This window comes from Ciconia boyciana, chromosome 22 (genome assembly GCF_034638445.1).
Source record: "Ciconia boyciana chromosome 22, ASM3463844v1, whole genome shotgun sequence".
NCBI classification, from domain to species: Eukaryota; Metazoa; Chordata; class Aves; order Ciconiiformes; family Ciconiidae; genus Ciconia; species Ciconia boyciana.
In genome coordinates, this window is record NC_132955.1 from 2,871,132 (window position 1) to 3,115,892 (window position 244,761).

General features: G+C 51.3%; 12 protein-coding genes and 1 non-coding gene across 20 annotated transcripts; 6 read left to right on the top strand and 7 right to left on the bottom strand.

Moving 5' to 3' along the window:
- Positions 1–11,825: 11,825 nt before the first annotated feature.
- On the bottom strand, positions 11,826–24,479 carry CALCOCO2 (calcium binding and coiled-coil domain 2). Of its 2 annotated transcripts, none has more exons than XM_072886104.1 (12): positions 24,178–24,479; positions 20,713–20,901; positions 20,257–20,359; positions 19,744–19,877; positions 18,879–19,004; positions 18,268–18,395; positions 18,066–18,156; positions 17,166–17,288; positions 15,184–15,279; positions 14,339–14,480; positions 13,894–13,925; positions 11,826–13,367 (listed from the first exon to the last, which is right to left on the bottom strand). In XM_072886104.1, exons 2-12 carry the CDS (start codon positions 20,890–20,892, stop codon positions 13,191–13,193), a joined length of 1,332 nt encoding a protein of 443 aa, XP_072742205.1. In that variant the 5' UTR covers positions 20,893–20,901; positions 24,178–24,479; the 3' UTR covers positions 11,826–13,190. The 2 variants fall into 2 exon arrangements, with proteins under 2 accessions (XP_072742205.1, XP_072742204.1); XM_072886103.1 differs by lacking the exon at positions 24,178–24,479 and adding an exon at positions 23,775–24,117.
- Positions 24,480–24,690: 211 nt separating this feature from the next.
- ATP5MC1 (ATP synthase membrane subunit c locus 1) lies at positions 24,691–27,341 on the top strand. The gene is made up of 5 exons (XM_072886114.1): positions 24,691–24,849; positions 25,339–25,387; positions 25,978–26,055; positions 26,328–26,503; positions 27,115–27,341. Exons 1-5 carry the CDS (start codon positions 24,704–24,706, stop codon positions 27,227–27,229), a joined length of 564 nt encoding a protein of 187 aa, XP_072742215.1. The 5' UTR covers positions 24,691–24,703; the 3' UTR covers positions 27,230–27,341.
- Positions 27,342–29,149: 1,808 nt separating this feature from the next.
- On the top strand, positions 29,150–41,285 carry UBE2Z (ubiquitin conjugating enzyme E2 Z). Of its 2 annotated transcripts, XR_012046125.1 has the most exons (8): positions 29,150–29,551; positions 31,413–31,485; positions 33,266–33,453; positions 35,412–35,523; positions 36,133–36,245; positions 36,779–36,869; positions 38,714–39,094; positions 39,236–41,285. XR_012046125.1 is itself a non-coding variant. In XM_072886106.1 (7 exons), exons 1-7 carry the CDS (start codon positions 29,223–29,225, stop codon positions 38,882–38,884), a joined length of 1,077 nt encoding a protein of 358 aa, XP_072742207.1. In that variant the 5' UTR covers positions 29,150–29,222; the 3' UTR covers positions 38,885–41,285. The 2 variants fall into 2 exon arrangements, 1 of the variants encoding a protein (XP_072742207.1); XM_072886106.1 differs by having other exon boundaries at positions 38,714–41,285.
- Positions 41,286–41,557: 272 nt separating this feature from the next.
- SNF8 (SNF8 subunit of ESCRT-II) lies at positions 41,558–45,843 on the bottom strand. The gene is made up of 8 exons (XM_072886112.1): positions 45,740–45,843; positions 45,234–45,284; positions 44,526–44,664; positions 44,092–44,196; positions 43,280–43,352; positions 42,493–42,634; positions 42,252–42,326; positions 41,558–41,800 (listed from the first exon to the last, which is right to left on the bottom strand). The coding sequence occupies exons 1-8, from the start codon at positions 45,791–45,793 to the stop codon at positions 41,663–41,665; spliced, it is 777 nt and encodes a 258-aa protein (XP_072742213.1). The 5' UTR covers positions 45,794–45,843; the 3' UTR covers positions 41,558–41,662.
- Positions 45,844–46,914: 1,071 nt separating this feature from the next.
- Positions 46,915–51,942, bottom strand: GIP (gastric inhibitory polypeptide). Its single transcript, XM_072886115.1, has 5 exons — positions 51,869–51,942; positions 50,647–50,793; positions 50,177–50,308; positions 47,948–48,040; positions 46,915–46,959 (listed from the first exon to the last, which is right to left on the bottom strand). Exons 1-5 carry the CDS (start codon positions 51,940–51,942, stop codon positions 46,950–46,952), a joined length of 456 nt encoding a protein of 151 aa, XP_072742216.1. The 3' UTR covers positions 46,915–46,949.
- Positions 51,943–64,074: 12,132 nt separating this feature from the next.
- On the top strand, positions 64,075–102,336 carry IGF2BP1 (insulin like growth factor 2 mRNA binding protein 1). 2 transcript variants are annotated; one of them, XR_012046124.1, is made up of 16 exons: positions 64,075–64,692; positions 65,722–65,782; positions 86,338–86,386; positions 86,887–86,938; positions 87,717–87,780; positions 89,504–89,785; positions 90,456–90,590; positions 90,829–90,951; positions 91,484–91,619; positions 91,720–91,842; positions 92,162–92,278; positions 92,473–92,547; positions 92,848–92,979; positions 93,173–93,286; positions 93,702–98,178; positions 101,179–102,336. XR_012046124.1 is itself a non-coding variant. In XM_072886102.1 (15 exons), exons 1-15 carry the CDS (start codon positions 64,518–64,520, stop codon positions 93,792–93,794), a joined length of 1,731 nt encoding a protein of 576 aa, XP_072742203.1. In that variant the 5' UTR covers positions 64,075–64,517; the 3' UTR covers positions 93,795–99,466. The 2 variants fall into 2 exon arrangements, 1 of the variants encoding a protein (XP_072742203.1); XM_072886102.1 differs by lacking the exon at positions 101,179–102,336 and having other exon boundaries at positions 93,702–99,466.
- Positions 102,337–103,640: 1,304 nt separating this feature from the next.
- Positions 103,641–103,712, top strand: TRNAQ-UUG (transfer RNA glutamine (anticodon UUG)). Its single transcript has one exon. It is a non-coding gene; the product is annotated as a tRNA-Gln (tRNA).
- A 2,633-nt stretch (positions 103,713–106,345) lies between these two features.
- Positions 106,346–108,219, bottom strand: GNGT2 (G protein subunit gamma transducin 2). Its single transcript, XM_072886116.1, has 3 exons — positions 108,097–108,219; positions 106,928–107,017; positions 106,346–106,538 (listed from the first exon to the last, which is right to left on the bottom strand). Exons 2-3 carry the CDS (start codon positions 107,009–107,011, stop codon positions 106,413–106,415), a joined length of 210 nt encoding a protein of 69 aa, XP_072742217.1. The 5' UTR covers positions 107,012–107,017; positions 108,097–108,219; the 3' UTR covers positions 106,346–106,412.
- Positions 108,220–109,612: 1,393 nt separating this feature from the next.
- Positions 109,613–114,737, top strand: ABI3 (ABI family member 3). The gene is made up of 8 exons (XM_072886105.1): positions 109,613–109,729; positions 110,779–110,946; positions 111,801–111,977; positions 112,629–112,711; positions 112,907–113,002; positions 113,398–113,573; positions 113,701–113,826; positions 114,059–114,737. The coding sequence occupies exons 1-8, from the start codon at positions 109,613–109,615 to the stop codon at positions 114,217–114,219; spliced, it is 1,104 nt and encodes a 367-aa protein (XP_072742206.1). The 3' UTR covers positions 114,220–114,737.
- A 176-nt stretch (positions 114,738–114,913) lies between these two features.
- PHOSPHO1 (phosphoethanolamine/phosphocholine phosphatase 1) lies at positions 114,914–134,957 on the bottom strand. Of its 4 annotated transcripts, XM_072886109.1 has the most exons (5): positions 122,728–122,957; positions 121,850–121,975; positions 120,587–120,689; positions 117,905–118,021; positions 114,914–117,053 (listed from the first exon to the last, which is right to left on the bottom strand). In XM_072886109.1, the coding sequence occupies exons 4-5, from the start codon at positions 117,947–117,949 to the stop codon at positions 116,292–116,294; spliced, it is 807 nt and encodes a 268-aa protein (XP_072742210.1). In that variant the 5' UTR covers positions 117,950–118,021; positions 120,587–120,689; positions 121,850–121,975; positions 122,728–122,957; the 3' UTR covers positions 114,914–116,291. The 4 variants fall into 4 exon arrangements, with proteins under 4 accessions (XP_072742210.1, XP_072742208.1, XP_072742209.1 ...); XM_072886107.1 differs by lacking the exon at positions 121,850–121,975; XM_072886108.1 differs by lacking the exons at positions 120,587–120,689; positions 121,850–121,975; positions 122,728–122,957 and adding an exon at positions 134,866–134,957.
- Positions 134,958–136,560: 1,603 nt separating this feature from the next.
- Positions 136,561–160,831, bottom strand: ZNF652 (zinc finger protein 652). 2 transcript variants are annotated; one of them, XM_072886100.1, is made up of 6 exons: positions 160,452–160,831; positions 143,001–144,148; positions 139,407–139,554; positions 138,992–139,107; positions 137,535–137,679; positions 136,561–137,076 (listed from the first exon to the last, which is right to left on the bottom strand). In XM_072886100.1, the coding sequence occupies exons 2-6, from the start codon at positions 143,907–143,909 to the stop codon at positions 136,565–136,567; spliced, it is 1,830 nt and encodes a 609-aa protein (XP_072742201.1). In that variant the 5' UTR covers positions 143,910–144,148; positions 160,452–160,831; the 3' UTR covers positions 136,561–136,564. The 2 variants fall into 2 exon arrangements, with proteins under 2 accessions (XP_072742201.1, XP_072742202.1); XM_072886101.1 differs by lacking the exon at positions 160,452–160,831 and adding an exon at positions 159,801–159,820.
- An 11,134-nt stretch (positions 160,832–171,965) lies between these two features.
- PHB1 (prohibitin 1) lies at positions 171,966–178,279 on the bottom strand. The gene is made up of 7 exons (XM_072885989.1): positions 178,138–178,279; positions 177,385–177,510; positions 176,801–176,962; positions 176,115–176,257; positions 175,362–175,478; positions 174,108–174,203; positions 171,966–173,151 (listed from the first exon to the last, which is right to left on the bottom strand). Exons 2-7 carry the CDS (start codon positions 177,470–177,472, stop codon positions 172,939–172,941), a joined length of 819 nt encoding a protein of 272 aa, XP_072742090.1. The 5' UTR covers positions 177,473–177,510; positions 178,138–178,279; the 3' UTR covers positions 171,966–172,938.
- Positions 178,280–202,610: 24,331 nt separating this feature from the next.
- On the top strand, positions 202,611–214,714 carry NGFR (nerve growth factor receptor). Its single transcript, XM_072886091.1, has 6 exons — positions 202,611–202,670; positions 206,438–206,579; positions 211,089–211,448; positions 213,211–213,454; positions 214,171–214,331; positions 214,407–214,714. The coding sequence occupies exons 1-6, from the start codon at positions 202,626–202,628 to the stop codon at positions 214,706–214,708; spliced, it is 1,254 nt and encodes a 417-aa protein (XP_072742192.1). The 5' UTR covers positions 202,611–202,625; the 3' UTR covers positions 214,709–214,714.
- Positions 214,715–244,761: the final 30,047 nt, after the last annotated feature.

Below are 244,761 nucleotides of genomic sequence, written 5' to 3' on the forward strand. Positions count from 1 at the left end.
ACTACCAGTGTCTTTTTCTCCAGCAGAATTAACTCTGTTCTTGCTAATGGAATAATGTCAGATGCATGCATACATTATCCTGTAAATGAATGAACAAGATGCAGGGTTAGAAAGGTATTAGCCTCCTCCCTTCTTCTCTACATGATCCTGGTCACACTGCATAATGTACAAAGCATCTTAATTAAGCACAGAAGATTTAATGGCACTAAATATGATCAGCCCTATACTGATCCCATTACTCTAAAGAACCCAATAAATGAGGCTCAACAGTTTCAATTTCACTTCACTGCAATCTCATCAGCATTCCAATTCCATCACTTCTGAGAAATCAGCAGTTTCAATGGAAGATAACCCTCTTTCTCAGTCAGGCCCCATTCTACAACCACTTATTAGTAGAGCTAATTCTGTGTTGGAATGATCCAGAACTGCATACCAGAACCTTTTCCAGCTATCAGCTAAGCCACAACTTCTTTTCATGAAGAAGTAAAACGAAATATCTTAGCATTTTGGACTTTTTTTCCTTCCAAGATTTCTTTTTCTTATAACTACCTTTTTTTCACAGTAATGCTTCATGAAAAACAGTAGCAGAAGAATACAGAAAGTTAATTAGGTATGTATTTATAGAAGTACTAACTGTGCTGAAACTTGTATGCAGCACTGATCTGGATAATGTAACACATGCTGTATTCTACTACAGAATCTGCTCAAATATTTCATGTATAATTTTATTTATGGCACTCAGATACTACAAAGAGGAATTACTGGTATTTATGAAGTGCTTACAGATTCTCACGAGAAAGATGCTTCGAACAGTCGAATCGTTATGATTTCTCCGTATCTCTGGTTGCTATCTATCGAACTGTCATTAACTTCTGCTAATAGGCTTGTTTACTTACCAAGCTATTATGCAAAAGGTCAGAGGATGCTGAAGTAGCAAAATGTGTAAGGCCCTCATTATAGACAACTATCCTCAGAGGGTCACAGGATGTCACCAGCACATAAATCCTCAGATCAAACTTAAATCTACCAATAATAAAAGGCTGGGAAGGAGAACATGAAGCTGATTTGCTTCTAAACTTGCTTGAAACACACGAAGAACACTGGTAACTCATGAATCGCTATAGCAAAGGTGACAAGCCTAGCTGATGTCCCTACTGAACGCTTCTCTACGCCAGATATGCTTCTACCATAGTCTAGCTTGGTGCTGAGCTGGGAAAGACACTGTAAATGTCTTGTACTGGAGTGTATATCCCCAGCACTGATCACACTAAGACCTTGGGTCTGCACTACAGCAAGTGTTCGCAGGTTCTCCACTTAATTTAAAGCCATAGCTGGTCTTCGTACAGCTCAGCAAGTGTTTGAAGTTCACTTGAATGTTTGAAGGAATGAAACTTTAACAACAGAAATGGAGCCTGTGGGTCAGTCCACCCTCTCTCCTGCTCAAGAGGATCTGATTTTCTACCTTCTTTTTCTCCAGGCCAGAGGCTCCATGTGTCCTCCCTTCCATCTCTTATTATTTTTTCCAGATGTTCATAGACTTTAATTCTTCTCTTGGAACACTCCCTAAAAAATAACAATGAGGCCAATGCAAAGTCAAACAAATTTAGCCCATAAAGTAAAGTGTGTCTAGAGGTCAACAATAAACCAAAGTAAATTAAGGTTTTGCGCCTCAGATTATTGGAAGTCCAAACAACTAGAAGCTTACTGAAGTTTTTATATTAGACTTCATTAGGGACATGACTTAAGAGTGTCAATCAAAAACACTTTTGTGAGACACTTGTTTGGAACAGGATGATAGGGCTTAATGGGACTCATGAAAAATGAGTATCTTTTAAGTGCTCATTCACTGATGAGGGATAAAGTTTTCCTTGTTCAATACATCTATCCTGAATGCCCTGAATTCTTGTCAAGGTGATTCTGTCTCAAAATATTGGAAGTCATTTCTGAACAAGAGTTTACAGAATAACATGTAAAGTAGACATTTTTCTTTTGACAGCGATGAATTCTTTCGACAGTGATGAATCTGAAGAAAATGACCAGTGAATGCTATTTATGGCTGACTGACCACATCAAGGCAAGGCTAAACTGGATATTAAAACACCAGCTCAGTGACAAAGCAGCAATCTTGAAACACGGAATGGAGGGATTACCCTTGAGAAGTAGAGCTGGCAGATCACATCCTGTCCAGGGTTTACGTCCTTCTCAGATTTGGTGATGAAGATGCCTCTGACCTGACAGCCAGAGTCCAGTTCACAGATTTAAGTCTCGTGTTTCCTTGATCAGCTATTGGGCTACAAATTGTCAGAACCATGAGGAGGGAAACAGAACAGAGGGACACTACAGAAGTTATGAAATAATTGCATTAAAGCTGCTTTCTAATGTAGATTTTCTAGGCCTATGTTTTCAAACTATCGCAAGGATTTTGCAAAAGTGTAACTAACTGTAACAGCAAATAGGATTGTAAGAATATTGTAAGATTAAAGAATCGGGATTACTTTCCTGCAGTACACTGCACTTAAAAAGTTTTAAGTGGCAGTTGCTTATTTTTCCTGATTTCTTTTCCAGCATTAATTTCAAACAGAGAAAACTATTTGCTTTCCTCTAGCCCAGCCTAATCTTTGCCTAGTATTCAGGAGAGGTTTCCAATATGCCTGAAGTTAGCCCCTTCTGACATGCAAATAATAAAATTTAAATCTGTCAGACAAAAAATAATTGTGCCAAAAAGAAAGTCAGGCTTTAAGAAGGGCTTACTCTGCAGAAAGGCACTGAGAAAGAAGCTGAATTCTTTTGGGAAGAGCTTTACCACCCTGCTCATGTTCCTAGCCAGAGAGTATTTCCTACAGATCTCTCTCCTACTGGGGATATGGCTAATTTTCTGGGGAAAGAAGTCCAGGGGAAAAAAAAAAGCCATAAAAATATTTTCATCTTCACCTTTTTGATTGCAAAAAAGCAATAAAGGGATCATCATATGCATATAGCCTAACCAACTCACGCTCATAAGCACTTCATTATTTTTAATTTCCATTAACCGATCTGTTGAGATGGTATAATCTGGCCAGCATGCTGGTCACTCCTCGTTATCTCTTGCTCCTCAAAAGCCATCCCTGCTAGCAGCTCCATGCACCGCGTCGCAGAGCAGAAGCAGTTTCAAGAGAATGAAGATTTGTAATTTCAAACTCTCTGTTTGGACTCAGAAGGAGATGTGGAATCGCCGTTCAATTAGACCTCGGCAATCAATCGAGGTGGATTGCTTTTGCTCACTGTGGATGAATTATTTACAAACTGTCTGCTTTAGATGATAATCTGGGCAATTAGTCATAAATGACTACCAACCAAACCAACAATTTCTTACTGTTTCAGAAGCTTCATACTAGCTAGCAATAACTCTGCTAGAACAAACAGTTCCATTGATACTTCTGATGAGTGATGAAAAACAAAGATTCCTGAAATACAAGTCTGAATAATGCTTTATTTGAATTGGGAACGGAGCCATTTACAGTGCTTCTTCATGTTCTTCTCTCAAGGCAGAAATCCAGAAAATACTGGCAAGAGCTCACAGACACATTAAGTTTTGACTTCTTGCCTAACTTCAGTCATTATGAGAGAAATATGTATCATGATCACAAGCTAGTACTTCAGAAAGATTAAACATTAGGGATAGTACGTACTCACAAAGAGCAAGTGTTAGAACAACAGGGGACACTGGGGCCAATAAAGAAATATGACTAATGACTGGTAGCACATGTCTGGAGTCAACTGCATCAATGGGGGAATTCTGAGACAGGCTGCCAAACTTTGTGCAAAACAAGACGCACGGACACTAGAGCTTTTGATTTTTAACAATTCAAGCGATATGTTAAAATAACGCCGTGACCCCTGTGCAAATGTAAATTGACTAGTCCTTTAGGAATCGACGACACCACAATTATTTTGGCTTCCCCATCCAAGAGACAACAGAGACGCTTTCCGAACGCTCCATCCTTGTGCCAGAAGCAGACTCTACAACCCAACAGACCCATCTACGGCTACAGCCCAGCTTTGGAGGCACTTTCTTCCAAGGTTTCATCCCTGCACTTGTGGCACAGGACTTGGCGTTCATTCAACGCCAGCGGGAGACTCCCTAGGCAGGACCTGACTGCCAGGAGCGCCCTTGTAGAGACCGCCATCCCCCACAACCGCCCTCAGCAGGCCCGGAGGCACCGCTGAGCTTGCAGCAAGGGGAGCTCGCACCCCGCGAGACCGGGGCGCGCCCTCTCGGCCTACACGGAGGCACCGGCAGGGCCGAGCCGGGAACGCAGGTGCCTCCGCGGGGCTGGCAGGCAGCGCGACCCCCATCCCGCCCCAGGGAGCCGCTGAGGTAAATCACCGGGGCGAGGCCCGCAGCGGCCGCCCTGCTGAGGAGAGCAGACCCCTACCCTTCCCCGCCTTCTGATTGGGCAAAACGACCTGCATAACCCCCCCTTCCGCCCCTCCCCTTTATTAACATACTGCCGCTCCATTGGGCCAAGCGGCCAGAAGGGTCTCTGATTGGATAAAAATAGCAAGGGGAGGGGGGGATGGTGTTGTTACGGCAACAGGAGGACGCGCTGGCGTCACGGGCGTGCGCCGGAGCTGCCCATGCGCATTCCAGCGCTCCCGGCCTCCTTTCCCGCCTCCAAGCAAACGGCCGCTAACGGCCCCGCCTCGTCAAGGGAGGCGTGGCTTCATTTGAACAGTCACAGCCAATCACAGCTGTGAGGACCGGGGTGATTTGAATATTCATGAGGGGCGCCACGGCTGCGCAGGGGGGTCTGGGAGGGGGCGGTGGGTTGTTGTCTGAGGAGGGGCCCTGCGAGGGAGGGGGATTTTCTTGAGGGGATTTGTCCCGTTTCCTCATGACTGGGCAGGATCCTGAGGTACGAAACCGGTCCCCACCTCAGAGCTCTGCTCCCCTTCAGCCTGCAGGCTTCGTGGGGAGGGCTGGCAGCGGAGGGCTCTGCCCTTGAGCCGCTGTGGCGTGTGATTTTGGGGGGCTGAGAGGAGGGAGGCGAGTGGGTGTGAGGCCCACAACAGCTTCAGGTGACACAACATGGTAAAGTCCTTGGCAGCCAAATGTTGATCCCTAAGCAGTAATGGGCATACAGGATCTTCCCATCAAGAGCTTATCGGTGGCAGGAAACCTTGTCATGAGACCCTACGCAGTTGGTTGGGTGGGATTTCAGGACTTGGTTTTAAACAGCCAAAAGTTAGCAGATTGGTCTGCACCAGATCTGTCTGTGCTACCCTAACTCTGGACTAATGGTAGTGCACAGATCCTAGAGCAACCTTGTCTTAAATCTTTAAAACAGCACAAAAATAATCCTAAATAAATAATAACGAAAGAAAATTACCAGCTTTGGGAAGTTGAAATGAGACTCTGAGGTCTGTTGGTGCTGCTGACACAATGGGTAGCACCATTTAACATCCAGAATTTGCAACAGTTGTATGAATTCAGCTCCTGCTGCCATGGAAACAGACTGAGATGGCTAAAAATGGAGCAGGTTGTTCTAAGCTAATTGTTCGACACACACAAAAAAGCTTGGATTCCCTTTTCTTTTTGTGATACTGATTCCTTTAAACTAACCTGCTCCATTTCCATGGCAGCCAGCAGCAGATTTACTAGAATTCATTTTAAGTTTTACAATCCTGATATGTGTCATAAGGTTAAGAGTTTTCCAACATTTTCTATAGAATTAAAGATCCAGTGAACTCCTCAGATTTATTTGAGCAATCTGTAGCATACTCAATACGATGCATTCAAGAGATTTATAGGTGTATATAGCTTCTACATTAAAGCAGCATATTTTTCTCTTCTGCTGCTTGTAAACACAAGGATTGGAGCCTTTACTGAGACTAAAGAAATTTTCATTCAGGATCCCGCAGTGATGCATCTAGTCTATCTTCTGTCCCTCGTTGGGCCACATGTTTTAGGATAAAGTGCAATAATCTCATGTTTAGGGATTGTCTTAGAAAAGTTCACTGAGAAATATGATTTAATATCTCTTTCTAAGTTCATGTCTCTTCCAAAATATGTGTTAGGATTGTAACTCTGAGTATTCTTATAAGATTTCTTCCTTTAAGAGCAGGGGGGCGTTCTAGTAGGTAGCTTGCAAGAAAGTTTGAGTGTCCCCATTTTGCCTGATTTGTTAAAAAACCCACCAGTGTAGAGCAACAATAACATCTCAAGGCCCACTTTCTAGGTGTAGTTCAGAAAGGACAGGATACGGGTCATTAAAATTACACTAACAGAGAAGGAACTTCCTGAAGGTGTAAAAAACACTGAGCTGCCTAAAAAAACCACTGATGTTCTCTGGTTCATATAATGAAGAGCCCCTCTTCCAAACCTTTCCTACATTTTGGATCAGATCTATCCTAACAATAGCCCTCTTCAAGGAAGGATTGTCAAGTCTAATGACTCCATTAAGGCAAGTGTGGGTTCATATATACTGCTACAACCAAGTAATAACTCTTAGGAATTAAAAATCCATATGGCTCTCTCAGCTGTACTACATAACATGTGCCGCAGCTGCTCTCAAAAATATTATAACTGTTATGAAAAAAGGAATTGACTACACTGTATGGCTTATGAAACTGCAACTTATTATTAAATAGAAACAAATTTAATGTAAAACATTCTGAATCTTCAGGATGGCCATCTTTTTTGTCTTTTTCATTGTCACTATTTGTTTCTGGTTGCATTTAGATGCCGTAATCATGACCAAGGCCCCACAGGAATACACATTATAAGAGCGCATGCAATATTCTAGTCTCATCCTGTTACTGGGGAAGGGAAGCAGGCAGGGGACGAGACGTACAGATGTAAGTGCCTCAGGGCTGGAGTTATCAACTCGGTCTCGAAGCAGCTGCTCCCACTGGCAAATCTCTTATGGATCAGTAGAGGAGAAGTACAGCCTGATGAACCCCACCAGGTTTTTCAGGCTGGGAAAACCATTGGGAAGGGTTAAAAACTCCCTGGAGTCTGAAGGGCATCAATCCCTTTTGGCAGCCATCCATTTTTTCTCCATCCGGGCTCACTTCTTGTGCTGTTCAGCCTTTCTCAAAATGAATGTTAAATCCGGTGAGGGAAAGGAGGATTATGCCACAAATTTTCTGAGTGACTGGGACCAAATTCCTTCATGTCTGCATAACTGTTTCCCTATCTGTAACATAGGGGTAATATTTAATTATGTTATGTAGAGCATAAGTCTCGTAAGGCCTACTTCTTCAGTGCTTGTCATGTGAGGTTGCAATGTGAAAGGAGCTATATTTAAAGTAATTAATTTAGGATCTGTGTTGCTGATGGCTTTGCTGTATTTTAGACTCTTAGTGCCAGACTAGTAATTATGTAAGACTATAAGCCCTGGGCACTCTGCAGCTAGTAGAAGCTTTGTCACCAATGTAATTTTTTATTTATATTACGTGGTAAGCCAGGGTGCAAGCCTACATTTAAGCCTAAACTGACCTCGCATACAAATTTTAACGTGCTCTGGTGCCTTGGAAGGCAGAGTCCACACGATCTCTTAAAAAGGGTCCCGTGCAGTCTTGTCCGCTTTGTGAGTTGGATGGGCACAAGCATGGCTATGCCAATCATGATATATTCCATAATATCATATAGCCAATGGAGAATGGACGAGTGAGGTCAAGTCCATCCTAGAAGGCTTTAGTGTTGTATGCAGGAGGGCGGAGGGTGTTATGATCTGAGCAGGCAGCTGAGCTACAGATATTTGGAGGATGACTAAGTGCAGGGCAAGGGACAGACTTTGTAGTAACCCAGTTTCTGGCCAGATCCAGTGAACTACAGAAACATTGCTATTTGGATCAGGACACGGTGTTAAATTTTCCCTGAAGGTAGTTTGGACTGGCTAGGAAGATTTTAAAAATTCATCTTGAAAAGGAAAGTCCTCTTTGACTAACAGCAAGAGACAGTCTATGCAGTACCACTGCACTAGCTCTACCACTTAAATTGTGATCAAAACCTAACAAAACCCTCTACTTGCCAAGATTTACTGCTTCACAGACCAACGGAGCGAAATGTAAACTGCAATACATCCGTCTTTATTCCACAAGCATCCCTGGTTCTGTTATTCCCCTCTCCAGTCCCCCTGGATGAATAGCCCTTTCCCCTTGCCACGCTGAATAGGCCAGGTGACTCCAAAACCGGCCACCCAGCAGATGCTTCCGCAGTACCAACTGTTCTGAATCCCCCACCCCATCTCCGGCTTTTTTTTTTCCCCCTTCTTCCCCCGTGTCCTACCAATCCAGGCTGCCTGGCACATGCTGCAAGCTGCAGTCCCACCGGAGTGATATTGTGATGGAAATGAGGGAGGGGATGCAGGCAGAACTGCACAGATTTACAGCACTCTAAGGGTTTCCATTAAAATCCTTGACAACTTGTTATTTATGAGTAGACCAACAGCTCTTCTAATATCCAGGGCCTAGACCCCATTCACTTCAATAATGCTGGTTTGGAATAAATGAGCCAGAGGATGGAAACCAGTTCTGTTAGTATAATGGAGGAGGCTAATAGCTGTTTAGAGAAAACAACTGATGTAATTCTGGGACCCAATCCTTTCACCAACAAAACAATAAAGGTTCGATTCTTCAGTGCATTTCTCGTAGTGATTTAATTCAGTACAAAGAGGGTGATAAATGGCAGCGTTTGGATTTCGTGCCGTTATATACCCACTAAGCACTCTCTATTTGTACTAGTGCACTAGAGATAAAGGGACTCATTGACTCCTGTGCAAGCAGGAATAGGTCAGTCTGGATCTCCACAGCAGAACAACGGTAAACAATGTGTCCTTACAAAATAACACAAGTGACAAACCCCCCCTCTGCATAAGTGTAATATCTTAATTTTTCAGTCTCACGGCGGCCTGTGAGCATTTTCTTCCCCAGATTTTTCTAAGCTGCCCCACCTAAACCAGTGTGGCAGTCTAAGTGTCATTTTAGAACATTTTTTTCCACTGTTCCCTTCTCTGCTCTCTTCCCCTTCCCATCATTGACATGCCAAATACAGAAGCACCTCCACTTACTAAGTAAGCACAGAAATAAGGACTTCAACGATCAAAACACTTTAAACCCTAGATGTGCATTATGCTGCTGTAACGAATTATCGATCTCTTCTGCTGTGTCTTAAAATCAAACTGACAACTTGATTACTGAGTATAACCACTCAATTGCTGGCTTGTACGCGGTTTTCCTTTTCCTCCTTTGTTCACCTGCATCTTGTCTATTTACATTCCTTTTGTCAGGAATCTTTTTATTTCCTTTCAGCTTCTGCTCTCCACCGGAGCCTCGTTAAGGTGAAGCGAAGAGAAGCAGCAGCAGCGCTCCCAGACTGCGTTCTGCGGGGTGAAAGGCAGGGAGAGGCAGCACTGCCAGATGGACCGTGCTCCATGCCCCTGCCTCCCCTTCGTCCACACCCCGAACCTCAGCACTGTGATTTTGGAGGAGACTGACAATGCTGATGGTCCAAATTGTTCTGCAGGAAGAGGAAAGAAGACATGGATAGATGAAGAGGAACCAGGAGGAGAACGGGTGGAGGAAAGAGGCTGTTCAAGTGAGGAAGGGGACTGTGGCTGTACGATTGGGAATCGCTTTCTGAAAGAACCTGAGCCACCAGTCCGTTATTTCAGCAGCCTTCCAGATACTCTCACTTTCAGGGCTGAAATAGTTTGGCAATCTGGAATCTGTAACTTTCCCTTGTGGCTAGTCTCTGTTTTCTGCACCAAAAAGAACTTTTCCCAGACAAAACAGTGTGCTTTCCTATGAAATGAGCTGACAGCAGCCAGTATGTCATGCCCTCTGTGACCATAGTTAGCAGCGTGTCTTTGCAGCTGAGAGATGTTATCATCTGGTTTGCTTTTTACACACACAGAAACATACCTGTCAATTGGAAAATGATGTGCCATGGACAGATATATTCAAAATATACTCTGTGTGAATGGGAGAGAAAGCCCAAGGGAAGAACCAACTTCTTGGAAAAGGAAGGCAAAGGGTCTGACAAAAATGAGAGAGAAGCAAAAGGACCAAGCAAAGGGAGAAGAGCTCTCTGAGGCTGAGCTCTCTGCATGACGGAACAGAAAATGCTACGCTGCATCGGAGCAGTTATCGCTCATGGAAAACAAACTGGGCCAGTTCCTAAGCTGGACCAAACTGATAAGCCCTGTAAAGGTCTTAAAAGATATATATTCACAGAGGTTTGGCCCACAAAGTATGACTTCTTCCTTTTGGATACATTTCTAATGAATGTCCATTCAGATGCTACATGAGTTTGGGTATAAATTGTGCCAAACCCCTACTGTCCCTTTTGAAAATGTATTCCAAGGTCCTTATCCAATACATATCAATGTAATATTGGATCTCATCCAAAGTACAACTATATCTAATTATCAGTCATTTGAGCTACTTCTGTATTAAACCATAAAACTGAGATAGGATTGAAACCTCTTATGATTCCAAAGGCTAAATGCAGCAGTAACATAAATAATGCTGTAAATTACAAGCAAAATGAAAACTTGGTCAGAAAATATATGATGTAATTTGTGCTTAGGGGTAAATTGGTCCCTGGCTGCCCAGGATAGGGAAGGTATGACCTGCATCAGGCCGAAGTATACGGCTGGGAGTCTGAATCTGTGTCATTATTACAGAAAAAAAATGACATACCTTAAAATACTTCAAAAAGCCAGCATCCTCATGAGATTTATTGCAGTCTGACCCCCTCTGCCGGTCACCCGCTCGCTGCCTGTGTCCCAGGGCTGGCACCTCAACAAAGGCACCGAGATTTGTAGAAATCATAGGAGCAGGCAAGTGGAAAATGATAGGTACTAGTGTAAAAGGGATGGAGAGGCAACTCGGGGGCACTGACACTTGGCACCGGTAGCTCAAGGACATAGATAGCGTTGTGACATAACTCTAACCCCAGGTGACTGGGTTTGGGTTTAGGATACGAGCCGCTAAAGCCAGTACTAGCAACAGTGTAGAAAGGAAAGAGGTCTGATAACTGGCATTTGGGTGAACTACCAGGGTTTTAGTAAAAATTGCTTTTGTGTCTCTCCATGTTTGATCTGCTTCTGTCAAGATGCAAAGCAGTAAAAGAAGAGAAATGTAATTTAGAATGAGGATGTATGGGAAAAGGTTGGGGGGGGAAAGCATTTTATTGAAAAACAATGGGACTTTTCCTGAGGAAACAAGTGTACAGTTAACAATGAGCCTCATTTTGATGGAATGTTTGATTGTCAAAATTGGGATAAAGCTATGCCAGGAATGTTGAGATATACATAGTAATCAATAATGTCAAAACATGTACAATACCAAGTATTTTTAAAATAATATTTTATCATCCCGAGTGAGGAGGTTTTCAGCTTTTTCTCCTAGCCTAGGGAAAAAAGGTGTTGATATGCTGGACGTTCCTATGACACAGAAGAAATTCAGCCAGCTCTAGGTTTTTAGATCAGCACTACTGGGAACGGATATAAACAAATAGATCCCATACAGCTCATTTTACTTTCCTGATTTGTTCTTGTTATCCCATACTATCCTTTGGCCTTTGTGATATATTCCCATGCTGTGAGGAGCCACTGAGGATCAACCAGTTAAATATGTGCTTTCTGTTAAACAGAAACAGTCTCACTACCCGTAGGGATACCATGTTGTATGCTAAAAGTTATTCAGAGATGTGCTTAAGTACTTTGTTAGGCAGAAGCTTCAGCAAGTAATTGAAAGCCTGCAAATAGCTCCCTTAAGACCCCATCAATTCCTCCAATTTATTTCTTTAAGAATGAACAGGCATAGACATCTTTTTCAAAGATTTTCTCCATATAGCTTTTATTTTTGTTTGGTGTTACTTTCTTTAACAGGTTTTTTAAATAATGCTTACCAGTATAGTGCATCACAAGACAGAAATACTCTGTTTAAACCTAGATTGATAAAAAGTTTTGCGTAGAATCAAAACAGTAAAACATTTTGAAGTCTTTGTTACTCTAAATATTCTTAAAACTCTATGTAAACTTCTTAGGATTTTCTATTGCTTCAGATATTCAGCAAGAAACACAGTCTAATACAGTTGGATAATAAATCCTTCCCCAAACTAGCTGTTTGCATGGAAGAAAGAGCTGTTAATCATAAATTGAAAATCCCAAAGCAGAAATAAAAATAGTACTGGATAATCTGTGCACAAAGCATTGTAATATCCCAAGGCACTTAAGTTTTGAATCACAAATGTTTTGGTTTGAGAACAGGCTCTTCTTGTTAAATCAAGAAGGTTTAGAAACGTAAAAGAGAAATAACCCAAATTCATAATTTCCTTTAAATGAGGATGCCCAGTTTCTGACTGAGAGACCATTTATCCTCTGTGCTGCCAAGACAATTCAGCTACTGCTTTTCTATGGGCTCTGCACCATACTGACCTTCTGTGTTTCAGAAATTTCAGGTTTTCCTCATCATGAGATGGATGGAGAAAATGGTGCACGTGCCTCACCCTAGAATAAGCCGTGCTGCCTACTTTGCTGGAAGGATGGCCCTAGACCATCAGATCTGCCAACAGATATTTGGTCTCTTTATAAATATGTCTCTCTCACTTGCTTTATGACTGATGGTGAAAGAAGAGATGTATTTTTATTGAGACTTTTTTACTTATCAATAATTAATTCTGCATTCCAGAAGCTGAGCAGGACTGAAGGTGTGATCCTAAAAGATTATAAAATGTTTCTGGTCTTTGGTTAGCAATCACAGTGCTAATATTAAAGAATAAAATCATTACAGTAGAGATGTATCAGCCAAGTACAGAAAACTGCTGTACTACATCCCATCACTTGGATCCCTACCTGAATGAACAGTTACATGGCCAATCCTGTTCTAAAGAACTGGTACCACATTCAACTACATTAGCAATTATAGGATTTGTAACTCATTTAACAAGTATATATACTTGATCCAAGACAGAGGACTTAAGTTTGATGACGGTAATTCAGTTTCAGGATGTGGATGTCTGACCTGATTTATGTGTTGGTCATATGCTGCATGAACAGAAAGCTCAGAATGACAGTACTAGTGGCATAGTCAGTCTTGTCTGGGTGATCTTAGCATGAATTAAGCCTATACAGTGATTTTGGTCTATGCTATACTGTGGCCTCTGCCACCTATTCTACAGAGCAGATATAAATGCAGAATTATTCCAAGCCATGACAAAAAATATGGTCATCAAACACCTGCTTATTGGACTTTTCAAAGGTCTCACTGCAGAGTGGGCACTCCAGAAGATGGCTCTGCACATGGGCCTCATACTGACTTGTTTCAATATCTTCAGGAAATACTTCATCGCACATGGGGCATTTCCTTATAGAAGCCTGAAGTACAAAGCAAACACAAATAAAGTCAGTTTAAAAATTATATTCGACGAGAAGAAACAGGAAAGTTTAGTAGTCAGATATTATCACTTTTGGACAAGTCTTTCTGACTTCTAATACTCTCAAGTTTTCGAATGTCTCCAGGCCTCTCTAAATAGCACTTAAAAGTCAAGAGCTTGAGAGGTACTCTAACTTTCCACCCTACGTAGCACATGTCCATGTCTCCAATATGAAATAAGGTATTTAGCAGCTGCATGCTGCTCATTCTGACATTAGATGCTGCCAAGAGCTGGTCCTTAAAGATTAAGGTCAACAGAGTTTCCTTTCTCTTCCTTAACACCAAAAACTGTTATTAATTCTACACGTTAAGCTTACATGGCTCCATTTTGTAGTCCGCTATCTTACCAGGACTAAACCGGCATGTAGACAACTGGCTACAGAGCTGAACTGGGAGCTTTTTATTTCAAATCAGTAATTTGTGTCCATAAACCACTAATTCATGTCCAGTCGTGTCCACTTTACTTACTACATCTCCAGGTCCTGCCCCCAGGTGTGCTCCTGCAATTGGAAAAAGAAGAAATCATTTTAGCCACAAGAAAATGATTAACAATGTAATGTGCTGATAACTAGTAATTCTTGAAACATGAGGATGTGGCTCTGGATCTAAACCTCTATATTTAGGACTATGGAAACTGGACATAAGCCACAGAACTAGCTGTCTCACAGCTGAATAAACTAGCTAATAGGTGTCTCTCTTGGCAGGAAATGAGCAGACAGCTGATCGCTTAAGTCAGCTCTTAACACCTGGCAGCATTTTGCAGCTGCCAAGTCATCTGCACACATGCAAAGCTGCACAGAGGTGCTGCTAATAATGTCTTTTCTACAGCATTCAATTCGAGAGGCAGGATAATTTGCTGAGACTCTAACTGCCATCTATTTGCGGTTTCAGACAGAATGCCAAATAATCTCACCACAATATGGATTTCCAAACAGAAGGCCTTCTACTTCAGGAGCTGGAATTGGAGCTTGAGCTTGTGAAACAACAGAAAAGGAAGAAACCTCTCTAGCCTGCGAGAGGTGCCTCAGCAGTCCGTCATTCTCTTCCCTTAGTTTCTGCAAAGGGACAGAAGGGCAGAATGAATTTCCAGAAGCTCAGGAGACCATTTCGGAGAAAAGTCATACTTTGCACTAACGTAGACATTCTTAAATCAGAATCAAAATTGCTCTGAACTTCTTTTAGGTAGCTCGGGGTTAGTCCTGCTTGACCGAATGGGCAAGCAAGGTAAGGAAGGGCAAGGATCTATTCTGTGGCCTGCTCAGAAAGGCTGACAAGGTGATCACAATAGAGTAATACACTTTAAAATAAAAGACAGAAGACTATCCTGAAGTCATGCAGAGTAAGGAACAAAACAGAGCAGTCATTGCTTAGACTGGACAAAAAGGCTGTGTCCCTTTAAACGAGGAAGTCCATTCATTTCAGTGGTGTCACAATTGAGCTAACATTAGGAGTTTGTGAAAATCCCCATGCTATTATGAAACCAGTCTATTCTGTGGTGGGGGAAAAAGGTGCAAGTTTTTGGACCCTTCCTCTTAGGCTGTACAGGCGTGGCAGCAACAACATACTGTGAGTGTATGCCTACGGTCATCTGTACGTGCCTGCAGACAGCCTGGCAGCCTGGCTTTGGGTGATGGTCCATGTGCAGGCACAATTAGTGATCTGTTTGGTAGAAGGGTTAATGGAACTGAACACTAGACTGAGAGATGAGTGTCGTACTCAATACAGGAGAAAGGCGAGGGAGTTGTGCCAAGGTCTCACCTGATTTTCCTCATCAGCTTCATTCTTTTTTGCCTGCAGAATCTGAAACAAACGCTTCTGCTCCTCAAGTTCTTTCATTAAGTCGTGGTTTTGTTGCTATGAAGGAAGAGGGTTACTTGGTAAATTGTGGGAAACTGGCACATAAAACGATGACAGCTCCAAGCACTGGAGCTGTCATATACTAGCTGCCTCCTTCTGCATTTATTACCAACAAATAAACCTTCACTTTCAATGGGAGTCTGACCATTTCATGGTTTGTCACCTAGGACATCTCCATGTCACCACTCATGCTCTGTATTTTCATTACAACACGTGAGATGACACATGACCGCTGAAGGGGACATACGACAGGTCAAACAAAGAGGGAGGCTGAAGAAAAGGAACTCATGCAGCTGAAAAATTCACCCTGGCAGGTGAGAGCTATCCAAGTCCGCCAGGTTTTCTGGTGCTGTGAGACTTGCATTGATGGTGGATAGCCAGCACATCCTTAGGAATTAATCTTGTAGCTGACTCTTGAATTAAATCAGTAAATTAGATAAGCTAGAGTCCTTAGGGATTTTGCAGTCATTCTCAAACTATCACTCTAAGAATCCTGAACATTTGGCATCACAGCGGAGGTAATCACATCATCTATTTTAGGCATCTAATTTTCAATGCCAAAGTCAGAGTAGAGCCTCCGAAAGCTTCCTGAGTAGCACATACAGAGAGAGAAGCACCTTTAGAAGGTCACTCAGGGCAACAGGCTAAAGATGATGTGACGGCCTCAGTCATTGCTACTGATGGTTTCTCCAGAAGAAAGAAATGCCACAGCATGCTGCCCTTTTCTTTTATATCCTTCATATTCCTTCAGGGAGTGACTTCCAATGCTGAGGTCTGTGGACTACTTCTAAAAGGTCTGCAGAAGTTACTGGAGAGAAGCAAGCCTTTTGTCCATAAACTTAAATTTGTTATACATACAGTCATCTGCAACATCGCAGGGAAATTGTGATGGTTCTGCAAATCGAAAGAAGGTGGAAAACAGTGCTGTCAGTGACTCAGCTCCCCTGCACAGGTACCAGCAGGTTCCCTGCAATACAGCAGATCTCTGTGCTCAGCGCTTTTGGGACCATCTCCCCAGCTGCACCCCCAGAAATGCTGGGCACCTGCTCCTTCTGCAGACAGTGGGACAGACAAAGTGACAGTTTGGCCTTTGACCCCTTCAAGTATTCCATGCAACGTTCAAACTCCTTATTTTGCTCCTTCTGCACAGAAATCACAGATTTTCACGAGCGGAGTTGCAAAGAGGTGTCAGAGAAGGATGTGGGGCAGAGCACCAAACTACAGAACAGAAACTTTGCATTGTTTACAGCTTATTTTGGTGCATTCTGAGCATATTGCATCTATTTTATTGATTATTAAATGCTAAATTTGAGATATTAAAGATGAGAAAGAGAAAAACATCAACAGAGAGAAGATCAGCAAGGCTGCTCCCTCACACCAATTACTAGTCAGCTTCCTGTTGGAGGTAAAAGTAACAGCATATAATCTGGACAGATTTACGATAACTTGTTTTATTTACCCATAAGTCCCAGTCCTGAAACAATTTTGCTTAGATGCAACGATTTGCGATCAGCCAAATATGAATCCTGAATTCCCACTGATTTACTTTATCCCTGGAGCTGACTCAAAAGAGATCAAGACAGAGACTGAATTTTCCTGCTATAGAGAATCAGAATTACAGTGTCTAGTTATACAGATGTTTCTGCCAAAACTAAAACATATGTGTATACTATAAGAATATATGTATACTAGAAGAATCTGTCAGATGGTGTGTTCACAGAACCACCTTTGTGGACACCCATGCCACCATGGATGTTTTCTGTCATGGAATCCCCTAGGTTCTCGAAAGATTGAGCAATATTTGTACCTGCTCACTGCCAAGGATGCTTCAGCCTCTCCGCCCTCGCTCCCCCAAGCACTGTGATATTCAGGAAAGGCTTTACCTGTTGAGTTATAGTCATGCGTAACTGGCGATTCTCCTCCTTTAAACTTTCAAGCTGCTCTGTCTTCTCACGGTCCGTACGAGACAGGTATTCCACTTCTCTCTCATAATTCAGCACTTGAGACTAGGGAGAAAGAAGGGTGCACAGAAAGTGAAAATCGAACAGCTCTGAGTGAGGAGCACAGGCACCTTTTGCTGCAGAAGGCAAAGCTCCAGAACCCATGGCTGCTTAAATTTTTTTTCTGCAAACATTTTTCCATTAAAACCTTTGTAGAAACTGAGAATAGTTACATGGGGATATACCGGAGCTGATGTATTCATCAGAACACAGTATTCATCCATACGTTCTCTGAGGCGCTTTCTAAGTTTCAACATGACAATTCTAGTCTGGGAAGTCAGAGAACAAAGAGAAAGACAGAGACTCTATAGCCAGATGGTTAGCCCATCGTCCTGTGTCTCCCGTGGCCCAGACCTAACAACCAAGCTATTTTCAGTCTGCCTTCTCCCTTCACATACCTCCCAGCTAGAAGTCTTGTTTTCACCCAAGTATTGAGCATAAATTTAGAATGTTTTTCAAAACAGAAGTGTTTTCTGCCTGGATCCTTAGCTAGCAGGAGGTAAACAACAGTCTGATTTTGGTCAACTTAATAAGCATGCAAAGGGGACATTTTTAGGGAATAAAATCCTTACAGTTTCTCTTAGCACGCCCCCCTCTACCTCCCCCTCAAGAACACAGATTTCTTGAGGTTTCCTGGAGGTCAAATCGTATCAAAGGTTGATGTTTTCCTAAAGAACTCACGTAATCAAAAAAGAAACTCATACACCACATATTTGCTCAAGATTGCTCAGTTCTCTGTCAGAGGCAAAGCAAAGCAAAAGAGGGCAGCTATATGTTTGCTACCTGCAGCTGGTCCATGTGATCCAGGGCTGTTTTCAGTTTGGTTTCCAGGCACTCCTTGTCAGAGGTCACATTCTGAATTTGCTCTTTAAGTCTATTCAGAACAAATCCAAACACACCACGCTTTCACAGATGGAAATTTAATCCATAAAGGCAGGGTGCTTACATGAAATCCTGTTTTGAGATATGCTGTAAATACACTTACTGGTGCAGTTCTGCCTCTCTGCAGTCATCCTGCTCCTTTAGATGTTCATTTTCCTTTTTCAGGGAATTCAGCTCCAGCTCCAGTTTCTCTGTGTTGCTCCTTAGAGACTCTAAACTATTCTGCAGCTCCTGAAAATCACAGTGACGTCAATTGGAGCTAAATGGGACCCAAGCAATAGTCCTGCTCTGCACTGGAACTGCAAAATCCCTCAAACGCAACATTTCCAGGCAGCCTACCTGAAGGAGGGAAATCTCTCCTTTGCATCCTGACTACTCCTTCAGACCCCGCTTAATTTATATTAAGCCCTGAGCAAAACTGAAGGAGGAAAAGATAATGATAATGCGATTTTGGGACAGCCTACAAAACATTTTTGAACACTCCCCTTCCCGTACGTTCCTAACTTCTGTGTCTGCTGCTGCCTCTTGTTCATCGTTATTGTTCTTATCACAGTAGAGGTGTTGTACGATTTGGGAAAGGATTAAACACATAATATGGGGAAAAACCTCTTTAATTTTCTCCTGGAAGCATACAGTGGAACAAGACCTGACTCAGTCCCTCTTCATCTTTCAGACTTAAAGCTTCTGACTTATTATATTAATTTTTTTGTTTACCTGTGTCTTACTGAGCTCTTCCTGCAGATCGACGTTTTGTTTCTGGAGACTTGCGCAGCTTGCTTTCAGCTCCTCATTTTCTTTATGCAAATTTTTGTTTTGTAGTTCAATCTCTTCCACTTCTCCCTGGCAAGCAACAAAGTTGTTCGGTCATAACAGAAGCATTGAAAAGCTACACTCCAAATGGCACAGTGTGAAGAGCAAAGAAAGATGAGCTCTGCAAAAGGGAACACCGTGAACCTCCCCGTGCTTTCACTCCGAGCACAGCCCAGACTGCTACTTCAACTCTTCCCGGTCTGTCCAAAGCTGACCATCGACCCAATTCCTGAATACTGAGCACGTACTACCCCGATCTTTGGAGATGCTCAAAGCCTTCTGTGTCCACAGAAGTCAGCAGAGGCAGAGCTTTGGGGCTTTTTGCAGTTTGCTAGATTAGGACCATGTGTGCAGTGTGGTCATTAACAAAAGGGCTGCACACAAGATACTGCAAAATAAGAGCGCCTGGCTTCACAGCACCTCAAGTATTGTCCATGTGCATGCTCTTACTCCCATCTAATGGGAGACCGTTTCCATGAAAACGACATTTTCATTTAAAAATATTCAAAAGGCCCTGAAACACTGTGTATTAAGTTGCCCCCCATTACAAAGAGCTCACAGTCCAAGTTAAACTGGTCTGATAAATGGCAGGTAGAGAAACAAAGGCTGCCCAAATTCGTGCAACAGATCAGTAGCAAAGCCAAGAATAGAATGCAAGTCTGCTAAGTTCTAGCTTGGCATCCGATTTACCGGATCACTCCATGTTAGCAATGAGCATATGCCAATAAAAGCAGAGGCAGGGAAAAGCAGGGGAAGAGAGGACACCTACCTGTGTGGTAACCACCAGGATATCATCCTCAGTCTCTGCTCTGAACTGGAAAGGCACACTGGCTCCCCGGACCACACCATCCTGGTCAACATAGCAGAACTGGTAGTATTCATCATCTTTCGGTAGGTAGTAAGCTTCAGACAAACACAACAACCCCGTCATATGCAGCTTCTAATTATTCAAGACTCTTAACTATATAGCATAGAAAGCGAGAACCTCAGAAAACTGAGACATCCTCGTTCAATATTGTTCCTGCACCATTAGTAATTCTTCGTGCCAGTGATAAGAACACAAACAATATCGCTCAGTCAGGATGGCATAATTTAGCAGATGACTCGAAATTTTGTGATTTACTATGGGATTTGAAATAAGTCTCCCAAAGCACGGTCCTACAGATATTCTGTAAATCCAAATGTAATGCTTATTGGTGGCAGCAGAGTGGGAGTCTGCGTGTGCGTGCCTGCGTGTGCACGTGCACGTACATTCCCCGAGTGACCTGAGCTCCCCACTCACCTTTGAACTGGATCTGTTGCTGCACAGCAGTACCACTGCGGACGGCACTGGGCAGAGGAGCCCACATGAATGTGTAATATTCCCGGGTTGTTTTCCATCCCACCTGCAACAGCAAAATTGTTATATGGCATCACACAGCTCATGTTTTTCCTATGGTAATGGGACTATATTTCCACATAGATCGGTTACTGAGAGGACTTTTGCATTGATATCCTGACTTCTAAGAGTTGTGGTCTATGCATGAAAGGATAATCGGAGTGTTTGATTAGCCTTGAAGCTGTTCAGGTCACAACAGGTCTGGCACTTTGTCTCTAGGCACAATAAAGATGTTCCGTTACACAAGGTTATTACTGAAAAAAATTCCCCAACGCTGTTCTCTCAGAGCCCAAGCTATTTGTTTCTGCTGGCTGCTGCCTTCTCATACTTGGCACATCTGGTTTCACAGTATTCACTTACCCGGAAGATGCCCACCCAGTCCTTCCCACGAGGACTGATGTTCTGTGTGAGGGTATAATAACAGGTTACGTCTCCTCCGGGAACATAAAACTTCTCCACATTGTTAAAGACGACCTGGGAGAAGTGGCAGTTGTCTAAGAGGACGGCAGAAGTGGGAGGCTCGTCTGAGGTCTCATCCATCGTGGAAGGCTACAAGAGGAAAGAATAAAGGGATTATCTCATCTTCAGATGCTGCCAACATAGTTGTGTCCGTGAAGGGTATGAAGAGGGACGGCTTGGGAATGACACAGCTGTGAGGTCCGCAACCCCCTACGCACACACCAAGGTTTCTCAGCAAGGCACACGAGCTCACTGGTGTCCCTGCCGCTGTGGCCAGGCTGCTCCTGACATCCACGGCAGCTTGCAGATCCTCTTTAGCAGACATCTAAGACTCTTTCATCTGACCGCTGCTTCCCAGCCACGGTGCCTGGTGCTCTGAGGCTGGCAGCGTGGCACAGCAGCCTCTCTCCTGCATGGGACCCCATGAACCAGACCCGCTGACTATCCTACAGATCTGCTACACGGGAGAGGCCGTGGTGCCTTGCAGCAGCAGGCTGGTGGGATCTCACACTTGAAGACCCTGCTGGAACGCTGGCTGTCCCCACATGCAGCCTCACATCATGTTTTTCATGTGATTTGACACTCTAGGCACATCCACACCATACGTAGTTAATGTGGAGGTGCATCAGCTCTTCCGAAATCTGGAGACTAGCACATTGCTTGAGAAGAATAGAGGTTTCGCTTCATCAGTGAAATGCTCTGACAGTAGTACAAGACAAAAATAGCAGCTTACAATCTACCATGATAGAAGCTCCAAGACTCGTGCAGTCCCAGCCCTAACACACTCCACCTTTACTGGCTGACTGTGGTGAGACACGCAAGACACGCTCATGCTGGTGATAAGCAAACTGAACAGCCTCCCCGCCGTCTGCATTCAAGTCCAACGCAACGACTTGACCTCCAAATACAGTATCTTTCATCTTCAGCTTCCTGGCTCCAAGGGAAGAGAGGTACCTTGCTGAGCTCAGCTCCCATGGAAGAGCACAAACGGAGGAGATCCTGGTGAGGCAGGTCGTCGTAGTTCTGTCTCGCAAGCCTGTGTCATGAGGCTATTATAGCCTTGCTACTCGTGACTGTTACGCCGAAACTGCAAGATGATTCTCAGTATTGAAATGAATATGTTGCATGACAGCAGGGTCAACAGACAGCATTATAGCTTTTGCATGAGTTATCTATACAGAAAACTTTGCAGTGCGTTGTGACGCTACAAATCACACAACATAAATCTGTAGCGGGCGCATCGATCAAAACAGTATCCAAACTGCCAGGCACCTAGGCAGGACTGGAAACAGAACATTAAATCACCCTCTTTGTCACTACGTCTTGCAGGCAGCCAGGCTTCAGCCCTGGCAATCTGTCAAGGGGCAGATCACGGCTGACAAAACCCTGCCGCCAATCCCGGACAATTCAATTCCAGGAATCCAAAGCAGAACCTTCTCAGCTGATCTTAGTGACAGCAGCAGCGAGCAAGGATTGACCTCAGAAAATTTATCATGAACGACCATCCCACTGGAGCATTTCAGGTCATCTCCAATCCAGAAGTTTGACATGGAAATGAACTGTCTGGAACCCCGCTTTTTTTTTTGGCATCACCTAGGAGATCATCTGTATTCTGTGCCAAAGAACAGCCTGAAAATCAGGCAGAAGTTTAGATGGGGATTGTGGGGCTGTGCTCGGAAAGGAAAAGGTATCTCCAGCTGGAAAGAGCAGTGATAACTGCACTGACACAGGCTGCCTTGGGAGGACGGAGAATTCCTCCTGCGGGGAGCAGGAGGCAGGGCAGACCCCAGACGTGGATGAGGTGCAATGCCCCAGGACATCCAGGGCTGCAGTTTCAGTTTTAGTTATCTCAGTAAACCGTAGGAAATGGCGTACAATTCATCTAAGCCTCAGCCTTTATCTGGCTGATGTCGATCTTTCCTACCCTGCTGTGCCTTATGATTTGCAGTTCCTGAACACCAGGGACCTCTTGACAGCCACCAGACAGAAAAAAAAAAAAGAAAATAAATCTAAGGACAGCACCTCAATCATGTTACTGCATCGCCTCAGGACAGGACACGAGCCCTTGCTGCCACAAGGGTTAAAAGTAACTCGCAAAGAAAATGAAGAGTCAGTGCCTGGATGCAGGACGCCGCCGCATTCTGCTGCACAAAAAAGATGTTGCTTTTGGTGAAAATAATTGTGATCTTGAAGGAAAACAAACCCAGAGGCCGCGCAGAGTGCACCAACGGCAGGGTCTGCAGTTCACTTCCAGGAAAAGACGCCAGGAAGTAGAGGGAGGAGGACATTTTATTAACGTTCACGTTTTTGTTATGCGAACAGCTCGTACGTCAGCGAAGGCGGAGGGGCCCTGCGAGGCTGCTGCGGCCCGAGGGGACAGGGACAGCCACCCCTTGGGGGTGTCAGGGACTGAAGGCCAGTCCCAGCCCGGGGCCGAGGTAACGAGGGCTCGTTACAGCTCACACGGAGCAGAGCGGAATAAACTACGCTTCCTCCGGTGGCCACGGCCCAGCCTCTCCCCGGGGACCTTCTGGGTTTTTTCCCCTTTCGTTGTTGCTGTTTTCTTCCTTCGTGAACCTGCAGCGTCCCGAAGATGTAGAAAAACACGGATTCCCCTTGCTCCAATGAGACCAACTTCCAGCCGCGGCTGGGCACCGGGACACCGGACACCGCGGCTCGGATGCGCCGGGTGCCGCGGCGGGCGGGGGGCTGGCTCCGGTGCCCGTTGGCATCCCCGAGCGTGGGGTCCCGGCGGAGGGCGGGGAGCGGACCGGGTTGTTCACACACCCCCCCACCCCCCCAGGCCGGGCACCCCCGGCTCCGCCACCGGGAAACGAAAGTGAAAGTGTCGCCGCCGCTTCGCAGCGGGGCAGCCCCGCCCGGCCCCGGGGGCGGGGGGAGGGGATATCAGACTCCGGGAGGGGTATACGGGACCCCGCCACCACCGCCCGCGCCCCACTCACCGAGCAGCACGGCTGGAAACCTCCGGGGCTGCGAGGAGCAGGAAAAGGCGGAGCCCCCCCAGTGCCGCCCCGCCCGGGACACCTCCTCCTGGGCGGCCCCGGCCGCGCTGCTGGGAGCTGTGGTTCGGTGCGGGAGTGGCCCCCAGCCCCAGCCCCGCCCTTCCGTGCCGGAGCTCCGGTTGCGGGGTGGGGAGAGACCGGGGACACCGGTGCCGGTTGTCCTGGGCCGCCAGGCTCGGGAGGGGGTTGAATAAGAGCTATGGGAGTTTGGCAAAGAGGGAACTTAAAGTCCCGGTAACGAGCTACGGCCCTGGAGAGGCCCCTCCGACCGCCCTCCTCCTCCGGGGCACCCCGGTGAGCGGGACACCGGCGGCCTCGGGCGGGCCCGCCGCCCCCGACTCACCCCAACGGCGGTCTCCAGCGGCTGAGGCTGCCGGTAACGGGGCACGGAGCCGGGCCTTGCCGCTTAGACCACGACCGGGCGGAGACCCCCTCCCCCGGGCCCCCAGCCCCTCCCCGGGGCGGCGGCACTAAACTTTGGCTCCAGCGACGTTCGGCCACGGCTGCACCGGGCACTTTAATAAACCACGGGAAAACGTTTAAATGTTCAAAATGATCTTTTAGGAGAGACTCGGAAGGGCGGCGGGTGCCGGGGCGGGCGCAGCAGCCGCCGATACCCCGCGGAGGGCGGCCGGGCCCGGCCCGCCCCGCCACCATCACCACCCGGTAACCTCTATGGTGCAAGGAGCAGCCCAGAGCGCCTTATGGTCCTCTGGAAGACCTCCAGGCCGCCATCCAATCAGCAAGCACGCAGCGGAAATAACCAACCAATGGCGGCCCGCGTGGCGATCCCACCCTCCCGCCCCGTTTGCGCTGTCCCGGATGTTAGCGGGAGGTGCTCGCTCGGCCGCAGCCAATGGGGAGCGCGGATGTTGTCCCAGGATGCCGCGCGCCTTGCGCGGCGGCAGCCAATGAGCGCGGAGGACGCGGGGGGACACGGCAAGGTGAGCGGGGCGGGGGCGCCGCGCTCCCCTCACAGCCGCCGCCGCCGCAGCCCCGAGCGGACCCCGCGCAGGTGGGCCCCGCTCTCGGCCTCGCCGCCCCCCTCCGGGTCCCGCGGCCCCCACCCCCCCCCGCCGGCAGCGGGGAGGGGCTCCGCCGGCCGCGGGGTAGCGCTGGGCCCGGGCGGCCGGTGGGGACGGCGCCCGGCCGTGCCGTGCCCTTCGCTGGGAGGCGGCAGCCGCGGAGGGCGTGAGAAGCGTCGGCCCTTCCGCTGTCTTCCCGTGCCCGCCGGGCCTCGAACGGGCTCCGTTGGCGCTTGGTGGGGGCTTCGGCCGGGTCAGGGAAGGGAAAAATGGGCAGCTCTGAGTCTGCCCTGGGAAGGCCCCAGACGAGGATTGAGGGAGGGAGGGAGGGCGGCGGGGGCACCCGGAGCCGTGCGGGGGGGCGGCGGCGAGAAGCCTCGGGGATGCGGCTGAAGACAGACGCGTGTCAGCCCCGAGAGGCTGGTGCAATAGCGTTGGGATTCCCATTTCCTTTTTCTTTTTCCCTCTATTTGCATTAGGTTAAGCAAAATGCAGGCTCCTTTGGCTCTCCTCAGCTCTCCAGCTCTGGTAAGTCACCTGTTTTTTCAGAGAAGTGTATTAATAGTGGGGATAGATGATTGTGAAGCCTTTCTCTATGGTGCTTGGTTCAAAATGCTGTTCTGGATGCCCTCGGCTGAGGTGGGATCATGTGGGTTTGTTTTACTGTGGATTTAACAAGGAAGGGAAACAAGGTGACCTCTGGTGACGGGAGGTTGATACCTGCCATCGTAGTAGATGTGCATTGGACTGCAGGCCCAAGGGCTTCTCCCAAAATAAGCTAACTGATTGTCACAGAGATACGCAATCATCTCTTTCTTTCACGGTATGAATTAGGAAGAAAATGTATGGAATTGTAATAATGACTGAACTGGTGTGGCAGATGCGACTCCTGTTGTGTTGCAGTGTGTGGTCTGTGGTACTGTTGCTCACGGGCTTAATCCAGCTGGCTAAAATAGAAGTATCCTACATTTGCATATGCTTTTGCTTTTTAGTCTTGTTTCATTCTTGAGCTGTTTTAAAAAATTCTAAGACTGCTTTTCATAAAATAACTGCTCTTTTCTGAGGATTAGAGTGAACACATCCAACTGCAGGAGTTAATTGTCTGTGTTTCAATTCAGTTCCGGTGCTGTTCCAGGGCTCTGGCCAGACCAGTTTCGGTGTCTGTTTTCAGCAGGCCTGAGGTTCAGACTGTACAGGTGAGGCTCTTACGTGGTAACTGGGTCCTGTATTTCTGTGCTCGCTGCCCGTGATACGCGATGGTTCCTCCTGAGATGGAGGAATAAGTTTGTCTATCAAGAGGATGGCCAGTATGGAGACACAGCTTCTAGCCCAGATTGGTGATGGCTTAGCAAGCTTTGGCTGATCTTGCTCTGCCTTGAGGAGAGGATAAATGGTGATTACGCTTTATGAAACTTTTATATTTATGATTAAAAGTGTCATTAGCATGTTTCGTCTCCTGTATCCACAGCCAGCTGGCGTTTCCCATCCACAGCTGACCTGCCGCGAGTTCCAAACCAGTGCTGTCTCCAGGGACATTGACACTGCTGCTAAGTTCATTGGTGCCGGCGCTGCAACGGTCGGGGTGGCTGGTTCAGGCGCGGGTATCGGGACGGTTTTCGGCAGCTTGATCATTGGCTATGCCAGGTAAGCAAGATACCAACCTGGCTTGAATTTATTCCCTTCTCCCAGCACTAAATTGAATAGGTTAGTAGAGCTTTCTTGGGAATATATGTCCAGCTCTACACATGTAGTGTATAGAAGCAGCCTGAAGCAGTCCTCCTTGGAATATAAAATGGTTGTTACAATCCATTATTCTATTAAAATAAATAAGAAAGCGCCAGGATTGTTTGAATCCACCCTATACTTACTTTTGAACGATGCAGCTGCTCTGTGGAGCTCTGCCTGCCTCCGAAAGAAATGAAGCACTAGTTGTTAGCACTGTTGAAGCACTGCTGAACAGTTGAAGCACTGTTGCTTGGTACCACCAGCGCAGGTGAAACTACCCTTAGGGCTCACCGTGACTACAGCACTAAAACCAGGGGAAAACCATGGCTTTCTTATTCCAGCCTGTGGCTGCCTGCCACAAAACTGGGTTTGTGCTCCAAAATCCATCGCCAATGTGACATGATCCTGGTTTTCTGTGATACGGACTCTGGTTTGGATGTGTTTTTCTCACTCTGGATCCTTTTTTTTCCTCCCCCCCCTCCTCCACCCCCTCTGTGGTTTGTTTCCCCCCTCCCCCGTACGACGTACAGGAATCCATCTCTCAAGCAGCAGCTTTTCTCCTATGCCATCCTGGGCTTTGCCCTGTCTGAGGCCATGGGTCTCTTCTGTTTGATGGTGGCATTCCTTATCCTCTTTGCGATGTGACAACTTCGGGTCCTGGCTGCGGCTTCCATCACTCTGTCCTCTGCGGTTTGAGTCTACTTCCATCAGAGCGTTCCAGACTGACAATTAAAGAAAAGATTTCTCTAAATAAACTGGTGGCTTTGGTTTTTTTTTTTCTTTATTTCTTTTTTTTTTTTCTTATGTTCTGGTCCAGTGGTGGGGAAATCCTTGGGTGAGTTGATGTATTGGTTGAAGAGGGTGATATCCCAGGTATGGGGGCACCCACTGGTAAAGCAGAAGGGGAATATGAAATGGTGGTGGGAGGGGAGGAAAACTAATATGAAGTCAGCTAGATAAGAGAGGATGTCCTTGAACAGCTCACATCTATGCCAAAATCCCATCAGCGTTGCCCTAGTAAAGCAAATACTTCTAGATGAGCTGACAAAGCGTTGTTTTTCCCCACATACTGTTGAAAATGCCACACGTCTTTCTTTTGCATCTGAAAGACAGCATGTAGAAGAGGTGATGGGTACAGGTGAGTGTGCTTAGATGTGCATTAATGGTGTTTGTATAACTCAGTTACCAGTAAGGACACAAGGGTATGCGCTGCTCTATCATCTGAATTTTCTTCTTTCACAAAGAAGAGCTGGTTTCAAGGCCATGCTATTCATCAGTTTACACAAAGGACCACAGCTGAGTTAGATTTCTTTTCTCCCCCTGCCCCAACAGTTATATGTGTCCGCTGTTTTAGAGATTGGAGTATACTAGGGAGGAGCAACTCTAAAATCGAACCTCAATCTTGAACCTTGGGATAAGGCAGCTGGGCCTTTAAGGTAGGAAGGGGAGCACTGGGGGAGCTTGTCTGGTTATCTGCTTTAGGTAACTGAATTAATGCAGCTACTCTGCATGCTTAAAGCCTCTGAAGCATGGTTGTGACCTCCCTGGAGCTATGAACGTGGCGCAGGAACTGCTCAGTTCCTTCATTTGTAATAGCTGCTTACACCCTGCGAGGGGAAGGGGGGCTGAGAAGAATTGGACTCTTAAAAAACTTCCTTGGAGAAACGTGGCTCTGAAACCAAAAAGAACTCGAGGGAGACTCGCTGGCTGAACTAGAGAGGAAAAATGCTTCATCTGCAGCCGGCCTGGCTCCTGGGGACAAATGTGTAACCCTGCACCAGTACCACCGTGCTTTGGGAATCTCTGGGTGTTGACAGCGGGTTGTAGCTATCGGCACATCAGGCACTCCACACTGGGAAACAACAGGAAACAACAGGTCTCAGGAAAACAACACTGTTACCTCTGTCTAAGCTAGTTACGTTTATTCTCCCTTACGCGCACGAAACCGTGCATAAATAACTTTTGTTGTTGTTGTATCCCTGGTAAAGCAAAAGTGACCTTGGAACTCAAATCGCTCACTCGCGGTTGCACGCTATTACTGTAAGTAACCGAGTGTTTCTGGGTGGCTCTGGCAGGTGTTGTAGGGGTGAGATGGTCCTTGTAGGCCAGAAGCAGAGCTGCTGGTTTCCTGCGAGCCGGAGTAACGGTTTCCCCGCTCTCGCACCGCTCCGGGCAGGCTGTTTGGCTTCCTGACCGTTTCCCGAGGCTGGTGGGTGAGGGTGTGTGCCCCGGGGAGGGCTGTGGGTGCCCTCCGCATGCTGAGGCGGGCTGACAGCGAGTCTGCTGCAGCAGCCGCTTCCCAACAGAGCTTTTTTCCACCCAAAAAGCCCCAAGCTACGATTTCTGCAGCCTCCAGACCCGGAGACCCCCGCCACAGCAGGGGGCGCGCTGCTCGCAGCGTTACACTCTAGCCTACAATGAGGCGTCTCTGTGGAAGAGGCGCTCTGGCACCGGGGGGGAGGGGGGGGAGACTCTATGGTGGCTGGGGGGAGCTTGCGCCGGTAGCGGGAGGGGGGAGCGGGGGAGGCGCCGCTCTGGCCGGCGATCAGTGGTGGAGGCGAGGGGCGGGGGCCGCTCTGGCCGGCGGACTCTCTGGTGCGGAGTCCCGGAAGCGGCGTTCCCCCAGGCCGGGCGCGGAATGGCGGAGAGTCCGGCCGCCGAGGAGGCGGCCCCGGCCGCGGTGCTGGCGGCGGCGGCGGCGGGCAGCGGCGGTGCCTCGGCCGGCCCGGGCGGCGGCGCGGGGAGCCCCGGCGTCTTCATCCCCGCTGAGCTGTGGGCGGCGGCGGGCTTCGGCGCTGCGACGCCGGGCGCCGGCGTCGCCCCGGGGAGCGGCGGGGCCCCCATCGCGGCGGCGGCGGCGGCCGCGGGGGCCGCGCTCCTCACGCACTCCGCCTTCTGGGACCCCACGGTGAGCGGCGACTGGGACAGCGAGCGGCCCAGCCCGGCCTGCCTCCTGCGGATCAAACGGTGAGAGAGCCGCGCCGCCCGTCAGCGGCGGAGCCTCCCCGCCCCGGGCCCGGTGGCTGAGCGGTGCTGCCGGGTGCCGGCTCCCGTAGCGGCCCTGGGGGGTGGCTCCGGTCCTCGCCTCTGCCGGCCTCGCGGGGCTCCCCCGGGCCTAGCCGGCTGTGGGCCGGGGAACCCCCGCCCCCTGCCCCGGCGTCTCTTGCGGGGGCTGCCCGGGCGGAAAGCGGGCACGGAGCCGAGGCTCGTAACGCGGCAGAGGCGCTTGGCTCGTCCCTGGTACCCTCGGGGCGGTAGCTGTCCCCTGGGCCTTACCATCCCCTCGCCAGCGGTCCCGGAGACCTGGGTTCCGGCCTGGGGACAAGTCCCGGTCCCTCCCTGTGTCCTGGGGCTTTCCTGGGGACAGACCCCGGTCCCCACCGTGCCCCGGGACTCTCCTTGGCCAGGTGCTTGGGCGAGGATGGAGTCTGTCACACCTCGCCTGCCCTGGAGCCGTGGACCCCTGTGCCACCATCCGGGGTCTCTTTCTCCGTCTGCTGTTGCTGGGGCGTTTGGCAGCGGAGCTCCTTGGTGCGTGGCTCTAATCCTGCCCTCGGGATCGCTGGCTGCTCCTCGGACGTGCTGTTAAATGGGGAGGGGAGCAGGCTTCTCAGTCCCCATCGACGGTCGAGTTAAGATATTTATCCTGAACCTGCCCGTAGTGATCCTCCTTCCTGCTGGTGCCCACCCGTTTGGCTGCTCTGACTCTTTAGAGGATCATCTGGTTAAACCTGGCGTGTCGATAGCCTTTGGTATAACGAGCAATATGGTCTTGTATTGTTCGACATGCTGGCACTGTTTCAACAACTTCTTCCTCTTCCTTCAGAGCAAGTATCACTGCCTGCCAGGCTCTTGCTCATCCTTCTCATCCTTGTTCTAGAGCTTGTGTAATGTATTCCAAAGATGGCACCAGATATTTGGGCACTTTCCAATCCAAACGCCAAAAGCACTGACTTCGTAACGGTAGGCAGGAAGGCGAGGCTCACCTGTTGCCCTCGCACTTGTTCTCACCCTGGAACCTCACTGAACTCCGGTTGCTTCCCAGATGGGAAAGTTGAGTGCGAGCTTGTCCTGGAGCTGGGTGCAGCTCCGATTAGGGGAGGGAGGTTTTTTGGCGATGAAAAGTAATGGATGCCATTCAGTCTCTCTGTAAACTGCAGGGAGTTGTAGGTGATTTATTACTTTTCAGTTCATTTAGTCCCCATTGCTAAGGAAACAAGGCCATTGCGATCAAGTCGAGTGTGTATGTGCATCCGAACTACTCTTGAACCGGCTGTCTGATTAAACCCAAATTTGTCAGAGCGGTAACGGTTTTCAGAGGTGGTTGAGTCACGGTATATTTGGGGAAAACAAATGACGGGGTACACGAAAGGGGTCCTGTAAATAGTCTGAGTGTGAAGAAGGAAAACATGGGGAGGGAATATCATCCTTTAAATAACAAAATTCACCTAAGAGAACTTTTAAACCACTACTGTAGGGGAAGTTTATGGTTGAAGTTGTATGCAGTGGAGCTGATCTGTGGTAAAATACGAGGCAGCAGGTAGTCCAGGTCTGATGCCTTGGTCTGATGCCTCGTGTATTGATTCACTGAATGCTGCTTGTGCTCTTGAAATGCCTCAGCTATTTTTGGGGATAAGGTGAAAGAGCTCAGCCAGAAAGCAGTCAGAGGCAAAAGAAAAATGTCTAGCTCTTTGCAAGTTGCAAATTTCCATCTTAAAAGTCTGTCCCTTTGTATCTGTGCAGAGATTTGTCATCTAGAACGTTCCGTGCCTCAAGGGCTGATGAACGTCAAGGGAGATCTTGACTAATTCCTGTTTCCTTTATTCAGGGATATCATGTCCATTTACAAGGAACCGCCCCCGGGAATGTTTGTTGTGCCTGATCCCCACGACATGACCAAGGTAAGAGAAGACTTGGAGCTGGTTCAACTTTCTGCTTCTCTGTATGTTGCTGTTGATGGCTGCTTTAAGGATCTGCCCAAATGGAGTATTCCCTTAATGTTTTGAGAGAAGTCAGGGTGAGTCTTGCAAGAGCATAATGAGGCTCCAGTTTTCTTGGTGACACTGAGATGGGCTGCATTTAAAATGGGAGGAGGCTTTCAAGGAAGCTGGCTCTGTGGAGAGATACCATCACAGGGATCTGAGGAGCTTCCGCAGATAAAGCCAGCTCTGCTTTAGTGGCCCTGTGAACCCGTGGGGTGTGCTGATCCAGCTTGTTTAGTCCTACTGATGCTTGAAAACAATCAATAGAGCAGCTCAAAGAAGAGAGAGCTCCATGGAAAGCTGTTGGCCATGGGGGGCTTCTCAGAGAGGCTGGAAATGAGAAACGTCCATTAGCCACAAGCAGTGCTGGAGTATCTATAATCCGCCTGTGGAACTTGGAGATGTTTAATTGTTGTGAGCTGGTAAAGAGATGCATCCCTGCACCCAAGCCCTGTCCCGCTGTGGAGCTGCCCGCCGGGTTCTCACAGGTACCAGGGTCGCATGCAGGTCTGACCCACGCAGCCGCTCCCACCGCATCGCCTCCAGCAGACCTACTCTCTAGAGACACTGGCATGGCTACTGCCTCTTCTGCCCCGATTCTTCCCCTCCTGGCTCTCCAGGACTGGGAATTTCCGATTATGTCAGAGAGAATGCAGTGAGCTGGGAGGCAGAAGTTGCTCAAACGGTGTTCTTGATCCACTGTGTTTCTTGGCTGGTGCTGCCCTTTCTCCAGCCAGTATCAGCTGGTCTGGCTGGGCTGGTTCCTGAGAGTCGTGCGTGCATGCGTGTGAGGTTGCTTTGGTTTTTTTCCTCTGCTGCACACTTCTCCCACCCCCCTGACAAATGTGGCGTCCCCCACATCAGTCAACCTGCCTGACTTAGGGCCCCTGGGTTTTTAGAGGTAGCACAAAGGGAGTGTCTCTGCACAGCCAACTCCTACCTGGGGCACTTAGCTGCAGCTGTGGCTTCCCTCAGCGTCGGTAGCTGAAAGTGCCAAAATGCCCTTCAACGGAAACGCGGGTTTGTAGAACGCCGGCCTCGGGGCTTTTCACTGAAATCCTGGGGAGGTAAGAGGATTGTTAAAGGAGACTGCTTGGATCACTTGGGGAGTAAGTTTCCCTAACAGCCCAAAGGGAGTAGATTTCCTGGGATACAACTGGGATCTTTGAGGGTAATTAGCATGGAGAGAATAGGGTCTTAATTTTGGATCCTGGCAGAGGAAATTGAGTGATTGGTTTTAATAAGACCAAATCAGCACGAGACCATAAAATTGAGGAATGCTCTAGTTTTGGCAGAAATTCTGAATTTTTTTATTTCTAAAATTAGATTTTTTTCATATTTGAAATCTTTCTATTTTTTTTTAAGCAGAGCTTACCAGCTGAACTGTGATTCAGTCTGGTTTGGACTGTATAGAGATGTATGGGAGGCAGCTGTGGTGGACTCTGGCCAAACCTTGCGTTGGAAACCTGCTTTGCACATTGAGCGTGGCAGAGGGGAGAGAAGTGCGCAGCAGTGGCTCTGGCTAACGAGGGAAGGAGGGAGGGTTAAGTATGGCCTGCACATGGCGTGTGCTTGTGGAAGATGCTGCCTCCGTGCTGCTGCCTGGGTGGAGATTTCTTGCCTTCGGTTGGCTTTGTTGAGGATTTGACGGTGCTGCACAATTTTGAAGTGGTGCGCAAGACGGGCTTTTGTTTTCCAGATTCATGCATTGATCACAGGCCCATTTGACACGCCTTATGAAGGGGGTTTCTTCTTGTTCCTGTTTCGCTGTCCTCCAGATTATCCCATCCACCCACCAAGGGTCAAACTGATGACAACGGGAAATAACACAGTGAGGTTTAACCCCAACTTCTACCGCAATGGGAAAGTCTGCCTGAGTATTCTAGGGTAAGAGGAGACTTTGGCTGTTTTGATGGGAAATCAGGAGGTGGCTGCAGGCTGTATTCTGCCTCACGCATCCTTCTCAGCGCGTTGTGCCCTGATCTTGCCCCAGACACGTGCTTGGATGCACCTTTATGCTTCTGTGAAGTCATGTACAGAATCAGAGTCGTAAAGCAGCACAAATTCCTCTACTGAAATAAGAGTCTAACTTGTATTTAAAAGCACCTGAGAACGGAGCAGGGGAAGCACGAAGTTCAGTGGATGCTGCCGCTTTTCTCCTGCTTCCCTTTGCAAAGCCTCGGCCCGAGCACTGTGTTTCTTCCGCTTTTGCGCTTTGCAGCTTGATCCTTAACGTTGTTTGAATGTAGGTTTTTGTGGTTTTAATTTCCTCTCTCTGTGTGGGTTTAAAAATAAATAAATAAAATTAAAAGCCACTAAGAACTTCCTTGAGAGCCATTTGACTGCTCTGGGCTTCCACCTACACATAGTATGTGGGGCTGAGCAGTGGGTGTAATGATTTACAAGCGCTGCTCCCATGCTGCCTGTTCAAACAGGCTCTGCTGCTGCAAATGCTTGTTATTCACCTGCTTGATTTTTAAACGTGTGAAGGTCCTGGTTGATTGAATGGCTCTTACGGCTCTGCCAGAGGAACCCTGGCTGTGGTGTGATATTCCCAACCCCAGCTGTGACAGTTTCAGTCGCCAGTAAAGAAAAGCTTTAGCTGAGACTCTGGACTGGTGCAGCTGGGGTGTTAGTACGTAGTTCCTTCTGCTGCAGAGAGATAGTAACGGCAGCCAGGTGAGGAAGGGGCAGCGACGGCTTGAATTGCTGTTGGGATTTGGTCAACCGACAGGAGTCTGAGCGCTGATGTGGCTATAAGACTGCCTTTGCTGGGATGGTTTCAGCAGTGCTGTGCATGTGCCACTTACACCAAAGTTGGTCCAAGTAGCTGATACCCGTCAGCTGATAGATACTGGCCTCAGGGCTGGTAGAGAGATGCATTGTGCTGGGAAACACCTTCCTCGGCATAGGAGTCTTCCTGATCCGGTGAGCTGGATGCCAACACCTGCAAAGCAGTCAGATGTGTAGGGCATGTCCCTGTCTCGGCGGTCTGAATGCCCAGCAGCTCCCACGCAAGCTGTCTTGTTGCTCGTGCAATTGTAGCCCTGGCATGGAAGCTAAATTATTGAAGAGCGAACAAAGAGCCTCGGCCTTAGTAGAAATGGGAAGCGCAGAGGGAGCTGCAAATGAAAGGATTTAGGAAGAGCATATGTGGGTCAGCACATCTTTGTTCAGCTCACAGGGAGACAGGTCTGTATCTGAAACTAGGATATTAAGGGCAAGCAGCAGAACAGCTTTTTCTGCTTACGCTGTTCTATGCAAAGGTTTTTGCTACCCTGTGTGTATGAAATGGGCACCTTATTCCTATAGCAGAGTATCCGTTAGTTAGCACTAGCTTGTGATGGCAGTCCTTGTGCTGAGTGTCTGCATGACGGACTGCACAAGTGATGGTCTTGTTTGAGTCTTGAAAATCAGATTTCAGTTCTTAAGAGTTGTTGGTTTTGACTTACGGTAGTGCTGGTAGCTTGTGTTGCTCCAGGCTGCTGTGCGAGACGATAGCCATAGCTTTAAAGTGCCCTGTAAAACGCTTGGAAATGTTACTTTTCCTCAACTCTTGTGTGATGCCCTGTGTGTGTTAGCAGTGGAATGAAGTTTACCAGCCTCTCTTGTCTTGCTCAAGCTAAAGTACTCATTTGGTTGAGAGAATAAACAACTGTGACCCTGAAAACTTTCTTGGTGTCCAGTGCTTTCTATGTCTGTAGCAGCTGTTTCTTTTCCTGTCCCATTTCAGTAAGGTATAGATGTGGCTTCCCAAGCTTTCTGATCTTTGGTAGTTGGAGGGGTGGGGCTCACTGGGCCAGTCCTGCATTGTTAATTGATGCTTTTCTGTTTTAATGCCTCAGCACTTGGACCGGGCCTGCATGGAGCCCAGCACAGAGTATCTCTTCAGTCCTCATCTCCATCCAGTCTCTGATGACTGAGAACCCCTATCACAATGAACCCGGCTTTGAGCAGGTGAGAGTTTGAGGTGGATCATCTCTGGTTCTGCAGCTATTTGTCTCTTCCCTCCACACCTTGCTCCTGGTGGCAAATCCCATTCTGGAAATGGGGACAAAAGTAGGTTATGTCGCTTGGCTCTTTTCCAGCTTGCTCTGCCTCTAGTCAGAGCTTGAGGGGGAGTTGCAAGCCAGCTCTGAACTGGAGGCTGCTTAGCTCACATATATGTAAGGTAACAGAAGAACAAGAGGCATTCGAGAAGTTGCCGGGGAGATGAGATGGCTCTTCATTTCTCTGCTACACGACTCCTGAAATGGCTTCCTTGGGACACATTGTCACGCAGGAACCAAACTGCTCAGGTTTTCATGGTCTCCAGCATCTTGGAGAGAGGCAGGTTTCTGTGCTAACTTTATCAGTTGACCTGTCTCCAAAGCTGTGGGAGTCCGAGGCTCTGGAGACATGTAAAATCTTGCCAGCTTTTCATTTGCCATATAAATTAGCTCAGCATACACAGAACAGACAAAACTGTAGTGGATTCATGCACCAGTGAAATTCATCGGGCCCAGAAGGGAGAGATGAAGAGCCATTGCAGTTGTGTGGACTCACTGGCCCAAATTCTATTTCCAGGAGAGGCACCCCGGGGACAGCAAGAACTATAATGAATGCATTCGGCATGAGACCATCCGGGTAGCAGTGTGCGACATGCTGGAAGGAAAGTGTCCCTGTCCTGAGCCATTACGGTATGGAAAGGAGGCATGGAGGGAGCATAAGAAAGTGGGTGTGGGGAAGCAGAATAAACTTCTCTGGCTGCCCTTCCTGAAGTCCTGAGAGTTGCTCCAGGGAAGAGTGAGTCTTTAACTCTCCCTGGTCCAGCGAAGAGTGGTTTTGTTTCCCCCGAAGTGGGTGGCTGCATCTGTGTGGAGCCCAGGAGCTGAGCATTGACAAAGGCTGTGCTAATGTGCACAATGGCTGCATCCTCTGACTTGTGTTTGAGTATAAATGTGCCTTGTCTTATGGGAAGAAAAAAATCTCGGAGGGAGGGGAGCACAGCTGTTGTGGAAACATGTGCAGAATCTCTTCAGCTGCAGTGATGCTGCGGTTCGTCTCGCTCTGTGTCCTTGCCTCGCTGTAACCCTGTTAGTTGTCTGGGACACCCTGTACACGTATCCACACTGATTACATGAACTGGAGTTCAGTGGGATGGGGTTACCCTGGATGACGTGACCATTGTAACGCCGTCGTTTTGTGTTGACTGCTCTCTCGTTGCATTCAGGGGTGTAATGGAGAAATCCTTCATGGAATACTACGACTTCTATGAAGGGGTGTGTAAAGAGAGACTTTATCTCCAAGGACAGACAATGCAGGTGGGTGGCAGACAATTTTCTTGTTGATAACATGCTGCCTTAGATAAGGGTGTGTGGTTAGTGACAAACAACAATGTGCAGCACGTAGACGTACAGGGGGTGGATCTGGATCTTTTCTGTGAACTGTATATTCCAACTTTGAATCACGAAACTGAGACCTGAGACATTCCTGTGGATAAAACGCTACCGTCCCCGAGTTCAGAGTATGCGCACGGTGTTTTCAAGGCTGTTAGACTTCTCAGAGTGCTGGACCTGAGCCACTCTCCAGACAAGCAGGTACTTCTTTCAGCAGTGGAACCAGTACAGTTTGCTTTCATGTGGATTTGGTGTTAAGCAGGGAGGGCACATGCCAGTTGTCCAATGCTGGTGGCAACTGAACTCTGTTGCAGTATTTTCCTGTTGGGTCACTGCTAGAGTTTCTCTTTTTCTGAGGTTCCTGTGCTCCTACAGCAGATAGGAACTTTTCTCTGATGCTCCTTGTTCTGTCAGATGAGATTGAAAGTGGCTGACTGAGTCAAAAGTTACTGGAGGAGGAAGGGGTGGGGGAAGAGTGACAATACGGCAGACACATCTAGACAGGTTCAATACAGGAGCTTGTTTCTGCAGGAAAGTAGACTTTAAAGAATAGATTGCCAAGCTATTTGCATATGAACAGATGTGTCTTCCTCCCTCATCAGCCACCTCTTGTCTGACTCATTGAGAAATTCCACTGCTAAGAAAAGATGGAGGTGGTTGATTTAATGATCTTGTGTCTCTGAGCCCTTTTTCCCTGTCAGTGCCTTCACTGGCTGTGTAATTCATAAATTGAAAGCACTCCCAAAGCAGCAGAGTTGATGTTTGGAGTGAGAAATTCCCATAAGGAAGGTCTGTGTCTGCAGAGAGTACTGAACTGAAGGCTGTGTAGTGAAGTTTGGTGACATTAGAGGATCGTCAGGTGTGGCCCGCTCTTGTTCCTTCTTCAGGGAGCCAGGGCTCAGTTGCTTTCTCCATGGGTTTATGGACTGTGGCCTGGGACTGTGTTGTGCTCAGTTCCCAGAGGCAGGGACTGCTGTGGTCTGTCTTCTGCTCACTTGTAAATAGTAGTGCAGGAAGCATGAACACAACGTGCTGGAGAGATGGCATTGTAGTCTTCATTACCCTGTATTTAAAATGAAGTTGCTCCAGGCTCAGTATCAGTTGAGCGCTTGCCAGATGTGCTGTCTTGTTAACTCTGGGGCCACATGTTGGCTTGTACCAAAGATTCCCATCAGATAGGACAGTGTAAACTCCACCACCACCTTATACAGCTCTGGCAATGTGGCTTCGACCTGGGATGGCGATAAAAGCAGCAAATGTTAAGTAATCTCCACAGACTTTCTGCCTCTGACTTGGCTACATCTCAGCTGTGGGCCTTGATTTAAAATAGTGATGCTTTCATTTGGAAAGGGTCTTTAGCACTAATATAAAGTGTGGTCAAGTCTTTGGCCTCTGGATTTTAGGGGCTTTCATTTGTAATGTTTTCCGTGCCTCCTTGGAGTGGGCCTGAGACCAAATCTATGAAACAGTTTACTTCCTCAAAGCTGCTAGTAGAAATCCAAGCCATGTCCACCTGGCCTTTCCCGTGTTTTTGAAGTTTGCTTGGGTTTGTAAGGTTTCCCAAAAGAGACTCCAAACAGAAATTATCTTCAGTCTTCAACCTCTGCCATGACAATGGAAAGTTTAGGGGCCTCTCCGTCATAAGATGGGATTTAACCCTTAAGTCTTTGACCATTTGTTGCCCAGTTACTATGCAGCTTTTTTCTTTCTGCCTCTTGCCAGAAGGATAACAGTCTACATTAATAGGCTTATCTCTGGTTTTCTTCCAGGATCCTTTTGGTGAAAAACGAGGCCACTTTGACTATCAGTCACTATTAGTGCGTTTGCAAGGAATTCGGCAGAAGGTGCAAGAGAAACACCAGCAGGAGAATACAGAAATAGACTCTGAGAGCAGCTCCTCCGAGACAGAGACAGACACTCAAGGTTGCTCTAAAGCTTAGAGCTGCGTTAACAGTGGAGAGGCCAAGCCGTGGGGATGTTCTGTCTTCACACTCTAGAGTACCCCTGACAGACTCGACAACCAAACCAATGCCAGAGCGGAGAAAACTGCAGGATATCTTCTGTCTCCTTTTACTGCTCTGGTGGATAATGCTGAACGAGAAGACTTCATGCTAGACAAAGCCAAGCTTGTGACAGGCTACTCTTTAAAGGTACTTACTATGCTAGAAAGCTGGAGCATGTGGCATCAGGTTATTTTTTGGAAACACCTACACTGGTTGGTTTTTTTTTCTTTTTTTTTTTTTTTCCATTTGATTAAAGAATGAGATCTAGACTGCAAATTCTCTTTACAGCTTTTCTGTTCCTAGACAGTGAGCCCTTCCCTGGGGCCATGCTGAACGTGGAGCTGTAGCTGTGGGAGCGCTTTGAGTCCAGGGTATGACAGGGCCCACGCACCGTGTGCCCAGGTGAAACCTTTTTGTGCGGGTTGGGAGAGATGGAGCCTCTCTGCTCTGTGGAGCCCATCTACCTGATGTCTTTCTTCTAGACACTGTTCTAGACAGACCAAAGATAAAGAGCAGTGGTGGAATCTGGGCTCCTTTCTGAAAGCTTTACTCAAGCCCTGGGTGACTTTGTCCACTGAGACTTCAGGCGCAAAGGGGCGGATGAAAATGGAAACTGCAAGAATCCATAAATCGAGTGCAGGTGTGTTCATCCTGGTGTTTTGGGGAAGGGAGGGTGAGAAAATCATTGGTCAGAGATGGGGGGAGCACTTAAAAATAAGTCTAGTTTGTGTATTATTTTTTTAAGGTGTTGATTTGAATTTAGCATTCTAGAAATATTTTATTCTGGCTGCTCTGAACGGAGCTGTTTTGTTTCCTTAACTGAAGTACTCTTTGCTTTCCACCTCTCTATACTCAGTGTAATATTTTATTTTCCTCCCTTCTTCCTCCTGCCACCTCACTCCCTGCTGCTACCTTGATCCATCAGATTGAAACGCTAGAATAAGGGGCAATTCTAGCTAAGGAAGCCACTGTTTCTGGGTGGAGTTCTTCAGAGGTGTACGCCTTGTTACTGACAAATTCCTTTGCCAAACTTGGCCGAGCGCAAGCTAGCCGAGTGTCGTAAAGTTTAACACTTCAGTGCTTTGAACGTTTTAAACAGCAGCTTTTTACTGTGAGCGAAGGCCGGCCTCTTGGAGAGGTGTCTGCTGGCTGCGAGCGACATTACATCAAGACGTGTTCAGTGTAACTTGGGTGGAGGTGAAATACCCGCTTTCTCCAGGTAAATGAGCCTGGTGATGATTGATTGGAGCAGTGTAATGTTTTGTTGAAAAAGAGCTTAATCTACTTTTTTTTATTATTATTATTATTATTTTTACGGGAGCTTTGATAGAAAGCAAAGCACAAAGTTGCACATTGTCCTGGGCCCTCTCCCAGTTTCCTTAAACACCTTCCCACCAGCTCGGCCCTGTTTCAGACTCCTGGTGGTGCTGGGAGAACTTCCAACGCAGTCATCTTTGTTCTAAAAAAAGCGCAGAATAGAGGGGCCAAAAGACCCCTGCCGTGCGCTGTACAGAAAGGCAATGCCCCATGCGTCACTGAATTATTTTCAGTCTCTGTGATTTATATCAACTCTTGCAGAACTCAGAAGCCTGCACGCTGCCGCTTAAGCAGCTCTGAAAAGCTGAAAGGTGGAAACATTTCGGAATTGTTAAGGTGCCATTTAACAACTTGGGAACCTTTTTTCCCTTTAGCAAGCAAACTCCCCTGGGTCTGTCATTGGCTTGATTTAGACTTAAACCCTGTCTTCCCTCGAGGGAAAGCTGAACTTACATAGGACTCACTCAACACATACACCGGATGAGAATAAATAAAGCGGTGTTCACCTTGAAATGAGGTCTCAGGGAGGCAGAGGGGTCTCCTGAGAAGTCATGAGCTGTGTGCTACTTTACAGCCTCTTTAATCCCATTGTAAATGTCACGTTGTTTTTCACCATTCAGTAGCATTGTGGGTAGAGCTGTGACTCTGCTGCCTTCCCAAGGCAGAGCTGGTTCTGAAATCTGTTTGTGATGCATGTGGCGTTACCATCCACCGATACGACGAAACAAGAAAATGCCTTATTGTGGACACTATTCACATAACTAGCATGTGGCTGTAAAAGAGAAGTATTAGTTTTATAGCTCTAATGTTGTCTGTCCTACCATTTCTGAATGTTTCCATTTCAAAGTGACAATCCTCAAATGACTGCTCTAGGCAGAGATGTTTTAGCAACAGATTTTTAGACCTAATTGAGTTGAAAATATATGCACAAGAGTCACTCTAAGATACCTTGTTTATATACTATTGTACATAAGATTTTTTTTTTGTGCAATAAAGTTTGTTTTGGCAGAATCTAGACTGGTACTCCTTAGTGGAACAATGACTCCTTCACAGAGCAGAGAGGACCACAGAACAGTTTCTCAGTGTCACTGCTGGCTCCAGGATTCTTTAGCTAGAGTCACAGTTGCATCCTCCGAGACTGCACTTGCAATAGCAGCTTAGATAAAATTTTCCTCTTGCTGTGACAAGGTAATTAGTGGTCTGTAATGGCAAGTGGCATTTCCACCCACAACAGAGGATAAAATTCAGAGGTAAGCACGTATGAATTAGTCCTATTAAACTTTTCAAGCTAGACACTTTTTACAAAACTTTTATTTCAAGTCCGCTGTCCCTGTGTTTCAGGTGATATACAAATAACCTCACAAGAAGAATTATATACAGGCACAGAACACGTAGGAGTCAAGGTATTCCCTCCTTGGCTTCCTCTGGAGTGATTTCCTGAGAGTACAGCTCTGTAAAGAGAGCAGGCAGCCAGTACTGAGGTTCTCCTGCTGCCTGCGTATCCAGCCAGGCCATTCCTTCCTTCAGCAAGTGTTCCTATACAAAGAGAGCGGAAACTGTGAGTGAAACTTAACTAAATGGCTGAGAAGCCATTCACAATAGAGGCCTGACCCCACATTTATTCTAGGGTAAGGGAGGGTGTAGAACTTGGGCTACAATAATTGTTACTCAACTTGACCGGGAGAAATATAGTTCAGACATCCAGCCGTGCCCACCGTGCATGTTTATGTAGGACCTGAGCTAACAAGATTCCAGTTTTAATGGAGATTAGTGAAGCCCCGGGAATATCTGCAGCTTCCGAGACTCTGCTTTCCTCAGTCTGTGTTTATACAGTGTGTACTCTGCCTTTGGTCCACCAGCCAGCTTAGGATCCCCTGTGCATGCCACGATAACACAGCCCCAGCAAAGCGTCTGCTGCAGGGCTGCGGGAGCAGTCACTCTACGCTGTCACTGAACTCCACTGTGCACAAGAGACCTTCATACATACCAGCACTTGCTTTGCACGTTCCATCTCCCACTTCAGACTGGATCTGATCTCACTGACTGTTACATAGCCCTTTTTCTGAAATGAGAGGAAAAATACTGTGTGCTTATCATCAACGTAAGTCCGTAGTTTAGAGGAGTGTGGATAGTTTTACCTATAGGCCTGGTCTAATCACAGTTCCTTGTCATGGAAGCAATAAGGTTCTTTCAAGGTGGTTGTATTATAAAATCTCCTGGCTCAATACCTCTGCCAGCTGCAAGACGACAGTGTGATCCATGTTCAGTTCAGCTGGTACAGACTGGATCAGATATGTTCCACCAACAGGGATAATCCCAAAGCCATTCCCCAAGACCTTCAGTTTCTTGATTGCACGAAGGAGATCATCCCTGAGAAGTAGAGGTCAATGCAAGGCTTTAAAGCAAGAGCCTCTCTCAAACTGCACACTATGTTCTGTAAATGAGGAAGACTTGATGTGCAGAACTATGAGCAATAATAGCTCCTTGGAGCTTGCTGCAGTGTCAGGTAATCAACAGCTGAAAAAAATTTTATAAAGCAATTTAGAATTAGTTTGTGTATCTGTGCCCCCCTTCAGAAGTGCAGACTTGCATTAGAGATGCACTTGTAGCACCTGAGCTGCAAGTGCTAACCTTTAAGATTCAGCCCCAATTAGTGATCATGGTGAGTTGTGTCCTAAAATCTGCTTCTGTAATGACACATATCAGCCCCTTCCTTACAGCTCAGGAGACCACAGCCGCTTCAGCAGACTGTGGCAGTAAGAGAACTGGATTTGCAGGGGACTAATTGTCTTCAGCTCAAGGCAACAGTCCTTTATACCTTAGGGCTCCCAGAGAAAGCACACTGCTGCTTTCTGAAATGGTTAAATCATTAATTGTAGATCACATGTAAGTGGCTCCATTGCTAGAAGTCAAATTTGGAGTCCAAGTAACAGCAGCACCTTCAAGTGCTGCTGAGATCAGTCACCCCCTTTTTTATGCTACTTGATTCCGCTTTCCGGTAACATAGACACTCACTGGCTGACATCCTGAGCAAACTTCCCCCTTCCCTTCAGCACTTGCTGATGAAGTTCTTCCAGTGTTATCAGACCTAAGAGTCAACAAAAGGGGACAGGAAAGCATTACTGCATAGCAACAAAATTACTCCAGCAAGAGCAGTCAAGGGTCCTTTGTGCATTTGCCACTGGCTCACCCCTGCCTTCCCTTTTTCAAGCAGCTGTTCATTGTTCCCAGTATCAAGCCTTGGGTGAGATAAGCATTGAGTCACTTCTGTTCCCAGAACTAACATGCAGCAGTCAGCTGTTGCCTTCTCCCACAAATGTATTGGACTCAAGTTTCAACTGGCTTTGCTGTAGCCCATTCCTGGTCTCGGATTGCCCTTTTGGAGTGAAGAACATCTACTGTCTTTTCATTAGGCACTTATCACTGGTATTCCAACTCTTCTGGATATTGCTGTGATCCTTTAGAGACAATCTTACTGCCAGGCTCAAAGCAGTAACTTATCAGTTTCGTAATCCTTCAAGATTGTCATTGATCCCTGCTCCTTCCCCATGATAGTGTGAGTTATAGTTTTGTTAACTAAACAAGGCAGAGTTGGTTGATTTCTGTAGAAATCAATGAAGGCAGGTGATTACCAGTGGTGTAGCTGTAACATGTTGTAGAAATAAAACAAGGCTTTCTGGGGACAATGAAGACAGAACTGCCATCTCAGTAATATGTGAAATCTAGTAAAGAACACTACACTGAGCCATGCGACTCATTTTCCACAGGGAAAAGGTATCCTCCTATTTGCTGTATCTCCTAGAAACCAGAAGCAGTGGGATCCTCACCTCCATTCCTATGTTTCAGAGCCAGGCAAACTTCAATGATCTGCACACCCAGTTCATAGTAAAAGTCTCCAACTCCCAGCATCTCTGACCAGAATCCTTTACCGGCTGTGAAGTGAGAAAGGGGAAAGCGATTGGATCGTTGGCAAAAATATTCTTCCTTAGCAATTACTGGTGCGAAGCAGACTGCTCACAAACCTTGCTGTGAGGATTCTCAGATCTGCCCGTGAAGAGTCTCCATTTTGGTTATCTCCACCCATTTTCCCCCACTCTTTAAGTAAAAAACACCCAATGGTACATTACACCAATTCACAAACCCCAAGCATCAAACCAGCATCAGCTTTCCTCAAGGAAACTTCAGCTTCGCTACGAGCTGTTTCCAGTATGAGAACAGTGAGATGAATCCTTAGGCATTAACCCCCGTGCCTGTTCCTCACATGCTAAAGGATCCACTCCGATTGTGGCACACATATCCTGGAACTGGACCCGGAACTCGGGGTTTTTACGGATCTCTTGCTTGTGTTTGCTGGCAAACTCTTCTAAGTTGGTCTTAAACATGTCCAGCTGCTTAGACATCTGAAAGAGAATTGCAGAGAAGCGTTTCTGTCTTAACACTTATTTAGTATAGTTTTTCCGTAAACACAGCACCCAACAGGCACTAAGCAAGCAGAGTCCTCAAGAAACAGGTCTCTGACGTGCTGCCTGCCCAGTGCAGATGGTCCCAGTGGTCTTAAAGGAAGGAAACAAGATAAAAATCACTTGATGGAATCAGAATTCTCCACCTGTACACTTTTAACACTGAACACAAACCAGTATCAGTGGAGATAAGACAAGGCAAAGGGCTGTTCTGAACCAGGAGACAGGCTCAGAAGGGGGGCAGCAGTTATTCTCTGATGTACATGGGGCAGAAACAGCTCTACAGGAATGAGATGTTGCTGAGGTACTGAGAAGGGAGGCAGAGCGAGATCTGTAGCAAACATCACAGCCCTCTGATGGAAAGGCAGCCTAATGGGTGCCATCATTATCCACGCTGCTCGTGGATAATGCTCTGGACACCGAAGCAGAGGGGGAAACGAAGCCCATGTTTGTGGCTGGGCCCATGACTACGGTTATTCCCGCTGCTGGGGCAGGGGTGGATCTCCCACCTGGGCCAGCTGGTCTTCGGCCAGGACCGTCCCTCGCTCCTTGTACTTCGCCTGCAGGAGGAAAAACGGGATGATGGGAGACAGTGCTGAAGGACAGATGAACCAGAAACCAAAACCGTGTGAGGGAGATGCTCCTTAAAGATGGATGACCCAGGAGGACCCCCAGCCCGCTGCCCTGGGCAAGCGGGGAGGCTGCCAGGAAGCCCGGGACACCCTGGGCTTGGAGCAGGGCTAGCGCCGGCAGCTGTGAGGACAGGGATGGCCCCGCACAGAGCCCGGCACCACAGGGCCGAAGGGGCCTGGCCCCCCTCACACGGCACCGACGGAGCTTGGCAGCTCCCCACCCGAGACCGGTGGGGTCCGGCACCCCTCCGGGGGCTGGCAACCTCTCCCGGGGCCACCGGGCCCTGGCACCCCTCCCACGGGCCGGCCCCGCCGCCCACGGGCCTGGCACCCCCCCACCCGGAGCCTGTCCCCCTCCCCAGCGGGACCCCGGCTCCCCTCACCTCCGCGAGCTTCTTCTTGGCGATGGCGCCCGCGCCCACCCCCCGCCGGTGCATCCCGGCCCCGCTGCCCGCCGCGCTCCGCCTGACGTCATCTCCCCGCGACAGGCGGTGATGACGCACGGCAGGGGGTGGGGTCTCTCTCGCGGGCACCAACTGCTGTGTGTGTCCGTGTCCCCCGTCCCCCCCCCCGGGTCACCCCCCCCGAGGGCCTGGGGGGGGCACTGGGGGCCTCAGACCGCGCCGGGGGTCCTTGTGTTGTGTATGGGAGGGGGGCGAGACCCTGCTGGGGTTGGGTCCCCCCGGGGTGGGGGAGAGGCCCTGTTTGGGGGTTGGGTCCCCTCTGTGGGAGGGGGTCCCCCCCGGGGTGGGGCGAGGCCCTGTTTGGGGAGTTGGGTCCCCTCTGTGGGAGGGGGTCCCCCCCGCGGTGGGGGCGAGGCCGTGATTGGGGAGTTGGGTCCCCTCTGTGGGAGGGGGTCCCCCCCGGGGTGGGGGCGAGGCCCTGTTTGGGGAGTTGGGTCCCCTGTGTGGCAGGGGGTCCCCCCCGGGGTGGGGGTAGCCCTCACTGGAGGGGGTATCAGTCTCCCCCGGGGTGGGGGAAGCCCCACTTTGGGTAAGGGAGACCCCCCCAGCTGGAGGTAAGTCCCTGTTTGGGGGGTTGGGTCCCCTCTGTGGGAGGGCGTCTTCCAGGGGGTGCAGGGGAACCCCGGTTTGGGGGGTCAGGAGGGAGGGCAGGTCCTCAGGACTCCTTTGGAAGGGCAGGCTGGCTCCCGGCCGGCTCTCAGCAGGGCCAGCCCTCGGCCAGGGTTCGTTTCTCTGCAGCCGGAGCTGAACTTCACCACCCATGGGCGATGCCAACGTCATTTTTTAAGTCATCGCCCAGTGGCGGGTCCTAAACTGGAACCCTGCGATCGGGATCTTTCCGTGTACGGTTCAGCCAGCTGGAGGCCAGTTCACTGACGCAAGGTGTGTTGTGACTCTTAGGAGCCTTGTTTGGAAGAACACTTATTTTTTTTAGCAATTCAGTAATCTTCTGTAGTCCATCCCCAAATCAAGTCTTATCTGACTGTTACTTTAGCTTCAGACTAAACACTTTATTGCTTGCATTAGCAAAATAGACAATATGCACAGAACAGAGTGAGTATGAGACACCTGCCTCCTTCTCATGTGTCTTGATAGGATGAAGAGGGAGCTCCTCGGGAAGGTTCTGGAGTTACACAGTCCTACCAAAGCAGAAATGGGAGAGAAAAACATCAATTCCTGTGGTACTGCACTTCACCCATTTGCAGTTGGTTCCTATAGGAAATGAGGCATAAGTTACTGCCTTCTCTACCCTCCAGCCCCCTCTGATACCTTGCAAATCCATCTTGATGGCAAGACGTGTATCAAAGTTGGTATCTGATAGTACTTACCTACAAGTTTTGAGAAAAATCAGCAACTGGTTAGAGGAGAGAGATGCAAATAAGTGTTTCTCCGCAGGAAAGGCTGCAGCATGAGCTCAACAGTTACTTGTTTTCTCTGGCCTGCTGGCTGGCCACTCAGTTCACATTGTCTGACCGAGCTGCATGGAATTGTCCGTAGCACAGAGCTGCCTCTTATTTCCAACCTACATTTATTCATGGCCAGCTCATCCCTTTTTGTTCTTGTGCCAACTTTTGCCATTAGCATAAACAGCTCTTTTCTCGCTCTGTTTTTTTATAGATGGTGACTTTGTCTCTCTCAGCTTTCATTTTCCTCAGCTAAGCATAGGATGGGCTTGCCGTTCCCTTGAGCCTCCTCGGGGCCCTCCCCTGCACCTTTTGCATCTCAGCTTCTTGTGTTTCTCTCTGAATGCCTTTCATAGCAGTGCACAATGCACAGAAAAAGTATTTCCTGTGAGTGGTCTGATGAACACCTCCTTTTCTCATTAGAAAGGGGAAAAGGATTTACTAACCTCCCTTCTCTAGACAGTAATTGTTTGAAATTTGTCTTCCCCCATGTCTTTGTTGTATCAATGGTCTGAAGATACTTTTGCAGAACCAAACTCTGGCCAGAGCTCTTAACTCTCCAGTCAAATCCAGCTGAGCTGTGCCCTGTAAGCACTCGGCGGTTATCTCAAAAAATCCTAAATTCATGGACTGAGCACTGCAGCAAGTACCTTTGGGGACAAGGGCTGGGAAGGGATCTGTAGGGATGCTTGTAACAACAGGACTAGGTAGAACAGCCACTCACGTTGGTCTGCAGAGATCAGTCAACATCAGCCATGTCAGAAGCTCCTGGTTCAAAACATCCTTCAAACCTTCTGATCCTTCCAGAGAGGTAAAACTGCAAGAAATATGCCATGCTGTAAAGACAGCGGAGAGGCAGCAATCCAGATGCAGTGTATATCAGCCTCCTATCCCCATCCTCTCAAATTCACAGGGATATTTTATTTTCCTTGTCTTCTAATATCTTTGACTCGGATAAACCCACAAAAAGCTTTAACCTCTTTTTGACACGGTGAGCTCTTTGCGCACAGCAGTGCCTTGATCTTGGCATGTTTGGGCTGCCCAGCAGTGACATGTCTGTCAGGCTTGGGGGACGGGAAGGAACGGTTCAGTGACCCCCCCCTGCACCCCACCTCCTCTTAGACCCAGCAGGCATCAAAACAAAGGCAGAGCGTGGGTGAAGCAGCATCTACGCTCCAAACTCACAAAGGAAAGTCTTTGTTTCCAAGAAGGACTTTCCCCTGCAAGTCGCATTTTTTATTTGCAATTAAGGAGATTAAGGGAGACACTAGAAAACAATTTTTTTTTTAAATGAAGCTAGTCAAGCTGATTAATCTCTAGCATCAAAGGTTTCCCTTCCCCCATCCCCCAAACAGGTTAGACAAACATCTGTCAGGAACAGTTTAGGGCGCGTTGATCCTGCCTTGGAGCAGAGGTCAGACTGAATGACCTCCTGAGATCCCTCAAAGCCCTCGTTTCTTTGATTTTGTATTTTCCGTATGACTAGCAATTCCCAGTGTCTGATTTTCTGAGTGCTTGGCCTGAGACACCTCTGTGAACCATAACTGTGCTCATTTCCCCCACCCCGGGTCATCCCCTGCACCCTGGTTTCTAAAGCAGTTTTCATGCAAAGGCTGTAAAAGACAACAAATGCCCCCAGATTCTTGTTCTGCGTGGCTGTCCCATGACTCCCTGTAGTTAGTAATTCCATTTTTTTTGCCAGAAGACACTAGGATTGAGCCTGAAGGATGTGGGCTGTGTGCGGTAAGTGCCTTTTTTTCCTTCTTGCCACCATTTTAGGACTAAGCAGCAGCAACCTGTTAGGTTTTGTAAAATCCCCTTCATGTTGAAGAAAGGAAATGTATCCCTCATTCATTTGTTGGTGGGGTTTTTTTTAAATATAGAAAGTGCCTGAGAACAGATTTTTCTTTGGACTCGTGTCTAATTTGCTTTTTGAACATTTGTGACATAAGCTAAGACTGGGGGAGGTGAAACAGGCTATTGACAGGCTGTGGATATGCTGACACAGCACAAAGCCGCGCAGCGCTGAGATACACAAGCGTGCTCTCAGCCAGATGGCTTGGGGAACGAAGGCACGAGCTGCAGCAGCAGAGCGTTCCATATGGGCTCGGTTACCTTGCCCAGAGGTACCTGTTCCGAGCGAGCTCGTCTCGCCATCATTACCGTGATCATGACGATTTTAAGATGATTACATCTTAAAAAAATCTGTCCGAGTCTCCCCGGTAAAGGGCACAGATCAGAAACAAACTGGGAAATTCCTGCTGGGTCAGGCAGGCATGGCTCTCCTGCGTGGTTTCACGTTTAGATGGCAGGCTTTTCGTAACAAGAGCTTGTAGCAGTGATACGAGGCAAGAAGTATTTTGTTTCTTTCTTTAAAAATGAACTGGTCAACATGCTGAGAGCGTGAACGAGTGGGTTTGTTGGTTGTTTTTTTTTTTCCCCTGTGGGTTGATTTGATCAAATCAAAATGTTTCGCAGAAATGTATCAATTTCATCTTGTTTTCACTGGAGAGTTTTCTTTTGAGAGGGCATTGTTTTGATTAGGTCAAAGCACTTCATTTTGACTTCTCCGTTTCGGTGATGTTAGAGGAGCGGATGCGCTTCAGCCCTGTCAAAAGTCCGTGCTTTGACCTTATCAAAGCGCTGGGTTTTGATGAGGCTGTGCTGACATTTACAAAACCAAAAAAAGACCCCAATCGTCTGTATTTTTGAAATTTGTATTTTGTGAGAGATTTCAAAATTAGAAAGGCTTTTTTTGTCTTTGTTCTTTTCCTCACTCATGAGACAGAATTGCAAAATGCGAAATTTCCTTTTGAAATCAAAATCCTCTCGTTTTCCTGTGTGACGCCGTTACCATTGATAACTGCCCCAAAACATTCCTTCAAAAGTTAAACACTTGGGGACCTCATCCCTCCCTGCGACCGGATGTTCTCTTTCTATTCTCCCATCTCACCTCTGATTTTTCTTGGCTTTCAGAAGCCAGGCAAAGAAGTCTTTGGCTTCCTGGGTGCCCAGGTCCAATCTTTGGCCATTCGCAGCTGATACTTGGGGCTCAGCTTCCCTCTTGTATGGCTCGATGATGTTGCTGGAAAGGCGAAATGGGAAGATATCAGCCCGAGGTGCCACAAGAGGGTGCCAAAATGCTGCTTTTCCACAAAACCCAGCTCCCTCCCACTCCATCTACCAGCAGCCAGAGAAGAAGGCGGTCTTGGACAGGGAGAGGGATAGTTGTTCTGTGTGCCGACAGACCAGAAACATTTTAGGACTTAGAAAAATAAAAGAAAAAAGAAAACCAACTCCCTAGAGAATCACTGCTGCGGTCCAAGAAAAATATACTCGGCTCTACATTCTTCTGTAGCCATCAGTTGGCTGACGACAGCTGTGAGTTTGGATCGTAGGAGCACTGAAAGTCTACACACTTACTCGCTTTTCTTCTCCCGTCTGGCTAGCAACCATTCCACAAAGTTCTTCTTCAGCATGTTATCCATCGTGCGGCTGTAGTCGCTTGCCAGGGTGGCCTCAGAGTAGCGTCTTTGCACTGGTCTGGCACTGGGAGTCCTTATACTTACGCTGGGGTAAGAGCACAGAGACAGAGTGAGTCCGGCACAGAGCGGGAGCACATGCCGTGCAGAGTTTTGCTTGGGTTACATGTGGTGGCCCATGCGGTCCCTACAGTCGGCAAGGTTGTGTGATCGCTTTTAATCTCTCTTGGTCCAGGTGACTCTTCCTGCACTGTAACACGAGGAGATGGCCAGAGAAGGGGCTAGCACGCTCCTCATCCATTTTGCTGGCTGCTAATGCAATTGCAGCTCAGATTGGAGAATTCGGGAGGAGATGAGCTCAGGATATTTGCTGATAGTCTGGAGTCGGTGTGGTTTTCCCTCGCCTAGCCTGATTCACATGGACTTTGGCTCCGAGCTAAGGCACCAAGTGTGCTCAGGCTCCCTCCTCCAGTGAGCTGCACACCTAGGGCAAGGAAACCTTCTCCTGTGTCCTTGAGAGGCTCAGGGGTGGATGGCAGGAGACAAAGGCTGACCCTGAGACCAGTGCTGATCTGACAGTGTAGACAGAGTCGGTGGCTACCTAACTTAGCAAAGAATTTCAAGGCTGATCCTTTTTTAGTGCTATTATCTGGGATTTCAGCAGCTCCTACTGCTCTAACAAGGATTCTCTTGGGTATTCTCAGGTGGTAGTTGGAAACTTGGTAGCAGGAGTCAGGGAAAGAGAGGGGAAGTCTTTATTATATACCTGCTTTATGTAACTGGTCATATTTTCAGAAGCTTCCAAATACTGGATGCCCCCTGGCCTCGTTCATGTGAGGTGATTACATCTCGTTTCTAGTTCTCAGCCAACCGTCTTCTCTTCCTGGTTGACTTCCAGCTTGTTCCTTCTAACCCAGAGCCATGAAGTTTGTAGGGAAAACTTGGGAGTTCCTGGCTCTGGCTCAAAGGCTCAGGGCTTTAGTTTGATATCTCTCTTATCATTTGCTCATCTCTGTACGCTTGGCTGTCTCTATTAGCTGAGATCTACCTCAGGACTCATGTTCTCACCTACTTACCAGGATACCAATGGAAAAAATCCATTTGCCTCCGGTGGGGAGCTGGAAAAGGCTCAAAATACACTGTGAGCTTTCCAAAACACTTACCCCGAGACGTTTTCTTCCATCAAAACAAAGCCCAGAGAAGCGAGGAGCAGAGAGAGAACTTTGAAAGACATCATTTTCTTGGCTGATTTCTCTGTTCAAAAGCAGAGGGAAATCCAGATGTCCGGCCCCTATAACACATGGGAGACATAAGTGAGAGGACGGTGAACCCAGAGGGATGCGCGGTGGTTGGGCACGTGCCTGTGCTTGTAAATGTATTTCTTCAGTCCTTGTGCTTCGAGCAGCCTTCTCCATCCCACAAAGCCCTCTTCTGCCGTTCCCAGTTAAATTACTTTTTCAATGCCAATGCTCTTTCCCACCGTGGTGTCTTTTAATGTTGGTTCCCTATACTTTTATTGTAACCATCAAATTCATTGTGGGTTGCTCGTTCCTGGAGGCAAGGGCTTTGTCTTCCTCCATGTTTACAAGCTGACCCTGTGGGTACCTCATTGTGCTTTAAGGGTCGATTCAATCTTCAGTATGTGAATGGGAACGTACGTTGGATCAGGCAATTCAGTAGCAATGGCATCCTGCTTATCCCACACTGCGGTTCTGCAGGATTTAGGAGCCTGATCTAATTTCTGGGAGATTTTGTGTTGGGATGGATAATGCCTTATGTAGGGACTGGAGCCAGAGTCAGTAAATATCAGTTATGAAAAATATCCCATGGACAGTGACAGGATTGGATTCCAAGATTTATTAGTTTCAAGCTGTTCCTAGTCCTCATGTCCACAGTTCGGCTCAATAGCCCTTGGACATTTGAGCTCTTTTAATTACTATTCCAGCTCTGCAAACTCCGTACAAAAATGGTTTTGATCATGGCTCACAGATATATTTTGTTCTCCCTCACCTCACTCTTTGTTATAGCTATTTCTGGAAACTGCATTGCAATGCAGAGCTGCTGTTAACAGGAATAATACAGTAACAAAAAGAAAAGGTCTAGATCAGGACTCAAGTATCCCGTCCTTCAAAAATGTATTTGTACAATGAGAGAACTTTACTCCTCTAAGTAGTTATTTATACTCTTACAACAGCCCAATTATTGTTTTGGAGAGAGCGAGAATTTGCAAGTTTGGATGTTGTTCGTAATTGTGGCATTTTTTATTTCTGGAAAATTGTGACATCTTTTACGAATGTTTTCAGCCCTTCCTATTCTGTGAGAAAAATACTAAATGCATTACATTATCTCAGATACACCAAGTTCTGAGGAATGCTCTTAAAAGCAAAGGTGTAATATTCTGAACACTGACAAAATCCCTAAAATACTTAGACCTAAAGCAATAGAAGACAAATAGTTACAGAGTGTGTTAACAGCAGAAGTAAATTCCATTATACAAAAAGCTGAGGAGTATTTTAAATGCGAAAGGAAAAAAAATGTCATGATTAAATAACTGAGGTTTTCCCTCTTATTTGCTTTTCGTTTCATATATCGGTGATGTGACTGTGGGTACGATGATGTGTCTGAAAATAGCTAAGTTGTGCAAGAATATTGTTCTGCTTAGGGTAATTATTTATGATGCTAGGAGAGGAAATGCACTGTAGCCTTAATTTTAAGAAAGGGCAGCACTCCTTCTCTGTAGAATTTACCCGAACAGGGAGGAAAAGCAGTCCACATTGTCAGAGACTGTTGAAAAAACATTTTTGAATTAATACAAGACCCCTTTGCCTGTGTGACACTGAACTGGAGTAGTGGAGCTCTGCTAGCCCTGTCTGGCACAGAGTTTGCTGTGATCCCTACACTGTTTCGATCCTATAATTTGACTTCTTCCCAAAAGGAGGAGCAACTGGTGGGATCTTTGCAACAAGAGGTCTTCCAGTCCCCCATGCAATCCTGTCTGCTTTGGAAGAAGCATTATCCCTGTTCTATCCGTAGCTGGGACGTCCCAAAAAGCAGCTAAGAACCAATTTCTCCTCATTTGCCATGTACTGAAGCCTCCTCTGAAATAACGATCTTTCCCTTTACAACCCCACAGGTACACTGCTGCAGGTCTTTTCTGCCAAAGCTACCGAGAAAACGCCCAGTCTTGTGCCACTTCGGGAAAAATTCAGCCAAAGGTACGGGCTGTTCCTGCTCTGCTACGGCTACTGCCTGACACTCTCAAACACTGTTCACTCCCACTGTTATCTTAGGGAAAAAAAGAGGGAAAAAAAGTTAAAAAGAGAGTCTGACATAGAGCTGCTTACCTTTCTCCTTCTCTGAAGCTTCCCGGAGGATTTCAGCTAGTTCTGGTGCTGAGGAAACGCTTCAGGGCTTTTATATACGTTAGCTGTACAGGACCAAACCGCCTTCCATGAGGTAAACAGGAAATCAAGCACCTAATCAAAGCAATTCAAACCCACTTAGAGCTGCTTCATTAGGTCCATTGACCTACAGAGCAGGAAAATAACCTTTTAAAATATGTTTACATTAATGGCAATTAAACATTACTATATCACAAAATCAAGAATGAACATGGATTGTGGGCATAATACATATGGCATTGGTCTAAACCTTAATTCCACGTAGCACCTCCTTCCACAGTAAAAACTTCTTTAATTTCCATCTTTTCTTTTGCCAAGTCTAAGTGCTACCTTAGAGAGATCCAATCTGCTCCTTCTCTTTCTTACAGGAGGAATAACTTTGCTAAAATCAATAGCTCCCATCATTGTTATTTTTGTCACCATCAAGGCATCCCAGCTGTGGTCTGCGACCCCTTGTGCAAACCCCAAATACTGCAAACAGCATCTGTCCCCCAGAATGTGCACCCTAAGAGGAAAAAACTTGGGATGGAGAGTGGCAGATGGGAAACTAGTAGGAAATGGTGAGGCAGCATTGGTTAATGAAGTGGAGGGTGGTGGCACAGCAGCCGGCTATGTGGGGTGAGGGGTAGCAGCTGGACCTGAGCACCCATTTGGGCTTTCTCAGTCCGGAGTGAGTGATGGAGTGTTTCCCTGTGGCTCTGTAGCTGCTGGGGACATGGGTCGGTGAGGCCACCACCTCAGCCTGCCCTTGCACAGCTGGATCCAGGAGAGCAGATGTTCTGCAGATGTTAATTGTGCCATCAGAGTAGAAGGGGTAAATCCACTTCCCATCGGCTCTGCTGTGACTATGTGCCTGGTAAGATGTTCTCCCCGGTGTCTGACCTGCCCCGCTTCCCCTGAGTCCCTCTGGGAGAACTGGACCCATTACATTTTAACATGTGAATCCTGTTTCGGGACTGCTACCCGGTGTGTACCTGCTGCTCTAGCATCCCCATCACACCCAGCTTCAATCTGTTGAAGGAGCAGAGCAGGATTATGTTTGTGCCAGCCTAACCCACAAGCTGAGCTCTGCTCACATCATTACTGAAGTGAAGCAGTGCCTCTGGCTGACTGCGCTGGCTTGCAGAGCGCAGTCCCGGCCGCAGCTCGGTTCCCCCGAGCAGCCTGAACTTTTGCAGGAGGTTATCCAAGTTATAACCTCAGGTCTGCCACGCTTTTTTTTTTTTGTGGAGTTCAGCAGAGCTGCTCGGAGCAGTAACCCCGCATACCTGGATGTAGGAGGGATGTGTGTGTATGCATGTATCCTCCCAGGTTTGTGCTGGCTCAGCTACATCAGGGATTTGTGTGGGAAAGAAGTAGGATTTCTGGTTGACAGGGCTGAGCAAGAAGCAGCTCTTAGTGGAATTGCAGTAATAATGGCAAAATTGAAGTGTCAGTGGTTTCAGCGTGGGAGAGGGTTTCGCTGTGCTGGCACAGTGCCCCCGGTGTATCTTATCCCAAACATGCAGAAATCCAGCGTGATGAGGTACGTGTCTCCACGTAAAGGTTATCCATTTTGCAGTTCCTTTCTAAAAAGCGTTCTTTCTGCTTTTCTGAGAAGTGCTGCTGGGACACGCTGTCAGATACAGGCTGGTTTCGGCCGCTACCTGTATTCCTGCACCAGGAGACCACAGAGCGGAGAACAAACTGCATCCAGCTTACCCCGCTGCTGGCAGAGGCGAGCTCTTGCTGCTCCGTAGTTAGACAAGTCCCTGGCACAACTAGCCTCTCCAGCAAAAAGTGTTGCATCTATATTGCATTAAGATAAAGGCTCAGAAGGACATTGTTAGGGTAGATTAAAAGTTCAGTGCTATTAGGGAGTAATTACTACTTTCACAGGAACTACTTAACACGTGGCTTAGTCCTTTAGCTAGCAGCACACAAGCATGTCAGGGTCTCCAAAAGCTTTTCACCCATGCAGAAGCGTCATGCCTGGTGTAATAAATGACACACTATAATAGTTACAAGTAACCAATTTACACTCCTAGCACAGTTGCTAATCAATAAAATGGAATAGTTTACCCCGGTGTCTTTATTATATGTATTCTGGTACTTCACTCCCAGCCAACTCAGATATCTTGTTTCTCCAAAGTGCAACCTATTTGTTTTCCTCTCATTAAGTGCCTCTGTAGGATATAAAGTTAATAGAGTGAAATAAATATCCAGCAACATTAAATGTTGACCCAGGGTTCACAGTTACGGTTAGTTCAGGGCATCTGCTCGTGATGCAGTTCGGACAGCAGCATCACCCTAAAATTTCTCACAATCTTTCAAACAAAAAACCCACCAGATACGCAGAAGTCATTTCCAAAGGCAGGTGGGCACTGCCTGCACTTCATTCATTCTGTCTGTGTGATATCTGCTGATCGATGCCTAAAATGCTGAACCTCTGCATGGCCGGTTCAGGTCTGGGAAGCGCAGAGGCGAAGAGAGAAGGGGCCATGTGCCCACATCTGCTTTTTCCAGGGTAACGGAGGGTCTAATTAACGATGCAAACCTTGCTCTTCTCTAGCCTCAGCCCATCACAGCCACAGCAGCGCTACCCTTGTAGCGTTATCTGTGGTCTGCTGCCTTTGCTGATAACACAAGTCATTTCAGAAGCTTCAGCTGGGTCCCGGCTTGGGACAGAGGACACTTTAGCTTAGGTTTCACCCAGCCGCGGCATTTGTCTCCCTGCAAATTAAACAGGAGAGCCAGGGCTGTCCTGCTTCATCCTACCCTAAGCACGCAGTGCTTAGTGAGCGAGCTCTCCTCTTCTCCGCAGCAGACCTGACTCGAGGAGTTGGTGTTTCAGGAATTCGGGAAAGCGTTGGGAAGATCACAGCTGCACGGTCCTTCTGCTCTGCTTTGAGACACCGAAACATCTCAAGGGCGACTTTGATTACAAAGCATTTCAAGTATTAGATGTCCCTGTAATCATGGAAAATAGGGCTTGAAGTGACCTTAAGAGGTCATCCATTCCCTCCCCTGCTCCCAGACAGCCTCAGCTCTGCTTAAATCACTCGGAATGGATGAGTCTGATCCATTCCCAAATGTTTTCAGAAATGAAAATGCTGCAAATTTCCCAAGAAATTTCTTAGTGTTTAGCTCTAACATCTCACCTTCAATGGCACAATTTACACCTCTCTCCTATTCCCAGTGGATGTAGTGAGTAAGATTTTCCCTTTCCCTCTGGAGCAGCACTCTTTGGTTGCTGTTTTGCCTGGCACTGCTCAGGGCACCTCAGCTCTGCCAGAGACAGATTTCAGGTGTTGCACGTCCCAGGTGAAAATAACGCTTTCTGCTCCCTTTTGTGTGCAAGCATTAGGCTGATCTGAGATTCCTAATTGTATCTGGCTACGATCGATCAGTATTAGCATTTGCTCTGCTCCTCAAATCGCAGGGAGAGAGGAAGGAGGGATTTTTAAGTTTTTCACCCCCATCCTCTCCCTGAAACCACAGGCGTTGGTGTGTCATTCAAACTCCGGTCCCGATTCAGGACCGATTCTGTTCTTAACTCACCTTTGCTGCTGTCAAAGGCACAGAGGCGCAAAGCTTTTCTTGGGAGCTCGTTTCTCTCCCTAAAATACCAGCGACGTCTTGCAGAGGAGGTCACTCTTACATGCTTTATTCTCACTCATCCTGTTACACCTTTGCAGAGCACAAGTCCTAAATATGAGCTTCTTTCTCCCAAGCCCTGGTCCCACAGCCCGTGTCCTGCTTTCCCCTCCCTTCCCAGGGCTGCCTGCTTGCAGCCTCGGCTACCGTATGGCATCTTCTATATCTCGTGCAGCAAAGGCGGGTGCTGTCAGGAGAGGCAACCGCACACCCGATCCCGGGTGCCAGGAGTCTGCCAGGAGGCTCAGACTTACCCAAAACATGGCGAAAGCTGCTTTGGCTCCAGCTGAAGGCAGCGAGGGTTTGCCTCGCTCCTCATCCCATCCCTTGTGCTTAACCCTGCCCAGTGTTCACATCGAGCTGCGCTGGGGACACGAGTGACGGGCTGGATGGGTTTACAGGGCATCTTTGGAGCGACGAACACCGCTTCGTCCTCTCTTCTGGGTTCAGACCTGCCTCTCCCTCCAGTGCTTGCAGGAACGGAACAGGTTTTTTCACGATGGCAAAATACCAGATATGTTTTTAAATGCCAATACTCCCTTTTAACTGCAAACAAACCCTAGGGCCTTTTAAGGTTCCAGCGGTTGTTCTTGATGAATTCCGCTCACTGGGACGGCTGTCTCAGAGCCTTCCTGATTGCTGGTTCTTTTGGGGGAGAAAAACCCCACAACAACTAAAAATGGGAACCACAAACCAGAGAGAGTATGGACTTCTCCTTGTTGTGCGTTCTGCTTGTTTCTTTTTTCTAAAATGCTTGTCGTAGCCCCCAGGAGCAGGGACCTACAGGACAGTAACTGCCGTAACAAAAAACCCACGGCAGCACCTGTAACATCCATGCGGGGAAGATTTATTTGGACCACCGAGCTGCATACAAAAAAATCTCACAACTGCAACTTTTACCTCTGTGTAATGAGCACTGTCACTGCTTGAGAGGCTGGAGAGATGATCCGGACTTGCTCTAGCATTAAAACTACCTGTGCTTTACCCTGTTAGCACGTTACCTTGCGGCAGTTATCTTAATGTGAAAACCATCCTTTATTCCCTCTTTGAGCAAAGATAGAGCCAGAACTAACCAGCTGGGGAGATTAGAGTGGTGGAGCTGCAGGAAAGGAGAGGAAATAATCAGTCCCGCTAAATCCCAAGTATGTGCCAGCAGGACGAGAAACTAGACAACCCGGTCCACGGCAAGGCGCCTGCCCAAGTGGCCGGTTCAGTAACGTGAAATTATTTCCATCTCGTGCCCTTGCTGCTCTCCTAACATCACCTTTCCGGCAGCCCAGCGGTGCTGGTGCCCCGGTGCAGGCGGTGGGGTATGGGTCAAGGTTTCGATTGTGAAATGACCTATATTTTTTAAAGTGACTCACAACAGAAAATGTTGCTGCGCAGCTTCCCACCTCCCGGGTTACACTTGTTTTGGGTATAAAGAATTAGGCAAAAATGCAATGGTATTAGTGGCTGAGCCTTTCGTTGCCTCTTGCTACAGGGAGTTTAAAAAGTGGAGGCATGAAAAGCAGCGAGTGCTGGAGAGCCCGCTGTTCTTTGGGGGATTTAAACGGTGACTCGAAATTATAGGGCCCCCAAATTTGTACTCGCGAAGCATAAATCTGATATAAATGCATTTATTTCGGACTGGAGGAAATCTGATACAAATACCTACAGTTACTGAAAGGAAAACATTTAATCTGTGCTTTATAAGTGCAGCAAATGTTTGGAGGGGGCTTCAAAAGAGCAGCTCCTACTTGAAATAAGGTCAGGGGGAGTTCAGCAACGGCAGGATTCATCCCCCACGATGCTTTCTCAACTACGTTAGTTTAGTTTATCATTGTACCAAGACCAAAACTTTCCCCCACCGCTCCAGCCATCCGTAGGAGCAATGGCTGCTCCAGGTATCTGTCCAGCTGCTCACAGTGATTTTTGAGGAAGAAAAACCAAATTGGCAGGTTGGAAAGGTCTGCTATAAAGAAGTGGTGGCGTATTCATTTGGGGGAAAATTGAAAATTAAAGGGACTATCTGAACAACAGCATTTCAGGGCTCATACTGATAAGCATTTTCCTTTCCTCGCATTTAGAGTTTACCACTTACCCAAAGAAAATGACTGCAAAACCAAGAATTAACCATTTCCATTGTGAGGGAAAACAAGAAATCTATGCAAAGCAGCTTGCTTTGGTTGCAATTTGACCATTTCTCTCTGTGTTCCCAAACCCCAATGGGGAATTCAGGTTGTTGCTCCAGGAGACCTGGGAAGCGCAACCAGCCCCAGCCCAAAGCGGAGCTGAGCACCCTGCCCTGGTGGGAGCCCAGAAACTGCAACGCAGCAGATGTAGAGGAGAAGCAAATAGTTGTTTGGTTGTGGTTTTCTGTTGGGTTTGTTTTAAAGAGACTCCAGCTTTTTAGTACCAGAACTAAAGGATTTTTCAGGATGTGAGTTGATTTTGAAGCCAGAGTTTATTGCAGTATTTGCTTTGTTTTTAACTGAAGCACTAAAATGTTTAGGGAATAGGCAGATCTTCGAGCAAGTTGCAGGTTTAACCATTTCCATCTTCAGCACTGCTGCTTCTGAACCTCCCACCCTTCAGGGAGCAGAGGGGCATTTCCCAGCGCTCAGCCCCTTCCTTGGGGCTGGGGATGCTCCTCTGCTCCTCAGCTCGAACAAAACATCATTTAAATGCCAAGAGGGTGTTTCAAATGCAGAGAGCACCAGGGGATTATTAATAATCTACTTCAAACCTTAATTTTGTTTTAAAGCAAACTGTTAATTTCATAGCAAGTTTGATTCTTAACAAATTTATCAACACGAGCTTTAATCAACTGGATCTTCTTAGATATGAGCTGCTTTTTCCAGTCATGAATATTTTCCACATAATAAAAACTGAACAAAAGGTGGTTTAAACTGGGATTCCACTTAAGTAAAAGGAAACATTTCCCAACTGTAACCCTCACTCTCCTTATTCTGTTGAATTCTCACCGATGTTTTAAGGACAGGCTTGCTCCGTATTCAGATTATTTCTGCTAGTTGAGATTTGATTGAAACAGATTCTCTGAAAACAAAATTCTTATTTTTTTTTCCTTTATGACTGTGCATTTTACTGAAAACTTTCAGTCCATATTTATTAGCTAGCAATTAATACGTATTTTCAAACTTTTGAAAATGGAGATTTTTTCAAAGTTTCTGGGGTTTCTAAGTGCATCTTTAATGTTGTCCAAATTAAATACTAGGGATATCACCAGAGATTAAAAAAAACAAACACCACCAAAAAACAAATTAAAGAAAGATTCAAATGATACCTGGCAGAAAAATAACAGCATATAATCTGTTCTTGTTTACTGCTAATCTGTCATAAAGATTATTTCTATTTTAGATATTTTCTGCCTCAGATCAACAACAGCACTTCAGCAGACTGCAGTAATTACACCCTTTCGTATGAAACCCCCATTTCAGTGAAATCTTAGCTGCATTATTTACCACCCAGCTTCAACCTTCTCCCTTAAGAAATTTCCCCAAACTCCTAAGTGGCAACAATAATTATCTGAACTTGTAGATAAATTGTAAAAACTCATTAAGACCATTTCTGCCTGATTCAAAGATTGAAATCTTTAAAAAACCCCAACTTTTGCCCGAATCAGATTTTATGGATAAAATCAGAAGCAGCTTTACGTTGACGGGGGAGTGGGGCAGTAAAATTTGAAAATGTTTGTAAACTCACACGAAAACAAATCCACTCCTCAGAGTGATTTTTAAAACTACCACCCAATTGAAGAAAATCCTGGGGGAGGAAAAAGGCCACAGAGGGTTTTTACAAGTGACAGTGCTCGGGTACAAACTGTTGCTCAGCCCTTCCCTGGCTCCAGAAATCCCACTGGATTTCTGTTGCAGTTGCTGGTAACATTTAAACCAGCGAGGGGAGAACTGTTTCCTTTTGGGGGGATTTTGCAGGGCTGGTTTTGCCCTGGCTCAGCCGGGGCAGTTTGGGGTTGGGGGGCAGCCCCAGCTCCTGCTCAGGGGTGAGTGCAGCTCTATCACCCCCCAGCAGATCAATGATTTAGTCTCTTGCTGTTTGCATTCTCTAAATACCTTGCATCTGGAATGCTCCAGCGAGGGGAAGGAGGGTGACTGATAGCCTTTCTTGTTTCAGATCTAAATTGAAGACTTCCCTCTTTGTTTGGATTTTTTTCTTTTTTTTTTCTTTTTTTTTTTTTTTTTAGGTTGGTTTCCTTCATTTCATTATTGCAAAGGATTCTGTTACGTGGGGAAGGTACTGGGTAAACCAATAAAAGCAACAACAAAAGTATTCTGGTCAAGATTAGAAATAGATCCGAAGCAGATAGGGGATCATTTATTTTAGCTGTGTTTGTGGGGGACACGTATCAGTGGCGGAAGGTGCACGCTCAAGTTTTCAGCCAGGGAAGGCTTGAAGTGCACTTTCTGAGCTGCAGGAAATTTATTTCCCCATTTCATTGCTCTCTTCTTTTCACCTGTGAATTTTGAGCTTGGATTACACCCTGGAAACCTCAGAAACACGCACATGGACGCAGCAGTGCTCCTACAAAGACTCCTCTGGCTAATTTGGTTTGGTACTTTCAGGAGAGCCAAGTAATGCAGCTGGAAGGATGGGAACCAAACTTTCCCTGGTGAGCAGCATCTACATGTTTTTAAGGCAAAGATCCCGGGATAACAGAATGGATCGGATACAGGAGGGAAAGCTAAAGGCTTTTTGCTTTAAATGACCATTTCCCAGGATTTTTATAATTCATTTTCATGAGTTTCCTAGGAGGCTGTAGCACAGAGCACACACAAATGTCCTCGGGCATGTGCATCTATTTCTTAAGGTTTATACAACTTCTGATTCCTGAGTAATATCAAATTTATTTACTAACAAATTCTCCGCGTGGCTCTTCCTCAGCCGGGAGAAAAGTAATAATAAAAAAATATTTAGCTAATAAACCCAGTATTTAGCGATAGAACACAGCACATCACAGCTGTGTAGCACCGAGGGAACAACAAAATCTCCCAGCCGTGCTGGGGGTCCCGGCCGCCCCCTGCCCCCCCGGCCCCGGGGCCCGGCCCCGCAGCGCGGCCACCCCGAAAGGCGGCCGGGGGGGGGGGGTGGCGCGGAGCCGGCTGCGCGCCCGCGCAGGGAGCGCGGAGCTGCCCGGGAGAGCCGCGCCCGGAAAGCCCTGAGCCGAGCCTTTCCCTCGATGGGCAAAAATCCTCTGTTGGGGAATTTTTTAGAATTTTTTTTTAAATTTTTCCCGGGGATGGAGGGGGCGGGGGGGCAGAGAGGAGCCCCCGGCCCGGCGGGCGGGGCAGGCGGGAGCGAGTTTTCCCGGGGAGCGTTACATTTAATTGCAGGCGCGGAGGGGCCGGACCGTGCCTCTACTTGCAGCGCGGCGGGAGGGAGGGAGGGAGGGGGAGAGCCGCGGCCGCCCCCGCCCCTCCCCGCCCGGCAGCATCCCGGGCCGAGCCCCCGGCGCACCGGGACTCCCCCGCCCGCCCCGTCGGGGAGGCAGGAAGGCGGGGGGAGGGGGGGGTGTGGGTGAATGGGGCCGGGGGGGTTCGCTGCTATTTTCAACCCATCTTGAGCCTAAAAATAAAAAGTCTCCAGAAAAGGCAGGCGGGGAGGGAAAGGGGGGGGCTGCTCCGCACACGCCGCTTTGCCGACGGGGCGCCCACCCCCCTTCCCAGCCCAGCTCAGGCCCCGTCGGGGAGCGGCCCTCCTCCACCGTGGGGCCCTTTTGTGCCGGGAGGAGCCCCCCCCCCCTCCGCCACCTTCCCCGAAGGCTTCCGCGGGGCTGCACATGAAGGGCTTAAAACAATGCCGGGGACAATAACCCCCCCGGGGGGCTCCCCCAGCCGCCCCGCCGGGCCGGGCCAGCCCCGGGGGGGCGGGCGGGCCATGTGTGTGTGTCCCCGCCCCCATCCCCAATCCCCTGGCGCCGGGGCACCTCCCGGCCCCTTTGATGCCGAAGTTTTTTACACCCAGAAAAATCCCATTGAGGCACCGGGGGAAAGGGGTGGGGGAGGGGCGCGGTGGGGGGAGGGGCGCGGTGGGGGCGGGGGGCTGCAGCAGATGGGAAAGTGCCTCCGACGGGACGGGGCTGGGCGGAGAAGGGAGGGGGGGGGGGACGCCCACGGACACCCACACGGGACAGGGGGTGGATGCGCCCCCCGCTCGGAAGGGGGGGTGTGCGTGGAGGTAAATAACGTAGTATTTAAATTAAAATAAATAAATAAGTGGCGGCCGCCCCCTCCCCCCCGGCCCCTCCCCCCGGGGGCCGGGCCCTCCCGCATCACCACGTGGCTTCCTCCAGCAAACATTTTCACTCATTTTCCAGGTCGGTTTTATTTAGAGGCGGTGCCCGGCTGCCGAGAGGCGTCCGGTGACACTCCAGTGCCACTCCGCCGACTTGGGGGCCCCCGCAGCCGGCGCCACCGCCCTGCCCGCCGCCGCCACCCGCCGGAGCCGCCCCCTCCCCTAGGAACCCCCTCCCCCTCCTCCAGCAGCCGCCGCCCCCCTCCCCAAAGGAAAAAAAAAAAAATCCATCAAAAAAAGGAAAAAAAAAAAGGAAAAAACCTAAAAAAAGAGGGGCGGTAAAAAAAAAAAAAAAAGAGAGCCCCCAAGCCAAGCCCCCGGCCCGGCTGCGGGGCGGCAGAGCGCGGCCGGAGCCCGACGGCGCGGGCGCACGGTGGAGCCCCCCCGGGAGCCGCGCTCCGAGCCCCGGCGCGCCGCCACCGCCGCCGCCGCCCGCCCGCCGCCCCCCGCCGCCGCCGCCACCATGAACAAGCTATACATCGGGAACCTAAACGAGAACGTGACTCCGGCCGACTTGGAGAAAGTCTTCAACGACCACAAGATCTCCTTCAGCGGGCAGTTCCTGGTCAAGTCCGGCTATGCCTTTGTGGACTGCCCCGACGAGCAGTGGGCCATGAAAGCCATCGAAACTTTTTCGGGTAAGCGGCGTTATCTCGCCTTCCCTCCCCGCCCGCTTCCTCCTCTCCCCCTCCCCGGAGAGCTGCGGACCCCCCGGGGCGCTCAGCCCCCACCTTCCCCCAAAACGTGGGGCCCCCCGCTCCGTTGCGCCCCGTCGGGGCTTGCATCAGCGGGCGGCGGGGTGGGACCCCGCTTTCCCTCCCCAGCGCTGCCCCCACCCCCCAAAACCAGCAGCGTGGGGGGAAAGAGCGGGCCCCCCACCCCACGCAGCCCCCGCCCTGCGTGGGCTGCCCCCCGCAGGCTGCGGGGCGGCCGCCCCGGCGGGGCTCGGCGCGGGGGTCCCGTCGCGGCTCGGGCGGGTGGGCTGGGACTTTGGCCATTTTGATTTGAAACTGGGTTTCCTGGGGCATGTGATGTGTGGAGTAGCGCGAAGGTCGCCATGCTGCTCGCAGGGAGAGAAAAAGCTCCCCGGGAAGCAGAGAATTTTTAAAATATTTGAATTTTTTTTTTTTATTCCCCCCCTTCTCGGCCCGGGCTCCCCCCGCCTCCCCCCGGGCTCTTCCTCTCTTCTCCCCCCTCCAAAAAAAAATCATCATAATAACCCAGCAGCAAAGAAACCCACTCCATTTTCAAAGAGAAATCCATTTCTGCCATGGAGTTACAATTTTTGAGCCTTTTAATGGGGGGGAAGAAATCTGCCCGAAGGACTTCTTGCAGGGATTAAACAAGGCGGAATTAAATAAAGGCGAAGAATTGGTCTCAAAATATTATTCCTCATTTTCTTTCACTCAAAGCAGGATGAACTAAGGAATTAAATATTCCTAAGGAACATTGTCCAGACAGCTAACTCACCACTCCCTCCCACCGCTTCCCATTTGAAGCCAGTCTTACATTTAATAAAATGCACTTGTAAAGGAATCGGAAAATGTATTTGTGCGTAGTTCGTCGTAATTTGAATTAAATTGCGAGGTTTCACGTGATAGTATGTTATCCAAAGCTTTCTGACCACTCCACCCAGATTTTAAAAAACAGACACGTTTTGTTTTTAGGGAAAGTGGAGCTTCATGGAAAACAGCTAGAGATTGAACATTCAGTACCTAAAAAGCAAAGGTAATAAAGTGTTTTAATTTCTTTTTTTTTTTTTGTTATTTTTTAAATTTCTGTTGGGGGAAAAAAAAATTAACATAAGATAAAGGAGGCAAAAAAATTATACCCAAATATGTGCATGTGAAATTAGAGATGTTGGTGATTTGGCTTTAGATACGTCCCCAGCGAGGTGAGAGGCAGTTTTGAGGATCAACATTTAATTTCTTTTTTTTGGTTGTTTTTTTTTTTTTTTTAAAAAAAGAAAACTTCCTCTGTGAGCAAGTTTGGTTTTTGTTTTTGTGTTTTTTTTTTTTTTTAAAAGAAATGGTTAAACAATTATCCAGCAGCTCGCCCAAGGTGATGGATGGCCGAGGCGTTTTGGGTTGGGATTTTCAAACTTGTGGCACTGGAAGAATTTCCCAGCCTCGCTCGGCTCCTCCACTGCGAAATGGGCGAAATCTTTTGTTTTCCAAGAGAACTGTAAAATTAAAAAAAAAATAATAATAAAATCTTAAAAAAAAGTGAAATTGGCTGGGATTTGATGGTGAGGACTTAAAGAAAAGAAAAAAAACAACATGGGGCTGGCCTCACTGTGCCATGCCGGGGAGGGATTTAAAACCCGGTGAGTGCGGGGTGCTGGCCTAGCTCCTGCCCACCGGCAACTTTTATTTTGGGGCAAGAACTGCGTTTCTTGGCGGTTTCCGTCTACCTGCCAAGCGGCTTCGCCCGCCGCTGCCGGCCTTGCCCAGCCCGGCCCTCTCCATCTTCTTGGCCCTTTGTTGTTGCGCGCCGGGCTGGCGTGCAGGACGCCGGAGCAGCCCTGGGCATCGCGCTCCCCGGCCCTGCTGGGGGTTATATATGAAATATAAAGAGTATTTTATTTTTTTTTTGCAGTGACCCCCCCCCCCAGCTCAAGGAGAGGCCGCTCGGGCTGAGGGCGAGTTAGTCCCCAACCCCAAATAGTCCACGTTGGATCGCGCAGCCCGAAACCCGCGTCGGCCACGTGACGAGGCGGTTACTTCAACGCCCGGGCGCGGAGGGAGGAGGCGAAGCCAACTCTTCCTCCCCAAACTCTCCCAGTTCCTTCGTCTCTTGACGAAACCCCCCTTGGCTGGGCAGTGGGAGCCCATTTTTAGGGTCACCCCCTTGGCCCCGCTTTGGGGGGCTGCCAAACTTTGCAGCCCTGGCTATGGCAGAGCGGGCTCCCCCGGCAGGGGCTGCTCCCAAAGGCCAAAAAAAAAAAAAAAAAAAATCATTTAATAATTTCCTAGCCAAGATTTTATTATTATTATTTATTTTTTAGCACCTCGTGGCGCGGTGATCGATAGCGCTCGTTGCAGCGCTGGGTGCCTCGCTGTGCCTTAATTATCAATGAGCAAAGGGGTGTTATTGGAAGGGCAATTACCCTATGAAGGGTAACATAATAACACTCCAAAAAAATCCCTCTAATTTTTTTTTTTCCCTAGTGCTGCTGGATAACCGATAGGTTGGGGGGAGCAGATCTCATCCCCCGAGAACGTGCGGGGAGAAATTCACTGAAAATGGGAATATTTCTTTGGCCTCTGTAATTCAAAGAAACGCGGGGGGGAGGCTTTACAATAGGTGGAAGGAAGGTTGGTTTGCATTTCTCCTGGATCTCCTTCAAACGGGCTGTGCCTTGCATTTAGCTGCTAAACCCCTTTTGGGGGGGCTGGGGGGGTTAAAATGAGGCCCCCCCCCCCCTCCCGCCCCGGGTGCTGCTTTTAAAGCGACAGGAGCCGCTGTCGCTGCGGGGGCTGCGGGCAGGGAGGGGCTGGGGGGGCCGGGGGGGTCCCCCCACCCTCGGCTCTGGCCGCGGTTACTTTGTCTCACTTTGGGGAAGTACTTTGTGTTTCTGGGTCGGAAAAAGGCAACTTTTTGGCAGCTGCTTGTAAACTTGGCAGGTTGGGTGCCCCAGACGAGCTTTTGGGGGGTAATTTGGTGTATTTTGCTTCCCCCCCCCCCCGCCCTGCATAAGGGCTGAGATGTGGGGGGGGGGGGGCTGCCTCAAAGGCGCCTTTTTTTTTTTTCTCCCCCTTCTTCTTTCCTTTCTGCTTGTTTTTAAGACTGGATTTTCCAGTTTAAAGGCACATAGAACAGGAAATGGTTAATTAAGTGTGAGCAGTGAGGACAAAATCAGATGGGTTTGGTGGGATCGAAACCAAACAACCTCCCCCTCCCCCCCCCAACCTGATATTAATTTTTTTTTTTTTCCTTTAGAAATGTGGGAAAACAAGTCATGAGCATTGGTGCGCTTCCCAGCTAATTTATAAAATAATAAAAAAGTTGGCTTTTTGGTTGTGTTTTCTTCTCGTTGAAAGTGCAAATAGGAATGCTCAGGAAAACTGATTTGGGTGGTTTTAGAAATGAAATGTGTCCAGTGAAATTGCATGTTGTAAATAAATCTTCCCTGCTGGTGTATTTCCTTCTTTAAAATCTCTCCTGTCCCTAAAAACCCATCATAGAAATTAATTAAAAAATACTGAATGTGTTAATATGGCACAAGAAAGAGTGATTGGTGTGTGTAGCTGCTGCACCAAAATACCCAAGAAAGATAAACTGATTTAGAGTTGTTTAATTACAGTGATTCTTCAAATAACACTTAAAGCTGCAAATTATGTTAATGATCATGGGGAACCATTTTAACGAAATACTTTAGAAGTATTAGACTGTAAAGAAAAGTCAGTGCTGATAAATGTGTCGTTGCATTAAAAACCCTGAGTTTTAAAGTTAGTTTAGATTTGTTTAAAGTATCTCTTTGCTGTTTGGGAGTTATTTTTTCTTTAACTTTGCTGATAGAAAAACTTGGAGAAACTTAAGAGGATTTAAAAAAAAATCTTAAAAATTATTGCATGCTTTATTCTTCACAAGGTTAAAAAAAGAAAAGATTCTTTAAGGAAAAAAAAAAATTCCGTTTTCCCACTTCAGATTAAGGATTGCTTTGGGGGGGTTGGAACTGGGAAGCTGAAAAGCCCGAAGTCGATGGGGTCGAAAGAATGAATGAATGAAGAGAGGAGGAGGGGTGAGGGGGGAAAAAAAGTGAATCCATCAAGCAGACATTCCAAATATGAGGAATGTGGAAGTGAGTCGACCAGAGAGAATGAAACCAAGTAATTGGGGGGGAAGAGGGAGTTGGGTTGATAACAGCCCATAGACTTAAAACTAAAAGGGTATTTTTAAGTAGGGGTCGTCCCCAAGCAAGTTGTAGATTTAGAGGGTCCGTGTGCTCCCGAGCAGAGGTGGGAATTATTAAATGTTGTTAATGATGGAAGGATTTAGTGTAGTGCGTAGAAATGGATGGAGAAATCTTAAAAGTGGCTTTTTAAAATTTAGTCTTTGTTTCAAATGAATGTTTTCACACCGGAGAAATGTTCTCTTTGCGCGTGCATAACGGTGCAATTAATTGTTCGTAACGAAATATTTTAAAATTTTTGATAACAGCGAGTGTGACTTCTTTGTTTGTCAGTATTAATCCAAAAATGTGCCTTTCTCCCTCCTGATGTTTGGATTCTCTGAAAATTGAACTGAAAAAAGTTCACTAGTTCTTTTCCATTAAAATCAAGACACTGTCTCGAATGCTGAGACAAAATGTGCTTTTAATCCAGTCTTAAGCTCATTCTCTTCCCCTTAAAACAGGTCTGGTTTACAAGTTATAGTTTCATTAAAAAAAATTAGCAACACCCTTGTTTACAGCAGTGCTTGGAAATTGAAAGGCAGGATGAATGCTCCTTTCTGAGGATGCTGAGTTTAATGGGATTTGGTTTGTTACTACTTTTTTGATTACCAAAAAGGGTAATAATCTGGAGTTCTTCTTTGCTTTATTTTTGTGAGCCCCCAGCTCTGAGCTGAGAGCTCTCTGCTATGGATTTTACACCTCTGAGGTCTGTAGTCATGTGGAAATTAATAAGTTTTGATGATTTCCAGCTAGAAAAACTAGAAATAATTTGTTATTAAATTAGTCATTAATAATTTGTCAGTAAATTTCATCTATGAGGCTTAAAACTGAGATAATTTAATCAATTGTAACATACCTGGGAGAAAGAATATATTTACCAATTTAGAGCTTGAAGTGAAAGAAATGCCTTTATTTCCCCCTTTCCACGTAGAAGCCATAACTGGCAAATATGTCCAAGAAATTGCAATTTAACCGTAAACTTCGTAGCCTCAAGTTTTGAACCCATAGAAGATGGAGCCCGTCCTGTGTAGATGCCCTTTATTAAAAGTTTGATGATTTTATATTCCGAAGAAAAAGAATAAATTGAATTCCCTAGAGAACCTCGGTGGCAATTGCTAGGACTGAATCTGCTTCTCCAGTTGAATTAGTTTCTGTCTTTGCCTTTTAGGTTAAAAACCAAGCAAACAGAGATATGGCTAAGGGAAGTTGGGGTTAAAGTACTCGCTTTGAAAATTGAGACCTTTCAGAATTAAAAAAAAAAAAAACCAAAAACCAACAAAATGGAGACTTCTGCCCCCTCCAGCCCAAGCCCCCAGCAATGTTAATGTTTTCCAGAGTTACTGGGAGGGCTTGGGGAGAGTTCAGGCTGCTGGGGATGGCCCAAGGTTGGCCCAGGGGTTTGCAGCTCTGGGCTGGAGCAGGAGGAAACATCTCCAGCCCCTTTTCCCTGCCGGGGTCACTGGCTCCAGCACCCGCCTTTCCGCTGCCTTCCAGATTTGCTGGGTTTAGGAATGGAAGGTGCTTCCATCGATGCAGGCGGAAGGTGGGGGGTTTTTTTTCTGCTTCTTTTAATGATGCCACTGGTTTTGTAAAAGTTTTGGTGGGGAGAAGCGGAAGCCTGAAGCAAATGCGTAGGGGAGCCCCCAGGGGATGCTGGTGTCTGCCCCTTCCCAAAGATTAAGGAGGGGAGTAGGAGAAAACTAAAAAATCGAGGAGCCTGAAACCTGAAGGTTGCAGGTTTCTTCTGGAAAAAAAAAAAAAAAAAGCCTTTTAAAGACATCACAGAGACTTTTCTGTTTTTTTGGTTTTTTTTCACCAGAGAGGAGCTTTTCAAAAGTTTTAGGTGAAAACTCTCGTTTTCACTGTGACCGGAGGCATTTAAAAGCTTAAGCGAGGATGTGCGTTCCTAAATCACCCACTTCTGAACAGCACTGCCAGCTGCCTCGTTGGGTCTGTGGGTGAGAGGGGTTCCCAGCCGCCAGACGGACCCTGATAAACCAGGGCACAGTGGGGAGGAACCGGCAGAAGAAGTAGTTTGCAAGGTCTGCCCGTCCTCCTCACTGCCAGGCTCCTCGCTGACCGCTGGGTTTGAGCCTTTGTGCACCTTTAAATTCTTCTTCTGCCCAGTTTGAAGCATGGAAATGATCTGGGAGGGTCCTGCGCTGAGTACCTGAGGGGGTAAAAAATGCACTTGCCCAGCAAAGTTTAAAAAATTTAAGAAAGCAAACGGCACAGGAGAAAAATGCATCAGCAACGGGGCTGATGTCCTACATCGTTCCGCTGCCGCTTGGGATGGCTTTTAGCTGCTGCAGGGAGAGGCATGAGGAGTGTTGCAGAGGCAGTTATGGAATAGTCTGCTCACCAGGAAAGTTTTCCTTAACTTATATTTTATGAAACAAGAAGCCCAGACCCATGGGGGTGTTTGTCCACTCCAGAGATGTGTGGTGTTTTATCCCGGCTGCCTTCCCAGGCTGTCTGCTCTTTACCAGTAAACCTGCAGCCAGTTCAGCTCAGAAATCTTTGCTGGAGTTTACCTGAAAATCGCAAGTTTATTGTGGAGCCGGGGGGATTGCGGGGGGTCTCACTGGAAGGTTTTCCTTGTTTCTGCAAGAGGTGCTGGGGGAGATGCTCCATGTACCTCCATCCGTCTGTCTGTCCTTGTCCTTGCGTGTTTTCTGGTGAACCATGCGATGTTCTGCCCAGGCAGCATCGAGACCCGTGTCCCTGCAGAGGGGATGGGCTGGGGGAACGTTGGCGTTGGCCAAGGCGACCTCGGGAGGTCCCTCCCCACCCGAGTCCTGCCCTGAGCCAAGGGCAGATGTCTTGGACCAAAGCGGGCTGGAGGTTTTACGCCACTCGTGCGTTGGTAGTGCCCCTGGGAAGCTGTGGGAAAGTTAACGTAAGGTGTTGTTTTAAGCTGGTTTTCTTAAAACCAGTGTACGTTTTCTGCGTCTGATGGAATAACCCACTGAAGGGGGGTGGAAACCAGTTCCCCATCGATTTATGTCTGGTCTCCATAGCCTGCTCTTGAAGACGCTGGAGCTGTCTTCATGGTTTTAAGTATATAGATTTAAAAGAAAAGATCATGCTTTAGTTGCAACCTGCTCGGTTTTCTCCTCTGGACAGAGTTAGCAATGGATGGGGCGTTCTGGAAAGGGTCTCGTGAGGGTTGGGGTCCTGCAGCCCTTTTCTGGCTCCTGTCAGCCCTTTCCGTAGGAGACGCTGCCCGACTCTTGTCCCCTTCCCTGGGGTTCGGCTTCGTTTTAGAAGCGTCTGAAGCGAAGCCAGCTGCTTTTCGGTATCGCTGCAGCTTTGGGGTGCCGGTGCCTGTTCGGAGGGGAGGCTTTGGGGTACCTGGGTGGTCTGCATGTGTTGGGAAGTGCTTTTGGGAAACCCTTCATCCTCCCCATGCCGTTGCCTCGAGTCAAGCCCGCTCCGGCTGCCTTTACAGCCCCTGCATGGGAGCTTCCCCAAGGAAGCTAATAAAACCCGAAGAGCGGGGGGACAGTTTATTGAGATCCTGGCTGGAGGCGAGGGGCCAGGAGCTGGCGAAGCTCAGTGGGAGGGAGTGGGGACATCGGTGGGGACGGTGCCGGGGATGGGATGGGAGGAACCAGGAGGGCACTGCCAGGGCAGTGGCACAGGGGCGAGAGCATCCCTACTCCGCTCCCACCTCCTGATGCGAAAGAGCAGGGGAGCGCAGCCTTCCCGTCAGGAAAAAAAAAAAAAAAAGAGAAAATAAACAAACATAAAAAATCTGTCCGTCCGTCCGTCTCGGAGGAGCCCTCGCGATCGGTCAGGAAATGGGTCATTTATTTTATTGTAACTGACACTTGGGAGCCCTGACATGGTCAGAGCTGAAATTTCACACTTTTCTGGCTACCGTAATTGTCTGGTCTGTACGGAGCAAACCGGTTTAAGAAAATAAAACCCCGGCATCCCCGGCAGAACTAGATCCACGCTTTATTTTTAAGAGTAATCCACCAGGTTGAGTTTAAGATGCTATGAACACGGTCCGCCTATAATAAAAGCAGCAGCAGCCCCGTGCACCAGGAACCGCTGGGAGCTGGCAGGGCTCCACGCGGCGCGCGGCGAGATGCAAATCCCGCACGGTCCGGGGATATTGCGATGTGTAAACAGCACTTGAGATTACAGGGAAATTGATTTGCGCAAAAAGGAGAAAGTTTTGACTCCGACGAAGGTCCCGCTGTAGTTTCTTTTTTTACAAAGTTAAAAGCAGAGCAGCCTTCCTGGACCGGAGTGTAAGACAGACAGGAGAATTGTGATCTAGAGCCAAATAAAAGGGAAGAGAATGAAAAAAAAAAAGAAAAAAAAGAAAAAAAAAAAGGCTCTCAGGGCCAGATTTTCACCCACAATTGGAGCCAGATTTTTCCAACTTGCATTTAAGCGTCTAAATAAAAGCTCCGTTTTCAGAAGCGATTAGCGCCTGATGTGCTGAGCGCTCTTGAAAAAATCTCACTGTCAGGATTCCTTCTTATTTCTGGAGATTTGGATCCGCCAGCTCCCACCCGGGCGGTTTCAGCAGTTACTGGTTCCCCCCGGGTCCTGCCCCTGTGCCCCCCGGGGCCGCGGAGGCAGCTGCTGCCCCAAAGCCCCGAAGGAGGGGCTGGATGCTGGGGGGCACAAGCTGGCAGGTCCAGGGGAGTCACTTGTCCCCCTGCTTTTTAGCTCTTGGCTGCGTGGAGAGCCGTTGCGTTTAGTGCTGGTGGCGAAAGACTTGTCAAACTATTCGGGAATTTCGGGAGCGTGCATGGACGAGGGGTGGGGAGTTGCGGCTGAGGTGCACAATAAGGGGCGCGGAGCTGCTGCGTGGCGAGGTGGGGCCGGAGCGATGCTTGAGATGCTCCGTTCTCCCTTCTAGCTCCACATTTGCTCCGGCGTTTATCACCTGCGAAGCACTGGCTTTGCTTAAACTCCTGTGCGATCCAAAGCTGTGGGTTCGGACCTTCTGAGTGCGTTGCATGCAGAGAACTACCTGCAATGAAAACGCTATCTGCATTAAGGTATCACAAGCAATAGCAGCATTTACCTGCGAGGTGTCGGGAAACGCTACATCCTCAACAGCAATGCTGCTGGTGTGGGGTGAGCTCTGGGGTTCTGCCTTCTAGCCAGGACTGTCAATCTTATCCAAATTATTCCTTGCTTAGTGCTGGTCACGTCCAAGCAGACTTGATCACCGGAGTGGGTAGCTGTGTGTGTGTATATATATATATATATACACATACACACGTATATACACATGAGTATATATGTTTTCTTTGCTATGAAGACATTCACATGTGTTTTGTGATCTCCTGTGGTTCAAGCCTCCGGCATAAAAGTATTTACAAACAAATTGATCGAATGAGCAAAGACTAAAAGAAAAATTGTGATCTCTCTAAGGAAGAAGAGCTTGTGGCTGCTCTAGGCTTTATGGAGTTGTTTGTTGGGGTGTAATTTCACGAGAAGCCAAGAACCTCGTATAAATGTTGTGCTTTTAGGCTCGGATTCACAAGACTCCTAAGGACGTGCTTTTAAACAGGGAAGCCATCCTTTTGAAGTTAATGGGGCTGCTTCGATGGTAAAATGAGGCATGTGCTGAATTTGAGCCTAAATATACAACTTTATATGAACTTTATATAGTCATTGTTTAGCGTTCGGTTACAGCTGAACTAATAATGCAACAAATTTCTCTGACATCTGTAGCCTCTTCTTGCTTATGGCAGAGATGCAAAGTGGCTGTGACTTTTATATGTGATATGTATTGGAGGGAAAGAATATCTGTAACTTTTTAAAAGCTATGGCTTGACTGAAGAGCTTCCCCTGGTGAGCCTTTATCCGCCCCGTGATATCGTTCCTATGCCTTACTGGCTGCACACCCCTGCATGCCTGGCATGAATATTTGCACAGCACAAATTTTGTATTTAGTTTCCCCAAGTACTTGTTCATACAACTTTGAAAGCTACTTTCTGCCACTGTTTGTGCCAGTAAAACTTGGTGATGCGAATGTTTATGGAAGGCAGACAGGAGAGAGGGCACGGACATGACTGAGGGGAATTCGCTTAGGAAAAAATCCAGATCAGATATTCAGACAGCTTTGTGCTGGATTTCCCTAACGGTGCATTGAATTTATTTGGTGTGTGTTTGTCGGGTTGGCTTTTCATGTTGCCTGTGCCAAAGTAGTGGTGGGCTTTAAATGGCTTTGCTTCGGCACCGCTATTTACTCTGTAATGAGGTGAATGGCAATGGAGTAGAAAAGCACCATCTTTGCTGTTTTCCAGCTCCTGCCCTGTCCTATCTGAGCCTCAACCTTTTCCTTTTCTTCTCTTATTCATGGCCCCCTTGCTAAAAAAACCCAACCCCAGACTAACAAGCATAGGACATCTTCCCCTGTCTGGAAACTTTACATCTCCTCTGCTGCCGGTCCAGCTTTGGTGGGACGAAGGAAGCAGCCGGGGGGGGTTTAACCCTCTCCCAAACCCGAGTAGATGCCTAAGGGGGAGCACGGCCGCATCCGTTGGGCTCCGTGGGCACCACTGGCTTCCTCAGTCGGGCTGTCCGAGATGGGTTTGTTGGCATCTTTCCTCCTGCCCCCAAAGGGTGATTTTTTTGGGCTCTGCATGAGAAACCTTAATTTCTCATTTTTCAATGAAAACGCTAGATCGCGTTTTCTTAGAAGAGTCTTGCTTTGCCCTCACCTCCTTTCTGAAGAGGAAATAGAAGAGAAAGAGCATCAGGCTTCAGCCAGAATTGGTGAAAAACTGGGTTCTTCTCTTTAAAATTTATGCTGGAAATGAGGAAAACCAAAAGCCTCACTTTTACTTTTTAATCTCAGTTAGTTTCTTCTCTTTACCTTCCCTTAGACAGAAGAACAGAAGCATTTTGATTTCACTTGCAGTTTTCAGTGGAAAAAGCTTCGCAGCTTCACCCCAGCTGGGGCTCAGCCGCAGCCTCGGCTGCGATACCAAACTGCCGCAGATCTTTGTGTCGTCCTTGCCCGGACCCGCCAATGCTGGTGCCAGGGCAAGAAGGGACTTTGGGAGCTCCTGTCTGGGATCTGGGCTGGGATATGTGCCCGACGCGATGGGTGCTGCTCACGGCCCGGGCTGCTGGAGGTCTGAACCCCCCCGCCACCTTCCCACCCGAACTGGGAGGGCTGGCAGGTCTGAATACGTCATCACGGGTTTTAACTTGAGTTTTGGCAAAAGGGTCTCCACCCTTGAATTAAGTTCATAAGACAGTATAATCCATTGTAACTTCTGGATTCTCCCTTTACGAGTCCGCCTTGATCTCGGAGGGCTTGTCTGCGTGCAATCGCTGCACTGGTTCAACCTGATTTGGCTTAAAACAGGCTCGGTGCCACTGGCACAGAGCCCCGCAGGGACACTCTGTTATATCGATTTTTGATCCAGTCTTATCTGACAAATCTGTACCTGCTGGGCATGAGGGTCTGCGGCACCGTGCCGCTCTCCGGCACTGTAACGTCGCAGCGGAGCAGCTCTCAAAGCCGCCTGTCCTCGCGCTGCCGCCTCATCCTCCTCCCCTCCCCTCCCCGACACAGACCTCAATCAGAAAAACCCTCAGAAGTCACAAGCAGTTTTGTTTCCTCTTCCTTTCTCGCACTGGCGTTGGCATGTGCTCGTGCATCTGGAGTTGTCGGGGGCCCTGAATCCTTGCAGCTCCACTCAGCCTTAATGAATCCTTCCTTATTTCCCCTGCTCGAAGTGCTCCGAGCCTGCGGAGTTTGTAAGATCTCCAGTAAGAGGCCAATACCCCACTGTCCAACGGGGCTGGACATACAGAATAAAAAGATGCCCCTGGCCACTTTCTACAGGCAAAATTATATTAAATGTATCTGAGTGACACCTGTCAATCACCCTGGTAATGATGCTTAATTATTGAGAAATTAGAGTGGTCTATGACCCACCCGAAAGCATGTGCTGACGGGGTTTGGGGTTCCCACCGACGCTGACTGGGTGGGAGCTGCCCGAAGCTTCGCTTGGCTGCTTTGCGAAGCCTGAACTCATCTCAAAGCATCCCCCAGCCCATAGCACCATCAGAGCCACTGGAAACCAGTTAGAAGTGCGTCCTGGGCACTGGAGGAGGGCAGAGGTGCCCTCTCGTGGCAAGGAGAAGTGGGCGAGGGGTTCACGGGTGGCACCCAGCTGCCTGCTGAAACCCCATCCCCGGCACCCTAACGAAGGCAGTAATGAAGAGCGGGAGTTGGTGTGACCATGCTGTGGGTTTCACACCATCCGGGCTTTTATTTTATGCGTTGTTGGATTTGGGGAAAGATGGCAAAGACCTGGTGGACTGAGACATCTCTTGCGTTGGCGGCTGATGTCGTAGCTCCTGGAGGGAGGTGGCTGAGTGAGAATCCACGCTTAGGACCTTTTCTATTCAAAGTTGGCCCTGGTGGGTGAAGGAAGATGCTCTGAAATGTGCAGAATGCACCAAAATGCGGAATATACTTTATCTCGTTTGTGCTTTTATTCAGGTTTTATATCAGCATCAGGGGTGGAGGGAAGCTAACAGCCACGCGCAGTTGGCAGTGCTCCCTTCGACGCTTTGAGGACATGCAGATGACGCTGCGTGCTCCCTTGCCCGGCTGCCTTAGAGTTTGTTGCATTGCGCCGTGCTCTGAAGTGATGGTCTTGGAAGTGCTTCGAGGTCCACGGGTAAAAGATGGGGCGAGGAACAAGTCCCACTTCTGTCACCCCTCCACATGTACTGGTCTGCAAGAAAATTTGCCTTTAAACATCACATTTGTTGGCGTGTTCATAGGCCAGCCAGGGCCAGCTGGAGGGTCAGGTTTGATTAAGGTCAGTTTGAGAATTGAAATTTTAGATTTTTCTTAGGGAATGACAATCCCTCAACGTGTCTCGCTGGCTGCTGGGTCACAGCGGGACCGAGCTGCCCCGCGGCTGAAGGTGGCTGGGAGGGACCTGGTGTGTTATCTGCCACCTGTTTGTCCAAGGCAGCGTGTCCCGTCGAGGTTTGGGGTTGGGTTGCTGGTTGTGGGAACCCACCGAGTTTAGCTGGGCTTGTCTTTGGGACACGTTCAGAGCATCAGAAAGAGCCTTTCAATATGTGGCAACTCGCCAGCAAATTAGAATGGAAAGATAATGCAAAATGGATGCATTGTATAAAACTCATCCATCTTTCCTCTCTATTACTTACGGTTAAACTTGTCCTGTCCACAGATACTTGATGTATTGACTTTGGCAAGGACTAACTGCAGAAGTCTGGGGGATGATTAGAGTCTTCCTCTGGGCAAGTTGAGGATAAGGGCTTTTGAGATTTCTTTGAGATTTCTTGCATCTTTTGAAGCACGGAGGTATTGACTCCTCTCAGAGGTTGGCACTGAGCTGGGGGGATATGGTGTGCGCTCCGTGCCAGCACCATCTACCTGGGATCAGTGGGGAAAATGAGGAGTGGAAAGGCAGCACAGCAGTTTAATAGAGGAGGAAATATAAGACAGAGCATTTTTCCCAGCTCTGGGCATCAACCAGTCCCTTCCTTCTGCACCTGAGGTGCAGGAGCTCTTCTAAAAACAGGAATGAGTTCTCCGAGGCTTTCAAAGGGATGCTCATGGACAACTTCTCATTCTCGGCAGCTCCCTGAAAAAAATCTCATCAATTATTAGGCGTGCTTCTCCGTGTACAAAGCGGTTCCAAAAAAGAGCTAATGGGGAGAAACCAATTAGACAGATTTATTAGCCCAAGATCAAATTCTGGTTGCTGAGATGATTGATGGAAGGGATTAATCATGTCATGCTTGCTTGCCAGAGATAACTGCTAGCCAAGGCGAGTGGGTCTGTATGAGACTCTTGCGTGGAGGACGTGTCCGTGTTTCTCAAATTCCATGGCCGGTTCACTTCTGGGCACTCCAACTGCAAGAAGCCAAATGTCTTTGTTGGCTTGGCCTGATCTCCTCAGGAGGGGCCTCTTGGATCGTTTCTCTTTGAAGGATGAGCCCGGTTTTCTCTCTGCTTTTCTTTCTGCTACTGCTGGTTTAATCTTGTCATTATACATATTTGCATATTTCTTTCTCAACCTCCTCTTCCTTTTATTCCACCCCCAAATCTCTTTCCCGTCAGCCACCCTGCAGCTCCGGCTTTGCTGTTGCAAAGTTGCTCTCTTGCCTTGGCCAGGTCCCCCAGTAGACGGCAACCACTGTGGCCACAGAGGCTTTTCACTGGTGTGTGGTTTATAGAGAAGTTGTTTCTTTGTGAAGATTTAGGATATGCGAGCAAGCAGGTCACTGGGGTTGGGAGGAAGGAAGATAGCAGCTCGAAATAACACAAGATGCTTTTAGAAGAAAGGGGCTTAGAATGTAAGAGTTAAGTTAGAGTTTGTTGCACTGATGACATTAAGTTGAGGTCTGGTGGGAGAAGGTGTTTTGGAGGCAGTGGGATGGTTCTCTAGGAGACCTTTGCTTTTTATTTATGGGAGATACAGAAAGTCATTGTTTAAATTGGTGTTTCCTGAGCAGGCTGCAAGCTGGGTCCCTTTCCAGGACAAGAAATGGGATACTCTTCTCCTTTCCCATTCCATCCCTCCTGGATCCCGCGCAATTGTAGCACATTTGGGGGCTTTTTGATAGGGTTCTACCACTTCTTTTCTTGCTCTGTGGGACTATGCCTGGCCTGCCCTGCCCTGCCCCATATCACAGCCCAGGTCGTAGTCCAAGCCCACCTCAACCAGCAGCTTCAGCGTTCACCACTTTTTGGCTTTGAAGCAAGGGGCACAAGAGGGGTACAGGGGGCCTGGGCAATGCTGCAGTGGGGGGACCAGTGATGGGGAGCGGCATGGCCAGGAGAGGGCAGTGATGACCTTAACTCTTGCAGAAAAATTCAGTGCTGTAAAAAATGTCCTTAATTTAGGGCTCACTCCCCAACCTTGAGGAAATGCTAACTCAGATCTGCGTTTTTTTACTTATATGCTCAAACTGAATATTCTTGGTGTTTGACATTGCAGCGTTAATGCTCAAAACAAATGCGATGCCTCCAAATCTCAGAGCTCTGGTTTTAGGCTTTTTGCAAACTCGGGGGAAGACTTTTCCGTGGTTCCTCCCCATTCCCACGTTGAGGTTTTTCTTCCAAATCACAAAGGCTCCGAAAGTTCAACCCGGACCTGCTGCACCTCCGTGAGGAGCTGGGTCAGGAGGTCTGGATTCAGAAAAAAATTCAAATATCTGTCTCTGCTTAAGTATGACTCAAACTTTAGTAATGCTGCATTTGAGGAGGGAATTAGGATCGCTGGCCTTGCTCGAGTATCATCTGGTGAATTTGGTATGTGGTTTTTTGCTGCCTTGCCAGTGTGTGAGTGCTTCCAGCGAGGACCTTGCGTGCCTGGTCCTGCTGAGAAGTCCACGTGTTGGTGGGTTAAATAGTACAACAACCGACCGGCACGTGGGGAAGCCGAGAGATGGGTTGGCTTGGAGGGCAACACGAAAGATGGCAAATCACAGGTGAAGTGGCTGAAACCTGGAGGCTGATCCCATCCGAGCTGGGTTGTGCTCAGAGGTGTGGTGGGATCTGCTTGGGCTTCCAGCAGGTACCTCCTTTTTTGTGCTTCTGTTTCCTTGTCAATGAAGGGAGTATAGGGATAATATTCCTGCTTCGCGGAGATGCTGGCAAATTGAAAGCCTATCAATTTATAAGGGAAAAGCAAGTAATTTCAGCTACAACTTTTCTCCGAGTCCCCCTGGCAACGTTTGTGTCTTAGCAACCACATTTTCCTATTTAAAAATGTTTAAAACATTAAAAAACAACAACAACAACACATTAAGCACAGGATTAAGTGCTTTCCTGAATCAAAGCCTAACTAGATAAATGAAATGCTGTTAATTGAATCAGGGATGCACTGTGTTTTCAGCCCCCAAATTTGCATAACATTTGCATTTGATTGAAAAGCCATCGTTAATGTTGTTCAGTTCTAGTAGGTCCCCCCATGTCTCTAGCTTTGGCCGTCCTCCTGCCCCTAGGAGCGGCATAAATGGTTTCGGTAGGAGATGGCCAGGACGGGGTCGGTGCTTGGGATCGGGGAGAGCCCAGAGCTTGGCCGTACTCTGCCGTCAGCGCTTGGTCCGTCAGCGTCTTGGTGCTGTTAGTCACCTCTGCTTTGAGAAGTACGTGGTGGGGGACAGAGAAGGTCCAGGAGGTGTTGGATAGAAGAGAGATGCTGTAGCCAGCATCCCACAGAAAGTGTGTCTGGTGTCTGTGTGGCTCCGATGTGGCTGCAGAGCCTGATCGGCTGCTGTTGGCACCCTGACGCAGAGAGATGGGGGGCAGAGGACCAGCAGCTCCTGCCGGGGTGCTCGGGGTTGGCTCTTTCTCTAGCAGTCATTCACTAAATCAGCCCCTTGCTTTGGGGCTAAAGAGAAATCAAGTTGTCAGGACAAAACCTGGACTAGTGGGGGAAGAGGAAGGAAATCCCTGGGGCTGGCTGCGCTGGAAATAGCCACGCCGTGGGGCCGTTTCACTCGTGGAGGTAACCTCACAGGGGGTTGTCGTTGCCCCCTAAAGATGAGCCCAGTAGAGCATCGTGCTCCGGTCACTCAGGCAGTAGCGGGTGTCCGTTACCTGCAGATCACAGGGAACGTTGCTTGGGGCTAAACGCTCCGAAGACAACAGTCGGGGTGACCTGAGCATCCTGCACCCTCTGTCCTCCTCTCCTTCCCTGCGCCCACCGCACGATCCCTCCAGCTGCCTCTGTGCTGCCGGTGATGCTCAGGGCTGAATCCTGTTGGTAAAATAACCCCAGTCCTGCGGCGAGCCCCTGCCTGCGCCGCGAGGCTCCGTGTGCCGCGGGCAGGGGAAGGAGGCACATCCACGGGGTGCGATGGGGAGATGCGGGTTTTATCCCAAGCTCCGCTGCCGACCCGCTCAGTGGCTGTGGGCGCAGCGATGCTCCTCTCCGAACGCCTCTCCAGGTTTTTCGGGCTGGGAGAGAGCAGCTCTTGTCTCGGGTGGGCCCTGTGGCCAAAACTTTACTGGGAGGAGGTGACAGCAAGTCTCGCTGGGGCTCCTCACCGGAGGCAGGGACGTGCCTGTGCTGGTGATGGGGCGAGGAGCGGCCCTTCCCCTCCCCAAAGCATTGCCCTCGAAAACACCATGCGGGGCTCGTGCAAAAGGGAGGGGAACCCTTGAGTGAGGCTGGGCTGCGCCAGCGCTGCTTTGCTGTCGGCTCCGGCTCGTGGCGGCCAGCCCCAGCCTCCCGCTGGCCCCTGGCCAGGCTGCCTGCTCCTAACTAGCTAGTGCCCCTTTCTTGGGTCCCTGCCACCGCCGCCACCGTGCCAGTCCACTCCGGGGAATTACCAGCAGATTCTTAATTAAGCGGGAGGCTCTGGCCACCCTCTCGAAGGCAATCTCTGGGGATGCGTCCAAGAGTGAGAGAAGAGGGATCCTCATGGCTGAATCTGTGCGTGGATGGTTCCCAGTGAGATTTAAAAATTAAAAGCCAAAACAAAAAAAAAACAACCCCAAAACATAATTTGGGATTCTTAATGATGATTCTGCCTGCCTGGGTGATCAGGGTTTTCTGGGGAGGTTGCAGCAGGTCCCGGTCCGTTCGTGCTGCCGATGTGCCGTGGGTACCTGAGGCTGCGCGGCTCCGAGGATGTGGCTGCCGACGCGGCACCGAGAGCCAGCGATGCCGTGTGGGCTGGGAGGGCTCTGGGTGCGTTTGGGACACAGAGCGGTTTCCAGCTGGCTCCGGGGCTGTCCAAGACCAGCAGTGGGTGTTTTCTGAATGAACGGGGCTTTCCTTTGCTGCCACTTTTTCCTGTTTCACCTCAGTTTCTCCCTTCTGGAGAAGAGGTTCCTCCTGGTGCACGTTGGGTTTGACCCGCACGGTATCGATGGGCACAGCGCGAGAGGGTGAGAAATCTCCGTGGTACCTGGATATTGCAGGACTCTCCGTGGCACTTTGTCTCTTTGCTTTTCCTCCCAGCGAAGTTTAACCTGTTGGTGTGTTGAGCTCTTTAAAGAGCTGGCTGAAGGAAAACCCGAGGAAGGCTTTTGATGGAGCAGATCTCGGTGCTTCCACTGCTTGTGGTTAATGAGGGACTGACCCAAGGTGCTCATCTGTGGTGTGGCTTCGTAATGTGGGTCCCATCGCAGCCTCCTGTTACAGCCTCGTTGCATCAGGGTGGGTGGTTTTTTTTCCCGGTGAGCCCAACCCACGGCTGGGGAGGGTTTACTGAGAGCGTCGAGAGATTTCAAAGGTCTCACTTTACCTCCCGGCTCTGCAGGAGAGCCAGCAGATCTGCACGGGGCTGCCGGGCGCATTGGCAGGTTTTTGTGGGCTGAAGGATGGATGCAGTGGGATGCTAAAATCCCGTTATCACAAATAGCACTGTCGGCACGGAGCAGGAGGAAGGCGATGCTGGGATCCATCCCTGGGACCCGTGGTTCCTCTCCCCTTACAGCCCTGCAGCTCTTTGCCCTCCTCTCTCCACTCCCAATTTTTTTTCTTTTTTCTTTTTAAATAAAAAAAAACCCCACCAGCATGTGGGCAGAAATCTGGATAGATCTGCAGATAGACATTTTTTTACCAGGTCGATCAGTCCGCTCCAGCTCACCCCAAGGATCTGCGAGGCTCCTGCCTTCGGCATAAGGTGCGCAGCGTCCGGCAGAGCTGTTGCCTTCTCCCGCGGGCTGGAGATGCCGGGGCTGGTCCGTGGCTCCTGCCCACCCGAGGGGCACGAGCACCAGTCCCGGCTGGCAGCCGAGGTTGGGCGAGCGGAGGTTGCGAGAGCCCTTCAGCGGCGTGGGAGGGAGGAGCTCCCGCCTTTGGCACATCATGAATAAAAAGCCGGGGAATCGCCGTCTTGCGGAGTTATTTATTTGGAGTAAAAAGCTCTGCTCGGCGCGGAGGTGGGAGCGGGCAGAACCGGGCTGTCGCGTTCGGCATTGCAGAGTGTCATTTCACGACGAGGATTTAAATACGGCGGGACCCGCTTCTAGCAAAGCACATAGCGGGGTTTATTTATTCATGACTTCCTCTGTAATTCTAACCGCGGCTGCTGCCGAGTGCTCGGACGGAGCCAGATTCAAGCAGGGGCTGCTCATCGGAGGGGGAGCTTTCCACCCTCCCCAGGGCAGGATGGGCACCGATGGAGATGGGCCAGGAGTCAAGTATTGCGAGTGCCATCTCATTCTGGGGTTTCGTGGGATCCTGCTCTGCTTTGCGCAGCTCACCCGCTTGGGCTGATAAAAGACCCATCTCTCCCTCCGAGCGTGGCCTCGTGGGGATTTAATATCCATCAGCGATGGAGGCCGTTAGGAACGGCAAATAATCCCGGTGGCCTGGTCGCGACGGGAGGAATTACCGGTTAATTAACATATTAATAAAAGCGCAGCGGCCCCGGTGAGGCGCAGAGCAGCCCCCTCGCCTGGCCCGGCTGGCGCGGATGCGGGCGATGCTCTGCCCGGGCAGGCGCTCCGGCAAGCTCGGCAAAGGAGATCCGATTCTCTTTTTTTTATTATTATTATTTTTTTTTTAGGTGGAGAAAATGAGATGCCACCAGCAGAATTATGATGGGAGGGCATAAATGGCTCTTTTCTCTCCATAGCACGTTTGATTCTGGTCACGTATGTGCAGAACACATGCTCTGCCCGTGCAGATGCTTGTAGCTATCTGGAGAAGTTTCTGTGGCCGGGGTGGGCAGTGGGAGACCCACGGGGTTTCCTCTATCCCTTCAAATCCTTTTGACCCTCCCTGGACTGTGACATTCTTTGCATTCTGAATTTCTTAATCTCTCTCCCATTCATTTTGGGATGCGGATAAGCGAGAGGTCTGGTTTCAGAGCATGCTCCCCTCCCTTTGCTTCCCGCAGCCCCCCGCAATTTTAAGGGTTGAGTTGGTTTCTTTTTCCCCATCCACCCAGTTTGCATTTGTAGTAGCGACAACACTTGGTGTTTCGGAGCCTTCCCGGTGGCTGAGCTGGTGGGAGCACTGAAAATCTTATTTTTTTTGTGCTTCATTTCGACTTTTAGAGGGAAGAGCAGCCCCAAATCTGGCCATCCCATCCTTCTGCTCTGAAGCTTCGGGAAATCTTTGGTGACTTTGGGAAACATCAGTTCTGGTTTTGTTTGAAACCAACTGATCCAGACAGCCCTTTTGGGGTTTTGATGTGTGTGGGTTTGCATCGGCAGCACGGATCGGAGGGGATGCTCGAGGCAGCTGCTTTTACCTCGCAGGATGAAGGGGCTGAGGAGGAATCCTTACCTGTGTGGCTCATCCTACCGATCGCTTTGGGCCGGTTCATGCTGAGACGATTTCTTCTCATTGACAAATGAGCAGAGCCACCTTCTGAAGTTGTGTAATTAGAAGATAAGGATCTGGAATCTCATTTTCTCTCATTTTTTGGATTATTTCACGCATTCGTAAATACTTTGAATTTGAAGCCCGGATCTGTGATGAGCAAGTCTGAGAGTATTTACTTGATATAGTGCTGTGAGCGCCAAGCTGCCTGCCACGGTCGTGGCATTTATCTTCCTTTTCTTTAGGCATCTTAAAATTCAGTGGTTTTGGTTATTCCTAAGAAACGGAGGCCAACGGGGGGGGACCAGCCATCCGTGGGGGGTTGGCACCCTTCACATATGGGTCACACCCACAAAGCTGCATCCTTCAAAGCGTTGGGCACCTAAAGGTGTCATTGCCTTTAGGCGGGGGCTCTTGGGGTGTCCAGCAGCACTTCGGGGTGCCAGCGGCCGCAGTGGCTGCACGCCGGTGCCAGACAAGCCCGCGGCTGCTCTCAGCTGTCTGCGGCAGCTGCAGGGTGAGGGGTGGGCGGCAGGGACGGCACCCCCCCGGGGTAAATTTGGCATCAGAATTAAAAAAAGAGTTTCTATTTTGGGAAAAGCGAGGTTAGGAAGAGCCAAAAAACGGGAGTGGAGAAGCAGCCTGAGACCATCTTGGGTGGTGGAGCTGGGATGCCTGCGCCTTGATCTCCCCGGTTAAAATTCGACTGGGTTTTTGGATGTGGCGGTGATGCTCCAGCCGGTGGTTGGTGGCATCCCGAGGGTCGTCCCTTGGTGCAGGGAGGGCAGGTTACGTGAACGCACGGCTCCCTTTTTGCGTTCAAATCCTTCTATTTAATCTGGCGAAAGTCTCTGCCTTTCCAGCCGTGCCCACGTTAGGGCTCCAGCCAGTGCCAAAGGGTCGGGAGGGATTTTGGCATCTCGTTCTCGGTGAAGCTCCCGGTGTCAATCCAGCACTGACGGGGCTGGGTGTAATTAGCCAAAAGCCATCAGAAACCCCGGCAGCGTATGGAAATGCAAAGCTCGATTAGATACATCAACATGCAACAGTTCAACGCAAGACGGCCGCGTGGCGGACACCAAATCTGCTTTTTAATTGCTTTTCATTTATTTCAGGAGCCGGAAAATTCAAATCCGAAACATCCCACCCCAGCTGCGATGGGAGGTAAGAGGAGCAAGTGGAGAAGCGTAGATCAGATTTAAGGACTAATTCCCCCCCAGGTTTCTGTACTTGGGATTAAAGTTGATTTATCCTTTTCTTTGTTATTAATTGGGTCTAATTATACTAGATCCTTGCATCCACGTAGGTTACTCTTCTTCCATTACAGGAGTAAATTCAACTGGTAGAAGCAATGTAAGCTACATCAACAAAATCCCCATTAATAACAGGGTTATATGATTTATCTATTGTATAAGAAACAAAATGGATCCTTTCTCCCTGCTGACTGCTGGGACTTTTCCCTGACTCTTCCCCCCAGCCCCAGCTGGCTCCAAAGCCCCTTGGTCCAGCATCCTGGGGCAGGCAGGAGCTTCCTTCGTCTAATTGCTTGTGAAATCTTAATGACTAGAAAGCTGCCTTTATTGATTGATTATATTTCCCTGGTCTGTCCTGATGGTCCCAGTGTAAAGTGTTCGTTGTTTGGGTTTTTTTTCTCCCTTTTCCAGGTTCTGGATGGTTTGCTAGCCCAGTACGGCACCGTAGAAAACTGCGAGCAAGGTAGGACTGAAAAAAGAAGCTGTATTTAAGATATTTTCTGCCCCAGCTATTTTTGGGGAGGAGGAGGGTGAGGACGGACACGTGGTTTTCCTTTGTCAGCAGAAACCACGGCTAAAGATGTCAAGAAGTCTCAGCCTGGTTGCTGGGGCTATTTTTTGTTCCCTATTGCTAAAAGATGAGTCCCGTGCGGTGGCTTTGGGCAGCACATGCGGGAGTCCCTGCATCGGGTGCCAGGTCGGCATTGTTCCCACCGCACCCGTGGGTACCCGCCGGCAGCCGCTTCGAGGGAGGGTGCAGGGTGCTCTCTCGAGGCTGGCCAGGGACTATCTGTCTACGCTCGGCAGATTTTATCTCGGCCTCTAATGACGATCAGTTGAGACAGGACGTTTAATATTGCCCCCGGGATGTTTAATGAGAGTAGAGTTACCATAACCCTCCTAGAAATGGAAAGAAGGGCTTGGAGGAGCTCCTGGGTCCGTCCCTGGGCTCTGGCGAGGGATGGCAGGATGGAATTGGCTTTGGTGGCTTTGCTGCAGAGCACAGTGACATATTGGGGTCCTTAAATAAGGCAGGAGGGTCCGTGCTGCCCAGGATGAGTCCCAGCGTGGCCTGAGCCCTTGGACTCTCTTCTCCCTCGCGGGAGAAAAATGTTTGCAAATCCCTGGGGAGCCCGGCGGGGACTCGTCCGAGGGGGGCCTTGTCCGAGCAGGGACTCTCTGCTTTTTGAGGTCCTTGGCGTTCGCGCTGCCTCTCTAATTTCTGCCTCTTTTGCTCACAGTGAACACGGACAGTGAGACTGCCGTTGTCAACGTCACCTACGCCAACCGGGAGCAGACCAGGCAGTAAGTGCCCCACGTCCCCAGGAGCTCGGGCTGCCCTCCCTGCTGCGGCTCCGGCCCCTTCCCTGCTTGCAGAAAACAGGATTTCCAGTGCTGGGAGTCAGATTACCCCAGAATTCCTAAATTTTAGCTAAAAATGCAGCAAATCTTTGAGGAAACCCCCTAGAACCCTGATTTCTTTTCCTTCACCTTGAGATGAAAGCCCTTCAGAGGATATCCATGTTTTTAGGCTTTTCTCTGCAGTTCAGAGAGTAAAAACATAACTTTTTGCTCAAGGAAAAGTAGAGACTTTCTTGTGCTTACATGATTTCAGGAGTTATGTCTCCAGAAAAAGTAATAATGAGGCCAAATATTATAGGAGCTGGTAGACGTCGGGCAACACGTGTCCTCTCTGGCTGATGGCCGTGTCCCTGCAGGACTTGCAGCTCCATTCCCCATCCTGCCCGGGGAAGATCAGGCTTTGCACTAAATGCAAATGGAGAATTAATTGGGTTTTCACTGCCATTTATTTTGCTTCCCTTTTGCCCCAACTAAAGGCTCTGGAAAGCTGGAAAAGGGACGGGATCAGCACTTTCCTTGGAGGGCAGCCTGGAGGGGTGCAGGGATTGATTGATAGGTTTTTATCCGGGAAGGTTTCCGTCACCGGGGCGAGCACGTCTCAAATGTGGCCACCGCGGCTGCGCTGCCGTCCCTGGGGACGTTGTCTGTGGTCACTCTGCCAAAGCGCCAGCTTCCAAATGGCCACCTGGCTGATAATACTTCAGCTGTCAAACCCGTGGCCGCTGTGAATTTGCTGTGGTCGCGTGCGCGGCCGTGGCAAACCTTCATGGGGGAACTGCGGTCTTGTTTTACTCTCTGTAATAATGTGGGGCAGGGTCCGGCCGTGGAGCCCGGCAAAGGGAATGCTCCCGGCTTGTCCTCCTCTCCCTTGTCCATCCATACCAGCCCTGCGCTTTGCACCCTGTAAGGTGAAATATTCTGGGTTTCTTTTACCGGGAAGCACTCAGCAAAAGTGTTTTGTGCAAATAGTTGTGATCTCAGATCCGCAGCCCTTCTCCCCTGCTTTTTCTTCCTCCGGGGATGCGTGGTGCTTCATCGACCACCTTTCTCTGGTCCCTTCGCGTCCTGCAGGGACGAGGCTGCTAGCAGGGAAAGTCTCTGTTCAGTTAGTTTTAGGGTTTTTTGGGTGGTTTTTTTTTTTTTTTTTGCAAGAGTTGAGTCACTGACCACTTTCTGGAGAGCTGCAGTTTTGGTTTTCTCTGTAGAAAGCCAGGGAGGTTTGAAGGAGCTGTGGAGAGCAGCGGCCAAAGCCGTCGCTTTGCTCTTGCTGCCAGCCCCATCTATCGACAGCTTTCAGCTCTTGCAGCCGCTGAAGTCCCGCCAGGAGAGGGATTTCAAATATCAGCCAAAAATCATAAGGCGGAGGAGACGTGGGAATCGCTCCCTGCACGTTCCTGTCCTGCACCCATCGCTCCTGTCCCCTCCCCTGGGTGCTTGGAGAGGTTCCCTGTAAAATACTTTGGCTCATCCAGGCTGGGTGGAAAGTCCTGCCAGGTCCCCACGGCGTCGGTGATGTCTCCTTTCCCCCCTCCCAGTGCTTCCTCGCCAGGCGTTACGCCAGGGAGGACTTGGCACGTTTTGGGCCGAGCTGATGCTGATGCGCTGCCGCTCGGTGTGGGAGTGTGCCAGGAGGGACCCCCCACCCCAACCCCTTCTCCCCTTCCAGAGCCATCATGAAGCTGAATGGGCACCAGCTGGAGAACCACGCGCTGAAGGTCTCCTACATCCCCGACGAGCAGTCCATGCAAGGGCCGGAGAACGGGCGGCGGGGCGGCTTCGGGGCACGCGGTGCGGCCAGGCAGGGCTCCCCCGTCACCGCGGGGGCACCGGTCAAGCAGCAGCCGGTGGATATCCCCCTCCGCCTCCTGGTGCCCACCCAGTACGTGGGTGCCATCATCGGCAAGGAAGGGGCCACCATCAGGAACATCACCAAGCAGACGCAGTCCAAGTGAGTCCGTTCTCCCACGAGCCGCTTTGCACCTTGTTGAGCCGAGTGGTCCGCAGTGATATACGAGGCGGGATTTTTTTTGGAGAACGGGCTATTTGAGGCCCCTCCAGCTCTGCCGCCGTGTAGGGCAGTGCGTCCAAGAGCCACCTTCCCGTGCCCTTCCCCAGCCAGGCTTTCTGGCTGCACTTCCCCATGTGTCTCCCTTTGCTGGGGCCGCCCTGGCTGGGATGGGATCTGAGCAGGCGCGTGGGGAGGTCACTGCTTCAGCCGGTCTCCATTTAGCACAAGCTTGTTGAGCTTCACCCGCCTGCTCTTGCATTTGGCCCCTGAGCTTATGTTGGCTGCAGCTCTTGTCCCCCAAGGAAGGCTTTATCTAAGACGTGAAGTGATGGACAGCCCATCCCGTCCCCCAGGCACGTGCTTGTTCCACCACTTAATCACTCCTGTTGCTTAAAATAAATAGATGCTGATGCCTTATTTGGATTTCTGTGATTTGAGCTTCTAGCTGCTGCGTCCATGTTGAGTATCGAGCCCAGAATTAACTCCTCTTGCCTTCCCTGGGTGCATATAACCTTACAGTTGAGCGTGAGCTCCAGGCGGTTCGTGGCTCATGCTGCCGGGAAGCCGCAGAGCCGCTTCCCCTGCCCCAGCTCCCATCCCATGCTTGCAGGATCGACGTGCACCGGAAAGAAAACGCGGGAGCCGCAGAGAAAGCCATCAGCATCCACTCCACCCCCGAGGGCTGCTCCGCCGCCTGCAAGATGATTTTGGAGATCATGCAGAAGGAGGCGAAGGACACCAAGACGTAAGGTTTTCTCCTGCCTTTCTGTGCACGCGTATCCCATCTGGGGGTCTTCACTGGGCCACGGTACCATCCTAACACCCGGAGCTGTGTGATGCTCCCATGCGTGCAGGAGCTTTGGTTTGGGGGACCCAGAGACTCCAAGCAAAGGGACTTGAGCTTTCTCCATCCCTCTGTACCAAATCCCTCCTCTTCTGGCTGCAATAACCCTTCATGTTTTTTTCCCCATTCCTCTCTCAAGAGCTGATGAAGTGCCTCTGAAAATCTTGGCCCATAACAACTTTGTGGGGCGCCTGATCGGCAAAGAAGGGCGAAACTTGAAGAAAGTAGAGCAGGACACGGAGACAAAAATCACCATCTCGTCGTAAGGCTCCTCGCTCCCTTTGGGGAAACCGTGGCAGACCTTCCTCAGGCTGGGGTGGATGGGGAAGATGAGGAGGAGACGGGTGATGTGATGGGCGGGCAGAGATGCCTGCCCATCAGCTGAGAAACCAGCCTGTGGCATGGGTGCTTTACTCCCCAAAGCTCTCTTAAAAAATCTGGGCTTTATATTTTCTGTATTCCCGTCCCCGTCCCTTCGGTGTCCCCTCCCCGTCCCTTCGGTGTCCCCTCCCCATCCCTTCAGGGCTGCAGAGCTCAGAACTGGCTGGTTTGATGGCCAGGACTGGGGTTTTACTCTTAAGCCATGTTTTTGGATGAAGGCAGAGTGGACTTCCCAGTGCCAACCATGATGCTGGTCCCTGCTCTGACTGGGACCAGGCAGTCCCAGTACATGGTGGCAGTGGCACCCCATGTCCCTGGTACCCCAATATCACCCATCAGAAGGGCCAGAGGACCCGGCGTAGCGCTGGTCGGGCAGCGCAGGGTCTCGGCACTGACGCTGGCTTTCCCATCAGCTTGCAGGACCTGACTCTGTACAACCCTGAAAGGACCATCACGGTGAAGGGCTCCATCGAGAACTGCTGCAAAGCGGAGCAGGAGATCATGAAGAAAGTGAGGGAAGCCTACGAGAACGACGTGGCCGCCATGAGCGTGAGTGGGGTTCGGTCCTGCCCTGCGTCTCGGCTGATGGGAGCTCTCTAGGAGGGTGCCCCGATAAAAGCACTGAGCACTTCTCTCCTCTCACCCTCAGTTGCAATCTCACCTCATCCCTGGCCTTAACCTGGCTGCGGTTGGCCTCTTCCCTGCCTCCTCCAACGCAGTACCTCCTCCGCCGAGCAGCGTCTCCGGGGCCGCGCCGTACAGCTCCTTCATGGTACGTGAACACCCAGCAGCTGCAACTGCTCCAGCTTCCAGCTCGGGGATCTCCCCTGCGTGGAGAAGACCCTTGCGATGGTCAGGGTTATGCCTTCAGCATCCTGTGCTGTCAGCAGCCAGGTCAGGTCCACCGTGGGTGCGGGATCTGGTGTTTTAAACTATTGCAAATGCAATTGAGAAGGTGCTCAGACCCCACGGGGTCTGGTGCTGGCTCAGCCCTGCACCCCTGGGAGAGGTGTGGGCATCACTTGGCGGGGAACTTGGAGCCCCGATCGGGTGGTGACACTGTACCCTGAACGGTGACACTGTACCTGCAGCCTCCGGAGCAGGAGACCGTGCACGTCTTCATCCCCGCGCAGGCCGTCGGTGCCATCATCGGCAAGAAGGGCCAGCACATCAAGCAGCTCTCCCGGTTCGCAAGTGCCTCTATCAAGGTAGGATTGCCCCATGGGGACCCCCCTCTGCCAGCACCCACTGAACGGCTGCCATTCTGGCTGGGAAAACCACCTGAAAAGCCCAGGCGGTCGGGCTGGGGGGCCCAATCCTGCGGCTCAGGGGAGGGAGGGAACGGCCGCTTCCCTGCCTGTGCCGGTCCCTGCCGCAGCCGCCGTCTCTCTCCCCCCTCCAGATTGCCCCTCCAGAGACGCCGGACTCCAAAGTGCGCATGGTTGTCATCACGGGCCCTCCGGAAGCTCAGTTCAAGGTTCCCCCTGCGCTGCCGTCACCGCGGGGAATTCGGGGTGTCCCTCACCGCCGCCCTGCGGAGCCGGGAAGGGAGGAGCAGGGTGGTGACCCCAATTTTGAGCCCCCCACTCTGCGGCTGGGTAAACCCAGCATCGGCTCTTCCAGGGGCTGAGCTGGTTTGAAACCCCAAGGAACTGGGATTTCATGGGATGCCGTCGCATCCCGGGTGCCAGGGGTGAAGACTCACTGAGCCGGTGGGGACACGCGGGGGTAGGACATCTCGGACGGCGCCTGACTCCGTGCTCCCTCCCCTCCGCAGGCGCAAGGCAGGATTTATGGGAAGCTGAAGGAGGAAAACTTCTTTGGACCGAAGGAAGAAGTGAAGCTGGAGACGCACATCCGGGTCCCTGCCTCGGCCGCGGGCAGGGTCATCGGCAAAGGGGGCAAAACCGTAAGCAGAAGCAATGCTTGGGTGGGGATGGGAACGCCCTTGGAGAGGGGACATCCCTGGGAGGGTGGCTGCTTCATGCCAGTGCCGGGGGACATCCCAGCGACAGATTTCCCGGTGGCCTGGCTGGGATTTCCCGGAGGGGCTCGTCCTTCTGGCACGGCGCGACGGGGTGGTCTCTGCCCCTTCCCTGCAGGTCAACGAGCTGCAGAACCTGACGGCGGCAGAGGTGGTGGTGCCGCGGGACCAGACCCCTGACGAGAACGAGCAGGTCATCGTGAAGATCATCGGGCACTTCTACGCCAGCCAGGTATGGCCCCAGCGGCTCCCACACCGGCGCTGGTGGGTTCTCTGATGGCTCGTATGGGGTTGTGTCCACATGTGTATCCTCCTCTGGATTTTTTCCACTCCTGGCTGGTGGTGTTTGCAGAAGTGGGTGTTGGCGAGCTGTGCCCTTTGCCATGGGTGACGCTGTGGGACGGCGGGGGAAGGAGGGAGAGCTGTGGGAGTGTGTGCACACGCAGAGCATCACCTCCCAAACCCAACTTCTGGAGGAAACCACGCTAAAAATCGGGCAGGAAGGGATCTCCGGGAGCAACTTCACCCAGCCCTGCTGAACACTGTAGCATCTTTCACAACATGCAAAGCCGTTTCCCTCGCCCCTGGGGTCTCGCCGGCTCCAGGGTCCCCCCTCCAGTTCCCCCCTTTGCTCTTCTCATCCGCAGATGGCTCAGCGCAAGATCCGAGACATCCTGGCCCAGGTGAAGCAGCAGCACCAGAAGGGACAGAGCGGCCAGACGCAAGCGCGGAGGAAATAAGAGCAGCACCGACACCAACCTGAAAAGCGGAACAAGCCAATGCCGGGCTTAAGAGTGGCTGGGAATCAGTTACCGTAGACAGATGCTAATTTTTTCATTAACCGATCGAGATTAAAGGGCAGTTTGATTGGCTTCCAAGGTAGATGGCTAGGGTAAAAAAAAAAAAATAATAATAATCAGATCTGTTTTTAGCTCCACGTGCCAGGACAGCTACTTAAATGAAGCGAGAGGTGCTGCAACGCGCTGGGCCAACCGGCTGCTCTGTTGAGGCTGGCGCGGCACCGGGTGCCCGGGGACGACGGCACGGCGAAGCCGCGGCCGCTGCGGCGCTGGGTCCCCTCTCGCGGGTGCAGCATTTGCCCTCTCATTTAAGTAGCCTTTGGAGGTCCCGTCCCAGCTGGGGCACCCGGCGGCTGCGTCTCCCCGACCCCTCGCTCCCTCCCTCCCTGCGGCTGGTGGATATTCCCAGAGCGACGTTAAGCCTTTTGGAGCATTTCATTTGGATTTTTTTTCCCATTTTAATTTTTTTTTTTTTTTTAGGAGAAATTCCAGTGGATTCTTACCAACCCCTGTTGGTAACGAGATCCATTGCGGGGGCGAGGTGGGGAAGATAAACCCCCCACCTTGGCGCCAAATGGATTTGGGTCCCTTGGGAGCTCTGCACCGCTCCAGTCTCAGAACCACCGGCGGGCGGGTGGGAGGGCGGGCAGGATTCCTCCTGCCTGCGCTGCCTGCAGTGCAGTGCCTTGTAAAGCCTTAGAAGCCAGGAGAGCACCTCTATTTTCCAGGATGATTTTTTTTTTTTTCTTTCAGTTGTTTGAATGTTTCTTTTCATTTTAGGTTAGTTTAAAGAAAGAATTTTTTTTTTTAATTTTTTTTTTTTTTAAAGCCTATGAAATAATGGCAGAAGCGGGACATGCGATCATTTTGCTCAGTGATCTCCGCTGTGGAGGTGACGACCCGTCCTAGAGACGAGGCAAACTGTCCGGGGAAGGGAAGGGGCGAGGGAAGGGCTTTTGCTTTTCCCTCCTCCTTTCAGGCAACAGCAATAAACCACCACCAAAAAAAAGAAAAAAAAAAAAAAAAAAAAAAAAGGCAAGAAACCCCTGCTTGGTAGGAAACATTGAATTAATCTTCATCTCTTTAGTAATCAGATTATGGGAACTAAATGCATGCAGAATGGTTTGGGGGATCGGGAGGGAGCCGGAGGGGTTGAGGGGTGCAGCGGAGAGATGCCCAACCGCAGGGGACTCGGCTTTGCCGCTCAGCCGGGGCCGGTTTTGTTCCCGACTCCTTTGCCACGTCCTCTGCCAGCTGCCCTCGGCCTCAGTTTCCCCACCCGGAGCAGGAGGTTTGTGCCCCGAAATCCCGTTGGAGCCTCCGGGGACTCAGCCGTGGGGGAATACAGGGGTTTTTCAGAAAACACCCAGGGAATATTTTTATTAGCAAGCTGGGGAGGTGGCAGCTCACGTGAACTCCCCTGGGGCTATTTGTGTCTTATTCCCCCCCCCTCCAAATCTCTCTAGGTGGGGAAAAAATATTCTTGAAATTTGGCACATTTTTATTAGTTTATAAAGGTATTTTTTTCATTATTTAAAAAAAAAAAAACCAAACCGCCAACCACCACCCTCCTTTCTGCAGTAAGAATAACTGTTCTCATGAGACAATACCAAATATATACGTCAAACGAATGTAATATGGTTACTGATTCCCGTCACTCTTATGTGGATTTTATATTTTAGATATATTTTAATGATTTGTTTTTAATATTGAGTATTTGGAAGGGACAGTAACTGCTGCCATCGCCTCTTCCAGGCAGGGGAAGGTCTTGTCTCCACGGCGGGGCTGGGGCAGCCCCCGCACCGCAGTTTTTTTGCTGCAAATCCAGCCAAAATGTGGATTTATGATGATTTTCCTGCAAATTGGGGTGGGAGGATGGAAAAGCAAAATTAGGATTAATTTTGGCGGAGAGGGATGATGCCCGATCCCGCACCCACCGGGTGGGAGGAGACCCGGGAGCAACCCCCAGGTGAGCCAATTTGGGGCTAAAAGGAGGGAATTTGGAAGAAACCTCGCACTGATGCTTTTACCCGTTTATTTTCTGAAGTGGAGACCAGCCCTCCCGCTCCAGCAGGCGTTTTCCTGGGCGCATCCTCCAAAGCCAAACCCGGCTTGAAATTCAGCTCATGCGGCGTCAGGAAGGCGGGTGGTTCATTGATAAGGGAACATGGCAGCAGTTACTGTCCTCTAAACCATTGCAACAACAGGGAGATGTGGGGGAAGGCCAGGTATTGCTGTGTGTTTGAGCAATGAGAGAAAAAAAAAGAAGAAAAAAAAAAAAAAAAAGAAGAGAAAAGAAAAAAAAAAGCTACCTCAAGGTATGAAGTTACCTCAGCAATTGATTTTTTTTTTTTTTTTTTTTTTTGGGGCTTGCTGATATTTTATATAAAAGCTGATAGTCTTGAATATTTTATTTTTTTAATGAAAAGAGAAGTTAAGTTTCATAATTTCTTATGAGCCAGGAGTTATGTGCAGGTAACCAAGTATTATGAGCTCTCTATGGAGAACGACAGGAATTTCAGACATAGTGGAAAAGATGGCAGCAGCAGCTTTTTTTTTTTTTTTTCTGGCCTTTTCAAGCCAGTTAATGAATTTCACCACAACACAAGAGCTGTCAGATGTCACGACTCTTCAAGACCGTGGACAAATTGGAGCCCACCAACTTTTCAATTGGAAAAACTTTCTTTCTTTCTTTTTTTCTTTTTTTTTTTGTTTTGTTTTTTTTTTTAATTAAATTTTAAAAAACCCAACCAAAACCCGCCACTGGCTGAAAGGCCTTTCTCCATCCAACTCCATCGAGAAATCAACTTATTAAAGAGCTTTGGGATCAGAAATCTTCCACTCCCAGGGATGCGAGGACGGACTCCTAGGCAGCGTTGACTATGCAAAGTGGGGTACACGGGGTTTGCTGGTATTTAAACCGCACCAGCTCAGGCGATTTTTTTTTCAAACACTTGGAAGCCATATATATACATATATATATATATATATTTATATATATCCCAGAACCCAAACGAATCGGTCTCCTGTGTTGCCACGGAGGCAGCGTCGAACCATCTTCTCCACTATGATGCTGTTAAATATTTTACAGAGATTTGCCTCCGTTTTACCGAGGATAAGCAATTTAAAAAAAAAAAAAAAAAAAAGTGAGAAGGAGAGAGAGAAAAATTAATGGGAGCCAATTTTTTTTATATAAACACACATCGAGGAGAGATGAATCCAACCCTGAGGACCGATGGGCCTGAACCTCTCTGCCTGCTCTAAAAGGTTCACGGGGAGATTTTTAAAGTCCCATCTTTGCTATTTTTCACCGTACCTGCAGGAAAAAGACCCTTTTTTGAATGTTAGTTTAAAAATATAAAAAATTCAGTGGTGGTAAAGTCAATTCGGGAGCGACGGGCGCTGCTGTCTCCATCCCACCGCCCCATGCCTCTCCCCCCCTCAAAAAAATTCGGGATGGGTGAGGAGCGCGGGGTCCAGCCCGTCGCTGGCAGTAGGGAAGCGCTGACCCTTTTTTTCCCCCCTAAATTTGGGGTCAAAGGAGCAAAATTAGGGCTGGTAGCGCCCGGCCAGCAGCTTCTGCCCCTCGGGGTGGTGGGAGAGGGGCTTCCGCAGGGTTTTCCTAATTTTTTTTTTTTTTTTTTTTTTTTTAGGAAGACTGGCATTTGTCCTAGGAAAAACGGTTTCTTATTACTTGAAATCTCTGGCTCTCTACTTTTTTTTTTTTCCAGCCTTGCACAGAACAGTGTATTCAGACATCGGTGATTATAATTGTCTTTTCCAACAGCAAGCGTTTTTGATAACTGGTTCAAACTGTATCATTGAGGGATAAAAAAAAAAAAAAAAAACAAATCCCACCCCAAGCACCCCCAGTCCTGTTGATCTGGTTGTTGCAGTGAGAAGATCTTGACCTAAAATCTGATGATTCAGGGAAACCTTTGATGCTTCCCCCCCCGCAAGCTGGTCCCGCTGCCGTAACATAGGAGCGATCGGTGCTTTTTTTTGGGGGGGGGGCGGGAATCTTTTTGTTTTCCCAAGGGAAATTATTTATATAAAGTGATTTGCAGTAAGGAAGACGCCTCCAAGCATCTCCCATCTTTCTCTGGAGTCAAGCTGAGCTGGAAAGAGTGAAAGCGGGATAAACTGGGATCCCCGGTGCGGCTGGCCGGTGAGATGGGTGGCAGGAGACGCGAGCGAGCCCTGGATCAGGCCTGGAACGAATAAGCAGGAAAAAAAAAGCTCTAGTGAACCCCGAAAGCAAGCAGGAAGGATCCCCGGCCCCGCAGTAACTCCTCTAGCCGCTCTCTTTGCACCAGAATAAAAGGTAATTTAGGGGAAACCTCCGCACAGAGGGGTGAGCGGCACCGTCGGCTCCTCTCTGCCTTGTTTTTATCCTAGCAGAAATCATTGGGGTTTTTAATTCTTTTTTTTGAATTTTTTTTTTTTTTCCCCATGAGCAAGGAGCAGCCCCAGCCCTGCCCCGGCCTGGGGCGTGCGGGGGGGGGGACGGCCGCTGTCTGAAGCGTCCTTGTCTGTGGGGTGAGGAGGGATGCGGAGTTTTTAAGTTGGGGCAGGGGGACGTAGGGAGCCTCTGGGCAGGAGAGGGGAACGGAGTAAAATGGGTTTCCGCTCGCTGGGTCGTACCGGGGAGGAGTTGCAGGCAGGCAGGCAGCGAGCAGGCAGGGCTTGTGCTGCTGGCTGCCTCTCCTGCCATGGGGCAAACAGGAGAGCAAGGAAGCAAAGCACTTCTCCGTGCCTCAGTTTCCCCCCCGGCAGGGTGATGCTGCTCTCCTACCTCACAGGGCTGGCGTGAGGAGGAACAAATTCACCTCTCGGAAGCACTTGGTGCTCCTCGGTGCCGTATCCCGTGCAAAGCATCGCCGGAACGAGCCAGCGCCGTGCTACGCAGAGACTTGGATTTGGGGGTTCGCCTCATTTTAATGCTGTCAGAGTCTTCTTTTGCCATTCAGCTGGAGAAAAAGAGAGAAAAAGGAAAAAAAAAATAAATCCCCAAATCCCAGCTAATGTTTCTTCTCTTCCAAGCTCTGAACGCTTTCTTGGCTGCTAAGAGCATCCATGGGCTCAGCAGCGGTGCCAGGGCCGTGCTCCCTCCCTGCAGCCTGACCCGGCTGACGAGCGTGGAAGGGTTTTACGGAGTCAAACTAGAGGAAAATCCATTGTAAATATTGAAAAGAAACTGCCTCTAAGCTACATTTTATGTTTCCTGGGCATTAGGTTTTGGGTTTGTTTTTATTTTTTTAGTGCATAAAAAAAAAAAAAAGAAAAAGAAAAAAGCAGTAAAAGTTAGTCAGATAGTTAATCAGTGCCAGAAAAAAAAAATCTTTTTACATTTCTAGCTCCAACTATTTTGAGTGTTTTCTAGACTCTGAAAAAAAGATCAGAAACGCAGACTTGCTCTAAGACAGTTGAAGACATTTCTTTAATTTAATTTTTTTTTATTGATGTAGGTCTTCCCTCCCTGTCCCCTGCTGGTCCACACAACATAGGCTTTTGCTATTTTTGGAACTTTCTTGTTTTTGGAGAATTTAGTAACCAAGGGTTTGGGTTTATTTTTTTTTTTTGGGGGGGGGGTGTCTGATTTTTTTTCAGTCATTTTTAATTTCTTTTTTCCGTTGTAGCTTTTATTTTGTTTGGATGAAATCGGTGTGATCCTGTGAAACGCGTATTCTCCTGAGAGGGCATGGAAATGTTTAAGCATCCTCATAAAGCGCTGGCTCCCGCCGGCCGCTCGCGTTGTGCCATGCCGAGCGCGGCTGCGGGCTTTCCCAGCCGGAGGGTGAAGGATTTGGCTTCGGATTTGCTTTGGGAGCCGGGAGCGGCGATGGGGCCGCGGGAACGAGCAGTGCTTGAGCTCGGGAGGCTTCGGGCCGCTGGGCGCAGGTGGGTGGCCACGGGCCGCGTACCTGGCGCTTGGGAATCGGCCTCAGAGCGGGTGCTTGGCAGTAACTGTTCAAGGCTAGAGTTAATTCGGGGTGCGCGACGGCGGCTCCGCATCGGCGATGCGTGGGGAGGAGAGAGAGATGCGTCCCCATTCGGTCGAATCAGCCTTTCTTCTTCTTTTTGGTTTTTGTGTTTTCGTTTTTTTTTTTTTTTTTTTTAAATTTATTTCTTTTTCAACACATTTGTGATTGTGGATGAGATCCAGAGCAGAGCGAAACCAGCCAGAGGCTCTTCAATCATGAATTTTTTTTGGAGACCGTGCAGGTGCTGCGAGCTGGAAACGTACACGTGCAAACTACCTCAGAGCTGACAGGGAGCCCCGAGAGATGGACGGGGCGTCCCTCACCGCCCCCCCGCAGCAGGACCCGGCCTCCGGCACCCCCGAGCTCAGCGGAGACCCTCCCGGCTGGTGGGGAGGCAGTTTTGGCGTCCCGGCTTTCCGCCCTGCGGTTAGGGAGAGCTGCATGGTGGAGGAGGAAGAGGAGAGCCGATGAGGAAGGCTCCCAGGGGTGCCGGGAGGGAGGTGGGATGGGATAGTGGCCAAGTCGGACCCCTTGCAAAGTCAGCCCCGGGCTGACTCGGGCGTGCGTTTGATCCCTGCTGCTTTACTGTACGTTACAGAATTATTTAGGGTTTTTTGTTGAAGACGAATACCTCTCTGAGCGGCGGCAGGGCACGGTGGTGGTGGGATGCTCTGCTGGACCGTGGCAGCGGGATGCTCTGCTGGATGGCGGTGGGATGCTCTGCCGGACCACAGCGGTGGGATGCTCTGCCGGACCGTGGCAGCGGGATGCTTTGCCGGACCGTGGCAGCGGAATGCTCTGCCGGACGGCGGTGGGATGCTCTGCCGGACCACGGCAGTGGGATGCTCTGCCGGACCACGGCAGCAGCCTGTCCCCGCCGGCGTGGCAGAGCGATGGGTTATGAACTGTGGAAAGTATTTGGGTGCTGCAGATCAGCACAAGCTAACACCGGAAGAGATTTTTTTGCTTAAAAAAACAAATTTAATTAATAATTTAAGCCCCAGGAGTTGGGATGTACGACAGAACTGAAGCAGGTTTTTTTGGTCCAGTTTGGGAAATGGTCTCTGCAAAGCAACACTAAGTCCAGTGGGAAGGAGTTTGCCGATGTTTTGGGGCGGGGAAGGGCTGATCCGGAGCACGGCCCCGGCAGAGCTGCCCGCGGCAGGGACGGGAGGCAGGGAACGGTGCTGGGCTCCCTGGGCTCTCCCATCGCTGTTGGCGGATCATCCCGGGAAATCGATGGGATTGACTGGAATCGGGGCAGAAAGTAATCCTTGAAATGGCTGTAATTGGTGTGAGCGTTTGTTACCCAGCAGTTAATCGTGTTGGTTCATTCGAAGCGCATCTGGATTCATCTCGGGATCGAATTCCTTGACTTCAGGATGAAATCGGGCCCTAAACCGTGCCACCCCCCCGTGCCACTGCCGCCTCCGTTGGCTCCTGCGGCCGGATTGAAACCCAGCAAATTTTAGGGTGGCTCCAGAGGAGGCAAAACGCCCTGAGAAGCTCAAGATTTTCCTGAGAGCCCCGAGCGGCCGGTGCCCATGGAGACCCTCAGCTTCACTGCACGTCAAACCCGGGGGCACGACCTTATATATAACCAATTCATTTTTGTTTATCTACCTCTTAGCGACAATAGATTAAAAACTAGGTAGTGGCAACTCCACATGCTGTAGTTTAGGGGAAAAAAAAAAAAAATTACTCTCTTCTTCCAAAGAAAAATGTTCTTTAAAAATAGAATTTATGGGCTTTCTTTTCACTTTAAAGTGGTCATTAGTTGTAAAAGCTCCAGACCTCAGCAGTCCGAAATGTTTGGTTGTGACTGATTATTTTTTTTTAATGCTCAAACTTCCATTTCTTTTTTTTTTTTTCCTTTTGAACTTTGATATTTCCTTCTTCCATCAGCAGTACACCTCCATCCTTCTCGCTTCCCTGGCCCGGCGGGGCTGAACCCCGTTTTTTGCTGGGGGAATCGCAGTTGATGGGGTTTTGGTTGTTTTTTTTTTTTTTTCCAGCAGCTTTTTTGGGGCAGGACGGTGGCAGCGGGTTGATGGCAGCATGAGGGGGTGATTGAGCTGAATTTGGGGTGCCACATCACTGCACCCCGACGCCGGGAGCACCCAGCACCTCCTCATCCACGGGACGGGTGCGCCCAAGGGTGCTGCTTCTCCCGGCAGCTGTCCCAATACAATTTCAGGCTATTCAGAAAAAAAAAAATTGTACTTTCCTGTAATGATATTGTTTTTCCTCTTTTCAGCTGATTTCTTTCTTTTTGCCTTTTCCCCCTCCCTCTCCTCCTTGCCTCTTCTAATCCGTGTTCTTCCCTTGTCCCCTCGCATGAGGCAGTTTGTTGGCTTGGATGTGGAGTTGGGATTACGGATGGACGTGGGCTCCGTTTCTCTTCCAGCGAGGTTTTGTTTTTGTTTTTGTTTTTGTTTTTTTTTTTTTTTTCTGCCACAAACCGCTTTACTCCACTGTTTCATTTTTAAAAATAAAGAGAAAAAAAAAAAACAAACAAGCAAAAAAAAAAAAAAAAAAGGTGTTTTTGTGGTTTTGTGGAGTTGGGGGGAGGAAAAAAGAGAGAAATAAGGGGGGAATAGAGAAAAAGAGAGAAATAAGGGGGGAATATGGAAAAAGAGAGACATAAAGGGGGAATAAGGAAAAAAGAAAGACATAAAGGGGAAATAGAAAAAATAAATAAAGGGGGGAAATAAGGAAAAAGAAAGGGGGAAATAGAGAAATAAAGGGGGGAATAGAGAAATAAAGGGGGAAATAGAGAAATAAAGGGGGGAATAGAGAAATAAAGGGGAATAGAGAAATAAAGGGGGAAATAAAGAGAAATAAAGGGGGGAAATAAGGAAAAAAGATAAATAAAGGGGGAAATAAGGAGAAAAGAGAGACATAAAGGGGAAACAGGAAAAAAGAAATAAAGGGGGAAATAAGGAAAAAGAAAGGGGGAATAGAGAAATAAAGGGGGAAATAAGGAAAAAGAGAGAAATAAAGGGGGAAATAAGGAAAAAAGAGAGAAATAAAGGGGGGAAATTGAGAAGGGGGGGAAATTGAGAAAGGGGGGAAATAAGGAAAAATGAGAGAAATAAAGGGGGGAAATTGAGAAGGGGGGGAAATTGAGAAAGGGGGGAAATACCGAAAAAAGAGAGAAATACAGGGGGGAAATGGGTGTTGAGAGTTGGGGTGACAGCGGTGAAGCTCGGGGCCATCCCAGGGGATGCTACAGCCCGTCCTCTGTGCCGGTAGCACCCAAACGGGACCGGTGCTGTGATTTAATAGGGTTTGTAGAATAATTAATATAATTTTCTTGCCTGGGGGTGGGTGCTGGGAGCGGGGGATGGACCCTCTGCAAAGACACACCCCCCTCCCCGGGGGATGCAGCTCTATCCCGGGATGCTGCTCCCCAACCTCTCCGCAGCCTCCGGACCCTCCCGGGTGGCTCAAGGGCACCGAGAGCGACCGACCGGTCGCTCTCGGTGCCCTTGAGCCACCCGGGAGGGTCCGGAGGCTGCCCGCGGCGGGGAGAGACGGGACGGTCCCCCTGACACCCCCCCCCCCACCTCTCCAAGGCCGGGTATGGAGCGGAGCGGGGCCATCCCCGTGGTCCGCGGACGCGCTGCACCGGCACGGGCGGTACCGGAGGGCGATGGGAAGCAGAGCCCCGTTGTCACGGGGGGAATGGTCTACCGGACCGCGGCGTGGGGAAAAGGGGGGGGGGGGAGAGAGGGGGGGATGTCACCCGTGGGCGGCGGTGGGGCAGACTGAGGGTGCGGCGGCGGGCTGTGGACGTAGCGGTCCCATGGTGTAATGGTTAGCACTCTGGACTTTGAATCCAGCGATCCGAGTTCAAATCTCGGTGGGACCTCCTGAGCTTTTTGCCCTCTTCCGCCGTCGCTCCGGTAAGGCGGCGGGAGGTGGCTGCGAACCGGGCCGGGGTGTGCGGGGGGGGAGGGGACAGCTCCCGGTGTCCCCTCCTCCGCGCCCTCCGGGTCCCCGCCGGGCTCCATTTTGTGCGGGGGCACCGGCTCTTCACTGCGCATGCGCGGGAGCGGCGGGGCGGGGCAGAGGCCATCGTGCTCTCTCTCAGCTGCCGGCGCTGATTGGGCGCGCGGGCTGACACTCTCACCTCCCCGCGCTGCTATTGGCTGGAAGCGCGCTCCGCTCCGCCTCCCATGGCGTTATAGTGTAGCGACGCCGTCTCGTCACGGCTCCGCGGCCCCGCCGTGGCGGGTTCGCGAACGCGGGTGGGCGGTGTGAGAGGCCTCGGGGAAGCGGCCCCCAGGGCCCGGCCCTGGCTTAAGCCGCCGTTGGGCCGGAAGCGTCCCGAATCCCTTCTGCGGCAGCTTAGCCGGCTCTGACGCAGGTTTCCAGCTGTTTAACGTCGATTAACGGGTCAAGCCCCTCCGGGCGCAGCGAATCCGGCCGCGTCCGGGTGATCGCCCCGGATTAGAGGCAGCCCGGGCTCCGCTGGCCCCAGAGCCAGGCTCCGGCAGAGGCCACCGGCCCTGCGATCCTGCCCCTCACTGCCGCAAGAAAGACAGAGGCCGCGGGCGAGCTGGCGGGTTTATTTAGCGTCTGCGAGAAAGAACAAAACCACCTTTATTTTTGTCTCTTTTGGCTAGGGAGGTACGCGGAGCGGAGATGCTGGCTGCAGGGGAGCGGTGGGGAACCCCCCACCTGAGGAAGAGCCTCGTCCTTGTGCCCGTCCTCAGCTGGGGAGCCCCCATCTTGGAGTGTCTGGGGACGAGGTGCCGAGGGACCCCCTTTGCCCCATGGACTCGATGCCGAGCAGGGCCGGCCCATCGGGGAGACCAAGCAGTGGCCCGGAAGGCAGGAAAATGCTGCTCCAAGTGGGGTCGAGAGCAATTTCCTACAAGCACAGCATGTAAACTACGGCCAGGCCCGTCTCCATGTGCTCCTGGAGCCCCAGCAGCAGCCACCGGCATCACGGTGGACACACGGCCTTCCCAGCAGGCAGCGGGTACCTGCTGCACCATCGCCTCTTCCCAAACCCTGGGTGGAAGAGGGTTTGTTCCTGCTCTGAGTTTGCAGCCATCGTCTTTGCTGTGTCTAAATCTGCCATGGGACGCGTGTAACCTCCAAGCAGAGGCTGTCTGGGCCTCGGGGGAGTATTTCGCTGTGGGCCCGAGGGCTGCTGCGATGTCAGAGGGGGGCTAGCATGGAGCAGAAGCGGGATGGGGACAGCCTGCAGCAGGGCTGGCACCTGAGGGCCTCTGCGAAATAAAAAGAGCTGCTGCTTCTGGTTGGGGTTGATCATCTGGGGAAGTTTTGGAGACTTTTCCCAAAGATAATACGTAGCTGTAATGGATTTAAAAAACAAACAAGAACAAAAATCCCCAACACCGATACCCCCCCCCCCAAAAAAAAAAAAAAAAAACCACCACAAATCTTCCCCAAAAGTATCACCCTACTGAACTCGGAAGCAGGCTATGCCCAGCTGATGTGCTTTTTTCTATCAAGCAGGGGATGAAATTTGTCCTAAAAAAAGCTGCCCTTGGCAGCAGGAGGCTCACGGCCCAGAGTTGCTAGCTTAGGGCTTGGCAAGTCCTGTCTTGCTCCAAGGAGCTGCTGCCCTCCAAACCTCGTGCTCCAAGTCATCCCTGTCACTGGTGGGACATGGTGGGATGAGACTTTGTAGCCCCTCTGCCCGTACAGGGCCTGGCCGCCCTTCCCTGCCTGCCTGCAGCACGGCTGCAGCAGCAGAGGGGAGCTGACAGCCAAGCGGAGGCAGCGCTCGGAGCCACCACGGTCGAAGGCAGGACCTGACAGCCCTGGGCTTGCTTTTCCACAGCTGCCAGGGGGTTTCCAGGGGAGGAAGCGAGACCAAGAGGCAGAGCGAGGGTTAGAACAAGCTGCCTGGGGCCTTGCTCGTTCCCGTGCCCTGCCCTGTGTTGGGTGAAGCCCACCCAGCCCTGCTCTGGCCATCCCCTGGCTCTTGATGCAAGGCGCACGGTGGGTGCGAGCTGTGGGCTGTAGGAGTGGTGGGCAGCAGTGGTCACGGGCTGGCGGATGTCTAAGAATAAAGAGAATATAGCTTCAGACCCCTGGAAGCCTCAAAGCAGTGGGGCGGGTATTGCCCTTCTGTGCCAGATGGGGAAACTGAGGCACTGAGAGGAACTGACTTGAGCAAGGTCCTGCCGGGAGGCTCTTCTGCAGCAAGCGGCGGCTCAGCTCCGGGGTTGGGCTGCTGGGAGAATTCTGAGACCAGACCAGACACAGCTCTGTGGTTTCATTAAAGCCCAGTTTGCTGCTGGCTGCTAAAAAAATGCAGAAGTTTTGCTTGCAGGAAACCAAATGTAAATCAGCCGTGAGAGCACAAAAGCACACTCTGCGCTGGCTGCTGAACCTCATCTCCGGTGGCAGTGGGGTAATTTTGTTTTTCTTTTTTTTTTTTTTTCTGTTGCTGTCCTTTAGATGTGCTACGCTTTGGTTCTGGACTCCCCAGTACTGAGGTCAGACTACAGGGAAAGCAGGTTTCTGACAGTCTTGGCTTGCACGCAGGAACATCCCTGCGCCCCGCAGTGACAGCAGCGGGGGGGGGGGGTCAGCTTATTGTACAGCCGCCCTTCTCCTTAAAGGGGTTCTTGTCCTCGGGGACTCCTTTCAGCAGTGGGTCCTCGCCCGCCATGGACTCGATGTACTCCTTGATCTCTTTGCCGGTCTTGGAGACCTGCCAAGGAAGGAGATGCTCTGTGTGGGTTATGGGAACGAACCCTCGCTCCAGAGCTGCGCTCCTGCTCATCGGCTGCCTACGAGCCCGTTCATGCAGCCGGGAGAGGGGAACCGTGGCCGTGAACATCCCACCTAGCGTGGGGTGTCCCCGAGAGCATCCCCGGGGTGCTATGGGCACCTTGCTGCGTGCGGGGCTGCAGTTCCCAGGCTCTGGGATGTGGGCATGTTTGCCTCGAGGGGAGAGGTGTGAATGCATATGCTTCTGCCTGTATTGCAGGTTTAATTTCAGGGGTTGTGGGTTGTTTTTTTTTTTTTCCTTTGCAGCATGATCGGGTCAGGAAGTTACCCCGGGGAATGGCTGCTTTGTGTTTTGGGTGAAAAACTCACCATTTGCCTCTCGTTCTTCACCTCCTTCTTCAGCTGATCCAGCTCCATCTTCAGCAGCTCCTTCTCTGTCATGTCCTGAGCCATTTTGCCCTGTAATCAGAGGGAAACGGCGCATTATTAGTATCTAGATGGGCTTCTCCTAAGGCACATTAGGACTACTGCTTTGGCCCTAATTAATCCTATTGCAAACGTTGCTAATGTCTCAGCTACCCCCATGGCGAGACAGGGGCTGATGCTAAAAAAAAAAACCAAACCAACAAGGCAGGAGGCACCTTTCAAAACCCTTCTTGTAACATCTACCATAACCACATTTTTGTTTGCTTGTTCTCAGCAGGCACATCGAGCAACAGATGCAGTCTGAGGGCAGCGGAGGAGGATCCAGCCTGGTTTTTAAAGAGGTCTTTGCTACGACAGCGGCTGGTTCCCCAAGGCATGAGGTGGCCAGTTCAGCGGGGCCACCGCCTCGGGGCTGTCGGAGCAGCAGCCTCATAGGAGAACCTGGATGCCCAGGTCTGCAAACTAGACCTTCCTGATCTGTATCCTGTGCCTGGGCAAGAGCATCTTTGCATGTTTTCTAAGGAACTAAAGATATTTTTTTCTTCTCTCCCCTCCTTATGCCCACCGTCCAGGTAAGTGCTAACATGGACTGAGGCCCCTTCATTGCTGTGAACTCGGCTATTTGCACGCAGAGACATATTTGCACGCAGAGGCATTGCTTGCTGCGACAGAAGGAGTTTTGGAGCCGTGTGTGTTGCAAAAGCCCAGCTCTTTTTTCACGAAAGCCCATCCAAGGGTTACGTGAGATTCCCGCACAGCCGGCCTGTGCTGCTGAGATCTGTTCCCATGTTTAAACTGGGGTTTGAAAGCCTGGCCACAACCTTTTAAATAAAAAAAGTAAATGTGATTAAGCTGAAACATGCCTTGGCCTTGCTTTGGAAGGCATCAAGCTTGCGTGCCCTGGACCCCGCTGGTTTTCTGCAGCTGCTCCCACGGTGTGTGCACCCAGTGCTCCTCTCCCCATCGATGCCCTCGGCGCACAGCCGGCCCCGGGAGATGCTCGTGGCAGAGCACAAGGAGCCGAAAGCCACAGCACAGAGAGGAGGAGGTGGCTCCCAAACTGCATGGACCCCACGGTGCCATTTGTACCTGGAGGGAGTGAAGCCACGTACCTCCGGGGATGAGGGGCTGCCCCTCTCGGCGGTGGAGGCGTTCAGAGATCCATCCGAGAGGAGATGCCGTCGACTGGACCCTCGCTCTCCCGATCCAGGCTTGAAGACTCCTTCAGCTCTCTGGGAGAGTAACGCGGAGCAGATGTCTTTGGTCCTTAAGCTGATAATAGACTCAAGTGAATAAGCTGGTCAGGTGTTGGGCATTAGCCTCAAAGCCTGGGGTAATCAGCGGTGGGGCTGTGGGGAGGGGGAGGATGGGTGGGGGAGGATGGGTGAGGTGGAGAAGCGCTTTGTGGGGTGGGTGACTGGGGCAAGCGGGAAGCCCTTAAGCCCCTGGCACGGGTGTCTGGGTCCTGCGCTGGCTAGGACAGAGGGGCTGTCCCCTGTGGGCATCAGAGCAGCTTTCGTGGCATTTAGGAGGGGATGGAGAGGGGGGCAGCTGGGGCGAGGGGACCTCTGGGGGCTGGCGCAGCCTCGTCGGGGGCCAGGAGCAGCTCGGGCGGCTCTTGGTCCTTCAGGGTGTGAGGAGCTGGGCCAGTGCTGGAGGAAATTCATCATTTCCCTTGTCCTTGTGCTGGTGAGGCTGTGGGCTCAGGAAGGGCCGAGCCCTAACGTGAGTTTTGCTCCTGTCTGGCTGGTGCAAAGTGGCTGGGGCTGAGGACAGAGCCTGGGAGGCCCTGAGGAAGCGCCTGTGGGAGGAGGAGGATGAGGAGGAGGAGGAGGAGAAGAGGGCAGAGGGGGATTTCCAAGCACCGGGGAAGTGGGAATTTCCTGCCCTCGACACAGCCTCACCCGTGGGGATGTGAAACGTCGTTAGCGAAGCATGGAGAAGGACGCACTGTCCTGGGTGAGGGAAGGACGGGTGCCCTCCGCGGGGTCACTTGTCACATCCCTCTGTGCCCTGAGCTGAGCGAGGACCGGGTGACTGGGGCATGCAGGGTGCACGGGGCTTTTCCAGGGAGGAGGGCCTGGCAGTCGAAGCGCTGCCCTGGGCTGTATCTCTTGCCTGGCTGATAAAAGTGAAGGGAGGGGAATCGCCCTCCCTGGATGCGACCAAGCCAGGCTCAGCCCCACACCTACTGGGAGGGCGGCAGCAGCTCATGGAGGGTGGGCTGGGTGGCAGAGATGGGGGTCGGGATCTTTTTTAGTTGCTCACCCCCACCCTGCACCACCAGTTCCTCCATGACTCACATCCTTCACCACAGCAGCCGCTCTCATCCCCTGCCCCAGCGGGGTGACCACCAGCCGCGGCCGGGGGCTGCCCCCCAACACGTCCCCCCGTGGGGTTGGGGCCGCGCTGGCTTCCTCCCCGCTAGCCCCCCACCTTTTCTTGCTGCACCCGGCTCTCCTGAGGGCCACGATGTGAAGGTGGCCAGGGCGAGCTGCACGCCTGCGGGGTGTCCCTCGAGGGGACGGGGACACCGCGGCGCCCGCGGGCCCTGCGTCAGCACTGCCGCGAGCTTCAAAACCCGGCGCCGAGGCAGCCGGGGAGGAAGTGGGCGCTGAGCCCTGCACCATGTCGGAGCTGGAGCAGCTGCAGCAGCGCGACATCCCGGCCGGCCGGCAGGTCCTGCGCGACCACCACTGCAACCTCCACAGGGTCGCCGACTACTGCGAGAGCAACTACCTGCAGGTGAGGGGGACGGGGACGGCTGGGGACGTCGTGGGACGAGCTGTGGTTTGGGGGCTGGGCACGATGCTGGAGACGGCCGGGAGCCCTGATGAGATGGTGGTCCCGGAGGGGTGGCTGGTGGGTGACGGCGAAGGCTCTGCCCTTGGAGACGGGAGCCTGAGTATCCCTGTTAGCTTCCTACCGAGCATTGCATGCCGCTGTTTGTATTTTATTTTCTCGTGCCTCAGTTTCCCCTCTTGCTCCGCAGCAGCTTTTCTGCTCAGCTCTCAGGGTGGGGTTTGCAATGAAGGGAGAGTCCTCCGGGGGTTTGGTGCCTCTGGAGAAGCCCTGGGACGGGACCAGGGACACCGGCCCCGCCCGGGCTGTCCCCAGGGTTTCTGAGGTGCCTCCTGGCAGGGCAGAGGCGAGCTGGGTGCCTGCACCCGCGGAGCAAGCGTGAAGCTCTGCTGCTGTCAGCTTCCCTCCTCCTCCTCCTCCTCCTCCTCCCTGCCTGGCCCCCCCCTGAGGGAAGAGGGGGCAGGAGCTTTTGGGTTGAAATAGGAGGGAAAAGGCTTGTTCTGGCCCTGTTTGCTGGGGAGGGTGTCTTGGCCGGAGAGGTCCCTGCGTGCTTTGCAGAGCCCGTGCCGGCGGCCTCGCTGGCTCGAGCCAGACCCCAAGGCTGCTCCCAAGGGGTTGGACCCACTGGAGCGGAGCTGAAGGGGAAACGTGGTGAACTGTTCGGAGAACTGAGACGCTGTCCCCAGCACGGCTGGTGGCGTGGCCAGCTGTCCCCAAGGGTGGCAGGAGGCTGAGCTGGGCACTCGGCTCCGGCCCCTGCCAAAACAGCAGCACCCCGGGGAGGAATCACGGTGAATCCCCAGTGCTGGAAATGCCACACGCCGCTGCCTGGTGGGTGCCCGTGTGTCCCCCCGGCAGAGCCGGAGGAAGTTTGATGCATTTGGAAAGCAGAAGGAAGCATCTTTGCTACCGTGTGACTCCGGCGTGAAGATGGAGGGCAGCGGTGGCTGCATGGGGGGGGCTCGTCCCACCGGCTGGGTTTCCCCCTCCAGGCGAGTGACAAGCGGAAGGCGCTGGAAGAGACGATGGCACTGAGCACGCAGTCCCTGGCCAGCGTGACGTACCAGGTCAGCAGCCTGGCCACTGCCTTCCTCCGGTTGCTGGAGCTGCAGGCAGCCGAGCTGCGGAAGGTGGAGGCCGACGTCAGCTGCGTGGCCCAGGTGGGACCGTCCTCCGACCGGTGCCAGCGTGCGCTGGGGTTTGGGTCCTGAGAAGGGGGTGAGCTCTGGGAAAGGGGGTTTGAGCAGCTCGAGGGGGCTGAAGACCCTCCTTCCCCGCAGCTTCAAGAGCCCGTCAGTCCCCCCCCGTAGCATCACCTTGCAGTAGAAATGCAAGACCATCTCCTTGCGTGGTGGTAGGGGTCACCCAACGCATCGTGGGGGGACAAGTCCATCTGGGGCTGGGAAACTGGTCTCTGGGGTGTTCTCCCAGTCTGGGAACTTGCAAATCCCAGTGGAGGGGACCGTGGGAACTGCCCGGGAAACCTCAGAGGAGCCGAAGTGGAGAGATGGGGCTCGGAGTGTTGGCTTGGCTGCCATGCTTTCCCCTTGCTGGGGCCTGGCCTTGTCCTTCCAGAGCTTAGGGACACCGATGAGGAGTCCTGTGGCCACCTGCCCTCTTCCTGGCACTTGGAAGCTGCCTGGAGCTTTTCCAGCCGTGGGAGGAGATGGGACCCCATGGCCAGCGCTGGAAGCAGCCAGAAAACAGCTTATGGGCTGCCAAGCTCATGCATCCCCGCGTCACGGCCCCGTCCCGTGTCCCCTGCTTTAGGAAGGGCCAGATCCGCTGTGGTGGCATCAAGGGCATCGCTCACTCTGCTGTGGTGGAGCAGAGCAGGATCTGTCAGTGTGGCTTCGGCTTGGCCAGGGGGTTCAGGCTCAATCCAGGTCCTTCCCTGCAACCCCTCCCTTAGAGGCAGGGAGATGGGGCTGGGAAAGGTGGTGGGACTTGGAGGGGGCAGCAGGAGGTGGGGAGAACCTGGGATGGGACAGTGGGGACAGTGTCATCTCCGCAGAGGGTTGATATGCACAAGGAGAAGGTGTCTCGCCGGGAGATCGGCTCGTTGACCATCAGCAAGAGGTTCCCGTCCTACCAGAAGATCGTTCCCCCTCCCAGCCCGCCCTGCCTGGAGCCCTACTACAGGAAACCCCTCAACTTCAGCATCCTGGACGACATCGGCCACGGCATAAAGGTCAGCCCAGGGCTAGGAGGATGTCCCGCAGGGGTGAGGGGGCTTGGATGGGCTTTCTCGGTCCCCGATGTCCCCAGTATTGCACTGATGGGTGCATAGGTGGGCTCAAACCCCTCCTCGATGGAGAAGCGGGGTCTGTCCGTGCCCCGCAGCCCACACCGGGCCTCATCCCGCTGGGGCTCGGGGATCCCAGCCTGGGGAGGGAAACTGAGCAAAGGGAAACCGAGGCACACAACGCTCAGCAAAAGCCATCAGCGCCGCTGGGGCCGGTGCTGAACCGCGATGTTCTCACCCCCACGGTGCCTTTCCAAGCACCAAAACCGCCTGTGCAGGAAGGTGCCTGTGGGCGGGGTGGGGAGGCAGGAGGTTCAGCAGCCTCGCAGGCGTGAGCACCCAGCGAAGCCGCAGCGGGGGAAGTAGTGGCACTGGGGCCATGGTTCACACGGTGGCGGGCGCCTCTCGGCCGCCTCTGCATTGCAGTGCCGGAGGCTCCTTCCACTCGGCTGCTCCCATCACGGGGGGGCCAGTGGAGAGCTCGGGGTGCTGCTGCCCACGGGGGGGGGGGTCGCAGCCCTCTGGGGTGCAATGAGTTTGTGGGGCGGCTGTGGCTGCCCTCGCCCACCGTGTCGCTGTGTCTCCCTGTGCCCGCAGGACCACAGCACCCAGCTGTCCCGCACGGGCACCCTGGCTCGGAAGGGGATCAAGTCGGCGGCGCAGGCTGCGGGCACCCTGGGGTGAGGCTACGGGTGGGGACGGATGAGGGGTCGGGGGCTTTGCCCTTCTGTGTCACCGAGCTGGTGACGGTGGCAGGGACAGAGGCACGAGGTGCACCATGGGCTCGCCCGATGCTGCTGCCATCGGGGTCCCATCCCTATCCCCATGCTGAGCCGCTGGCTGGGCTGGGGGCTCAGCAGCTGCTCTGCCCGCAGGAGAAGCACCCGCGTCCCCGAGCCCGTCCGGCCGCCCGTGGTTCCCGAGAGCAAGCTCTCCGCGGCCTCCTCCACCTCCTCGCTGACATCCGTCAGGTACCGGTGCTGCCCGGGGGGTCTGGAGGGCCTGGGTGGGTTGGGAGAGCCCAGGGCAGCCACTGTCACCCCGCTGCTCGGGGGAGGTTCTGCTGCAAAGGGGTTTTGATGAAAAATACGGATTTGGGGAGTGGGAGATTCGCTGCCCTGGGCAGTGCTTATTTCTAGAGCAAAATCCTATTACAGAGAAGGTCCCCGATGGGGAAACCGAGGCACAGAGTGGGGAAAGGGCTTGTATGGGGTATATACACGTACGCTGGGGTATCCTGCCCACGGTGACTGCAGCAAGTGGCATCCTGTCCTGGGGCAAATGTCTGGGTTCAAAGAGTGGGGGGCAGAGCCAGGCCCCCGGCCTGGCCCCCCCCACCCTGACACCACCACTCCTCCACCCTCAGCTCAAGCGGAGCCCCGGCAGCCCCTGGCGAAGGCGTCCCTGCGCCGCCGCCGCTCCCCTCCCTGCCGGGGCCATCCCCACCGCCTGCGGCTGCCGTCCCGCCGCCCCCGCCTCTCCCCGGGGACCTGCCACCGCCGGGGGACCTGGCTGTGCCCCCGCTGGACCTCATGCCCCCAGGTGAGCGCTCGGAGGTCCAGGGATGCTCGGCACGGGGGGGTGAGTGGGTGGGGCGGTGGGGGCTCCGTGCGGCCTCTGCTCCCCATGGAGCCCTTCGTCCCCCATCGATTTTGCGGGGGTTTTGCAGCCCCCGATGACCTCGAGCTGCCGCCGCCACCACCACCAGCTTTGCCCGACTTTGAGGATTTGGCCCCACCGCCGCCGCCCGCCGCAGAGGACCCCCCCTGGGTCCCGGAGAGCTACCTGGAGAAAGGTACGGTGGATTCCCTGGGTCCCCCCCGATCTCTTTGCCGTGGTGCTTTCGGTTGAGCCCCTGCCCACAACCACGGCACCGAGGGCCCAACTGCCCCGGCAGTGGCCAGGGCTGGGATGGCCAGCGATGCTGTGGTCTGCTCACGTCCCCCCCTCCTGCCCTTCCTGGCGGTGGCCTGTCCCCCGTGGTGGCCTTGCCGGGCTCCATGGCCCCCCTCTCCTTCCTCTCGCAGCGGTGGCCGTCTACCCCTACACGCGGCAGAAGGACAACGAGCTTTCCTTCCAGCCCGGCGCCCTCCTCTTCGTCACGCGGCGGTACTCGGACGGCTGGTGCGAGGGCGTCATGGGCGAGGAAGCAGGTTTCTTCCCTGGCAATTACGTGGAGCCCTTCTGAGCAGCGAGGCCAAGCAGCCCCCCTGCAGCCCCCCTGCATCCCCCCAGCCCGGATCAGCTGCATCCTGCTCCTGCTCGGGCAGGGCTGCGCTTCGCCTTTGAATTTTGGCTTTGCACAAGCTGGGGTTTTGCACGGCTCAGCCCTTGCACGGGCAGCCAGACTGGGTGCCACTGCCGGCACCGCTGCACCCTGGCAGCCTCCAGCACCCAGAGCATCCCCCTGCCATCTTCCTTTTCTTGATGTTTTTAATGACAGCAGCACTGGCTGCTGCTGGTGCCGGGAAGGTTTAGCACCGGGTCACCGCAGCTCTCTCAGCCGATGGAAACGCTGGTCCCGTGGGCCGATCCCGGCGATGCTCCCGGCCCCGCGGGAGGAGCGAGGGCAGCGCAGGACCAAAGCGCAGATACAGGAGATGGGGCCAAACGCCCGCAGGGACAAGGAGGAGAGCAGCACCCGGCTGTGGCCCCAGAGAACCTGCCTGACGTCCCCGTCAGCGTGAAACGCAGAGGGGGATGAGCCAAGGCCCAATCCTCCACCAAAGGGGTCCCCGTCGGGTCCCCTGCAGAGCATCGCTTGTAGCCTGGCCCTGCTCCGCTGCCCCCCTCCCCTTCCCCAGCCCAAGGAAGAGAAACAACACGTATGTGCAACTCAGCCATTTCACACCCAGGTTTATGTCCTGGATACAACCAACTTGTCTATCACCGGCAATATATAGATATATATATCTATATACATATATATGTATTATTTTTTTTTTTTTAATTCCATGGCTTTAAGTTCCACACAGTTGAACAGGCTCCGGAGGAGGAAGAACAAAGAGGGGGGGTGGGAAATGAAATAGAGGAGGAACAACTCAGGGCTGCTTTGGTTATTTCCTTACTGCTCAGGTTTGCTGTCAGGGTTTTCTACGCTTTGGAGGAGTTACGAGCCACCCTCAGGGGCCAGTAAGGCTGTGGATAAATCCAGGAGAAGCCAACACCAGAGAGCAGTGAATATTGTAGGTCCTCCCTGAAGAGTGCAATTAGAAGGGGCAATTAATACCGCAGTGGGGCAGGGGGACGGGGGGGTGTGGGGGGGGTTGACCTCCGGGGACCTGATGCCAGGAGAAGTGCTACAGCACCACACCTCCGGGGGAGGTTTGGCACCTCTCAACCAGGTCAGGAAGGAAATTTCCCCCCCCCTGGGGCAAGAGGGGAGTCGATATGATCCAGAAAACACGAGGAAATGACTGGTAATGGCTCAGGGCGAGGAGGAACCTGTCTGCCCCAGGGACACAGGGGACGTTTTGATGCTGTCGCCGTGCCCCTGCCCTGGGCAAGTAGGTGGGGATGGGCTAGAGGAGGTTGTTAGTGTTTTGTTTTCCCTCAAGGTACCACCTTTCCAAAAGGTTTCCTGTTCCTCGTGTCATGTTTTTTTCAGAGAATAAAGTCTCAAGGGACAATTAACGCCATTGCAAGGCTCAGCAGCTGAGCCAGGGGCTACCCTGCCCAGGCGGGGTGCGGAGGGTGAGCCAGGGAGCCTGGGCAGCACGAATTTCCCACATTACATTTCCAGTGGCCTCACGAAGAGGCAAGGAGCCCTCGAGCATCAGGTTCAAGGCAACAGCACACAGCTCCTGGCGTGGCTGGCAGAGGTCGGGCAGGCAACGGGGATGAAGGCAGGAGGAAGCATGTGCAGGGCCCAGCCCGTGGGGAGCCGGCTTCTAGTCTGTTAGTAATTGCTCTTGTGAAGTCAAAAAGGAAAGAAAAAAAACCCCACAACAGCAAAAAAACCCAAACCAAACAAACCCCCCCCCCCCCCATTAGGGCTGGCAAACACCCACGCTGGAGAAGATGTCTGAGCTGCATAGAGAAGGCTTCATCTCAACATGGCAGGGGAAGGAGAAGGGGGGACCTAGAGAAAGTGCTTTAATCACCGGGGAGAAAGGAGCTTGGAGAGGAAAGGCAGCAAAGCAACCCAGGAGCGGGGGCCGAGCGAGCAGTGCCGATGAGCGTGGGGTACAGGGCATGGCCCCCCCCCAGGCTTCTCCCTTCCCAGCCGCTTATAGTACACAAGTCTCTTCTGAGCCATCCTCAACACTTCTTCTTGAGGACCTCCTGGAGATAGCGGGCGACCTCTGCCGCTGACTCCCAGGGGACGACAGTGGCCTGGAAGGCTCCAGGCTGCTGCTTCTCCATCTCTTGGGTCATCCGGTGCATGGGGTAGCCCTTCCGTGGGAAAGCCACATCAGCTGAAGTCAAAGTCACGGAAGGGCAGAAGTCATTGGCACCGTCTCCCACGTAGAAGACCCTCTCGAACTCCACCTCCTCCTGGGCTCTCTCCGCCAGGTACTCCGTTAGGATTTTGCGTTTGCACATGTTGGCCGGGCAGTCAAGGCACTTGTGGCTGTGGTAGGGCCCCAAGGTGAAGTACCCCTTCTTGTCAAAGCCAGACGGGTTGCTGAAGATCTTGCGGAAGAGGGAGTAGAAACCGGCCGCCCTCAGATTGCATTCGATGCCGAACATGTTGGCATCGGAGATGAGGATGATCTCAAAGAGCTCGTGGTTCTTGGAGAGGAACTGGAAGAGGTCCGGCATGCCAGGGGACAGGGGGATGTTCTCATAGACTGTCTTGAAGTCCCCCATCTTGACCCCCTGGTCCCCCATATACGCCAGGACGCGCTGCATGTACTCGTTGTAGAAGCCCTCGCGGAAGGTTTGTCGGATGTGCTCCGGAAGCGCCTGCCCCGGTGCCGCCCGGACGATGGAGTCATCGCTGTTCTCATTGATGATGGTCTCATCAAAATCAAAGACAAGGAGGTATTTGGGAGGCCGGGGGCTGGCCATACCAACACCCTGCGAGGTGGAAGGATAACACGCAGGGGTTAGTTCAAGGCACTTTGCTTCAGCCTTGGCACAGCGATGGTGGCAACCACAGCAGCAAGAGGATGCCAGCCCCAAAGAGCGATGCTCCTTGGCTACCTTAGCCCCAGGCAGCTTATTAGCCCAGCTGGGCTTGGGGGGGGGGTAATCCCCTGCTGACATACCTCAGCCCGGGCCCTAAGGCATTTATCCTACCTATAAAGAGATCGTTTTGTCACCGCTAATCCCGTTCCTGCAGTCAAGGAGGTCACTGTGCCAAGCTACTGCCGCACACGTCCTCCCAAGGGACGCGGGGACAGCACGCGCCTCGGGGTGTTTTGTGCAGGGAGGGTCCTCAGGGCGCGGGAGGGGAGGGTTTACTCCCCAACCTGCTCCTGTCCCACCTCCCAAAAGAGGTTTGTGTCCCTGTAGACCCCTCTTGGCTGCCAGGACAAGTCTGGCTCTTGCCGGCCGAGGAAAACATTTTGCAGGTTGATTTTTGCTCCATCGCTTGGATGCAGTTTGCTCCTGAGTCGGGCTCCGCAGGCTCCTGAGAAGCCTGGGATAACTCAGAGCCGCGTCCTGCCCTGCTCTAAAAGCAAAGTAAACCCACTTTGCCAACACGGTGCAAAGCTGGTGAGCCCCAGCCCAGCCGCCGGTGCCCACCCACTCCCCTTGGCTAAAGCCACGATAGCCCCAGCAGCACCCGCTCACCTCCCGGCTGCTCCCATGCCACCTGCGGCCAGAGGTTTGCAGGATGGGGACCCGATTCCTGCTCCCTGACCCTGAGAGGAGAGGGGACAGCCCCGTTCAGAGAGGATAAGACGGGTGAGAATGGCACTGACCTTAAACAGGCATGGCAGCCCGACGCCCTCACAGCACCTTTTCATTTTAAGACCATCACTCTGCAGGCAGCACGTTGCTGAAGGCAGCGCTTAGGGCTCGCCGGGCTGCTCTCCTGGCTGCAAACCACAAAGAAGGGGGAGTTGGGTTAATGGCTTGGGTTTTCCCCAGCTGCCACCTTCGGGCACAGCACCAAACATCATGGCACGGCCAGGCTCTACGTCCTGCAGCGAACTCCCAAGCTTGGGACCTTCCGTACCAGGAACGGAGGAATTAAAGGAGTCTCCGGAGAGCAGGGTGAGCAGGCAGAGCCCGTTTAATGCTTCTGATCCCTCTTAATTCCCCTGAGCGCCCGGGCTTTGCCACCCGTGAAAGCAGCCAGCAGAACGGCTCGGCAATAAACCCCATGCCCTGTTCCAAAATCGCCCTGATTTTCTTCCAGTATAATTAGTTTGGGATGTTTCTTTTAATGGAGTAATTATCCTGGAATGAAACCGGGTGCCCAGGCAGCTCTGCTGAAGATGTGCCAGTCTGCTGCCCGGGAGCGAAGGCAGAGCCCAGGCTACGTCTCCTGAATTTTGCCGACCTCTTGTGGTCCACAGCGATGAAAGCAGAGCGATGGGAAACCTCAAAAAACCAACGTCGCAGCCAAACCCGGCTGGAAACTCAGCCGGATGGTTAAGGGGAGGAATAACACACCGGGACATGAGCAATTTTAACTGGGCACCAGTAGCTTGGCTTAGCTGGGGCTAGGAGGATTTCAACGATTTTTTTGTCATCAGCGTGCCAACAGGAAGCGTTTTTCAGCTGAAGGTGAGCTGTGGGGAATTTGTCTGGTTTGAAGCCCAGCATCAAACTATTTTGGGCACAAATGCAATTCATGACTCTGCTAAAATAATAAACCACAACTTGCAACTCAAAGGTGGCATACTGCAAAAGGAAGCGGGCACTCACAATTAAACCCCGGGTTGAAATCTTGTAAAAGCGACTTTTTGTGAAACCTTCAAACCAAACACTAGTTATTTCTTTGTAGAAGCATCCATCAAAAGCTGATGTTTATTTACAGATAGAATTTGAAGCCAAATAATGCTACAGCCAGCCTGGGAGTGGGATTAGCCACCACGATTTTTCAGGTCCAAACCAAGAGAAACAGAAAAAAAAAGATTAAACATGAAAGAGTAATTGTAATTTTTGTCATTATATTCTAAAGAGCTGCCAGCGGTAAGAAAATAATTTGGCTCTAAGCCTTAAGGAGACATTGCAGTACTGATTCAGCGGCACAGGGAAAGAGCCCTGGAATGGCTGGTTAACCCCATGGACACCGTAATGGGTAGCTGTAAGGGACGAGGCGGACACGGGGAGCTAACCCCCCCCCTCAAAAAGCTCTTCTGGGCCCAAAATTTTTGCATTTTTGCAAAATAGGAAAGGCTAACAGCACCCGTCTTGAATTTCAGGCAGATTAGGTCAAACACAGATGTGAACAGCAACGTCCGCGCAATCGATAGTCCCTTTAGCGCTTTTCAGCTGAAGTTCCCCAAACATCTTCCACCTAGCAACGTCTCCTGAATTATCGTTTTGTTATGCACGTAAAAAACTGACCTACAAGCTGGTCTCTTTGGTCTCTTTTGGCTTATTTGGTCCAGTTTGGTCTCTTTTGGCTTATTTTAGCTCTGCCTCCTTTGAGAGCTGACCAGCACAAGGTTGGAAGCAGCATCAACGACCCTGATCTCACGTTAACGTGCCCTCAGCGGAGCTCCCCGTGAGCTCTCGCCTCCCCTCCCCACCTCCCAGGCATCACTTTGCTCCCCCTGAAGCACCGTGGACACCAATAGCCCCAGCGGGGATAAACCCAGCCGCTTCCAAGAGCTGGAAACCAAAAGCAGTTGCTCTGCCAGGCTCCTTGCCCCGCTGTCCCCGGCACTGCCGCCGCTGCGGCAGAGCCTCTCCCAGCCCAGGGCTCTGAGCCAAGCGCCCTGACGGCAGCTTCCCCTTCGTGGGTCGTGGGGGAGAAGAGAGGCCACCGGACCGTTTTCTATGGGATTTCTAAGGAAAACGATGATCCGTGAAGTCAGCTTGGACAATTGGTGCCCCCATCTACCGGCAAGAGATCGGAGCATCCCTGCCCCGCTTCTGCAAGAGCCGCCTTCTGCTCTCAGCCGTCCCCAACGCTGCTATGAGTTGTATCAAAATGTGCGTTGCTTTTACGCAAAGAAGAAATTAAAATCTAAGCCAGCTTTATTTAGTGAATAAAGATCCGGGATGGGACTTCTCACCACCAGCCTCTGGGGGCTGTTGGGCAAATCATGTCCTTTCCCCATGTGCTGTTTTCTCCTTACGATAAAGAAAAGGGAGATACCAGCGTTAGGAGCAACTCTTAATAAACCAGCGCTCATCCTCTCCAGCGAAAGACAAGCAGGCTGAGCTGTGGGGTCTGGCAGCAGCCACCTCAAACCCTGACTCTGCCCCGCGCAGGAGGGGAGTGGAGCTAAGAAAAAAATACTTAGCAACTCTCCCAACCCTCAATTACCCCGTTAAATCCAGCCAGGAGCCGGCGGTGCCTGTGGGCACGCTGCTAGTGGCGTGGGATGGAGCAGCCGGCTCCATCCGGGGTAGGGAGAAACGAAATCCCTGCAGGACCGTGTCACTGCTCCCAGCAGAGCTATTTCTGCACGGAGATGACTCACCCAGCGGCTGCTTCCCGAGAGCGCATCCGTCCACCTTCTGCAAAAAAGGGACTGCCTCCAAAATAAAAGAAAAGCGGCCACGCTTCCTAACATTATGCAAAGCCTGAATGTTGAAACAGAAAATAAAACAGATATTTGCTCATTAATCACGTCAAACGTAAAGGCTTAAACAAACTGAATTCGGGATGAGGGTCAAAATACGCCTGATAAAAGCGGTGAGCTGCTGGGCTCTCCACGAGAGTAATTTCCCAGGGTAGTTTATCCCCAAAATCTCGTTGTTTTCTTCCCCTCTGGCAACACCTCCAGCCATCCTTGGGATCTTTTTGCCCCAAAGAGGCCCAGGGAGGAAAGGCTGGAGCCCAGCAATATTCGCCGCCCTCCTTATCTCCGCAGATGAGCTCTTGCTGCTCACCCCAGGGGACCTCTGCACCGCCGCGCGACTTCGGGCTTAATCCCGTAACGAGTTCAGCGCAGGACGAGCTGCATGGAGCGGAGCAGCGCTGCGCTACGCACCCGCCCTCCGCCGCAGGATCAGGCCCTACGAGAGCCCCCGGTGCTTCCAAGCGAGCGTGGACAGGGCTCAGCACCTGATTTCAGAGCCGGGAACTGCTGAGCCTCGAAAGCGAGGGGGCACAGGGGCATTTCCCAATTGCAGGCACAGTCCCTGGGCTGGTTTTAATCCCTGTGCGTACTCTGCTCTTGCCTGGTTTTAACATTTTTAACCTTAAAAAAACCACCTGATGTTTCTGGTGCGTACAATGTATTTGGTTTGTTTTGTTTTTTTTTTAATTTGAACTCAAAACCCAACCACTCACCTTTGGCAAACGTGTTTGCCCACCCCTTAGGACAGTATTAAGGGCAAAACAAGAGGACAGAGTCCTGCTGCCCCAAAAGCAAAGGAGGGGAAAACCTCCCTCTCCAGCACAGACATCGGCACCATCAGGCACGTCATTGCGATCGTGAGACAATTTCACCGCTCCTGGAATAAAATCCGACCTGTTCCCACGCCTGGCCAGCCACACAGCTCCCGAAGCAGAAGCAAACGAGCAAATTAATAACAAATCACCAGACAGCAGAGCTCGGAGGGGTGTCTCAGCCAGCCCCGACCACCTACATGCACCGAGGTGCCACCTCGCCCCTTTTTCTGCCCCACGGCTTCACCCCACATCCCGTTCACCTGGGGTGAAGGGGAACGGGAACACCCTCCCCGGGGCCGGGGCTCGCCCTCCCCGCCCGCACGGCTGCGACACCGCGGCCGGTCACCTCGGGTTATGGGGATGTTCCATTTTTTTTTTATGGTGTTTATTTTTCCTGCCGCCTGCCAGGAAGCCGCAGCGTTACCGCAGCCAAGGGCTCCCGCTGCGGCCGTCGGGGCCGGAGCTCTCTGCTCTGCAACATCAACAAAAAAAAACCAAACCCAACCCTGAAACAGGTGGTTTTGGCCCCAAAATGCCGTGGCTGGCAGGCGGGGGGTGCCGGACTGGTGGCTGGGCTGCGGGAGTCCAAAACTGGATCCCCGATCCCGGATCCCCCACCGGTAGCGCCGGTGCCGGACCCGCCGCTGGGCACACGCACCCCGCGGCCTCTCGTCCTCCCCGGGGCCGGTGTCAGCTCCCTGCGGCCGGTGGTGCCGGGACCCGCAGCGGCTGCTGCTCCGGCTCCGGCTCCGGTACCGGCAGGCTCCAGCCTGCCACCCGGGGAGTGGGATCGGTGCCGACTCACGTACGGCCGCTCCTCGGGTGCTCCCGGTACCGGTGACAGCCGCAACGGGGCTGACTCATGCACCATCGGTGGCTTGGAGGCTCCTGACCGGTCGGCACCTCCCGGTACCGGCACCAGCCACAACGGTCCTCCGAGAGTCCAACCGGGCGGGGACCCTCCGGTACCGGCACCAGCCGCCCCGGTCCCCGCAGGGTCCTACCGGATCGGCACCTCCCGGTACCGGCACCAGCCGCCCCGGCCAGCGGAGACCCGCACCGCCTGGGCACCTCCCGGTACCGTCGCCAGCCCTATCGGATCGGCATCTCCCGGTGCCGACACCCGGTGCACCGGTCCTCGGAGCCTCCTGCCAGGTCGGCACCTCCCGGTACCGGCCGCCCCGGTGCGGACTCACGCCTGATCAGCCCCCGGAGCCTCCTTACCGGGTCGGAACCTCCCGGAGCGCCCGGTTCGCCCCGGTGCCGGCGGGTGCGCAGGCAGCCCGGCGTCTCGGCCGTAAACGGGGCTGGGCACCGGCGGCTCGGGAGCGCGGTCCGGTGCGGCGGGGCCGGCGCCGCTGCCGGGGCTGCCGCGAGCGCGGCCCCTTTAAAGCGACGCAAACGGAGCGGCGGCGCGGCTCCGCCGAACAACCGCAGTCCCCGCGCGTCACCGCCCGCACAGCCAATGGCAGCCGCGCCGGCGCGCTTCAAAGGGGGCGGTGCCTGCCCGAGCCACGCCCTCCCCCCGCGGGGAGGGGGAGCCCACGAGCGCGCCCTTCCGCCCGCCCTCCCCGCGGGGGCCGCAGCGCGCGGGGCCGGGAGCGCGGCTTCGCTCCCCAAAGTTGCAAAATCGGCAAGAAGCAACACCCCCCGCCTCGAAACAGCCACCGGGGCCGTTTTGTAATTTAGCCATTTTGGGGGGGGGGATTTTGCCTCAAAACAAGGGGCGAGCGCAGCGTGCAACCCCCCGCGGCCAAGGAGCTCGGGGGGGTCAAAAAAATTCACAAATGCTCCCCAAAACACAGCCCGGGGGGGGGGGAGGAGGGGTCGGTGCCAGCTTTGCCTTTCCTGCCCCGGGGAAAGGAGCCTTTACCAGGGCACCCACCGGCCGCCGGGGACCCACAGCGGGGGGTGGCGGGGGGGGGGGGGAAGCAGGGAGCCGAGGCTAATTTTAGGTGCCGGCTCTGCCCCAGGACACTGAATTGCAGGGTGCCCAGCCAGGCACACAAAGCAGGGCAGCCCTAGCAAGCGTATCCACACCCTAAAATACTCTCCTGGGCTGCGGGGTGGTGTTTAAGTGGTATCTTTGGTTTTGCAGGATGTCTAATTTGTACTGGAGTTGCCTGTGATAAAAAAAATAAAGCCAGCTTGTTCAAAGGCTGCAGGCAGAGGGTGTGGGCAGGGAGAGGACGCAGCAGCACGGCCTTAAAAACATGTAGTTAAGAGACCACGAGAGGTTGGGTTTTGTCTTGCTTTTTAATTAAGTGTCTAAGAATGGAAGAAAGCAAACAAAATTCAAAAGGTCTGCGAAAACCACAGTGTTCTGCTCCCTACGTGGGCTGGATGAGGGCTGTCCACCCCTGTGCTGGCCGCTCGGGGGAACGCCACGTTGTCCGAGCGCTCAAGCCATAGCCCCCAATGCTCTAAAGTTCCTCCATTTCGGCAAAATTCAGTTCCAGCCCCAGCCAGGAGCAGAGCTCAGAGCATTTCTGCAGCCAAACTGTTACTATTCTGAGACATTTCTCAACAGCCCTTGCTCAAAGGACACCGACCTTTACATCCTGATAGCTGCCCGCCGTCACCGGCCTCTCCTGAGAAACAACCCTGGTTATCAAGGAAATATTTTATCCTCTATTTAGTCTGAGACATTTGGGCTTTTTGATGCAGAGCGCACCGTTTCCTCTCCACAGGGTGGGTTTTGCTGTTTCTCCTCTCGCGTTACCCCCCCTCCCTTTGGAGTTACACCAGCTCCTATTAACAGAGGAGACCGTGTTCAAGCGATTTGTCAGTGGGTATAAGGCAAGTGGGAAACTCAAAAGGGCAAATTCTCCGCTGCCTTCTGTCTCCTTCCCACTGAAAGGCAGCGGGGCAAAGATCATTCCAGAAACATCACAGACGGAGGAGTTTGGCAAGGGTGATCCTGTATCCCAGTGATTTTCCACTGTCAAGAACCCCGGAGAGCAAGTGAGGACAGCGCTTTCTGCATTGGGACCTGGCTCCTGGCAACCCCTGAATAGACAGGCAGCCCTCTTATGAACACACGGGTTCCCCACAATGGGTGTAACATCCCCGCGCTACAAGAAATACACTGATGCACACTTCTCTCCAAGTTCGTCCTCCTGTTTTTTCACCAACAAGTGGATTGCATCAGCACATAAGCAACCCTAAGCCCACAATGTCCACGTAGCTGTCTGTCTGTCTGTCCCGTTCCCCCCTTGCTTTATTTCCATCCTGCAGCATACAAAAGAAGCTGGGTTAAGACTAGCTCAGTAGCCCCCATGAAATCAATCTGGCTGCCTGTGTCAGACCTCCTTGCGCTGGCGCCCATGGTCTGCAATACATATTTTGGGGAAGCTCAGAGTAAAACTGAAGCTTTCCTTTACTCACAAAGGGAGCTAATCCCTACAGCTCGCCCTTCAAGGCACATGGGTAAGGAAACTGCAATTGCAGCCAGTCACCTCGTGCCGTCTCCTCACCACAGTATTTTCTAACACACAACATTTCTTTTATAGCAATAAATTTTTGGTGGCTGAATAATATTTATATGGTCAATATCACAAAAAACCTCAAGAACTAACAAGCAACAAGACAGCAAACTCCATTTCATTTCACCACGTGGGCTGACCTTCCCATGCATCTCCTTCTGTGAATCCCTGCCAGTGCGGCAGTCGGGATGCTCGACACAGAAGGTGGCCAACTACGCTCAGTGCGGGCTATGCCAGTCCGAGCTGAGGTCTCCCCAAGTTTCTCCTGTTATCATGGGCTTCAGTTTTATATTTAATGCTAAAAGTCACTAAGGAAGAAACAAGGACTCGCTAGAGGAGTGGTTAGGTCACCACCCATCAAGAGTCAAAGTATTTTATATGTCCTGTTCTATATAACACGTAGAAATCAGGAAACACAGCCAACAAGATAGGGCTTTTTATCAGGTGGGATAAGCTTCTGCTGAAGTGGCACAAGAGACGCACAGATAATGCCGACTATCTCCACTCACTACAGGTCAGCGGTATGTGCCGCTCCGGCTGCTCTCACACCACCATGCTGGTGAGCAGAGCAAGATGATGCTCTCAAAAACTGCAGCCCACTTTGTAAAACACTCGTTCATCTGGAAATCCTGTTCTTCCCCATGGAAGTTAAGTTCAATCTCTTATCTGCTTTGTCATAAACCAAGCCTAAAAATCCTCCTACTCCTTGCCAGTCATCCACTATAACAACTGACACCAATCATCACAACAGCTTCTAAAGAGACTGACAGAGGTGACAAATCTCTCACTGCAGCCTCAAGTTGCTGAGCATATTTAGAAAATACTCGAGAACAAAACTCTCCGGGTTCTGTCTCAGTGCAATTCATAAACGAGCTCAGACAATTCTGCTGGCAAGAGCCACAATGAAGAGTCACTGCAACTGCAACACGGACTTACAGTGTTCAGTGGCTCTAGTTAGGGAAATACAACTTAAGCAATGTAAAAAATTGAGGGATCACAGACATTAGCAATTAATTAGAAACAAGCTGCAAATTGGAAATGTTTTCTAATTCGGTAAATTACTTCATGCACAGATTCCAACATCGATACCGTCAGAGGAGCAAGCTGCCTGCCTTCATCCACTTCATTTGCTTCTTCAAGAAGCAGGCAGCAATCTGCTCCACTGCCATCTCCTGGCTAATCCTCCACAAACTGTTTCTCCTGCAGATCTGTCTCCTCAACAGAAAGGACATAGATTAAATCGCAGCCCTCTGGGGAATGATTTCTCTGTGGGATGGGAAAAGCCAAGAGCTATGACAGCAACATAACGTATCACTAGTTATATTAGCTGAAATTAATTTAAACCACTGAAGTTATCTTCTGTGACAATCTAACATTATTTCTGTATTTTTTTTAAACAGTAGGCAGAGTGGATGGATTACTGTAATCCATGAAGATATATGCCTAAAGTGAGTAAATTAAAATCCACGAGACACTGTATAATAAATTCCAGTTGTTTTCTGGTAGTAACAAAAAACTTAAATTTTCACAGAACATGAGACAACATTTCAGGCCAAGTAGGATTCTTCCTATGAATTAACAACCCTAAATTACTAAATACATGATTTCTAAAAGAAAGAGGCACAAACTCTAACTCTAGGTATAGTACATTCTGACACACTCCCTGGTTTCCTTGGTGATGGCTGATGAATCCTTTGCCATTACAATCCTGCAACTAGAATGGGGAGTTAGATACCATGCTTCCTTGACGCTCTCATTTCTCAATGCACTGGTTCTCCTTTGAGCCCCTGGAAACTAAGTCATTGTGCAGCTAATATCAAATTCAACCTCTCTGTTGACATACGATGCACTTTCTTTTAGCACCCTCCAGAAGCTGTTCTGTAAAAGGGAGGTGCAGGATACCTTAACCTGCTGAAATCACAGGGGTTACGTAAGAATCAGAGCACGGTTACCAAACCAGAGTTTGAACAGGTCGCAGGCATTAATTTTAAGTGTCATAAGAGCTTTGGACTATTAATTATATCTAAGGCTTAACAGAAAGCTGATACCTTCATGCTTGGGCTGTCTTGGAAGGAATCATTTTCCAGTCTGAACTAATTTTATGTATAATTATTCTGAGACATCTCCAGTTGAAACACTGGCTATGTTCTGCCCCCGGCTTAGCTTAAGCCATCAGAAACACATCGTGAGATGAGTAAGATTTCCCAAAATTGCTATTTTTTGCATTCATGGCTTTTTGCCTGTATGTAGTAGCTTCAACATAACCACAAAGTAAGAGGCGACTGATTCGTATCTCCTTTATTATAATATACGCTATCCACTGTCTGAAAAACCTTAGAAAGGAGATTATGTAGAAAAATCTAAAAAGAACTGAAAAGGGAAACGGTGATCCTGTGGTTAGGGCAGTAGTCTGGATCAGAAATAACACAGAGCTCTGACCCCAGCTGTCACTCACTCACATAATGTCAGGCAGGTCTCTCAGTTCCACATCTGCAGACCAGGGATATTTACTCATCTGACAGCGATACACTAAATTTAATCACACAGGCTGCTCAAGTACACACACAAATAACCACCACTGGCAACCCTTAAATAGTAACTTCTCTTTTACAACAGTTCTTTTCTAATAAACTTCCTAGTTTTATCAAAGCTTATTGAGAAAGTTGTCCTCCTGGTAAAGGTATTAAGTAATTCTCACAGGATGCAGGAGGGAGGCTGGGAGTTTTAAGCATGGAGATGAAAGCATACCAATATTTTATAGGGAAAGTACACAAACAACACTTCAATTCATTGCCCTGCATCGAGTTACTCAGGGAAGAAGGAAGGCTGAATTCCTGTTTGAAAAGCAAAACTGGAAACTATTTTGTAATATGCTGTCTCAGTCTTTCATTTTGCAAGCTCTCAGACATGCCAATGCATGGTTGCATAATTATTTCGCAGCTCACAATTCACATACATGAACAGAACATCCCATAGTTTTTAACTCGTGTATCCCCCTCGAACGTGCAGCACATGGTAGCAGCACAGGTGAATGACTGAGAAGGACAAAGTTATGTTCCACTATCAGTTCTCCCTTGATTATTCTTCTCAGGCTACAGGCAAAACAGAGTTGAGGCAATCTGAACATGAAATTGCAAAATTAGGATTGTAAACAGAAACAGCACTTCGCCATAACACACTCGCTTCTGTTCAGGTCAAATAAGCAAGAAGTCCGATACAAGCAACAATTGCAGATCCTCACTATTTTTTCCAGTTCGATGTTACTGGTGGCAGGGGGCTGTCAGCAGTTTGGCTACTTGAGATCTATGCTGCAGCTTTCTCCTGACTTCACTTTGTTAATTCCTTTTACTTCTTGCTAGTATCAACTCTCATTAGAAATCTAAATGCATTTAAACTCCAATGGGGGTTCAGGAGAAAGCAGAAAGTCAGAAAATTTTAGCTCCCTACATGCCCATCCTTCCCCCTTCTTTTAATATGTTATGCAACTTTTCATGTAGGGAAAAATGATTACTACACATTTCTGAGAAACATGCTAAGTTATTACTTTTGAATGGAGCAACAACTCATTCTTGTAGCCTTCCCATGCTACTCAAGAAATGTTACTAATTACTTATTGCTGCATTAAAAAAAAACCCAAACAAACCCAAACAAAAAAACCCCGAACCACACACACAACAAATCTCCAAAACCTTTCCACAACTGATTTTGGAATTACAGGTTGAAGAATGAAAGGTGCAACATCACCAAATCCCTCTGAGCATGAGGGCTGTAACCTCAACGTTAGCAGCAAGTCAGCCGGAGTGAAGCAGCATTTCTTAAAACTTTTATTTTAACCAATTAAGTTTGTTTTTCAAATTGCAGTTGTGTTAGGGGAAAAAACCCTGAGACAGCCTGCATGTGCCTGGAAACACCCAAGTGGCTTTCCGAGCACTGCCTGCTAGCCATTTTTTCCAGCTGGACCATGGTAAACAGCAAGGAGAAGCAAAATCTCTGCCCTTACGATGGTTTCATTCCTCTGCCTTCCACTCTAAACCAGGAAGAAAATGTAAATCTCTTGCAGCTCACCTGAAGAACCTCCTGCTTTCCTACAGACAAGAATCCCCATCAAATCTTTCTATTTCTTGTCTGTTTTTAAGTGATACATGAATGAAAAAAATCTCCCCAAAGCAGCAGCCTTCTGTATTACTCACTGACATACCATGATTTATTCCTATACTTCTAACAAACTTGGTATACCTGTCCAGCAGGATCAATAACTGGCTTCTCTGTAGGGGTAATCATTTTAACAGCATTAACTCTGAACAGACTATGTGCGTGCATATCTTTAAACTGCTCATTAGATTTTCATTTTTGCCCTCAATGCCTCTTATCCTAGGAAAGCGCATTAGTTCAGTGGCATAGCAGAAAAATCAATCAATCCTACTGTCCCTGAAAGGGTAGGGGTATTTCCCTACTAACCTTTAAGCCAAGACTCTGTAACTGGTCAATTCTGCTTAAAAGGCTTCAATGACCCATGGGAAACCAGACGCCTAGTCAGGAATAGTTAGGTGTGTAGTTTCTTGGAAAGACATCCTCAACTGATCAACGTCAGTGTTATTACAAATTTCTCCTTTGTGCAGAAACAAGATTAAAAATATCTAAGGGAACTATGCTACTGCTCTATAGGTTGATTAAAATAAACAGTAACGACCCTGTTCAGAGTTCTCCAAGTGAAAGATAATAATTAATAGATCACTTCAACAGGGGACTTTTAGTCTGCTGCCACACTCTGCCCAGGAGTTTGGCAGGTTTTTCAGGAAAGGGAATTAAAACAAAAGCTGTGTTTCCTTTTTGGTGGAAAATTTTATATAATTTCTCACTTTCAAATGTGTTTAAACTCTGCATTATAAGGCTCTTATGCTGGAGTACACAGTGAAGAGCCTTAGGCCATGGAAAACAGTGTAAGAATTATAAATGCAAGCACATATCGCACATACCCACTTTCATGCTAAATTAGAGGGATCAGTAAGACATGGGTGAAAGAAATATTTAGCAATACGATGAACTAAAAAGACCGCAAACATCAAGGCCAACTGCTGTTCTCGGGGAGCCTCCTTTGACTACAGTGCTTGTGTACAGGAGTTCTCGGTACACAAAGAGATGGCCTACATTGCAAAATACATCCACTTTGTACATATATGTAGGCCATGACTCAGTACCAAGGCAACTATTCGCAATATTCAAAGACATTTCATCAGAAGATATTTGCTAATTCCAATCTGTAAAAGCAGCAACAGATCAAGAAAGCAAGAGGATTTATTTCAAAAAAATACAGGGACAGGCCAATTTTAAAAATGGAGAATAAAAAAACCCCAAAACCCCAAACCACTAAATCCCTCTCAAATCTTTATCCTCATTTAAAAAGGCACAGCTAACAAGACAGAAGAATGCGGCACTGTCCAAAAAAAGCACTGATTATTTCCGAGATCAGAGGGCCCCCCTGCGATCCACGACAAACTTTTTCTTAGGCATTAGAATAAATTTGAACAGGTCAACTCAGGCAGAAATTATTGTGGTGGGTCGGAAAGCAGTAATGAAATTAATGTAATTCTCATTTCTTATTCAGAATTATATTAGAAGCTTAAAACCTGCAAAATTATCTTGCTGCTGCCAGGATAAAAATCTTTATTAAGGACATCTGTGAACACTAAGGTAGGCTTTTTTCCTAGTGTCTACAGGAAATGCAAATGCTTGCCTTTCTTTTGAACTTCTCTCTCTTTAAGGATGGATTTTAATTCTACTGCCATGTCTCCAATATATGTACAATTATATATGCAATAATTGTACATTATTGCATATAATTATAAGAATTATAATTATAATAATTATATATACAATTATATATGCAATTTATTTTTAGCACGATCAATGTGCTAAAATAAAAAATAAGAATTAATTAATTTATACCTTTCAAGGCCAGCAAGACAATACCACTTACTAGTACCAATTACTTTAAAAACTGCCTTCTGTCTGCTAAAACAGTGAAAGTTACTAATTTGAGTTTAATTCCAGTTTTGAACACCCTGAAATCTCTACAAAAAATTACCAAGTTTCATTCACATGCACACCAGCCCTGGGAAAATGAGTGTTCCTTCTTCCCCACCCACACCCTTTGAAGAGAACAATCCCCGTGAATTCATAGGAAAGAGCATTCTACAAAAGAAAACAAATGGTGAAATAGTACAAAAGTGTTTTCAAGATACAAGTAAAATAACTATTATGGTACAAGGCAAATTCATTTGATGGAAGCTGGCAAGTGATTTGCTATGAAAGACTGTTTAAATCTTAATGCCCATGTCACAACTTGCACAGTGACACTTCTGCTTTCAAATTTAAACTGTAAAAGAGTGAAACCATCTTATAGTCACTAATTTTCAATGTACCTTTCTTCTACTTTTGAAATACTTGAAGATTTACTATGTAGGCTAGAGAGGTATGGTATTTATCAGTTCCGAACTGATGAGGTTGTAGCTAATGATGTTCATTTCTGAAAAGTCAAATGGCAATTCCAAACTGTTAAAGTAGTGCATGATAAGGTTATCTATAATTACTCAGTAGAATACATACTGCCAGTCTCACACTCTTTAACATAAAAATCTCATCCTTCAAAGATGTGTGGCTACTGGTTCTAACAAGTACACATACCTCCATTCTATACTTTTCTAACCAGGATGCAGAAGATCACATCCAAGCTCGAACCCTACATGAGTCTTCTGCTCAGCAGTACATAGTATGCCAACAACAACAACAAAAAAAAAAAACAAAAAAACCCTCCAAAAACACCCCCCTGGCCCCAAATTATGCCCATTAAAAAAATATCATCAGACTGTAAGGACAGAGATCTGAAGAACTTTTATAGTCACTCCTGAAAAACAGTAGAGCTCAAAGTCCAGAAGCAGATAAGATATAAGAAAAAAGTAATGTTTTCCATTAAAAGTCACTCACATTGGACATTAGGAAAAGGTTCTTCACTGAGAGGGTGGTTGGTCACTGGAACAGGCTCCCCAGGGAAGTGGTCATGGCACCAAGCCTGTCAGAGTTCAAGGAGCATCTGGACAATGCTTTTAGTCATATGGTTTAGTTTTAGGTAGTCCTGTGAGGAGTAGGGAGTTGGACTCGATGATCCTTATGGGTCCCTTCCAACTTGAGATACTCTGTGATTCTGTATCTTAATCATAGTACAGTATATAATAGGCTGGAAAAACTGCCAGTTCATTTTGTCATGAAAATGGGCAAGCGTTTATTTAATTCACCTCCATCATCTCTCAGGTAGCCATGTCTCCCAGGTTTAAAGCCCAAAATCAACACTAAAACCAGAAACTCGTTCCATCTTCTATTTACAAGTGAGATGTTCCTTACTAGCAGGTAAAAAAAGTCTTGCTGAGATATACATTATGTTTGTTTGGGTTTTTTAAAAAATACTGTTAGTCAATAGAAATATGAAATCATAAAATAATCATTTAAACATTTTACAACCCTGAGCTCAAGTCCCAAGAGTAAAAAAGTTTGACATTATTAGTGTTCTTGAGTGCCTCACTGCAAGTTGCATATTGTTTTATCATATTCTCAAAGGCACATTACCTATCCTGCAAGTAATAATCAACCCAAAAAGTGTCAACGCAACGCCGTCTTTGCATGAATAGAAGCAGCCCTGCACAACAGCATCTCTCTGAAACTCCTAAAAACATGGTACTCGACCCCACTAACGGTTACACCATTGGTCATTATAATGCAAAGAAATAGGCAACAAATTAAATATATTAGAAAATACTAATCTTCTCAGCTCAAAGGTAAACTTAGTCTGTCACTTACTTGGCTAAAACTGACTAAAACTGTCAAAGGGAAGCACTATCTTTTAAACTGCATACCCTGAGCTCTACCTCCTCCTCTCTTCAATAAATTGAAAATAGCTATTACATGCTCAAGAGACACACAGGGCAAAGACAAAAACATCCATTTTTGGACTGCATTGTTGCGATAGGAACTAATTTCCCAGTGATAAAAGCCTAAATTCAGCTTAAAGGACTCTTTCAGAAGTCCATAATTTAAGATTTGGTTGGGAATACAAAGTGGGTGGCAGTAACTTTTGATGTGCGCAGCAATATAAATTAGGCCATCTAAGAAGTATCTGAGCTGTGTAAAGAGGAAAGTCAGTAATTCAGGCAGGCATGACAATACAAAACAAATAACCACCACACCTTTATCCAGAAAGATAAGTTAGTCTGAGATAATACACTGAACAAACAAGCTCACATAGCTAATGCCTTTAGTAAGGATAAGGCACTGTCTGGTGGACTATCAGTTTAAACTTCTCCAGAAGAGATGCTGTGCTTTAGACTGCTCACCTTAGAATGCTTATCTCCCGATTGTGTGTTAATTCTGTTGAATTTCCCCCTTAAAGTGCAATGTTAAAAATTCAGTAAAACTTTGCCTTAGGCCGTAGGATGGTTGGGGTTTTTTTGTTTGTTTGTTTTGTGGTTGTTTTTTTTTTTGGGGGTGGGGTGGGGTGGGGGATTTAGTCCCACTTTCTAGAAACATTCAAACCAAACCCAAAGTTGGTATAATTTGTCTTTGCTCTTCTTGAAGGAAGCATTTTAGCAACACAAACCAACTCCTTAGCTTACTAAATACAGTAAAGCTGATACAAAACATTATGCTTAGTTTGTCAACATAAGCAGAAAGTAGTAAACACACTTGAATACATTCCTTAGTGTTGCGGAAATGCTGTAGGGGTGCATGCCAATGCAAATTTAAGCAGAAGTGAGAAGCCACAGCAAATCTCAACCTTGAATTTCCTGCCTTTTGTAACGCCCATTTTCCTTTTCTTGCTGAAGTATGCACTTTATAAGATATCACATTGCAACACTTTTAGACCAGTATGTCAGCTTTCGATATGTTTGTCCCAGATAATGAGGAGAATCTGTTGACATCATGTCACATTATGACAGGCTGTTAAGCGGGTTAGATAGTTTAATCTTCTTCCACAGAAAGGAAGTTCATAAGTCTCGGAAGGAAAAAATACAAGGTGTATCATTGCTATGAACTAAATAATAGAAAAAAACTGTCCCAGATTTTAGAATTCTGAATAGCAGCCTAATACTGTAAATTTATTGAGAAGAAAATCATTTTTCAAAACTGGAATACAATTGATTTACCAATAATTTTTTAGCATTTAAAAATCATTTAATAACAGGCCTGACCATAAAATAGTGGCACAACAGAAATGTAGGTTGCAAATGTGACGTGGAATGCATAGAACCTCCGGGGCGGACCAGCCACAGTAAATACAACAGTCATAATCATAAGTGTAAATTCACTTTCATAACTGGCTTTTTCTTCTAGAAGGTAAGAGGTTGTATATAAATATTATAGAGAAAACATTTAAAAAACATTATTTTATTTTTCAGAAATGCTGGAAGGGGTTTCAGCTCAGTCAAAAACGAGTAGGTTTGTTGGGCCAAAACTGCCCTTTCTGGTTCCTAAAGTTTCCTATGCTTGTTATGAAAAAAACCCCAACATTAATGATTAGGTGGTAGAAAATGGTGAAAAACATCAACTAAGGAGCTAATTCTCAACAGACAGAGGACATGGTGTTTCAAAACACAGTGCTTAACAGCATTAACCTTGAGGAAGTAATGCTAGGAAGAATTTCCACCATTTCTGCTATCTTGAAAAAAATTAATCCCATTAGCCACAAGACCCCAGTTCATCACCAAGCAGAACAGTAAGTTCGACATCTGCCTATGAGGATCTCTGGATGTATAGTTGTATAGTTTGGTGGGGTTTAATTTAAAAAGCAGCACAGAAGAGTAGGAATTTTAAGGAAAAGAGGACTTACAGTACATTGCCTTGGGCCTCTGTCCTCACTGAAGGTGGCAACAAGTTCCTAGATTGCATAATGCTGCTATATTTAGTTTTAGTTGAAGAGAAATACAAACCTGAAAAAAAAAACAGCTACTCACTGGTTAAAACAGATACATTTGGCATTCCAGCCCACCATCCCTGCACTAACTTGTCATTTCCCCCTCATTGCCTTTCAGGATTATGAAACAGTGACATGTCTACAATTCAAAGTTTCCTATCCTACAACTGTAAAACTTAGATTTGCCAAAAGTATGACTACGACCGCTAGAAATCATCCCATAATTTTATGCACATTACACTTATGGGATAGAGCTTCACATGGTACATACAGTGCTATCAGCATTTTCTTAACAATGCAACTGAAACACCATTGTCTCATTCAAACTTCTCTTCTCACTCTTACAATCAACCAGTCAGAAACACCACATTTATGATCTCACTTAATTCCCCTCTCCTAACAACTCCAGGAATTCCAAAAAGCAATCTGAAGAGCAGCATTTGATACAATCCCCAACTTAAAATCATACCATGAAAAGCCATTAAAACCGGCTCTCCTGCATAAAGAGAGAAGATGCTTGGCTGACTTGAGATACTTGATTTCCTCTCTGCTGTCAGATCTCTCATTCTCTTGTGACTCTCTACTCCCAAACTAGCGGGTCCCTACGTGTAAGGGGCTCCCTTTCTAACCCATCTCATACCTCACTCCAACTGAACTAAAGAAAACCTGTGGAGCAGGAATATGGTATCCCAACGTCCTTGTCCAAAAAGCTTAAGAGAAACTGTGAAAAGGGAAACATAAGGTTAAAAAAAAAAAAAAGCCCTACTAAAATAAATTACGTAAAGTTCTGAAATCATCACTTTTGAGGCAACCTTTCCAGAGACCTCTAGGGTTCCTTTCTTCTCTGAAGCACCTTTTAAGTTGTATGGTTGTAAGAATAAATTTAACTATAGAAGCTATATGCATCTTTTAAGAATCACATTTTGATGATTATAAAAATTTATCTATTATACAACATAGGTCCAGCTACACTGAAAAAATTACACCGCTTATTGAAATACATTTCATTTTAGAAACAGACTACTAAATAGGTCTATACAAAAAACTCTAAAATAATTTCTGTAGTAAAATAAAGAGTGTGTTAGGAGAGCTACACAAACAAGAAATTTTTTTGTCTTTCTTTATAATGCTCAAATATACTGTGATACGTGGCTGGCTCACTCCATAGCCGGCACCAAAAGCTGAAAAGAATCCATTACGATACACAGTGATACAATTAATGCTCTGTATTGATCTCACAGCCTTTCCGATTAGTACAAAGAAAACCAGGCCTATCTCCTCTTTGAGGAGAAGTCCAGGATATAAAAGCAAGCATACCTCATCAGCTGATATGAAATTATAAAATTCCACAAGTCTCAGTATCTGAAATTTATAAAAGTCACCAGTAAAACGCAAGCAAATTGGGTTTAAGTCCTGTTGGTTCCCAGGTTCAAATGAGCACTGCTGATCCAAAACAGGATTTCCTTGTTTGTTAACTGATTCAAAGGAAAAATTAGGACCGTCTGCTGGGGCTAAGAGAAAGACAAAGATCCTCACCAACTAACCCTCTGTACTTCCACAAGGGCATGTTTCCATGTGCATAAAATGGGAAAATAGCTGGCAGGAAGCAAAGATGTTAGTGGTGCTGTGCTGAACTGTTTTTTTCTGCCAGGTGTCGCAGAAAGTTGTCCTCACTCTGGCCTCTGTGATTTAAAGGCTCACTCTTAAAAAGAGCTGGAGGAGGGGGTAAATGAGGAACTGGGGGGACCGGGAGATGATGTGGGTGGTGAGGATGAGGATGTAGGTGAAGGTGTGAATATGGGTGGGGAATGGGGCGTGGAGGAAGTGGGCTCACTGGGTTGAGGTTGATAGGTGGAGTTGGGGTGGTGGGTGCGTTCACTACAGCAGGGACTGTGGTGGCAGAAGTCGTGGACAGTGGGATCTGGACAGCAGCTGACACATTGACAGGGCTGGTAACACGGAAGCACTTCTCCTTGTGTGCCTTGAGCATGTTGGAGAAGCGAAATCGCTGGCCACACACTTCACATGGGTAGGGCTTCTCCCCTGTGTGAGTTCTGCGATGTCTCTTCATGTTTGGGCGGCTGGTGAAGCTCTTCCCACAGATTTCACAGATAAAGGGCTTCTCTCCTGCCAAACACAGATACGGCAATCAGTTGGGCGCAGAACATCTGCTAACACTTACTTCAGCATACTTATGCAAACAAACTGCATCCTACAAAAGCTACTGTGACTGCTACCTTCAGCACATAGAGACACAGCTGTTCCACAGAAGTCCTCAGTCTTTATGAAATCGTCTCTCACCTTTGGATTTTGACGCACGAGAATCTTTTCTAAGGCTTTGGCAAGGGGTTCCTTCAGACCAAAATAACAAGGAAGTAAGCCTAACCTCTCATTTTCCCCCACAGCAAATCACAGGACTACAGACAGTTAAATTTAACAGTAAGTTAATGTATTAACCTTTCCTGTCTGATTTTCTAGGTTGGATAATAGTTTTGATCCCAAATTCCAAGAAAGGGAATACAACTGGAAGTAGAGGAAAGTTTTTGTCCTGGAGGTGCTTGTGCTTTTCTCTGATAAGTTCTTACCAGTGTGTGTTTTCATGTGCTCATCAAAGTACTGTTTCATGTTGAAGTCTTTGCCACACCACTGGCACATGAACTGTTTGTGCCCAATGTGGATGCTCATGTGGGAACGCAGCTGGTACTTGTACTGAAACCTCTCATCACAGTTCTGCAACACAAAAAACAGCAACCTGTGATATTCAGACATCACACATCAGGAAGCAAGGCAGTCATTGGACAGCATTCAAATGTATTATGTGAAGGAGTAAAGAATACCTGAACTAGTACACACACAGACCCTCACACAAACACAGAATTTAAATTATTTAGCAAGAGTCGAATCTGGTCTGTACTAAAAGGTCTGCTGGCACAAGAGCCTTGGCAAGGAGTGTGGAAGTCACAACCTTTAGTTGACACAGCTGTTGGCAAAAGCCCGGCAGAGACGTGGTTATGCCAACAGAAAAGTGCTTCTGTTGGCTTAAGGTATCATTTGGAGGTTTTGCAGCTTTGCCAGCAATCTCTGCTGGACTACGGCTTGCCTCCACTAGAGGACTCTGCTCACACAGCAAAACCAACAGCAGCTCTACAGCAGGCTTGTTTTTCAGCAAGCCAGTCTGTTTTCCAGCTATTATTTACTGGTATGAGGCAATTTCTTTCCCTGAGAGTCTTATCCGCAAGACTACTCTGGCTGCACTACCGCCATTACTACTACGTGTCTGGCTGGAGTTGTGCCCCGCTTCGTGGACAGGGTGAGCCACCAGACCTGCCCTGGAAACAGGAAGGGCTCTGCACCCCCTCTGCTTCCATCATGTGATACCCACAAGCATCCCCATCAGATGACTGAGACATTATCTGCCCCAGACATATGACCTGGTAAGTCTGTCCCATACAGTCTCCTTCCCGATGGCAGGCATAAAATTACAATCGCAAATGCACGTGAATGCATCAGTGAGATACTCATCCCAAACCATGCGCACGCGCACACACACACGCATGCGCTCGGTTTAGGAAATGCAAGTTCAGAGCACTGTCTTAGATGTCAAGGAGGTAATAGTTTGCAGCGAGGACAATAGTTTTTCCCACAAGTGAAAATCAAGCAGTAATTTGTTTCTTTTCACTGTCGCCACTTCTACCTGTTTCAAGTTACTAGGCAGGACAGGGAAGATTAATGTAATTTGCATCAGGCTTTGCTATGAACACCAAGGGAAAACTGGGATTCAAATCCTGCTGTAGTGTGTACTTGGGAAAAAAAATGACAGCCAGCATTAAAAGCAAACCAAATACCTCTCAGTCTGAACTGCTGCTAGATGCACTCCTGCTGTGCTCTCCACATGGAGAAGAATTTTCCCCAAATTTTTATGAAACTGCATCTCATTTACACGTCAGTCAATTCAGTTTCCACCTACATTCCCTACTGACAGCGTTATTAATTTTATACCTTATGCTACCGTATCTAAACATATTAGCAGTTGCTGCCTCACCTCACATCTGAAAGGTTTCTCTCCAGAATGCTGTAGGGAATGTACTTTGAGAGACATACTGCGTTTGAATGATTTTCCACAGGTTTCACATGTAAATGGCATGTCCTTTGTGTGTGCTGCAACACAACAGTACATTAGGGGGTCAATCAAATGCAAACAGTTCTTTAACCAATTTTTTCCTCCAGCTCTGAGCAGGAAAGTGATTACTACTGAACAGCTTATAAGTATAGACACATATGTACACACACACATATTTTGCTGCTGCCCAGTACTACAGATTTGAACTTTTTGCTAAGGATGAAGCTCAGACAACTGAGTTTGCCTTGTTATTTTTCTCCTCAAAACAGCAATTACGAGTTAAGAACCACAAAGACACATGAGGCAGAACCAACAGAAGCGCCGATCAATAACTCACCAACCATATGTTTCCGCACGTGGGCCATGGTGTAGAACTTTTTTTCGCAAATCTCACAAGAGAATTTCTTTTCTGCATATCCGTGGACAATCTTGATATGTTCATGGAGGGACCAGAGCTTCTTGAATGATTTATTACAGGAAACGCACTGAATGAATGGGATAAATAGAAGGAAGTTTAAATTAGAAAGATTCAGTGATTCAAGTTTGTGGAGTTAAGCCACGTATCTTCCTCTTGCATGACAAAAAGAAGCCCAAAACAAGTCAAAATGCTGTACACTGTCTCAGACTGCACTTCAGTTTACACTTACTGTTTCACAGATGAAACAACTACACTAAGAAAAGCCAGATCAAGCAGGATTAGAGGGGATGTTAACACACCGCATTTTGGTGCCACCTGAAGAGCACCACAGCCACTGCAATAACTTATTTCCAAAACAGAACAGCATATATAGCTGGATGCAGCCCTCAAGGAGCTAACACAGAGAAGACAACTTCACAGGCACTGATGCTGCTGGTGTGGGAAGAATCCAAACCCCTGGTGTGGGAAGAAGCCAAACAGAGGTAGAGGAGGCCAACACCACCAAATTGCCTTAAACCCATCTGCAACGTCCAGCCCTGTCTTTCACAGGAGCACTGTGACCCCTCAAACTCCTGGTCTAACGGCCCATGAACTACTCAAAGCTCTCTCATCCTTTTAGCTCTACACAGAAGATAGCTTCCATCTTGCAGCTCTTGACCATGCGGAGAGTCTGGTACACAGTTCACACAGCAAAGCAAGTTGTCACCTCCGTCTTCCGTGTTCTGACTCTTCATTTATACGTATCAGTAGCACTGTAGGTCTAAAATGACTATATACAAACAATGTTTTAATCCCTTCCCACAACTACTGTGAAATGTCCAGAAAGTCAGTGATGAGCTGGATCCACAGGCTTTAACGCATCTCTCTCTTTCCCAATAGTTAGTTCTTGCTAAAGGCTTCATAAAAAAGTCCTTGTACAACTTTGAAAATTCCAGAGTAATTTTAGTTGTGAAACTTGATAGCAGACACATATGTGAGGATACCAAGTCATTTTCATCTTTGAAGTGAAGAGGAAGGAATTATGGCTTGTTACTTTTTGTTAGCTGTTGGGGTGTTTGGGGTTTTTGGTACATCTGCATGTTTCTGCTTATCAGTTACCCTCCTTCCCTCAAAGTAAGAAGGGCTGTATGCTGTTCTCTGCAGAACTAGCAAATGCTATGCCTTCTGTCAACTTAAGTTGTTTCTTCTCTGTATGGGCAAGTTACGCTGCTTCCGCAGTGCGTGAATCTCTGCAGGCTTGGAAACTCTGGTACACCGCTCACCGTGCTGACTCCAAGGACAGCCTCTGCCTCTAAAAGTACCTACTTGGAGGCATGTCAGGAACAAACTATAGTCTTTGGGGTTAAAAAAAAACCCTGGAGAATAAAGCAATGCTAAGAAATGATCAAAAATCCTTTGATTTAAGGTTAAGCAAGCCCTTGAAGCAGTCAGTCTACAATTTAATTGATGATCAGCAGCAAGTGATTTAGAACACTAATAGCGAGAGCTACTACACAGAGAGTCTAAGATAACAACAGAAATTCTGTGAAACTGCTAATTTTGAAAGGATGAAAATCAGAAATTACCTGGAAAAACAGATATATTCCATCACTTAGATGAAAAAATATAGAGAGGAGCCAGCCATGTTTATCAGTTCAATTACCACTTATATAATTAAACCACTTTTTTTCCTAGACAAAGCTCCATATCCCTCTTGACATATTAAACCCTACATTAATGTAAAACTTTCATATCCCCTTACTCCTTTTGCCAAGTGTAATAAAAACAAATTAGCAGGCAGCTGTGAAACACATTCCAAATGTCAGGACAGACAAAAATAATCATTGAATATATGCTTATACTGAGAACTTGAAGATGAGTAGCAGTGCTTCTGGCACTAGAAATATTTGGGCAAGTTTCTGGATCTGATTCTTCTGGTACTGGATATAAAACACAATTTCTACAATTTCTTCTTTTCCTGTCACTTTTGGACAGAAGAATGTAACCCCTCAGAAGCACATGGGTGTGTGGATTACAGGATGCTTCTGCATTCTATACCACACACAAACTATTCATGAATTCCTGTTTAAAGGCAAAAGATTTTATGCTGTGAATGAGCCACCTGGATGATAGGGCATTCCTTAAATTTACATTTAAATGTTCTCTGCTACACTAAACTTCTGAAGTATTTATTTCAAAAACTGCAAGGACATACTGAAACGTTTATGCATTTTACTAACTATGCTCAAGGCTCATTATCTTATATTATACTCCTTCCTTCAGTCTTCCTCCTATGAGCTGAAACATAAGGAAAAATAGCATAGCGTTATATAGAGCTGCATTCGAGTCTTACAGCAAAGAGAAATTGCAATAAATATTTCAACTGTCTCCCACACAGTGGGAATTGAATACCAATTCAGTTTAGCATTTAAGCAAACAAACAAACAAACAAATCTTAAATCTTTCTGGTAAAACTCACTGGACAGACAAAAAACTTGTTGCCCTACAAACTCTCGACATTTCAGTTCTGCAGAAATTGAACTCAAGCTGCTTCATGCTGGCAGTGAGATTATTTCAGAAGTAGGTGGCAACACTGTGCCTAGTTTAACAAGGCAAAAAAAGCACGTTCGAATCGCCAGATAAAACAACAGTGCCCCCAGTTAGATGAGAACATAGATGCCTATGGGCAAAGTATAAACCACAGATGAATCACAAACTCTGAAACTCTTTCCACAACTTAAACTTTAAAATGGTTCTATTACAACACAGGCTTCCATTGTTGTATAAAATTAAAAGCTGCAAATCTTCTGGTGAGAAAGACCAGAGATCTTTATATTATCAGTGATATTTACTGAGCTTTTTGCACTGGGAAAAGGGCAGGCTCATGAACAGATTTACTTGCTGAATTCATACACTTCCACATGCATACATGAACACTACTGTAAATTACTTGTATATAATTATCTCAGTAGGATTTTTAAAAGTTACATTTTAACACAAGTACAAATCCTGACTTCACTAGTTTCTCTCTCACCTGCTTGCCTCTCCAGTATTTTACAAATTTCTGATTCCAATACCAGCGAAGTGCCATAATTCCGTTCTCCCTTGAAACCTTACCTGGACATACCGTGACTGAGTTTCAAGACACTGAAACGCTTTGAACTTTACAGCTAGCGATAGCTGCAGGTGCTCAGCACCTGAAGAAGGAGGGTTTATCCTGTCAAAGTACTTCACTGCAAATGCACTTGTTTTCAGGCCAGTTACTCTTGAGTCTGCCATTTGTTAAAGTAGCTTTGCGTTTTCCCCAACTTGTAGTTAAATACTAGAGTAACTCTGCTAAAGCAGATGTCAGTTGTACACTCTGTTCCCTGCAATTTACTTCTTTTGGAAGACACCAAAGTGTTGATACGTAGAGACAAGGTCTCGGTCAGAACCTGGTCTGCGCAAAAGATTTCCCCCTCTGAAGTGTCCACTAGCTGTATCCAGGGCACGACAGAAGGTATGGAAATCTGGCAAGCAGGTGAGCAAACCTACCTGGATATTTTTTTCACAGTCTGTTTGCTGGTGAAGGGACAGCTCACTTTCTAGAACAAATTTCTTCCCACATTTGTCGCAGATCTGCATGCGCCTGTGAGTGACGTTCATGTGCTTCTCCAGGTACCAGCGTGTGTTAAACACCCTGGGGCACTTCTCACAGGTTAAAGTCTCCTTCTCTTCACACTTTGATTTCTGCACAGGTGCCTTGGGCTCCTTTGCAGCTTTCTTCTTACGCTTGGGGGGCTCCACACTCTTTCTACGACCCCTTGTAGTTCTGGGTGATGGGGAAGTTGTGGCTGCTGCAGCAGATGCAGCTCTCCTTGTTCTCCTTTGTGCAACACTAACTTTTTCCACTCTTTTCTCTTTTTTCTTCTGCCTCTCATTTTCCTCATCATCATTACTGTCTTCAGTGGCCTCTTCCCCACTGTCACCCTCCTCTTCCTCACTGCTGGTCTTAAGAACAGCAGTCTCTTTGGACTGGGAGGGGACACCCTTCTCCCCTTTTGATACATTTAATGTTTGGTTGTTAAGGTTTACCTCTACTATAATCTGCTCCCTTTTGTAAGTCACTTCATCTTCCTCCTCTTCTTCCTCCTCAGAGTCGTCAGAGTTCTCTCTATCTTCTTTCACAGCCCGGACCTCTCCTACCGATCTGTTCTCCCTGAAATATGGCTGCTCCTCTCTTTCATGGAGATGTGGTTTACTCATTTTGCTGTCCACCAACACAGAGTAAGGACTTCCTGACTCTCTCTTGTATACTTTGGTGGACAGATCAAGTTCCTGGCTGGCACCATGATAAAACGTGGGTGGCACTTGACCACGGCGACTGTCCTCTTGCGCCATCCCTGCTACATGCACGGCACAGTTTTCAACCAACTGTTGGCAAGAATTGGCTGTTTGACTCATTTGGGGGGCCCTGATTCATTGAGCACCTTTAATCCCAGAAAACCAAGTAAGCAGCTTTATATCAGGATGGACTCTCAAGATCGATGCCTGTTCCATCTACACAGAATGAACAAAATATGATTCTCTGCTGGTGTTTAGCACTGATGTGTAGGTCACAGAATTCTGGTATTATGGCAAGAGCAGAGCAGTAGTAATTATTCTTCTGAAGAAAGTTGCCAACGAACTGTTGAACATTTTATCTATAAAAGACAACAGAGAAAACAAAGTCAATTAAAAAAAATATATCACTAAAATCTTCAGCAAATTATTCTGAGTTTGTACAACTGGGGTAAAGCACAGTGTATATTATCTCTGAGCTGTATCTGCTGGGGGTGGACTGTCCTATAGCACTGTCTCAAGCAAAACTGGCAGTTAGGTACAAATATGTGCACCTTTTGTGGGCATCAGAACTGGTAGCAGACTCCTGAGATATGGAAATCAAGGCATGCTCTCCGTTTCAAAACGCATATTCTCCACCCACCAAAGATCACCGCCACCGGCCTCAACGCTGGGCCAAGATGCTGATCTGCGTTTCTCCTGGACTCTCAGGAGCACTGATGGCCCCAAGACTCTGCTCTACTCCCATACACCTCTCCATCAAACAAGGTGCATACCTACACAAAAATACCTCTTCTCCTTCTCTATCTCCCAAAGGGAGCCCATCCTTACCCAGAAAGAGGACATACTATACCAAACAACATTCCATTAATGTAGATATGCATGAAGAATTTCAATGGAGACATTTTCAACTTGCAGCACTAAATCAGATTAAGAACACCATGTCCCCTGCTTGTTTCCACCCCAGAGATCCCTCATACAGCCTCCTGATTTAAGGCACTTATTCTTTTGTCTCATTCTCCCTTCCCCCAGCTACTTATTCCTGAATGCAGTAGCCAAACAATATTACATTTGGCCATCTAAATTTCACTTGCAGTTATCCAAGTTGGAATTTGACCAGGACACTGTTACTTCCTCTTGCAAAAAATGCCACGTGATCCCTAATGAATACAAGTAATCAAGCTCTCACATCTATTTTTCACCAAGACAATTACATTTTGGTAGCACAGTATTGCAACATCAAGCCAAGATTTTTGGCTGTGCAAATCAAATCAGAAATACATTGGAACTCCTGACCAAACAGCTAACTCAGAACTAAACCTGCAACTAGAGGGTGCAGAAAAGGAAAATTAAGGACAGAGCCTAAGAGACATCCCATGACTACAGGACAGAGAAGGGCCCTAACAGAAAATGGATGGATCGAGCAGCTGAGTATGAAGAAAGCCGGATCCCCACAACCAGAGTCTGAAAATTTCCTTGAGGTTGTAAGCTTGGGCTAAGTCCAGCAGACAGGTATACAACACTTGGATTTCGCAGAATCATGTGGCCATTTTTATTACTAGTATTCTTGGAGCAACAATAAAAAACAACCGACCTAAAGCACTATTACAGACACGGATTTTTATGATAAATTTCCTTCCGCATCGTACTGACTTAAAATACTCTCTGCACTACAAATGCAGTAACTTCCATCCAAACATGTTTTGATACAATTTATATATTCTAGTTTCTATTTTACTCTTCTACCGGAAATTTCCGCCATGAACAGGAGATGAACCTACCGACGGTCTTGGTGGTTTGAATAATAAAAAAAGACTGAACCATGCCCTGCAATCTTTGTGAAGTGACACGCTGGGGAAAGTGACTGACCAATAACCAGTTGTCTGATTGGCAGCTTAAAGCTAATTAAACAGATTCTCGAACAGTTCTCCAGTATTTCCAAATGCACTCAAAAAGTTCCCTGAAGAAGATGCCTGACAGAGTGACCCGCAGACAGACTCACAGCACCGCAACAGTGGGGTCCATTCTCGCTGCTGCATACTCACTCCATCCTCAGCAGGGTCTCAGCTTCCCAGCTCCAGAGGTGAGGCAGGAAGGTGAGTGCCAAGACCCAGCTAGGCCAGGAAATACGTGGAGATGGGCTGTTAACATTGGCTTGTGATCACAAGTAATATTCAGATGGAAAAACTAGTAAATAATAAACTGCCTGTGATTGCAAGCCAAAATTAACAACCCTATACCCAGGAAGGCCCTTCGAAAGCAGTGGGCATGATGAAATCCACTGTTTAGCTTTTCCTTTAACAAAATTTAATGAATTATTCAGAAGCTCAGAAAATCACTACGTCATGTAGAAAATGACACCCGATTATTTCCTCAGCATATTAAGCATCTCTCAAGTTGCACGAGTAAATCAGGAAGGCTATCAGAACGCTGCTGCTAGATAGCCAGAAAAAGCAAAAAACTTGTCATGAAAAGGAAGCTTTACCTCCACCCCACCTTCCATTTACTGAATGTCGAAATATTATCTTTCCATATCCTGCCATCATTTCACCTCTGCTCATTTAAGGAATATTCTGTATAATAAACCACTTCGTATGAACACAGTACCACTTCAAATAAAAACAACAAAGGGGCTTATTCTGAGTTATCAAAGCTATTTGGTCTTAAAACCACTTCACTCTGCAGAATCCGTAACCTACTTTCACTTTGAATACACCGCCTGCTACCCTCAAGGGACCCACAACTTTCGAACAACATCATTTAACAGTCAAACAGCTGGTAAAGCAAAGCCCTCCTGATACATTTAATACCATCAACACACTACAAGACTACTGACAGTTCTGAGAGACAGTAGTTTAAATACTGCCCAAAATATTTTAATAGAAGATTTTTTTCCTTAAGTTTCTAATCCTAAATGTAAGAAAGCAGCTTTGGGTGTTTTTATTTTTGCCCCCCCCCCCCCCTTTAAAAGGTGAATCCACTTTTTTCAAAGCTGCTAAACAGCTTGGGCTCACAGAATGAATTTCAGCCATACTACAAAAGGGAGCAATACAGGTTCAGATTAAAATGTAAAAAGGATACACAGTTTCAAAGCAATTTTTGAAGAAGCCTATCTAGACATAAAACCGAGGAATAACTCTATTACAAGCAGGTGCATGCAACACTTTGCAATCAATGATCATACAAGAAAGGCTTGAAAGCCTACGAATATTAAAGGCTCAAACCCAGAAAAAAGTACAACTTGCAGACACATGTGTAGGTGGAGGAAGCATGTGTATGTGGGAGCAACACTTCATACAATGCTTTCGCTACTTCTAAAGAAAAACCGCATTTCTTCACATTATCTGTACTAAAAATAGAACAATTTATAGCAGAGCACACTAGCACAATTACCTGCCCCAGCTCTGGCTCAACAGATGCCTTGAAATCAGCACAGACCAAGTGCAATATACTCAGAGGTTAACGACTTTAAATTACACTTCCTTAGTTTGCCCTCAGAGAGGGACCAGCTTCACAGTCTGGCTATCTCGTATTTTCGTATTTTCGTCTAACCTGTGCCAAGGACGTACAATTTGACTTCTGGCAAGCATCCACCAGCAGCAGACAGTGATGTAAAGAAAAACACTGCTTCTTCCAGCTTTTGTAGTAAGTGAAGTGGTTGCACAGTCATTTCTGCATATCAGGGCTCCCTGTGAGCTACTGACCCCTGCATGGCCTACAGCTGTTTGCCTGCTATCACAAACAGGCTGCCAGCTCCACAGATGTACACTTAACTGCTCATTCTTTCTGCCTGGATGTTTCTGGTGGCTCCCATAAAAGGACAGAAGAGGCACTTCGGGGCACTCCACAACCAGCGATGACCCTGCCACTCCTGGTCAATGTGACAGTGGCCTAATTTTTTTTTATTTTATTTTTAACCAGTTTAATTACTGCCCATAGGAAAGTTATCAATATTAGCTCTGAAAATTGACAGATGCTGGTCTAATTAATTTTGCTGTAGGTTGGCAAGTCTAGAAGGACCGCAAGCACAAGGGTGATTTGTCTCCTGACACAAAGACAGCACTGTATCGATTTATTACTTAGTTAACATCTGGAAGCTCCCCCCTCTCTTCCCAGATAGCCATAAGGACCAGAAAATTCCTTTAAAAAAATACCCACGCCTCAATTCACAAATCAGTGGCATTTGCCACAGAAGTTTTGCACACACCATACAGAAAAAGAAGAGGAAGGGCAGGAGCTTGGGGCTTTCCTGCAGCTCACCTACTTCTTGCATGAAAAGTGAATACTATGAAAAAAAGAGATTGCAGCAGTCAATGTCCAACATTAAAAATGCATTCATTTATTAGGCATCCATTATTTTCTTTCTTTGTTCTAACACAGCCTTTCGAGACAGGCACAGAAGATAATTTTTTGTTTCTGTTTACAAGCCACTTGCACTAGATTTCACTTCCAACTTGGTAGAGTAAGTGGTGCTCGCAACCTTCATATAGCTCACAAGACACCAAGACAAAATTATTTCTCCAGAAGTATATAGCACCTAATACGTGGGGGAATCTGAGCCACAGCTAACATTGCAGCACCAAAATACCACACACCTTATACAAGCATCACAAATAATTTGCACACTTCCTTTACAACACAAGACCTATAACTTCACATGAGACAACCCCCAAAACTTCTTTTTCTTCCCCCCTCCCGCCTTCAGTTTAAGAGCAGACAGATCTCAGTTTAACAGCATCTTTTTAATGGATACAATTAAGAGGCATTGCGGGGCATGAACAGGTTTTCCACTCTGCCATTTAGGTACACAGACCACTGTATATAAAACCAAGTTCAATGAGAAAGTCTGAGTATCTTGAAATTTGAAAATTTCTTTTCCATAAAACAAGACTTCTCTCAAACTACAGTTAGAGAAACTAAAAGTTAAGAAAAAATTATAACTGTTTTATAATTAAAGGCAATGCCATTTTGCATACGCATTAACAATCTGAAGTTGTTACGGATCCTGAAAGTCTTTTGGTTGGAAGCTACAATCCAGCAGCTCCATTAAGTCCTGGGGCAACCAGATTTGCACATAGTTTACAAGCAGTGAAACAACCGTATGCATAAATAAATAACTTACATTATTTAAGATAATGCGCCAATTTCAAACTAGTTAAGTAGTTGTTGAAGAAACTACACTCCGAGCAGGACTAAGGCAGGGGCTGCAGGTTGGGGGGGTTGATTAAATACAGCTCCAACATTATGCCAAACCTGGGACAGGTTACAGTCTGGACACCACTCAAACGTCTAACCAAAACTGGACGCCAGCTTCCCTGCTTCCTGAAGCTGGGTCAAAGTTAACTCATCAGGTAGAAATTTCTAGTACAGCTAAACCCTGTGTGAATTGAGAATGCAACACTGTAGCTCAACCCTTTCAAAAGAGCAGCATCATTTTAAGTTAAATGCTTGCACACTTATTAGTCACATTATTTGGATACAAAAGTATTAGAACTATGGTAAACTGGCACATGTATTTATTTTGAAAGGCTGATAAGTGAATGCATCATTCTGGCAAGTATAAATGTAGAGGTAAATAAGAGTGTGATTTTTCACTTAGCTTCTGTTAATATTAATCAGTGTTATCCATTAATCAATTTCAAGTCAGCAGACAGGACAGAAATACAAGAAAATGCATCAGAAAAATATAATTTTCATTGCACAGATACAACTTAGCTTTAAGTATACTGCCCAGCACAAAGTTATGCAGTATATTTCCCAAAAATAACAAAACATGAATGCTTTCTCACTACAACTCTGCTCTATGAAATCCTTCGGTAATGTGAATTCTGAATAGCCTATTAGCAAGAAACGCCTAGAGCTTGCAATGTGAAAATATGAATTGTTTGACTAAAATGGTCCAGTCACCTACAGTTCAATACATTAGCAATATTTCAGAGGACATGAAAAAAGAAAGTTTCAATATACTTGCACAGTTTGAAGAACAGGTGCATGAAACAGAATAGCGCACAGGCACAGCAATTCCCAGTTAGTGGGAAAACACATCTGGTACAAGTTACATCATGTCAGCGGATAGTAATCAGGACTATAACACAAGAGGGAATTATTTATATCATCGTACAATCACTCCTTTCTTGTGCATCTCAGCTGCTTTATATGCAAAAAACTGAAAATATGTTCTTAAGTGGCAAGTTTTATCTCAAGACAGAGCCACAGTCAGCACATCCTCACAGTGTTTGCATTTCTATGGGTAAGTACTCAAGCCTGCCTTTGCCCATGTAAATGCAAAATAAAAAGACTGACTGCGCCTAACGATCTATTCTGTCATCTGCCAGACGTCAAGGGACAGCTTGTAACACCCACCTAAGAGATGGTATCTGTAATAGGTTCACGCTTAGCAGAGCTACAAAGGAAAGGAGAGAAGAGTAATCCTATCTACTGTATCAGAAGGCTAATTTTGTGCAGCTGACACAGACTTTGGGAATATGGTGTAACATGGCAAGAGGATAGTCAGAAACAGCATTCACGACACAATTCCTGGGACTGTTCTGTGAAAAACAGAAAAAATCCTAATTCTCTTCTTTTCACTGCGAGCTCAAAATTCACTTAAAACAGATTCTCCCATCAACTCATATAAAAGATCAGACATAAAATGGTGTGTGGCGCTGTAGCTCGTATTTTGGTGAAATTAAAGCTATGCCACATATTTGGGCATCTCTGTCTTAAATGGATTAGTCTTGGTACAACTAAGCAAACTGACACGCACATCATAAAAAACCAACAACGTTGGCAGTAACTGAAAGTATTGCAGGGAGTCTTGGCAGGGAAACAAAAGACTGGAGAGTGAATAAATACTGTCCAATTCTCAAAGTAAAGGCCCGGGCAGAAGTATGTTTGACGGGGTGGTATATGAAAGCCTGAAGATGCAGTACAGCATCTAGACTGTCCCATCTTCCAGGTATTTTTTTCGACCATTCCTAAAATAATCTATGATAGGTATCTTGCTAACTCAGCAGGCAACATATTTTCACTGTATGGAGCTGGCTATTTGCCTGTAAGTATTTAACAGACTAATGGAAAATGAAACAGACCATATTTCCAATTCCAGAAAAACGCCTTATATAATATCCTGCAGCTAAAACATAAAAACGGTGATAAAAAACCTTCAGGCTTTTTCCATTTCTTAAGATGAATTATTTGGCTGTATCCAGAAATCTGGTTTGAGGGACAAAGGCTTTCAAACCAGTGATTTCCAGAACTGTGAATCTGGAATTTTTTCAAGCATTATCTCCACAGAAAACACTTTAAGAGGTTGCCATTTCAGAATTCAGCAGTATTATAATCCCTCGGCTTTTGCAATAAGCTGAAGGGTTTCTATTGGCTATGAACTAGTTTTAGATATGACAGCCATAAACCTCAACATTTTTCTTTTACTAGGCAAAACCATCTTGAAAGAAGTTCTCGTACACCATGATATACACTCAAATTAAAAGTCTAAGCCCTTCCTACTACCTTAAATATATAAAAATTAAACACCTGTGACTGAATTAGGAACTTCCTTGTATTCAAATCTATTGTTGTGTCTCGTCTATATCTTTCAATGCAAAAACCAGAAAGCAAGATGAAACCAAACCCAGGTAGTTTCTATTCAACTGTAGTCACTCACATGTATACACCCAGCTTTCAAATTTATTACTTTTCTGTAATTGTTTGATAATTCGAAGACACAGATATGAAGCAAAAAAGGTTTTATGACCACATTAACAGATCATCTGTCCCTTCAAATTTGTATACTCATCAAAATATGTACCAGAAGTTCAAAACTACCCACTGCTATGATACTGAAGGGCAATTGTTTCACCCATTAGCCTACTCTTTGTTCCAAATCACTTTTTATTGCCTAGCTTTCTTCTTGTTCAGTGGCAAGATTCCTTTTTGCTTTAAAAACTCTTGCTTTCATCGTTATCTGCTCACATATCTTGAAGACTAGTAAAAACTGCACTAAGATTTTAAACCATCCATTTATATTAATAGACGCCAGTGATGACACTTCTTATTAAACATTACTAACTTATTCTAAGATTGCAAACGATTGCACTAACAAATAGGCTACACACAAAACCATATGAAAACAAAAAGGAAATCTATCATCAAGATCTGTACTTCTGTTTCCCAAAGTTAGCATTTTTCCTCCCAGAGAGGAGGAGCTGAGAAAGAGGCACTAGATGTGTATCAGTGTCTTTGAATATGTAGATGGAGATCAGTTGAAAGCGCTCAAAAAAAAAAAAAGTAAGTGGTCTGTCCACAAAGTAAAGCTGACAGGTATAACTTCCACCTGGACATTTATTCTGGAAGAAAGGTGTTTTTCCTTGGTTTAAGCTGACAGCACTAACTTGGCAAGAAATAATAAACTTTTATATCCAGAATAGACTTACCTTCTCTCCTGGCAAGCCCTAAAGGAGACCTCTGCAATATGCAGAATGGAGGCAACAATCAAGTTTTGTATTTTTTACAGAGGGGTTCAGTTTAAGAAAACTCACAGACTGGTTCACTTATTTGCTTACAGCTTTTTGTTTACCAGCCTGTACTACCCATCACGGCATGTAACGTGCTCCTGTATCATTTATCTTTTACACTGTAATAATGGAATGTTTAAAATAATCTAATCTGAGCTGAGAGCATGATGTTACACGCACACTTTGCAGGGTCCCTCAGTCAGTTTAATGTAGTTTTTAAAACATACTTTGACTCATTTCCAGTCTACCAGTTTATCGTAAAAAAACCTGCTAAATATTTTGCAACTTTGCTGAGAGTGGTATGTAGTAGAAAAAAGAAGATTTAAATAGCAAAATCTTCTTTGGCTTCATGAAGTGTGAATTTGATCTCTCTAAAATAAAGTTTGTTCTTCTCGCATCATTGGAATGTGGTTACAGATAGGTTTAAAATCCTCTCCATTTTTCATTTAGAGCTCTTTACACACTAGATGATTTTTACTTTAAAACCAGCAACAAGTTTGTAAGTAAAAACCTCCGTAGCAACAAAAAAGCTTGCAGCAGGTGCACAACTGTCCTCTGCACAGTGGCAGATGCACTCGCTAGGAGCATGACTCACCACTCTCGTACTGGTAAATGCTGGGCTGATGGAGAATTAGCACACGGAGCTTTCCCTGCTGTTCCTTACCTGGGCTTCTCTCAGTATCTCCTCTTTTCAAACTGCCCACAAAAACACACCTGCATTTGCCTGCAGAGTTTCAGTTTTATAACTTCTAGCAGCATTTTAACAACCGAATCGCCAAACGCTACTCAGATCAAGCCCAGCTAACCTTGTGGTTAATACAAAGATAATTATGTGTGTTCATGCAAGCACAAATCACCAGCAGAACTGCTGTCCTGGAATTAATGTTGAGGAGTTTAAGTAATCTAGTGTTGACAAAGTCTAAATGTGCCAATACCAAAACTATACTATTGTAAGTGTTTCTCCTTGCACAATGTCACAACGCTCCTGTAAACCCTGAAAAACCATTCGGTACGGTTATCTTCCACCACCAATTACTGTCTTGTTTTGAGCTCCCGAATCTTCTGAAACATTACACACGGAGTTTGTTTTAGATGCACAACGTAAGCTTTTGATAAAACACACCGTCTTGCTTTTATAGTATTTACATAATTTAACGAAGCACATTTAACAACACACAAATTTATCAGCTTCCAAAAAATGCTAACCAAGTAACAACACTTCAACAGAACTCCTATTTGCACATATTCTACCTTTGCAAGTAGAAACTACATTCAGCGCTCTCCCTGAAGTTACCAGAGTTAGACATGGAGATATAAAGCTGTTCAGCAAGTCTATGCCTGATCAAAACAGACACTGTACCACGGCAGCAGTCCATTTCAACCTTCACATGTTTCACAGTTGCAATTCTCAAGCATAAATACTCTTCCCACTGATACAATGGATTTTATTCCGTTTTTCCTCTAATTCATTATGCAGCTATGGACACCTTATCTCCGCTTTGTATTTAAAATTCCTTCTGGGCAAAGTGGGGACAATTATCAGCTAAGGCCAAAGCTACCTGATCATTTTAATCTGATCTAAATCTGTGTGGTTGCCAAAGGAGGCAGTAGACTCTTTCCCTATTTATATGCCAATGCTGGCATTCTTATGGTTGCAAGGCGAGATGCCTTGGGAAATCAGTCTGCCTGGAAAATAACCATTCCTTGGGATAAATATTCAGCTAGATCAGTTCTCTGAACCAGCTCACTGTGCAACTTCATGAATACTACCATGCATTACAAGATTTTGCTTCCTGAAATAATCAATTTGTTCTACGGGTGCAATCTGGCTTTCACCTTCCATAAAATACCAAGGTAAGAGAACCAGAAGCAAGCACAGTAACAAATTTGTGGAAAATATCTGATCATTATGCTTAAGAATTGACGTTGAAAAAATAATGTATTTTCAAGAACCTGTAGCAAACAGGATTTTTTCCTCAAATGAGTTCAGCCTTTGCGTAGCTCATGTTCCTAATGATTATGAAAATATTCTTAGATAAGAGTTCTCTCTCCTTACTGACATGTTGTAATCCAAACCCACAGATTTACCTTTAAGAACGGTAGGATCAGAGTTACAGGCTTCAAGTCAAATCCCCATCTTGGCAAAGGTCTGAACAAACTATCACAGAAACTACCTCAGGACCTACTCAGTGGTGCACGAATTCCAAATCTCAGCAATGAGATGCTGTCTTTACAGCAGCCAGCAAGTTTCAGGGTGAGAGAGAGAACACTTGGGAAAAAAAAAACAAACACCCCAAAACTTTTCTTTTCCCTCTTGGCAAAAAGGAACAACAGTTACTTAGCTTCCTGAGCAAGACAGGGAACAGCATCTCAGTGAGAACCTTGATAAGATTGGGGTTATTTGTGTGAAGGGAGGGTGAGAAGGGAAGAAGAGTGTCCACTGACAGCAGGGATAATTAACTTCATCTTATTGTCTGAATTTGAAGTGCTTGGAGTGTGGGATAATAGAAGTTGGTTGTGCACAGGAGAGATTATGTTAAACGATTTTATAGCACCATAAGTGGGCTAGGTAATTTATCAAAGATAAGTAGAAGGTGGGATCCTTCATCAAGAAATCTGCAGGTTAGAGGAAAAGCTATGAAAATCTAAAAGAGCGAAAAGAAAACAGACTGGTTTAGGAAACAAGTTTTAAAAAGGCAGTAGAAAACGGTGTAATAAAGAAAAAGTAAGGTGAGGGGACATCAAACAGGAAAACACAAGAACTGGATGAGTTTAGAAAGGTACAAGTGGAAGAAAAAAAGTGCAACAAGGTATGTGTTAAAACAAAACTACCTGGCAAAAAGTTGCAATTAAATTCAGGACATAATTTTTCTCAGACCTTTAAACTGCAGTCAGCATGGCATTTCACTCTGACTAATAGATTTTGTCCTGCAGCTAGTAACTGTGAAATGAATGATTCAAGACATGCAGATTACAATAAAGCAAACTAGAGATTCTCAGCAGCCATTTTTACTATTACATGACATGGGCGACGAAGATTTATTAGGATATCTTTCTGTCCATGCTCAAGACTTCTGAAGTCACATCCATACACCACAACTTGTATTTTCATAATGTCAAGCCTACTGGTGTCACAGTGCATTAAACACCTATCCCAACATAAGTCCCTCAAAGTGACAAGCAGTTAAAACATGGGAAATCTAAGCACAGTTCATGTCACTTAACAGGGAACGTGGAGAATTTACTACAGTGAGAAACCATACAAAATATACTGAGGAATGGCAATGCATCTGACCCCATCATTTATGTGAGAAACATCTCAGATTTGCTAGCCTGAAAAAGAAAAGAAAAAAAGGAGAAGTTACTGGAATTAAGGATAGAGCTCCCATCATTGTTTGAAACAGGGTAATCTGTTAGAAAGGACAGAACCAGAAAACCTACAGAAGTATGACCAGCAAGGAGAGCTGCTTCTTTAAAACATACATAGCAAAAAATACCTGCATCACTCAGAAAACATAAATACTCCTGTTCAGCAAATGGCCAAAAATATTACAGTGACACAGCTAGTTGACAGTACTTGCTATGTGTCAGGATATTGGACACTAACAGCAATCAGGCTTTTTGTTAGAAATAATCTGCCTTCTACCAATAAAATTCACAGTTGTTGCTGTATGTAATTTGTCTTCAGACAGCACTATTAAGACACATTCCGTAATTCCCTTTTCATCACACAAGCACTAAAAAGGCTTAAATAAGCATGACCTGCAAGCAACTGTGGAGTTCAGAACAGATTTTTACCGTCTTCCATGAGACTAGTCAGGCATAGGAAAAGCCAAGTTCTAGTAAGCTTTCTGCACCTGCAAGATTCCGCTATGCTCCAACTCAAATATTTGCAACTTTTTGTGTAGAACATTCCCATAAAAGAAGGTATGTAGATCAATGGATGCTTGTCTGTAAATTTTTGACTATAAAACTTTCTGCCTGTAAAAAAAGAAAAACTCTACTACCTTTATCCTACCAGGCCATCTGTCTTCGCAGTGGTACCACAAATATTCCTCCAAAATTCCAGCTGAAAAACTTTCTGTTCACTTGTATTTAGTACCTGGGACAGAATGAAATTGGCTCAAGGGGTTTTGTCTCAAACGTTAATATGGATCCTAATTCCAGTAACCTATCTTCAAGCAGGCCCACTTGCCTTTCATATTACATTCCTAAAATCACTTTTCCACTGAAAGAATCAAGTTTCAAAACTTAAAAATACACAAACAAGAGAGCAAACCGGCATAAAGTGCTGGCAGTTGCTTAGCACAGCTAAATGTTTCTCTTGAGTGAAAACTACTAGTCTGAAACCTCCTCAGGGAAGGGTGTCTGAAAGTGTCAAGGAAACTAATGCAAGCTGCTTGTGTTAATGAGTTTAAGCTGCTGGCACCAGAGCTACCGCCAGAGTTTCACTCCCTATGCAATTGTTTTTCAGGAGGGAGGAGCAACCTAAAAATCACCAATTTAAGATCACTTGGCAAATTAAACATTTGCGATAGTAATTTGGAAATTAGATACTAGAAGTTTAGGTTATAACCAATGTTTCAACTGAACTAGGAAAGTCTGTCTGTTATGCTTTTTCTAGTTACGAGACCTACATGAATTCTACTTAAGAGTTACAAGCAAACCCCACCCACTTTCCAAAATACTGAAAATGAAGATCCTGCAAAGACCCAAAATGGTATATGATTTTACTCACACTTACTCACTTATAAGACTATGTGTTTAAACAGAGTTTGCAACTTCAAGGACAAATCATATTTTTAATAAAATGTTCTTAAAGGCATAAAATTTGTCACTTCTAGACAAAACATACTTTTATGCTAACAGAGATTAGTTATTTAGACTTTTGATACAATAAAGGAGTTATTGCAAAGTTTTTCAAATATGTAAACCTAGTATTTACAATGGAAACAGCTGGAAGTTAGGCATTTAGATCCACAGAAAGAACAGGTTAAAAACTACAGACTCTTATTGGAAAACACTGTCTGAAATAATTCAGCCATGCTTCCTCAGCTTGAGGAAGCTCAAGACATTATAGGGTGATGTCAACTGTAGACAGTATCTGCTCATTGACTGCATTAATATTTAAAGTGTATAACTTCATGATAATAAAATGACCTCCACATAAAAATCTACATTTTCTTCTAAATGTTGTGGGGGAAAACACCCAAACTTTGGTATCATAAGATTCTGAAAAGACAAATAGCACATATTTAGCAAAACGTAAACTAATGTTGTTTTAAAAAAAACAAAATTATGTTCTTTAAAATGTACTTCATCTTCCATTTAGAAGCCAAGATCTGGATCTTGTAGGTAGAGCACTGTTTCACAGCAGAATACATTAAGAGATCAGCTGTTCTGTGCTGTAGGAATTTAACCAAGTAAGAGAATGGATATAAAATATTTTAATACAATAATAATCCACAGAATCAGGTTGCTAGAGAACATATCAATCTTCTCAATTGGTTGGTACTTCCTTCCAATTATGTCTCTCTTTTTTGTGGGGTTAGAAAGAAATTTATTCTTTGATAAGGCATATTATCGTGTGCCACAGAGAAATAGGTCACTGATGACATGTAGCTTTGTCATCCCCTTAAATATACCTCTGCCTATCTCAAATATGCTATTGGTACACCACTCTTCCATTAGGCACTGATACGGCAGATGATACCAGGGCTGGAAGATGGGATCTTGTTTACTGAAAATATCTGTTTAATGCAGTTATACAATCTCAGAGGACTCTTCCCAAGTCGTTCTTACATGGACATCTCATGCTCTAGGTGGTATGACACCAGACAAAGTACGTTTGATCTATAAGCACTTTCTTGTACATATAAAGACTTTCCATCTTTAGATGAAATTGCACCTCTCAGTCTGAAATTTCCACATTCTATAATTCTGGCAATGAGAATAAAAACAGAACATCCCAATATCTTGCACTTGCAACAGAACCTGACAAACTGCTTTTATAATTTAACTCCTATAGATACCTAACCATTCATATAAAACTGCTGAAGAATTTACCCTCCAGAAAACATCAGTTAAAGGCTTCCTGTATCAGTATTAGATGAGAAGAAATAATAATATAATCAACTAAGTCCTTTAAAACAAATGAACAATAGCCTATAATGCCAAAGTCTCTTTTGATCATGTAAACATTTGAAAGTTTTTTTTTACAAATATTACAACTGCTAAGCCACAAAACATTTACTGATCTTCCCAAATACAACTGATCTCAATTACCGCAAATAAATGCTGAAGTAGCTATAAATACTAGCCACCAAATACTAGATAAAATAATAAATAAAATCTTAAGTCTCCGACATCCTATTCCATGCAAATTGCTTAGTTAGAAAAATAAAAAGCCTTCATGATTTTGCACTTCTCTTTCAAACACATACTCACTGAAAAAGCTTTCAAAATTTCTATCCCTCAGCTACACATTTACACTGTGAATTTACTCTATATCTCAACTTTATTATCAACATCTAAATTTTAGTGTTGGCTGCCTGAGGCAGGGATGGGACTCTTCATCCATTGAGCACAACCACCATATTGCAAGTGCTTGATGCGTCTCTATAAAGCAGAAAAAAATGCATCTTACATGCAGGTGGAAAGACAGATAAAGGGGTTTCAAATAGGTACTGATGAAAACACTAGACCCACGTAAAGGATGTAAATTATCTGTTACCATAAAATATTAGATCCTTTTTATATGAGATTTTCCTACTCCACAGCCTTTTTATAACCAGTGTCCATAGTCCTGCATCTACAATGTGCATTTTGTTAATACACACCAGATACCTCAAGAGAAAGAGCGCCCAACTTCCACATGCGAACAATCAAGCTGCAGTCAATCAGCACGGTGGCAAATCAAGGTGCACCAGACCATCGTTCACAAATCAATGCTCACACATTACATCTCCTTTATTCAGCGCACACGCACATACCCCACCATCATTCTCTTGATTCACCGCGCATACACCACTGTCAACAAAGCATGTGCCAGTTGCCATTCCCAGAACAATACAGCTCAGGTCATCCCCTGAAAAGATAAAAATGCACATTCCTCACACCCTTTATGCCTGCAGTACTTCCCTCGCTTTGACTTAAATCACTTCTACTGCACGAGATGCCACAACTCAGTTGTGATTCAAGATACTTACATAATACTACTAAGACCAAAGAGATACATTATCTTGAAGCATATCTTTTCATTCTAACAATACCTGTACCAAGACATCCACAGGACATAAAGTTGCACACAAGGCAGTTAAAACAAAACCCAAAACCCTGGGATGCACATACCACAACATCTGTCCTGAGAGCAAAAGAGGAGGAGGAAGATACCTAAGCAGAAGACTGAGGAAGAGAGAAAACATCTGATTTTTTTCCTTCACACACCTAGACCCAGAACCAGCTACTGGAAAAGGTAACATTTCATTTCCTCACCTACCCAATGACAACTCCAGTCCCAGAAGCGAGTGCATTTACGAACCGCCTTCCCTCCTAACAATCGCGGACCGTGCACCGTCGTGGCTGCACAATTAGCAAGTGACAAGGAGGAAGGAGAGGGCTGCCAGTGGCCCCCACACCTCCATGCCACCACTCCGCGGGAGGGGGCTGGAAAGCAAAGGCAGAAAGCGAAGAGGTGTGGAAAGGCAGTCCAGAACAGCCAAATACAGCAAGATTGGGGGTTTTTTTCCCCACACTTGCTTCGTGCAACTCACCTTCCCTCCCCTCCCCCCAGGCAGGTGGCACAGCCCCCTCCCAGCGGGGTGCAGAAGCCAGGGCAGAGCCCCTGGCCCTCCGCAGCATTCCTCCCCCGCCCGCTCCCCTCCTCCCGCGGGGGGCTCCCCGGCTGCACCCCCTCCGCCCGGGGGGTGCCCTGCCCGCACCCTGCTCCCCCGGAGGGCTGCGGGCCGGGCACGGCGCGTCGTGTCCTCCCCCCCCCCAGCCCCGGCTCCCTTCCAGGCCGGGAGGCGGCTCTACCCCGCTCCCTCCGTCACCCACCCCCGGGCTGGGCCTAGCGTTGCTCGGCGGCTGCCGCCAGGCCCGAGGAGAAGGGGGAAGGGGATCCCCAGCCGAGCGGGCGGCCCACACTCACCCAGGCCGATCCCCTCAGGGCCGCCCCCGCCGCCTTCCATGCCGGGCGGCGAGGGGAGGGGGGCACAGGCGAGGCGGCGGAGGGCGGGTGGAGGAGGCGAGGCGGGAGGGCGGAGGGCAGGGCGGCCGGGGCCCTCCCTCTCTCCCTCCGCTCGGCCCCCTCAGCCGCCGCCGCGGCGCTCGAGTAGCCGCTGCCTCGGGCTCGGGCTCGGGCTCGGGCTCAGGCCCAGGCCCCGCCGCCGCCGGCGGACGCGGCTCCCGCTCCCCTCAGCCGCCGCCGCCGCCGCAGCGCTACGTGGCCGCCGCAGCCAGTCTCGCGACTCCGCCGCGCGCACGCGCGCGCGCGCGTGCCGGTGCGGGCGCGCGCCGAGGAGGTGGTTGCCGCGCGGGGGGGGGGGGTGGGGAGTGCGCGTGTGCGCGAGCAGGGGAGCGCGCGCGGGGCGGGGGGGCACGGGACACCCATAGGCTGAGGGGAGCGGGGCCGGCGCGCGGCGCCCAGAGGCGCATGCGCCGTCGGGCGGTTGCCTCGCTTCCCCCCCCCCGCTCCCGCTCCCGCCCTTCGCTGTTCACCTCAGGCTGCGGCGGGACTGGAGGGGAGCGCGGAGCGCAGGTGAGGCGCGCGGAGGGCGGTGCGCATGCGCGGGAGCCGGCGCCCCGCGGGGCTCAGGTGAGGCGGCGCGCGCGGAGCCCGGTGCGAAGGTGGGGGAGGGCGCCGGCTCCCCTCAGCGGGGCCGACCGTTACTCCGCTGAGGTAATTAGAGAGGCCGCCCTAATTGCAGTCAGCTGAGCCGGGCAAGCTGTGGCGAGCGCTCCGCCGCGCTGCGGCTAACCCTGGCCCACGCCTTGCCTCATTCCGCGGGCACCTCCGTCGCTCCAGTGAAGGCCCCTGGTCGCAGCCCTGCCGCCGGCAGCCGGGGTAATAATGGCCGTAATGGGAGCAGGGTCGGCGCCGGGCCTCGGGGCCCCGCTCCTCACGGATAAATGGGGATGACGCTTCACACAGCGGCTGCCGTGAAGAAGCGGCAGCCGTGAGGGAGTGGCTGCGGCCTCGGGATGGGAGGCGCCTTGAAAGGGCTCGTGTGTCGTGTAGGGTCACAGAGCTATCCCTCAGGAGCCAGGTAAGACCTTAAAAAAGGCCGCATCAGTGAGGCCCTATCTGATTTACAGTAGCCAGAGGAGTTGGTTGCTTCTGTTATGCCAAACCCCAGCTCCCACTTGTTCAAACCTCCCTCTCCCCTTAAAATACTAATAGCTACTTAAGTCTGGCCTGTGGTTTCTTGATTACACCCACCTGCAGGGCCCAAGCCTGATGTATGAGGGAGATGTGACAAGAAGTAAAAAATAGTTTTTGCTGGTAGAGCTCCCTGTTGGTGGCTGGTATGGGGCTCATAAAAGGATGTGGGGAGGGTCGGGGCTGCTGCTTTCCAGGCTGGGACAGCGTTGTGCAGTGGTACCACCTCTCCCAGGAAGCTGCGAAGCTTGCTCCATAGCCCTGAAAACCACTGCTGAGTGCTGTGTAGGAGGGAAGAGCACTGCTGTGGTTTAGGTTTGGCGGCGGTAAAAGAATTAGCGAGAGTAGCAGAAACAGGAAAAGGGGGAAGGGCAGCAGCCCTTTTGGTAGTGTTAGCTGCTTCCCAGGGACTTCAGGAATCTCTCGTGCCATGTAGCTTTGGCTCCCTCTTGCCCACTCTCAGACTTGTGTTCCTGCTGTAGTTGCCTTTTAAAAATCCCTTTAGTCTGCAATCCCTTCTCTACCTGTGGTTTGTTTCCTCAGCTGCTTTGGTTGCTGCAAATACCCCTCCTACCAGTGTAGGGCACTTGATTTGAGGTTCTGCAAAAAATCTACACGCCCTCACCCCCCTGAAATGTAATGTTACGTGCCAGAGTATTTGACCTGCTCTTGATTATTGAACATACAACCCAGATCTGAGCTCCCTGTGCAGAGCAGGGATTGGGGCTTTGGGAGTCAGAGTTCATGATCAAATAAAAGGGGCAGCCTAGGCTGGGGAAGCCCCATGGTGGGATCAGAACAATGTTGCCAGTTTTCTTCCTTGCCACAGCAACCCCTGCGGTGAGGGCATGGGAAAGGAGGAGAGCAGGGCATGCTTTGCTCTGATCATCCCCACGGGAGCTGTTACTAGCTGGCCCAGTTCAGAACAGGCTCCAGGCTGTTCTGATCTCTGCTGGGACTGGAGGGCGAAGGGGGATAGCCAGGGGAGACCCTGGGCTTTGAGATCATGGGCACTGTTCCATCTCAGCCCAACACCCTTGTGCAGTGCAGCTTCTTGAGAAAAATAGAGAGAGGATGTCAGGAGATGTGGTGCTGCTTTTGGTTAACTGTGTATATGTGAAGGATGCCATGTAGTAGAATTTCCTGCCTCGAAAATGGCAGGAAGAAAAAGGTGGGGACCTTTTTCTTGGAAGGGGAATGAGCAAGACAGCAGTGACAGAGCCCCACTTCCAAATGTGGGATTTCACAGAGGGACAACTGAGGGATGTTGGAAAGCAGTGGGCGCTCTTGTCCAAAGGAGTACAGATGAGGAGTAAAGCCATCAACTATTTCAACACCCACAAAGGCAAAGCTACTGCTGGTGTCCATCCATGGGACAAGAGTAGGCGGGGGCCTTGATGATCTCTCTCTCCAGCATGTGAGGAGAGCATTTGGTCTCCCAGGTTGTTTTGCTGTTCCCTCTTCTCTGATGCAGTCTGTGGTTTTCTAACCTGGCTTCCGTACCCTGAGCCTGCAGCATGAGGTCCCCTCATGTTGAAATGGCTACTGGAGGATTGCAGGGGCCTTTCCTGACAAAGGTGCTCTGCATCCTCAGCTTCAGGTGATGTCAACAAGGGCTATTTCACTCCCCCCCAATAAGAGCTATGCAGAGATTAAAAGGAAGTGTGAAGTCCCTCTTTCTCAGTGGACACCATGACTCTGCAGAGGGAGAGTTTAAAAAAAATTAAATAAATCGGGGACCAAGTGCAAATATCCTTGGACTCTGAAGGGCTTCTGACATTGTGAAATCAAAGCACTTGTCCTTGTGGTGCTGCTTGTGTCCCATCAGCATTGGTGGTGGCCTAGCCGCAGAGGAGAGGGACTCTTTCTAGCCTCACTGCATGGTTTGGCTCCTGAATGCCCAGGGCACCCAGCAGTTGCACACTTTTTTCCCTGGCTGTTCAGCTAATAGAGGGTGACAGCTCCTCATGCTGCTCCCAGGGAGGAATCCAGCTGAGAGACTGGCTGTGGCACTCAGCCCTGTTCCCACAAGGAAGCCTGTTTCAGCTATTTACATCCCTCTCTTTGATCTAGCTTTTGACATGAAAAGACATGTCAGCCAGGTAAAGGGAAACAAACAAAATGCAGCAACAGCCCCACATCTCTGCTTGCACATGATCTGCTCCCTAGCACACACCTGCCTTAGAGCCACAGATCCTTATCAGCCCTCTGATTTCCTTGCTGTCATCTCTGCTTTCCCTTCACACTGGTGTATAACTTCTAGGGGCAACTTTCTGCATCTTGTGCCCTGCTCAGTAAGGTGCTGTGGTTCCTTTGCCCCCTCTCTCTGGCATTTCCTTTCTCTCTAGAGTACAGCCAGTGTGGGAAATGTGTCCTCCTCATTGCATGGGGTGCCAGGGACAGGTGATACACATCTTCATTTCCTCCCTAAACTGCTGCAGTGTTTCAGCAAGCAGCTGTTTGCAGCTCACTCCAGAAATAGCAGCAATAGAGCAGTAGGTGACATTGTCCCTCTCTGGAAACCAGATTTTTTTTCTGCTAAGCAGCTTAGGACCTTTCAGGGTGAAAACTACAATAAAAGTATGAGAATTTGCTGGGCCAGGGGCCGCAGACACAGCAGAACACAGTGTTACCCACCTGTGTTTTTTCTAGAGGACTAGATGTTCTAGACTTGCTGAGAAAGCAAACTTAAGGAGTATTGTTGAGATGCAATGAGCTCTGTGGTGGGGATAACCACTAGTACCAGCTGCAGAATAGTGTGGGAAGGAGAAAAATCAAACAGATGAACTCCTACTTTTATCAGTGGTTAATTTTCCTGTGGCATGAGCAGGCTTCTTGGGTTTGCAAAACTGGGTGTTCATGGGCAATCCCTGAGCTGTCTGCTCGGGTTATTTTATATGGCTTTCAGGCAGCAAACCAGGGCTGGAGTCTTCTAGTATGAGAGATAGCTGCCCAGTCCGGGGCCTGCAGTCCCATGCAAGCTGTGCTGCTGTGAGATGGGGCCCAGTTTACAAGAGTTCTTGGCCTTACCCAGGCATCGATGGCTCTCTGCTTCATCTGGACTCCCACTGTGATGATTTCTTGGGGAAACTTGGCAATCAGCAAACCAGCCCTTCCAGCCCTCTTTCTTCCCATAGTCAACAGGGAGATGGGCTGCCTTCGTGCTGTCCTACCTACCTCCTCCCATGGTGAGGTGTGACTCTTGGTGACTTGTTGGTGCTGGTGGCACTAAGCAGGGCCAAGTGGAACAGCACTAGCCCTTCTCCGCAAGCTTGGTGTTTTGCTGAGGCCTCTACATCATAACAGTTCTGTTTTGGGAACAGCCTGAACTGGGCATGACTTGACACTTGTGAGAGTGCAGTTGCAATTGAGACTCTTTCTCCTTCCCCAAGGGAGAAGGGCGCTTGGAACTAGGTGCTGCTCAAGGACCCTGCAAAGAACAGGCCCTGCCCCACTAGGAAAACAAGCCAAGTGAGAAGAGAAACTGAGGCACAGACAGAGTGCTGACACCTTGTTGACCAGGTCTGCAACCTAACCAGTTGACTCTCAGACTACTGCTTCATCTTTTAGGTATCCTGCTGTGTCCTGCAGGATCCAGGACCCTCTCAAGCAATGGGAAAGGAAGCAAAAGGAAAACAAAGGGTTTTTCCTGCTAACTTTTGTCACAGGAAGCCCTGCACTGTCTGAGGGAACCACCACCACTGAGTGCAGAGGCGCTGGGCTTTGAGACTATACAGAGCAAAGTAGAAGTTCAAGCAGAGGAAATTCCTGTTCCCATTCTCCCTTCTCCTTTACTGGTTCAGTGTAAGGCCACACTTAAAGATTAACTGCCTCCAAATAATATAGCAGAGCTAACACCCACCAGCATCTCCTTGTGCCTGAGATTAGACCTTCAGAGCAGCAGGGTACAGGCAGAGTTGACATGCAATAAACACCTGAGAAAGCAGAACTCCAGACTGAGGAACCCACTGGTGGTGCCAGCAGCTTTAACTCTGCCCATCTGAGAAGACACACTCAGCCCTCCCTGACAAGTATTTCAGTGCTGCAGGCACCTGGGTGCTGAGGGGCAGCTCTTCAGGGACCCAGCATGGCTGGCTGGTCTCAGCATGGTTTTACGGGGCCTTGTGCATTAAGGGCTTGAACTCAGCCTGGGCAGGGCAGCAGTAACAGCCTTGTATAATACAGAAAAGCCTGGCAGATCCATGTGTGGGTTATTAACTTTCTTTGGGGTATGGGTGGTAACATGACTGTATTATCAGAGCCATCAGCCTCTGCATAAAAATCATGCCACAAAAAAATAAAAATTTTCTTTGGGGAGCCTTGGTTTTGTGCTTTCTTTTTTTTAAATTAAAATACAGATTCTGGGATATGGCAGTTGGACAAGAGCAGGATGGGAGTGAAGGAAACTCACAGAATTGGCCTTTTACTCTTTGTTGTCTGTTTAATCAGCTTTGGTGTTATGCTGTAATCTCAGGTGGTCTCCCCAGCAGACTGCCTGCATGAGGGAAGTTCTAACATTTGTGCTGGGGTAATTGTTAAATGGAAATGTCACCATAGCAGGCTGTTGGAGACATTTCTGTTCCTGCATTAAAGAGCACCTCTACTCAGATCAGCATCAACCCCTACCAAAGCACCGCAAGTAGGGTCCATGTACCTTAGCTGGTGAGGAACAAACTGGTTTAACTAGAGTCCTTTCCATTCACACCCAATCTTCCAGCCTAGCTTTTTGTGTAGAAACTTCCCTCTGGGTTTGAAAAAGCACCCATGAAAAGCTGTGCTTGGGAGGAAGATGCTGGAAGTGACAGAGGAAACAGAGCTGTATTTACCAGCTTTGCAGAAGGGGCACTGCAAGACTTACACCCATGAAAGTCATGTTTGAATTAATGTCTCTGGGATAGACTCACCTTGTTCAGGCTTAGCCCCTGCTTCCTTCCTGTTCTTGCCTCTGTTGAATATTTTTAACCTACCGCTTCAGAGGCATCCTGCACGCACTCTTTCCTAGCTTCCTAGCTTTCCCCCACCAGCATGGGGGATACGAACATGTCTGGCAACTGGCATCTTCCACTGAGTCCCACCTTCTGCACTGCTGTCTTGCAGCTCAGTTTGGGACACAATTTCCCATGCTCGTGCACAGCTGTGGCTTGTCAGAGATCAAGGATAACTCACTGCAGGTTTCTGACTCAGCCCAGGTCAGCATCATGTGCAGATCTGGTGTGGGGAACCCCAAATGCTGTTTTTACAGCAGCAGTTGAGCTCAGCCTCCCATGGGAGCTGCCCAGCCTCTCTAGTTCCTCTCCTTTTTGGGGATGTGTTCAGCAAGAACTGGATGCCTGCTCCACCAGGTCCTTTCCCCATAGATTTGTTTTTTTATTGCTTTCCATGGGTGGGGAAAGTGAATCCAGCATAGCTGTGGGTGAGCACATGGTTAAAAGAGGTATCCACTGTATTTTTCTAAAGACATCAGATGCTTCACTTTCTCTGGAAGTTTGTTCTGCATCCCCTAGCTAGAGTACACTTTATGTCCCCTGTCACTCACCCTGGTACCTCTCTACCTGTCACAGTCCTCTCCTGCTTTACCAAGTAGAAAACCAAAGCACAAAAAGTCAAGTCATTCCTAAGTAAACCTGACCTACCTCTGAGAGTTACACTAGTGTAAGTTAGGACTTGCTGGACTGAAGTCAGCTTGGTTCTGCTGATGGAAAACAGGCATATGAGGAATATCTCAGCCCCCAGCATTGACTAGTGCCAGGCAAGGAATAATTAAACCAAATTTGGCCCTAAGAATTGCTCCCCATCTCCCAGCTGAGCTCCAGCCTGGCTTAGGACATTATTTCCTACCCGCTTCCACAAGTGCGCTCTCCCCCCCACCCCCCACCACATCCTCTGTGTTTCAGGACAGAGGCATTTTCTGCTCAATCCACTTGGATATAAACAGCACAAAGGAAGCAATAAGGAAACTCCTCCCTATCCCTTGCTCTAACCACTTCAGACACGCTGCCAGCTTGCTGCAGGGTACAAATTATCACAAACTCAGGGAGCTCCCTTACCTGGAGAGGCTTCAGCTCTGGTGCATCAGCGACTGTCAGGGAGCAGATGCCCATTTCAAAGCAACAGCCATGCTGCAAATTACAACTGCTCCAGAGTGCCTGTCCATGTGGTTGCTTTCTTCACCAGTCAGGTAGGCTGGTTATCTATTAAATAGGGAGAGCACGCGCGAGAGAGAGGGTGAACGCACAGAGGAAATCAGGCAGTTTCCTGTTTGTTTATCATGAACAAAAGCTTGTTTGGCTGGTCTGAATGTTGCTAGCGGGCTACCCCAGCTGCTGCGGGTGGTGCAGAGCTAAGCTCTTCCACTAGCATGAAAGGAAGGAGAAGTAAGGCAAAGTCTCCCAGAAAATAAAACCAAAACCAAACTTCTCTGGAGGTTTGCAGCCAAGGCAGAGCAGTGGGCAGGGAGATGTCACCTTGGCTTGTAGGGCTCTGATTTGTGAAGGTGGCAACCAACTGCTGCTCTTTGGTCTCAAGTGGGAGATGCGTTCTGGCAGCAGAGAGGGCTGCAGTCCCCCTCATACAGTGGCCCCAGCAGGTCTTATGTTGCCCATTACCAGCAGACATTGCCCAAAACCTGGTCCCCGTAGCTTAGTTTTTGGGCTGTATTCAGAGAAATACAAGTTATGAGTCTGTGCTGCCATTACTCTAATTGCTCTGGGGCCACAAAACTACAGGGCTTCAGATTATGTCAAGCTAAAACAACTTGCACCTCTGAAGTCATGCCTAGGCATTTCTGTTGTTCCTGTCCTAGTAATAAACTAGGGATGGCCTTTGGTGGGTGGGAAAGAGAGAGGGGGAATGCTCAAAGGCCTGCAAAGGCCACCCTGGTACCAGGGTTAGACAGGGAGACAGGCATTTGCATCTTTCCATGCACGACCTTAGGCTAGAAGGGATTAAAACCTGGAGCTGGGACCAGAGATGCTCAACACAGAGCGAAATGGGCATCAGAGGTTTACCAGGACAGCCTGGCAGAGGGACTAAACCTGCCCGCCCCAGAGGTACTGCCTGACAGACAGCTCTTGTGCCAGCTTGTGCTTTTTCTTCCTCGCCTGGAGACTGTGCTATTGTGTTTGCCCTTGTCCACATCCACTCCTTGCGTCCTCTGCCCAGGGCAGGGTGACCTCCCCGCTCACCTGTCCCCAGCGGAGGCTGAGGGACACCCTTTGGTCCCCGCTATCCCCCCGCCCCGTGCAGAGAGCAGAATTGCTGCTGCCATCTGGTGGGAGAGCAGCCCGGCTGCCGGCCGCCGCCGCTCCTCGGTTTGTATTCATCTTGCCTCTGAAAAACGTGACCTCTTCGCAAGCGTCCTTCCTGGCTAACGCGGTCTGTCGGGGTTAGCAGCAAAGCTACAGCCCCCATCGCTCACCCGCAAAACACCCCCGGCCCCAGGACTTTGGTGCTAAATGTAACAATTTCTTGGAAAATAGAAAGATCCAGGAGTACCTGGTGTATGCTGGTGCGCGTCAGCTCTGGGGAGGGAGAGCCTGACAGAAGGGCATTGATTTCTGACTAGCAAACACCCAGGCAGAGGTCTGGGGCACAGCCTTTCTCGGAGTAAATTTGTGGGCCATTTTAGCTGGGTTGCTTAGGGAAGTGCGTGCTTTCTCCAGCCCAGTAACACATCCAACCTTGCTGGGGAAGCACTGGCTTTATACAGTCATGTTGTCTTTCCTCCGGAGAAAACCAATTTCAAACTAATTTGATGGGAGATTAAAAGTTGTCAGATATACTACCTTCAAAGTGTTTTGTGCAAATAGGTGGCAAAAATGAAGAAAAACTGACCACAGAAAGCATTCCTCTCCCCAAAGCAGAAGTTTTAGCATGACTGCAATCCCTAATAAGCAGCAGAAAGCCCACAGAACAGAGAATTGGTATAACTGCCCAATACAGAAAATTCTTCAGTCAGTCAGACTTGTGCCAGTCACTTCAGACAGTGGGAATCCAGGCGCGACAGCCAGACCACAGGCCCACTGGCTTTTCTGTTCACAGAAACAAACCTGAAGTTTCTTCACCTCCAAGTGGTATCATCCAGCCGCCTCCCACCCATGATCACGGCTTACCTTGGGCTGAAGCATCTTACCCAAAAGACGTGGCACATGGTGGTCATGGAGTACTCTGTCACAGACAGCGGTTGCTCCTCCAGGCATGGTCACAAGACAGCCCCTCTCTTGCTCTCTCTAAGGACGAGGTGAAGGAGGAAGATCTGCTGGTTTTGGAGCATCTCCAGCACCTTTGTACACATGAGAGTTGCAAAAAGCAGGCAGCCCTTGCAACAGCTCTGCCCTGCAGCTGGGAGCCAGCCCCCCTTAGGCCAGCAGAGCAGCAGGTGACAGTCACAGGATGCCAGGCTGATCAACTGGTTTACGCAGGCTCTCTGGGAGGGCAGACCAGGACCTGCACCACAAAACTCCTCTCTCTGCCCTCAGTATAAAGCCACATGCCTCGACCCTCTCTCTTGTTTCACCACCCCAGATTGTGCTCCACTTTCACGAGCAAGTTTTTGTACTGGATTATTAAGTGCAACAAGGTTAGAAATGCCAAACAGAGAGGGTGGGGATGCCTTGTTTGTTTGAGCAGCGAGGGCGGCCTGCCTTCATGTTACCTAAGCCCGAAGCTCTTTCTATTGCCCTGACAAGTAGAGCACTGAGAGCGAGAGCTCACACCCTGCTAACACCTCCCGAATGCTGCAAGGGAAGGGCCAGCTTCCTGGGAAGCGGAGTTCAGCCTTCGACTCTCTTCAGTCCAGCCTTGGCCAGGAATGCCAGTCCTTGACTACACAATCTCGACTTTTTGTTTTGTTTTTACATCAAGGAGTCTACCAGTGCCTGAGAAGTTTGGCAGAGGATGCCAGGCAGTGCTCGCTCACTGCTGCGCAGCTCTGAGCCGCATCCATCCAGCAAGCAGAAGGCTGTTTCCTCACCCAGTATCCCTGTGCAGCCCACACAAAACCACATCTTGATTTTAGGGTCACCGTTCCCATCTGGAGCCAGATAGCTTGACGGTCCACATGGTCTACAAGGCCAAAGAGGAGCTATAAACACAATATAAACAAGGGGTTCAGCTAGCACACACCGAGACAGCTACAGGTTTGAGAGCAGCTTTGAAGTCTGATGAGCTCATGGCAGCTTTAGGCATTAAGTGAGGCAGAGAGAGGGTAAAGGAGCAGTTAACAGCCAGGGAACATTTGTAAAAAGAATTACACCCAAAAGCAAAGGAAATGGTGATTAATCAGACCCAGGGGCCACTGTTAGAGCCTCAGACACCTCCTCCAGAGAGGCTAACAGCAAAAGCAGCAGGAAACACTCCACAGTCCACTGAAAATGCAGAACTGGAGGGAGAAGTAATGCAGAGCCACAGAAGCTGAGAAGGGATTTCAGACACACTGTTTTGAGCCCAACACCTGGTGCACGAAACTAACAGAGAGAAATGCAGGAAACACTAAGGGGGCTTTAAAAGGAGCCTTGGGAGAAAAGTGGAAGCTTCCTTACAAGTGTCTGAAGCGGTAAACCAGAAGAATAAAGAACAAGAGCACTGGAGGGGGAAGAGGTCTGGAAGTTATTTGGGAGTTATGGACCCGAGTGCTCAGCTGTTTAAAATACTTTGCAAGCTCAGGCACCTCATCACTGCAAGAGTGTACCCTGCCCAGCAGAAATAACAGGCAAGTCTTTCCATTTCACCAGAGGCGAGGGCAACAACCCGAAGTGGCTGTACAATGACAAAATAAGCCCACCATTCATAGAAGCTTTCCCGAGGGCTCAACACCCTCAGAGTAGCGATGACACCCACCTAAGACTGTGTTGCTCAGAGGTAACAGACATTGTATGAGCACCCTGTTTGCAGGATGGGGGTAATGATGTGCCAGGCTAGTACCGTGCCTTCTGACAACCGCCTACAGGTTTGAAGTTCACTGTAGGCTGTACCTGGTATAATACACCCCCATTTTCTCAAAAGAGCACCCTGGGAAATGTATGTACATGCAGTAAACGACAGCCTGAACTGTGCATAGAAAGCAATTAAAAGCCCTCACAATAACCTCAAGATACTCTCAGCCTTACCTTGTTGCAGGAATTCAGCCTAAGAATTGTATTTCAAGCTTTTAAGTTGTCAAAAGCAAGACCTATTTGCCTGTGCTAAGTGACTTTTATCCAAATAATTTAGCACAAGCATGAGGTGTCTTGCTCCACTGACCCAACCTTCATTCTTCTGAGATACCAAAAAAAAACCCCACACTACTACACTTGGGACTGTGACATTTATTGAAGGCTGGTTATACAATCTCACCCATCACATCCTCCTCACAATTCAGATTCCCTAAATAAAAAGAGCATTGATTTCACAGAGAATTCTGCCCACCTCTGACTGCCTGAGCCACAGAGCACCGAGTCATCCCCTCTTTGTCCCAGGTGCCATCTGGAATAGACCAACTGCCACTTTTACTGACCTTGGGGAAAGAACCAATGCCGCACAACAGAGCAAGCGGCAGCAAACAGATCAGAGTGCGGCGGCAGGGGGAGAAGTGGAGATGTCCCACTGTTGGCAAGTACACGAGAAGTATTTCCTGCAGAGGAAGTATCTTCTTCATGCCTCAAATCCATCTACTACATAAAGCGAATCTCTGCTATTCTCACCCCCAGCCACAATCCACTCGATCTGTGCCTCTAGCTATCAGTGCTATGGTTCACACAGGCACAGCAGAGCCACTGTCCTAACAGCTGAGATGTCCTCTTTCTCTCAGCTGACACCTGAAAAAAGACTGGCTTGACTGAAGAGCGAGCCCTGAACGTCCCTGTTCCATAGTCCAGGACCTGCAAGTCTGCAACGACCCTGGCTCAGCCAGCCTAAAGGCACTGAAGCATCACTGTGAAACTGGATTGATACAGCACTCTTGTGGTCAGGGAGTCACCTGGGCTACCTGTTCGTCCCAGGAGTGAGCAGATGAAAACTCCGCTCCTGTTGCTCAGACTGCCTGGAAAGGGGCAATTCTCAAACCTAGCTTGATGGTCAGTGGAGCCACTGCTCTGACCGTACATGGGAGGAATGCAGGTTTGTTATCAAGAGTGTTCAGTTTTATTTGATTAAGAATTCAAAATGGGTTGAATTTTAATTTCCTCTGCTTTTACTAATGAGGAAATTGCAAAGATTCTTTTGGAAAGGGCTGATCTGGTAGGTAGAAGTGACCAGGCTAGCTATGGCTGCAGAGCCAGGTTCACTGCGGCAGCTGGAGGAGCACAGACTGTCCAGAGGGCAGATAGGTGATGTTGCGGGACCGTGAGAGCTGGTAAGCGATGTCTTCAGCTGCCTCCAGCTTGCGCAGCTCAATCAAGCCATCGCCTGCAGTGGCCAGTGAGTTGGCAATCAGCTCAGCTGCTTTCGAGTCTCCCTCAGCAGAGATGACAGCTGCTTTCTTCTGCTGTTCAGCCTGAAAGGAAACAGATGAGAAGGGGAATAACCAACAGAGAAAATGAGCAAAAGAGAAGGAAGATACTACTGTCATATTTAAAATATAAATTCCCGCTTCCCCACCCTACTGTTCTTTTCTCCAGTAGGAGAGCTAAGATAGAAGGTGATTTTATTTTAAAGCTGCATTCTGTTAGACTGTTCTTCTGCCTGCTGTGGAAAAAAGGTTGAAAAATCATCTTGAAATTGCCTTATCAGTCTCAACCTCATGAAACATTAACCCACCTAAGGGCACTCCTGGTGGAAGATTTTCTATGAAAGATTCGAGAACTTCAGTGGAGTTAAAACCAGGGCAGATAAACACTTCTACTGTTTAATCATCCTGGCTGATTACATGGATCTTACTGCATCCCCTGGATTAAGTTTGGGTGTAGCTGAAGGTTCTTGCAATCTCGACAGGCATGTGTTCTCAGCTGTACTGGGGTACTTCAAGACAAATTTGTTTCTCTGGATGCTCACTGAGATCCTGGGTTGATCTGAGATTATGTGGTCTTGCCTGCAGTCAGTAACGCTCCTAGGACACAGGCCCCATGCCCATGATATCAAACACCATGGAAAGCTTCAACCACCCTCTCAAAATTCACAAACAGCAGGATCACTTGGGTTGCAAATCTCAACCTCAAACCCCATTTCTAACTGACACTTCCTCCTGAGTGCTGTTTCCTCCCTCCTCCTCCATGCAGACATTTCTGTTCAGCACTCCAGTAAGACTGTGACACAGTATTAAAAGAAAAAAAGATCTACAACAATCATATGCCAGAGCTGAGAACCATGTCAGCATTATGACCCTAAGTGACTTCATCATTCAACCTGCCCTCCATCATTCACCCTGGACAGGTGAGAGGCATGTTCACTGCAAGCTAGAGTAGGAAGGAGATACCAGCAACCATCTCCAAGTTTCTGAGAAGGACAAGATACCTTTTCCACAATGAATCTGGCTCTCTCTGCTTCTTGCTGGGCCACTTGCTTCATTTCGACTGCCTCCGTGAACTCCTTGCCAAAGGTCAGGTGGGTCTGCAGGGCAGAAATCAAGCAAAGTCCACAACGCTGACAGTTTACAGCAGCACTGCTGTGACCCACGCAGCTCCCGCAGGGGAGCAGCCTGCCTGTATCGGTGAAACTGGAATGGAGATGGAAAGCCAGTATCCCCAAAAGAACAGAAACTGGGACAAGTGTGCTCCCCATGCAGTTTTGAAGTCTCAAGGGAGATGCCACCAGTGCAACTCCAGTCCAGCAGACCAGTAACACCAGTACCTTCAGAGACACACCACGCTCCCCTGCCACCACCACTTGCTTGAGCACCTGGCAGAGGCAGCCTGCTCGCCCAGCACTCCCCTCCCACGGCAGGGAAGCCCGCTGTCTGCCAAGCCATCCTACACCTTTCATGCTCCATTATGCAGTGGTGCGCTCAGCCTGGGCTGTTTGGACAGCTGCATCCCCAGGCTCCTGGGATGGGACAGGGGAAAGGTAAATTTCCTTCAGTAGCGTGCTCAGTGGAAAGCACTAGAAACAGAGAGTCAAAACCTCATATTTTGCAGAAACAAAGCCACCTTCCTGCAAAGACTTCCTATATGTTCAAAGCCAAATGAAAGAGCTCATTTCCCTTTCCCCTAAGCAGGCTTTCAAGGGAAGTCCCAAAAGAGAGAGGGAGAGGTGCGTATACAAGCCAGATTACAGCAGATTTAATTTACAAAGTTTATAGGGAGGTACGAGGGAAGAGCTCCCTCCTTGAATAGTCTTAGGATATTACACAGCCAGGAGAATAACTAATACTTCATAGAAAAAAAGATGCTACAAAAAGCGTACATTTGCACTACCTCCTCATGGCTAGCGCTTTCTCCCTGTGTCTCAGGGTGCAGCCTGATCCATCACCCACAGAAGCATTTGCTCTTCATTTTAACTACAAAAGCCCTGCAGCAGTGAAGGCTGTTGATAAGCCAGCACAGCGGAGCCTTCAAGGGCTTGCTCAAGGTCACCAAAGGCCAGCAACAAAACCAGAGGTACTGACTTGAGTGGTAACCACTACAAACCATGCAACTGCAGACAGACAAATGTAGTCCACACGTCCAAACTTTCAGCCCCCCCTTCTCTGGCCATCCACTGAGTCTCTTCTCCACTGCTCTTATTTGGGCACGCTCCGAAGAGAAAAACTGAAAAAGGGAGAACTCTTACCAAGGATACATCATCTAGAATGAGCCCGAAGGTTGCTGCTCTCTCCGTGAGGTCTTCGCTCACTTGCCTTGAGACCAGCTCTCTCTGAGTGATCAATTCTCCAGCATCAAAGCGAGCCTGAAATCAGGATGGACAACAGTGAGAAGAAAGCTCCAAGAAGTGATAGATTCTGCGTGCCCTGCCTGTCTTCGCACCCATGAGACCCAGAGTTAATCTAGTTCTCCCAAAGCTAGCAAAAACTGAGCCGCCCAAGCATTCTGAAGTAAGAGAAAGACTGAATGACTGGAAACTTAAGTGTAAGCTGGAGGGGAGGTTGTCCAGTTGAGCACTTAATGTAAAAACTGGACTAAAGCTGGTTAGTGATTATTTGGCAGTCCCCTGGGGATGCTTCCAGAGATCTTCAGTAAACTGAAATCTAAGAATACACAAGAAGTGGAAATCACAGTCTCCTAACTGCGACTCCCAGCCTGAAGAGCAGAGCTAACAGCTGAGAGCAGGTAACAAAGAAACCTCTTTCCATCCAGAGATCATCCAACAGGAATCAAGTCAGGCCAAGCAGTCAGAATGACCGAGACACAAACAATTAGCGTAGCTACAATTAGCTTTTCTGGATGGCCCGTGAGAGCCTGGGGGGTGGAAACAGAAGCTTTATTCTGGAGCATGACATATTCCACGTTCCAGCAGGTCCCTCACTGCTAAAAAGAGGAAAGAAAGATGACCGGCAGAGCCCAGCAGCTCTCACGCTGTTCTTACCACAACTGACTTGAGGATTTCGGTTGTGATTGAGGGCAGGACACGCTCATCGTAGTCCTCTCCAATACTGGTGAAAATCCGCGGTAACTGGGCAGTCACTGGTCTAAACAGGATACGCAATGTGATGTTCACGTTCTGTAGATCTGTAGGAAGAGAGTCATGAGTTCAGTGGCATACCACAGGGACAGGAGATACCCTGGAGAGGACAACTTCAGGGTAACTAAATGAGAAAGAATAAACATTCAGACTTCTTTTTGCCAGCAAAGACGAGTTATTTTTACTACCCCTTTCACCTTGGGATCCAAATCCTCCTTACAGATAAGATTTAAGCTTCAGTTCATTTGCGATGCAGGGAATTACTTGCCCTACTGTAAAGGCAGAGACTTTCTGTTTAAAGGGACTTACAGGACTGAGGGAAGGGTCCCTTTATCTGTTCCGTAACTAGAAAGACAGATCAAACCATTCCTGACTCTGTGCCAAACGAGACTCAGGACATGTGGGATCTCCACGTCCAGAAGAGGAAACTCCCACCCAAATACTCATTTTGTGGAAATTCAAGATTATAAAAGTCTTGACTGTGGTAAAGCTTCTTCTCCCGTCCCCCCAGCTGCTAACTGACAGCATCAGCATAAGCCACAGCACAGCATCACCAGCTTCTCTTACAGTTGCCGGGTCCAAACACTCACCTTTGCTGCCAGTGATCACAGGAATGTTTCGGGGGCGAGAGCGGCAGTCAAAAATGATGGGTTTCTGTACCCAGGGGATGAGGAAGTGGGTACCTTCTCCTACCACTGTGTCCTGGACCCCGCGGAATCGGTCAAAGATGACAGCTCTGTGGCCCGCATCAACTAGAGAAGAGAACAGCACGTCAAGTGTGGTTTCACTATTGCCATCCGTTGTACCGGCACACTACCAAAGCCTTCTCCGTGGAAATGGTTTATCGGGGATAGTTAAAGCCTTTTGCTTAACCGGAGGCCGGTGAAATTAATTAGATCATTGGGAGCAAGGAGGCAAAGGGAGGCTGCAGCCATGACTCCTGGCCCCCATGCCCGCTCACAAGGGCAGCAGCTAACTGACAGCTTTCTAGAGAAAGGACCTTGCAATCCTCCTGCTTGGGCAGTGCACGAGGTATAAAACAGCCCTGCAGGGCTTTGCGTCTATTTTCCCCGATGCCATTAGCAATAAAAGCACAGAGCAGCCGAGGTACTGACAAAAAAAAAAAAAAAAAAGATATAAAGTGAACTGGAACCACTCAGCTTCTCCCACTCACCATTGTAAAGAGCAGAATTGACAACTCCACCTGCGACAGCCAACCCCAGGCCAAGCTTCCCAAGGCTTTCAAACACCTTCGCAGCCATTTCGCACGTCCAGTTCCAGCCCCTTTAAAAAGTCCCTCCTGCAAAAACCCACAAGCTTGTTAAAATCGTGTTAAGCAAGAAGGCCAGGGGGTCCTGTGCGCAGGGGCCTACGGAACGGAGAAGTAACCCCCCTCCAAAAAGCTCAACCTGCAGTGGCGGCGTTCCCCCCAGCAACTCTTTCTCTCCCCCCTCAACAACCACCTCAGCCCCCCCGGCCTCCCCCACCCGCACACCTCACGCGTCTCCTCCCCGGGCTCTGAGCCCCGCAGCACCCGGCCTGCGTGGGCACTCCCACCCCAGCACCCCCCTATAGCAGGTCCAGGCCACCTCCCCCGCGGATCACGGCTCCCCCAGCCCCTCTGCACTACCCCGCCTCCCCGCTGCAGGCCCTCCGTACCCCGAACCCGATCCAGCCGCCTCCCGCAGCCCGGATCCTCCGCGCCAGGCCTCCCTCTCCCCGCTCCCTCCTAGGCCTCTCGCCCCCAGGACAGGCGTCCGTGAGCCAAGGCCGGCCGGCCTGCCTGCCTGCCTGCCTGCCTCGCTCGCTCGCTCGCCCGCCCGCCCGCAGGCCCCGGCCCCGGCCCCGGCCCCGGCCCCGGCCCCGGCCCCGGCCCCGGCACCTACCGCGCCCTCCCGCCCCGCTCCCCTCCCGCAGCGCCCCTGACCTCCACATGAATCCGCGGCCACCCTCCCCAGCGCGCCTGCGCGCCGCGCCAAGACGCCCGTTCCTCATTGGCCTCGCGCCTCTCCGCGGCATTCTGGGACTTGTAGTCCTGCTTGCATCTTCCCGCTGCCGGGCGGCTTACAACGCCCGGCGAGCCCCGCGGCGGCCCGCTCGCTGAGCAAGGCCGCTTTCCATTGGCTGCGGCTTCCCGCTGCCCGCAGGGCCTCTTGGGAGCTGTAGTCCTGGCGGAGGGAAGCCACGTGGGGGCTGCGCCGAGGCGCCCTGGGCCGGTGCAGAGGCTTGCGAGGGGCCGGAGCTGCTGCCTGAAGACCCGGAGAGGGTGGGCCAGCGTGTGCCCGCTTGTCACGGGAGAAAACGGGCCTGGACCCGGCCTTTCCCAGCGCTGCCTGGGCAGAGGGGCAGCAGGTCCTGGGCAGGGCGCGGGGACAGCGGCGGACAAATGGTTTTTTTGGAGAAGCGGTGGCGATGTCAAGGAGGGATCCCAGACGTCCGGCCACGTCCCCCGCCTGCCTGCGACACTGCCCGCGGAGCAGGCAGACATCCGCGATCGCTTTGTCCCCTTTGGCGTGAGAAACCCGACAGCCCCCAGGGCAGCCCCCGTCCCGCTGCGGGGCTCCGGTGCTGCCAGAGCACAAAGGCCCCTTATTCCTTCGCCATGAGCCTCCCCTCTGGCCCAGCAACCCCGCAAGCAGGAGGGCCGATGCCGCTAGAGGGAAGCAGCACTCTCCTGTCAGTTCCAGGAATCCTGATTAAAAAGGAAAAAAAGAGAGGGGGGGGGAATAAACCCGCTGCCCAGGGAGACCCCAGAGGAGCCGCCTTCCCCCGAGGCAGCCCCCTCCTGTCCCCACCGTGCACCCTCCCTGGTGGGTTTTCCCTCTGATGTGACACCGCTGGGCACGGGGGACTTCGTTACTCCCCAGGCCACGTCCTCCCTGACAGCATCTCAGGATGAAAATGGTGCTGAACCCCCTCCTTTAGGGCCCAGCAGATCCCAGGAGCAATCGGGGAGCATTGCATTCCCTGCAACGACCCCAGAGCATCCCCTTCCCCCCTGCTCTGCCCCAGCTGGGGAAACTGAGGCACGGAGCTGCTCAGCAACCCAGCGATGGAAGCTCCTGTGCCGCAGCCTCCAGGCTGCCTGTGCTGCCCTTTGAGTGGGGTGATGGACGGGGGCCCTAAAAGTGAGGGCAGGTCCCAGCCGATGTCCTCGATCCCCAGCTCTCGCCTGCGTGTGCCTCTAACCCTGCCTGCGCAGCCCGGGGCGGCTGTGCTGGAGCAGCTCCTGCCTGGGAAGGTCACCCCCTCCCAGGTCCCCTGTGGCATCCTGGGGTCCCCTGGGTCCCCGGCACAGCTGTGCGGACAGATGTGCTGTGGAAGCCCTGTCCTGTGTCTGACAACGCTCTTTGCGAGGCCACAAAAGCTCTTTTGTGCCTCCGCAGCGCTGGGAAACGGACGCCGAAGAGGACCAGGATGAGGTGAAGGTGTTCAGCAGCAGCTGGACCTGCTGGGGACCCCTCTGAAGCCCAGCTGAAATGGGGGTGCCCCAGGGAGCCACAGCCAAGCCCCAAAAGCTGCCCTGAGCAGGACCTGACCCTCCTTGCGATCATTGTTCCCAAAACCCCGAGTCACCACAAACTGATTTGTGGGCCAGATCCTGGCAACCCCCAACCGCAGCAAGCGGGAAGTGTAAAGCTGGATTTTGGGTGCTCCCGTACCCACCCTCGGCCACGTGTCTCCCTCCAGGGATAAATCCCGGGAGCATCTGCCGCCACCTCCAGCCCAGCCAGCAGGATCAGTCCCCATGGCCCAGCGCCGTCCTGGTGCATCCCACACCAGCCGCTGGGCTTTCCCCCAAGGATGACTTTGTCCCGGGAGGCTTCTATCTACTTGCATCTAATCCAATAACAACATCCTAATTGGTGACAAGGCCACGGCTATAAACACCGAGAGATTTATTCCCTTTTGACGTGAGATTCACACAGGGCACAATTCAATCATTAAACTCAGGATTTATGGAGCTGGGGGCTGGGGCTTTGCACCCCCTTGCCCTGGATTGCCCCGCACTTTGCATTTCATAGCAGCCATTGCGGGCGAGTTTGCTGCTGGGTTTGTGCAGCCCCCTTCCCTTTTCCTCGCCATGTAAAATGAGTGTTTCCCATTCATGCAAAAAAGGGAAAAAGGCTTGTGGCAATGAGGATTTTTGGTCCAGGGCCCGGATTTTAGGGTGGGAGCCCCAGGAGCCGCCGGGTTGGAGCCGGTGACACCCGCACGGCAAAACTGGAGGAAAATGGGTCCTTTGTGCGGGGAATATCTGGTGGGTGATTCAGCCAGGGCTGACGCCGGCGGTACGGGCTGACACTCTGCTTGGTGGCATGGGGGGACCCGATGCCGAGACCGTCCCCGGCTTCGTGGGCTGGGGGACGCAGCATAAAGCCTCGGTGGCCGGTGACTCGCCGGGTTCGGGATGGAGGCGAGGGGCTGAGCAGCCCCGAAGCAACCAGGAGCATCCTGTGCCCTGGGGAACGAGGTGAAGGCGGCCACGGAGGTGCACCCCGAAACAGCACCGGGCTGAGACACCGCTGTTGGGTGATTGCAACGAGCTGCGCCCCTCGCTTGAGTCTTTTAACGAGGCCGCTGCTGTCCACCACATTTCAGGGGGACATTCCTCCACAGAGCAAAGAAACGGCAGCTTCAAGAAGCGGCTCATTGTCCTCGGGCGGCACGGCTGGCCCAGCCTGGCCCAGCTCCGGCCACCGTGGCACGGGAACAAAAAGCCTCCTCTTCTCCAGCCCTCCACAACCGGGCGTCCCCGGCCGGCGCTGCCCCCGAAAAATTTATGGCATGAAGTTTGCAAACTGTGGAGAATCCGAGCACTTGGCGGCTGATGACCCCGGGGATGCAGGGCCGTGAAGGCAGGCGTTGATCTGCAGGGATGCGGCGGCAGAGACACCCAAGAGGAGAATGGCTGTTGGCAGAAATGAGGTTTTCCAACCCAAACCATGGGTTTGCCACCCCATTCCCACCTGCCCGGCCCTGCATGGGGGTCCCAGCCCGAGCCTCGGCAGCTCCAGCCCCATCCCCGGCACGTAACCCAGTTAGTCTCAATAAGCGTTTAAATCAAATTAGTTAAACTACATTAAACCCCTGCGAGGACACGGTTCAGAGTGGAAACGGCTTTAATGTGATTTCAGCTGACTTCCCTGCCACGATTTGCAAGTCAGAGAAATCGAATTAAGGCTGTTTTCGTTCTGAACTCTGTCCACACAGGCCTGTAATGCAGTTTAATTAATCTGCTTTAAAATTGAGCTTGTCTTTCATTCGGGCAACTTCACCTGACTCACCCCAGAGAAGCCAAACCCCCCCGGGCGGGCGGCAGGGCTGGGCTGGGACCCCCGGGCAGGTGCGGGGCTCGGCCGTGGGTTTGAAGATGGAAAGTCCTGGAGGGTTTACAGAAAACTGGAATTATCCCTAGTCCCATCAGGGAATAATCTGTGGTCGTGCTCCGTGCGGCAGTGAGTTGCAGCCGCCCGCGCTGGGCTCCCCAACGCCCAGCGAGCCGGGGCTGGAGCATCCCGGCTCTCTGCTGCCCGGGGTCCCAGCAGCGCTGCGGGCGCTGGGACCAGGGTTTCTTGGCTCTCCTCGATGGTTATCGCCGCTTAACAAAGTTTCCTCCTTGGTGGAAGCGAGCAGCCAGCTGAAACCGGCTGCATTAAGCCCCGCGCCGCTCCCGGGAAGGCTGTAATGGCTGGTAATTGCCGGCCAGCAGCTCCGAGGAGGCTGGGGCTGGGCCAGGGAAGACCTTGGTCCCCCCAAACCCACAGCCCCTTTATCTTCTCCTCATCCTCCAGCCGCTCCCCATCCCCTTCCTCTGGCTTCCACCAAATTTGCAAAGTAAATGGGCTGCTCTGCTCTCCGGCACCAAAACACAACCCCAGGGGATCCGGAGGGTACGCCGGCGTGCGGGGGTACCTCGTGTGCTGCGAGGGGAGCGTCTCCCATCCTCCCTTCACTCCCAACTCCCATTTTCTCTGCAAAGGTAAAATGGCAACTCCATAAAGGCGCTCCAATTAAAAGGGAGTTAATGACTTAATGAATCATAACAAAATCTGCTTGCATTAGCACGTGAACCGCTGACCCTCTCTGGTTGTGGCTACCAGCTTTTTAATTGCATACCTTTTTATTTCCTTCCCAGCAAACGGGCTGCTCGTTAAGTGGGGGGGGAGCAAGCGGGGCTCTGGGGGGTGGGGGGCAGGTAAAGCCCAGCCTGGAGGGGGTGAGCCCCCTGCACCCCATCCTGCACCAGCACTGACCTGAAGCCTGAGCCCCAGCACACCAAAGAGCCGTGCTGTCGGCCCCTGCTCCTTTCCCCTGATGAGAAGGATTTGCAGTGCTGCAGAAAATTAAGATTTAAATTAAATTAAGACTTAAATTAAATTAAGATTTTTGCGGTACTAGGAGCTGTACAAACCCCCAACCAAAGTTTGCGTGCTGCTGCAGCATCACCCCCCCACACACACCTTATAGCCCCCCAGAGCAGCCAGGAGGGCTAACAGGGCTGGACTCTCCTCCTCATTAACTGCTCATTAATTGCCTGTCACACGATGGGGAGCAGCTCCAGGATGGGCTTTCCCCTCCCCACAGCTCAGCTGTGCCCACCCAGGGATGTGCACGGCTGCTCGCATCCCGAGCCACAAGAGCATCCTCTAACAAGCACCTTCTCACCCCCTGGCTTTGGGGGGGGACGGGGGGTCCCACAGACACCAGAATAACACCCAGCCCACCCTGGACTCTGTCTGACATTCCCCCCTTCCCCTTCCTGGCGTGGTCATCTTCTTCCCTTGCTTGTTCACGGCTCCCGCAACACCAATCCGCTGCACCCACCCAAAAGGCAGCGCTGGCCGTGGGTGCTCCATGGGGGCGGCTGAGCCCACCCGCGTGGGGCCAGGCGATCGATGGTTCCACGCTGCTGTTGACGTTGGATTTATGGCCAGCTGCGCCCAGCTCCTCTCCCCTCCGCCCAGGGGCTCTGAAAGCATTTTCATCTGAGCTGGTGCATTACAGGAAACACTGGAAAGAGCTGGCCCCGCGCTGGCACGGCGGCATGGGAGGCCGAAGCCGTGGCATTGCCCCCGAGATGGGGGGTTCACCCTGCGTTGGTGGAGGTTGGGGGTCTGGGGAGCCCTGGGACCCCCACGAGGCCGGTGGGAGGTGCTTTGCCAGGGGGACACAGTGTTTCTGTGCCACTGCCTGAGTCTTCTGGAAGGGCAGGAACAGTCCCCAGCTCATTTGCAGAAAAAAAAAGAGCAAAACTGACAGTTTTGGGGGTGACGTGGCCAGGACTCAGCGAGGGTCTCCGCTGCCGGGGTGCCCACAGGGACGAAGAACCCACCTGGTGGTTTTTGCATGGCTCGGAGCAAGGTGGGGGTCAGGTCTGGGGGGATGCGGTTGGTGAATCCCGGTGGTCCCTGTCTGAGACCACCATGTCTGGCCAGCGCCATCACTGTCCCTGACTCGGGGTTCCCCGGCCCTGAGCCGAAATCCTCCCGGGGGGGACAGGCTGGGCTCGGTGCGCACCGTATCCCACGCCGGGACAAATCCTGCCCTCTCCTGCTGCAGCCCATCCGCCCCGGGACAATAGCACTTCAGTCTCGCCTTGCCGCCAGCAGCTGCCCGCACGGCCGTGCCCCGCGGCCCTGTGCCCCTTCTGCCCCCGGGGGGCTGCGATGCCCCCCATCCCGCTGGGAACAGCCGGGCTGAGCATCCCAGACCTGCCGGCCGGCCGGCTGTTTCCAGGGGAACTATAAGGGGGTCAGGGAGAGGTCTGGGATGTTTTAGTCTTCCTGTAATGTCCTTAATTGCTCATTTATTTAGTGCAATTAGTCCCAGGTGCTTGCTCTTGCCTGCGTGACCCCGGCGGATGCCTCTTCAGCCCAGCCCAGCTATTCCGAGCTGCTGGAATCGATTGGCTCCCGGTGAAGGTTGCCGAATCTCAGGCTGCGGTGATGTGCGTGCACGTGCACATCCCTTGCCCATGACCTTGTCCCTGACACGGTCCCCCCGTCCCTGCCAAGGTCAGTTCATCCCCAGCATCTCCCTGTGCCTGTACAGGAGGGATGGGGTGGGGGGATGCTGTGCTGCAGCCCCCCCAGGATGCGCACCCAACGGGTGCAGCTCCCTGGAGAAGCGGTACCAGCCAGAGCATCCTCACCCCGGCCAAAACCGCGCTGAGCACCTGGAGCTGTGCCACGCCGTATCAACGTGGTGAGCCAGCAGCCAGCCAGGCAATGCTGGGTGCAGGAGCCATCTCTGGAGCAGCTCCCTGGAAAAAAAAGCCTCCCCCCGCTCCCCCCATCTCAGAGGAGTCAGGAACACTGCCGGAGCTGGCGGCTGCCGGGGGGAAACAATCCGGTGCTTTGTGGAAGCTGCCGTGAAAAGAAACCACCCCAAAACGCCGGCGAGGTCAGGCAGCCCCAGGCTGCCTTTTGTCCCGCAGGCAGAGCGCTGGGGGGGGACCCAAACCACAGGGCCCCTTCGCTGTGAGTCAGGGCAGGAATCACCAGCGCTGGCAGCGAGAGCCGAGCGGGGGGCTTGCAGGCATCGCGGGGTTCGCAGGCATCGGGGGGTTACCCAGCCCCTGCTCTTTGCCTGCTGGCACAACCTGCCCCGCTGCTGGCTTTAGCAGCCCGGCTGGGCAGCCCGGGGGGGGTTGGCAGCTGCTGCAGCCCCCAGCCCAGCGCCCCGTCGCCTCCAGCCCTTCCCTTTAACTCCTCAAGCTTCTAAAAGGCCAGGGGCTTTCTCTGCCAAATGCATCTCCATCGCTCCCCAGGTATTACTTCCCCCATGGCTCTCTCCCAGCATTTTCATTCCCTGGCACCGTTAACAACCGGGAGCTCTCCGAGATTAAACCTTTTTGCTGCCTATTTCTCCGTACACCCAAATTTCAATGCACTTTAGTTGTCTGCCAATTGATTCCCTAAATTCCCCGCTGACATGCATAATGTTTAATTCGCGGATACTGGGAAAGAGGCAGCTCGGGAGGAGTATGAATCCATCCTTAACTCAGCTGCGCTCAGACAGATCACGGAACGTCGGGGAAAAGATGCTGAGAAAGGCAGTTCTTTGTGGGCTGGGGTGGAGGGGGGGGTCTGCTGGGGCAGCCCCCGGGGCCCAGCCCCACAGCCGGGCTCCCGGACCCGGCAGCAAAGTTCATGTCGACCGAAAGCTGCTACTGAAACATCCCCAAAGCTGGGAGGGCGAAGGCACGGCCCTGATCCTGCCCTGCGGGGAATCTGCTGAGCTTGGATGGACCTGGGGGGCTCCGGGGAAGGCATCCCCCCCCCCCACCTCGGGTTCCCACCTCCCCCCCCAATGCTCTCATCCATGGGATAACTCCTTGCTGTCCCCGGATCTCGCCGTGCACGGCGAGGCCACATCCTGCCCTGTCCCCTGCTTTGCTTTGCAATAGGCAGAGCTGCGAAGCTGCCCCAGGCGAGGCGGGGGGTGCCCCCAGCCCCCCCCCGGCATCCCTGCCCCACGCGATCTGAGGAAGCCTCGGCTGCAGTAAGCAGAAATAATGAGTCCGACCACGAAACGGAGATGAAAAAACACTTCAGCTAATGGCTGCCCATGGAGGAGGCTTTGAAGTTTATTGGAGCCAGACCTCTGGGGGCTGCGCGGGTGCCGGGGAGGGAGCGGGGGGGCTCAGCCCTGGGGAAAGCCTGGATTCCTCTGCTCCTCTGGAGACACTGGCTGGACATCACGTCCCTGCCAGGGTCAGCCCTCACCACCACGGCACGGCCTGAGGAGGTTGTGGCAACGGGACACGCTGGGGACCTGCTGCCTGCTTGCACCGGTGTGGGATGGGAGCTGGGTTCCCCAGGTTGGGGGGCTCAGCCAAGCACTAGGGAAAAGCCCCCCAGGACAGGCACCGCAGGCTCCGACCCGGCCGCGTCCTGCAGACCTTCCCCACCAGAGAGGTGACACATGGGCCCCCACCACCCCATCGCTGCCGAGGAGGGGTCCCCGCAGCACCGGGACAGGGCGGGTGCTCCAGGCGGGGAGGGGACCCCAGCTTGGGGCACAGCTGTGCCACCTCCAGCAGAGGCATTTTGGGGGGCAGCTCCCCCAGAACCCTGCCAGGGGAGGGTGCGGGAGCGGGTCACGCTCCAGCACAGACAAAACTGCTCAGCCACAGCGGAGGGCAGGAGCCGGGGACGCTGGTCCTGGCTGGGGTTTATGGCTGGGCTCTGCTCCGGCTCTGCATTAGGGATGGAGCTCAGTTTTCAAACTGCTGCTAATTGAGCAGTCGGGCAGGCTGGTGGCAGAGCTAACGAGAGGGCTTGGGGGTGGCTTGGGGTGCGCGGAGCCCTCACCTTGCAAAGCCAAATCTGTGGGACCAGGCAGTGGCTCCCAGCGCCGGCCATTTCTTTGCAGGGGACGAAGCAAAAGAGAAAGTCTCTTTTTCCTGCTGGGATGAAAGATGAGTGGTCCATGAAGGTGCTGCAGCACGGAGGGGAGCAGAAACCCCCGTCCCAAGGAGCCTGTATGAAGCTGGGACACGGATGCAGCCCCCTGCTCCCAGCCACCAGCTCTTCCCCACCTCCCCTGCAGTGAAGGGGAAATCCTTAAATCATTTAATTCAATTAAGCCTTGTGGTCGCTGCCAGTTAAATAGACGGATCGCAAGGACCTCTGCTCTCCCCTCTCCCAAAGCTGATCCTTCATTAAAGCATCTCCCTGGGTCTGGCAGGGGGGAGGCTGAGGCTGCAGGAGAGGGGCTGGGGGGATGTTGAACACCCAGAAAGGGGGGTCCTGGGGGGCTGGATCCTGCCAGGGGGGTCAGGTGCTGGGTAGTGTTAGGGGGTTATTAGTGTCCCAGCATCACTCGGGACTTGTAACGTGATGGACCCGACCTCGGGGGGGACACAAGCAGCCCTCGGTGGGGACCTTCCCCCCAGCTCAAACCCACCTCGCTCTTTCCCAGCCCATCACTCGCAGGGACGTGGCTTGGGAGCACAGGGTTTCATGAACGCTACTGGGTCCAGGACCTCCACCCTCCATGCGTGGGGTTTTGGGCGAGGAGAGACCGAGGCTGAGCCCTCCCTGCTCAAACTGCCTTCGCCCTTCCAGGAGCAGCCGCTCCGGGAGCTGATCTACCCGGGAACACTGACAGCCATCGAAGCAGAGCAATGCTCCCAGCCTCTTTATACAGACAGTAAAAAGGTTTAAACAAAAGCTGCTAAGTAAATAATAAAAGCCAAAAAAGACTGGAGGGAATTTTTGCCCTGATAGGAACTGCCCCCCCCGTTCCCCCAGCTTTGCCCAAACCTCCCTGCCGGGGGGTTATTTCCCCAGGCGACATCTCGGAAGTCTGTGCTGCACCAGATTTGCTCCCCGGAGCCTTTGAATGGAGGTTTTATGAGGGCTCATAAATATCGAGAGCGTAGCTGTTCAAAACGCCACTTGCCAGCACCTCGCAGGGGGAGCAGGGCTTGGAGGGGGGGGGATTTGGGGGTTCTCACTGCGAGGGGTTGGCCAGCGTCTCCCCTGGCCATGTCGTGGGTCTGGCTTGGCCATGGAGCATTATGGAGGTTTATGCCTCGGTAGGTACACGTAACCCCTCCGGATGCGACCCTCCTCGCTGCTGCCAGCTCTGCCTTTGCCCAGGCGTCAGGGTGGGGGTCACCTTCCTCCCCACTGCCCTTCTGCTGCTGTGATGGTGACCCCAGAGCTTGGTGACATGAATACAGCCGGCAGTAGCTTCTTTCCAACCCACCTTGCCACCAGCTGGAGGGGATGGTCAGGATGAACCAGAGCTCCCGGAGCCCATTGATGCTCAGCCCCCCACCCCGGAGGTTGGCCAAGGCTGGAGGGGACACGCTTCATCCAAGCTGTCACCCCTGCCTGGCCCCAGAGGGGACCCCGCACCCTTCTTTTTATAGTTCTTCTTGGGGAAAGCATCCCTGCCATGGGCAGCTGCCGGGGTGGGGGGAGATGCTCTTTCCAGAGGAGCCAGGAGCAAAGCTGCTGCTTTTCCCAAATCCCCCCCAGGCTTTAAAATCTTTGGGAACTCACAGCAGATTGCCCAAAGCCCCCGCTCTGCACAGCTCCCCGGGGAGCGCGGGTTAACTGCCCCTGACGGAGAGGCCCTTCCCTGGTGCGTGCGCAGCTGAGCCCTCTCGGGTTCCTCCGCTTTCAGCCCGGGGACACGTTCATGGGAGTTTTCCCAACATTTCCTGCTTCACTGCGACCCCCCCCAGCCTCCTCCCCTGGCCCCCGTGGCTGCAGAGGCAGCGGGACCTTGCAAACCTGGGAGGGGGTGAAGGTGGGTGTCCAAGTAGCATCGCAGGAGGGAAGGGGCAATCGCATCCTCGGAGGAGCCCCGGCAAGGACAGCGGCCGGAGGAGACGCCCAGGGAAGGTTTCCCTTGAGGGGAACGTGCCTGAGCTGCTTTCTGCCCAACAGACATGGTTAGAGTCGGGGAGAGCAATTCCACCGCTCAAAGTGCTTTGGGCTCAAGGGTTTCCGTGCAGAGCGAGCAAAGCTTTCACCAAAGCTCCGTTCAGATGGAAGTATTGCACTGATTCACTTTTTTTTTTTAATTAAATACAGTTGTGGGGGTGAAAAGCACACAGGATGGTTTGTTTTAAGTATAATATCCTTTGGAGGTGCTGGAAATGGGATTTTGAGGAGGGTGTAGCAAGGCTTGGGTGCTGAGCCAGGCGGTGCGGTTCTCGCTCCCAGCACCTCGCCCCGTTCGCAGCAGCCTCCCTGTCCGAAGCGGGAGCAGGTCCCTGCTCATGAAGGGTCACGGCTCCTTTGCAGCAGTCACCGGGGCGAGCAGAGCCAGACAAAGCGGCAGCAGGGGTTGCACGGGCGCAGGCACGACGGGGGGACGACCTGTGGTGCAGAGCCTCAAAGATGAAGCAGCATGGGAGCAGACAGACTAACAGCCATGCCACCAGCTCCCCCACCTGCACCCTTCGGCCTCGGCACTTTTTCCCTACCCTGGGTGTCCCAAAGAAATCTCTCCCAAGCAGAAGACGCAGGAGAGCAAACCCACGGACCAGCAGCTGCCTTTGACCCAGGGTAACCTGCAGAAAGCATCTTTACAAGCTTTCCGAGAGCTGGCTGGCTAAACAACAGCGGCAGACAGAAAACCGACCAAGGGTGATATCAGAAAACCAGAGCAGGGAACAGCCGCTGCGTTTTGGGCGAGTTGTTTAAGCGGAATAATCAAGCCAAGCGCTCAAGCTGCAGAGACAGGACCTGACACAGTGGATCACGTTCCCATCCTCAGCAAAGACCTCTAGCCAAAACCAACTGAAAGCTCTGAGTTTGTGGGTTCAGGTAGAGGAGCATGGTTCTTTTGTTTTTAAATACATCTCTTAGAAAGAGAAAGGATGTCAGGGGAAAAGCTGTGTTCCGGCAGAGTCCCCCATTATCTCATCTGTGCAGTCTCAGGGACCTGGCTTGGATGATGGATGCCCCGAGCCCAGAGGAGCCCATCCCCACGCAGGATGGGGCTGTGGGCTGCTTCTGCCCACCGGGCACCAGCCACCCCATGGCACGAGGCTGCAGCCACACCGCATCGCTCAGGTTACGGCGGAACCGGTGCCGGAGGCCCCTCTGCCAAGGTCCCCTGCTCCCCCGGAGCCTTCAGGGCTGCAACGCGAGGCTGCGCCAGAGTGGGTAGGAGGAAGGGAGCGGGATGCTCTGTAATTAAATCCCTGGGATGCTGATGTTTCAACTGCACCATCCATCTATTTTTTTATTCTGCCCATTGAGAACGAAGCAGGCGGGCACCCTGCTTGCCCTGTTCCTGAGAGGGCTCATCTGACAAAGCCCGTTAGTGCTCTGTGGTTTCTTTTCAAGCTCAGTGACAGCAACCAGGGACCTCCAGAGCAAAACCACCTCTGGCACCCGAGCCAGAGAGCTGATCCCTCTAGGACCACCACAGCCTGCAGCCTCCGAGGGCCGGGAGCACACCATCCCTGCACCATCACCAGGGATGTTCTGGCAGGACACATGAGCACCTTCCTGGTGAAAACAAGTGTGGAAGGAGCAGCTCTTCCCCAGGAACCTCCCAGGCAGCCCTTTGCTCCAGGGAAACCACTTATGGAGAAGTTTGGGTCCAGGACTCAAGTGCCCTGAGCTGGCCAGTGGCTTTTCCAAGGGCTTTCCTGTTGGCTCTACAGCAAAGGGCAGGCTTCAGGTATCCTACGTGCCCTGCAAAATCCCGTCTCAGGGATGCAAGTGAAGTTGGGTGTGTGCACAAAGACAAATGCTCCTTCCAAACTGCCCTGAGCAGTTGGCTGCCTCAAGATCCCTCAGCAAGATCGACATGCCTCTTTCTTCCCAGGCAATGATTCAGCTCAGCTAAGATATAAATTGTCCCCGGAAGATTTCTGTCCTTCTCCATTGACTGGAAGGAGACCAGAGCAGCTACATTATTCATAGAAGCATCTCAGTCTGATGCCTGAGGTAAAGATGCAGCTTCCAGAGTACGCACTGAGCACCAAGCAACCTCGCTGCATAGAATATCTCAAGTTGGAAGGGACCCATAAGGATCATCGAGTCCAACTCCCTGCTCCTCATAGGACTCCCTGAAACTAAACCATATGACTAAGAGCATTGTCGAGATGCTACTTGCAGGTTCAATGCTTGAAAGATTGGCCAGAGAGACCAAATCCAGGTTCATCTCCCCCCTCCTGCAGCTCTGCCTCCATCAGTGGGGGCTCAGGGAGAGCCCCCAGCAGCACCTCTGCCGCTAACGGGGATGCGATCCCCCAACAAGCACCCCTGAGATTGCAAGCAGGGGAAGCAGGATGTGGCCCAAGGAGCTCATCACCGATATATGGATTTAACAGGGCAAAGCCTCCAGCATCCACGCTGCGAGTTGCTGCAAGGAAAGCTCCAGCCAAGATTTCCTGGAAGGCTACAGCGTTCTTCCAAGCAGCCCTTTGCAAGGAAACCTGCGATGGATGAATGAGTAAGTGGGTGAATGAGGCTCCCTGCGAGGAAAGCTGCTCCGCTTCTCCTGATCTGGGTCATCTGGTCAAGGCGACGTCTGAGAGCTGGTTGAATAACTCCAGTGCATCTTCCACTGCGGGGAAAGATAACAGTGATGCCAGCCTGCTTCTCTGCTTGCTCTGGAGCAGGTTGCATATGGGGAGAGAAGGGAGACAGCCAGCGCTGCTCGAGGCCATAAATTAACCTCAGGGTTTCCTAATGGGACCCTGATTTATCTCCTGCCTCTGTCTGAACTAATTGAGTTCATTCCATTCAGTGATTCATGCCATGGAAATGGGTTCCAGAGAAAATGGGACCTCAAGCGGCTTCAGCAAATCCCTCGCTTTATTAGCCAGGGAGCCATAATGCTTTTAAAACAAGGAGATTTTCAAAAGCAGCAGCCAGCCCCCAGCCCATCAGTCACTGCCAGTGGCCACAGCTCAGGTTTCAGCCGGGGCTGCCACATCCATCCCTTCCCCAGCCAGGGCCGCCAGCAGCACCCAGAGGGTAAAATAAGGGGGTTTGTGGCCCCCAGCCCTGCTGAGGGTGGGCTGGAGGTGGCTTGGAGGCTCAGCCGGCCACCAGCACCCCAGAGCAGTGGCAAATGGGTCCCCTGCCCCTTCCCGTGCCAGGGGATGGGGAGGGAGGTGGGTGAAGGAAAAGTCACCCTGAGCTGCTCTTAACCACCCTCTGATCAGCACAGGAGGTGAAAAAGGGGCTTGGTTTAATTCCTTGCATCTACACCCCGGGATGCTCGTCCCGGCTCTGACCTACATCTCAGCTGAAAACCCAGCCCCCAAGCTCACCCCCCGCCCCGCACGCTGAGCATCGCACCCTCCTCCTCTCCATCCCGCCGGCTTCGAGAGCGTTTCCCCAAATCTCCCATCTTCCCCGCACTCAGCCTGCCCGATTCCAGCGGAAATTCAGCCAAAACCCCAAACCAAGGCAGTCGCAGGGACGGCGGCTCCCTCCCCGCACACACGTGCTTGTTTGTTGTGCTGTTTGTGCGCGGCTGAGCAGACGCAGGGGAAGGCTTTTGGCGACAGGAATGGCAGATAATGGTTTGTTTGCTTTCAGCGTGTCTCGCGTGTCCCCGGGGAGTCTGAAGGCTCGGCCTCGCAGCCCGCGCATCCCATCCCTGCTCCTCCAAAGCAACGAGGATGGGGCTGTGCAGCTCTTAGAGACCTTGGAGCAAACCACCCACGGTTTATAAAGACGTTAAAGCCTCCTGCACCCGCATTTCCCCATCCCACGGTGCCGGCAGGGCCCCTGCCGGCCCAGCACAGGACCTCTCCAGGTCACCAAACCTGGGTGCAGACCTTGAGGGGTTGGAGGGATCCACCTCCACATGCAGCCCAAAATGCAGCCCCATTTAAAGCAGCCCAGGGCTGGTTGCCTTGGCCTCGCCACATCCACCAAGCACACCCAGGAGATGCTCACCCCAAAACAGGCACTGCTTCTCCCAGGTGGATTTTCTGCTCCCCTGCTTGCCCAGCCCGCTGTTGCAAACACCAGCTGCGTCTCTGTATCATGTTATGGACCTCATTAAAACCCTTCTAGAAGACAGAATAAAATTGCCTTTACCAATTTCCTCCTTGTCCTCGGCGTTGTTTACTTATTTGGAGAATTCCAGCAGGTCTGAGAGGCCTGCTTCCCGCAGAGACAGCGCTGCTCATCCCAATCAGATTACCCTTATCCAATTGATCTTCATTTATCTGACCTTTATAAAGCTCTCACCTGATTTCCAGAGCACAAGGCGTTTGCAACGTACAATTTCCTTCCTTTCCCTCCTTGGCTCTACTCTATACGGGCAGCTGACTCTCCAGCAGACAGCCACTAAACCTGCCGTAACCCACTGGGAAATGGTTCATTTCCAAAAACCAAACACTATAATTGAGTTGATGGAGCTGAGGGGGCAGGAGCTGGGCTGAGTACGGGCAGGGCAAAGTGTTGGTGGGGACAGAGCTGTAGGCACTGTGCACACAGGGCACGTATGGATGCTATGCGTGCAGTGGTGCTGGGTCAGCAGAATTTAGTGCATGAAGCCCAGCGGCACCCACCCGAAATGGGGGAGCAGGGCAGCTCTCAGCCCGCTCCTGCAGATGCTCTGGGCTTTGTTGCAAGGGCCGGCGGCTGGCTGATTTGCATAGGGAATGAAGGCAGCAATTAGTTTACCTCATCATCTCAGCAGACTGGGAAATTAGCTCCCTTCTGATTCAATCACAGTTGCTGGGAAAAGGCTCCGGGGACACGGCGGGGGGAGCGGCCGCCACGCCAAGCACCCGCTCCAAAGCCACAGCGGGCTCAGCCTAATGGGACGAGAGCCACCGACCCAGTCAGCCCAGTCTCACACCAGCACACGGCGCTCACCCACTGCAGCTCAGCCTTCAGCATGTGCTCTCCTCATCTCCGGGCTCATTTCTGCCAGGTCCCCTATGGATGAAATACAGGAAGAATCAAGCACCCGCTTTGCTTGTGGGAGAAGTCAGACCTGGCCCCAGCTCAGCATTTCACCAGGGATGATGGCTCCTGCTTCACCCTTCTGGGATTGCCCAGGGGAGAGCAGATGCATTTGCCCACATCTTTCACCCCCAGCCCACTCCCTCCCTCAGCACAGAGCAGTAATTCTCCTTGAAGCTTTATACCCCACAGGAATATTAATGAGCCTGGAAGGCACAGAGAAGCCCCTCTCCCCATTACGCTCCCGCACGCTTCACCTTGATGAGCACTTCACTGCCAGGCGCTGATCAGAGCCGCTCTCCTGCGGGGAGATGGATGGAAATGCATTTCTCCCAACCGCATCGCTGCTGGGTAATGCATCCAGCCAAGCCCCGGGAAGGAACCCACCACAGCTCTGAGACTCCAACCTTCAATGCTTTCAAAAGGACATAACAAGGACCTGGTGGGTTTTCTGGAACAACATCCCAATAACACTGAGAAAAGTTTTGCTTTTATATCAGGTGCAATGCCTTTGCCCTCCCAGCATCATCTCCTGTCTCCCATCTGCCTTAAAAGTCCTTAATTCAATCCAGCTGGGCTCAAACCCTGCAGGGCTTCCCATCTCCAGGCTTGCCTGACCATTGCTGGAGTCATCAGCTCAGGCTGTGAAGGTCCCCAGCATCCTCCAAAATGGGAGATTTTGGAGAAATGCAAGATTTGGGGAAAAAGTAAGGGGAGGGGTCTCTATTGGGTGATGCAAAGGCTCAAACCCCAGGTTGGCCCCAAACCAGCCTCCTGGGGATGGCAGAGGAGAGGGGGAAGGAAGGATTTGGGGTCTGGCCATCCAGCATCTCCCGGAGCAGCACGTGGGGCTGCAGCGAGGGGTCACGGCTCTGCTGGCCCCCCAAACTGGCTCCCCCACGGCTCTCCAGGCCGAAACCCCCCGGTTTCCCACTTCTCCTCGCAGCCCTGCGATGGCACCCGACCTGCAGCCCCTCACCACCCCCCTCCACCCTCCCCAGGAGGTTTCGTGCCCCGCTTTTGTGCACAGATGCGCAGAGGAGGAGATGAAAAGGAGAGGATGCTGCAGCCGGGGCGCTGGAAGCAGTTGCCATAGGGACAGGATCTCTGAGCGGCAGCTCAGGCTTCATTTGCAGTCCTGGCCTCCTCTCCTTCCCTTTTCTCCCTTTCGGTATCTCTGCGAGGAGCCCGGTTCGGCAGCTCTGCCGGGGCCAAATCCCCCTGCAGCGGGGGACCATTGGGTGGGTGTGGGAGGAAAGCGCTGGATGCTGGAGAGCATCGTGCCCACCATGCCGGCTGGCTGGCTGGCTGGATGGATGGACAGATGGACGGGGTCTGTCGGGGTGAGCGTGGACTGGAGCACGGAGGATGCAGCGAAGGGAAACATGGCCAGACAGCTCCCAAAAAGCCATATCCCTTGATGAAAACGAAGGTTTGGGCTGCAGAGACCCAGCAGTCAGAGCTGCGCCGACCCCTCCTCGCCCCGCGGGGTGGAAGAGCATCCTCCGACCCACCCCAGGCAGGGAAAGGCCAAAGTCACCCCAAATCCCAGGGGCAGGCGCAGGCAGCACCTTTTGCCCTTGCTAAAGGTGATGGGAAAAGGCCATCCATCAGGGAGACGGGGCTGGAGGAACCACATGGCGATCTGAGGAACGGGGCCGACGGGGGTCACTTGAGACCCCCCCGATAGCTGACATCATTGACAACATCATTATCCCAGGAAAACTAATGCGACTCTCTGGATCTCTTTGTTTCCCCCTAAGTGCCCCAAAATGTTTTGCATGTTAATCAAAAGCAGAGGAGACAGGAGCCCTCTGACACCGCGGTACCCCGCTCTCTCCTTCCACTCTCACGGGTTGTGTGATTTGGGTGTATAAAAGGAGAAAACGGGATTATATTTGAGCTCCTTCTGCTCAGGTTTGCCCCGCATCCATCCGGCGCCAAAGGGCTTTAGCTGCTGGGATGGACGGTCACTGCGAGGAGAGGTCTGAGTTTGTTAGGAAGCTGTGATCTGGTCGAGGTTATTACCCCATTTATTAGCTGGCTTTGAGGAAATCTCGGAGAAAAGGCTTCGTTTGGCCCCGGGAGGAGGGATTGAGCTGGGCTGGATGGTGTCTGAGGGCACCAGGGTCTTCGTGGGGACAGGGTGGAGCATTTCATCCCCTCCAGCCCCGCTCAGTGGCCGATGAAGATTTCACCAGTGACTTCAGTGAGAGCAAAACCGAACAGGGGACGCGGGGAACCCCCGGGGAGAAGGAAAATAAATAGGGCTGGAGCGTTGCAGCTGTTTGGCACATCCCTGGCAGATTACAACCGTCAGGCTAGCTCAGCCCCTCACCCCGGCGCTGCTGGAGCTCCTCTTCCTCAGGCCAGCCTCGTAGAAACCTCGTCACGCTCCAGGAAGGGGCTCAGACCCCCTCCCCAGCCCCTGCCCCTTTCTTCCTGCTCCAAACCAGCCGCCCCCGGCTTTGCTCACTGCCAGAAATGCCTGAAGAGGGGAAAATGAAGGTGATTTAAAGACCCACAACCTTTAGGGCCGGTGCCCCAGGGAGGCAGGATGAGTGATGGGCAGCGGGGCAGCCGCAGCGATGGATCTTGCTGTCGGAAGAGGGTCGGGACAGGGCCGAGCCGCAGGAAGTGGCCGGTGCAAACGTGCAGGTGGCCACGGCAGGGTGGCAGCCGATGCGCTCGTGACTCTGGTAGCAAAGGTTTTGGGGAGCAAAGAGAGGAATCTCATCCCCAAATAGGAGCTTCGGGTGTTTCCTGGCAGGCAGGAGCAGGCAGGAGCAGGGGCAAAGCTTTGCTGCCTGGATGCCCTCTGGGTTTTCTGAAGTTTTTGGCTGGGGAGGAGAGCGGACCGCGCTGTGGATGGTCACCCAGCTCCGGCAAAGCTGAGCGACCTCCCGGGGCTGCGTTAGCTGGCCGAGATGGCTGGATGTCCCCGTCCCCACGGCAGCTTGCTGATGCGCCCGTACGGAGCCTGAAAACAGCCCTGGGACTGGCAGAGCAGAAAACACCCTGATCTGCAAACCGACATTTCCAGTTTCACCAATTAATAAATGGAGCCCCAGTATCTCTGAGCACTTGGCAAATAAACAGCTCATCTTTCCAGATATCGGTGAGAGAGGCAGGGATCAGCTTCGCTGCTTTACACATGGGGAAACTGAGGCACAGCAGAGTTAGTAGGTGATATTTCTAGCGCAACCACTAATATCATCCCTGCTTGGTGTGGGCCAGATGCTGGGAGAAGGGAGGAGGGAGGCAAAAAACCCCGCTGGATCTTGTCAGGGCTACGCGCACTCTGAAAACCAGTTGGAAAAGCATCCCTCAGTTGGATTAGATGATCATTGTAGGTCCCTTCCAACTGAAATATTCTATTCTATTCTATTCTATTCTATTCTATTCTATTCTATTCTATTCTATTCTATTCTATTCTATTCTATTCTGTCCTGTCCTGTCCTGTCCTGTCCTGTCCTATCAACTGGCTAAGCATTGAAGCAATTAAAATAAATGTCCACTCCCAAAATAAAGATAAAACCAGCAAAAAGCCCAGCTATGAGTCAAGGAAAAAAATACCCCCCCCCAGTCCTCCTTCAGCCCGCACTGCCTGCCTTGCTCCGTCCTTATCGATGCCACGACGGATTTGACATTAATTTCTTCCTAACAGCAGAATTCTTGATCCATCAGCAACAAAACTGAATCAATCAGTTCCCAAAAGCCGGGCTGGTGAGAAGAAAGCCAGCCCTGCCCCTGGCATGTGGAATCAATCAATACCTTAAGCAGAAAAATATTGATAATGTTGCTGCCGCGGACATATTTATGTCCTTTATTATATGTGCCATGAGGAGTGATTTTCTCCCCCCTGCCTGGCCCTGCCAGTGTTATTTTAAATTGTACAAAATCTTGCTTCTTTTTCAGGGAGGGAAACCATGTTCTATTTTTACTGTCTCACGATTTTGCCGTGGCTCTATCCCGAGGAGGGATCGAGTTTCCTGGACACCGTGGTCTCCGCTCGCCGGAGATTCCTTCGGTCAGTCCTTATAAGGAACCAGAGATTCATCTTAGCTGCTACCACGAATCCCCCCTGCTGCAGTCAGGGTGATGGATCACGCTGGAAAGACAGTTAAAGAAAGAAAAAAAGGAAGGGAGGGAGGCTGGGAGCCGTCAGGCTGGGGATCAGCAAGTGAAAAAGGTTGGGGGGGGATGGAGAGAGGCATTAGGAGAAATTACAGGCATGGAAATCAAGGAGCGTAATCGAAACCAGATTGGGACACTTTGATAGTAATGGAAATCAGGGGATTTTTGTGAGCTTGGGGAATGCTGGATCCCTCCTACCCTAGAGCTGTGCTTTTGGGGTGCTTTGAGTCTTCCCCCAGGGAGGTGCCCAGCAGCGATTTCAGGTCACATCCACACCTCGAGGGTATCTGGAGGCCAAAACCCAAGTGAAATATCTGCGCCGGAGCCCCCAAACAGCACCGGGGTGGCCTCGCAGCCCCAATCCACATGGCACCCGGCCCCGTGCCCCACGTGTCCCCAAGCCCTTCAGTCCGCCCCACTGCCACGCACATCCCCAGCGCTGACGAGTCATCCTTCCCTGATCCACCTGCACCGGCATCGCTGACACCAGCGGGCTGCATCCGTCCCGGTACGTACGAAGGGCTGGGGCTGCGGTTTGAGCCTGGCCCAGCCTGTGCTGGGACGGTGTCGTCTCCCACCCCGGGCCAGGAGGGCAACATCTGAACCGCCTGGTTTGGACGCCGTGGTGCGGCCGAGCCCCGTCCCCATGGGAATAACTGAGCTCTATCCCCACGGGAATAACTCCCTGCAGAGCACAGATGCTGGTTTTACAGAGCACTCCCCATTTTCTTTTGCAGGCTGAGTGCATCCGAAGCATGGAGCAGATAGGATGAGCAGGCACAAGGCTCGAGTAAGGGAAAAGGGGGAGGTATTAACGGCGGTCCCTCCCTGGCTGTCTAAATCAAGAGAGCAGTTTTCCCCTGAATGGTAAAACTCTGCCGTGGGCGTACGAGCCCGGAGCCGCCCGGCATTTACTACGCTTCAGCCGGGGAAGGTGCTCAGCAGTTTTTAAATTGTGGTTCGAGATGGAGCTGATCTTCCCAGCCCTCCGTCACGGAGAACAAATGGGTGGTTTTGGAGCTGGCAGAGGCGCCGAGCAGAGGGTGGGAGCGAAGAGCACGCCCGTGCGCCTGCTGCACGAGAGCCGACCTTGGCCTCCATCCTTAAAAGCTTTTAAGTGCCTAAATCCCATCGATCACAAGGAGAACCAGAGGCCCAAGGGCTGCGGGAGCCCTCGGCTTCCGGCTCTCTAGACGTGGGCTTGGCTCTTGCCAAGTGGCCCAAGGTGTAAATTTCTCAGCAAAGCTGGCCTAGAGAGTTCAAACGAAATGATTTTTTCTCCTCTTTCTCCTTTTTCCATTGAAAAAAATAGAATGAATTTTCTAGAAGGTGCTTTACTGACACAAATTCCTCTCCACCCTGCAGAGACTGTCTGTCGAGGAAAGCTCCGACAGCTCCCGGCAAAGTGAAGCCCTTCGCTGAAGTCAGCAGCAATAACTCCAGAGCCTGATTTCCACCCCAAATTTCTTCCCTTTCCCCTTCAAAAGAGACTTTCCCCAGCACAACATGGGCAGTGCAGGGTCCCCCTCGCCTTCCACCGGAGCAGCCGGGCTCTACCGTGCACCAGGACCCGTCCCCTGCTCCGAAAACGGTCCCAGCCCACGGTCGCAGGGGCCCTTTCGCTCCCCCCAGGCTTTTCCTTGCAGCCCTTTATTTGTGCTCTCAGCCCTGGCCGTGAACAGCCGGGATGATATTTTCCCAATGTGTATTATTTATTCATAGTTATTTATAACTTACCATTACTGTGTTACTGTCTTTGTCGGGAAAGTAATTACCTATGCTTTTTAGTAAAATCAATAAAAAGTTTGAAGGCAGGAGCTCGCACCGAGTGTTTAACTTGTGCCGTTTCTGGGGGCTCTGATGAGCCCTCGTGGGCGGTAGGAGAGGGGAGAGGCATCGCCTGCGTTTGCTCGGACACCTCTGGCCTTTGGAAGTGGCCGGGGGAAGACCTGGATGAACCTCACACACGATAACGAGGGAGAGAGATGGTTGCTCCAAGGATGCTGCGTGCTCTGTCCTTGAGAGGGACTTAATGCAATATTTCACCAAGCTGTAATTGGGCTTTTGCTAATTAAACCTTCCCTTTTTGGGGGGAGGGAGGCACGCTGGTGCACAGCTTTCTCTCTGCCAGCAGCCAAGCAGCCGGGAGCCCCACGCTGCCCCTCCAGCGGGGAAACCCCCCGATGCTTGACCGCCCTAGCCTGAAGGGAGGTCGGGAGCCAACAAAAAACCCCAAAGCTCTTTTGCTTTTTACAAACTGGCAGCTTGCAGCCAAACCACTCCCCAACCTGCTCTCAGCAAGGCAACCCCAGCTCTGCTGGCAGCCAGGGCCGTGCCAGCCCCCGCGGCATCGTCCCACCGTGGCAGAGCGGGACCGGCAGCATCGCCGAGACCCAGTTTTGGGCCCCCCCATGGCTACGAGCTGCCCCGGGAGCGTGACTAGCTGCACTCCGGCACACGGAGCCCATTGCGGGTGGATGTAGCTTTTGGTTGACCTTAGGGGTTGCAATATGGCAGAGAGTGATGTCTTCCATCGGCAGCCTAAAGGATGCTCCCCCAGCAAATAAACCCCTGGAGCCTTTGGTTTTAATTCCAAGAGGTGACAGCAGACTTTTAAGAGGCTCTTTGTCATCTCATGGAGCCAGGAAACGGCCACAACCTTTTTGGGACAGGAAAAAAAGAGCGTGCGGGGCATTTAATGAAAAGCATTAGCGAGTGCCTTCACCAAAGGAGCTGCGGAGGGTTAGGATGGGAGCAGAAGTTTTCACTTACCTTTTCTGGCCGCCGTCCCAGCCCCACGCAGATGCAGCCCAGCTGAGCGGCCGTCTCTGTCCGCCGGGCTCAGCTTTACATCCCCGGTACTGGGTTTTTCCCAGGGTGACTCCCACAGTGGCATCAGGCTGTTGTGCAGCACCTGTGCTTGGGGTGGTGGCAGGGACGGGGGCTCGGGGACCGCTTGCCCCAAGCCCTGTGTCCCTGGCAAGTGCATCCTGCGGTGGGAGGCCGCAGCCCAGAACCCTGCGGGGTGGAGGGATTTATCAAAGGGGCCAAGGAAAGCAGCTGGGTTTCCACTTGCTGCAGCGGAGTGGCAAAGGCAAATTAATTGTGGGAGACCCGGGCTGCTCCCCCCGCTGTGCCCAGCCCCACCATATGTCTGCAGGCAGCTCTGCCCCGTTCCCACTCATCCGTGTGTTAAAAAGAGAGCGGGATGCTCGACTTATCGTTTCCCTCCTGACCATCTGATCTGTGGGTGGGCATCCCGCACCCCACGGCCCCGGGCTCATCCTGCCCCGTCCCCACCTGGCCCCGGCATGGCTTTCTGGCCGGCAAACCCATCGCCATGTGGTTCGCACATGTGTTCCCGTGTCTCCGTGCCGGAGAACAAACGGCAGCTTTGGCTTTGGTTTAGTCTTATTGAAAGGCAAGGCTGTGAACGAGGGTCTTTCCTTAAAGCCCTTCCCGACTGCCCATCGGAGCAGTGCAAGCCGGTTGGGAGCAGGGGAATTCGTGCACCTTGGGAGGTCGATAATTTGCTTTTCAAGAGGAAATCCAGCTGAGCTGTGCTCAGCCCCAGGTGCTTTGCTGCCCAGAGGGGAAGATGTGACCCAAGGGAGGAGCCCATGGGGCCGTTGGGAGCTGGGGGGGCTCAAATGGAGGGTGGAGGGAAAGGCTGGACCAAGCATCACTATGAGGACCCCCAAAAGCACCTGCAGAGCCCGGAGGGGTGAGGAAACGCCTGGCATTAGTAGGACATGAGGTCGAATCCACTGGACAAAGTCGGAGAGGGAAGGCATCTCTCCTCCATCCTGGCTGCAGAAGCCACCCTGGGGGCCAGCAACAGCGTGTCTGGGCCATTTCCAGCTACCCTCCCTTACCAAGGCCACCAGAAAGCCCACTTCATCTTTCCAGTGAGCCCCACAAAAAGCATTTCTGGCGCTGACGCACCAAGACAGGGGCCTCGCCAGGATGAGGGACAGGCCGTGACATTTCCAGCTGCTTAACCCATCACCGTGGGGTCTGGGCTGGGCAGGACGCCAGGCAGAGTCGTCCTGCAAAAAGCTGGAAGCACTGGGGCAGCGGAGAGCAGCATGCAGGGGGCAGGGAGATTTTTAGAGGCCGAAGGACATCAGTATGGGAGTTTTTTTACTGCCAAGGGTCGATTTACTAAGAGGAACAGGCAGCCACTGCTATGGACGTGGTGGCATTGCCTGTCTGCTCCCCGCTGGGGGCTTCTCTGTGTCACCTGGATGGCTGTGACAGACCTTGGGGTCTGGGTCCTGGGGGTGTCACCAATCCAGGCACCTGTGGGATGTTGTCCCTCGTCCCATGCAGCCGGAGGAGGTCTGGTCACCCCATCTCAGCCACAGCCGCTGACCTGCCCAGAACCTCTTGACGGGGCTGCAATATCATTAACGAACCCATCATGCAGACGGTGACCGGAGGACAGACAGATGGACATGGGCGTTTGAGGGGATGGAGAGAGATGGATGGATGGCTGGCTGGCCAGCAGAGGAGGGTGCATGGAGATGGATGAATGGGCGTGAATAATTGGGGGGCTGGAGAGAGCCGGCTGGCCAGAGACCGAGCGCACCCCAAAAGCGCTTCGTGGGAAGGGCAGCGGGGGCCGGGGGAGGCCCCGGGGGGGTCTGGGCTTTGTGTGCCGGCGGAGGAGGGTGCTGCCTCGGCCGCTCGCCGTGATGCTCCGGGGGCGGAGAGGAGGAGGAGGAGGAGGAGGAGGAGGAGGAGGAGGGACTTGCAGCCTTTTTCTGGCTGCCGCCGGGGCGGTGGGCGGCAGAGGGAGGGCAGCCCGGCCGCGCACCGGCTCTCGGGGGGGTGACCGGCCCCGCCGCCCCCGCGCACCATGGCCGGGCTCCTGCCGCCGCTGCTGCTGCTGCTGCTCCCGGCGGTGAGTGCGGGGGTGCGGCAGCCCGGGGGGAGCGGGCGGGGAGCGCAGAGGGTCCCGGGGCACCGGGGCTCGGAGGGACCAGGCAGGGGTGGGATGGAGAGTCCCGGCGGCACCGCGCAGGGGTATTTGGAGGGTCCCGGGGGGTCCCGGGCTGGCAGACACGGAGGGTCCCACGTGTACCGGGATGGAGAGCCCTGAGGGGACCGGGCGGGAGGTCCCGGGGGTACGAGGCAGGCAGATGTGGGGCTCCAGCGTCCCGGAGGCACCGGGCAGCCCGGCTGGAGGAGGGGAGGCGGGCGGGGGCCCCGGGGGTGCCAGGCAGAGCACTTCTGGGGGCAGAGGGAGGGGGCCCGGGGAGGCGGGTGGTGATGGGGGACCCACAGGGATGGCTTGTGCAGCCCCTCCGATCCCACCCCACCGAGCCCCATCATCCCTTTTACCCAGGAAAAAAGGGTGACAGCCCTCACCCAATAGGTGTGGGGGGGGACAAGCCGCCAACACCCCCAGTGCCCTCATCTCCTGCCATCCCACATCTCCAAAATCTCCCTTCGACCTTCTCAGCTGCAAATTTGCTGCCCAGAGTGAAGGGTGAGACCCTCTTCCCCCCTGGCGTGAGCCCCCGGGACGGGCACAGCCTCAGCGTGTGCTGGAGAAAAAACTTGAGGACATGGGGTGCCAGGGAAGAGGGAAATGCCCGGAGCAGGGCAGCCGGGTGGGCACACGGGGATGGACCCACCTACCTGGGGCAGAAACAGGGCTTTTGTTGGGGGAGGATTTGACGGGGGTCCCAGAGGTTTCGTTAGGCAGCAGGACACCCTTCAGGCAGGATATTAAAGCTGGGGCTTTAGGGGTTTTATGCGGAGACCGAGGAGGAGAGCCGTGTTTGAGGCTCCGTGCTGGAGGGTCTCCTTCCCCCGTACACCAGCGGTGCTGGGCATGGGATCAGGCTGGCCAAGCTCACCGGGGATGCTCGCCGCAGCGGGCGGGCGGTAGGAAAGGCAAGAGCTGTCCCAGCCATATGGATTCAAAGGATTTCACCCCAGGGAATTACTTGCCTCGGGCAGTCCCCTACCTGCTGCAGCTGGGCTGGGCTTCGGTGTCCCCCAAATCTCCGCAGCCACCTCCCCAGGTCAGGGCTGAGCCCAGTCGTCGCCAGCTGGGGCACCCGCTGCCTTGGGGCTGGATCTGCCCCCCAGGATTACATTTGCGACCCAGGGGGGCTGTACAGGGGGAGCCCGGCAGCTCCACTGAGCCCTCACCCAGTGGGATAACACAGGCAGGTCCAGATGTGCACCCACAGCTGTGGCCGCAGCCCCAGGGCCACCCTAAACCCCGGGCACCCCGTGTTCGTTGCTCTTTACCTGTGCTACTTGGCCGGTAGCTCCGCACGGGAAGAGGCAGAGCCCTCCCAGTCCTGCCGTGCCGAGGGCTGGCCGGACCCGCAGACCTCAGACGTGGCTTTCTCTGCTGCCCAAAGTTTGGGGATTGCTCGGAGCCAGGGGTTTGGCCTTTCCTAGACAGGGTGCTTCGCCAAGAAAGGCAGAGCCTGTCTGTCAGGCTCACGGGCGGTTCGGATCCAGGCCTGCCGCTGGGCCCATCTCCAGCTGTAGCATCCCCTCCCTTCCCCGCTCCGGTGAGAAGCGATTTTCTGCGCCAGGGCTCCGGAGCTAATGGTGCTGCGCCGAACTCCTGCTCCGCGGAGCTTCCTCCGAGGCCATCTCCTCAACCGGTGGCATCTGCTAGGACACAAAACCCCACTGACAACTCCGAAAACAATTAAAAGCTTACAGAGGTGTTGCTCGCACCCTCCGTCCGTGCCCCCCTCCTTAGTCCAGCTGTCAAAATGCTTTATGGTGTTAATACCTGTGGCTTTGTCAACAGGAGTTGTGTTAATAACATGCACATTTCAGCGGGCTAATGCAGACCATGTGCCCCTCTTATAAGTGTGTTAATCTTTATGGGGGTTTCAGTGCTCGAGACTGAGAGCTGAAAGGGAAACGCAGGCAGAGCAGGGGGGGTGCAGCACCTGGGACTGGAAGTTGCATTTTCTACAGTATTTAGGAGTGCGGAGTGGGGGGGACCTGGCAGGGGGGAGGCATCCGGCACTCCTGGCAGCCCTATGGGGAGGGGACATGTGGCCAGAGGGTATCCCTGGGGTCAGCTGCCGGGGGTCCAGGCTTCACACAGAGGAAGCGGCACAGCCGGGTCCCATCCCCACAGGCACACGGAGCCGCTCGCAGCTGCCTGCGGCGTGGGAGAGCTGGCCACTGCCGGCCCCAGCTGCGCTGCCCCAGCCTTCCCAGCCCTATTTATAGCCGGGCACGTTGGGCTGCTCCCCCAGCCCCACTCATGGCTGCTGTTGCCACAACCGTGGGGAGGTGGGAGGGGGGCAAGCCCCTGCCCGAGCAGGGGAGATGCACTGCAAGTCGGGGCTGCAGGGGACAGAGCAGCGGGGTGAGCTCCAACCAGGTTTGCTGCAAAGCCCTACGAGCTGGATCTGTCCCCCAGGAGAGGCAAAAGCAAGCCCCTTCCTCACCCTCAAACCCATTTCCCAGCTGTCATTTGGGGGTGCTGGGAAGCCCCCCCTCTCCCAAATCTCTCCTGCCTGTGCAGCTGGGGCCCAGTGCCAGAGCGGGCTGCCAGCCTGGGCTGGCGAAGCAGCGCCGGGGCTGAGAGCACATGCTTTCAAGCGCAGGGTAATTGGAGCACTTTGTCATTCAGATGCCTATAATTGGCGCTCCATTGTCTCAGCCGGGCCGGATGATGCACAGCGAGTCCATAACGCCGCATTGTGCAAGGAGGTGGCCAACTGGCTGACGAGGCATCCAGATGCACAGGGAGGGGGAGCTCCTTCGAGCGTTAGCTGAGTTTCTTCCCCAAAAATCAGGCTTAGCTGGATGGCAAAGGGATGGTCCAGCCCTGGAACGCACCTGCCTGCGAGCAGAGGGAGCAAAAGGAGCCCTGGCAGAGCTCAGGTCACCACGGGTGTCTCAGCAGCCCTGCGCCCAGGCAGAGATGCTTCCTGCACCGCACGGCCCTGGCCGAGAGGTGTTTTGGGGAGCAGCTGTCCTGCAGATGCACCCCGCTCCCCAGCCTGCAAAGTGCACGTGCAGGATGGCTCTCACCCCACCGCTCGTGGCATGTTTATTGCTTCCATATGTGACGACAGGTTTTATAAGCAGACACGCTTACCTCCGTTAGACAGTAATATTGCTGAAGCTCTCGGTGCTCCCTTCGAAGTCTTCATTTCCACCGTGGGGTGTGATTTCTGATCCCCATGTGCAGCAAGAGTGCTGTGCAGAGCTGCCGCCCGAGCTCTCCAAAGCCTCCATCGGGGCAGGCAGATCTCCCCACCATCAGCCCATAGGCAATGCTCTGCCTTCCTCCAGGGTGGGAAGGGCTGAACCCTTCAGGATGGCAAAGCATCCTTAGAGGAGACGACTCAGATGTCAGACAAGGGCAAACAACACTGTAACCCCACAGAAAAGCCCACATCACCTCAAAATACCCACCAGCCCAGGCTGTGGAGACATGGGCTTTCCTGACCTTCCTCCAGCAGCAGCACTGCGCAGGGCCTTTCTTGATGAGAGTTTTGCATAGGAAAGTCATTTCTCCCAAGACCTGTATTTAATGAGCCCCCTTTAGCCCCAACATGGGATGTCCACCCCAGAGCGGGACCCCACCAGGATACAACACACCTCCCCGCCTGCCCTTGCAGGGAGGGTCCCATAACAAGGGTCACCTCCCGGCTCTGTTGTCTCTCCCAGGGACCCGCCTGGGGCTCCAAGGACAAGTGCCCCACCAAGATGTACACGACAAGCGGGGAGTGCTGCAAAGCCTGCAACCTGGGAGAGGGGGTGGTGCAGCCCTGCGGGGTCAACCAGACGGTCTGTGAGCCCTGCCTGGACAGTGAGTACCTGCTCCCTTCCGCAAAGGACCACGAAGGGGTGGCATGGGGTATGGGCGGGGGGGGCGGCTTTGGGGACCACGAGCATTAGCAGGCACCTGGGTCTCCCCACGTGCATCTTCTTTCCCTTCTGGAAGTGTTGCCTGGGCACAATTTGTGCCGTTTGCTTCGATCTTTCCACGCACAGCCCAACGGTGCTGGGCACGGCCCTTGCACAGATCAGCTCCACCCCGCACGCAGCCTTCCCAAGCCACCCGTCTCTGCACTGACACCAGGGTTACTTCCAGCATTTCCCCAAAGCATCTGCCCTGCAAATCCCAGCCATGGATGCGGCATCTCCCCCTGTTTTGGGACCCATTGATGCCAGACTCCTTTGTAGATCCCCCTTCCAGCACTGTTCCCCTGCCGATGGCTCCCCAGCTACTGGCTCGTGGCCAGCGTTTGCCTCTGAAACATTCCCCTCCTCACGCTGACTGTGCGTTGGTCTCAGATCCAGCCACGGGGATGTCTCCCAATGAGCCACCTGTATTATTATTTTTTTTTTAAAACCTTGTAAAGACTGCAAAATAAAAGCAAGTTTGAGAGGAGAGAAGCAAATCACATCGGTCCCCAAGAGAGAGGGGAACAGTTTTCTCCTGGCCAGCTCCAGGCGCATTGCCTATGTCAAATGCTTCATAAATGTCGGTTGGAGATGTGTGCTGGAGACCTGCTTAAATGCTTACAGATGAAGTGGTCCAACTATTACTGTTTAAACAATGCCATGATAGGCATAAGCAATCTGCCCTTCAAATTTACTGCTGCAAACCCTTTGAAGGCCTAAGGACAAGTATTTGTAGGAAAAGCTGTGCCAGCCAAGCCCAGATTGCTCCAGGGGTGTGATTTGAGAGGGGGAAGGGACGGAGTATGGCTGTGGGGGAGCAAAGAGGAGGCAAAGTCCGGGGAGTGTGGGGGGGAGAAGCAATCTAAGCAGAACAGCGCCAGCACAGAGCAGGAACAGTGTCAGGGCAGTGCTAAAAATACCTCTGCTTTCCTGCAAAATCGATGAAGAGTGCTTACCCTCCCAGCACCTGGCTGCAGGGGCTGAATCCCACCGGCTGCAAGCTCGGGGCTGCTGTGCAGGATGACCCCACTCCGCACGGCAGCCTTGCTCCCTCCTGGGCTGCAATGGGCTTAGAGCCATCTTGCTGCGAGGTGCCAGGGCATCCGCTGTGCCGTCCATCCCCACGAGCCCTTCCTGCAGGGAACCTGGCCTGGGTGTCAGGCTCCAGCTCCCGGGCGTGCGGGGCTGTAAATCCCGAGGGCTGCTGTGCATTCCTGGGTGTGCTCAGATGAGCCAGTTTCCCGTAACCCCCTGCACTTCCAGACTGGCAGATGGCTTGTCTCCCTGATTTCTTTCTGGGAACTGAGGGGATAAAGGGAATTTCCACACTCCCTAGAGGACGTGGGATGTGGAGGTTATGGAAAGACCGAGACCCTGACCTGGGTGCGCTGCTGGAAGCCCGTGCATCAGCTGGGGTGCATCAGCTGGGGTGCCGGTGCAAGTGCCACTGCTCTGGTTTGCATCCCAGCTCCTCCTGCCCAGCCCCACATTGCCCTAGGCCAGGCATTCTTATTTTTGCAGGGGGATTAACATCTGGCAGCAGCTCTGTTGGGTCAGGGAGCTGAGCTGGAAAGTACCAGGGCAAAAGGGTCTGGCCCCTTCCTCCATCCCTGAGAGGATGAGAGCAGCCAGGAGCAAACACTGCTGCCCCAAGGCCTCCCAGTATCACCCACAGGGGGAAAGCCAAGCACCAGGGCAGCACTTTGTGCCTTGCTTGGCTTTGCTGCTGATGGGCCAGCATGGCTGAGTGCTCCTGGCCTCCAGGCAGCTGCTCTGGGACTGCCAGTCCCCCTCCCCGTGCCTCAGTTTCCCCCACAGCCCCTCACCTGCCTCCCAGTCCAGCAGCTCCCAGCCCTGCCACCCCTTGCTTGGGAATATCTCCTGTGTGGGGTCCCAGTCACTTACCCAGCTGCACAACAGCGTGGTGTACGCCCCAGGGCAGGATCAGGCAGCTAGCATAAGAAGCAGCACCAAGGGGGGCAACCCACTCCCCTCACCACCTCAAAGAGGAGAGCAACAGACAAATTGAAGACCCACAACCAGGACAAAGTCCCTGCAAACCCTCCTGCTTTATACCCCCAGCCCTGCCCCAGCCGTAGCCTTGCATTCATTCATTGATGGCAGCATGGATTAGTCCCCAGAAGCTCATCAGCTGGGAGCTGCTGGGTGGGGGTGACCATGGGGTGACTCATGGGTGCAGGCACTGCAAGGGGGCAAATGCTCCCCCAGCTCTTCTCTGAGCCCAGAGTGGGATTTTGGGGTGGGGAGAATAGACCTGCAAACGCTATTGTCAGCCCTTGCTGGGATGGGGAGAAGGTCCTTTGGGACCCGGGCTCACGCCGGATCCTGCTGCCGCAGGCGCTGGGCGGGCGCAGGCAGCCCCGGTCCTGGCACAGCACCCTGCCTGCCAAGCGTGAGCCGTCGGGGGAGGAATGCGGGCACGGCCCTGGGCTGCCGAGATCCCCACCTCCACCCCGGGCTGCCTGCGAGCTCTCGCCTTGGATGTCTTCCGATTCACCAGCCAAATTGTTTTGCAAAAATTTGCTACAACCGAAGCACCAACCCTGCCAAAGCCCGCGGCGGCCGGAGGAGACGGTCCCTGCATTAGTCCAAATGGCCACTTGCTTTTTTTTATTATAATTTTCTTTCTCCCCGTCCCTTGCCAGCCACCCCTGATTGCTGCCTCATGATTTATTTATCCCCCTTGCCAGCCTCCATCGCTGAGGACGGGTGGGGGCCCTGTTTGAATCTCAGCTGTAATTGCTCAGCTCAGATACCTTGCTGCCACTGAAAATGTGCCCACTCAGCCGTATGTCTTTCCTGGCCACTTCCCCGCTCTAATGGTGCCTATCAATAATTCAGAATAACGCAAAGGATGAGCCCAGGTTAATGGGAGCTGTGCACGCCAGCGGCCGACCCGGTGCTGCTCTGGCTGTGTTCGCTCGGCCGGGCAGTGGGGCAGGCAGTGGGGCAGGGGCTGCTCGCCCACCCCCGGGCAGAGCCGAGGCGGCAGCTCGGGGCTGGCAGGTTCGTCCCTGGGGTCCTGCAGTTCCATGGAGGGCACGGGGCCGGCCCTGAGAGAGGAGCAGGACACCCAGACACAGTCACGGGGCGGCGGGAGATGTTGGGAGGGTGGAAATGTCATGGCTGTCGCTGCTCAGGGTTCGCTCTGAGCCGTGGTGGGAAAGCAGCGGCCAAGGCTGGGACGGCACCTCTGTCCCTCTAACCCTGCCCATCACCAGGGTCTCGGGGCTCTTCATTCCCCTCTATCTTGAAAACAACCAAAAATTAAGCACCAGGGCAGCTCTGCCCTGAGCCTGTCCATGGCTCAGTCTCCCCTTGGCCACCCAGGGAAGCTGGAGGCCACTGAGGGTGGGAATTACCGTCTCCCATGATCGTCCTTGGGAGACAGGCGGGTAATGAAAGATTAGCACGTGGCTGGATTGACTTCCCGAGGAGCAGGGCTAGCAGAGGGATTGTGCTTGATCTCCCCGACACCTTCTCCATCAAGGAGGCTGGACTTTCCCCCGGTGTTTCGGACGAGGGAGGATGGGGCGTTGCGGCAGCAACGGGGGGATCAATGGCAGGCAGCCGACGCAGGGACAGCAGCTGTGGCCTCCGGGACAGGAGCTTACCCATCTTCCTGGGCTAAAAATATCTTCAAACACCTTTGGGAGCGGGCAGGGGGAGGGAGGGGGCACGGGGGCGGCTTGCTGGGCTGCAGGAGGAGGATTGATTTCCCCGGCAGAGTCAGTCCTGCAGGATGAAACCAGAGAGCAAAAAGCCCCAGGGTCAGAGGAGAGTCAGCAATTAGTGTTGTAGCCTCCTGTTCACATCACGCCCTGCGTCTCCCGGCCTCCCCGAGCCTGGCGGGGACACGCGGCCGAGGAGGGGGGCACAGGGCGGCGATGCCCCGAGGGACCCCCTGGGCAGGATGCAGAGGAGAAAGCGTTTGGGATGCTGGGGAGCAGCGATGGCTGTAGGATGTCCACAGGGACCATCCGGAGGTCGAAAATGGGGATGATGCTCCGGCTGGGGACACGAATGCTCACCCGGGAACATGGGCACCAAGTGCTGGGATGGGCACGCTGAGGGCAGCAGCCAGACCTGCCCAGGCTGCAGGAGCTCGAAGGCTGGATCCCCACAGAGCGGGGGAATTGCTGCAGAAAGCGTGTAGCTGTTAATGGAAAGTGGAGCCTGTGGGCTGGGCGATGCTCGGTGGTGTTGGGGGGCTGCAGGGGGGGACACCTCTCTCTCTGGCCCAGAGGAGGGGGAAAATGGTGCACAAGCCCATCTCCCCAGCCCGGCACCATTTGGTGATGGATGAAGCCAGCGCTGGGGAGCAAAGTGGCCATGGGGATGGGGACACCGTGCTGGGACCCTGCTCACCTCACCCTCTGTCCCCTGCCAGGCGTCACCTTCTCGGACACGGTGAGCGCCACGGAGCCGTGCAAGCCCTGCACGCAGTGCGTGGGGTTGCAGAGCATGTCCGCGCCCTGCGTGGAGTCCGATGACGCCGTGTGCCGCTGCGCCTACGGCTACTACCAGGACGAGGCGAGCGGGAGCTGCAAGGAGTGCCGGGTGTGCGAGGTGGGCTTCGGCCTCATGTTCCCCTGCCAGGACTCGCAGGACACGGTCTGTGAGGAGTGTCCCGAGGGCACCTTCTCCAGTGAAGCCAACTTCGTGGACCCCTGCCTGCCCTGCACCACCTGCGAGGAGAATGAGGTGATGGTGAAGGAGTGCACAGCCATCTCGGATGCCGAATGCAGAGGTAAGACCGCCTTTTCCAGGGAGAGCCGTTGCGGAGGGGAGAGCTGGGTTCGCCAGGTCTCCTATAGTGCTCTTTGCCTCAGTTTCCCTTTGCACCACAGCAGTGGGGAGGCAGGGGCATGGCCCTGGGCTCGCAGGAGAGGATAGGACCAGTGTCCAGCTGGGACACCCAGCCCTTGGGCATTGCAGCACGCAGCTTCCTCCTGAGGCAGTGAGCCCTCGTCTCCCTTGCAAATGCCCAGCCCCAGGCTGTGCACAGCCTTTCCAGGGACTTCCTTGGCCGAGCTCCTGGCAGGATGCTGCTGCGGGTGCAAGCACTCTGACGGGTGGCTTTTGGTGTCCAGGAACAGCGAGCAGAGCCGAGAGGTTCACCAGTCTCGGACGCCGTGCTCGCCGCCGCCCGAGCCTTCATCAGGAGGGAAATTGGCAGCCGATGGCTTTCTGATGGGAATTAACTGCCCCGAAGAGCGGGGGAACAGCCGGCCCTGCAGCCCAGCAGGGTTCGGTGCCCAGGGGAAGGGGGAGAGCATCGTTCACCGGCAGCAGCCCCCCGCCATGCCAGCCCGCACCCCACTGCTGTGCGGAGCCCCCCAAGGAGCGGCAGGGCTGCTTACGGCTGGGGTCACTCCGAGTCGATCCTGGGCGGTAGCAGCATGGTTCCCTGCCCCGAGCCTGGCCAGGGAGAAAAGGGCTTTGTCCCGGCTGCCGCTGATTCACAGCGCGGGGGCAGCTGGCGCAACTCCCTTGAAAGGGTCGAGTAAATGGAGCCATAAGTCAAGGAGCACAGGGCCAGCTTTGTTAGCTGGCAGCGGGGCCCCGCCGGAAACGGCCGTGGCGGCCACCGAAGCGCCGCTCCGAAAAGGCAGCGGGGTCCGACCGGGGGCCGCGGCCGGGAGGGCCAGCAGGGCAAGATGCCAACTCCGTGCCGCGGCACCCGCTCCATACTCGCTGGGCCGGTGGACGTGGCGCAGCCCCACGAGGCTCCCTGCCAGCGGGTGCAGGACAAGCCCCTGGAGAGGGGTGGGGGGGGGGTTGGGAGGGAGCCGGCACCAGAGGAGGGGATGGGGCAGCCACAGGTGAGAGCGTTTTCCCGGGGCAAGACAAGACGTATCCACTCACACCGTGGGACACGCCTGGGTGCGGCAGGAATGGGGTCGCTCCCAACTGGGGCCGGGCTGGCAGGGTGCGTAGCTGCAGACAGGGGCCAGGAAAGGGGCAAATCCAGGCTCCGGTGCTGCTGGCAGCAGATGAGCCGGCTCCGTGCGAGCTGCGGAGGCAGCTGGGTTGCCTTCCGTGGGTCCCGGTGAAGATGTGCAGTGGATGGGAGGCAGCTGGGGCTGCTTTCCTGGGCTTCGGTACCAGCCATGGGAGCCCAGGGCTCAGTCTGCAGCTTGCACTTGGCGGGAAGAACTGCAGGACTCGAGCAAACCCAGTGCTGGGAAAGAAGAGCTTACAAAGCCATGTGTGTGTCCAGCCATGACCAGGCACCATCAGCCATTCGGGGCACGGGATGGCTTCAGCTTGTCCGGGGGACCAGGCAGGCTGGTGCTGTCTGGGGCCAGGGGATGACGTGGTTTGCAAGGACAAGTCTGGGGACAAGGGGATGGGGCCGAGCTGGCACCTCCACAAGCCCCGCAGCCTTTGGAGGAAGATCCCTGAAGAGACCATTGTCCCTTCACCAATTCACCCGCCACAGCCCATTACATGGCATGGCCGGCTGTGGGACTAATTATTCTCATTTCTTTTCCCCTCCCTCCTGGCAGACCTCCACCCTCGCTGGACAACACACACGCCATCTCTGGTGGGCTCCGACAGCCCCGAGCCCACCACCAGGGACCCCTTCAACACCGAAGTGATGCCCAGCACCCTGGCAGACACCGTCACCACCATCATGGGCAGCTCGCAGCCCGTTGTGAGCCGCGGCACCGCTGACAACCTCATCCCCGTCTACTGCTCCATCCTGGCGGCCGTGGTGGTGGGGCTGGTGGCCTACATCGCTTTCAAAAGGTGGGGGACCAAGGCAGCAACCGTGGGGTCATGGCAGGGGATTTGGGTAGCGGGAAACAGGCTGTGTCCCCCCACTCAGGGGTCCCCCAGCCGGAGCTGTCACCAACAAGGGAGGGAGGGGACCAAGCTGAGTGGATAGGAGGTGGATTTCCAAAAATGCATGAGAAATCAGGCAGTTGAGGGGTGAAAGAGGAAGATGGCAGCAGGGTGGGGGTGCAGGGTGGGCGAGCCCTCATTGCAACCCCCCTGCCCAGCCCCTGCTCGTTCTGGCATGCTGCGGGCAGCCGTCCCGGCCGATCACGCTCAGCGGCTCATCCCCGGCGCGCTGGGTTTGCACCTGGCCCCGGGCAGGCCAGGGCCAGCTCGGCGGCTCTGCGGGCACCCCGGGCTGGAGGCACCCCGAGGGTGGGGAGGACCCACAGGCAGCCCCGGGACCCCTGCGTGCTCCGGCAGCGCAGCCGCGTTTTTGCAGCAGATCCGTGCAGAAGGGAGCCCTGCCCTGGTCCCTTGCAAAGCTCAGGAGCTTGGCGCCTGCTCAGCAGCTGCAAAGGCCAATTTAAACCGATCCGGCCACCGTCCTGGAGAGGTTGAGGCTGCAGGAGAAACACTTCTCCCTGGGAAAAGTGGTCCCAAGAAAGGGACACAAAGCAACAAACCTGCACCCAGCCTGGGGGACGTTGCCACCGGCTGTCACCTCCCCGCTCCTCTCCCTGCAGGTGGAACAACTGCAAGCAGAACAAGCAAGGGGCCAACAACCGCCCGGTGAACCAGACGCCTTCACCGGAGGGGGAGAAGCTGCACAGCGACAGCGGCATCTCGGTGGACAGCCAGAGCCTGCACGACCAGCAGCCACCCAGCCAGAGCACCCAGGGGCCAGGTAGGGTGAACTGGGTGCTGCAGGGTGGGCAAGGGTGCCCCGGGGATGGGTCTAACGCTGCTTCGTCCTTCCCAGCACCCAAGGGAGATGGGAACCTCTACGCCAACCTGCCGCCCAGCAAGAAGGAGGAGGTGGAGAAGCTGCTGGGCAGCTCCGCAGAAGAGACGTGGAGGCAGCTGGCCGGGGAACTGGGCTACAAAGAGGACCTCATAGACTCCTTCACCCGGGAGGAATCACCCGCCCGGGCTCTCCTGGCCGACTGGTCCTCCAAGGAGACGGCCACCCTCGACGCCCTGCTCGCCGCCCTGCGCAAGATCCAGCGTGGGGACATCGCTGAGAGCTTGTACAGCGAGTCCACCGCCACCTCTCCCGTCTGAAGGGTGGCCCGGGGCGGCCCCACGGGGTCCCCTTCCCCCTTTGCCCCCTTGCCTCTCCTCTCCCCGGCACCGAGAGCCCTGGAGGGGAGGGTGGGAAGGAAGCGGGGGCTCCCCGGGCCCTCCCGATTTACGGTCCTGTATGCACTGAGCTCCTGTTTTCGGTATCGCCCCCTCCCAGTGCCACCTCCTCCCAGCAGCCCGTAGCAGGTCGGGTGCGAGGCTCGGTCCCGCTCAACGCCCAAAGCCCGTCTGCCGCCAGAGCATCCTCTGCAGCCCCATGAGGCTGAGCGGACGGACGCAGGAACGAGCACCGTGCTCTCAGCCCTCTCCTCTCTCCCATTCCAGCCCCTTTTCCTTCATCCCTGGGGCTCCAGTTCTCCTCTTCCTCCTGCCCTTCCTCCTTGGCCCACCCTACCGCTATCTCCCGCTCCCCTCCAACGCCCTGAAATCCAGCTGCTTTCCCCAAACTGCAGGCAAAGGGCAGGGCTGCGATGGGCACGGAGAGAACTGGAGCTGCTCTACCAGGATTTGGGGAGGGGTCTGGTCCCACGGCTGGGCTGCACCATGGGGGGTGGGCTGGGGGAAAGGACTTGGCTTCCAGCAGCCCAACCTACACTGTGAAATTCAGGGGGTGCAGCCCCCACACGCTCCGCAGGGCTGCCAGCGTTTGGTCTCGGTGAGGAGCGGCCGGGACCACCCCACTGTCAGGGACCAGGCATCTGGGTGCCACCACCTCCTTGGTGCTGGAGCACCATGAGGGGACACACCGAAGGTCTAAAGGGCTGAAAAAGTGCCTGCCTGTGGTGGGGACATGACAAAAGGGCTCTGTTCTTCCTTCCCCTGGCACCAGCCCCGCCATCCTCGTGCTGCACCGACCCAGGAGCAAAGCCATCCTGCCGCGATTGCACTGTCCCTCCTCGCCCGCAGACCCGGCCGGGGCTGGCGATCCCAACCCCCTGCTTGAAAGGGCTCTTTCTCTTCCAGCTCTGTGAAGAGGGGCTCAGAAATGCCCCTGCCCACTCCCCTGCGGGCCTTTTGCCTCCGTCTGGGCGCGCAGTGGGTGCTGCCTACCCTTGTGCACTGACTGTCTCCCCGGGGCATCCTTGGGTGGCCCCAGCACCTCCCTCTGCCGGGACCCCACCGCAGCTCCAGGGAGGGGACATCACTCACCCCCTCCATGTCTCCAGAGCTGTCAGTGCATTTTCTTGGCATATCAGCTCCCCACCCAGCACCCAGCTCGCTCATGGGTGATGCTGGAGGGCAGCTGCCGGGTGGGCGAGCATCCCATTGCCCCTGTGAGCTGCCGTCGAGCAGCCAGCGCAGTCCTGGGGGACGTCCCCAACAAAGCTACAGCTTCAATGTCTCGCTTGCCTGGAGCATCACGGGCTTTTTGCAGAGGAAGGACTGCAAGGCGAGCTGGTGCACAGCACTGGTGCCCGCTACGTCTGCGCCTACGGACTCCCCCTTCGCCTCCGGATTCATCCAGAAACTCTTTCCTGAAGGCAGAAGGTGATTTTCCTCCCCTCTTTAAGGAGATAAGCAAGACTTGTAAATAATACCGTGTCGTTTTACTAACTGCTCGATGTTTCTATGTGTGACATGGGGTGACGGGGCCCACCCCGGCCCCTCTGCTCTTCCTCACAGCCTTTCTGCCTGCAAGGCGAGCTTTCATTTTGCAGTCCAAGCCTTTGATCCCACCTCGTTTCTGGCCTTAAGGACTCAATGGGGAGGAAGGGAAACATGCACACCCCAAAAATCACCACAGCAGGTCCATGAGAAACTTGGGAACATGGAGGGATTTGGCTGTTCCCAGTGGAGCTGCCGGGCGTTGGGATGGAGAGCTCTGCGCTTTCCAAAGGATTGGAGCCTGCGTCAAGAGGATTTGAGCACCCAGGTCCTTCAAAAGCTTTTGGGAATTTTGCCCCCTGTGCTTTGGATGATAAAGCATCACAGGCTGAATCTGGATCTCCAGGATGGGATATTTGATGCCTCCTGCCCTGGTGCAACAAAAGAGCAAAGATCCCTTTGGAGGAACAACTTTGGCCACTGGCTGCCCCATGCCAAACCCGTTGGTTAGAAACACTTGGCCTCGACAGGGCTGCGAGTCCCACATCTGAGTCCCAGCCATCTTCCATCACTAAAATCCAAGGAAACTGCCCCAAATTTGCAACCCCGCTTGCAGCGGGTGACTGCGGCTTGCGAGCCCCCAGCCGGGGCACCGGCTCCTTGCAGACCGAGCCATCCACAGGGATGCTTTGGGATGAGTTTAAATGTTGGTAATCATCAGGTTGTTTCCATCGATCCCTTTTTTTGGTGAAGCGACTCAAATATGAACTAAGGGCGACTGGAATAAAGTGCCCAGATCAAAAGCAAAATAAACTGCCCGATTCAGTCTGACAAGCCAACTTGGCCATACCTTGCCAGCTGGAAATTGTTTTTCTTCAGGACAATATTGCCATGGTCTCAGGTTTCAATTGCCATAGTAAAGGGATTTCCTCAGGGCTGAGGAAACTGAGACAAACTCAGCATCCAAAGAGAAGCCAGGGGATGCCTCAAATCCCTGGTTGCAGGAAATAAATACAAATAAAATTAAAAAAAAAGAAAAAAAAACCAAGGAGGGAAAACCAAGCCAAAGTTAGTGCTCGTCGGTACGTTTTGTGTCCTTTTCTAATGTTTCTGTTGTACAAAGAACGTGTGTTTCTCCACTCACCCCTGTGTAATACCAGTGCCGATTTATTAGGAAGTTTTACGGTGAAGAAGTAGCCGTTGTAGAAGGAGTTGGGGGGTTTGCGGGTGGGGTGTGAGCAGCATGAGGTGGGGGGGCGATGCACAGGGGGTGGCGGGCCGCCGCGCCGGCCGGGTGGGTAGCTGTCCTCGTGTATCCATCGGATGCCAATAAAGAGCATCACTACGTTGGCGTGCCGCTTGGTTTTTCCCCACACCCCGCCAAGAGCTGAGGTTCGTGAATCCATGATGGGGGAGACGGCCTCAAAGCCTTCAAGGGTGGGGGTTTTTTTCTTCTTTCTTCCCCATCTTCCTATTCTAACCTTATAAATGGCAGGAATGTAAAGTCTGATCTTATCTGGTAGAGGAGGATTTCTTCGGAGCGCGCAGCGGAGACTCGGACCTCAGCCAGGAACGCGGCGTCGGGAGCTTCGCGTGACTTAGCCAGCTCTGTACAACAGTTACACAAGCGGCTGCGGTGCTGGGCAGCATCCCGAGCATCCCCCCGTGCTCCCCGGGACGGCATAACTGCTGCAGTCCAAGAGAGACCTTCAAGGTTGGAGAAAAAACCCAGAAAAAGAGGGTAGCTCCCTCCTCCTGCCCCTCCAAGTTACTTCAGCTGCTGTAAAAGAGCATTAAAAGGCTCAAATCCACTTATTTTGAAGCATATACTGCTTTGGGCACAAGGCACATGTTTCTGCATCCCGGTGCCATTAGCAATGCTACCCTCTGCACCCCAAAGGTGCAGGATCAGCCTCCCGGGACCCTACACAAAACCCCCAGACCCAGGGGAGATTTATTTAGATGGGGGAAAGTTTTTGCAACGAGTCCAGGAAGGGCTTGGAGGGCTCAACTGCTGGGTAGGCAAAGGGATACAGGGCACATTTTTGATGCTAAATACTCACACAGCCCTTGGGCAGCCAAATTAGGGGGCAAAACCCCCAGGCACAATGACAGGTAAAACTTCCCCTAAACAAGAGGTTGGGTCTTGCCTCAAAGAGCTTCCGATGGCTCCTAGGAGGGGACGTGTCCCCAGTGAACGTGGGACACGTGGGCGAGGGCAGCTGGGACCTCGCGGGGCTGGTGTTGGAGTTGCTTCGCCCAGGATTGCGTGTGGGTTTGCACACAGAAGTATTTACACATCGCAGTTTATAAGAGCTTGAAACAGGATGCTCAAATGTAGCTGCTTTTATTTTTGGCTGGCCTGGGTCGCTCTCTAGCAGAAAATATAATGAGGACCAGGACTACACACACATAAAGAGCGTTCTCTTTCCTTTTTTTCAGGCTCCCACACGGCACTGCAAATAAACAAGGGAAAATAATTGCAATCAATCCATTAGGTTTAATCTGCTTCCTCTTAATCTCCATCCTCCCCTGGGAAGGAGGCTGGAACAGAGAAGAGGAGAGAAGCCGGGCTGCGAGCGTGAGCTGAAGCGTTTCTGCCTGCAATGCCTGGGAAGGGAGCCCGGAACCAGCAGGCAGGAGCCAGGGGAGGGGGGCAAGGAGCATCCTCTTCCTCCACCCCTCTCCCTGCATCCCAGGCTGAAGCCATGCTGGGTGGAGAGGGAGGGAAGGAGCTTTGTGAGGTGGTCTTCATGTGTGGGATCAGCTGCCTTAGATGGTCCCTGGGGAGAGCAACCTGATTTATGGTTAGTGCAGGGGGGGTGGGGGGGAGAACAATAAGATCTGGAAAGGAGCCTGATGTTTGCATCGGCTGGTGAGCAGGGCTGGGGAAAGGGCCCTGGAAAACTTCCTTCCCCTTCTTTATGGGTGCCTGGGGAGGGAGAGAGCGGCCCCCTGCTTAATCTCGCATCTGCTGTAAGGAGCTCTGGAGGGGCTTCCCCAGGCTGGGGGCTGGTTCGGGGGGTGGGAGGTGGAGGGGGACAGCCACCAGCATGGGAGCACAGGGACAGACCCCTGTGCTGGACCCACACGCCCGCTTCAGCCACCATCACCCCCAGCAAAGAACCACTGCTTTGCTAAAGCCATCCCCAGCATTAGGTCTCGGATAACCTCACCAGCCACTGAGAAAAAGGAAAAAAAAAAAAATCAACACATTAAAACCCCAGGATGCACGGGGATGCTTTTCACTCGCCTCCTGGCTCCTCCGGGGAGCTGGGACCTTCCCTTCATGGAGGGACATAGATGGGAAAAGAAAGCTGAGCTTCCAGAATAGCAGCAGGGCTTTGCAAGTGAAACAACAGCTCACAGGACCCAGCTGCAGCTGACAAATGCTAATCTCACCTATATTTCTTCCCCATCCATCTGTCTGCCTCCAGAAGTGAGCCGAGCAAGCGTTCTTGCAGGTTCCCCCGGCAATTTAGCCTGGATTTGGGGGTGCAGCTGGCCACACGGAGGGGGGATTTGGAGATGCTTAATTTCCAGACCCCAGAGACAACCCTGACCTGCAAACAGCCCCGTGGTTCCTGCCCCAAGCAGGGCACGAGGGTCAGCGCCAGCATCAGCAGCCCCCTCTCCCTGCTTCGCATCCCCAGGCAATATCTGCCTCCCATATGCCGGCGAGAGCTACATTCCCGAATAATGGGAAGCAGGTCGGCGGCAAAGCCAGGAGGGCCGGGGCGATGGCCGTGTGCCAGTGCCGGGCACAGCCCGTCCCCGAGGCTGCCTCGTGCCGTGCGAGCACAGGGGCTGCTCGGAGGCCGGTGGGATCGAGGTGGGAGATAACAGCCCCCAGGAGAGCTGCGTGGCAGCCTTCCTCTTTTAACCTGCTCTTAGCTCCTCGCCCAAGGCTTTTCCAGCCCCTGCAGCCCTGATGGGGAGAGACAGGGCTGAGCCAGCATCCCAAGGTACAGGTTTAACCCATCACCACATCTCTATCGGCCAGGCTCAGGGAAACACATGCATGGTCCAAACCTCGAGTAATTGTGGATGTTGTTGCAGTATCCAGAAGCTCCAGCAGAAACCGGGGCTGTGCCTGGAGCAGGATAAACCTGGCCCAGGATAAACTTGGCCCAAAAGGCAAGGGGACAAGCCAGGGGGTGCAGAAGGGGCAAAAGCAACACGCTTTTGGTAAGGCAGGGCAGAGATGGGAAAAGTCTCTGTGTCTCAGGGTGTCCCCACAACCTCATATAGGCCAGGGCACACAAGGGAGCGGGACATAGGCATCCCGGCACAGATTATCACAGGGCGAGGACATCTGAGCAGTGGCAGAGCCAAAACCAACCCCTGCAGCCACCTCGCTTGAAACCACCCCTAATTCAATGCATCTAAGAGATATTGCATCTCACTCACTCGCCTTGGAAGGAGGGACAGCCCTGCCACCACCCGTGGGACAGGCAGCAAAGGGAAAGGAGTGGGAAGGGAAAGCCTGCCTCCTTCTTCTTCTTCTTCTTCCCCAAATCTCCCCCAGGTGATTCTGCTTTGCTGCAGCTGGGTGCAAACCAGAGAGGTGGTGATGGGGTTTTACTTTAATGGATGTGGCCTTCCTGGAGGGAGCAGGGAGAGGTTAAACAGCCCCAGATGGATGTGTTTGGGGGGAGTTAGCAAGGGAGACAATGTGAGAGGGGATACAGCAGCGAGAGCAAGGCAGTGATTCCCCCCGAGCACATGCAATTCCCGTCGCTGCTGTTGAATCATCTCAGCAAGACCCAGTGCAGAGGGTCTGGCACGGCGGGTGTGAGATAATGCCCAAAATATGCTGAGAAAACCCATCTTCAGCCCAGTAACACAAGAGCAAGGGTACAACGGAGCCACCCAGGGAACCCCAAAGTAACCCCCCAGCCAGGCGAGCTGTGGGATAAATGGGGGAAAACACTCTGGTTTCCCTCAAAGCATCACTCTGAGATGCAAATTGCTGCTGGCTGGTAGCTCCACTGATATTGCAGGCTCCTGTGCTAAGGCTGGCTTCATCTGAAGCTGAAAAGAAGCCACCTGGGTATTGAGCAGTGCTTTTGTTCTGGCAAAGAGACAGCAAACTGCCATCTCGGAGCACAGGGAAGGGAGCAGGGAGCCACAGAAGTGGCCAAATCCCTCCGATGGAGACATCGCAGCAGCTCCCTGAAAGTCTACCCTGCTCCCGCGAAGGGCTTCAAGCCCTGCACAGCACCGTAGCGCCGAGCAATTTTGTAGGAAATTTGCCAACAGCTCATTTTCCTGGTCTTTTAATTATTTCCTTTATTTGAGTATGAAAGGGGGAATCATTTACAGAGACTGGGAGAAAGTGGTCGGGTTGGTTTCCTTCCAAACGCGACTGAAGAGAAAATCACTGAGAGCAGGAAAAAGCCTCCAAGGGGTCTGGAAGAATTGACTTTCTGCTGTTTCCAAGGGAAGATGGGGCAGATGAAGGAGATTTTGATTCCCAGGCAGACTGAAGATGAGCTTCAGCCAGGACATTGCTGCTTCAGAGGAGGCTTCCAGGGTCCCTTGCTCACAGGGCGAGCATGCAAGCCCTCTCCTGGGAAAACTGCACCACTTGGGTGCAAAACCAGGCTGAGACCCAGACTGGAAGGATGGTAAAGAGGTTTTAATTCCCTTGAAAGGTGAAAAATGCCATGGAATTCATTCCAGTTCATCAGCTCCCCTTGGCTATTAGTTGGTGACTCATTTTCCCCATCTGAAAAACAAACTGAATATAAATCCTCCTCAGATACAAGCTCCCAGGTTCATTTATTACTCATTTTAAAATAAATATTTTATTCTTTTTTTTTTTATCTCCAGCTGCTGGGTGTTGGAAATGTGTCTTTGTTTTAGAAACAAAACAAAAAAAATCAGAATAAAATTTTCATTAGATGCAAAATGAGACTCTTCCAAACAAAGCGAGCAGAGCGCAGCCTCCGGCCCCGGCTAACAGTCACCGGAGTTTTGCGAAGCCATCAGCCGGGACCGGAGGCTGCACTCTGCTTTGCAAAACTGCCAGATTAAGTACTTAGAAATACAGATTTCTGGTTTTCCAACTAGGGAGGCCGGGCTGGGTGCCAGGCGAGTCGTGGGAAGGCAGCAAACAGCGGCCAACTCCAGCGTGCCGGCACTGACCCTTGTGCATGATCTCCCTTCCCATCCCTGGGCACATCCTTGTCCACCCCTGGGTGGACAGATGCTGGGGAAGGACCCGTTTTTGCAGCCTGTCCTCCAAAAACAAGCCAAATCTTGGCGCAGCCGCATCTTTCCAGCTCTCTGCATCGCTTCGTGTCCCTGTGCTGCCAGGGATGGGTCACCACCACAGCAGCCTCATGACAAAACCCAATTCTCGCTAATATTCATCAAGCTTGAAGAGTGAAAAGAAATAACTGATGTGAGGCCAGTGAGGATTTTGCCCGGCTCCTGAGCGGGGAGGAAAGTCTCCCTCCCTGCAGGTCCAGCCTGCCTTTAAGCTCAAATCCATCCCACATAAATTCTCCCCCCGTTTCCCTTGCGTGGCTCCGTAGCTGGAAGGGTTTTGTTCCATCTCTAATTGCTTCAGACCTGCTTTTCAGCCTGGAATAATCAGGGCTTTCTGGAGAGATGCTTTGGCTCAACCCTGGAAAATACCCAAGGCAATGCACACACAACTGCAAGGTCAAAAAACCAGAGGCGTAAAACAGTTGCAGATCTGCGGGTGGATAGCAACCACCGCCAGCCCAAGCCAAAGCCCAAGCCGGGGTTTTCCAAAATAGCTTGAGGGAAGCAGCATCCTGCCCACGCGCCTGGACCACACAGGACACGTGCACCCTTGCTGCCCCTCGCCCATTCCGGTGGCCCGAGGCCAGAGACACCAAAACGGCATTTTTGGGCTGAAACCCGGTGCAACCGGAAGCACCTGCGCACTTGGTGCTGAATGTGGGGGGACGCGGGTCCCTGGGGTGGTGGGGGGCAGCCTGGGCTGGGGGGATTAGGCAGGATCGGTGGAACGAGATTGTGGGAAAATTAGTGAGGAGGGGAACAAAGTCACCGGGCCCTGGCAATGGGAATCTGTGGAACCCCGGCACCCACAGCCCCCTCTGAGAGAGGGGCCACCCCTTGCCCAGGCTCTGGGCTCAGGGGTCCTTCCAGACGTTGCCTTACCTTCCTCCCCCCGCTGTGCTGCTCCTGCAAGGTGCTCCCCCGCACCCAGCGCTGCTGGAAGGGGAATGAAAAGCGAGGTGAGGTCGATGGGTGCCACGGTCCCATACCATGCCCAGGACTGTGGCCGGGGACAGGGGGGTGATGCGCTGTCACCCCCCAGCCCCACTCCCCAGAGAGAGAGCCCAGGTTAAGGGCACTCAGGAGGACAGGGGCTGGGCAAGCAGCACCGTCCCGCTCTCCAGGGCCGGGTGAGAAACATATTTGGCCCCCACAGATGCTGCCCAGCTTGCTCGGCTGGACCGTCCCTTACTTTCTTACCTCTTCATGCAGTAGCTGGTCTTGGATTTTATGTTCTAGAAACTGCTGCTGTAATTGCGAGTCTTATACTGGAGCTGTGTTTTTATACTGTATTTTTGTACCACTTTTTGAGAAGTATTGGGAAAGAGTTTGCTTTTTTATAAATATAAAAACTTTTATATATATATATATATATAAGGGGGTGTTGATCACAGCCACACGTCCCCGGGACCCCCCCGGGCAGGGCTGCCTGCACAACCCCAGGACAGAGCCGCCAACCAACCCATTTCCTTCCAAAGAGCCTCAATTTTACACTTGAACTGAAAGGATTGAAACATTTATGATTGAGTCCAGGCTAAAAGTTCCTGGGAATTGCCTGTGCAACCATATGGATTTGTTCCCTGTCTTAAAAAACACAAACACAAAACCCCAAAGACACCCCCCCCCCAGCCCCAGCTTCCCACCCCCTTCCTTCCTCCCCTCAGCTCAGAAAAAGCCGCTCGCTCTCCAGCCACGGCCGCTGGTTTCAATTATCTCCGTGATTAACTTTCTTCGTTTTACAGGCGGTTCCTGCCAGGAGCCCCATTTCCACCCCGCTGTGGTGCGGGGAGCAGCGTGGCCAGCGGGGTGGGGTGGGGGGGCAGAGCCGCAGAGCACCCCAGGGTGCTGGTGTGGGGGTACAGAGGGGGTACCCCTCCAGCCCCGCTCAGCCATGGGGAGGCCAAGCCTCTGGGCAGGCTGGCGGGATGCTGAGCTGAGAGGTTGCAGGCAGGAAAAACTAAAGGGAAGGGGAGAAGGAGGAGGAAGAGGATGGAGGCTGAGAGAAGCGATGAATGGGGTCAGCAAAGGTTTGGAAATGTGGGATTTGGGGAGGGAGGCAGCGGGAAAGAGGGGAACCTGGTGCTGGGCTTGCAAACACCGCTGCGTGCTTAGAAAGAAGGAAGGTGTGAACGTCAGAGAAGAGACAAGAAGGGAGCAGCAGGTGATGTGTTTTATCTCATTGCTCCTGCTCACACTCAGCCCCTGGGATTCAGCTCTGAGCTCCCACCAGCCACCCCCCTGGCACCCATGGGTGCTGCCCCAGGGCATTGGGGCATCCCCGTCTCCCCTACAACAGCCATACCCAGCGCCCGTAGGAACCCGGCTCCCAGAGGATGTGGTGGGCTGCGGATGGCCGTATCCAGCACAGCTCAGCGCTGGTGCCCTTCTCCATCCCTCCCTCGCCACCTCCTGCCCCTTCCACCAGCTCCAGGCACTGCTGAGGATATTTCGGTCCAGAGATCGCAGGGAGCCCATGGGTCCCCATAGCGGGGGGTCACCTCCAGCCCAGGCCCTTCCTTGGGCTCCCCACCCTCCACAGTAGTGGGAGAGGAGCAAGGAGGGACCATGACCCCCTCCATCACCCACAAGGACCCTCGGGGGAAGCTGCGGGATGCCTCAACCCACCTCACCCCAGCCATAAATCCTGCCCCGATTTCCAGCAGGCACTAGAAGCTGATTTGATTCTAATTTCCTTCTCTTGACTCAAGATTGAGCCTTTAATCCCCTCCAGCAAGCAGTCCCCGACCGTACCACCTCCTCCTTCTCCCTTTTTCCTTCCCGTCCCCCCACCAGCCTCCTGCCCAGGCTGGGCAGCAAGCGGGGCCAGCTGGGCTCCATCGCCAGCCCCGTGGTTACGTGACCCTTCCCCGGCTGCCCAGCCATAGGGGAGGGGATTGCAGCTCAGATTGCTGCAAAACCTGAGATGGGTCCTGGGTCCCTGCCTTGTGCCAGAGAAGATGGAGAAACCAAGGGGCAAATCCCCACCTTTAAGGGAGGACAGAATGTCTCAGGGCTGCTTAACCCAGGAGAGAGCAGTATACGGAGCCGGGGAGTACCCTGCGGTGTGGAAATCTGCTGCAGGATCGTCACCTCCATGCCTTTTGGGCCAAAAGAAGTAGCAAGAGGTTAAATCACAGTCGGGGGAATTCCAGCTGGCTGACGGGACACACTGGGAGAAAGCGGCTGCTGCGTGGCCATCGCCATGGCTTTGCTAAGACCGGCCCAGCTGCCGGGGAGGGCGATGGGGCAGACGCCCATGGTGTTCCCAGGCAGGGTTTGCTTTGCTCAGCAGCCCCCTTCTCCCTGGCAAACATGACGTGAGGATGCGGTGGATCCCACCGGCCATTCCCACACCCGTCTGAGTCTGGGCAAGTGAAGCACGAGCTGGAAGCCGGTGCTCAGCTGGGGCTGTGTGCAGACAATTAGCAAATTGGAGCATCGTTAAGGGTGCCAGAAACCCTTAACGAGGGTCCGTGGGCTTCTGCCGAGATTTCCTACCCATCTCCATCTCCCCTCCAAGCCCCCCATTCCCCGACAGCCCATCACCCCTGGGCTGCGCGCTCAGTCCCTGCTGTAGAGTGAATGCAAAGCCCTAGTGCTGGGTCGAGAGGGAAGATGCTGATGTGCGAGAAAAATGGATGTTAGGAAATTATGGGGTGTTTGGCTCTGAAATCCGGGGATAGAGACCAAACTCTGGAGGTGGGGGAGCAGTGATGGCTTAATCCAGGGAGTTTTGGCTTAGAGGAACTGGCTGGTCAAAGCTGCAGAGCATCAGCACAAAACCAGGGGAGTCCGTGTTTCATTTACCTCCCGCCTACGCAGGGGTTACAGGTCTTGCTGGACTCTGGGGGGGGAGCAGAGATATTTTGGACCCAAGGAGGGGGATGCAAGGGGAAAGGGAGGCAAGGTGGGTCACCGACCTTTCTGCACCTCCCCGCTGTAATCCCAGCCTGGGCGACTGTAATCACCCCCTTTGTCCGGATGAAAAGCGGGGAGGTTGGGTTACCAAATTACACCCATCTCGCCCTCTCCTTCCCACTTCGTCCCTCGCTGGCTGCCCCCACCGCCGGCTACAGTTACCCCATGGACAAAGGCGCTGGCGGCAGGGGGCTGGGGGTCCCCAAACGGGGACACAGCCCGGCCCACGGCTCTTTCATCTCCTCCCCACCGGCCTGGGGAGCAGAGATAACCCCTGCCCTGAGCAGACTGCCTGGCGAGATAAGATCAGAGCAGGTAGACAAGGCTCGGCCCCTCGGCACCTGAAACCAGAGCATTTCTCTGGTGCCTTCTGCCTCTTTGCAACTCAGCCTGCTCCTTCCCATCGGGGTAGCACGGTCCCGAGCAGCTCTGGCTCCAGCAAAACCTCAGCCATTCCCCGTCGCCTGGTCCTTGCAAAGCCTTTTCCTGTGCTTCCCCAAGCCGTGCTGCCCCTTTGGATGCAGGGGACGAAATGGGAACTCCTTTGGCCCGTTACATCCTGCAATGGCCTCCACGGCTTTGCCGAGCAGCTCAAACCCGGGCGATCCCAGCAATGGGAGCACCCTGGGAAACCAGGCTGCATCCCAGAGCGCTTGCTGTGCTGGTTAAATACAGGTTAATTCCTCCACGGCCATCTTCCCCCCCCCCCCCCGGTGCCCTGGAGCCCCGAGCTCAGCCTGCCCCTCGTGGTCCCCACAGCCCCTGGGAAGCATCTCCTGATTGCAAGAAACAAGCCCAAAAGTGCCGCTCGGCCCTCGCACAAGCGGCCCAGGGCTGGTGCTCTGCCAGGGCAGGATGAAAAGCATCCCCTGGTCACGACAGTGTTTTTTGGCTTTCGGGAAAGGTTATTTCTTAACATAGTGGGAGGCTCAGAACAGAGGCTGGGGAGGAAAAAAAAAAGCATTGATCCAACCAAGCGCTGCTCGCTCTGACATCCCGAGCCTCGGCCAAACTCGGCTCCGGTAACGCTGCCTTTTCCTCAGAAGGAGAAGCAGTATTTATCTCGGATGAGGGAGCTGGAAAGCCAGGCGTTTCCATGCTTTCCCCACCGGCCCCTTCGATGGCAGAGGACTGGGATACGCAGCAGATCCCTGCGGGGCTGTGGGCATCTCCATCGCTCCATGCAAGGTGGGTATCGGTGGTCCTGCCCTCAGCCTGGTTGGGGACGGGCTCCTGCAGCGTGGGATTAGTGCATAGAAAGCATCTTCCTCCGGGGATGCGTGCTTTGAACGAAACCGGGGTATGGGGACAGAGCAGAGGTCCAGCAGCCAGCAGCGAGCGTTAGACGGTGCTTTTCATCAGAGACCTGACAACCCACTGAAACGATGACTTTGTTCCTGAGAAAAACCTGCCCCTTCTTTGAAGTTACTGGCAGTCCCCTAAAATAAGGAGGCTTTTACGGAAAGGATAATTGCTCTTCATTGCACCAAGAAGCAGCGGGCAGAAGGAATCAAAGGCAAACAGCCTCCAGAGCATCTCTCCTGCGGGTAGGAGAAATATTGTATCTGGCCGCCCCTGCTGCTCCTGCCCGCCCTGCTGATGCTTCGGTCACTTCTTGGGTTTCATTCACGAGGTTCCCAAAATAACTTCTCCTTTCTCATCAGGACAGGAAGCCGTAAGAAACAAATCAAAGTCCAAGCCTGCTCCAAACGCCGATTCCTCTGGCGTACCAGGTCAGCTGACGCTGTGAGCGTTTGGATAAGCAAGAACAGGAGAAAGCGCTTTTTAATTTCCTTGAAGCACAGCGAGTCGCCCGAATATCGGCATTGATGCTTGCTCTGCGTTCACACGCTGCCTCCAGCTCCCAGCAGTTCCGATGTCAGTGAATTTGACCCCTCGTCTGAAGTTTTGCGTTGCAGGGACAGCTTCAGCAGCCATCACCAAAGGTGCTGCTGTGACCCCTGGACCTCCCTCGCTCCCAACCATGTCCCCAAAACTTTAATATGTGTATTTGCATCACCCCAACATGTGGGACTGGCTCCCACATGTTCTGGTGGAGCAAGAACTCAAGGTAGGGCTTCCAAATCCCTCCCCAGCCCCTGGCCACTGGCTCCTCCATCCTGGCAAAGCCGCTGACCCGGGAACCGCAGACAAACCACTGAGTTTTGGCTCTGAAGTTCTGGCCAGGAGGATGATACAGCCAAGGACCCAACGTCCCCGAGGAACCCTGCCAGCTACCCTGGGGCTCAGCCATCCCCGCTCACAGCCGTGACTCTGCCAGGGCTCTCCCTGTCTTGCAGCGACCGCCGGCACCGCAGCTGGGGCTGAGCGAGGCCGGTTCTCGCTGGCCGGCACGGCTGCTGCTGGCAGGGGCGGCTGGAGAGATGCTCAGCCTGCTCCCATGCTCCGTCCCAGCTGCCAAGGAGGTTTTTGGCCAGGCTATAACTGCACGATGCTGCGGTGTTGCAGTCCGGGGGCTGACGGCAGCTGTAGGTGCATCCTTATGCCAAGGCATGGGGCGAACCCTTGTCCTCAGCTCCTGCCTGGCTCGAGGGTACCAGCAACTGGGGAAACAACAAAAAAAAGGGCAAAATGACCCATTGCGGCTGCCAGGAGCTGGCACTGGGCTTGGCCCGCTCCTACCTGAGGAAGAGAAGGGACCCTTTTCGTCAGAGACCTGACAACCCCCTGAAAGGATGACTTTGTCCCCCAGAGATGCTCAGGATGTTCCTGAGAGATGCTCCGGCAAAGCCCCAGAGCCGGGGGGGAAGGCAAAAGAGTTTCATGCAGCACATCTGGATCTGGGCGAGGACATCTGCCCACAGCCCCGCTGGCTGCAAAACATCGAGCGTGCACCGAGGGAACCGCAAACTTCCCTGTTCGTGGGACAGCGTCTGATCCAGTGCGGAATTAAAAACAAATATTTTCGCAAGATTCCCAGGAAGCATAAGTGGCGGGGGGAGGAGGGGATCCCCACGGCCACCAGCATGTCGGAAACGTTCACTTTTCCCTTCCCTTTTACATCTCTTTTATATGCTTGTGGTTTTAATACACTCTGACCCACCCTGTCATATTATAAGACTCAATACTTGGTGCTGCAGGAGTTGTTCAGTGCATTTAGTCGGGCCAGGGCACAGGAGAGCCTGAACACCATCTGCATGCGTGGAAAAGCACCGTTGCTGTAAAAACACATGGGAGCATTTTGTTCCTTCATTGGATGACAAAAATGCATTAAGGGATTATTATTATTAAGCTGGGGAATGACAAATAATCCACCTCTGAAGAATGCCCTAGTGAGAAACAGCTGTGTAACGTTTAGTTATAGCAAATATTTCCGTGAGGACCAGCAGCTGGCTGGGACGGACCAGTCTTGGAAGCCTCGGGGAGCAAAACAAGGGGAAAGAAGTGTCTTATCAAGAAAATATTTCATCCGTCAGGTGACTCGGTTTGTTCTTTGGCTAAATGAAAGGCACCAAAAATAGAAGGCATTCAAAGAGTTTGCAGTGAATAAATAGAAAAGGGGAAAAATCAGGTCTAATTCTGGCTTCCAGGCTGCGGGGAGGGCGGCGAGCGCAGCAACAGCCACTGCAGAAATCTGGTCCAAGTTTCGTGCTCATAACAAAGCTGAATCCTCAACGAGTTTCACATGGTTTTGTGTTTCTCCCACAGCATTTTCCATAGCCACAAAAGCAGGAACTTGAAAAACGACCTCAAAATTTTTATCTGAATTGAAAAAATCTCTCCCTGGCCCCTCTGACTCATCCCATCTATGAACGGCCGGAGTATAAAAGCAGGAGCGAGGTTAACGCACATGCACTGAAAGCGCGTGACACAACCTGCCTCCGGATGTAAATGCTTTGAGCCAGGGCCAGAGCTTCACTCTGATGTCCCGCTGCCTGCTGCCATGCTCCTCTTTCCTTAAGAAATAGCTCATGCTTTTCTAGGGGCGGTGGGGAAGCGATGGCTTGCTCCCAGCGCTGCCTCTTCCATTCAGCACCGAGAGGCAATTCTGTCATTTTTTGTTGCACACTGGTTAATTAAAACATCTCGGGCTGCTCGATGTACGCGGGGACGTGACGGCACCGTGTCCCCGCGGGGTCTCGCCGTCACGTGCAAAAAAGGGGCAATGCTGGAGCTGGGAAAGCATCGGCGCTGCGTGCACTGCGAGACAAAGTGTCTTGAAAGAGCTTAACGCCGGCTGCCTCCGGGACCTGCGGGCATCTTCAGGCTGCCACTTCAGAGCTTAGTCCCCGAACGGCCAGTGCCTCAAAGGAGCTGGTGGGGCACGGGCTGCCAGCAGCATCGTCCCGTTTGGAGCAGGATCAGGCCCCCATTTGCAAGGAGGGGAAGCAGATGGGAATGATTTACCCCAGCCGTGCTCCGTGGCACGGGGGACGGAGCAGCTGGGAAGCGAATCGCGATGCTCCGGGGCTGCAGGAAGGCGTCGGCTGGCAGTTTGTCTGTCCCCGACAGGCTTTCAGTGCTGATCAAACACCACATCACCCCACATGCTTACCCCACCGGGCTGGCTTTGCAGCTGAGCAAAAGCCGCATTTTTCCAAGTCCTGCTTTTTTTCCGGAGCAGGGAAGAGCCTGGGAACATCCCCCTCCCCAACACCTTCTTGACACCCCCAAAACGCACCGCTTCCCCCGGCTCCCTTCGCTTTCCAGGCAGAGCCACTGCCTGCAGACCTCGAGGGGACGAGCCCTGGCAGCCCCAACCTTCCCCAAAACAGCATCTCCAAGAGTCTTAGCAGGTTAAACGGCAAAATGCGTCCCCATTCCCAGCAGCGGGGTCTTATCCCAGGAAAATCCAACGGTGGGATCACATCCCAAAGACATCATTGCACTTGCAGAGCTCGTGGAAGATTTTGCATGGGTTTTTTTTGAGGTTTCCTCCCCCCTTTGCTAACAGAAGCACCACAGGACCCAAATAAGCAGCACCCTGTTGTTTTGCGCCGTACCTGCCTGCATCTCCAGGGGTTTCCCCAGGTCCTGCTCTTGCCGCCACTGACTGCAAGCTCCCTTTGGATATTTGGGATAGGAGAAGGCTCACCTGAACAAGCAGCAGGTTAGACCCATTACCGCCTCAATGCCACACTTCCCTAGGACCGAGAGGAAAGGAAAACAGCTTTATTACCCCTAATTGAAGTGAACTCGCAGACCTTTCCTTCCCCCCTGGATGCAGCGAGAGCTTCCCAAGAAAGCGAGAAGGTTATTTTTCCCAGAAAATATTCCCTTCACCTTCTAGCCTCCCCCACACCTCCCACATTAATTTAAAACAAATTAAACTTTGGCTACACCTGGCTCCCTCCTCCCGGCAGCCCCGGCTGGATGGAGGGCTGCGGGGAGTCCCAGGGGGATGCAGGGGAGCGGGGTCGGGGCAGGAGGGCGGATGCGGCTCCATTAACCATCACCTGGGCATTGCGAGGAGGGTGCCAAACCACCCGATCCTGGCCTGGGATCCGCGGGGATCTGCAGCTGGGCGGTGGGTTTTGGCAACGCGACCCCGGCTGGGTCTGTGCGGGGTGTCGGACGGTGGGAATCGGGGTTCAGGGTGGTATTTTGTGGGAAAGATGAGGCTGTAAGTAGCTGGGAGGGCTTTTCTGCTTGGCTGGGATTTTTACCGGAAGGAAGATAACGTCTACGAGCTTTTCTGGGGGAAAAAAAACTCCAACGGATGATGAAGACAAGACTGTTCAGTTTTACTGCTCCATAAATCAGCCCTCAGGCCCCCGGCCCGGGGATCACCCCGGGTAAATCATCGCCTCTTCTCAAGCAAAGTCCAGCACTGGCACAAGTGGGAACGGGAGGAAACATTATCCCGTTTTCCATCCCTGCTCCCCCCCGCCTTCCCCTTGGGAGGAGGTTTTAGGTTTTCAGTGAAAGTCACTGCATAGACTTGGATTTCTAGTTTTTAGCAGCTGACACTTCCCCTGCTTTCCGTCAGCTGCAAACTCTCTGGTTCCCAATGAAAGGAAGAAACAAATAAATAAAAGCTGCTATAAAAACAGCCACATTCTGCGAAGATTTGGGGCGAAATGAAAACCCAGCTTCCTGTTTACCAAAAAAATAAATGACAGGGGGGACGTGTTTCATGACCTTTCAGCCAGTCCATCCTCCAACCCTGCCTTTGCACCGACGACCTCGGGGTTTAGCTTTCTACCTCCTCTGCCCCTCCAGAGAGAGAAAATCTGGAGCAAGGGGGGAAAACTGAGCTGGGGACAAGTGATCCTGCCCGTTCGGGGCTCGGTGCAGGCGATCCCACGGGAGCTTCGGGCTCACTTCACGGATGCTTTTGAAATGGATGCTCTTTGGAGGAGGTCATGCTCCCACCAGCCCCCTCCCTCCACTCCCTGGGGGGCTGCAGGGATGGGGCAGGGCTGCCGTGACCCCCTCCCCACCTCAGCCACCCCAGGAGACGGCCTCATAGACGCCCGCGGGGTGGCTGCCTGTCCTGTCTCTGCTGGAGCATCACTTCGCTTTCCTGACACTGCCCAGCGCCGCTGGGTTTCTGCATCCTATTTATTTTAGATGGATTATCATGCAGTTTTTGGATACACAGCCCGCTCCCTCTCCGCATTCCCCACCGGCTCCCTGCAGCAAGGAGGCTCAATCGGCGCCGAGGCCATGGGAGCCTCGGAAAGGGGCTGAGGCAGCTCAGAAAAGGAGCCAGGAGGTTTCCCCGGCCTCAACAAATTGTGGGAAGGGCTGTGGGGGCTGCAGCCCAGCTGTGCAGTCTGGGCAGACACGGGGGAGGGGACCCGGAGGCAAAAATCTGCTGGAAAGAGCCTGTCCCGGTCCCCTCCACCTGCCCCGCGGACAGCGAGGAGCCCAGACACGAAATCACTCCCGCGACGCTACAGAAATGCCTTTTCCCCATGACATTAGCAAGGCATGGCAGGCAACAGCTGGGACATCTCAGCTTTTACCTCTTACCTCCCATTGCTCCCAATTTCGGGTCCGAGATTAGCACGGCCTGTTTCCCCAGGCTGTGGTTTATGGTTGCACATGTTTCTTGCTCGGCAGCGACAGCAGCGTGTGCACCAGTGCCTTGCTGGATGTGTTGCTTTCACCACGCATCAGTATTTCTGCCCAAAAATCAACTATAAAATCTGCCCAAGGAATAAAGAAAACCACTCCGGGAGCTCCTCCAGGCACAGTGATACATTAGCCCTGGTTCCAGCAAAACCTTAGAGAAACCAGCTCCAGGGGTGCATTTTCCCAAGCATTTATGCCTGGGAAATGAGGGGATGGTGCAGCATCCCATGAGCAAACAGGTCCGTGCAATGCAGTTGGTCTAACACAGCATCCTGAAGGACTTGCTTGCACCAGGCACCGAGCTGGGCTGCCACAGGATCACAAGTTATTCCGTGGGTTATTCCATGCCCCGCCGGACACCGCAGAGCCACGGTGGAAGCCAAGCACCCAGCTCCTCTCCCAGATTTCTGCCACCAGCACCACCCCCAACAGCAACACTGCCATTATCTGGGTTTTCAGGCTTGTGGACCCATTTCCTAGCATGGACAGGGTGTAGGAACCGGTTGTCTTCTCCACGCTGAGCCCTGCCATGGGCTCGTCCCCAGCTGCCACCATCCCCTTTCCCCAGCCCCGGGCGGCTGCAGCTCCCCGTCCCTTTCGCAGCCTTTCCCGGGGATCTATATCGGATCAATACACGTCTAGTCAGGAGGTGAAAGGTGAATACATTAAAATACACTTAGTAAACACCATCCGCAGAGCTGGTGAGAAGGTGAAGGCAAGAAATCATTGTAAAATAGCCCCTGGAAGACACATAACAGGAGAGTGCCGCGTCCAAGAGCCAATAAATCTCCAGCCGTGGGTCTGAGCTCTGGAGGGAGCAGCTTTGGATCGAGCGGGGCAGGGTCTGAAGGCAGCGAATTGAATGGGATTCATTTGCTTTCCAGGAGCGATATTTCCCCAGATCCTCTCCCTGGCCCAGTTAATTCAGAAAAGGCTTGTGTTTCGCAGCAGCCGGGCACAGGAACGGAGCAGCCGGGATGCGCTTGGGAGCCCTGGGAGATTTTTTGCACCCAAAGCATCTCTGCTTTCTAAGTGATTTAAACTGGGATCTTGGAGGTGGCAGGAAACATCCCTGGGAAACCTCAGCACCGGTTTGCAGCCCTTGAGACCCCCGTACCGCGGTCAAGGGGAGCAAAGTCCCCAAACCTGCCCGTGGGACTGCAAAAAAGCAGCAAGCAAAGCCAAAAGGAGAGGGGATCTTGGGGGGAGGTTTGGGAGATGTTTCAGGGTGTGCGGAAAGACACGTGGAAATGCCTCAGAGTTACCAAAAAAATGCTTCATTGCACTCAGAGCTGGATGTGGGCTCAACAGATGCTTTGCATAAAGGAGATTTTGCTGGATTTTCCCTTCAATTGGAGAGTCAGGAGGCAGGACAGACAAGGTCCTGGTGCACAGACGGCGTGCCACCCCTTGTGTCTGCCCCAAAACCGGCCCCTTTTTGCCACCAGCCACCGTGTGATGGGGACGGAGAGGCTACGGCAGCGCCTGCACCCACCGGGTACCCAAATCTTGGTTTAGTCCTACTCAGCGGATCACGGGGATCCATGCCCAGAGCATCAGCGCCCAGGAAAAACAGGAATCCTTGCTCAAACCAGGATTAATTGGGACAAGTGGGAGGCATTGCAGATGCAATAAAACGCTCCTCTGAGCCCTGCTTAGGGCAGCAGGATTTCCAGCCGCTGCTAGTGGCATCCATTGATCTGGGAAATTTATTCCCTAAAGACTGACAGGAAATGGTTTGAATCAATTTAGACCCAATTATCACACCAGTCACCCAAGAGCAGGGTAAAGAGAAAGCTTTCCTCCCTCCACCGCAGCAGAAGGAGAAACCCAGTAAAAATGAGTGTATTACCCCAGGCAGGATTCGCAGGGATCTTTAAAGATGCCCCGATATTTCCAGCAGAGTTTAAGTCTTCAAAACCAATAAAACAACATCACTGGGGAGCAGCCCAGGGTTTCCATTTGGAAACTTTGGCTCTGTTAGGAGGCAGACTAGCTTCCCAAACCCACGGAAACACCTTCGTGCCTGCACAAGAAGTAGCATCATATATAACCCGTCTAACCGAGAGCTCCGGGAAGAAATGCTGACGTGGTGTTTGGTCCCAGCAGCTACATCAGCTTCTGGAGAGCAAACCAGAGCTGATCTGCTCCATCCATCCGCACTCTCGTAGCGGTGACCGTGGCTTGCTAACACGAATATCTCCTTTCTTCTTGGCAGAGGTCCCAGCCTGGGGGTGGCGGGTAAATAAGGGAACAGGACGGACGGGACAACAACGTGGGAAAGTCTAATATGTAAAGCACAACGTATGTGTGCTGTACATCCTCGGAGGAGGAGCACATCTCTCCTGTCCACTGACACGGACATCCCACCCAGCGTTCCAATATGGCAAAACACTCAGTGCCGTCACCCGCTCGCCTCCGAGCTCGGCCCAGAAGCATTGGCCTGGGCTGAAGCTCCGCAGACCCGGCGTGGGGCCAGCCACGCTGTTCCTGAGGGCCGAGGGAAGAGTTAACACTGAAGGAGGCAAAAATGGAATAGAGGATCAGCAATAAATCTGCCTGCCCCCAGCAGGGAGCAGAGCAATAAGAAAGATGAAAGGAAGCAACCCAGACCTCTGCTTCCATCGATAAACAAGAAAACAACAGCAAAACAGCTCTGGGATGAACCCGGCGAAAGGAAAGCTGCCCATATGGCTGCCGGGGGCGTGAGGCTACCGGGCCACGCTCGCACACGTGTTTGGGACGTGCCCTTTCACTTCAGCCTTCTGGAGCGATGCAACAACCAGAAGCAACCGTGGATCCCACGCAGCGATGGCAACCCCCGGAAAAACGAGAGTCCCTTTGGGATCATTTGCTACCACCGACCAACCCAAGATCCTCAGAAGTTGCGAGCAAGAAATCTATATTCTTCCAGCGCAGCCTCCTCCCCATCCCTTCCCTCTTTGCCCTCTGGGCTTTGGTTTCCTCCATGATTTTGTTTGTTTGTTTTGCAGCGTTCGATAAGGGCCCCTGTGCGGGGAAGGCGGTGGCTGGGGTGTGGGAACCCAACCCCCCCATAGATCCAGCATCTGCTCCTGCTCTGGCACCCGGAACGCGTGAGGTTTATTCTAATGGGGATAAAAGGGGAGAAAAGAAAACTGAGAATAGTTACATGAGTGATAAGTTAGTAACAAAAAAAGACAAACATGACCTGTATCAGGATGGGATCTTTCACATCATATCCTGGAAAAATCTAATGATGCTAAAGGTTTTTTGGTGCCTGGATCCCAAAAGCTTGCACTGAGCAGAAGTGGCTTTCTTAGAGCACTTCAGAAAGCATTAAACGAGCCAGTGATTGCACACCAGCAGGGTCGTGTTTATACTCGGATTACAAGCACTTAACACCTTTGGTTGTCTTTGCAAAGCAAGTCAAACAGCGGAGCTCTGCTCTGGATCCCTGCTCCAGGCCCCGTGCAATGAAGGGTAACCTGCGGGGAGAAAGCAGCTCACAGGAGCTGTTTTCCCTTCATTTAATTCCCCGGGGGAAAGCAGCCCTGGGCCAGAGCTTGCCATGGAGAGGACGAGGGGATGCTGCTCTCCCTTAGCCACCGGCCTCGCACCGAGAAGGTGTTGAGCCGAATTGATTCTGTCCCCGTATCACGTTTGCAGCTCCCCCCGTCATCGGGACAGCTGGAGGGGCTCTGATGCCCGAGCGAGGTCCAGCGGGCTCCTCTGCCCGCGAGCTGCTCCCACCTGCCCGCGTGGCATCGCAATTAGCTGCGGCAGTACCAGCTGTGATGTCAGAGTGGGAGGATTATGACTTCAAAAGGAAGAATAAGCAGGAGGAACAAATGACATCCTTCTCCCGACACAAGGGATGCCCGACTGTGCGGGTAATGCTGCTAATTAAGGAACAGAGAAGGCGCTGGCAGCGCTCCCGGCCACCGATGCTGCGGTCTGCTGGGGACTGAGGTCACCCTACCGACAGCCCCAGCTTTGGGCAAGGACCACCCAGCGCCGGGACCTCCAGGCGTCCCTTGGGATTCCTGGCCAGCCTCCGGGCACGGCTTCACGCTGGATCCAAGCACCAGCAGCTCTTGCAGGGTCTCTGGAAGCAGAGAGCACCTGGAGACACCCAATTAACAGGGCAAAGTCATCAGCTGAGCAGCCCCACAGCCCGTCTTGTCCTGAGTCGGCTCTCTGACAGCGACCAGCCCCATGCGTATCAAAGGGAAACATCGCAGCCGCACAGCCACGGGCAGAGCCAGGCCTCCCGAACAACAGCATACTCTTAATTAACTCGAGCTCAGCCTCAGCCTCTCCTCCAGGACCCTTTCTGCGAGCGTGAAGCACAGCCAAGCCTCCGAGCACTCATGTAAACACTCGGTTCCTCCAGAAAAAGCCAGTAACTCATGTGACCCACACTATTTATTTTTGTAAGACCGTTTCTCCTACGCTGGCACTGCGGATTCTGCTTTTGACACCGACTTTCTCTTGGAGAGCAAAAGGCACGAACTCTTGGTGTTTAACCTCACCGTGCCCTGGGTCCCTGGCTGGGGGCAGTCTGCTTGTGTGGGTGAGCTGCTGTACACGTAGAATGGGAATCCTTCGAATACCCTCGATTATTCCCTGCTCCCTTACTGCATCTTTCCGGCAGCCCTGCCTCCTGCATGCCTTCCCCAGCCCTGTTATTTGCTTCTCCCTCCTGGTCCCGACCTCCCGAAGGCATTGGGGCTCCCATCCTCCCACAGCCCATCACGAGTCAGGAGACTCGGGTGGGCTTCAGAGGAGACCGGGGCATTTCACCGCCAACGTGTGTTATTCTTGGCCTCGTCGGTGAAGGCGGGAGGGGAATCTGCTGCCTGCAGAGAGCGAGGCTTTGGGGGCCAGGCTGATGGCAGGAGCAGACGCTGGGAACCAAACAGACTGGAATTACAGAACATCTGGCTGGGAGCAGCCACAGCCACCCGGGCAAGGCGGCCAAACGCCAGCCCAGCTTGCCAGAGCGCTCCTACAACACGCGCCGCTTCAGAGGGGCCAGAGCAGGACCCCCACCCCTTCCTCTGCTCTGAAACCAAACTCCCTCCTACCTCTCCCATCTCACTGGGTTTCCTCCCCATGTCCCCACCACCCCACAGAGCAGCTCAGCACTGGCTCCGGGGTGCAGGCTCCCCTTTGCTCTCTCCTATCGCTCTCCAAATGGGCCGTGAGATCGAAACGGTCGCTGCCAGGCTGCCGGGAACAAGGTGGGCTCTGTTAGCAGAGCCCGGGGATGAGCGTGCTCTCCATCCACCCTTTTCCTGGCAGACACTCGGCTCCCATCAGGAATCATTCAGCAAAAAGGCAGGGCTGTCCCTGGACACTTCTCTTGTAAAATGATATCAAGAGGAACCTCATGCCCGTTATCCCGGGGTGGTGGCGTGTTTGACCCTGCAAACACCCGCGATCCCACTTTGCGAACCCTCCTTCTCCCAACCTCCCTGTCCCCTGGGGGGGTCCGTGAAGCTGCAACGGCAGAAGCGTGGGGAGGGATCCGACCCCACGTGGTCAGCATCACCCGGCTGCACCCGAGTGGGCGATGGGGGGGCACTCGTGCTGGGGGGTATTTCCAGACCCACCTATTCCCAAACGCTCTGGGGAAGGGAAGAGTGGAAAGCACCTCTCTCCCTCCCTCATTCCCAGAAAGGCATTTTCGGCTGGGAAGGAAATGGTTGCATGTGCTCAGCCACAGTGGGAGCCAAGCCTTGATATTTGGCTCGGTGAGAAGGTCACAAGAGGCGACCCGCTCGCCTTCCTCCAGCCAAGGGAGGCTGAAAGCCCAGGCTCCAGCCAGACACACGCAGAAGGATGAGCCACTCAAGACCCCCACGGCCAAGCCGAGAGGCCCACCAAGCCCCACGCCACACATGGGGGCACACGGGGGTCCGGGGGAGCTGCCGGTGGTGGCCACGATCCTGAGCAACGAGGGGTGGCAGCCCTCAGCCGGCCAAAACGCCAGGCATCTGGCTTCGCTTCCCGCTGAGGAGCTCCAGACTGAGCAAAGACAGAAAATAAAGGATAAAGCCATCAATTGAGGCGGACAGCTTGCCCCGGCCTTCGCCCCTCGGCACAGGGGCACGGCCAGCCCTTGACTCACATCTCCAAACTCTTCAAAGGGCTCTTTGTCTCCCACCAGCACCAGCCCGCTTGCCCAGGAGGGGGGCAGAGGCGTTAGCCCGCCCGTGGGGATGCTGCGAGCCCCGGGATGGCGGGGAAGGAGCCACGTGCACCCAGGGATGCTCTGCTGTTCCCTCTGCAATGGGGTGGTGAAGCCTCGAGGCAGCTCTGCTTGCCCACACCAGGCTTAAACCCCTTCAGAGGGGGCTTGAGCCAGGGGCCCATTGCCCTTGCACGGGAAACACGTGCACTCCCTGGCATTAAGCTAATAGCACCGTCGTTTCGCCCCCCATATTTGGGGCACCGGCTGTGCAGCCCAGACCCCCCCCAAGCCAGCTTGCTCCAGCCGCAGACTTGGAAGCTGATCCCTCCGAAGGAACCTGCTGCTCTCACAGTCCCAGGCTGTGATTTATTTAATCGATCTTTGGATAAAGTCCTACATATATTTCCAGTTTCCCTGGGAGGTTTGGATTATTTTTTTTTTCCTTTTCCCCCCCTCCTTTGGCATCAGCTGTGCTCTCCCTGCAGGGACAGAGAGGAGGGAGAGTGGGGAATGCAGCCGGAATCAGATTGCAACCTTCACACGTTTCCAGGCTTTTGGAGCCATGTTTCCCACCAAGAAAGCTGGAAACCTCAAGCTGTCAGGCCACCTAAACAGAAACACATGGTTGCAGCTCAGCTTGCCAGCCAGCAACGTAAAGCGAGGAATCAAAGCAAGGGAGAAATGAAAGGGCTGACCCACGGGAGCGGGTTAGGCAGAGTCGGCGCGGGGCAGCCAGCCGGGGACACGGGCAATTGGGTGGCTCTCGCAAAGAAGAGGAGATGAAAGATGTTCAGAGCTGGAAAAGAGAAGAGGAATTTGAAACCTCAGGGCAGAGAGGATAGGGATGCTGGACAAGCCTGGGGAGCCCTGCCTGAGGGGATGGGGAAGAGCATGGCTGAGTTACACCCACTGCAACTGGGGAGGGGGGGTTTGCAGCGGGTGTAACTCATCAAAATTCCATCGAAAATTCATCAAAATTTCCTTCGAAACAGGAGCTCCTACTTGCATGTGGGCTGTGCAGCTAAACATGCCATTCCAGGGAAAAAAAATCCCACAGAAGTACTTAAAATGTTTGCATTAAATACCCAACAAGCCTATCAGGATTAATAGCATTACAGTAAATTCCAGACAAATTAATAACCATTAGGCCGTCACGTAAAAGCACTCCTGGAGCTGGCTGGCCTAAGCCTCACTGTAAATCACTTTGCTATCAGTAGCCGATGCTCCTTTCACAAACTGAGTGCTCCTTTTGCCAGCAGTGCCTCATGATACAAATAAAAACATCCAGACGGCATCATGCATCGGCACCTCGGGTCCCCGCAGCCTGCCAACAAGGTGCATCCTCACGTTATCACAAATAAAAGCCACCGAGACTCCCCCAAAAAACCGCACATCAGCTTTTTTGACTTAGAGTACTTTTTGCGATCCAAAAGCACTAGGATAAAAGGTGTTTGGGAGCTCAGCTCTTACCTACTTGCTGTTACGTATAGAGCAAAGCTTTCAGAAAGGTGCCCAGGGAGGCAGAGGGATGCTTTGGGGTTAACGGAGCACTGGGGAGGATGCAGCTGATTTCCAGCTGCTGTAAATTCACTGCATGATCTTACCCAATTAATCCACCACCCTAGCTCAGTTCTCTCTCCTTTCCCATCCAGCAAAGCAATTTTGCATCCAGGGATTTGCAGCCGGGTTGTCCCGTTGGCTGCGCCCAGCTGGCCCCGGACCCCGTCTCACGTGCCTGCCCCAGGCCCATCAGGCATGGAAAGGGAGAGGGAGGGTTTGTCTGTACTGCTGCCATTGCCGGTACAAGTCCCTTCAGCCTCAGCTCCCGGAAAGCAGAAAAGATGAGAAAAAAGCTTCCCAAAACCATAAAAGATGAGCAGAAGTGGGGGCGGCTGGGGAGAATTAACATCTCCAAAGCAATTGCATCACCACGTCTCCCAACCAGCTTTGAAAATGTTGACCTCTATCACGTTCAATCCCTGAGATTAATTACCCGGGTTCATCGCAGCTGTAATAACCGCTTTAGTCAGCATTACGACACTCTTTCATCCTGCGGGTCTGCTTCTTACCTGGAAAAACGATCCCTGGCTTTTTCCTACCCATTCAACAGGACTGGGGTGGAGGAAGCTCCTGCCTTCCTGGAAGGCTTTTTTTTCAGCCAGGGTTTACCTACTTTTTTCATGCTATCGTGGTTTTCACCCTGCCCTCCTGCTGCCGTTGGGTGCAAGGAGGCACCCGTGGGTAGCTCATCTCCTGTGAAACCTGCCACTATTCTCCCAATAGTGGAGGCACCACTATTTTTTTCGGCATAGCTGGTGTTTCACCCCGGCCGTGTAGAGCAAAGAAATCACTAAGCCCTGATTTCCCACCTAAGGGCTGGCCGACACTCAGACAGATGTTTTCTATAAATAACAAAATAAGGAGCGCACAAGCTGCAGAAATAGGGAAAGCAAATCCAATTAGGTTGGAAAAATTCTTTGCTGGGCTTGCAAAAGGTCTGTGGTTAATCATCTCGCAGGGTGCATCTCTATTAAAATAACAGGGAGATTTTGGGTCCTAGTTCAGTCTCTCCTTCAGAGTAAAACCTGGCTGTGGGGGTAGGGAAACATATCCCCATCCCCATCTCTTCATCCGCTTTAGAAACAAGAATGGGAAAATCTGAGCCAAAAAAAAGGGATTTGCCAAGGGAAGAAGGAAAAGAGAGCTTCGGAGTTTGCTTGGTTTCCTATAATAATGATTTATTTTTCTCCCGCTGCTCTCTCAGATTTTGGCGCAGGATCTGGGGCTCCCCTGGGAACCGGACTGCAGTGTAGGTTTCACTTAAATGGACAATTTGTTGCTTTAACTTGCTAAAACCTCAAAAGCCACAACAGGGCTTGGTTGTACAAGCTGTTTCTTTCCTGTCTCAGGTCAAGCGACAGCCGGCAGCGCAGACCCTGCCAGGTTAGCTGGGAAGCCACGATGCCGGCGGTGGCTTACACTTACAAAGAGCCCCCCTATGATTTTCAGTGTTTGAGGTGGGCCAGCTCAAGACCTCTTGAAAGCAGCACCAATTCCCCGGCACAAAAGCTTTTAATCTAGCAGCAAAAGTCTAGCTGAGATGCAGTGGTGGGATGCTTAAGTGAAGCAAATTCAGCCTCCAGACATGGTTTTTGTTCCTAAATCAGAGCAAAAATTAACCAGCAACTGGTTGGAACTAAATAAAAAAAAAAAAAAGACAGAGAGATCTTCTCATGAAGTCATCCAACTGAGGCTGGAAATTGTCCTAAAGGGTCAGCTCCGCTGATGAGGACGGCAAAGCCGAGCCGTGGGTTTCTGTCCCCGCTCCAAGGGCTCCTTATGCATTTTGCATTAAGCAGTAATTGGATAAAATGCATAAGCAGGCGCTGGCAGAGGAAGGAAACCCTGGGCTCCCTCTCCCCGGGGTGCGCAGCTCTGCCGGCCGGAGAGGCACGGTCTCCGACTGCAGCTTTGGTAAGAGGTGGTCACCGGTGGGGAGTTGTACCCTGACCCCCGGCCACTCGCCTACGGATGAAGGACACGTGTGAATCCTCCACCAGCAGGAAAGAGGACCAGGATGTGGTCTCCCCCAGCCAGGAGAAGGACCGTAAGCCACCCCACAGAGGCACCGATAGTCCCCATGACCTTTATACGCTCCAGTTTTGGGTGCTTCTCCCAGTGCCAGTCTGGGTTGTCACCCTTGAGCAAGCATCCCCCAACACCCACTGAGGCTCATCTTTGGCTTCGGTTAGTTGGGAGGAAAAAAACAATCTTGCTTTCACTGGGAGACTTTCTGATCTAATATACCCTCCTTCCTCCCTAGTTCCCATGAATTGCTCCCTTTGCTGCTGCTAGAGCTTGAGGCGGTCGGACGGAGGCCGCTCGCCGCTTCGTCCCATGAATTAGAGCATCAATGGACCCAGAGCCTCAGCTGCTTCAAACTGGCCCTGATCCATGAGCTGCTCTACGCCGTCTGGGATCCGGCCATTGGAGTAATTAGGAAAGCCGCATCGTTATCCGAAGCACGGTTTTCCAAGAGCAAATCCATCTGGGTTATTCCCCAGGGAGTCTGAGCTTGTCAACACAAGCTCGCACAACGCGCCGTGCTCTGCCTCCTCCCGTGACGGCAAGCATCGGGTTTGGCTGTGGGAAAGGGGTTCGGAGAGAGCAAATGGATCGGTTTGGGGGTAAAATGGGTGATATCAAACCAAAAAAGCAATGCTGAGAACAGTGTTGCAGCCTCTTTGCCCATTAAAAGCCTCTTTTCCCCCCACTGGCCCTCCAGCCTTCTCAAGCGGAGCAGGAAGGCTTAAAACCCAGCGAACTGAAAAGCGGAGCCTAAAGAAAGGCAGAAATTCCCCCAAAGCCCTTGAACAAGCAAAGCTGCGACTGCACGGCCCCGGAGGGCAGGGATCAATCAATCACGGCCCCGTACAGCCCTGTGCACCCCCCGGGAGCCGGGACCTGCTGCCCGTGCGACCCCGTCCCCTCCTCGGGGACAAGGCTGGGCTGGAAGTGCAGGTGTCGAGGGGGGGATTTGCAGCCTTTTGGCTGGTTTTGTTGCTTTTCAGCAGGGATAAGGCAGCTGGAGGGTCAAGGGGTGAGCAGAGCTGGTGGGCGGTGGGGCACAAGCAATCGCTGCAGTATTTTCACTTGAGGTTCCAGACGGTGCCTTACTTTGGGGAAGAAGCCAAGTGCAGCCCTGGGCTACATCTCAGCATGTGGGTCCAGGTCAAATGCGCACGTCCAAACCCATCTGGCTGCTCTCAGCCTGCATCTCTCATGAGGACGAGTCCGCAGGACCTTGTGTTTGAACCGAAAGTGCTTCGTGCTCTGGGCTGAGCCCCCCAGGAAGCCCCCCGATGCCAGGGCACAGCTGAAGGCTCAGCGATGGCAAAGGGGACTGGGCTGGAAAGGCTCAAGTCAGCCTCGTCATCACTGCTGAGATGGATGGGGCACAAAGATCAGTGCCACGATGGAAAGAAGGGGCTGAGAAGGCAAAGCCCCCGGGAAAGTGCAGGGTCTCAGCCACACGTTGCCCCCAAACGCAGAGAGAGGCGAGTGCAGGACCGGG

What these genes read in the sequence shown, in the direction of transcription:
- CALCOCO2 (XM_072886104.1), bottom strand. Translation starts at nt 20,892, where the DNA reads ATGGATGAGACCTCAGACGAGCCTCCCACTTCTGCCGTCCTCTTAGAC. An exon ending in ACTGGGTGGGCATCTTCCGG is followed by an intron (nt 20,360 to 20,712) that starts GTAAGTGAATAC and finishes TTGCTGTTGCAG; the next exon opens with GTGGGATGGAAAACAACCCG. An exon ending in AAGCTGATGAGGAAAATCAG is followed by an intron (nt 14,481 to 15,183) that starts GTGAGACCTTGG and finishes GTCCCTTTGCAG; the next exon opens with AAACTAAGGGAAGAGAATGA.
- ATP5MC1 (XM_072886114.1), top strand. Translation starts at nt 24,704, where the DNA reads ATGTTGTCCCAGGATGCCGCGCGCCTTGCGCGGCGGCAGCCAATGAGC. An exon ending in CCCGAGCGGACCCCGCGCAG is followed by an intron (nt 24,850 to 25,338) that starts GTGGGCCCCGCT and finishes TATTTGCATTAG; the next exon opens with GTTAAGCAAAATGCAGGCTC. An exon ending in CTGAGGTTCAGACTGTACAG is followed by an intron (nt 26,056 to 26,327) that starts GTGAGGCTCTTA and finishes CTGTATCCACAG; the next exon opens with CCAGCTGGCGTTTCCCATCC.
- UBE2Z (XM_072886106.1), top strand. Translation starts at nt 29,223, where the DNA reads ATGGCGGAGAGTCCGGCCGCCGAGGAGGCGGCCCCGGCCGCGGTGCTG. An exon ending in GTCTGCCTGAGTATTCTAGG is followed by an intron (nt 33,454 to 35,411) that starts GTAAGAGGAGAC and finishes TTAATGCCTCAG; the next exon opens with CACTTGGACCGGGCCTGCAT. An exon ending in ATGAACCCGGCTTTGAGCAG is followed by an intron (nt 35,524 to 36,132) that starts GTGAGAGTTTGA and finishes TTCTATTTCCAG; the next exon opens with GAGAGGCACCCCGGGGACAG.
- SNF8 (XM_072886112.1), bottom strand. Translation starts at nt 45,793, where the DNA reads ATGCACCGGCGGGGGGTGGGCGCGGGCGCCATCGCCAAGAAGAAGCTC. An exon ending in CGGAGTGGATCCTTTAGCAT is followed by an intron (nt 44,197 to 44,525) that starts GTGAGGAACAGG and finishes CTCACTTCACAG; the next exon opens with CCGGTAAAGGATTCTGGTCA. An exon ending in TTTGCTCAGGATGTCAGCCA is followed by an intron (nt 42,635 to 43,279) that starts GTGAGTGTCTAT and finishes TCTACTTCTCAG; the next exon opens with GGATGATCTCCTTCGTGCAA.
- GIP (XM_072886115.1), bottom strand. Translation starts at nt 51,942, where the DNA reads ATGATGTCTTTCAAAGTTCTCTCTCTGCTCCTCGCTTCTCTGGGCTTT. An exon ending in ATGGAAGAAAACGTCTCGGG is followed by an intron (nt 50,794 to 51,868) that starts GTAAGTGTTTTG and finishes CTCTTACCCCAG; the next exon opens with CGTAAGTATAAGGACTCCCA. An exon ending in AAAGCCAAGAAAAATCAGAG is followed by an intron (nt 48,041 to 50,176) that starts GTGAGATGGGAG and finishes TATTTCTTGCAG; the next exon opens with TTTTACCTCTCTGGAAGGAT.
- IGF2BP1 (XM_072886102.1), top strand. Translation starts at nt 64,518, where the DNA reads ATGAACAAGCTATACATCGGGAACCTAAACGAGAACGTGACTCCGGCC. An exon ending in ACGACGTGGCCGCCATGAGC is followed by an intron (nt 91,620 to 91,719) that starts GTGAGTGGGGTT and finishes TCTCACCCTCAG; the next exon opens with TTGCAATCTCACCTCATCCC. An exon ending in TCGGCAAAGGGGGCAAAACC is followed by an intron (nt 92,980 to 93,172) that starts GTAAGCAGAAGC and finishes CCTTCCCTGCAG; the next exon opens with GTCAACGAGCTGCAGAACCT.
- GNGT2 (XM_072886116.1), bottom strand. Translation starts at nt 107,011, where the DNA reads ATGGCTCAGGACATGACAGAGAAGGAGCTGCTGAAGATGGAGCTGGAT. An exon ending in TGAAGAACGAGAGGCAAATG is followed by an intron (nt 106,539 to 106,927) that starts GTGAGTTTTTCA and finishes CTTCCTTGGCAG; the next exon opens with GTCTCCAAGACCGGCAAAGA.
- ABI3 (XM_072886105.1), top strand. Translation starts at nt 109,613, where the DNA reads ATGTCGGAGCTGGAGCAGCTGCAGCAGCGCGACATCCCGGCCGGCCGG. An exon ending in ACGTCAGCTGCGTGGCCCAG is followed by an intron (nt 110,947 to 111,800) that starts GTGGGACCGTCC and finishes TCATCTCCGCAG; the next exon opens with AGGGTTGATATGCACAAGGA. An exon ending in CAGGCTGCGGGCACCCTGGG is followed by an intron (nt 112,712 to 112,906) that starts GTGAGGCTACGG and finishes CTCTGCCCGCAG; the next exon opens with GAGAAGCACCCGCGTCCCCG.
- PHOSPHO1 (XM_072886108.1), bottom strand. Translation starts at nt 117,949, where the DNA reads ATGAAAAGGTGCTGTGAGGGCGTCGGGCTGCCATGCCTGTTTAAG. An exon ending in GGCTGCCATGCCTGTTTAAG is followed by an intron (nt 117,054 to 117,904) that starts GTCAGTGCCATT and finishes TCCACCTCGCAG; the next exon opens with GGTGTTGGTATGGCCAGCCC.
- ZNF652 (XM_072886100.1), bottom strand. Translation starts at nt 143,909, where the DNA reads ATGAGTCAAACAGCCAATTCTTGCCAACAGTTGGTTGAAAACTGTGCC. An exon ending in AGAAACCTTTCAGATGTGAG is followed by an intron (nt 137,680 to 138,991) that starts GTGAGGCAGCAA and finishes TTTGTGTTGCAG; the next exon opens with AACTGTGATGAGAGGTTTCA. An exon ending in GCACATGAAAACACACACTG is followed by an intron (nt 137,077 to 137,534) that starts GTAAGAACTTAT and finishes TGTGTTTGGCAG; the next exon opens with GAGAGAAGCCCTTTATCTGT.
- PHB1 (XM_072885989.1), bottom strand. Translation starts at nt 177,472, where the DNA reads ATGGCTGCGAAGGTGTTTGAAAGCCTTGGGAAGCTTGGCCTGGGGTTG. An exon ending in CAATTCTGCTCTTTACAATG is followed by an intron (nt 176,963 to 177,384) that starts GTGAGTGGGAGA and finishes TCTCTTCTCTAG; the next exon opens with TTGATGCGGGCCACAGAGCT. An exon ending in CCAGATTCATTGTGGAAAAG is followed by an intron (nt 173,152 to 174,107) that starts GTATCTTGTCCT and finishes GTTTCCTTTCAG; the next exon opens with GCTGAACAGCAGAAGAAAGC.
- NGFR (XM_072886091.1), top strand. Translation starts at nt 202,626, where the DNA reads ATGGCCGGGCTCCTGCCGCCGCTGCTGCTGCTGCTGCTCCCGGCG. An exon ending in GCCTACATCGCTTTCAAAAG is followed by an intron (nt 213,455 to 214,170) that starts GTGGGGGACCAA and finishes CTCTCCCTGCAG; the next exon opens with GTGGAACAACTGCAAGCAGA. An exon ending in CCAGAGCACCCAGGGGCCAG is followed by an intron (nt 214,332 to 214,406) that starts GTAGGGTGAACT and finishes CGTCCTTCCCAG; the next exon opens with CACCCAAGGGAGATGGGAAC.